Raw genomic sequence first — 288,358 nt, forward strand, 5'->3', positions numbered from 1 at the left:
CTCGCTTGATGAGCGCCTGTACGTCGAGTGTTCCCCCCAGTAAGGCCAGTGTACGAATGTTTTAGCCAGCCAGCGAGTGCTCAATACAAATCAGTTATCTGTACCAATGTAAACAACTCTGGGAGTTTTCCATGCAAAGGTGAAGTAACCACAAGGGACCGGATGTGTTGCTAAGGCCTAAGACCTTGACAGATCTCTTCTTATAAGGAAAAAACGTGTTTAGCCAGACCGAGAGGGTATATGGGGGCAAGAACGCTCTTAATAATTTTGTAAATAACCCTCTCTTTCTGCGTGTCAGTGTACGTGTATTTCTGATCTTAATTTGTTGGTATCGGTTTCTTCTCCTTCCCGAAATAACGTCATATACCAAAAAAACAAAAGACGTCATAACTTTCAGCTCTCTTATCTTCTCTACTATCTTAAAGTACAGATAGATATAGAATGAAGGGAGAAGAAAACTGAAATGAATTAATTCCATAACGACATTGGAACTCGAATTCATTTTTATTATTGTGTTTTCTGTTATTTTCATTTGCTTTCAGACATGAAAAAAAGAGATCCAGTGGTAGATCCAGAGACCCGTATTGAAAAAATTGTTTTTAATTTCAGTCTGATTTCCTTTATTAAGCAAGATGGCGTGACTTCCGCATTGCTCAGGCAATACAACACTCAGAAATCATTTCCAAGAATGTCTGTTGACATCTAATGCTTATTAGTGGGGGGATATTTAAAGGGGTCTACAAACAGAGGCCAAAAAAAGTCTAAACCCTTATTCGATATCTAGAAGGGCCACCTTTTGCTCGAATTACAGCCCTTGTACACCTAGTAGCATGGATTCCACTTGGCGTTAAGGGAGTCCAGCTCCAGATTTTCCAATTAGTTCCATTAGGATGTTTTATCTGTTGTATTATGATCAGTTGAGATGGACAGCCCTTTCCAGCATATCCGAGACATTTTCAACTGGATTCAGATGTGAAGAATTAGGCGGCCAGAGTAGATATTGGAAATGTTCTTCGAATCATTGAGATAGCATTTTTGCACAGTGGACAGTTGCGTTGTTCGTCTTGAAAGAATCTATGGCAATTCAAGTAAAAATGAAGCATTGCAAGGTACAGTGGGTGGATACTTCTGGTTGGCATCACGTTTCAGTGGTATCAACCAACGAAACGTGATGCCAACCAGAAGACCCACAACCTCATACAACCAGCACTGTGGTGAAGTTTGTTTCTTACTCTCAAACAGAATTTATGTTCATGATGGAGGTTTCGCTAGACCACTTCTATCTTGCATTTTGAAGTCATGTCATTATTTTTTTGTGGTATTATTGCAAAGACGAAGTGCTCCAATGCAGGTTGTACGGTGAATTACATCCTAGAAAGAGGAGGACACATCGAATATAAGTCTCTTTGACTGCGCAATCTCCTGTGTACACTCTCTTTAAATTAGATAAATCAACAAGCCATTTGATGTTTCTTTTTTTTTTTTTTCATAAATAACTGAATCCGTTTTTATTAATATTATAATCGATGTACTGTTATGATGTGCAATTTCCATCTATAAAATTACTATATAATTAATTAATTTTAGTTTATTAAAATGTTTAATTTACAATACACCGAAATATTAATTTTAATGTTTAAATGAACGCTTTAATTTTGAGGTATACTTTATTTTGGGACATGATGTACTTGAGAACCGATTTTAGCTCTTTCAAGATTACAGTCTTGAAGGTTTGTACTTCTTAATTGCTGAAGGCGCACTTTGTGGTTGGCGATTTTCAGTTTCATATCATTTAAATATCACTTCGATCTAAGCTGTCAACAACAGAAACTAGGATATCTTAGGAGTAATCTTGAGAAACCAGTCAGTGTCAGGGACGACTAGATGATTGCTCCAGTCTCTCTTGTAAACAAAGGAGGTTGTAATGAGCGAGTGGAATACACGACGGCTCATTATTTTATTTCAATTAACCCACTTCGAAAATACACCTTAACTTTTGTATACTAGTGTAGATTTTTATTACCCACCTCTTAGGCACTATGTTTGTCCAGATCCATCAATAAAGAAGAGTTAGTAATCGGTACACACTGTTGAAAATATCAGAAATCTTTGCAACTGGCGTCAACAGATGATTAAACTTATAATGTCAGTTGTCACATGGTATGAGACAAGTTCCTTGGTACCACTGTGAAAAAATTGTATCTGAGTGGTTCGAGGGACATCCCCAAGATTTCCAACATCTACCCGGACAGCCTACTTCTTCAGATGTGAATCCATTTGAGAATATCTGGGATAGTTGGAAAGGGTAGTTCGCTTTGCAGTTCTCTACAAACCACAATAACAGTAGCTGGTAAAAATCCTGATGGAATAATGGTCAAATCTGGAGCTTGACTGCCTCAGACACCCGATGGAACTTGCCACGATGTGTAAGGGCTGAAGCCAGGCAAAAGGTAACCATATTTGATATTGAATAAAAGTTTCTAATTTTTCTACCAGCGAGTGTACTACTAGTAGTAATATTAATGTATTCTTCTCCAAATATTCGTCCAATTCTCCTTAAATTTAACTAAATTTTCAATTCCCCAAGAGAAGATCGATGTTTATTCCAACAGTCCAAAGGAAATGGTAAATATTTCAGGCATCTATTCCACAATTGTGACCTACTTATGAACCAGAACAGACATTCTCAATGGGTGTTCCTTGGCACAGTGGTATGCCGCGGCCTTCTTCAGATGCACCGTGAAATATAGAATTTTTAACTCCAATTCGAATGAAAAAAGATTAGGAACCACTCGACCATAATGTCTACGTGTCGGTTTAAGCGTACGTATGTCCGTTGAGAATTGTCACGCGCTGAACGAGCAACTCTTGTACTTATTTAGTTTATCAGAAACTTGTTAGAGATAATCGGTGATGTTATCATTGTTAACAAGAGAATCACTATTCTTTATCCGTAGAAGGGTATTGGTATACACTTTAAATAAAAACAGCAGTATACTTCTCCACTGGAGCACTGCTTTTCATCTAGAGTAGTGCAATACCAAGGTAACCCATGAGTTGTACAAAATGTGACTGTTCATGTCGTGTACAATTACATTTTCTAGTAATATTTGGAACCAACTGGTAATTTTAACAAATTGCTAGTTAGTCCCACTGAGAAGAATTTAAAAACTGCTAAGATCATGGTAATTAGCTTTTTAAAAGTAAAATCCCTTCCCCTTAACTTTGAAAATTGTTATTTCTTTGAATTACTCCGGCATCAGTGCACTGTGATCACTGCCACCTAGTGGTTCCCTTATCTCGCTTTTTTGTTATCAGTTTACTAAATACATAAATCATGAATTACTACTACTTATTATATTAATCACAGCAGAAACGTTAAATTCTTGTTATATTTTAATTTTTATTAAAACCAAGATGAAAAAGGGGAAATTGCAGTAAGAAAGTGTTGCTGTACTACAGCTATTTAATTTATTAAATTACAGATACAAGAAACGTGTTGCATCATATTTCTCTTAAGAAATTAAGTGGGCACTTGATGATGACTTTCGACAATATTTGCCAATATGGTACTTAGAAGGAAGGATTTCAAGAATAGAGTAGATTTACTCAAATTTTACTCTCGGTTATCATCCTAAAGGTCAGCGTGAATATCACCCTCGATATTTTGACACTCAGAATAGATATTGCGCAATGGATGCGCTATAGCGAAGTTGCATGTAACGAAGAAATGAAATAGGTTCATAGTCTATGGCCATTGAACTTACTTCTTTCTGCGTCGCATAAACGTAGATTTTAGGGTTAGCAGGTCACTTCTGGAAAACAGATAACTGTCTCGCTATGGTTACACGCACTCAGGGCTAGCACGCGCAGATTGAATATTGGTTTCACTGTTCTGGAAAGACCTTGTCTTCAAAATATATTCATTTTAATGATCAAAGGACACTGTTCTAGTTATTATAGATAAAGCGTATTTTAACTTCCCTTTTCAGGTTAATTATTTGCGCCTATTATCTTCACCATGTCCGTTCGTCCGTCCGCATGTAATAACTGTACTCTTAATGGATTTTCATCAATTTTTATATTTATATTTGGATCTTTTTTTTAATTCATTTCTACAGTCCTGCCAAATTTTAACTACGTAGAAATTTTCGAAAGGTCGCATTCACTGACATAAAACGCAATCGTGACGTGCCCTAAGTACTCACCTATGAGGTTCCTAACAGATGGTGCGATGCTGAAAGGACGGGCTGCAGCGGTTCTATCAATCCCGTATCGGTAAACCAGCTCTACATACAGAATCCCGGATAGACGAGAAAGACCCGGCAAAATAAAATTATTGAGACAGCAAGAAAAAGCCACCATCCAACTCCATCCTCTATCTGGACCCTCTCTACGATGTTGGGATGTTGTCTGTTTATTCCCGGTGTGTTCCATCTTGTGACTTGGCCTTCAGCGCAGACAAGACGAGAGCTTTTTCATGAAAAATCCCTAGCTTATATAAATTAGACGAGATAAAATATGGCTGGATACGGGCAGATAGACTTACCGTGTGATGGTTTGGTAATAAACCGACAGGGCAACGTACAATGAGCAAGAGAATTGGCAGTGAATTCTACTGATAGTATTATAACGCGTAAAATGAGATAAACATTTCCCTTTGGATCTGCGTCTACGAGAAAGCGAAATGCAGCTGATATTTTGTTTGGACAGGAGAGTTCTCCATGTAAGTTAGCATATTTATGTAAAATAAACTAAGCTACCTCTGCAATACGTACAGCATTTCCAAAATTTACCATTCTGTTAAGAGGGTTGTTCAAAAAGTAGTGGAACAATGGCTGTATAGATTATCTTTAATTATAAGTTATTTAATGGTTAGATTCTCTCAAATAATCTGTACAACTCGATATCCAAACGTATGATCTGTGTCTGGTATTATGAGAGGCCATGGTTTGCTGAAGATTGTCAAAAGTGCAATCTATTGCTAGTACCGCTTATATTGTCTAAAAGCGCCGACCTCGTAGAGGCTACATCATATTGTGGAATAAATGAAAGTCGCATGGGTTCGTGTCCAAAGAATATAGAAGAGGATGTTTAAGGATTTCCTACCGCCACTCCTGCAGCGCCAATCACATGACACATTGATTGCCATGCAAGATAAATGGCGATATCATCTCCAGTGGGCGGTACTATCATCTTATTGTTGATGTTCTGTCGCTCTCTTTTGAATCATTTTATAATTGGTCAATGCATCAAGCCTGCATGCATAATGTAAAGCCGGGAAACATTCCAGCGCATTTAGTCCACGATTTCAGTCTTTATCCAAGACACTAATCCCAATCTGCGCGTGTAGCATAATGGTTATAATCACGATCCTCCCCCACACCGAGTGGAATGGCCCGAGTTTGAATCCGATCAATGACGAACGACAGTAAAACCTAACAAGTGGACTTGGCATATACACTGCCCTATCATTAATATCAGGACACATGCCTTTAGACAAAAAAGCCCTTTATTGTGTCATTTAGCATTTTGTGCTGAAAACCTTTCGCTTTTATGATGCCCTTCAATCTTCGTAGCATACTCTCAACCAGCTTTTTATAAATGTCACGTGATACGTTCCTCCATTCGGCCTTTAACGCAGCCACCAGTTCGGCCTTATTCTTTGGGCGATCTCTACGTGCACGTACCCGACGATCCAATACATCCCAAAGATGCTCAATAGGGTTCAAATCAGGACTCTGGGTTGGCCAATACAACTTTTCCACATCCATGTCCTCAAACCACTCTGTTATGACCCAAGCAGTATGGCATGGCGCATTGTCTTGCTGATACAGGTATGGACCTTCCCCGAAGTATTGCCGTAATGTTGTAAATGCATAATTGTCCAGGCTGTCCTAGTAATGCACAGAATTCATGGTTTTGTCAATAACAACTAATGGGCCCAAGCCAAACCATGAAAGGAGCCCCATTCCGTGACTCTTCCTCCACCAAACTTCATTGTTGGGAGGATACAATAGAAGGAACTGTTCCCCTGGCGTTTGCCACAATCAGGAACGTCCGTCAGACTGGTAGAGTGCGAACCTCAACTCGTCTGTCCATAGGACTGTTTTCCACTCCTCTACAGTCTATGATTCGCTCTGCTTACACCATGTTACTCGGCGTCTAGCATTTGTTGAAGTGATCAATTCTGTTGAACTGTTGAGGTAATTCTGTTGAAGTTGTCATCTTGCATGCCCACTTTTGCAAATGTATGTTCAAAGTCCAATGTGCATATTTATATCAGATTCTGTGACGTGTTGCATGCATATGACCTGTTTCTCCATCCATTGAGGAGTGTCCAGATATTAATGGCAGGGCAGTGTATGTCGCGAATAAAGAAACCATTTTGTTCATTGAGATAAGGGACAACCTTTCTTTTGGTAAATTCAGTGTAGACATTGGTAATAAAGTTTTCAGGTACAATTAAATATACACAACAGATCATAAACATGGATGGAAGGGCAATCATCAACAAATCTCTTATGGCTTTCAGCTAATCACTTTTACCGATTACGTGCAATCCAAACTTACATTCTTTGCTGTCCGGGTTTTAAGGATAATGCCCAATTCACAGTTCTGTTATAAGAGAACTGTCTAAGAAAGGATTTATTACATCTTAGATGCATTGTTCGTAGTCTCTTTTATCTCTTTTTAACTTGCACTGTGAGACCACAAAGGCTTCCTCCCGCTTTATTTATATGTTGTATAACAAACTGGTTAAAACTTATCACAACCAGATTATGGAGTTCAGAAGACGATTAAACGAAAGTAAGCAGCAAGGACACTGCCCGGGGTTCTATCAGTAAGCTAAAACAGAAATGAGTAAAGTGGTCGTCCACTACTTGACTTTTTCGTATGAAAATTTCTAATAACGTTTTGGAAGTAATGAAAGTGGAAAGTAGGCTAAATATTTACGTTACCTAGTTTAGTGTGACATTTTTAATTTAAAATTAAATTGAAATCATGTCACTTAGCCTAGGGAGAGACTTCGAGGCTAATTCTGCTACAAATCAGGGATTTGTAGCAGAATACTTGCGGAATGTCAAGCAACATGACGCACACCAAAAGAGATTTTCTGTTTTCGATGCAAATTCAGTTTTCCAATGGGCGAATATGAGAGATTACAGAACTGGGTTGATGCCCTCAAAGGAATTAAAATGAAGGACCCATAAAGTTCTCAACTAACCATCTCAATGCTGGATAAAACTATTAGCTTTATCTTGGGGGATACACAGACTAACTGATTAACAAGAGCTGCAGGAAGAGGCAAAAGTAATTCTTGGGATGTGCTATTTCAACATGCAGTGGCAGCCTAGAAAGCAAGTTGTCAGCAATGCAATTGCAGGTCCTGGTGGAGTCCCCAACACCTTGTGCTCATAGAATAAGCAAAGTAAACGGTCTGTTTTATTTTATTTATTTATTTTTTTTTATGAAATCCCCAAACACGAGAGGTACTATTACCTATAGTGCTCACAGTAGTACCATCCACGGGTTGGAGGGTGGGAAGACGAAAGAAGATATTTGTTGACATTGGACTTGAACTTCTGAAGACTGTAATTTTCAGGAAATACGTATGAAGGAAGGTTGTTCCAGAAAACGGCAGTTGAATGGATAAACGAGGAAGATGAAAAGTTGGTTCTGTGAGTTTGAAGAGAGAGGGAGAATTATAGAAGTCAATTCAGAAGAACAGTGCCCACGGAAGTATCTGTAGAAAAGGCATGCAGCAGAAACAGTACGTCCATGAGACAGTGAGTGGAGGAACTCTGTTAAAGATGAATCATTAATTAACCTGTGAACGGAATCTAGAAGCCCTAGACAGATTTTGGGGCATCGTCCCAGATATAAGAACAATATCCATGGTAGGACTGATTTGCGATTTGTATAGAGTGAATAGCTCTTTGGAAGAAAAGTAACGCCAAGAGCAAAAGGGGAAACCAGGTTTTTTAGATGGAGGAGAGGCAATATTTGTAACGCTTATGCCAAGAGAGCGAAGAAATCGGTTTGTCATCGAAGATAAGCGGAAGACAGGAGTCATTTTTACAAGATATAAGGCAGGACTGAGTTGTACAAAGATTGAAAACAACTAAGTTATATTTTCCCTGCTGGAAATTTATCTGGAGATCAATATTTAAGGAATTGGTAGCAGATATTCGAGAAGTTGAAGCTGATTGAGCCAGGCAAGGTTTCTCAAACTGTAAGGCGGGATGCAATGTGCTATCATCAGCAAATCTATGGATAGGATTTCCAGTCAATGAAAGAAAAGTATTAATATGTAAGGGTGAAAGAGTGGGAGGAAGCACTGAAACATGGGGTATACTAGCATTAGTGTAGAAGCCTAAGGCAGATATAAGCTAGCCTGTAATCAGGTCACAAAGGAGATTAGGCAGGCAAATGCAGAATACTAGAAATCTTTGGGAAAGGATGCAAAGAAAAACAGCAAAGAGTTCTTTACTTACTCTAAAAGGAATGGGATGAATCACATTGGTCCACTTAACATAGATGGTTCGACTGTTGATGATCCTGCTCAAGTAACTGATAAACTGAATGAGTATTTTGCATCTACATTCACATATGAGGAGTTATTGAATGAGTGGAGTGCTAGACGTTAATGAAACTCTAACAACCAGCTAAGTGCTTTTGTTTTAACTGAGAGAAAAGTGGAGGAGAAATTGTTAAAGTTTAACATAAAAAAGGCATCTGGGGCAGATGGAATATATCCAGTTATAATTAAGGAGGCAGCAAGGGAAGTAAGCAAACCCTTAGCCATAATTATGAGAGGTTCCGTAGAGTCAGGGGAGGTCCCCATGGACTGGAAATGTGCAAATGCATCCCCAATTCACAAAGGGGGTTCAAAGGGTGGCGAAAAATTATATACCTCTTAGTTTAACTTCTGTTTCGGGGAAAATAATGGAGTCACTGGTTAAAGAGGTGATACAGGATCACCTAGACAGGACAGCAGTAATAGTTCAGACGCATAACGGGTTTGTTAAGGGGAAGTCTTGTCTGACCAATTTGATTGGATACTATGACGTAGTCACAAAGGAACTGGATGCAAAAAAGTAATTTTAATATCATATACTTGGATTTCAGGAAAGCTTTTGATACTGTTGCACATGGAATACTGCTGTACAAATTGGAGCAGTGTGGCATTAAGGGCAAGTTGCTGCAATGGATAAAGGGTTGGTTGAGTGGGAGATGACAGACAGTTGTAATAAATGGATTTTACATGGATAATGGACTCTACGTGGACTAATGTTATTAGTGGAGTCCCCTAGGGTTCGGTGATAGGCCCATTGTTGTTTGCGTATTTATCAATGATATCGATGAAGGTATATCAGGCTTAATGGCCAAGTTTGCAGATGATAAAAAAGGTTGGCAGGGTTGTTAGTGACAGTAAAGAGAGTATGCTACTGCAACAGGATCTAGAAAAGTTAGGCAGATGGGCTGAGAAGTGGCAACTGAAGTTTAACATTGACAAATGCAAAATGCCAAAAGAACAAAGGGGTGCTGTTACCAAGAGAGGCTTAAATTCTGCAAGTTGCAGCATCTGGAAACAAGGTACCTGCGCGGTGATCTGATTGAGGTATTTAATGCCTTGAATGGTTTGAGCAGGCTCAATGCTGATGGGATATTTCCGCTTGCTCAGATTAAGAACCTGAGGGGCACAGATTCAAATTGAGGAAAGACAGTTGTAGAATAGATGTGTGGAAATTTTCCTTTAGTCATCAGGTAGTTAATTGCTGGAACAGATTTCCATCTGTTGTTGTGGAAGTTGATAGCTTAAATAAATTTAAGGCTGAACTAGACAGACATTTGGAATGATCGGACGTGTGAAATGGGAAGGTTTTTTTTTTTTTTTGGTTGATGCTGTAAATGATTATATCTATCCATATTTATTTTGTCTGTAAATTGCATGTGTTCCCTGATCGATTTGCCAGTTTTCTGGACGGAAAAACCCGATTTCTGAGGGGAAAAAAACCTTGCTATCTACACCTGAGACCAACTAACTCTGCCACGGAGTGAAAAAACGATTAAAGTTCCTCGCCTCATCGACGGGATTCAAACTCGGGCCTTTTCCACCTGGTGTGGGGAGGACGGTGACGATACCACTGTGCTACCGGCGAAGGGCTGATGCTGCATAATCTTCCTTTCTTGCATCATATGCCTCTACTAATGTTAATACTAATGCTGATGCTAAAGTTAGAAGACAGAGAGCCATCTACCATCACTCACTGTAAGCGGTCGAGAGAAAAATTGAGTATCCTATAAAAAAACACTTGGCAACCCATACGATGGAAGCTTATTTAGAAGGCCTTAACGCCAAACGCGATCAAAAGCCTTTGAAATGTTAAGAACAACTGCTTGAGTTTCACCAAACATTTCCATTGAATTAGTCCATAAATGTGTAAATAAGCCAGAATATCACCAGTGGATCGACACTGACTGAATCCATACTGGCGATCGTTGATCAGAGGGAAGGTTTCTAGGTAGTTTAAGAGTTGGCGGTTAATTGATTTCTCCATTACTTTAGAAAGAGTGTAAGTAATTGCAATGGGACGATAATTGGATGGGAGGGATTTGTCACCCTTTTTAGAAACTGGCTGGATATGAGAAAATTTCCAAGCAGAAGGAAAAGCACCTTCGGAATAAGAAAGTGATAAAAGGGGGCAAAGAACAGAAGTAAGTTCAGGAGCACAGGTTTTGAGAATAAGTGGGGAAATACTATCAGGACCTGGAGCTTTCTTAGCATCGAGATTCGTCAAAATCCTTCTGAAATCCTTTTGAAGGAAGACCGCAGGAGAGCATGGAATGGAGCGTGTTGGGAATGGTGGGAGGTGTTTTACCAAGATCATTAATACATGAATTGGAAGAAAAATGGGATGCTAGAAGGTCAGCTTTATATCTTTTATTTTTTATCCTTGCCTGAAGTGACAACAGGACCAACTGGTTTTGACAGAAGTGGGAGCAAAGATGGGCAAAAGTTGCGGCCAATATCTTTGGCAAGAGACCAGAATGCTCGGCTACTATAAGGGCAAAAGGCAAATTTTCTAGTCTTAGTCCGTTCAAAATCTAGTTTGGACTGATTAATAACTGCTTTACAATCGTTGCGAGTTTTGGTGTAGGCAGAAAATGAAACTGAAGAATTAGAAACAAGCCAATTACGATATGCAACGTTCTTCTCTTGAACAGACTTAACACATTTATTGGAAAATCAAGGTTTAGATAAAGGACGAGATTTTAAAGTGGAAAGTGGAACAAAGAATTCCATTCCTACAAGAATAATTTCACTGACACGATCTGAGCAAACATTGACATCAAAAGTTTTGAAACAGTAATCCAACCCAGGAAAAGAAGAAAAGAAATCTCGCAGGTCATCCCATTTTGCATTCTTGTAATGCCAAACAACACGAGGTTGGGAATAGCCATGAGATAAAGGCTCCATTGGAGAAGAGACAATCACCAAGTTGTGACCTGAGGTGCCTAAAGGGACCACTCACTTCGATCGTGTACTTAGAAGGGTTGTTTGTGAGAAAAAGCGTGTTAGCTGTATGGTTAGGGTTGTCCGGTATTCTTGTAGGTAAATGAACAATCTGTGCAAGGTTATTAGTAATTAAAAAAGCCTCAGCATCTCGACCAGCTGGATCAGTGTGACTAGAAAACGGAAGCCAGCTGGAGTTGTGAACATTAAAATCGCCAAGAAAAATTACCTCACTGTTAGGAAAAAGACTGGAGAAAGTCAAGTTGCAAAGAGAGGAAGTCAAAGAGCTCCAAGTGATTAGTGGAGTTGAGAGAACGGTAGAGACAACAGATGAATTTGACACAATGAGGTAGAGAGATTTTGAGCCAGAGAAGAGGAGATTCCCAATTACCAAGTCTCTGACAGGGAATATCGGAGCAGACATAGGCACAAGTACCACCTTTGAGGCGAAAGGAATCATACAGCGAATAATTTGGGCAACTGAAGTGAGAAGTAATTGAATCAACCGATAACTGAGATTCTGTCAGAAAAAGTACATGGGGGTTTGGCAGACTGCAAGTGGAAATATCGTTGAGATTAAATTGAGACCACGTATATTTGTGAGATGAACTAGAAAGTGAACTTGGAAATGTAGTTAATAACCAATAATGAATGGTACCTGTTTTGCCATCGTAAAAAGTGAATGCTCCAGTCATTGCGAATAGTAAATCTATTCCCAGTTCTTCGATTTCACATTTCATTTAAAAGTTATTTAGAGAATAAAATTATCAGTGTTGTATTGTTTGGTGAAGTATTTCCGTTTGTTTAGTCTGAAAACATTTTTTAGACATTATTTTCAAAATGCTTTCACGAATTTGCCACCAGAGGGTAGTACTCTCCTAAGACTGTTGAGTTTATCGACACCAAACACGTTGATGTATATCACGTATTTAGGTAAATATTTACCTTCTACAATTAAAAGTGGAGTGTCTTTTTCTTACTTTTCTTTTCTTTTAGGAAGGCCAGCAGACTAAACCTATGACACCACTAAGAAAATATGTAGTTTAATGAGCAATATTTAAAGTTAAAAATCATAAATTCAAAGACGCCAAAATTATAATTGCTTTTAAGCCTTACTTGTGTGGAATATGTTGGAGAATATAGTCCAAAGTTTAGACTATATTCTCTGACATATTCCACTTTAGACTCTAAAGTATGGCATACTGATAATTTGCTGGATATCTCTGTTATGGTCTTAAAGTTCCTAGAAATCCATTTTTGTTCTGCCCCAAGTAAGGTATTATTTAGGTCTTCTAACGTCATGAAAATGGTGGCATTCATCTCTTTTTTTCTTGTAAAGTACAAACTGTCATATATGATTACACCTGCTATGTTTGTCTTTTATTCTATCTTTTTATTTTGCGTTTATCTGTTTTACACAGCATAAGTGGGTAGTGTTTCAGGTGGTTCTTTGATTGGCTTGGTCAGTGACATTTCGGGTGATCCACATTACGCAAATCGAAGTCCCACTATTTTGTGTATAAATTAGAAATTTTATAATTTATAGACCTTTAAAAAAAGGGCGTCGGACGCTTACCTAATACTGTCTAGAGCACAGTTCCTAAACTTTTATACCATGCGCCTCTTTAAAACATTTTTTAAATTTCACCCCCTCTAAAAATATTTCATAAATTTGCGCTCATCATGTATTTCACCTCAATGGCTGAAATAAAATAAGCTTCATACCTGGATTAGTGGAATAGGTCCAGAGTTCGTTTAAAAAAGTGTTGTATAAAAACAACAATGGTTCCAAAAAACTATGTGCGTTCCCCAAGGGAAAGACGTGAGAACCTGTGGTTTAGATCAATAGTTCTCAATCTCAAATGTATTGAGGATCAGATTTTTTTAATTTTTTATAATAATAATAATGCATCAGAAGCTAACCCAAAATACCAGCTGATCAAAGAAAGTTTATCGTATTACTTTACTCACAGACTAAACTGGGACCGTGCCATCATATCGGAGAAGACGATCCCGCACAACAGACTACTCATAACCCTCATTGTCAAGAAGGAAATGGCTACCTACCTGATCGACGTAGCATCGCCCAACACAGCAACCTCCAGAAAACATACGAGGAAAAGTTGAGGAAGTACTCATACCTAAGACAGGAAGTCAAAGATATGTGGTATATGGAACAAATGATGACCATCTTGATCATTGTGTCAACCACAGTCATGGTGCCAAAGAGTCTCCATAAGAATCTAGCAACAACAACAGGCTTCCCAGAGAACACTTATATGGAATTCCAGACTGCCACGATCCTGAACATCTGTAGAATAGAAAGAGAGTTCCTCGGCCAACAGTAACAATAATAATAGTAACCGGACATAACCAACCACCCCATGCACTTGGTACCAGTACCCATCATGGAGTGTGGCGCCTCCGTAGCCAGGTGGGAAGGAGCAGCAGTGCGTAGCACAAGCTTCTTGATTAGACCGGGGTTCGAGCCCGTCACCACCAAATACGGAGGATGCGGAAAGGTCATTCAGGGAATGACCACCGCATATCCCGGAGCAATATGGCCTTAGTTGCTAATGCTCCTAAAAACCAAAATAACAACAACAACAACCATCATGGAGCGGAAAAATCCGATAAAACGGAGAAAATTTTTTTTTTTTTGTTTTTTATAATAATAATAAATGATACTGGACTATCGTGCATCTTTTATTGTTATGACTTTTCTCTCAATATTACTGGTGGTTGGGGTGGTTGGTTGTGTCCGGTTACTAATAATATTGTTACTGTTGGTCGAGGAACTCTGATTTTTTGGAGATTTATATGTGTTCTCTTTGGGAGGTCTATTGCTGCTAGGTTCTTTAGACTGAAGACTCTTTAGCACCATGCCGGTGGTTGACACGGTGATCGGGATAGTCATTATTTGCTCCACATGCCATATTTCTTTAACTTCTTGTGTTAGGTCTGTATAATTCCTGATATTTTACTCGTGGATTTTTCTAGAAGTTGCTGCTGTTGGGCACCGCAATGTCGTTCGGTGAGGGTTATGTCTGATCCGCTATGCGGGACTGTCCTGTCCATTATTATGGAACTGTTCTAGTCTACAGTTTGTGAGTAAGGGGTCTCTACTATTGCCTGTGGTTCGTACTTATAATAGGATACACTTTCTTTGATCTTTCCTGATATTTCCCGGCTAGCTTGTGATGTATTATTCTGGCGAGATGAGTGTACTGCCTATGAGTGTACCCTCTTTTGGGGGATCAATCTGCATCCCGCGGTGATGTTTTGTGGCTAGGTGGCATCGTCGACGTGTGTCATCATCTGTCACTCCGTGGTCCTTGGCAATGTAATTCCTGTAGCCCTTGGTGTTGGTTGTCTGGTCTTGCATAATGAACATGAATCTTTCGGTCTCGAGGATGAGCCGCCCGTCCTTGAGCAGTGCGTCAGAAGCTATATTTTCTATTTATTCTTGATGGAGGTCATTGTGGCGTCTGTCATGAAGCTCATATTTCTTCGCTCATATTTCTGTTCTTGTATCTGCTGTCTGTGCGAGTCTATTCTTCTTGCCGAAGTCGAGAGTTTGTCTGTATTCCTTATTATTACTATTTATTATAAGAGAGACGCTTTTACCATTATATAATCGCGGACCACTCGACCAAAGGGGCGCGATAGCTCAAAGGTTACAACTTCAGCACACCAACCAGCGGACTCGATTTCCAGTATCATAAAGAAGGGGCGAACAGTATGTGCAAGAGAACTTCTCTAGAAGAGCGAAGAGCTAAGAGTCAAGGTACCAACTGTCTAAGTACCACCTGGGAAATATAAGTAAGAAGCTGATTGAAAATGTGAAGCGCATCCTCAAGAAAGGTAACACTGCAGCAAACACGAGCCCAAGGATCAGAGAAGAGAATAAAACCTAGACACCCTGAAGCAGAACCTTCTCGCTATCAGCAACAGACTGTGTCGATACAGAGAGAGTGTGCCCTGAGGAAAACAAACAGCCTGATCTTTGAAAAAAAAAAAATTAAAGCGCCTTTTACATGAGCATCGTACAAGAGAAGAGGGATGGCAACGGACCACTCGACCAAAAGTTGATTTAGGAGTTCTGGTGCAACCTATGGAGCAGTGAAGTAGACATAACACCTGGTTCCCCCTGGACAAACCTAGAAAAGAAGAAATCAGAGGACACACAAGAAATAGCAGAATGGGAGATTAATGAGGAAGAAGTATGAGAGGTGAATAGGATGTCCCACTACAGGCGAACCGCAGGGATAGATAACATCCATAACTACTGGTAAAAGAAGTTCAGCTGCACACACACACACACACACACACACACACACACACACACACACACACACACACACACACACACACACACACACACACACACACACACACACACACACACACACACACACAGCGGAGCAGTACATCTTGATGATAAGGCAAACCCGAGACAATCCCAGAGTTTCTGACTCAAGAAACCACTTACCTGAAAACTAAACGCAAAGGCACAGACCGATCACTGGTCTTCCAACAATGTACAAGATCCTGATCACATAAATATCCAAGAAGATATAAGACTACTTAAAGAGTCAAAACATGATGACTGGAAAACAGATGGGATGCAAACAGATCAGCAAAGGCTGCAAGGAGCAATTGGCCATTGATGAGGTAGTTTTAGAACAAGCCTTCAAGAAGCACCGCAGCCTGTGCACGGCCTACATCTACTACTGCACGGCCTTCCACTTCGTACACCATATACCTGGCGGACAGAGATCCTGAATATCTAAAAAGTCCATATAACGTACTTCGGAATCATAAAACGGACTAACACCGAACTGAATAAGATCATAAGAAAGACCAGGGCAATGATGATGAAGAAGGGAAAAAAAGCCACCTTTTATTATAATTTTTTTAATATTAAACTAGGCGATTCCAGTCAGTAATTCTGGCAATCCAGCTACCTATTTACAATAGATGGCTGGATAAATAATTCTTAGAGATAATTTCAAACACATACTGCCATTATTTGGGCACCATCCCTTGAAGTAACAGTAATCAGTAAGTCCATGCATCTTGAAGCAAAAACTAGCGGAGCCTCTTCCCGAGACCGAAGCATTTATCGCATCCAAGATCTGGTAATGAACACCAGAAACCACAGAAAATACATCGCCAAGGAAACAAAGGTGACAGATGATGCATATCGACGATTCCACCTGGCCCCAGGAACAATCCAGAAAATCACTGAGGAATAAAGGGTGATCAACCAGACGGAGTATACTCATAGACACGATCAGGTCGCCAGAATAATATATCAGAAGCTAGCTCAAAAATACCAGTTGATTAAAGAAAAGGGCACCATATTACCATACATAATTCAGGCTATACTACAGTAGAAACCCCTACTCACAAACTATACTGGGACCACGCCATAATAAAGGACAAGACGATCCGGACAACAGACTGACATATCGATCACTGACAAAAAGGAAAAGACTGCTTATACCAGCAACTTTCAGAACAGCTACGAGGAAAAGATCAGGAAGTAGTAGTAATCGAGGCGTGTGATGCAAGAAAACAAGCCAATGTAGCATCAGACCAAAAAAAAAAAAAAAAAAAAAATTCACACATCCATTCCCTCTAAACGTTTGTCCAGTTCCTCTTTGAATTTATAAACTACCAACTTCCACAACGACAGATGGAAGTTTGTTCCAGCGATTAACCACCCGCTGGCTAAAGGAAAATTTCCGCACATCTATTCTACAGGGTGTCTCAAAAATATTGGTACAAACGTTTAGGGGAGGTAGGTAACATCTAAAGGAATGTGAATCGCATAGGAGCCCATAACCGGAAACGTCACCGTAAGTCGGCACACGGCGCTGTTCATCAGTTCGCGAGAGGGAAAATTTCTGGTTTACTCATTCAAGCAGTAGTCGCCGCACGAAGAGCATGCATCGATATGCGAACTGTGAACTGGCAGACATGCACCTAGTGTATGGATTAGCAGAGGGCAATGGACGAGCCGCTCAACGAATTTATGGAGAACGCTTCCCAGACAGACATGTACCGGACCACCGTTTGTTTGCTCGTGTGCATCAAAATTTGTGCGATTATGGGTCATTTACAAGTAACAGGAGTAGTGCGGACAGACCACGTTCGACACGAACTCCCGCCATGGAAGAAAGTGTGTTGAATGCCGTCCAGAATTATCCTACTACCAGCACACGTGCTGTTGCATCTGCCTTAGGAGTGTCTCGTTGCAGTGTACAGCGTGTCTGGCACCACGATTCCTTACACCCCTTTCATCACCAAAGGGTTCAGTTACTGCTCTCCCAAGATAATCCTGCACGTGTGGGTTTTGCGCAGTGGTTTCTCCAAGAACCTGTTCAAGACTTGCATTTTCCAGCCTATGTTTTGTTCACAAATGAGGCTTATTTCACTCGGGAAGGCTTATTCAATCAACACACTGCTCATGTGTGGGCTCACGACAACCCACACGGTGTGCGCCCCCATTCGGCAGAACATCGCTTCGCAATAAATGTTGGGCAGGTATGGTCGGTGACTGCTTAGTCGGCCCATACCTGTTACCATCCCGCATGAACTCCGCTAAATATCAGATATTTCTTGAACAAGTTCTACCAGGGTTACTTGACGATGTTCCAGCAAATGTGAGACTCAACATTTGGTTTCAACATGACGGGGCGCCTGCCCATTATGGAAGGTGTGTTCGTGACCATTTGAACAGGCGTTTTGCGTCGATGGATTGGCCGTGGTGGATCCATTGCCTGGCACCCACGCTCACCTGATTTATCGAACCTTGATTTCTTTCTGTGGGGAACCCTCAAATCTATCGTGTATGAATCGCCTGTGGAGATGGAAATGGATTTGTGGCGAGACTCGTCTTCGCTGCTGCTACTGGCAAAGAAACTCCAGGTGTGTTTGACCGTGTCCACCAATCCATGCTGCGTCGGTGTCACGCATGCATCTCGTCTCATGGTGGAACCTTGGAACATCTGTTGTAACATCATGAAATGCATCCATCTCGTACTCCATTGTTAATATTATGTCAAATAAATGTTTGCCACTAATTACTGTCTTGTGTCATTTCTGCTTCTTGTGCCTCTGCTACTACTTTCCCGTGACGTTTCCAGTTATGGGTTCCTATGCGATTCACATTCCTTTAGATGTTACCTACCTCCCCTAAACGTTTGTACCAATATTTTTGAGACGCCCTGTATAATTGTCTCTCCTCAATTTGAATTTATGTCCCCTCAGTTTCGTAATCTGAGCAAGAGGAAGAATCCCATCAGAATTGAGCCTGCTCAACCCATTCAAAGCCTTATACACCTCAATCAGATCACCTCGCAGGTGCTTAGTCACCAGACGCTGCAATTTGCAGAACTTAAGCCTTTCTTCGTAAGACCACCATTTCGTTCCACTCACCAATCTTGTTGCCCTTCTCTGTACTCGTTCAAGCCATCCTTCTCTGTACTCGCTCAAACATCCTTCCTAAAATGAGGCCTCCAGACCTGGATGCAGTAATCAAGGCGCGGCCAGACTTTTGTCTTATACAAAGGAATAATCATCCTCCTTTTCCCTACTATCAAAATTCCTGTATATCATTGACAATACCCCATGATCTGCTCTGGCAGCTTGCCTGCACTGCTCAGAAAATTTCATATCTGACTGCACAATTACTCTCAGGTCTTTTTCATTTCACACAATTAGCACGTTTCTCTGGCGTTACTTCTACCCATATGCAGTACTTCAAAGTACTGCATATCCTGTCTAAGTACACAGAACTTAGACAGGAAGTCAAAGAATATGGCATACGGAATAAGTAATGACAATCTTGATCACCGTGTCAACCACCGTCATGATGCCAGTGAGTACACATAAGAAACTAGCAACAATAGGACTCCTAGAGAACATCTAAAAAGTATTACAATAATACAGGACGATTCTGAATACCTGTAGAATATTCAGAGTATTCCTAGACCAATAATAATAATAATAACTGGACATAAAAAACTTTCCACAAACACCTGTTATCGGTACCTGTCTGGGAATAAACAAAAAAAAAGGAAAATAATAATAAGAAGAATTACTGACAGACCATCATTCATAATTATATAGTTGGTTACAGAAAACTTATTTTGCATAAATATGAGTAATTAACTTTTATTCCATAGTATCAGTACAATTTCATCTTCTTTTTTTTTTTTTTCTTTTTAATATTCGAATATTTAAAAACATACGAATAACATACGAATGCACGAAGCTTGTCTTGACTGTGCTGCCATCTATTGATAAAATAGTACATGTACATTGGACATTCAGTAAATAAACAACTGTATTACAATGCCTGATTCGTTAAAATGCAAATGCTGCCTGATTCACAATAATAATGAGTAATTAACTTTATTTTTGCATTACCTGATTTCTTATACGCCTTTTCACTGTAAGTATTTGCTTCAATAAATCTTAAATTCGTTGCAAAATGTTGAATTCGTTGCAAAAACCTTGACCATAAATATGTAACGTATTAGGCCTTTCTATCAAAAATAAACTTTTGAATAAATGGATTTCTTTACATAATAATGGAAAAGGAGAATTTAATATAAAAAATTTAATAAATCGCTTTATATATTTTTAGTTTGACTTTTATTTTTATTTATTTTTAAATTTCTGAATGGGTCTCTTACGAAATTAAACAACACACAAACGAAGCTAACCTGAAATGTAGCAGAATAAAATAATATGACTACAAAAGATTAAGCTGATACTACTGCAGTGTCACCTAGTGGTACAAATAGAAATTATTTTGGAAAAAAGAAGATATTAATATTATATCATACGTCTAGTGGTTTTTTTAACTTAGTTTATTCACTCAGTGGTAAGTGAGAAAATCTTATGAAAAATTACAAAAAACTTGCAATTATAGCCAAACTTATAACATTCACACTTACATTAAATTATAATATATTTTTTAAAATTATAAGAAGAACTTTAATATTAATTTTTGTAATAAATTACTATATCACTCTAAACTTAGACTTCCAAAAGGTTTCAAAAAATTATAAACCTTTTACAAGTGGCGTTAGCTGAGAATTAAACGTATGGTAAGTTGCTACATGAATGATCACAAGTTCCTTGCTACCAGATAAATACTGGACTCTTTCCTGGAGCTTCTTAGTCGATTCGGTCATGGGAAAGACAGGTGATCTTTCCGATTTTCAGAAAGGTGTTGTTGGTTGGAGCACGCTTAGAAGGAGCTGCAAATCATAAAATCGCTAGTGCTTCGAAAGCAACCATCTCAAAAGTATGCAATGAGTAGAACGACAAGGCCGCAGGAATTTAAAGAGAACTGTATGCCAGAATGGTTCAGTGTACAGTAAAGGACTGAAAAATTCAATTTTGTCAAAGAAAGACCAATTCGAAACCGAACTATGCACCGGGGGTTAAAGAATACGGGATCTGGTTAATTGCGCGCTTCTAAGAAAACCACTTCTTTCTGTAAAATTTTGAAAGATTCGACTGGGGTGGTGCCACCAACTCAAAGACTGCACTGTGGAACAGTGCAAAAATATCATGTGGTTTGACGAGTCCCGATTTACACTTTTTTGCACTAAAGTAGGGTGAAAATGCGGCGTGAACCTCATGAAGCTATGCATCCAGATGGTATCCTGTCCACCACTAAAATGACTGGATGCAGTATCATGGAATGGATCGTCTCGCACTGTTTGAAGGGTTGTGTTACCTTCAATGGTTATCTTTCTGTCGTGTCTGGCAAGCTTAACCTTGCAATGTTTAATTTTTATTTAGATTGCGACGAATTCTTTCAAAAAGCCAACGCGACTATCCATTGAGCAAAAAATGTATCTGTGTGGCTCTAAGAATATTTGGAATATTTCCAACATCTACCTTGGTCTCCTGTTTCTAAAGATCTGAATGAAATTGAAAATGTCTGGGATGCTTTGAAAAGTGCAGTTCGGCTTTGTAGTTTTCTTCTTACCACAATACAGCAGCTGGCAAATATCCTGATGGAAGAATGATCAAATCTGAAGCTGGACTCTCTCAGATACCTAGTGCTTCCTGAGGGAGTCCAGCCGTGAAATCCATGACATGACATGTACGGGCTGTAAAGGAGGCCTACTACAGTATGTAAATAAAAACTCTGTAAATACTGTCCCTTTCAGGTTAAGCATGCATGTTCCTGCACGTGACCCTGGACACATGTCCCTGCCTTAACCTTTGAATGTAAATATCTCCCCACCACCCTAGCTTACTGCTATCCAGGGGGTGGCTCTTGAACAGAACAATAAACAGATGATAATAATAATAACATTGGATGTTCTGCATGCAAAGAAAGCGATGCGCAGCAGTAAGAACATTATGCCGTTTACAGTAACGGGTGCGTCCAAACTTGTGCAGTCCAGTGTTATTTAGTTTGTTGCAGCAGAGGACTGAAAAATGATACTGCACGTCGATTCCGCTCGGAAAACACTTGTAGCAATAGAACCTAAATAGTTTTATCAGCAAGATATAAAATACTGGTGTACTGTTTATTTTACAAATTATGAAGGTTAAGAGTTTATTAGGCCATGTCTCTTAACTGATAATCGAAAGCGGTTAAGTTTTTAGTTTCAAAGCACATTTAATATTTAAAATATTTGAAAATATTTAAAACAAAAAAAAAAGAAAGAAAAAACGTGCTCATCTACATGAATATAGCAAATCAATTATTATTAGTTAAGTTTTAGTCATCATGAATTATTTAGATCTTGATTAATAATCGATTCTGACATTTTGTGTAACGTACGCCAGATGATTAAAAGATCAAGGCCACAATATTATCTGAAAATTACGTTATAGAACAGAATTCGCTATAACGTAATTCGATTAAAATAACCTTATTATCGAATGATAGGTAGCACGATAAGACTGATAAAAAAAAGAAAACGAGATGAAAGAAAAAGTGAGTTATTAAATCGGAGTATTTTCTGATAAATGCTAACTTTCCTCCAATAGCTACAAGTCCGGGACTTTGATCACTAAAAGCAAAAGTAATGAATGGATTAACTAAAAACGTTTGTGGATATTTCTGTATGGGTTATTCAATAGTTCTGTTATGTGCTTACAAAATAGAGAGAATGCAAGAACAGCGCCGTATTTTTCAGCAATAAGTTTGTTTGAACCAACACATTTACCTATTGCATTCTCGTGTTTGGCTGCTCGGCTAGTTAATGATTGGTCATGTTTGGGTCTGTCGGATGCCCGGAGAACATTGTTTATCAGATTAAATGCTGAAATACACTAATACTCATACACATGGACTCCACAAGGTCGCAGGGTATCCTATAATAATGCTATCCATGCTTTGCACAGTGTTTCCAGTAATTCTCGCACAGTATCAGGTGGATGGTCGTCGCATCGAATTCCTTTTTCCAATAAGTCCCAAACATTCTCAACTAGGTTGAGATCGGTGAGCTGGGCGGCCTTGGGAGGATGGAGAATTCATCATCATGTTTATGAAACCAGTTAGCAACCTGCTAAGTCTTGTGGCATGACGCGTTGTCTTGTTGATAGACGCCGGATTTTCTGGATGCATTGTCATCATGAAGGGGGTGTACTTGGTTAAGGACGATAGAAAGGTAGGTGTTCCTATTGAGTCGTTGATAAACAGTATTCAGAGGATCGAGGGCTTGCCAAGGAAACAGTCCCAAAACCATAACACCACCGCCTGCTGAACACCAATAGTACATCCAGGTACTATGGCATTGCGTTCATTTCCCCAAATGCAGATACGCCATCAGTATGAAGGAGTTATAAACAGGATTCATCAGACCAGGCGACAGATTTGCATGTGTCGGTAGTGCAGTGTTGGTGCTGATCATGTCCTAGCCCATGCAAGGCACAGTTTCTTCTGTCTCACAGGGAACATGGATACCCGTGACGGCCATTGACTGCCATAGCCTAAATGAGCTAATATCCGGCGCATGATCCTTGTGGGTATTGGTCTTGCTGTTCTTTTGTTGTACTGGCTGGTTAGCTAGGCCAACTGTGCTGGGTCGCTACTGTGTTTCAACACGAGAGGAGACACACGACACTCACCACAGACGTCAACCACATGTGGCTGTCTCACGTGTGACCTTTGTTCTTGTTGGACTGCTGTTGAACCAGTCACGGTAGACCCGTGACACCATAGAACGGGAGCACTTAACCATATTAGCTGTTGTCTAGATACTGACTGGAGTCTGCCGGTCTTTCCCCCACAATTATTCCACGGTCGAAGTCAGAAAGATCTCGACCCCAATCCATTCTTCCTCGCAGATACTCAAAAACTGATCGCCACGTGTGCGAACTACAATCTATCTTTCTCAACTTTGAGCTTTCACCAGCGTCACGGATCAGTCTATTCCTACAAAAAAAGGGGGGGGGGGTGTTTCTAATGCCAAGCCAACTCAGTGTAAGTATCGTGGGTCTGCCTGAGCAGCTGCAGTACGTTAGAAATTGTATGGGTTTGGATGCGAATTTACGGACTTGGGTCGATAATTTGATGCCATGTCAGTAGTTTGGATGTGGATATTTCCTAGAGCGTGCTTTATACTGAAGTATATCGTCAAGTCAACCCAAGTTTGGAAGTTTCCCCTACTATGTATTTTCAATTAAAAGCCCTATTCACAACTACCTATATCCCTACGAATACAGCCATATTGCTTATTTGTTTGGATTGATCTTTTTGATCTTTTCACGTCCAATTTTGATCTTTTCACGTCCCTACTCTAATCAGGAGCGGTTCCAGGTATGGCTTAAAAGACTTCAAAGGGTCCAGCTGTGCTTATGATCAAAAAAAATTTTTTTTAAATCTTTAAAAAAACCAAAATCTTCATAAAATATTCGAAGGACAATATTACAGTTCATTTTCTTAAATGTAAATTCCAACTCTGTTAATTATAATAGTAAATAAATATAAATTTATTTAGGAACCTTTGTTTTTTCTAAGATGTGGGGTTCCTTGTGGGGCTCAAGGCAAAATCATCCATTTTTCCTGAAATAAAATATTTCTTTCATTGGTCTTTCGTATCTCCCGTCTGCACAGGAAACAGATTGCAAAAACAAAATAATAAAAATAGAACTTAAAAGGTAAAACATCAATAATCAACACGAGAAATATCATGATAAATAAACTGGAAAACAAAGGCTCCAAAAGGATAAAGAAGTAAATACATACGAGGTAAACAGAGATATATACTTCTTGGCAAAATTAACAAAACAAAGTGATTTTCAGAAATATTTTATTGTGAACAGTGACGCCGAAGACCAAGATTTGATATAATAGACATCCTGGCAAGCAAATTCCGAGCATCCAACAGAAATCGACCAACTACATTACAGAGTCACACATTATGCAAATTATTCATGGCTATAAGAGCACGAGTTACGACCACATTACTTCATTCCCAATTTTTGGCTTGCTCAGTGGGACAGCCACATCTCCAGTACTCAGGATGGCAGGTCATCGTCGTTTAGATGATTCTTTGAGATGGCCGGCAGTTGGACGACTTGAAGCGGGACAGTCGCAGGCGAAGGCGGCACGGTGGCTTAATGTGTCACGTAGTGACCTTTCGGCACGATGGAAGCAGTTTCAGGAGGCAGAAACCCTTACAAGAAGAGCTGGTCAGGTCGCCCGCGGGCTAGGTAAATCAGAGCAGAGCCCCATCTGGCTCTAACAGCAAGATGCAACCCTACGATGTCCTCTCATCAACTGTCTCTTTGGGTTGCTGCCGACAGGTGAAAACATTTCCAATCGGACCGTGTTAAAAAGGCTCAATTCAAGTAGACTCTACGCAAGGAATCCAGTGGTATTCCATTAACCATAATCCACTAGAGATCGCGTCGAAACTGGTGCCATGAGCAGTTCTGTTCTCTGATCAGTCTTCTTTTTACCTACTGATTCTATACGTTATTTCATCTCGGGACAACAAGGAATGCAGTACCATCTCTCCAACATCAGAGAAAGGGATGCTTACGGTGGAAGATATGTTCTCGTGTGTGGCTGAATAATGATCACCAGCCTCACCATGTTTTTGATAGAGATACCGAGAACAGATCCTCGTACTCTTAAGTGCGACTTTTTAGGGAACCGTTGGCTCAGATTTTCTTTTCATGCATGACAACGTCACTGCACATAGAGCTCAATGGCGGAGGAATATGTCGAAACTGAAGATATCCAACGACTGCCATGGTCAGCATGATCAGCAGACTTAAACCCGATCGAACATGATTGGGGCGCACTTCGGCGTCGCATTGCACGACGACAGCCAACTCCTCGATTACTTGATGATCTAAGGTCTCTACTGGTGGAAGGATGGGATTTGTTGCTGCTGAATCTTTTAGACATCGATATATTGAGCATGGTTCACCCCTCTCAGACCAGTTTAGTCGTTCGAGGAATTATAAGTGTGACCTTTTTTAGTAATTCTTATAGAATCCCTATAAATGTCCCTTATACCTGTCTTAAGTTTCTCGCTGTCTTCACATTCCATCCTTGTTCTATGGTACACCACCCTACCAAATTCTGTCCCGCTTCATCGCAAGCTGCATGAATTACATCACCTTTTCTACACGTTGTTTATTTTGCGAGCATTGTAGTTATAGATAAATAAAAAGACAAGAAGCGATTATATAAAGAATAGCTGGGACGCTTTTCTTTTCTCCCTGACAGACGCACACCACACTGCTTAATTGTACAGTTTCTGTCCTGCCCATAATATACATTTTTTTTCCTTCAAGGCAAGCTTTTGCTCTGACCAAGCTGTTGAGACTCTGAAGGCGATTTGCACTTCTTCAATATCGGTTCCATACTCCACAAAAGAACACACGGTGCTGACATGGCCGCCAGTAGGTAGAAAACGTAATCATAAGAGCCAATAAAATCTCTGAAGTACCCTAGAAACAGAAAGTTAAAAAGCTCAATTTGGTATGATTTACATGCAATAAAGGTATACATTATACTGCTAAAAATAACCAGCCACCTGCATGTTTCAAAGAATCGTTTACTGATCCAATGTTCAATGATATTGTCTGCCACCTCTTTGGACTTAATTACACCATTGATCCATTCTTCCTTCAACACAGCGGACATGTACTAACTGTACAAGTCAAAATGTTGGAGTACTAACCAATATTGGTAAAAGACGATGCCATGCACTTTCCTACGTCTTGGTCTTGTATCTGGTTGAGTTTATTCGATGTGGGGTTGCAGGATCTACGTGCCACTCTTCTGAACGCCCTCCACTCTCTTTCCATCAATTTTCGTGGCCTACCAGAACTTTTTCTGGCTGTAATTGTACCAGGATATTTTTATTTTGTAACTTCCTGTTTGAATTCGCTAAGCTCAACGCCAAGACCAAGCACTGTTTAGTTGATCTAACGTCTATCTTGAAGTTGGCAGATCAGGGACAGGTTTTGTACCGATTTCTAGCACGTGAATGGCGGGTATGGTTCATTTTTATCAAATCCAGTGATGGCCGGGTATTTTTGGCAATGTAGTGTATTTTTCGAAATTTGCATTTTTAATTATAATAGGCATTTAATTTCCTTCTCTTCAAACTGGGTCAATATTAATTAAATAATAAAGTTTCATAAACTATTAATATAATAATAGTAATAATCGATTAGTTAATAAAAGAAATAAATTGAATATTATTAATATAAAAGGAAATCTTAGAACGATATTACTCAGGTAGATGTACTTACCGATAGTAGGAGGAATACCAAAGATGGTCAATCCAGCAATAAAGTACATCGAACTCATAGCGATCTCTTGTTGATCTGCCATATAATGAGCTATAAGTACAGAATACATAACCCGCATTATCCCTTCGACCATTCCAAAACAAACAGACGACAAAATCAGATCTTTAAATCCTCTTGAAAACGCAAATCCCAACATGGTACCTCCTTGCACAGTGAATGCAATCAATAAAAAGTTCTTGATGGTTATAAAACCTCGATCTGTCACCCATCCAAAGCAAAGGCGTCCCAGAAGGTCACTGATTGCAAAAACAGGGATGATGTATTTAATTTGGTCTTCTGGCGTCTTTTTGTCAATTGCCACATCAACTATGATAGTAGACACCATAAGGAACACGAAGGCAAACTCTGCTTGAGTAAGTGCTATGCAAAGAAACATTGGTTTTCTGAAAATTTCAAAAGTAACAATCAGTGGATGTTTACTGTCTTCCTTTTTGTTTCTGTCTTTCATTTGTTCAGGTGTGCAGTACTCTTGCTCTATATATTCATCTGGTAGACTAGGAGAAATAGTCCCATATGTGGTCGAACAATGGATTGCAAGTGGGTCATTGGGATGGTCAGTACTTTTCGGATCAGTTTTCTCACTGCTGTGACCATCTTTGTAAGATCTATTTTTGGTTTCTCTTCCTTTAATCCATGATGGAGTTCTGAGTAATAGTCCTGATGGAACTATGTGCATTACAATGCCTCCCAGAAGGAGAAATGCCCCTTCCATGCCATACCAATCAATTAAAACTTCGGTGATTATTGGAAAAATAACACCTCCAAAGCAGCTCCCTGAAAATGCAATTCCGGCTGCTGTGGCTCGATATTTTATGAAGTACTGGTTTAAAGTTACCATGGGAAGAATGCCACTCAGCGCAAAACCCAATCCTACGAAAATAAAATTAAGAAAAAAAATTAAAAAACACAGTATCATGAATCACATAATAGGTATAATCCATGAAAAGATTACCATAACAATTATATTACTTCAATAATATTTAACAACAAAAACAAAGAGATGATGGATATATATCCATTAGGAGATGATGGACAAAAGGAGATGACGGATATATGTGTTAGGAGATGATGAATATATCCATTAGAAAATGATGGATATACATCCATTAGGAGATGATGCACAAAAGAAGATGATGGATATATCCTACTGGATATTGAACAATTCGACTTTACACCAGCCGGTATTCAAATAAACAAATTCCAATCCTGCAACTAAAACACTTTATTTACAATAAAATAAAATACGAGCGTATGAAATGAAATGAAATAAAATAAAATAAAATATATATTAGTCTAAAACTGATGTGATTTAATTTACAATAAAATACGAAATATAGTGATAAAAGCGATAAAAACAATTAATAAAATACCGCAACAACTGTAGCTTTCGGGGATAGCGATCCCCTTTCTCAACAGCATATTTCTGCTGTGTGGCACATCCTTAAATAGCAGATCCACGGCACTCGTCACATGGTTCCTCGGGAGTAAGGCCGGAATTTCCCATTTATGGACCAGAACCGGAAATGGCTCGGGAGTGCGCTAGCTGAAACCGTTCATCTCGCCCAAGAACCACAGTTTCCAAGAGGGGATGTAAACGTACACCCTTGTCTCTATTAATGGAATTGCTAGCTGCCCCAATACGTAAACTCTCAAACCATTTACGGTCCCAGAACCCCTGTGCATGATCGGTGATGACAGCATCCTCCGGGGAGATTTGATGTTGCTTCTCCCAAAAATGATCGGTGATGACAGCATCCTCCGGGGAGATTTGATGTTGCTTCTCCCAAAAATGTTCTGCCACGGAAGACTTCCCATAGTTTGCGGACTTTATTGCACTCATATGCTCCCCCAGACGGTCTTTCAGTTGTCGCCCCGTCTCACCTACATAACACACCCCACAATCCGGGCATTTAATCTCGTATACCACTACCCCACTGTTGGCTTCTTTCGTTATGGGGTCTTTGACACAAGATATCACTGTGTACAACCTCCGTCCCCTGAGTTGCACACAGCGTATCTGGCACCCCCGAATTACTGGTGCAATGTGGTCTGAAAGGCCCGGATAGTAGGGAATGTATGCAGTGCTCACAGGGGCGAACGGCTCAGTACGGGTGGACTCCGCTCCTCTAATAATTCTGTCCAACACCCTCTGGGGGTAGCCGCATTTCTTGAGGTCTGCCGTGACACGAATAATTTCGTTATCTCTGTCCTCGGAGGTGCTACAGTGGGACCACACCCTATCTACTAAAGCCGTGACAACACTACCCTTGTGCTGGCTGGCTTGTGCCGAGATATAATGAGTATATTGACCTCGGCACATGGGCTTTCTAAACACCTTGGTCTTGAGCCTACAACCATCCCTAATAACCAACACGTCAAGGAATAGTAGGGTTCCCTCTGCTTCCACCTCCGAAGTAAATTTAATAAAAGGGGAGAAGCTATTAAGAACATCAAGTATCTGATCCTCCCTCCCTTTTGTATAATGGTGAATGTGTCATCAACAAATCTTTTCCATTTATGCATGGGAAATTCCAAACTCTCAAAAATTCGAACTTCCAACTCTTCCATAGTTAACCTCTACGTTAACCACTACGGCACTAATGGGGGAACCCATGGCTGTGCCATGGATCTGCTTATACATGACATCTTGGAAAACCGTGGTGGTACTGGATAAACAGATCTCCACACCCTCACAAAAATCATTAACACTAAGAGGAGACCTAGTACGTAACAAAACATGCTTTTCTAATGCCATTCTGATACAGTGGACTCCGAATTTAATAGGGATACAAGTGAACAATGATGTAACATCAAAATAAATCATAATCTCGTCTTCTCGTATAGTCTGTCCTTTTATAAAATCCACAAACTCTTTGCTATTCTTGATAACCAAGTTGGAAAGTCCTACTATGGGTGCGATCAACTTGGCTAGGTACCTTGATAGAGCATACGTGGGACTATTTACAAATGATACAATTGGCCTGAGTGGTAGACCCACTTTATGTATCTTGGGGAGCCCGTAGAATCTGGGTAAGCGGCATCCAGCAGCATGTAATAACCAATATACCTCCTTGGATATCCATCCTGACTTGTGCCAACTCTGTATAAGGTTATTCACTTGTCGTTCCACACTAACCAACGGATTTCTACGGACAACTTTGTACGTAGTGGTATCTTGCAATAATTCCAAAACTTTATTAAAATATTGCTCCTTGTCTAAAATAACTGTGGCTCTACCCTTGTCCGCGGGTAAGACTATGATTTCATCGTCTTGTTTAAGTTCCCTCAAAACCCTTTTAAGACTAGTACTAAGGTTGGAGGGGGCCGACTTGGCCTGGCTCAGGATAGCCGCAGTTCTAATACGTACCTCATCAGCCTGGATCGCTGGTAACTTATAAAGGGCTCTCTCGATGCCCATGGCTATTTCCGTGATGGGAGGTTTGTTGGGCATCAGAGCAAACTTGGTACCCAAGCTTAAAACCCCCTCCTGTTTCTTAGTTAGCCGCTTTCTACTGAGATTACAAATAAAATTAGTATTAACATGGTCATGTGTAATCACTGCACAGGGGTTCTGGGACCGTAAATGGCTTGAGAGTGTACGTATTGGGGCAGCTAGCAATTCCATTAATAGAGACAAGGGTGTACGTTTACATCCCCTCTAAGATCATATTGCTCCGTGTATGCTGTCTGTAAATTGCGCGCGTTCTGTGGTCTATTTTTTGTTTCTTGGAAGAAAAACTCAGTTTCCGGGAGAAAAAACATGCTGCCCTCAACTCAACTACGTTGTGAAAAAGGCCCATAAAAACTCCTCACGTCATCGACGAGACTCGAACTCAAGTCTTTTCCACCCAGTGTTGGGAGGACAGCAATTCTACCAACTATACTGCACACGAGGGCACACTGGGACCCAAAGACAAACATACAACAGAATAGCAGAAGAATTAGAGGATAGAATATGTTAACAGTATTAAGAGATAGAAAGAAGAAATCTCGCACCAAACTAATCATTCTCTATTGGATCATCAGTGGACCAGAACTGGAGCTCGATGGCTGAAGGTACGTAAGGAACTGTTTTGGACGAATAAACATATTGCTGGTGAAGTTTTTAAGCAGAAAACTGTTCTTGGAGCTAAGTAGGTCAGCTTCAAAGTCAGGAGCAAACGAATGGATAGTCATCAAGGGTTGCCGTAGGTCCAAGACAGATGGTAATGAAAGAGTACATGCTCCCAGTCTTCGATAAAACCGAACAGGCAAAAGGAATAAAAAAAAAAAAAAAAAAAAAAAAACGAAAGCCAGCTAATATAGCATTAAGAGACGCTTACCCAGAGAGAAAAAAACTTTGATGAAAAACCAGATAGGTTTGAGTTTATTTATAACATTCGAGAAAAACCAGGAATACTTTTGTCGAAACGTGGCTGAATTATTCAGCTTCTGGCGTTGATTATATTATTTTTTACCCGTTAGTTTGGGTTTTTCGTCCAACAAACGAGCAAACCTACCAAAAATCACAACATGGCTGAGTTAGTCGATCTCAGGAGAGGGCAGCATGTTTTTTTTTTTTTCTCCCGGAACATGTATCTGGCAAACAGAAAATCTATCACAAAACACATGCAATTAACAGACTTTATACAAGGAGCAATATGGCCTTAGTTGCTGATGCTGTTAAAACCCTACTACAACACACACACCGAACCGAACCGAACCAAACCGAGCACAGCATTTGTTAGTCCGATGTACAAAATGGTTCATTTCGGAGGAGAATATGAATTCCTTTTGGAACATTATCTTCTATGCAACTCATTTTTGAAATGACAAGAGCATTCAGTAACAGATATCCAAGCAAATCTGTACCAATTAAAGTTGAAGAAAAACTTCGATAACTGCATTGACGAACGAATTCTTTATAGAGTTGCATCAAACACACGAAAAGAATTGAATCCATTCTACGAGAGCGATGTGGAGGTCCTCAGAACATTCTATTAACAACTTTCATTAAATTCAATAATTTTTTAAAATAAAATTTTATTCTACATTGCTTGCCAAATTAACAGAACAAAATGTTTTTGATGAATATTTTATTGCAAACAGCGTTGCCAAGGCGAACATTTGATATAATAAGCATCCTGCCATGCAAATTCTGAGTGCCCAATAAAATTCGAGCTACCACCATACAGATCCGCACATTATGAAAATTAATCGTGTTTATAAAAACACGGGTTGCGACCACATCACTTCATTGCCGTTCTCTGGATTGCTCAGTGGGATAGCTCAGATTGCTCCAGTACTCAGGATGGTAAGTCATCTACGTTTAGATGATTCTTTGAGATGGCACGTTGGCTTAATTTGTCACGCAGTGTCGTCTCGGTGTAACAGAAACAGTTTTTCACTTCGCGACTCAGTTAGTCCGTCTGAAGTGTAGATAGCAAGGTTTTTACCCTAGAAACCGGGGATTTTGCATCCAGCAAAATAGGCAAATCAACTAGAAATTTGCCTGTACAAATACGGGTTTATGTAATCAATTACGGATAACCCTAAGATAATAATTTGATTTTTATAGAAAGAGTTTCAGGAGACAGGGACCATTACAAGAAGAGCAAACCAAGATTGCCGAAGGCTATGTCAACAGGCCGCTATCTGGCTCTAAGAGCAAGACAGAATCCTACGATGTCCTCTCATCAACTGTCTCTTGACGTTGCTGCGGCCACAGGTTAAGACATTTCCAACCAGACTGTGTTAAGACTGGTCAATTCAAGTGGACTCTAAACAAGAAAGCCAGTGGTTTGGATCCCGTTAACCCGAAACCACCGCACAGCTCATCGAAACTGGTGCCACAAACATGTGACTTTTAGCACTGGTAATTGGAGTACTGTTCTGATCTCTGATGAGTCCCGTTTTAGCCTACAAACAGATTCTAGAAGTTATTTCATCTAGAGATAACAAAAAATGCGGTGCTATCCTTCCAACATCAGAGAAAAGACACATGGACAGATTGTGGTGCCGATATTCTCGTGTGGGACGAAATAGTGATCAACGGCCGCACCTCCTCTGCATATTTTTGATAGGGATAGTGTAACTGCGCATTGCTACCGAGAATAGATCCTCAAACCCTATGTGTGACTCCTTAGGGGTGCGGTTGGCCCAGATATTTTCTTTTCCTACAACGCCACTGCACATAGGGCTCAAGTGGTGGAGGAACATTATAAAACTGAAGCTGTCCAACAACTGCCGTGGCCAGCACGATCACAGACTTAATTCAGATTGAAGATGTGTGGGACGCCCTTGGGCGTCGCATTGCACGCCGACTGCCAACTCTCTCTTGGTGAGCTAAGGTCTGCGCTAGTGGAAGAATGGGATTTGTTGCCGCAGACTCTTATTGACGTTCTTATATCGAGCTTGGTTCATCGCCTGTTCAGGTGGTGAAGCACGGAGAAGATCATACGCGGTACTCATGTCACGTGACCATATTTTTGAGCTTCTTGTATCGACTTCTGTAATGTAACCTGTTTGGCAATTCTTATAACCCCTATTAATGTCCCTTATGCCTGTCCAAAGTTTCTCGCCTTTTCATCATTATTCTATGGTACACCACCACACCAAGTTTTGTCTCGCTTCACCGCAAGTTACATCACGTTTTCTAAATGTTCTGTTAATTTTTTCGAGCAGTGTATTGCAAACTAGTTTTCATTTTAAGTGGATAATCTAATCATGATCTTGTACATGAGATCAAGCCAACAAGCATAATGTAGATGCTTTGAATAAATACTTATACTGTAACAAAATCAGTTAGCGAGAATATTGCTTACCATAAATGCATCCCCACATCAAAGTGATGGCGAGTATATTGGTGGATGCGTAACAAAAAGCTATCCCAGCTGCAGCAATCAAACCACCTACTACAACTACTTTTTGTACACCAAACCGCTTACCCAGCATGCCAACAACTGGACCTAAATGAATAGAAAAAAAAACATAAAAAAAAACTGACATGAAAACAGCACTTTTAAGAGTACATTCATGATTATCAGAGTCCTGGTCGGTTATGGTGATGGGCTCCTTGTGCGAGCTTCTTTTTCTGTCCTTAAGCAACATTCTCAAAAGAATATTAACTTGACTCGTGGTTATGTATGTGGCTATGCATATGGGCCTTTACAATTTGGTCCCATCCCTTTCTCTCATCCTCGCATCATTTCGTTGGTTTCTTTTACAGATGACGTCCACTTTACTACGCATGCCTTCGTTAATCTTCATATTCAACACCTAGGCAGAGGAAATCCTCATGGATTCGTTCAATCACAGAAATAGACAATGTATCTGAGTCTACGTGGATATATTTCCGCGCAGATTTGTGTATAATGTTTACATGGAATTTTTGGAAAACGATTTGGCTACATTGTCAAAGGCGTAACTTCACAGGTGAGTCTATTTTAAAAAAAACAAGTCCAAACATGTGCAAACCAGAACACGACAGTTTATTTTACAGGAAACGCACCTGCGGAATATTAACTACGACATCATATCAATTGATGGTTGTGTGGTTACTTGGAGATTGAGAATTCAACTTCTGTACTTTTTATGAATTTACAAAGTTTGGCATACAAAGCTTGAGCTGGTTGAAGTTTTTGATAGAAAAGGAACCGATCCAACAAGTCCAACCAAAAGCACGAGAAACAATCTTGGAGACTGGAGCAAAGAGCTGGTTTAGGGGATCTTCCAGCACACAGGGGCCCAAAACGTTGGGCGCTGAAATTCTTCCAAAGTGAAATCACTCTTTTTTTTTACGCATTTTCAATTAAATTCAATTTAAATTAAACTTTAGCCATTTAAATTAAAGTTATTCTCTCTTCACATTTCAACTTTACCGCTCACCAATTTCTGTTATCCTGGCCCTTATATATTTCCAGCATAGGACTGCGTGACCTCCACTCTTATCACATTTGAATCCCGTCGATATTTTTACAAATGAAGGTATTTAAAAGCTCCGGTCTCTTCATTTCAAATCAGCGTTGAAGAAATGTCTTCGAGAGATCAATGCCCTGGCTATTACACAGTCCAGAATGCTCCTGATAATACTCAGCTTCTTCAACGGTCAAAGTGATGTACACTTCTTATCGCTGCTTAAGGAGACCATTGCAAACACAGGAAGTTGAAGCCGATGGGGGAGCATTACATCAACCATTAGGAACAGCAACATGGCCGAGACTCGGCAAGAAAACATACCCGAAATTTGTTCATATGAGCATTTTCTTTGTTTTGGTGGATGGAACTTACTCCCAGTTTTTGCCAGAACTTTCCGAATTGTCCTATATTTGTGAACGTTATAAAGTCAATAGGGCAATTATTAGATGGTGATTAACAACAGGAATTAAGAGATATAAAGGCCATCTATTACAAAAAAAATGTAAGGACAAAATATGTGGACATGTGTTGGGTCTTATGTACCACGGCACCTAAACGTTAATTCAACTCCGCCACATCTATGGGTGTCATAGTTCCACTCAAGTGTGGAACTATGACACCCATAGGTCTAACTAAGGATGACGTAAGATTTAGAATCGGGTATTTATATTTAACGCCGAGGTAATTGAGACCATCAGGCTTTAATATATTATATTGGTTACGTGATAAAAGCTAAAAGTTTCAGTCCAGTTTATTAGTTTTACTATAAATAAAGATTATTTGTAGATATGCAAGTGTCCCGATATTAATGGTTGGGCAGTGTGTATTCTTTAGAACTATAAACAAAATAACGTTAACTTTTCATTTATTGTGAAAAAAATAGAACGTAAAAAACATACCTAGGACATTTCGAACTGATGTTGCTATCATAAAAGGACGAGCCGCTGCTTTTCTGTCTATTCCGTACGCATTGATCAATGACACATAGAACAATCCTGATGAACGAACTAGTCCTCCAAAAATGAAATTATTAACAAAACACGAAAAAGCTATAACCCAACTCCATCCTCGATCTGGTCCTTCTGTAGAATCCAACCATATATTTTTGGTGTCATCATTCCCTTCCATTTCAAAACTTGAACCACACTACAGAGAAACAGAAATCTCAAACAATTTGCATATCACAATCGAAAAAATTTGTGCCTTGATTGAATTTGAATGCCTTAGGATGGTTTCTAACTGCGAACTACTCGTGTGATTTTCAAAGCTGTTAACAAAGAAAACTTGCTGTGGATACACTTATTTAAAAATATTATCAAATTAGTTTATTGCCCTTTGAGTTTGCCTAGAGATAACCTATTTCAATTCTAATGGCTGGTAGTGTAAATAGGGACAGAAATTCATATCTGTGCTCTTTGACCGTGTGAGTTTTTTTCCACAAAAATTGTTTACGCTCATCCTTTTTTTACACTCAGATAAGTATTCCAACGGTTGGAGATTAACTGGTATTATTGTAATCCCCCCTCTGAAATTCCATGATTGGTTGGGTATTTAGATTTAGCGCCGAGGTAATCGAGGTCATTAATCTTTAACATATATCTGTAAATTGAGTTTATTTACGGCCAGTTTTCTCCTTCCAGGGATGAAAAATACGGTGTTTCCTGAGAACAAAAACTATTTAACCCTTTCCTGAGACCGACTAACTTGGTCAATATTTTACGTGACGAAAGTGAAGCAAAATCTTCATGATTACTTAGTTTTGAGGGAAACTATATTTTGAACGGAATTATTAATTTTGAAATAAATGCTGAAATTTGAGTTTTCGCCTTAATAAAGGTTACATCTTGTCCTCGTAAATGTGAGTTCATTGAGTTGAATCTAGTAAATAAATCTGCATGATAAGCAATATCAGTTTTCCTTTTCTTGAGGTCATTACTACGGTCGTTGTTCCTATCTTCAAAACACTCGACAACGGTATCAAAGAGTTGATAAAATCTGTTGAGACAGTTGCCTTTTGACAGCCACCGAAACTCGGAGTGAAGTAGAAATCGTTCAAAATCTTCACTGTTTTGATCACAAAGATTTCGAAATATACGATTCAAAGAATGTGCTTTAATTTTGTTTTTAGCAGTAATAACAGTTTGTAGAGAATTGTGCAGTTGATCACCAAGTTTTTTCGCAACTAAATGCTGACGGTGAATGACACAATGAACAGTAATAATATTTGGCACAGCATTTTTTAAAAAAAGTCATAAAACCCTTGTAACGGCCAGTCATTGGTAGTGCTCCATCCTCCCCCCCCCCTGTTTCCCCCATTCATGCCTAACGCCCCCATGGATAATTCAAACACCCCCCAGGGGGCGATATCGCCCACTTTGAGAAGCACTGGTCTAAGGGAACAGGCACTTTATGCAAGGAGACTTATAAAAACTCTGTCATTGAGCAACCCTGAAGGCCATATTGGCAGGGTCTGGTGCAGTGTGCGTTCCATTGAATTCTCAACATAGTAGAACCAGAAGAATGTGTAAACCTGAACATTGTGGTAGGACTGATGAGCAATGGTGTCATGTGCACTTCACAGGTGAATACAGGTACACCTACAGTCAGATTCTCATGTTGTCCTTGGCGCAAAAGTGGAACCCGAAACAACACTTTGTATAAGAATACAGGCGCTTTGATTGAAGTGTATTGTTGGTATAGGTATAGGGTTGGTATAGGGTGACATCAATTTTTGTGCTCCTACAGATGACATTATCTGAAACAGTACCCTGATTGTAAGCAAGTATCGAGATGGAATCCTCTACCCACAGTCCTTTCCCTTGTCGAGTCCTAGACAGACTTCTTTTTGATGGGCGACAACGCTCAACTCCATAGAATACAGCTGGTCAAAAAATTGTTGGAAGATGAGGGCATCATTCTTATGGATTGGCTTGCCTATTTTACTGACCTCAATCGCATCGAGCACGTCTAGGATGCCCTAGGAAATCTTAGCTAGGAAAACTTAATCAGCTGGAAACAGAACTAACACAAGAACGTACTCCAGCTGCATGAGAGGTGGACACAAAAAACAGTCTTGATGAATGGCTTCATGAGTTTCATGCCTCTTTTACCCTACAATTGCTGCAAAATAGTATAAATCGAGACTTGTCAAACAACATGACCACTATTCCATAGTTCTCCTGTCTTGGCGTTGGCGGCCTGCTCCAGTCGAAGCTTATTTTTTACAGAAAGAAGTAGCTCTTTCTTTACCGACATTGAATTCAACACTGAACCTTCTCTTCTGACGCAGAATTCGCTTTAGATTCCTGTCTCGTCCTTGGAGTATCGAATTTCCGCTTTTTAGATGGTCTTTGGACACACTAGTGATTTCTTCCGGTTTCTCAATTGTGGCTGCTGCTAAACGTGCTCGAACAGTAACACCTTTCTGAAAATCGGAAGGATTATCTATCCTTCCCATGACTGGATCAACTAAGAAGCCCCAGGAAAGCGTACAGTATTCATCTGTTACCAAGGAACTTGTGATAATACCACGTGACAACTTAAATGCATACCGTACGTTTAATTATCTGTTGACGTCAATTCCAAAAGGTTTCTAATTTTTTTCAAACGGATAAATGACAGAGGTGGGTAGTACACTTTCCAAATTTAATTATTGAACACCCAAAATACATCCTTAAATAATTCTAATCACCAAAAAATACAAAACATCAACAATCGCATTTTATTCAAAAAACCATTCGGATTATTCTTTAAACATGTCAAGCGATGTAGAAGAGCTCATTAAAGTGATTTCGTCATAGAAGGAGTAATTTCTCAACTCGACCTCATGAATATAACCATAAATTCTGTAATGTGGGGCAATCCATTTCATTTTAGTATTTCTTCCGAAGAGAATATCCATAGTTTACATCATTTTCTTCCGAGTCATTTAGGCCTAATATAATAGCGTTACTTAACACTCACTACGTCACTATCACGAGATAAGAAAAGCATTTGCAACACCTAGCAGTAAAATCCTCGCGAGTAGTTTCCTCAATATCGGATGATGCGTTGGTTACGTATGATTTCTTTCCTTCCAGACTTTGCTCTTTATACTCTCGTCGCCTTAAGATGCGCCGAAAGAAATTTCTCGTTTGTGAAGTAGGACGGGCAAAACGCAATGTGGCCTGCAATGGGTAATGTTTTTGTTTCTTCAATCACTCCTCAATAACCGGTGGGAACATGCAAAAGACCAAACCGGAGCCCATACCGGATCAAGGTTGGAGTTGGGTGGTTCTCTTTGCAGCTTTTTTACTTAATGTGTTACTGCTGGGATTTTGCAGGGTGTTTGGGATTTTATTCGTCAGCATTCTGTCAACTTATAATGTGGAAAGAGAAGTTGCAATGCAGCCTTTCTCTGTGGCACTCTCCGCTCACTGTCTGATTGGTAAGTTAGGATCTATCTCTAAGTTTCCAATGCGAGATAGCCCCCCCCTGATCACGGTTTGTTGAACAGTAAAATAAATTAATTGCTGTAAAATAAGTCTGATAACTTAGGGTAAAAAGAGTAGAATCCATCTACGAGATTCATCCAATTTAGTAGATGAATTATTCATCAGTAAAGTTTCCACTGTGTGGGTTTAATTTCTCGCCTTAAGTAAGAAAATCATTTACAAAAGAAAGGGTCTAGTGTGGATTTATGCAGGGTGATTCAAAATTCGTTCAGTGATATGCACGAAAGCAACTGAAGCTGTATTGTCCAGGTTCTCCAATTTTTATCACTCAGCAGGGCCTCCTCGATAGCACGGTTGGTATAATCACCGTCTTCCTCACACGGAGTTGAAAAGACATGAGTTCGAATCCCCATCAATGATGCCAGGAATTTTATGGACTTTTTTCGCAATGAAGTTATGATCAATTAGATGTTCAAGAAGATCTTTTGTTTCTTTTCAATCAAAAAGAATTTCGATCAATGCTAGGTTGTAGATTTTTACTGTGCATTCAAAAGAAATTTATAAATCTGTAATTTTCTATATTGCTTTAAGGGGGTAAATTGTATTCATCCAAGGAAAATGCAATAACTTTTAACTCGACTAATCACGTGATATATTTCCGAGACCATAATGTCTAAGAGTCTGATAAATCGCTGGGTAATTGGAGAAGCACAGATCGTTGAGTTCAGACTGTTTATATTATTAGCTGCATAATGATGTCAGAGATAAAGATTGTAAACAAGATTTTTTGTTGTTGATGTTGAATTTACTGTTAAGTCATCAGTCCTCAATGGGTTAACCGGCTTTTGCGGAAACTAAAATATCTTTTATTTGAAAATATTTCTTATTTTATTTATTTATTTATTTATTTATTATTTATTTTTTTTCGTGGTGTATTTAGTATTTTTTCCATATATGAGTTTAAGATATTGATAGGTCATAGGCACTTTGAAACCAACGTTATCTTTGGTCCCTTAACTGCTTGTTTCATTCTTTTTTAAATTTGAGATTATTTATCAATGAATATAACTTATTTATTAATAAATATCCTTCGTGTTATACAATTTTCATTTATTTTTAAAGGTCCTGTTGCTGGTCTAATGGGTCGCCGTTTCGGTATACGTAAAATTGCAATGGCCGGGATGTTTATTGCTTCAATAGGTGTATCTTTATGTTTTTTCATAAGTGACCTCTGGTGGTTCACTATCATATTTGGTGGAATGTTTGGTAAGTCATAAAATTAAATATATCTAATTCTTCTTCTTTTTTTTTTTGCATTTTACTCAAGCCAAATGTGCAAATATTATTTGCACGTTTAACCTGTTTATTCCTTACTATACATACACTGCCCTACCATTAATATGCGGACACCCCTCCATGGATGGGGAAACAGGTCCTATGCAGGCAACACGTCACAGAACCTGCTATAAATATGCACACTAGGCTTCGAACAGACAATTGCAAAAGTGAACATGCAAGATGGTACGTTCAACAGAATTATCTCAACATTTCAAAAGAATTGATCACCTAAACAAATGCTAGACGCCGATTAACATGGCATAAGGAGCGCGAATCCTGACTATAGAGCAGTGGAAAACTGTTTTATGGACAGACAAATCGAGGTTCACACTCTACCATTCTGATGGTCATCCCTGGGTGTGGTGAATTCAAGGGGAACAGTTCCTTTCTGATCGTATCCTGCCAACAACGAAGTCTGGTGGAGGCAGTGTCATGGTATGGGGCTCCTTTCATCGTTTGGCTTGGACCCATTAGTCGTTATCGACAAAACCATGAATACTGTGCAATACCAGGACAGCCTGGACGATTATACACTTCCAACATTATGGCAATAATGTTGGAAGGCCCATACCTGTATCAGCAAACCTGCACTCATGCATTACAGCCATGATGAACTTTGTTGAGTTTTCCTCGGTGCCTGTCTTTGATGTTTTCGCGCAAACGCCTCACAAGGTCTCCGTAATATGCCTCTGTGACTGTCTGGCCTTTCTAAAGGCAGTCCACTAGCAACACTCCATCAGCATCCCAAAAAGTCGATATCGTCATCTTTGCCAGCAGAAGGAATCCACTTGGCTTTCTTTGGAGGGAAGAAGAGCTCTATTTCTACTGTTTGGACTGCTCCTTTTGTCTCTGACTGAAAGTGATCGACCCACATCTAATCCACGGTCACAGACCTTGCAAGGAAATTTGATGGATCTACTTGAAAACGATGCAAAGGTTCACTAGACTTAAGAACTCTTGTGCGTTTTTTTTGGTCTGCTGTCAACAACTTTGAGATCCATGTTCTGACACCTCTTTATAGCAAGAATTTCTATTATATAGTTAGCGCGTTTAAATGAGATGCCCAAGAAGTTGGCAATCACTCATCACCAGATCATGCACACTTCAACAACTTCTGGACATTACAGGTATTCCAAAGCGTGGGTCATCTTCCAGGTTCTCCCACCCTAGTTTAAATTCTGCTGTGCACTTAACTATGGAATAGAAAGAGGTATCCACCCCAATGATGTAACCATATCCTCAAGAATTCGGAAATAAAGACACTAATGTCTTTGATGTTAGTCCCTTTATTCCCAAATATTGGATGCCTGCACAGTGACTGATTTGTCCACCTTTCCTCATTCACACAACTTCGTTGAGTTCAGAACCTGCAATTTAAAAAAGACATTGAAATTGCATGAAACTTGGTATGTTACTTTTTGAAGTTATACATGAAGCACAGAAATTTTTAACACTGTACCACTACCATTTCATTTTTGTGCGTGGCGATAGTAAATATATTTTGCTTAATTATATTAATTATTAATAGACTGTCTGGCTAACGTCTTCAAGTTTGAGCAGATGTACTGTATTATGTCCTCTGTTATTTTGATTGGAAATATTATAGCACATCTGCTCAAAACAACTGATAAGTCTGATCCTTTTGAGTAGAATTTATGCAGTATTCTTGCTGTCTTCTTAGAATTAACAGTTTTACATTTCTTTCAGGTACTGGATTCGGCATTGTGATAATCCAAACTCAAGTGATTATAAACATCTGTTTTAAACGTCTGAGAGGTACAGCGTCCAGCATCCACTTTGCAGGAGGGGCACTCGGATCATTTCTGATGAGTTTATTCATTGAAGACATCAACGAAGAATACGGGTTACACGGCACCTTCCTGATCATGGGCGGGGTACTGTCACAGGGAATAATAGCAGCAGCATTTCTGCGACCTTTCAACTATGAGCCTCCAAACAGAGCCGAAGAAGAGGTAATGATGCATTCAAATGGGTTGGAAAGAGATGCCGAGGGATTTAACAGCGTAGATGGAAAGATCTTCGTGCATCGAAACTCGGACGAGGAAATCCAGAGTGCTGTTAACGATTCTGTTCGCGTCGTGATGAAACATCGAATCATGAAGGATGGACGTTACCATGCAAACTTTGACGATGTTGAGCTGAAAATTCCCACTAAACTGAAGAAACGAATTCATTTCTCGTGCTGTTCGTTAATATCAGTATGCGGAGTTACTGCGCGCTCGGTGTTAATGGAATTCTTGTCGATTGTGCTACAGCTGGAGTTTCTGATGGTCTGCTTCACTGGAATTGCCGCTTTCTTGGCTTACTTTGCCTTCATCACAGTGATTGTGGATTTTGCGATGGACAGAGGAATTCGCCACTGGATAGCCATATATTTGCCTTCCGTTTACTCTTTTGGTGATCTTTTAGGTAGACCAGCACTGGGATGGATTTCTGATCGTCAGCTTGTTAAGAGGCCGTATTTTGTTGTGATTCTAATGATGGTCCTCGCTGTTTTTCTAGTATTGCTTTCGTTCACCAATTCTGTGGTCATCGTGTTCTTGACTGTGACTATTTATGGAGCATCTTCAAGTTCTGCGATTTCTCTCATTTCTGTGCTTACCGCTGATTATTTCACCGTTAAGAAGATGCCACTTGCCATAGGACTCGTCTATTTCTTCGTAGGAGTTTGCAACTTTATTCTCCCTCCTCTTATAGGTAAGCAAATTATGAATATTTTATGTTGCCTCCATGAGGCAGAATTGTTCTTAATGTAACGAAAAGTTAGCATATTAGAATTCAGCCCAGTATATTCAATGTTTGTTGAAACACGACCGCCCCCCCACTTACACTGATGGAGAATAAATAGTTCGAGCATTATAAATAGCGAGTCGACATCACTACATGCTTGGGTTTCACCAAACTCTCCATCTTGGGTACACGTGTAAGAAACTTATTCCAGCCTTCGACAAGATGCTGTTGAAAGTTAAACTTCATACGATCTAGTCTATTATTGCTCCCTCGGATTTTGTAGTTGACCCCTGGTTGCTGTTGCCTCACACTATAATGAGAATATTCCTCCTTAATTCACTTTACTAATCCCCGTTAGGACATATACACTTCAGTTAAATCGCCTCTAAGGTGTCCAGCTGCCAGGCGTCATCAGGTCTTCCACTTCAGCAGGATTCAACCATGAAAGAATAAATCTACGTTGCCGAGTTTCCAATTTCGCAAGAATGGTGTTTGTTGTCTTCAGAAATGCCGAACTGTTGAATGTACCTCCACCTCAACTCATCGATTTTAGGTGAAATGGGTAGCCTCTCTGTTTGATGGGCTATTTCTAGACAATTACTTCTTAAAAATATCAATAACATTTTATAATGCAAACAGCATACTGAAACTTCCACGTTTGTTTGCAAGATATTCGAAGAAGTTCTTTATATGAAAGCATAAAGAACTATTTCTTTACACGTATTATGAATGTATTTTCTTCGAGCATAATTCGATATTGATTTTGATGGTGAAGATTATTACACTGAAAAGTACATTATTATCGATAATATTTGCACAATATATGAAAATGGTTTCTTTTCTGTTGGAAGCCTACTGTCCAGCAATTTTTGTAGTTAAATCATCATCATCCTCACATGGAAAAGGCCCTAGTTCGAATCCCGTCAATGACGCGAGGAACTTTTTTATGGGCTGTTTTATCCGTAGTTGAGTTAATCGGGCAAGAACAGTAAGGTTTCTTCGACAGGAAACTAGGACTTTTCATCCAGCTAACAGGCAAATCGATCAAAGAACACAAGAAAGTTATGGGCATAATTCATATGGGTTTATAAGTTAAGAAAGATAATTCAAAGGATCCTTCTAATGCATCTTTTCGCATGCGTGACCACCATTAAATCCTTAATCTCCATGACCTTGTGCTATCTGCATGTCACATGACCATCACTGTAAAGTCAGTTTCTCTTACATAGTATGGATATACATCATCATCAGCCATTTTCAATCCACTGCAGGATGAAGGCTTCTCCAACAACTTTCCAGTTCCTTCTGTTTTGAGCACTGGCCATCCATTTACTACCCACAAACTCATGAATTTCATCTATCCATCTCCGCCTTTGTCTTCCAGGTTTTCTTTTAGCTCCTCTTGGGTACCATTCTGTTATTTTCTTAGTCCATCTGTCATCATGTCTTCGAGCTATGTGTCCTGCCCAAAACCATTTTAGTTCTTTAGTTTTGATAAGAATGTCCTTTACTTGAGTTTGCTGCCTAATCCATGTGTTTCTCTTCTTATCTAACAGTCTGATTCCCAATATAATTCGTTCCATTCTTCGCTGTGTAGTTCTCAGCTTCTCTTCCATTTTTTTGGTGAGTGCCCAAGTTTGACTTCCATAAGTCATGGTGGGGAGTACACATTGGTTCATTATTTTACGTTTCAGACAAATTGGGATATTGCTCCTCAGTACGAGAGCTTTTATTTACTGAATGCTATCCATTAAAAATTTATCCTTCTCTTTACTTCCAGCCTTTTATCATTTTTCAGCTAATAACTTGTCCCAGATAAGTACTGTATATGACTCCACCTTTTCAATTACTGCTCCTCCAATCATTATTTCCCTTTCCGTGGCATACTTGTTCATCATTACTTTTATTTTAGCCATATTCATCTTTAGTCCAAAATTCTTACTAACTGTGCATAACTGATTAAGATTTTCCTCTAATTCTTTGGGATCGTGGCTTATGACCACAATGTCATCTGCAAATCGTAAATGGTTTAGGTACTCTCCATTCAAATTGACTCCTTTCTGCGACCAGTCTAATCTTCTGAAAGCTTCCTCAAGGGCAGCAGTAAACAGCTTCGTAGATATTGTGTCTCCTTGTCGAACTCCTTTCTCGATTTTAAATTTGCTACTGTCTTTGTCTAGTCTAATAAAGGATGTAGCACTCTCATATATTTTCTTCAAAATCATAATATATGGAGTATCTATGCCTTGTCTTTCCAGTGTCCAAAACATTGCCTTATGCTGTATGGAGTCAAATGCCTTTTCATAATCCACAAATGCCAGGCATAATGGTGTTTTATATTCATTTGCTTTCTCCATTAGCTGTGATATTACGTGAAGGTGATCCATAGTTGAGAATCCTGTCCTAAAGCCAGCTTGCTCTTTCGGTTGATTCTTATCAAGTATTCTTTCTAATCTGTTAGTAATGACCCTTGTGAACAACTTGTAGATATGGGATAACAAGCTGATTGGTCTATAATTTCCAATTTCTGATTTATCTCCTTTCTTATGCAGCAAAACTATGATTGCATTATTCCACTGCTTAGGCATCACACCTTTTCTAATGCACTTTGTGAAGAGCCTTGCCAGTTTTTGTGTTATGTCTCTTCCTCCCAATTTTAACAACTCTACAGTAACTTCATCTTCCCCCGGGGCTTTCCGATTCTTCATTTTCTTCAATGCATGTTCTACCTCATCAGGAAGAATATCGGGTATGTCGTATGTGTTGCTAATTTGCGATCCATCTTCCCCACTGCTGGCATCATTCTCTCGCTCCTTGTATCTACTCTACAGTAGTCTTCTGGCATTTGGATTATGCCTTCTCTGCTATTTATAAGTACACTATCGCTATTCTTCAGTTTCAGTATCATTTGTCTTTCTGTATTACTGCTCGTGGCTGCTGATTTAAATCCTTTGTTTTCCCTTAATGCTTGTTCTACTTTTCTTGTGTTAAATCTTCTTATATCCTCTCTGAGTCTCTTTCTAATTAGCATTAGCATTAGCGTTAGTAGAGCCATTTGATGCAAGAAAGCAAGCTTATGCAGCATCAGCCAAAAAAATAAAAAATAAAATAAAAATAAATAAATAAATAAAAAATAACCACTTCCACTTCACCCCTCTGTTCGTTCGAAATACCTGTCCAGCTGAGCCTTAAACTTTAGGCTAACAACTTCCACGACAAGGGATGGAAGTCTATTCCAGCAACTAACCACCCGCTGGCTAAAGGCAAATTTCCTCACGTCTATATCAGTATTCTATATAAATTTTCACGTCTATATAAATTTTCGAACGTTAATTGACCAATCGGAACCTTACACCCTGATAAAAGAGACGGATTCATCTCAGTTTGCAAACTACCATTAAAGTGGAGGTGGAGTATTTCTTTATCCTAAAAGAAGCCGATTCATATTAACAGGTCTGAAAAGAGTTCAACTGCTAACTTTAAGAGTATTTGCCAAAAATTTAAATTTCAAAACTCAGACATTCGAATTTGTCTTATAAACCTCCCTCTAGATCGTATCCTTTCAAAACAACCCAGGAATTGACCTCCATATGTGAATTACGAAGAACTCATAACTGTTCTCCATCCATCTTTCATAACAACGTGACACTGTTACTGAAGGAACACTCCATTTGATGAAACGGTAGAGTAAATGAAACTGTAAAGTACGAGTAACAGAATTGAAAACAAGCCTGGCTAATAAATAGGTCAATCACATCGGAAAATCGTTTGCCTTGGACAACTGGGCAACTACCACCAAGGTTAAAGATCTATATGAGCTCGTGATATTGTTTATGATGTTAATAATATCATTAACCGGTAAACACGTAGGTTACTGGATTATTGGGAACAAGACGAGAATCATGCTGGTCAGTAAAGACTTTTAGGCGATATCAGGAAGCGTTGCTAATCCAGGTGGCATCAAGTAAACCATAAACAAGATCCTGTGATATGAGCCTTTGATTGAACACGTTTCACAAACAACTTGCTATTTTGTAAGTTCAGTTAATATCGCAAGAGGACAATAGAGTAGTTTTCATAGCTCGCAAGTCGCGACCAATAACAAGCGTTATCACGTGATTAAAAGTCTGGTCGTCTCTTGCAGAAGAGACTTGTGTACGATTACCTCCAGCCTCGTTATGGTTTAATGAACCTTGGGAAATGCTGATTCATGACAGTTTCTCATTACACAGTTTCCAAGTTTTATTATAAACAAAACCAGCGCACCCAATACATTTTTGGAGAAGGTGTGATGACCTGTTCCAAAGAAAGATCGCTAATTTCAAATTCGACTAAAATTAATATTATTTGAAACCTGTCTAAAATTAAAAGCAGTTCTCTATTGTCCGTTTGTTCCCATCTTGCAATCCGATGGTGTTTGTTAGTCCCATAATTCATTGCTTTATCAAAAGCGTCTGATGGTCTATTACCATGTTTATTCTTCTTCTTCAACATGGACAAAAAACCATGCTGCCCTCGCGTGAGATCGACTAACTCAGCTACCTTGTGCAAAAGACCCATAAAATTAATTCAAATCTATTTTCAAAATATTTATCCTTGTTATAACTTCTGTTTAGCCTTATGCATGTGACTTAGGCTTTCAGCCTTGCACTTGAACCATATGTTTTAGCCTTTCACGTGTACCTTATGTGATATTTGTGACGTAGTGTACGCGAATCGCCCCGTCATTAGGTACACCACACAATAATGCAATCGTCGTTTTATCTACTGTTTGCGAAACCAGAGTGGTGCCTCCAAGAGAAGATTAGGATGTAAACAACTTTATGCATCGGCTGCAGAGCTCTTCCCTCGAGACCTTAGTCTGTTTTGGTAACCCCCATCTAGTAATAAGTTGATAGCTTATATAGATTCAAGACAGAACTAGACAAACATTTGGAGTGACCGGATGAAATGGGAAGGTATTTTTTCTTTGGACGATGCTTTATAAGCTTGCTTTCTTGCATCATATGCCTCAACTAATACTAACGTGGTAGAACATTGTAGAAGATTGCTCAATATGGTAGAACGCTGTAGATGATTGTAGAGGGTTTTTCAATAATATAAATTGAGGAGTAAGAGCTGTAACTTATAAAATCGAACACCGGTCATTTAGAATGGGTGTTTGATTTAAGTTTTGGGTTCGTGATAAACGTAGCAAGAAATATGGAACTGAGTGTTGAAAAAAGAAATGCTTTTAAACTCTGTATAAAGAAAGTTATTCCATGAGAAGTATTGGTAAAACACTAGGTGTTCATTTAAAGATAAATTTGACGATTAAAGGAGACTGGCAGTTTAAAAGACACGATCAGGATGACCGTGAGTAAAAACAGTAGTACAAAATAAGACCATAACACTGATTTCTAATGTCAATCAACGACCTATTGCACCTGAAATCAGAGCTGAGTTCAACAGGAACCGAGAAGCTTCTGTGTCTTCATCCGCGGTAAAACTTGGTCTTAAACAAGCAGGATTTCATGGTGGTGTTGCGGTCCGAGTACCATTATTAGAACTGGAAAATCGAAAGATACGGTTAGTATGGGCTAGAAGCTATCAACATTGGATAATTGAAAAGTGGAAAAACGTAATGTGGAATCCAAATTTGAAATTTTTGGATCCAAACGTTGAGTTTATGTGAGACGATCAGCCGAAGAAAACATAGTACCACATTGTCTAGTGCCTGCAGTCAAGCACAGTGGTGGGTCATAATGATCTGGGGATGCTTCCTTTTTCTGGAGTGGGTAACATCGTCAGAATTGAAGGAATTTTAAGAAAAGAAGACTATAAAAACATTCTTGAACTTGAGCATGGATTTACATTTGGTAATCGTGACAACAAACCTCGGTTCTCTCTGGAACCTTGTTGTTGAAAAGGGTGGTAGTTTAGTTGATGTTGTCTACCTGAACCTTGCCAAAGCTTTTGATAGAGTTCCACACCACCTGCTTGGTGCGAAACTTGCGCCAAGTGATTCCAAATTGGACTGCCATTTCTTGTAAACACAAAGGCGAATCGTGCACAAGCGAATTCGGTTCGTGTTATATACGACATCGTTCCCCTATTTATAAATCGTGTATGATCGAATTCGTGTAGTGTAAACACGTGTTATACGAGCACTGACCGTACTATATACTGTATTTTAGATTTTTTCTCATTTTAAAATACTGTATTTTAATTTTTTTTCTCTACATGCTTATAGCTTCGATTCTTTATACGATTTCAATTTTTTAGCATTGCTTATAAATATCACGAAACTTACCTCCTAATCCGTATGGTTAAAATATAATGAAGAAATTAAAATGGGAAATTAAAAAATATAAAAAAAATTCCCCGAGGGGGGAAAGCGCATTATTTTTCCGCTTGGATGGTCATACATAAAAATTAACGATTTTAAAACTAAGAATGAAAAGAACCAAGAGTCCTAACGTTGGAGTTTCTCAGTTCCATCATCAGTTGGTTCATGAAGAAATTCTTCTTCACTACCCTTAAAGATAATATTACTCCATTTGAATCGTTACAATATATTTTTAAAAACGATTTTACAGATACTTTCAACAGAGAAGTAAAACTCCAAATATAGCAGTTGCACTAAGAATTTTTCTAACTTTACCAGTTTCAGCTGCGTTTTGTAATTCTTTTCCTTTTCAATGAATGAATACTATTTTATTTTTTAATCCAAATATTTTGGGGCGGAAAATTTGATTTCGCTTACTGGTGGCACATAGGGTCGCGACGCCCCTGACTTGCGGACACTGGAATACTTTAACCTCTGCAAATTCGGATCATCAGTTACCTTAGGAACGTAATCAACAGTGTCCTCACAAAATGAACTAAATCTAAGCCTTTTTTCTTCTCAAAGCGAGGATCTACAAGGTTCTTCCCTTGGTTCCCTTCTATTCAATATTTTGACCAACGATCTTACCAAAGCAGTTAACAACAGAGAAGTTAAACTCTTGATCTACGCAGTCGGATTTATTAAAAGACAAAGACATGTATAGGAATCTGCCTTTCTCTGTTCTTCCTCTCATGGCTCTTGTACTGCATATCATTGATTCTGTCTCAATAAAACCTAACAACAAACAAACAAACAACATGTTTTAAAGTTGCACGAGCAGATTTAGAATCACGTATGCATTGCAAAATAATCCACTGACAAATGCTTCAACCTTTATTCGTATCATGTAGCAACAATTCTTGGGCAGGCGAATTATGAAATGGATAACAGTTGCTGTTCATCTAACTGTCTTCCTTGTGCTTTTAGTTGAAAGATTTGCACAATCTAACTACCTTCTGGGACTTGTGGAAGGAGATACTTTGCAGCATAAAGTATTTGCCCTTCAACATTTACCGTTCATAGAAATCCTTCACCTCGAATTGGTTTCAGCGTACCAGTTTTTCTAAGTACTGTCTCCCCAAATCAGTAAACGTTGGTTTCAGAAGAACAGAATCGAGGATGGACACAAATTCCCAGTTGAGTAAAACAAAAGCAGTTGGTTCCATAAATTTTAAATTTAGTTATGGTAAAATCTAAAAGGCAATGCGCAGTCCAATATTAACGACGAAGTCAATACAGTATTAAAGCCTTATGACAAAAGCGTCCAGATGACAAATAGTTTACACCTTAAAATTAACGAGACTGGTATTAGCAATGGCCACATGGTGCAAGGCAGCATATGGCTTATGCTCTCCCCCCTGTAACTTGAAATTACGACCCCTTGTTCCAGAATCATTTATAACCGTAAAAATTGTCCTTATTTATTTTGCTTATGCCTCTCAGAGGCTTAAACACCTCAATCAAGTCTCCTCTGAGGTACCTAGTTTCCATGCTCTGCAACCCACATATTCGAAGTCTTTCTTCATAAAGACGCCCTTTTGCCGATCTCACCAGGCGAGTTACCCGTCTTTGGACCCTTTCAAGAAGAACAATGTCTTTATTTAGGTGCGGTCTCCATACCTGAACACGGTATTCTAAGTGTGGCCTAACAATAGCCTTATACAATGGCATTATGACGTTCTTATCTCTACTAGCAAATATTCGATAACTCATCGATAGGACACCATGGGCCTTCCTTGCAACCTGTTTACAGCGCTTAGAGAACTTCATATCTGACCGTATCGTAATACTCAAGTCACTTTCCTTCACTACTGACTTTAGTTCAACTCCGCCAAGTGTATAAGTTATTTGGAGTTACTGTTCCTCGGGTGCAATACCTTAAACTTTGCTAGATAAAACATAGCTGCCATTTTTCTGACCATCCCTGAAGTCCACAGGGGCTCACATCTGGTGAGTATGGGCTAGGCACACCCAGGGTCCTGAGCTGGATATCATCATTCTTCTCTTTCTTGGTGATTCCTTTCTACTTCTCTCTCTCTCTCTCTCTCTCTCTCTCTCTCTCTCTCTCTCTCTCTCTCTCTCTCTCTCTCTCTCTCTCTCTCTCTCTCTCTCTCTCTCTCTCTCTCTCTCTCTCAGGGTAACTCGGGGAATTTTTTTTGGCTGGTGCAGCATTAGCCTCAGGCTTCCTTGCACCATATGTCTAATAATAATAATAATAAGTCTATCTAGGTCATTCTGAAGATCCTCTGCTTCGCGGCAATTATTGGCTACCCTACCAATCTTTACATCATCTGCAAATTTAGACATCACGCCCTCTATCCCTTCATCGATGCCATTTAGGAAAATCAAAAACAACAGTGGTCCTAATACTGATCCTTGGGAAACCCCACTTCTTACATCAACCCAATCTGAGGAATAACCATTTATCACAACCCTCGGCCTCCTGCCTTGAAGCTATCCATCTAAGGATTTTCCCAGTGATTCCAACCTGTTCCAGCTTATAAAGTAACCACTCATGTGGGACTGAGTGAAATGCTTTGCTGAAATCCAAATAAACAATGTCAAAATTATTCCCAAAGTCCAGCTTTTGAGTTACCCTGTCAAAATAGCTACCTAGATTAGTTAAACATGATTTTCTTTTTACAAAACCATGCTGAGTATCCTTTAGAATTCCATTTCTATCTAAGTGATCCTGAATTCCACCCTTAATCATTGTCTCCATGATTTTCCCTACTACTGAAGTCAGACTGACAGGTCAATAATTTTCCACTTCACTCTTAGAACCGCCCTTATATATTGGAGATACATTGGCACTTTTCCAATCCAACGGAATCACTACCGAGTCCAGTGATGCTCTCATAATTAGCCTCAATGGTTCAATGCACTCAGTTGCCGCCTCCCTTAAGATTATAGGACAAATGCTATCAACCCCGGGAGCCTTACTGTCCTGTAGGCTCGAAAGTTTTTTCATTAAATAAAATGCGGAATTTCAACATCATTAATTACATTTTTTTAAACTTGAGTACAATAATCAATATCGTTGCCTTTTAACTGAAATTCTCTAAACAGCTCATAGCAATTTATATATTTTATTCTGGCCACATCTTTTATGTAATTCTTAAAGTAATATATGCAAAATATATATGTATACAGTATATATATTTGGATTCCAGGAATTATAATGAGTCTTTTTTGTCTCTTTTAGGGTATTTCCGAGATACTGTGGGAGAGTACGACCACCTTTTCTTAGTCATTGCAGCTGTGTTCACATGCTGTTCAGTAATGTGGCTATGCGAACCTTTTATACTAAAACACAAAAGGGAAAAATCATCTTCCACTGAAACTCATGATGTAATGTAAAACATGCTGTTATATTTAAGTTATAAACGGAACTCCAATAATTAAAGTGGCCCTTCGACAATGGTCCTCAACTTCGACAATCCATTGAACCTTTTGGAAATCTCATATTGTGGAAATATACTTCCTCACCATTAATATCCGGACTCCTGCTTTTTCTGTTTTATATTATCACCCTATTATCATTCTGTGCTGGAAGTCTGTTAACTCTGTTGATCACAGATATTCCTTTCACGATCATACTTTTGTTCCTCGAAGTCCTAAGTACATATTTATAATTGTCACTGACACGCGAGGCTTGGGACGTGACCAACTGTCACAGAGGGGGTTATCCCGATATTGATGGCAAGGTAGTGTATTATTCGTCACTGGGCTCTCAGATCCTATAATGGTCTCTAGTTCCCAACAATGAAGAACCAATCTTTTAAAAGGTTGTCTTTATATCGACACGCGTTACTCATAAATAGCCAGACACTCCTTTGGGAGCGGTACCTTTCGTTTTAAGTTGATTCCAAGTCAGTTGTTTTCCCAGTTGGTGTACAGTAATCTTTTACAATCTTCGTAATTTACTAGCTAATAAACTTGGGTTATGAAACTCAAAGTCAATATTTTTCCAATGCTGCTTTAGGTATATCTGTCACTGCGTGTGAAGTCATTGAAATGTCTGTAAATGGATAAAAATATGTATAAGATACAGTTGAAAGCACACTGGTGCTTAAAAGTTGAAAACAAACAATAAATACTTTTTACAGTTCAAATGGAATGGAACCAAATATTCTTCATGTCTGCAACAATCTCTGTGGGACCCGGCTAACAAAGACGCCCGAAAAATTCAAGGTACCTTGTTAGGAATGGTAGCATCGTAGCCGATGACCGAACCGTTCCACTCCTTTCAAAAAAAAAAAAAAAATCTCCCTTTTGTTTCACGCTGATGAGAAATACAGAATGTAGAGAAAACAGAGTCTGCGGGCCCCATCATACCAGAGGAGAAACGATTGGATGTTAGAATCGTCGGTAGCACGATTGGTACAATCACCATCCTCTCCACAGCGGTTGGAAAAGACCTGATTTCGAATACCGTTAATGATGCGAGGAAATTTTATGGGTCTTCTCAACAACATGGTTGAGTTATTCGGTCTCGAGCAAAGGTATTATGATTTTTTTTTCTCACGGAAACTTGGATTTTTCTTCACAACGGCAAATTCATCACAAAATAAACGCAATTTGCTTTCATATTATATAGGGAAAAATATGGCCTCAGTTTCTGATGCGCCTAAAACCTTCCAACCACTAATCTTGATGACACAGGTTAAAAATAAACTAAGTATCATATTAGGGCCACCCCAGAGCGATCTCATCTGCCCATGTGTATTATGTCCATTTTCCGAGCACAAGGAAAACTTGTCATCCACTCCTGATACCCACTAACTCAGAACGGAGTGAAAAAAAAAGCCTATAAAAGTTCCTGGTGCCAATGACGGAATTCTAACCCTGGTCTTTGCCACTCGGAGTGGGGAGAACTATGATTATAACCACTGGCTACCTGCGCGGTACATAATGTCAGCTAACTGTATCTTTTGCATAAATGAGGACAGTGATTGCAACCGCTTTACTACTGTGTGGATGGACTTTGGACATTGTTGCCCACTTTGAATGGGTGTATCTCATCCCCTGTACAATACTATAAATTTTATCTGTAATATTGTATGGTATTGTACACATATATTGGGGCCGCCTGATGCAATAAATAAAAAAAATATATCCACCGCACAGACTAAATATCACAAGTTATGTGGAAATTGCTTCCAAACAGGCGGATCCCTCCACGAGTGTAGTGTATCTATCCAGCAGGATAATACGCCATGTCACAAGGCCAGAATTGCACAGAATTAGTTCCAAGAACATGAGATGAGAGTAAATCCACCCTACTGCGGTGGCCGTCTCAATCACCAGATGGCAACTCAGTCGAGCACCTGTGAGATGAGGTTGAACGATTTATTTTGAGTAGAAATCCGCAAGAAATGCAACAACTACGAGAAACAATTGGGTCAAAATAGATAACATCCCTGTGGTACTCTTTCCACACGTCATTGAGTCCATGCCGCGAAGAATAGAGGCTGTTCCGAGAACTAAAAATGGACTTAGTCACTATCAAATAGGTGTACCTAATAAAGTGTCTACTTGGTGTATAAAAACATTCCTGTTTTCCGTGTTTACGTGTCACCTGCACGTAAGATAATGGTCTAATCTTCATCTGTCATGGAGGCGTTGTGAAGATTTGAATTAGTGCCGATGGCATCTCGACTGAACAATGGTGTGTGTCCAATATGAATCCAGATTGGATTTGTTCGAATTATATTAATGATCTCAAAAATCAAATTTGGTAATTCTACCTGCACTTATCAAGATAAAGAGAAATGGATTTTGAAAAATACATTTTCTTATCTTTCTTATTTTCATAATAAAAAATACCCATCTACCTGTGGTTGTTACTTTATCAGTTTTGTTTATGTACAACTCAATAAACACGATTGTAAACATTGTGGTTAATTTAGCTGGTAAGTCAAACACTTACATATTTATCTGTCGGCTAATTTGCAATACTAGATTCTCCAATTTCTTTTTTTAAGCCTTCTGTATTTTCCTGGAACGTTGCCGTTCGCGGATTTTACCTTGGAATTTCCTGGTCCTTAACTCCTGCGATTGGTGATGGAATAATCCTAATGTAGTTTAAAACAGTTGGGGACGCCTGAAAACATTTCAGGAGCCCCATTCTAATTCCAATCTTCCAATGAAGTCTGGCTTTTTCTGACATAAAAATTAAGTATACTGAGCAGAAATAAAGGAGGAGAAATATACGCGACCAAATGTCATTAACAATTTTTTAATAAAAATATTGGATTTATAAAAAAACTATACATAAATAAACAAAATTTACAACTGTTATATGCATAAAATGAATAAACATAAATATCAGTCCATTCTTATAAAAATAAAAACTGCCCAATACATCTGGTGAGCAAATTGATGAAGATTTCTTGGAGCACAACGACAAACTTACAAGACTCTTTCTTCTGTTTCAGTAGCCCGCTACTGAATCCAAACCATCCTGATAAACATATTCTCTGTTTCTACTTCGGATTATCTTGAAAAGTACGTGTAAATTTACAAACACCATCCCACCAATCTTCAGGAAACTTCATTTCGAAATCTCTAAGTAAGATGATCCATCTTCTTCTGAAGTTTTAGAAAGAGAGGTTCCAGACACCAAAGAAATCCACAAACAATGGAGATTCCTCCCATGATATCGAACAGGCCATCGTAAGATTTTTCATAATCTCTGAAATGTCCTGGAAATAAGGAAAAATATCGCATAAACTTTATAAGGTTTTCTTTAATCTAAAGTAACTAATACCATTTTTAATCTACATTAATTATTTTAAGCAGGACAAACCGGCCTTGAACACACGCGTCTACAAACCGGTAGACAGATGCATGGAAGGCAATGAGAATATAACACATAGTCTGCAAACTCCTCATGATTATGAACCCGTCTTTGGACAGATATTCACCATCACCAATATTATTGATCTTAAGAGTCACCATAAACAAAATAAGTTATTCTCAAATGACAAATATCATAAATAAAATTAACTTACCAATCATTGGAGGAATTGCAAAGCCTACGATCCCCGAAATAAAACTTATCGAGCCCATGGCATGCTCTTGTTGGTCATGCCTGAGATATTGTCCAATTAAAGGTGGAAACATGATGACCACACATCCTGAAGTCATTCCGTAAGCCACCGATAATCCTAACAGTGTGTTAAAATCATTAGCTAAAGGGTATATAATAACCACTACTCCCATGGCAACCAGATTAATAGCTATGAACAGTTTCCTCGAGATGATTCCTTTGTCTGTCATCCACCCAAAACAAAGTCGCCCTGCAAGATCGCCTACAGCAAAGACCGATAAAACAAACTTGCCTTTACTTAGTTCTACTCCTCTGTCCAATAAGAAATCGATAATAACGGTCATAGTGGGTATAAACACGAAAACATAAGTTGCTAGAGAGATACTGATTAAGCAAAACATTGGATCGATCATAACCTTTAAAGTTTTAACGATCTGGCCAAGTGCTGAGTGTTGCTTCTTTGGTACGCAGACAATTGCCGAGGAATTGTTAGAGCAACTCATTTCTACGACACTGACATTGATTTTTGGCAAGTTGTCCAAAGTCTTCTGGCCATTCTCGTCCTGGATTATTTGCATTTTTCCATTGAGTTCTGATTTCGCTTCGGTTTCCTTCAAACTGTTGATGCAAAGAGTGATTTCCTGTTTTCCATCGGTCATTTCAAGTTTTAACGAGTCAAGTATTTCAGCATTCTTCTGTTGTTTTTTAATCCAGGGCGGTTTTCGAAGAAACATTGCAAATGGGATCACGTGCATGACGATTCCTGCAAGAATCAAAAACGTGCCACGTACACCGTACTGGCGGAGTATATATTCGATTATAATGGGCAGAATAAAGGATCCAAAACAGCCACCCGACATGGCAATACCCACCGCTGTTGCTCGATAACGGACAAAGTATTGATTTAGAGACACTTGATACAGCGTGTTGGACAGTCCAAATCCCACACCTAGAAAGATAAAAGTATGAAGAATTCAAAAAGCAGATATGTTTAATTTAAGCATTTATTGAGCGTAATTACCAAAATAACTTAATACTAACATAAAAATCGAAATAAGAAAAATAAAGTACACCAAAAATTTGGTTTTTGATCCGATAATGTACCAAGAAAATATAATTACTTTGAATACTCACTGACCAAAAAAATTGATCTTTTGATTTTCAGAAACGTGTTATTGTTGGAGTACATTTGTCAAAAGCCACAAATGAGAAAATAAAGAAAATCATTGGTGTATCGAAAGCAACCATCTCAAAAGTATACAAGGAGTGGAAGATAAAAGGAGAATGTAGCTCTTAAAGGTAGAAATGCAACAGGAAGTTAGCACTCCAAGAACGAAACGGCAGGAGTTTAAGGTGAATTGCAAGTCAGAACAGAATGTCAAGTGTGCAGCAAATGATTGAAAATTTCTGCCAGACTGGAATTTAGAACAGTGTAAAAAGATCACGTGGGCTGACGAGTTTCCATTTATTGTTTTTACTTCAATGGTAGGCTGAAAGTGCGGTTTGAACTTCATGAAACCAAGCATCCAGACTGTCTTGTGTTCCCCACTCAAGCAGCTGGAGGTGGTATTGTGGTATGTTCTCTTGGTAGGATCTGCTCATTCAGTTACAAGATCGTGTTTACTTCCAATGAATATATTTCTGTCGTATCGGATCTGCAATGCTTCATTTTTGCTCGGATCGCTGTGGATTATTTCAAGACAACAACTCAACTACCCACCGTACAAAAATTGCATCTGAATGGTTCGAGGAACAGTCTCAAGATTTCCAACATCTTGAGACTGTTAACATCTAATTTTCCTGATCTGTACCCAGTCGAGAAATGTTGGAAAGGGCAGTTTTCTATCGACTGCAATGCTGCAACTGACTGATGAAAGAATGGTCAAAGCTGGAGCTAGACAACCTGAGACTCCTAGTGAAATCCATATCGACATGTTCGGATGTAATTCGAGCAAAAGGTGCCTCTACCAGATACTGAATAAAGGTTTCTAATTTTTTGGTCAGCGAGTGTAGGAAATGCGCCACTATATTAAAGGCATTTCGAGCGTAAATAAACAATCCATATATTTCTGGAAAATGATCGGATGAATTTTTATGGGCTCTTTGCACCTTGGTAGAGTTATTTATTTATTATTATTAGCTGTTTGGTGCAAGGAAGCCTGAGGCCTTTGCTGCACCTGCCAAAAAAAAAAAAAAATCGTGAGTTACCCAGAGAGAGAGAGAGAGAGAGGAATCGCCAAGAAAGAGAAGAATGATGATATCCAGCTCAGGACCCTGAGTGTACCAAGCCCATACTCACCAGATGGTGAGCCCCTGAGGTTAGTCAGTCTGTCTTGGAGACTTTCCATGCTACAAAAATCAGATATGTAGGTTTTGTGTTAATCGCCTAAACAACTAAGGCTATGAGGCGTCGGTATATTGTGTTTCTGAATCATGTGTATTCAGTGGTCACTTTGCAATTTTTCTGGACGAGAAATCCAAGCTTCCTGGAGACAAAATTATGTAACCCTCGCCTGAGACCGACTAATCCAGCCACGTTGTGCAAAAATTAGTATTGTTATTGGATTTTTTAGGAGCATCAGCGACTAAGGCCATATTGCTCCCTATATATCTGTAAATTGCGTGGTCTGTGGTCGAGTTTATATTTTGCTGGACAAAACACCGGAGTTTCCGGGAGAAAAAACCATGCTACCCTCGCCAGAGACCGACTAACTCACCAACGTTGTTAAAAAGGCCCAAAGAATTTCCTCACCTCATTGACAGGACTGGAACTCGGGATGGGGAGGACGGTGATTCCACCAACTGTGCTACTCACAAGGGTGTAAAAGGGAAAAAAAATGTAAAACTTCCTGACATCATTAGTAGAGGCATATGATGCAAGAAAGCAAGCTAATGCAGCATCAGCCAAAAAAAAAAAAAAAAAAAAACCGCTCCCATTTCACCCCTCCGTTCGTTCCAAATACCTGCTCAGCCTTAAATTTAATCAGGCTATCAACTTCCACAACAAAGGATGGAAGTCTGTTCCACCAACCAACTACCCGCTGGCTAAAGGCAAACTTTCGCACATCTATCCTACATCTGTCTTTCCTCAATTTGAATTTATGCCCTCTAAGGTGATTATTCTGAGCAAGAGGAATAATCCCATCAGCATTGAGCATGCTCAAACCATTCAAGGCTTTATACACCTCTATTAGATCACCTCGCAGGTGCCTAGTCTCCAGACACTGTAATCTGCAAAACTTAAGCCTTTCTTCATAAGAGTAACCCTTTATTCCATTCACTAATCTTGTTGCCCTTCTCTGTACTCGTTCCAAGAGATCTACATATTTCTTAAAATGAGGCCTCCAGGCCTGTATACAGTACTCAAGGTGTGACCTGACCATTTCCTTATACAAGGGGATAATCACCTCCTTATCCCTGCTAGAAAAATTCCTGTATATCATTGACAAGACACTATGAGCTACTCTTGCAGACCGTCTGCACTGCTCAGAAAACTTCATATCTGCCTGCACAACCACCCCCAGGTCCCTTTCATTCTCTACCACTGCCAGTGTAGTACCGCAGAGTTGATACGTTACTCTGGGGTTACTGCTTCCCATATGTAGTACTTTACATTTGTCAATATTAAACTTCATTTGCCACCTCTCAGCTCATCCTCAACATTTCTAGATCATTGACAGGATACGAATCCAGATCTTTTCCCCTAAATGTAGGAGAACAATGAATATAACCACTGTGCTATCCTAGAGGTTATCAAAGAGACACACAACACAACAAAATAATCACGTAATTTACTGATTTCATATAAAGATGAGTCATAGCGTTAATCATATAAATGATGATCATATAAATAATTTTAGATGACTCATTGCTTTCGCGAAAATAGTAAGCTCACAAACAACTGTAATATACGTGTCTGACCACAGTCATAGAAAATCCTTCATCCATACCAATTTACGTTTCTTTCAACGGCTGATTTAGATATACAGATAGAGAAAGATAAAAGTATTTATTCTGTGACGTGTGACGTAATTTTATGGAGGAGAAACACCAAAAATATCAAAATAAAACAATACTCATAACATATAATCTGTTTCACGATGTCGCCAGTAGGGGCGCTCTAACATCTCTCAATATTTTTTTAACACTAATAAAAGAATATGTTCGTTGCTGAAGTGCTAATTATTCAATAAAAATAAATCTACGTGCAGTTTATTGTACAGTAATTCTTCTCTGTATCATATGCAATAAATAAAAGTTTGGGATTTCTAAACTTTGGACCACCCTTTAGAAGGAATTTGCGTACATTTGTACATTAGCTTCATTAGACAGATAGATTACTCGTTCTATTATATGGTTTCTTTTATGTTATGGCCGAGAATATCTGCAGTACTGGAACTTGTGGGGGCGAAAAGGCTAAGTTAAGAAAATTGCTATTAAAACCGTCATTAGTATTAGCCATTTAAAGCGAGGAGGGCCACAAACTTTTGCTGCAACTTTGAAGAAAAAAGTAAAAAAAATAATAATAAATAATAAAAAAAAAGAAGCACACATTATGTGCTTCCCTCCTCACATAGGTAACTGTCCAGTTGACCTCTGAATTTCCTTAAAATTGTCAGCCTCAACTGACTAAGAAGTAGCTTGTTCCACTAATCAACTGCTCGTTGGATACAATAAAACTTCCTACAATTTAGTCCAAACCTCTTTCCCTGTAATTTAAATTATGGCCTCTATATTTTACTAACCCCTCTCAGAGCCGTATAAATCTCAATCAGGTCTCCTTTTAGGTGATTTGGAAACCAGTCTCCTCTAATCGCCGTCTTCGCACAAGGAACGGAAAAGACCTGAGTTTGAATCTCGTCAATGATGTAAGGGATTTTTATGTGCCTTTTTCAGAACGTGGCTGAATTATTCGGTCTCACAAGAGGCAAGCGTGGCTTTTCCTCCCGAAAACGCAGGTTTTTGATCTAGCAAATAGCAAATTGACTACAGAACACACGCGATTTACACAAATGCAATATGGCCTAAGTTGCTGATGAGCTTAAAACCCTACAACAACCACCACCAATATTAAAATTCATTGACACAATTAAAAACTCGCTGATTAAGTTCGTTGCAAGTGATCGATCCAGCATTAAATATTTTTCGAAGTACTGTAAAGATTTTTTTTCTTTGTGATAAAAAAGTCGTTGAAATTTATTGTAAACTTTTTTGAATCACTGCTCTATGTTATGTATAGTGTATTGGCATAATCAAAAAGTAATTACTAAAAATTAAATGTTCCGAAATTGCATAATGAAGGCCATGAATTGCGTATATATCAGACAATCGAGAGCTTTAATAACGCATTTAAGAATAATTTGTTCCCTTAAAGTGCTTGCAAAATTTTACTGATCAAAATTCAGCGTGAAGAAATTATATCATTTGATTAAATATCAGATTTGTATAAAATTATATGTGGGTACCTAGGAAAATGGACTGAGCGATTCAATAAATACAAATTTATCGATGGATGCTTTTAAAAAATACACCAGTTTTGGGAGGAAAAACCAAATAGCATATGCGCAAAAATATTATTGATATTGAATTTTAAATTGACGAAACTGATTATTCAGTCAATATTCTTTGCTAAAAATTTTAATTTCAAAAGAATTGAAAGAAAGAAAGAATGCAAGAATATTTGCTAATGCCATCGAGGCAGTGTTAGGTGGGTCGGAAAACTGCTAGCTTTTGGGGGGGATACATCGGCTAATAGATTAACAGTAGCCACTGGCAGAGGTGAAAGTGATTCTTGCACTGCTTCCATTGGGATGAGCAGCAGCCTGGAAAACAAGGTATTTATTATTTATTATTTTTTTTTTTTTTTTTTTGGTAGTAGTTGTTGGCGCATCGGCTTCTGTGGCCATAATGCACCTCCCAAGGTTTTTGAACTACTTTGATCCAAGGCGGGATTCGAACCAGCGACCTTTGGGTCTAGGTAGGCACTTTACCCACCCGGCTAGCCCGGTCGGCAGGAAAACAAGGTGCAGGGGATTTCAGAGACTGTTGAGTGTCATCGCGGAACAAGTAAATACATGGGCTGTGTTAGGGCAGCTAACAATAAGAACATGGGCAGGTATACTTCTATGTACACCAATGCTAGGAGTTTGGTAAATAAATTTGATGAATTTTAGGTATTGCTCAAAACATCAAAGGCAAATATTGTTGGGATATTAGAGACATCACACAGATATAAGGAATGGGAATTGGAATTTGGGGAGTACAATGTGTACAGAAAGGACGGGAAGGGAGGAGGAATTATGCTATTAGTTAAGAAACAATTAAAATCTAAGGACGTGCAGCCAGTTGATATGGGTGGACAGTGCAGTGTTGAGTCAGTTAGGTGTGACATAAATACTGGCAAAGCGCAAAATTGAAAGAAGGAGTGTGTTACAGGCCTAATGACTCGGATGAGTATAATGAACAGAGAAATAGAGTGGGGCAGTAAATCAGAGTGTCTTATAATAGTATAATAGTATACAGGTCTGGGGGCCTCATTTTAAGAAGGATGTAGAGCTGTTGGAACGAGTACAGAGAAGGGCAACAAGATTAGTGAATGGAACAAAGGGTTACTCTTACGAAGAAAGGCTTAAGTTTTGCAGATTACAGTGTCTGGAGACTAGACACCTGCGAGGTGATCTGATTGAGGTGTATAAATCCTTGAATGGGTTGAGCAAGCTCAATACTGATGGGATCCTTCCTCTTGCCCATATTAATCGCCTGAGCGGACATAAATTCAAACTGAGGACAGATAGTTGTAGAATAGATGTCCGGAATTTTGCCTTTAGCCAGCGGGTGGTTGATTTTTGGAACAAACTTCCATCTGTCGTTGCAGAAGTGGACAGCTTAAATAAATTCAAGGCAGAACTAGACAAACGTTTGGAGCGAATGGATAGGTGAAATGGGAAAGGATTTATTTATTTATTTATTTTTATTTGTATTATTATTATTATTATTTTGGCTGATGCTGTATAAGCTTGCTTTCTTGCATCATATGCCTCTACTAATGTTAATGTTAATGCTAACGAAAGGAATGAGGATGACTTAAGAGATCTTGTTACGGTCGGTGGGCGTTACTTTTTAAAAGATTTAATAGGACTCGGTTGTCTTTTCCAGCAACCTCGAAAACTTATCTGATTTTTGTTTGCCACTCTGGCACGTAATGGAAATGTTGAAAGAACATTTTCTGAAATTCATGAATCAAAACTAAAAATTATTATCCACAAATATTTTAGACACTTCTACAATAACGTAACGATTTCACTTTTACATATCTTTAAGAAATCTTTAAAAGAAGGTGTTTATCCTGGCTGTTTCAAAAAAACAAGCTCACATAATGCAAAAGACATAAAATGGGCTCCAAACTCTTAGCCAATAACTGTCGTTGAATAACTTTCATTAACAGCATAGCAAAAAAAAAAATAGATACAATTCTTCCAAGTAAACTTTCTGCTTACTTCAATCCCGTATTGATTCAATATCAACATAGCTTTCGTTCCGGAGATTCCGTGGTCACCAACTTGGTTGCCTTTTGGCAATTTACTTCCATGGAAATAGGTCATGGCAGCTGGGTTTATGTGATTTATACAGATTTGTCTAGAGCATTTAACATAGTTCATCATAGTCTGTTAAAATTCAAACTCTCCAACATAATCATATAAACAATCCACTTTTGGATTGTTTATATGATTATGTTACTGGTGGTTTATATCATGGATATATCATGGATATATCGTTGGACCAAACTTAACAATCTACGAATAAATATCGATATACGCAAAGTTGTTTCTTACAAAGATTCCCATAAGAAAGTCATTCAGTTTGGTTACAGTCTAGAATATCCTTTATATTTTGGCAACAGGACTTTCTTATATAATAAGAAAGTCCTGTTCCTCACTACACAAAATATTTAGTATTCAGTACACACGATTCTACTTACGATGGAAAAAGATAAATGTACTTACCGTGTACACCACCCCAAAGAATAACGATCCAAGTAATATTGGGTGCAACATAACATAGGGCTGCACCTGCAGTGGCAATCATCGCTCCGATTATGGTAACTTTACGAACTCCATAACGGTGTCCTAAAATACCCACCACAGGACCTGAAAAAATTACATATTTCATTATTGAATACCAAAGGATTCAATTTAATAATAGTAATTATTGGGAGCTTACAAAAGAAAACGAAATATTAAGTTTTTCCAACAGTTCTATTAAAATACCTATCAAGTTCCTTATCATTGATCGAACAGTGAAAGGGAGTGTTGCTTCTTCCCTTGTGAGACCATAGACGTATATAAACTCCACGTAGAGCAGGGCAGCCATTCTAGCAAGACCTGACATTATAAAGATTGTCACACTACAGGAAAGAGCAATCACCCAACTCCATCCTTGATCGGGACCCTGGCTTCTCTTTTTCTTGTTTCCTTGACCCATGGAGATGTCTTCCCACTTGAACGACCTAGGAAAGAATGAGATCAGACCAGCTGGTTTTCTCGTTCCTCAGTTATATCAGAAAGGAGTGTGATTTTCAGATTTGCACGCCATATATTATTTTCAAGATGTCTCTTGTAATAACAGTCGAATAATATATCACGTAATCCCCCATATCTTTGTCTTGAGAGAAGAGATAAGGCCATATCAAGTTAATTCTTTGGATAAACAGCTAAGAAAATCTCTCTACTTTTATTCACTACCACTTATCATTCTGAAATGAAGTTCCCACTGAGTTTTAACTGTAGAAACATTGAATGACTCCCATTAAACGATAATTAACAATCTAGATATCATTATCTTCGAGATCTGACAGTCACTGATTTTTATTCATGCCGAAATCCTATGTATTCTTTATTTAAGAGGTTAATATTGCATATATGAAACCAAACAATTTATCAAGGACTTAAATACGGGCTCATAAAAAAATCTGGTTAATACGAAAAATATTTCGGTATGTAATGCCATCACGTAGTATTAAATTTGTGCAAAGAAATTTGTCATGATTCCACTTCCGTTTGTTCAGTGATGTGCTCCACTGTAGCTGTGATCTAAGCTTTCAGATCTTCAACTGAATGTGGATTATTCCGATGCACATTGTCCTAAATAGCCATTCCCCATAAAATCTGGAAGTCCAAATCTAAAACGCCCAGGACATCGCTTGGAGATAACCACTTCCTTCGAATGTTCACTAAGAAAATAAAGAACGACATTTGTCGTGTATCGTCTTGCACTATCTTGATGCGAAAATCTTTCTTGCATGTTAACTCTCGTTTCTTGAAGATTTGGGGAGTGGTTTCAAGGACTTATATTTGACAGTCCGGATTCACTGTGTCAATATGAAACAGTGGCCTGATAATTACAGCGCAGCACACCGTGCGTTATTCTGGATGCACAGTAATCTTCTGTAGCTCAAATATACAAATTTGTGGTTAAATGCTTTTTGTGGCTAAGCATTTAACCAGCCATTTGTGGTTAAATGCTTAACCACAACCACAAAATCTTTGTGTCGTGGATTGTTGTATATGAAATTTGTAGGTAAACATTTTTAATGTATCGTCAAAAAAGCGAGCGTTTCTTAAACCCAAGATTTCAAGAGAGCTATTATAAACGGCCATATTAGGACCACAAGAAAACAACCTCATCTATCCCTATGTATTATGTCCATAAATGTTTTGAGTTTTCTGCTCGGTTTACCTGGTCGGATTTTTCTAGCCATCTGGTGTTGGGAGGACCGTGATTCACTGCGCTACCCGCGAAGGCAGAACGCTATTATACAGATTTTTTCAGGAATATGACTAATTGTATACCTAGGATTTTTTCAAGAATTTTCACATACTTCTTTCTACCAACAGCACCCTCGTAATTGTCATGCAACCCAACACTTCAAAAGTTTGTTCTACCCTGGTAATTGTTGCTTTGTTCAGTATGGTAAAATGCTATATTGTTCACTACTGCTACACAAATTTTTCGTCTATCACAAACACGTAATAAAATCCTAATTTCTATACTTTCTTTGACAAGAAACTACTTAAATATAATCCTGTCAAACCCCTTCTGAATGCAGGAAATTGTGTAACTAGAAAAATGCAAATATTTTGACCTATAAAGGTGATCTGCAGTTAATCCGGGATGGTACATGGGGGGAATAGTAGTTCGATGTCGAGTAAGGAAAATGTCTGCCTATGCTGTGGCTCAGGAAAATTAAACTTCTCAAGGTCCACTGCTCACTGAGTACGGAACCATGAATGCTGCGTCCAGAACTTCAGTTCTGGACAAGTTTTGTGCAGAGTATACATTTTATGGAAAAACTCCTTATACCTTCCAATTGTGCACAATTTAACAAAGAAAGAATTGCGAATGCATGGTTTAAAGAGAATAATATTGGAACATTGCAGTGGCCAGCATAGAAAGCTGATCTCAACACAAACGAGTGCCTTTGGGAAGAAGTTGAAGGTAGAATTAGCACAAGTGCAAGACTACAATATTACCAGCTTTCTACCAGGAATTAGTTGAACTTCTTTCACGAAGTACGCAATGAAGCAGTCATTAAGGCAAAACTTGGACCCATACACTATTGATTTATTTGAATAAATACATGTTTTATTCATAACTACATGTGTCACATGACCTTTAGGACAATGTATATAATTCAAACCAGAACGGCCCCTCTCTTGATGACGTTGTACTTATCGTACACCCCCATTTTTGCATCTTAAGAAACTCATTTCATATTTTAAACATTTTTTTTTTTGTGGTATCTTCTATTCTTGGTTATTTGCATTTTTATTTAACGTTTTATTTTTAGAAAATCTTCCAGTCGCAATGTCATGGAGGATTATTTTAAATTAAATAAAACTTGATGTCGAATCAGAATTATAGTGATATAATAAATGTGGTTATCTAAGGCTAAGCCACATTAAGATATGTGTTTTAGTCTTTCAAACGATTACCCACTGCTGAGAAAAAGGTTGGAACTGTGTCCTGTTAGAGTATTGGGATTAGTAATCACGAAGAAACCACCTCTAAGTCACGAGCTATGACGTCGAAAGACATTATTTATGACACGGCTTCCTGATTTTGCAACAACGGATGAAAACATTTTAGGTACTGATTGCGTGAGAAAGTCGCTTTACTGAAACTGCTGTATCATTGGCCCTTGTTATAGAGCTACAACTTTGATAGTTAAGGCATATGTCGTATTTTTTGTCTAATGAAGGTTAGGCAACGTTGATTGGGACCAGCTAACTCAAATCCGAGTGAAAGAGCCGTCAGAAATTGCACTAGTGTACAACGCCATTCCACAAAAAATAAAAAATAAAAATTCAGGACATCTCTGTTTTCATAGTCCATTGGACCTTCCTGGAAAAACAAGTTTCCCAGGTCGGTATATAGCTGTCCTCGAAATTATTGACACCTTTCACCATTCAAAGTCAACAATCCGTGATGTTTTCATGAAATTGAGGTTTAATAGTATCATCACTTTCTGGAAACTCACGGGAAGAACACAGAAAGCACTTAAAACGACAGCAAAATAATCGCTTTTGACATCACTGCAAAGCATCATCGCCTTCGTGGGTAGCAAAGTTGGTAGAATTACCATCCTCTCCAATAGGGGGGATAGAAAAGATCTGAGTTCGAGTCTCGTCGATGATGTGAGGAATTTTTATGGGCTTTTTTTCACAACGTCGCTGAGATAATCGGTCTCAGGTGAGGGTAGCATGGTTTTTATTCCAGGAAATTCGGATTTTTCATCCAACAAACAGAAAATCGAACATAGAAAACGCGCAATTTACAGATCGTATATACGGAGCAATATGGCCTTAGTCGCTGATGCCTCTAAAGCTCTACAACAACAACAAAGCATAATCCAGGAGTTTATGGGTTTTTTTTTTTTTTTTATGAAACCAAAGAGGAAAGGTATTAGAACTTATGATACTTAGTACCGTGCGTTGAAGGTTGAGAGATGAGAGAAGATACTTATTGACTTTGTACTTCAATTTCTGTAGATTGCAATTTTCAGGGTGTACGTATGAATGGAGGTTGTTCCAGAAAACGGAAGTTGAAGGAATAAAGGAGAAAGTTTTAAAGATGGTTCTGTGAGTTTGAAGTTGGACAGTAAAAGGATGCTGACCGGATGTGGCACGTGTTCCGACTGGTTTGGAAGAGAGAAGGGAATTATAGAAGCCAGTTCAGAAGAATAGTGCCAATAGAAGTATTTATAGAAAAAGGCATGTAGCAGAAACAGAACCTCTATGAGACAGAGAGCGGAGAGAATTTGTAAGAGATGAGTCATTAACCTCACCGTCTTCTTTTGAATGAAGTCTAGAAGCTTGAGAGAGGGGGGAACGCTCCAGATATGGGAACAATATTCCAATGGAGGGTGGATTTGAGATTTGTAGGGAAGGAGTAGCTATTTGAAAGAAAAGTAACGCAGAAAGAGAAAGAAGAAATGCAGTGTTTTTAGATGCAGATGAAGCAATATTTATGATGAGTTATTCCAAAACAGAGTAGAAGTCAGAATAAGCCCTAATAGAGGTATGTGATCTTGTCTAGAAATCTGCGTGTTATCGAAGATAAGTATAGGAGCAGAAGAATCTGTTTTGCGAGATATAACACAGAACAGTTTTATTCGGATTGAGATTAACTAAGTTATCTTTGCGCCATTGGAGAATTACCTAAAAATCAGCATTTAGGGAATTTGTAGTAGATATTCGAGAAGTTAAGCTGTTTGTGCAGGGCAAGGTTCTACATACCGGAAAGGAATGCAATGTGCTATCATCAGAAAAACTATGGATAAAATTTCCAGCCAGTGAAAGCACGTCAATTAATATGCAAGAGGAAAACAGTGGGGAAAAAACTGAATCTTGGGGAAGACCAGCATTAGTAGAGAAGTTAGAAGATAGTGAACAATCTACTATTACCCGCACTGAGGGGTTAGAGAGAAAACTGAACACCAAATTACAAAAACAAGCGGCAATCCATAAGATGGAAGCTTATTTAAAAGACCTTATGCCAAACGCGATCAATGCAAGGTACTGCATATGGATAGCAAAGCAATAATCCCACAGCAACGTATCAGCTGTGTGGTACAACACTCAAAGTAGGGGAAAATGAAAAGGACCTAGAGGTATTCGTGGAGTCTGATATGAAGTTCTCCGAGCAATGCAGACAGGCTGCAAAAACAGCTCCTGGGATTTTACCAATGATATGCAGGAATTTTTCTAGCAGGGATAAGGAAGTGATCATCCAATTGTATAAGGCAATGGTCAGGACACCATAAGTACTACATATAGGTCTGGAAGTCTCATTTAAGAAGGATGCAGAATTGCTGGAACGGTTACAGAGAAGAGCAACGAGTTTGGCGAGGGGAACTATTTTGCAACCATCCTTCCAAGGATGGTTACGAAATAGATGTGCGGAAGTTTGCCTTCAACCAACGGGAGGAATCGATTGCTGGAACAAGCTTCCATCCATTGTTGTGGGTAGTATTTTTGATTAATTCAATGAAAAACTAAACAAACTATTGGAGGGGATGTATAGGTGAAATGAGTTGTTTTTTGGCCTGGTGCTATATAAGCTTGTTTTCTTGTATTATTTCTCACTATTAATACTACTACTAACAATAAAAGTCTTTGAAATGTCAAGAGCAACTGCTAGAGTTTTATCAAACTTTCCATTGAATTTTTTCATAGATGGGTAACATATGGAATCCGTCAGTGGATCGAACACTGACGGATTCCATACTGGCGATGAATGATCAGATGGAAGATTTACAGATAGTTCGGGAGTTTGCGGTTCTCTATTATTTAGAAACAGTACAAATAAGTGGTATAGAACGATATTGGATAGGAGGGATTTGTTGCCCTTGATGTGAACTGGTGTAATATTTTCAAGTAGAAGGAAAAACACCAGCGGAACAAGAAAGAGTGAAAAGCTGACACAGAATAGCAGTAAGCTCAGCAGCACAGGTGTTGAGAACAAGTGAAGAAATATTATCAGGACCTGGAGCTTTCTTGGTGTCTTGTTCAAAATTCTTCTGACATGCTTCTGACAGAAGACCACAGGACGCATTGAATGGAGTGCACTGGGAATGGTAGAAGGTGGCTCAACAAGATCATCAATACATGACTGAGAAGAAAAGTAGTATGCTAGCAGGGTAGTTTATTCCTTAGCTAATGTGGCAATAGAACTATCAGATTTTAACAGAGGTGAGAGTTCAGATGGGCAAAGCTTGCTCCCAATATCTTTGGCAAGAGACGAAAATTCTCAACTACCATTTGGACAAGAAACAAGTTTTCTACTCGTAGTCTGTTTAAAATCTAGTTTGGACTGGTTAATAACTGGTTTACGATTGTTGGGAGCTTTGGTGTAGGTAGAAAATTAACTTTGAAATTTGGATTCAAGGCAATTGCCATATGCAACATTCTTATCTTGAACAGCCTTAGCACATTTATTGGAAAACAAAGTTTAGATAAAGGATAAGATTTTAAAGAAGAGTGTGGGATAATGGATTTCATCCCAACAAGAAAATTTCATCTGAGCAAACATTGATATCAGAAAATTGAAAACAGTAATCCAAGCAAGGAAAAGCAGAACAGAAACCTTGCATATCATCCAATTTCGCATTCTTGTAGTGCCAAATAACAAGAAGCTGAGAACAGCCATGGAACAAAGGCTCCACTGTAGAAGAGAGTATCACCAAGTTATGATCTGAGGTACCTAGAGGACCACTCATCTCGACCGTGTACTTCTGGAAGGGTTACTTGTTAGAAAAGATCAAGAGTGTTGGCCGTGTCGTTAGGATTGTCTTTTATTCTGTTAGACAAATGAACAATCTGTGCGAGATCATTAGTAATTGAAAATACCTCATCCCTCGACCTGCTGGATCTGTATGTGACTAGAAAGCTGGAACTATGAACATTAATATCACCAAGGAAAATTACCTCTCCGTCCGGAAAGTTGGACTGGAGAAAGTCGAACTTCAAAGACAGGAAGCCAAAAAGTTACAAATGATTAATGGAATTTGGAGATCGATAGAAGGAACAGATTATAAATTGACAGTTTGTGGCCTTATTTGGATCAGGTGAACTGTCTGGCCATGACATCGGATGAATAGTCTCATTTTGAAGAAAATCATCGATCAGCTGGGTCCTATGTAATACACACTACTTGGACTTCCTATAGTCGCTATCTGGAAGAGTAGAAGCAGTGAGATTATAGTTCCAGATGCTAAACGGGAACTATAAATAGTTGAATCAGATGCCTCTTAGAAAGTTACCAATAGCTTCGGTCCGGTGGACTATCTACCGGCCGACCTGCTACCACCGTTTTAGAGCTGTACCCTCAAAATTTAAGGAAGACTGGATCTTGACATGACGCTCATCAGAACCTCAAAAGACCAATCATAATGAATGATGGAAGAATGGGGGATTTCCGGAGCTTCTCTTGGGAGACTAAACATGGGTTTCACTACTTCAAGAATAGTTTCCGCCTACCAAAGAGCCCGAGCTCCTCTAGAATATTTCATGGACACGAATGTATAAAAGCTGGAAAGACCAGGCAGAGTTCCAATTTGAATTCTATGGAACACATATAGGATGAATTGGCACATCAAGTTTGATAGCCAAACCACCATGTTAGTAGATTAACTAGTCACCGTTGTGACGGAGTAAAGGAGTGTGTCACAGCAGCCAAAGACGTGTTTAACACGAGTAGCAATACGTTTTGGAGGATAATGTAAACGTACCTAGTTTTATTTCAGCAAATTCAATAGATCAAGAAATCCGGTGTAATTATCGGCACAAGACAATTGTCTAACTTTTCTAGGCGTAAATTCGGCCTTGTACACATTCATCTAAAAGCACTTTACTAGTTTATTGTCTGTTGTGGCTTTAAATTCTGACACTATCTCTACCTCTCATTTGAACAATGAATATTGGAGAGAGGCCTTACACAGTGAGCAGACTTTCTTATCATTGTCTGACGTACGACTAATTGTCTTAAAAAAAATTTCATTCATCGTTTTGCGTACGATGACGAAATATATGTTGAGACCGAAGTAATGTTGTAAATAGCATGTGAATAATAATGCTTTAACCTTCCCCTTTAGAAAATCTTGACTTCAGGGGAAACTTCATTAGTCCCTCAGTTATTAAACAAAACCTGTCATATTGAGGTTCGTCATGGGCTACCCAAGACGAACCTCGACCACCTAGTGTGTATAACTGCGTGTGTTCTCTAGTCGGTTTGCACGTTTGCTGGAAGAAAAATCCGAGTTTAGAGGAGAAAAAACCTCCCTGAGACCAACTACTTCCTCTCCATAGAGTGAAAAAAGCCCATAAAAGTTCCTCGAGTAATTGATTGGATTCGGATCCAGACCTTTTCCACCCGTTGTGGGGACGATGATTATAACTACTGTGCTACCAAGGATTATTATTTAGGATTTTTTAAAATAAACTACCACATTAAGGCCGCCCAAGAGCTATCTTATATGTTTATGCTTATGCGTATTACGTACATAAATTGCGTGTGCTCTCTGGTCGATTTGCCTGTTTCGTTGGACGAAAAACTCGAGTTTCCGAAAAAAAAAAAAAAATAATAAATAAATACCTTGCTGTCTAAATTCATATTTAGGAATGTTGCTCGTGTCACTGACGAGATTCAAACTCATTCCTTTGTCACACGGTGCGGGGATTATAATCACTGTGCTACCCAAGGGGACCACATTATATAGGAATGAAAAACAATCTGCCTCTATTTTCATGAATGATAATCATCAGATCCTGACTATCTAACTATTAAGGGCTTACGATGCATATTTTCAAGCCAAACAGATCTCATAGTATGTTCTCATGCTGTGTGTAATAATGATTAGATGGCGTTAAGTTAATAAATCACACACCTGTATAAGGGTATACATGGACGGTTTTGTGAGCTTATTTGGATCAGGTGAACGCCTGGCCATGACATCGGACAAATAGCCTCCTTTTGAATAAAATCATTGATCAGCTGGGTCTCTCAAAAGTCTTCGAAAAGTCTATTCATGAGTTTATTTTAATTTGACCGTTGATTACCTTGGAAGTCAGGTAGCCAACATGCACCTTGTCATGTATAACCTAATGCTGCGTTCATAAGTTGTCTTTAGTTCCTTGGTATAGTTGCTATTCTTATTTCTATAGCACCAGTAATCTTGGAGACAACCACGTTTGTTCAGTACTAAAGTTTCTAGCAGGGCTAAAAGAGATTTTATAATTACAGTATCCAGTTTTTGTACACAAACTTTGCATGATTAACTTCTAAAACTCAACTACATATTCTGTTATTATAAAATAAATCGCATTTTTAACCCCCCCCCTTAGTAAATTTTGTAACGTCACACATGACTTATTACATTATCTATTGCTCAGTCGCACGAATTATGCTTGCGTTATTTCAACACTGATCATTCTGCGTGTAGCTCCACTACCATCATTGCAATTGAAATAGAGTTTTTATGCTACCAGCAACAGAAACAAAAGAAATAAATCATACTGAAATTCAATATTTACTCTTCGGTGCCTGCTGCTAAAAGCCCTAGAAATTACAATCATATAGTGACACAGCTGTTTGCAACCTATATTCTTTCCCACATGATTGAAAGTAAAAGCACACCTTGCCACGTGGCGAATAATATTGCTTGAATGAGGTTTTTTTATTAGCTGAATTAGCAATAAGGAATAAGTAGACGTGGAGCATATATTGGTAATAACACAGATCTGCTTATTTCCTCCAGTATCATCCATGTTATGGTAAGATTTTATCTCTCTGCTACTTACAAAACCTCATAGGTTCCCCACTTATGTGGTTATGTACATGGAAGCTTAGCCAAGTAAAGGGGTAAGCGTTCAAATATACAAAGATTTGCGGTTCTACAGTTTAAAATTACAGTATTAAATCGAGTTTATTGAATAAAATTGTAAGCAGTTTTAATGACTATGTATCATGATCAAAATACATATATTTTTTACGAAAATTTATTTTGTTTCACAGAGCAAACTGGAATTATAATTAATAAGCTTTCGGCTGGGAGGCAGCCTTCTTCAGATTGAATACATGAATGGCAGTTGGACTTTTTTTACTACATATATTTTTTTCTTATTATTGCAAATTATTATCTTTATTGAAATCACTTCAGCACTACTTCTAGGGGTTTAACATGTACAGTGCTACGTGTTATAACTTATGCAGCTTGCGATGAAGCAAGAAAAATTGGATACAGTTCTATTCTCTGATGATTTCGTTTTATTAGTATTATTACTCTTATATTATTTCTCCCTGATTGGGTGTTCCACCTCGTGACGGGTATTGCTACCAAGTACACAGGGTGGTTGTTGTTATGTCTGTTGTTACTGTTGGTCGAGGAACTCTCTAATTATCCTACAGGTGTTCAGGATTGCGACTTTCTGGAGTTCCTTGTAGGTGTTTTCTGGGAAACCTACTGCTGCTAGGCTGTTATTAAGGGTCTTTGGCATCGTGTCAACCTGTGGTTGACACGATGATCGGTATGGTCGTTACTTGTTGCATATGCCACATCTCTTTGATCTCCTGTCTTAGGTTCGCGTACTATCTGATTTTTTTTCCATGGGTTTTCCTGCCGGTTGCCAGTGTTGGGTACCACTATGTTAATCAGACAGGTAGCCTTTTCCTTCTTGTCCACAAAGGTTATGGCCGCTCTGTTGTGCGGGATTGTCCTATCCGTTATTATGGCGCGGTCCCAGCACAGCTTGTGGGTTGGGGTCTCTAGTACTGCCTAATTCCCTTGCAATAGATGACAAACTTTGTCCTGCTTCATACTTCCTCATTTAATCTTCATTTCTAAATGAATTTTGTTTCGTTTCCTGGCACTCCACCACTTGCAGTTTCCGTTGGTCGCTTTTCCTTCATAATTGTAATATGTAAATAGGAATTAAGAGACGTTTCTGAAAATTTGTTTTTTATATGATTGAAGATTTCAGTGGTGAAGGGAAACACATTTCACCAAAATAGTGTAAAAACTCACACAACTGCAGTTATCGGTATTATCGAAAATGCAATAAGATCAAGTTTACTACCCGTTTATAATTAGACGCACTAACAGAAAAGCCCAATAAATCGGAAAGTGCAAATTGTTTTTTGGTCGTGACCTCTAGAAACGTGCTTTAGAAAAATTGATTCTTATAACAGGAACTTACACTGTGCTGCCAATTTATTAGGTACACCCCTGCTGCATACACAAATGGTTTGTCCCACATTGCAAGTTACATGACCACAGTTGTGGATATAAATACAGCAGAACCTTTCTAGTATCAGTTATGGATACAAACCGTAGCAAGAATGAAGAAAAGGAGTGATCTAACGGACTTCGAATGTGGCATGGTAATAGGTGCAAGGCGTGCTGGACAAAGCATCTCTGAAACAGCAGTTCTATTGAACTTTTCGAGCAGCACAGTTTCAAGGTTGTATCAAGAATGGTGCAATGAACAGAAAACATCCGCTCAATGGTACTCCGGTGCAACAAATTCTCTTGTTTAATGAGAGAGGTCAGAGGATGACTAGAATTGTGCAAGCAAACAGACAGGCCACAATGTCACACATCAATACCTTTGTGCAAAGAACAAAATATCGCAACGGTTCACTAGTCGCACTTTGTCTACAACAGCTGACGGCCACATCGCGTACCTTTGTTATCAATGAAGAACAAGAGAGCATGCCTCCAGCAACACCATCACTGGACTATCGAGGATTGGAAAACAGTTGCTTGGTCTGAGTCGAAGTTCATGGTACATCATGTTGATGGCTCAGTTTGGCGAAAACAACATGAATCCATGGACCCGTCATGTCTGACTACTGTGCAAGGCAGTGTTATGGTGTGGGGAATGTTTTATTAGCACACATTGGGTCCATCGATACCCATCTCAATGCCACATCGTACCTAAACATCGTTCTGCTGACCATGTGCATCCATCCATGTTGACAGTTCTGACCATGTGCATCCATCCATGTTGACAGTTTATCCTCAGTCAGATGAATACAAAATCAAAAGAAGTGCACCCAGTTGATATAGATGAACAGTGCACTGTTGAGTCAGTTTGGTGTGACATAAGCACTGCGAAAGCAAAAATTAGAGTAGGAGTGTGTTATAGGCCTAATGACTCGAATGAGTACAATGAACAATTGTACAGAGAAATAGAGTGGGCTAGTAAATCGGAATGTCTTATAATGGGGGATTTTAACTTCCCAGATATTGACTGGAACTTGTGGGTTGGGCACTCACACACTAGTCAGACTTTTGTGGATTTATTGGATGATTGTTTTCTGCAGCAGCATGTTCGAGAGGCAACCAGAGAAAGTAATACTCTTGATCTGGTTATCAGCAGTGATCATTCATGTATTAGGAATTTGCAGATTAAAGAACCACTAGGTGGCAGTGATCACAGTGTGCTGAAGTGGGATTTACTCAAAGAGGTAACTACCGTCAGGGGTAAAGGAAAGGGTTTTTGCTTCCGTAAAGGGGAGTACAGTGGTCTCCGACAGTTTTTAAATTCTGTACAGTGGGATCAACTGACGATGTTACCAACAGTAAATTCTAAGTGGGAAGCATTCAACGAATTAATCGTGGAAGCTACTAAAAGTTTCATACCTATTAAGAAATATTGTTCAAGGTTTAGGCCTAAATGGTTGTCAAATGAACTAATGAGACTCGTGACAGAGAAGAAAAATGCATGGGATGCATATAAATTATCAAGCGACTCAGAAGCCTATGCCAGATATAAGTTAATCTGTAATCAGGTCACAAAGGAGGTTCGGCAGGCGAAGGCAGATTACGAGAAATCCTTGGCAAAAGATGCTAAGAAAAACAGCAAGGATTTCTTTACTTATATAAACTCTAAAAGGAAGGGGATGAATCTGATTGGTCCAGTTGACATCGATGGTTCGACTGTTGATAATCCTGCTCAGATAGCAAACAAACTGAATGAGTATTTTGCATCTACATTCACACGTGAGGAATTATTAAGGTTTGAAAATGGCAGAAGGTTATCAAATTGTAGCAGCATGATCTTGTTATAACTGAGAGCAAAGTGGAAGAGAAATTGTTGAAGTTAAACGTAAGAAAAGCACCTGGGGTGGGATCTATCCAGTTATATTAAAGGAGGCGGCAAGGCAACTAAGCAAACCCTTAGCCATAATTATGAGAGCATCCTTGGACTCAGGGGAGGTTCCCACGGACTGGAGATGTGCAAATGTATCCCCAATTCACAAAGGGGGATCGAAGGGTGACACGAGTAATTACAGACCAGTTAGTTTAACTTCTGTTCCGGGTAAAATAATGGAGTCGCTGGTTAAAGATGCATTGCAGGATCATCTAGACAAGACTGCAGCAATAATTCAGACACAGCATGGGTTTGTTAAGGGAAAGTCTTGTCTGACAAATTTGATAGGATATTATGATGTGGTTACAAAGGAACTGGATGCAAAAAACAATTTTGATATCATATATTTGGATTTCAGGAAAGCTTTTGACACTGTTGCGCATGGAAGACTATTGTACAAATTGGAGCAGAATGGTATTAAGGGTAAGTTGCTACAATGGATAAAAGGATGGTTAAGTGCGAGAAGACAGAGGGTGGTAATCAATGGGTGCTGCTCTTCTTGGACTAATGTTATTAGTGGAGTCCCACAGGGTTCGGTGTTAGGTCCACTGTTGTTTTGTATATTTATCAATGATATTGATGAAGGTATATCAGGCTTAATGTCGAAGTTTGCAGATGATACAAGGGTTGGCAGGGTTGTTAATGACAGTAATGGCAGTGTGCTACTGCAACAGGATCTAGATAATTTGGGCAGATGGGCTAAGAAGTGGCAACTGAAGTTTAACCTTGACAAATGCAAAGTACTGCATACGGGTAGAAATAACCCCAGAGAAACGTACCAACTGTGTGGTACTACACTTAAGGTGGCAGAAAATGAAAAAGACCTGGGAGTAATTGTGCAGTCAGATATGAAGTTTTCTGAGCAATGCAGACAGGCTGCCAGGGCAGGTCATGGGGTTTTGTTAATGATATATAGGAATTTTGCTAGCAGGGAAAAGGAGGTGATTATCCCTCTGTATAAGGCAATGGTCAGGCCACGCCTTGAGTACTGCGTACAGGTCTGGAGACCTCATTTTAGGAAGGATGTAGATTTACTCGAGCGGGTACAGAGAAGGGCAACAAGATTGGTGAGGGGAATGAAGGGATCCTCTTACCAAGAGAGGCTTAAGTTCTGCAAATTGCAGTGGCTGGAGACTAGGCACCTGCGCGGTGATCTGATTGAGGTATATAAGGCCTTGAATGGATTGAGCACGCTGAATTCTGATGGGATCCTTCCACTTGTTCAGATTACGAACATAAGGGGGCATAAATTCAAATTAAGAAAAGACAGATGTAGAATAGATGTGCGGAAATTTGCCTTTAGCCAGTGGGTGGTTAATTGCTGGAACAAACTTCCATCTGTCGTTGTGGAAGTTGATAGCTTGAATAAATTTAAGGAGGAACTGGACAGGCATTTGGAGGGAATGGTGTGATTTTTTTTTTTTTTTTGGCTGATGCTGCATAAGCTCATACATTTGCTTTCTTGCATCACACGCCACTACTACTACTACTACTACTACTACTAATGTGCCGGTGCACAAAGCCCGAATCACTATGGAATGGTTCCACGAAAATGACAATGACTTTTCTTTGCTGCAGTGGCCCGCTCAATCCACGGATCTCAATCTTATTAAACATCTTTGGGATGAGCTGGAAAGGGCTGTTCACTGCAGACCTACACTTCCATCGAATCTCAAAGAACTGACACTAATGTCTGTATGGTACTCCATTCCTGCACAATATTTTCAGCATCTTGTTCAAACCATGCCTAGATGAATTCAAGCTGTTTTGAAGGCTAACCACAGTGGCTCACATCTGGTGAGTTTGGGAATGGCCAACCCAGGGTCCTGAGCTGAATATCATGTTTCTCTTTCTTGGTGATTTCCTTCTACTTTGACTCTCTCTCTCAGGGTAACTTGGGAATTTTTTTTTTTTTTTTTTTTTTTTTTTTTTGGCTGGTGCAAAATAAGCCTCAGGCTTATTTTGCACCAGCCAAATTAAGAGTAGGAGACCGGCAGAATTACTTAACAAGTACAGGTGACTGTTGAACAAAAGCCGAGAATTAGGGTTGAATTTGAAAGTGTCTGCAATTCTGCCCAGACACGATAGGAGGGAGTATATGATGAGAGCCTTGTCGATCAATTCGGCCCTGGAAAGATTGTGCAAGGCTAAAGGGATAGAATTTTTTTCAGCCTGGACTGTACTTGTTAACAGGAGAGATTGCTTCTACAGGGATGGGATACACTTAAATAGAAAGGGTGCAAGAATATTTGCTGATGCTATCGAGGCAGTGTTAGGTGGGTCGGAAAACTGCTAGCTTGGGGGGGAGACAAAGACCAATAGATTGACAATAGCCACTGGCAGAGGTGAAAGAGATTCTTGCACTGCTTCTATTAGAATGAGCAGAAGCCTGAAAAACAAGATGCATGGTATTTCAGAGACTGCTGGGAGCCATTGCGGTACAAGTAAACACATGGGTTGTGTTAGGGTAGCTAAGAATAGAAACAGGTGCAGGTATACTTGCGTGTACACCAATGCTAGGAGTTTAGTAAATAAATTTGATGAATTTGAGGTATTGCTCAAAACATCGAAGGCAGATATTGTTGGGATATCAGAGACGTGGTGTCACACAGATATAAGGGATGCAGAACTGCAATTTGGGGAGTACAACGTCTACAGAAAGGATAGACAGGATAGGAAGGGGGGAGGGGTTATGCTATTAGTTAAGAAACACATAAAAACCAAGGAAGTGAAGCCAGTCGACATCGCCGGACAGTGCAGTGTTGAGTCAGTTTGGTGTGACATAAGCATTGGGAGATCAAAATTGAGAGTAGGAGTGTGCTATAGGCCTAATGACTCTGATGAGTATAATAAGGAACTGTACAGGGAAATAGAGTGGGCCAGTAAATCAGAGAGTCTTATAATGGGAGATTTTAATTTCCCAGATATTGACTGGAATTCGGGGGCTGGTTACTCACACACTAGCAGGGCTTTTGTGGATTTATTGGATGATTGTTTTCTACATCAGCATGTTCGGGAGGCAAGTAGAGGGAGTAATACTCTTGATTTGATTATCAGCAGTGATTCTTCATGCATTAAGAATCTGCAGATAAATGAACCACTAGGTGGCAGTGATCACAGTGTGCTGAAGTGGGATTTACTCAAAGAGGTAACTACCATTAGGGGTAAAGGGAAGGGTTATTGCTTCCGTAAAGGCGACTACGATGGACTGAGACAGTATTTAAATTCTATACAGTGGGACCAACTGATGATGTTACCAACAGCAAATTCAAAATGGGAAGCATTCAAAGAACTTATCTTGGAAGCTACTAGGCTTTACATACCAACTAAGAAATATTGTTCAAGGTTTAGGCCAAAATGGATGTCAGATGAACTAATGAGGCAAATGGCAGAGAAGAAAAATGCATGGGATACTTACAAATTAACACATGGCACAGAAGCCTATGATAGATACAAGTTGATATGCAACCAAGTTACAAAGGAGGTTAGGCAGGCGAAGGCAGATTACGAGAAATCTTTGGCAAGGGATGCAAAGAAAAACAGAAAAGAGTTCTTTACTTATGTAAACTCTAGAAGGAAGGGGATGAATCAGATTGGTCCACTTGATATTGATGGGTCAACTGTTGATGATCCTGCTCAGGTAGCTAACAAACTAAATGAATATTTTGCATCGACATTCACACATGAGGAGTTATTCAGCAAGGGGAATGCCAGAGGTGTATTCAACTCTAGCAGTAAGCTACAGAATCTTGAAATAACTGGGAGTAAAGTGGAGGAGAAACTGTTGAAGATAAACACAAGAAAGGCACCCGGGGTGGATGGGATCTATCCAGTTATATTAAAGGAGGCAGCAAAGGAAGTAAGCAAACCCTTACCATAATTATGAGAGCTTCCTTGGACTCAGGGGAGGTACCCACAGACTGGAAATGTGCAAATGTGACCCCAATTCACAAAGGAGGATCAAAGGCTGACACAAGTAATTATAGACCTGTGAGCTTAACTTCTGTTCCAGGAAAATTAATGGAGGCACTGGTTAAAGAAGCACTGCAGGATCATTTAGACAAGACTTCAGTTATAGCTCAGACACAGCATGGTTTTGTTAAGGGGAAGTCTTGCCTGACCAACCTGATTGGATACTATGATGCAGTCACAAAAGAACTGGATGCAGGGAATAACTTTGATATTATATACTTGGATCTTAGAAAGGCTTTTGATACTGTTGCACATGGAAGACTGCTACACAAATTGGAGCAGTGTGACATTGGAGGCAAATTGCTGCTATGGATAAAGGGGTGGTGGAGGGGGAGAAGACAGAGTGGTAATCAATGGACACTGCTCATCGTGGACTAATGTTATTAGTGGAGTCCCTCAGGGCTCAGTGTTGGGTCCATTATTGTTTTCTGTATTTATAAATGATATTGATGATGGTATATCAAGCTTAATGTCCAAGTTTGCAGATGATACAAAGGTTGGCAGGGTTGTCAAGGACACTACTGACACTATGCTGCTGCAACAGGATCTGGAAAGGTTGAGCAGATGGGCTGAGAGGTGGCAAATGAAGTTTAACATTGACAAATGTAAAGTACTACACATGGGAAACAGCAACCCCAGAGCAACGTATCAACTCTGTGGTACTACACTGACAGTGGTAGAGAATGAAAGGGACTTGGGGGTGGTTGTGCAGGCAGATATGAAGTTCTCTGAGCAGTGCAGACGGGCGGCAAGAGTAGCTCATGGAGTATTGTCAATGATATACAGGAATTTTTCCAGCATGGATAAGGAGGTGATTATTCCATTGTATAAGGCAATGGTCAGGCCACACCTAGAGTACTGTATACAGGTCTGGAGGCCTCATTTCAAGGATGTAGAGCTGCTGGAACGAGTACAGAGAAGGGCAACAAGATTAGTGAATGGAACAAAGGGGTGCTCTTACGAAGAAAGGCTTAAGTTTTGCAAATTACAGTGTCTGGAGACTAGGCACCAGCGAGGTGATCTGATAGAGGTGTATAAAGCCTTGAATGGTTTAAGCATGCTCAATGCTGATGGGATTCTTCCTCTAGCTGAGAAAAATCACCTGAGAGGGCATAAATTCAAATTGAGGAAAGACAGATGTAGGATAGACGTGTGGAAATTTGCCTTTAGCCAGCGGGTGGTTGGTTTGTGGAACAGACTCCCATCCCTTGTGGTGGAGGTTGATAGCCTAAATAAGTTTAAGGCTCAGCTGGACAGGTATTTTGATCGAACAGAGGGGTGAAGTGGTTTTTTTTTTTTTTTTTTTTTTGGCTGATGCTGCATAAGCTTGCTTTCTTGCATCAAATGCCTCTACTAATGCTAATGCTAATTTATTCCTACGGGATGCAGAATACATTCCCACAAATTTTTCAAGTTTGCACCGGCCGGCAAAAACTTACGTAAAGTCGAATTTCCATAAGTGGAGTATTACGTAGGTTAGGGAGTTCCTGTATAGTGAATACAATGTATACAGAAATGATCATTCAACATATCTAGGAAATAACCTTTAGCCATAATTATGAAGGGCATCCTTAAATTCAAGCCATGTATACCTACAGGTTCCTAGTTGCCAATTTTGAATTTCACAGAACTGGAGGTCGTGGAACTGCATGCAAGGCTAACGAGATTTCTGGGCTAGATAATTTTTTTTACGACAGGTTGGAGTTGGAATTCTTTGCAAATAAAAACAAGAGGAAAACAGATTTTTCAGAAAAAGCAGGGTTTTTTTTGAAGTCCAACATTATTAGAAATTAAATTTCACTGAGAACATGCATTTTATATGAAGATACAGATTGCTTTCAAACAGGATTTTTTCAGTGTGTGGACTGTTGTTAGATATCCACTGATTTTAACTGTTTCAAGACGATACTGTTGTAGATTTGCCCTCTTCAGAATGTTGAGCCCAAGGGAGGAGTTATGCTCTTGGCTAAGTACATTGAATCTAAGGCACTGTATCCAGTTGATGGGGTGGCCAATGTAACATTGAGTCAGTATGATCTGACATAACTTCTGAAGAAAAAAAAACAATGAGTAAAAGCGTGTTATAGACCAAATAACTGTAATGAATATAAGGAACAACTATACAAACTGTATGGGCCAGTGAATCAGAATGTATAAAGGGGATTTTAATTTTCCAGACATGAGAAGGAACTTGAGGTTTGGTCACTTAGAAAGCAGAACTTTTCTAGATTTACTGGATGATGTTTTCCACCAGAAAGTTAGGGGGTCAAAAAGAGAAAGTATTTCACAGGTTGGATTTCTTGTCCCACATTGGTCCACTTGATTTGGTTATCAGCAGTGACTCTTCATGTATTAAGAATTTCCAAATAAAGAAACACTAGGCAGCAGTGATCATAATCTATTGATGCACGATTTACTTTAAGATATAACTAATGTCAAAGATAAAAAGAAATGATTTTGCAATCTTAAAGGTGATTACAATGTTCCCAGGCAGTTTTAAATTCTTTTCAGTGGAACCAACTGAAAATACTAAATGAGAAGCATTCAGGGAAGTAATCATAGAAGACACTAAGCTCTTTATGCCAACTAAGGGATACTGTTCAAGGTCCAGATCTAAATGAATGTCAAATGAACTCATAAGAATAGTAGGGGAGAAGAAAAGTAAACAATGATTACAAATTATTAAAGGGAAAAAGAAATCTAAGCATAAAGTAGTTGTGCAGTCAAGTAACCAATGGGGTTATGCAAGCTAAAGAATTATGAGAAGCCTTTGACTAACAATGCAAAGAAAAGTAGCAGAGAATTTTTAGCTTGTTAACATGAGAAGGGGATGGACCACATCTGTCCACTCGACATGAGTGGTATAACTATGGATGTCCTGTTGATGTTAACTGAATATTTTGCATCTGCATTCATGCACAAAGAAAATTTTAGGGGTGGAGATTCCAGAAGCCTACCAAGTAATAATTGGGGGCTAAATGACTTTGTGAAAACTGAGAAGAATGTGGAAGAATGATGAAGCTAAAAGTAAATAATGCATCTGGAACTGACAGAATCTCTATTCCTAAAAAAAAATCTTCCACTTCAAATTGAAGTGGAAGATTTAAAAACTAATGGCATAATAAATTTGCAAATTATATTTTTCAACATAAAGGTTAACATTCAACATATCTAGGAACAAATCTTTAGCCATAATTATGAAGGGCATCCTTAAATTCAGGCCACGAACACCTACAGGTTCCTTGTTGCCAATTTCAACTTTCACAGAACTGAAGATTGGGGAACTATACGCAAGGCAAAAGAGATTTCTGGGTTAAATGATTTTTTTTTTATGACAGGTTGGAATTCTTTGCAAATAAAAACAAGAGGAAAACAGATTTTTCAGAAAAAGCAGGGCTTTTTTTGAAGTCTAACATTATTAGAAATTAAATTTCACTGAGAACATGCATTTTATATGAAGATACAGATTGCTTTCAAACAGGATTTTTTCAGTGTGTGGACTGTTGTTAGATACCCACTGATTTTAACTGTTTCAAGAAGATACTGTTGCAGATTTGCCCTCTTCAGAATGTTGAGCCCAAGTCTTGTTCACAACGATGAAGCTGCTTTCTAGACTTGCCTGTCAAGAGCATTTCCACTAGAAATAAAGCTTCACTAAAAAAAATAAGCTAAGAACTCAGTTTATGGCCTTCTCACTTGGCTGAATATTCTCTCATACCCGGCATTGCTAAGTATGTGTTAAAATGCCAAGCATGGCTAGGGAAAATTTGTTATATTTTCAGATTACTTGTGCACTTTTCAGTTTCCCAACCAAGGACCACTGTAAATCAATTCTTTCTTCTTTTATAAGAGCATCTGGTAGATTCTCATGGTAGATAGAATGAATGCTGAAAAACTCTTACCTCTATTTCTTTATCTTTAATGCTGCCAAGAAGCTTTTCATGCACTGCCAACTGATGAACGTGCTTCCTCATTATTTAAAGGAATATAATTTTTCAATTGAAACTTTTGCAATGCATGATCACATGCCCAGGGGCTCACATCTGGTGAGTACAGATGTGCCAAACCCAGGGTCCTGAGCTGGATATCACCATTCTTCTCTTTCTTGATGATTCCTTTCTACTTTTCTCTCTCTCTCAGGGTAAATCAGGAATTTTTTTTTGGCTGGTGCAGAATAAGCCTCAGGCTTCCTTGCACCATGTGGCTAATAATAATAAGAAGAAATAAAGTGCTTCCTTCTTCATTTAACAAAAAGAATAGACATCTTATCTATCCTCTTGTTTTAGACTCTCATGACCTGGGCAGAAGAAATGTCAGAATCATCCTTTTATTTTATTCTACTATGGTAATCAACTTTCAAATGAAGTGAAAGATTTAAAAACTATTAATATAATAAATTTTCAAATAATATTTTTCAACGTATATCTAGGAATAACAACCTCAATACATGAATGTGAGGTACCTTGGATTGAAGAGCATTTAAAAGAAATAAACAAACTGCTTTATTCAAGCCAGAAGATAGGAAGGTGAATACACTTGATGCATGAGTGAGGATAACATGACTAAAATGATTAGCTTGCTTGGCTTGTTTAGGATCGATTTCACTAGAAATTTGGAATTGTTCTTTTCTTGAGGAATTTGTCAATTTTGCTTTATGATTCATCTTGCTTTCAGCAAGAGAGTAATCAAGTGTTGGAACAAACTTCCATCTGGTGTTGTGGAAATGGGTAGTTTGAATAAATTTAGGGGAGAATTAGACAAATTATTAGAGGGGATGGAAATCTGAAAATAGTCCATATGGCATCTTTTTTTTTTTTTTTTTTTTACTTCACTGGCATGTATCAGTTACAACTGTTTAAATATCTATTGTTCGTTGTAACACTTCTTTATAGATTGTAAATTTCCACCAAATATTCATCTACTTTCATAGGTAGGCATGAAGTCCCCATCCAAGCACAAAAATTAATAAAATGACAAAGACAGCCTATCACCACCAAGTACCCAGTCATCTCATTCAATAGTTTTATTACTCCAGTTTTTAGGTCTACCATAAAAGGCACATTATCAACACTAACTGCCAGTTTTTTAAAGGCATCCCATATGCTTTCAGTTGTTCAGAAGAAGATGCCCAATGTTGTACCCTGTAGACTTGCCTTCCAGTGCTGGCACCGAGGGCAAGCTGCATTGAATTTGACATTTTTAATTATTAGGAAAGGTTACAACATTCAAATACAGCTTGGGAATCATTCTGATTGATGGCGACCTCAGTAATCGAAAATGGTCCATTTTTCAGAGCCCTCACTATCCCTTCTTTCTCTAACTGTGCAATTGTCCTAAAAACGCCTGTTTGTTCTTTCACAACCTTATTTTTTTTTGCTATTTTGCTACCAGGAAATATATTTCTGAACAATCACCACAATTTAGAGAAAGATTAAGGCAGAGAGAGTGGTTATTAATGAGCACTGTTCTTCTTGGACCAATGTTATTAGCAGAGTCCCTTAGAGTAAGTGCAGGGCATTGCTGCTTTCAACATTTTATTAACAATACTGATGACAATAAAGTTTAATGCCAAAGTCTGCAAATGATATGAAGGCTGGATGGGTGGTTAATGACTGAAATCAGGAGATAATGCTACAAAAAGATTCAGAAAAATTAGCCAGATGGGCTGAGAAGTACCAATTGAGGTTTGACATTGCAAATTGCATACAGGTTTGGATGCCTCATTTTAGAAAGGATATGGATCAGTAGGAACTGATGAAAAGAAGTGTAGCAAGATTAGTCAAGGATACAAGTTTGGTGTTGTGGAAGATGATAGTTTGAATACATTTAAAGGAGAATTAGAAAAATTGTTAGCAGGGATGTGCAAATGAGGTAGGTAGGTAGGTTTTTTGTTGGCTGATGCTGTATAAACTACCAAGGAAGTTAGTTTATGCAGCATCCTCATAAAATAAAGTAATTTTAAATATGCCCTTTACTCCTCAAGCCTTGAAGATGTAAGATAATTACCTATCTTCAAAGGGCACCTCTGTAGCCAGGTGGGCAGGAGCAGCAGTGCGTAGCACACGCTTCTTGATTAGACCAGGGTTCGAGCCCATGCCCACCAAATACGGAGGATGCGGAAAGGTCAGAGAATGACCACCGCATATCCCAGGAGCAATATGGCCTTAGTTGCTAATGCTCCTAAAAACCAAATAACAATAACAACCTATCTTAAAAGTCATAGCTAGTCTATAGGGAAGAAACAATGTGAAATAGCTATTTAGAACTCATAGTTATTAAGAGACAAGAAACTATACTGGTGAAAACATGTTTATTTAAGCAGTTATACACAAGTGTTTTGCAGGAACGGTACAAAGCATTGTGGTTTTGTGATAGCAGAAATGTGATCCTTATCTAATAAGTTCAACTATTAATGTGTATATTCTACATGTCTGGAAAACTATAACATTTTTTAGTAAACCACATTTCATTAATTCTAGAGTACATGATGACAATAAATCTACACGTTAAAAAAATTGTGAGGAATAGAATTTAGTTCAGTACATAAATATAGTACATGATTCTTCACACACCGGCTGAACACTGGAATTCATTGTAGTAATAATAAGAATGGGATATATCCCATTACAAAATCAACCACAATTTTCATATGCAAACATATGATATGCTACACACGTGAAGCTGAAGGTGCAGGAGGTAGAGTTAAAGAGAGGGATGAAGGAGGAAGAGGTGGAAGAGTAAGAGGTGGGGGAAGAGAAGGAGGGTGAAGTGGTAAGGGTGGGGGAAGTGAAGGAGGAGGAGGGGGAAGAGGAAGGGGAAGAGAAGTAGGGGGAATGGAGGTGGGTGGAAGAGAAGTAGGGGGAAGGGAGGTGGGGGGAAGAGGAGGAAGAGAGGGTAGTGATAATGGTGGTTGTACCGGAGCATTTGTTTCACCTTCACTTATACTAGTATGCATTTTCTCTTGATGACGTCTTAACATATATGGTGAATAAAAGCCTTTTGGACAGTGGGGACATTTGTGAGCAAAGTCCTTAGTGTGATTAAGAACCACATGCCGTGAGAGACTACTGGACGTGTTAAACTTGCTTTCACACTGATCACACTTGTATGGTCGATATCCAGTATGGGTCCTCTCATGTGTGATTAGATGGTCACTGGTTCCAAAGCACTTTTCACAATACCGACAGAGATAAGGCTTCTCACGGGTATGAACTTTGGTGTGTCTATTGAGGTCAACTGCTCTTCTAAACCAGCCTCCACAAGTCTTACAGACATGTGTTCTTGTCCCTCTGTGAATTAACATGTGATCACGAAGATGATGTTTCCATTTAAAACCCTTTCCACATTCTTTACACTGATGTGGATGGTCAGGATTATGAGTGAGTAGGTGGCGATTGAGTCTACTCTTCATATGCGTAGAGTAGTTGCACAATGTACAACTGTGTTTCTGCTGCCTTCCAACCATACAGCGTTTACTATGTCGGTCTAGAACTTCTATAGCAGAGAAGAGCATTCCACAGTGCTGACAGACATGAATATCTCTACCTGAAACACAAAATAAATTTACTATTTATTATTTCATTAATGGCATAAAAAAATGAAGATTAATTAATTTTTGAGATATTTTCAATTTATAGAAAAGAAATATTCTTACTACAAATGTAGTTGGCATCATAAAAGTTTTGTTATGAAGTAAAAATTACATCATTATCTTAATGTACACTAATAGTCAGCTGCAAAATTTCATTTCATGAAGTAATAAAAAAAATATTCATATCTGCCCATGAATACCTGCATGGTGCATTTTGCAGCATCGTAAAATGCATCAGTTCTTTGCATGCATGATAATACAGAGAACTCCAAGCTGTGTAACTCTGACAGTGCTATCTGACTGATCTCAAAGTCCTGATCTTTCTTTGTGCACTAATTCCATGTGGGAGTCTGTTAAAACAGCATTAATTTATAACAGCTATTTTACATTGTGTAAAATATCTGAGAGATATGGTATTCACATTAACATTCTGAACATATCAGAATGTTAATACTTTAATATTATAATATAATATCCATAATAACAATACTGCTAACTGCCGTCAATTACTTGTGGCTTTCATCTTAATTCCAACCAAAAGTTGGCTGATACACAGATGCCTAATTTCCAGAGACTGCAAATTACTGAATTCTCACACTTTCCCTAATCATGATTTAAACAAGTCGTTACCTTTGCATGCTATTTCCATAAAGAGATAACAGCAATTTAAATGACTGTTACTTGCCGATGTAAATTACCTTTGTAAAGAGGATCACATTCTGGAATACATATCAGGCCTCTGATCACATGCCCAAATCCTGTTGGTGGTCAGGATGTCCAGGCAAGTAAGAGAAGGGAGATGACATTGTAAGAGAGCAACTGACCACCAACTGGTTAATTAAGAGCACCTCAGTTAAGTTTTCTTACCCTCTCTTTACCCCCTCCCAAGTCTTTGTCTTCCCATTCTTTCTTAGCAAGAATATAATTCTGTGCCCCAAACCTAAACTTTTTGCCCTTTTCAGAACTATTTTCAACATCTCAATGTCCTTATTAAAATTAAGTTTCCAAAGCTGTATGCAGTATTCCAGAAGTGGCCTAACCACTGCCTTATACAATATGATAATAAACTCTTTTTCCCTGCTAGCAGTATTCTTGTGTAACATTGACAGAACCCCATGAGTTGTTTTAGCAGGCTGTTTGCACTGTTCAGAGAACTTCACATTAGATTATATATTATAAAACATTGTAATACAGCACAGAATTGAGCATTTTAGCCCTTGTGCCATAAAAATATAACAACCAATCAACTATACATATTATCCCTATATCTTTTTCACCAATCTTGAGTTTGGGACTACCCAAATTGTATGTTATTCTAGGATTACTGCTACCCAAATGCAGTACTTTGCAATTTATCGATGTTAAACCTCAAATGCCATTTTCAACCCATCAACCTAGTTTATTTAGATCTAAGTAGCATATTCTGATTACTACCATTAACCACCCTGCCCAACTTTATTTCGTTAACAAACTTTGACATCACACATGAACTAATTTACTACATCAATATCATTAGCATGGCAGTGGTGGTGCCCCCATTTGTAGCAAAGATGGTGATGGATCAGCTGATGGGCACCCATTTTCTTTTTAATTTTTGGAAGACATTTTGGGATTTTTTTGAATTCTGCTTGAATAATGCCAGTATATCATATTTTCTTAATGGATTGTCTATTCTATAAAACTTAGTTAAAAAAATTAATTTTTAAAACATGCTACATATTTTACACCTTTTATTAAAAAAAAATAAATAAAAAATAATAAAAAAAAAAAAGGTTTTAGACATAAAACCTTTCATTTTCCTGTTTAAAATGACCGACCATATAGTGTGTGAAATTTCAAACATGCACGTGCATATATTTCTGCTTATTATGTTTATAAATATTTAAAATAAATAAATAAAAAATATATTACATATATATATATATGTATGTATATTAGTTACTATTTTCAGGTTTACTTCAAAATTTATTTCAGATTTAGCACTTTCACAATGTGCAAAATTTTAAATTAAATATGTTGCTTCTCACAGAGTGGCAGTCATTTAGAGAGAATATTAGGTTTTGTGTTATTGTCTTTACTCTCTGAAAACACTAATAAATCTTTCAAAAACAACTAGGATAAGACAGTAGATGTTTATTGAAGTAGTGGAAGAGAGAAAAGAAGTAAACTGAAACTTTAAAACAAACACAGTGTGGTGCTGGTCTGATACCATTCAGCATTTCAAAACAAATCAAAATAGTTTCAAAGATGGTGGCAGGACACCTGACAGGCTCTCATTTGCAATTTCTGTATGGAAAAAAAAAAAAAAAAAAAAATTTCAGAAACTAATGTAACAAAAGTTTTATTATATTTAGCAGAATAGAAAAAAAATTCTGAATTTTAATCATTTGGTTTTGAGGGGCACCTGTGAGTTATCTATCCCACACTCACAGCTGGCTTAATATATATATATATATATATATATATATATATATATGAAAAACCAGCCCTTGTAGTTTGTTTGTTATTTGGTTTTTAGGAGCATTAGCAACTAAGGCCATATTGCTCCGGGGATATGCGGTGGTCATTCACTGGCCTTTCCGCATCCTCCGTATTTGGTGGTGACGGGCTCAAACCCCGGTTTAATCAAGCGTGTGCTACGCACTGCTGCTCCTTCCCACCTGGCTACGGAGGCGCCCCTTGTAGTATCCCACTCACCATATCAATCCACAAAATATCATGGCCATTTATGACCACTCTTTGTCTCTTTCCATATCATTATCCCTTTATCCATAGTAGTAACTTGCCCCTAATTCCATGTTACTACAATTTATACAATTGTTAAAATGGTACAGTATCAGTCTCTACTAAAATCTAAATATATGATGACAAAATTATTCTTTGTATTTGGTTCCTTTGTGATGCCCTCAGTAATTAATCAGACTGGTCAGGCATGATCTCCGTTTAACAAAACTATGCTGTAATTGCCTTATAACTCAGTTTCTATCAAGATGATCTTGCAGTTACTGACTTCATCCTTCTTAATAGGAAATACATTTGCACATCTCCAGTCTGTAGGGTCTTCTCCTAAATCTAACAGTGCTCTCATTATTATCACTAAGGGTCTGACCACTTCTTTTGCTGCTTATTTTAAAACAACTGGATAGATTCTATCAGCCCCAGGTGCTCTGTTCACTCATCAGTTGCAGAAATTGAATTGGTGAATTTGTTTGAGGTCACAGCCAGCAAAGTTGGAAAATTCAGAACTTTTCAAAATAATAAATTTTTTTTGGATTTTTTTCCCTCCTTAACTTTGTTCAATAAATAGTTTTAATAGCCAGATTCACACTTGTTAGCTTATTTTTAAATTGTGCTAACTATTTAGTAAGTTACAACTATATTTATCTATCTATATATCTATATCTTATTTTCTATAAGATATATTTTGCATCTTTCTTGCATATGCCTCAAGTAATATCAATATCTTATGACTATGTACGTTATGACTATCATATCCCATAATTACAACTTGTAGCGTAGCATCATAGTAGTAATAGTAATTGTAGTGTTTTAATTGTAATAAGTAGTTGGAAGGGCCCAATTATGTAGGTTAGCTGGGTTTTTTTTTTGTTTTTGTTTTTTTTTTAAGCTAAGAAATTAGAAAATCAGTAGTGTTAACTAGAACATAATATCACAGCACCTATTACACATAACAAAATTTGCTAACAGCATGTGTTGTTATGCTCTTGTCTCTTAGTTCTTGTAGTAATTTTAAATTAAACTAGAATCACATCTCAAACAAGAAGTAAAACAAAAAGCTCAAAGTAGTGGGAATGCTTGTCTAGGGAGAGAACAGTCTACTATAGCAATTCTTTTACAAATCACAGTTCTATTCATTGTGCTAATTGTGTGTGGACTAGTTTGCAGGGTTATCAGTAGTGGGACATGATCTTGCTCAGGGTTGCAGGGGGGTCTGTGTGCTTTTGTTGCAGAGTGTGAGGAGCTTAAGTGGCAAATCAGCATTCTGATGGCCTTATATAATAACTTCGGGAACAGGGCTGATGCCCAGAAAGAAATTAAAAAGAAGGATCCATCAAGCAAGCAGTTGTCTAGCACACTAGACTACACTCATGCAACATGAGCCACAACAAGATTCTCCACAGCAGAGTGTGCTGGTCCAACAGGAGGTAGCCATTGTATGTCATTCTATTGTCAGGGAAATGAAAAATGTATTTTGTAAAAAAGGTGGAAAAGAACAAAGATATGTCTGCTGGGGACAAAAGCTTATGATGTAGCACAGCTATCATCTTTTAAGGGCACTAAAGGTGTTACCATTGTATATGTTGGTACTAATGATGTTCAGAGTAGGAGATCTGAAGAGTTATTTAACAAGTAAAAGGCAAAATTGAAAAAAAAAAAAAAGTTTCAAGTCAGGATCAAATTTTAAAGTTTCTGCAAATTTTCTCAGAACTGATGGGGGTAGAGGGTACACAATGAGAGCCTTATTAATCAATTTGGCCCTGAACAGACTGAGCAAGGCTCATGGGACACAATTTTTATCAGCATGATCTGTGCTTGTTAACAGGAGAGACTGTTTTTAAAGAAATAGAATACACTTAAATAGAAGGGATGCAAGGTATTTGGCGAGGCTACTGAGGCAATGTTAGATGGGTCAAACTATCAGAACTATCACAAACTATCAGAGGGTATGAACAGGTGATATTGGGAAGTGTTTTTTTTTTTTTTGGCTGATGTTATATAAGCTTGCTTTCTTGAATCATTTGTCATTATTAATACTAATAGATTAATAGCAGCAACAGGCAGAGATGCAAGTGGTTTTTCCAATGCTTCAGACATTGTAGGCCATTCTGCTCAGACATAAGGAATGCAGAATTTAAATATGAGTACAGTGTGTACAGAAAAGGCAGAGGACAGAAAGAAGGGGTTAAATAAGGGACCAAAATCTAAGTGCTGCAGGTGGTACATGGGTAGCCAGTGTAATGTTAAATCTGCTTGGTGTAAGATAAGCACTGGGAAAACAAAAATAAGAGTGCGTTATATGCATAACAAAATGTGATGAGTATAATCAGCAATTACACAGATAAATAAAGTGGGCCAATAAATCATAATTTCACATAATGGAGGAATTTAACTTTCCAGATATTGACTGGAACTTGAAGATTGGTCACTCACACAGTAGCAAAACTTTTGTAGATTTACTGAATGACTGTTTTCTACAGCAGCATGTTAGAGGAGAAACAAGAAAAGGCAATACTCCTGATATGATTATAAGCAATGAATCTTCATGCATTGAGAATCTGAGAATAAAATAATCAAAATTATTTAATTATGTAAAATTCTGTAAAGGAAATCACTAGGTGGCAGTCATCACAGTGTACTGATGTGGGATTTACCTAAAGATGTAAATACGGTCAATAGCAAAGAGAAGTGCCATTCTTATTAAGCTTTGACTAAGTACATATTCCATTACATGGTATTTAAATTCTATTCAGTGGAACCAATCAATTATGTTACCAACTGCAAATTCTAAATGGGAAGCATTCAGGGAAGTAATCATAGAAGATACTAAGTTTTTATACCAAATAGGAGATCCTGTTCACCATTTAGACCGAAACAGATGTCAGATAAACTGATAAAACTAGTGGCAGAGAAGAAAAATGCATAGGATAATTGTAAATTGTCAGGAAACATACTATTTATAATGAGTGACCACCCATTCCAATTTTCATGGGGCAGTACCAAAAATGCACTTAAAATCCCATGTCCTAAAACTGGGTCGAAATGTTTCACAACCAGCCAAACAAACTCTTTCTCCATAAAATCTAAAGAGCAACAATGCCACACTGAGGACATGCCGTACACTATCTGCAAACTGGGAACTATCTGTTCTCCCTCACTCTGCACGTACTTATTTGCTAGCCATTGTTACTGCTATTACTACTCTATGTTCACTGGTACAGTGAATGTAGTTTTAAGCCAGATTTTGCAGGTGTATTTTTTAGTTGTGCAATCATCTGACATTTGAGTTTTTATCATTGTTTTAGTGCTTACAGGACAAGATAATTCTTTCAAAGAAACCTAAGAGAATGTGTATTTTTCATAATGAATGGTTAATAAAATGTGTAGTTGAAACAACTACCTAACAATAACTTGAGGGCATTTTGCAAGGTATGTAATAAATTATTTAATATATCTCATGGAGGAGAAAATGGTATTAAAAACCATGCTTCTGAAATACAGCATCAACAACTCCATAATCAGATCGGTCAAAATCAGTTATCTACATTTATAATAACTAGCTGGGACAGTAATGCTGGTAAAATTATGTTTGTTTGTTTGTTTGTTATTTGGTTTTTAGGAGCATTAGCAACTAAGGCCATATTGCTACGGGATATGCGGTGGTCATTCCCTGACCTTTCTGCATCCTCCATATTTGGTGGTGACAGGCTCGAACCCCAGTCTAATCAAGAAGCATGTGCTACGCACTGCTGCTCCTTCCTACCTGGCTACGGAGGTGCCCGGTAAAGTTACGGCTGCATCAATATAATGCTGTACAGCATGCATTCCTACAGATCACTCAACTGGTATGAAATTAAATGCTTTCATATTTAATGACAAAACATCCAAGAAAATATCTTGTGGCCATACATAATCTGAAGTGATTTCAAGTGAAATTTTAGCACCAGCTTCTGTAAAGGAAATCATAAATATGCTAAATTTAAATATGCTTGAAGGATATGTTAATACTCTTTCTGTTTATTCTGTGGTAAGTGATGCTTCAAATCACAGCCACAGCAAATTGTTTCCAATCGCATTAAAGTAGTGGACACCAAAACATGGCGTAAAGAACAAAGTCCTAGATTTTTATGATTACCTGGACTGGGATATTCAGCTGGAATATCTCAACAAATTCAAAAAAAAAAAAAAAAAAGGGCTCCTGGAAAGCATTGATAATATTTCCCCTTACTCCAGAGACAATGCTAGTGTTAATTTTGCAAAGCACAATTTGGTTTTCCAGAAATTAAAACTAATAAACCCAAATATTCAACATGCGAAATGCCTTGCACATATTTTGCACAATTGTGCCAAACTACAGATAGATATTGAAAGTCTTGCTGTAAAGATTAAAACCTTTCCTTCTTCTGCAAAATGCACTGAAGAGCTAAAAACAATATTTGAATTTCTTGGTGGAGATTTCAAGAATTCATTCCTTGTGGTAACTAGATAGCTATTTTTATACCCTACAATCAAAAAGGCTTGGTGAATGTTGGCCTGCTGTTAAATCATATTTCCTATTATTAGGCAGGGACAACTGTTTTTGCCAGATCTGAAAGCATATGGAGGTGTGCAAGAGTGATGAGGCAGCAGGAGAAGAAACGTGTGTAATACCAGCATACTGTACTTTTCTCAAAAACAAACTTTTACCTTTCCAATGCATCAAAAAAGAACTAGAGCGGGACAATTCTGCACCAGACCTGTATCCCCTGATGGAAAAGTTGATAAACAAAATTAGCCAAAGAAAAGAAGACATGTTTATTAGAGAAGAAATAGAGATGTTATTAAAACTTGATGAAAAAAGTTCTGTTTCTATTAAGAAAGACCTTCTTATCTTTTATGGCCAGTCTCTCAAATACACTGGAGTCCCGCTAATCCGAACTAATTGGGACTGAGCCCTGTTTGGATTAGCAGAATAACTGCAATAATGCAGAAGCAAGCAGTAAAACATGTTTGGTTTATTAAGGAATGAATGTATAGTAGGCCTACTAGCGTTTGTATGTGAGTGTGATACACTGGAAGCAAACTCTCCCTCTCCACGCTACGACTCATTGCACGTGACATTGTGCATTAAAAGTGAATGTTTAAATCTTCGCTCTACATTGTAGTTTAGTTTAGTTTAGTGCAGTCTGCTGCGACAATGGCCACGAAACGGAAACACACAATGTGTACGTTGAAAGATATGCTGGAAGTTTTCAAAAGGCTGGACAAGGGTGAAAGTGCAACGAAATTGGCAACAGAGTTTGGAGTGGGCAAGGCCACAGTAACTGACTGGAAAAAAAACCACGCAAAGAAAGCAGTTTTGTACCTCTAAAACTAACAGATGTACAAAGAAACAAACAGAGTTTGTTACTTCTGAAAAACGACTTTTGTTCCTGTTTTGGTGTTAAGTATAGATCTGTAGTTTTAACAGGCCATGTCAAACACTGATTTATTAATTTTGTATTAGACAGTACTACAATAAAATACAATTTTTTTGTGGAATTCTAAATGTACCTTTAATGCCATTTAAATTTAACTGGAAAATACAAAAAACGTATATTTTGCGAACTAAAAAATTTCCTCTCCGCCGACCGAAACGTGTTCGGATTAGCGGGAGTCCACTGTATTTAGAAAAGTGGTTTGATTTCTCTGACAAAAACTACCTGTATAAAATCAAGTTTTTATGGCTGAAAACCAACATATTCTAACTTCAAAGAAGCTATTGTAGTTTTGAACTTGAAGACATCTATCAACTTGGATCAATTATATGAAAAAATTTATAAAATAAAACCTGCATTTGCATTGTTTCTGAATGATAAATCCAAGCAAACTCTTTCTGTTAGTGATATATGGTGTCATTTGGTTCTGGTGGCAGACAGCAGACTTCCAAATGTTACATGATTAATTTCATTTGTACTATCTATTTCTGTGTGCCACAATTACATGGAGAGTATCAATTATGAACTGTACTGAAGAAATAATTGTAATAAGAGCATCTTAAATGTAATAAACAGTGAAATTGTGGTAAAGATGAATTATAAATATATTTGTAAGGACTTTTACACATTTTTGCTTAAGGAAAAGGATATCCTTGAAGCAGCAAAGTCAAACAAAAAGTGTTTTTAAATTCAAATAATGAACCAAAACTGATAAACTGAAAATGTCGATTGTTGATTATTTATAAACTGCAACAATTCATTTCACTTTTATGTGTATACCAATTTTAATTATCTGTACTTTGTTGATTAAATAAAAATATTTTAGCACATGTACTATTTTTTGTTTTCTTAAAAAAAAAATTTCTAATTCTTACATTTTAAAGTTCAACATGAAAAATCTATTAAATAACATGTACTTTGCAATAATAATTATCACATGCACGGTTCAGTTTAAGCTGTGCGCGTGCACGGCCGCGCACTGATTTCTATGAAGTTGCACAGGCACTTTTACTTCCCGCGCACACAGCCGACATACTAGATGGTGACAGGAGTATTAGTGGAAGATTTTTTTTTTTTTTTTAGGAGCATTAGTAACTAAGGCCATATTGCTCCAGTGATATGCGGTGGTCATTCCCTGACCTTTCTGCATCCTCCGTATTTGGTGGACATGGGCTCGAATCCCGGTCTAATCAAGAAGCGTGTGCTACGAACTGCTGCTCCTGCCCACCTGGCTGCGGAGGTGCCTGGTCCTTAAGTTTTGCACACCAGTGTACACCTGGATATAGTTTATACAACACACATACTATATTGCATTATATTATACTTGTATCTCTTAGTTTCGTGTGGCATTGACAAATTTAGATCAGAATTTATAATGCCTCAGAGTAGAGCTGTGAAGCAAATGGCTCAAAGCAGTGGGAACAATTTGGCCCAGGAGAGAACTGCCAATAGCAGTTCTCTTACAAATCAGCGTTTTGTAATGTCTTCTGCTCGTTATCTCTTTTAAAACTACCTTTAGCTGGAAATGACATGGCCAAAGGATGCCTTTGTGTGTTTGTTGTAAAGAGCATGAGGAGGTTAAGTGCAAAGTCTCTCTCTCTCTCTCTCTCTCTCTCAGGGTAATTTGGGAATTTTTTTTTGGCTGGTGCAGCATAAGCCTCAGGCTTCCTTGCACCATATGGCTAATGATAATAATAATAATAATAGTCAGCATTCTGATGGGCTTTTATGAGAACTTGAAGAGCAGAGTTGATGTTCTCAGAGGAATAAAAGAGAGGGATCATCAAGCACTTAGCTGCCCACCTCAATGCTCAAGCCCATGCTTGAGCAATAGACAACAGAACTACATCCTCAATGGTAAAGATTTGTGGTCCCACAGAGAGTAACTGTTGCCAGTTACACCACTGTCAGGGAAATATACTGTGTAAAAAGGAGAGATAGAATAGGATCAGAGAATGTCTGCCAGGAAATAAAGCTGATGATTTTGTAAAAGAAACTATCATATTTTAAGGTACAAAAGGTGATGTTGTACACATTGGTACTAATAATATTAAGAAATCACATCTTATTTGATTGTTACGATATCATTTTAAGATAATGAAGACAAAATATTATGACACACCCTCGTAAGTAACACAGGGTTACTACCGATGACTTTCTACGTGTAGAAAAGGCTTAGTCAGATCCCATCTAGACAGAAAGAACTTAACACCGTGGAGCTTTTTTCATATGGCAAAATTAGTCAGCTTTTAGTGAGGGTTGCTCATTTTAATTCCCAGGATGCTCCAATTTGTTCTTATTCAGAAAAACAGACATATAGAACCACAGAATATACTAATGCTTCAGAATTGCATTGCTTTTGTACAAACAGCAGCAATATGATGAATGTCAATCTGCTATTTAAACTTAACATGTAGAATACGGTGAACATTAATATTCTATCTAATAATATTGTTTATAGCAGCAGTACTACTCACTATCAATGATTACAGAATGAACTCTACTGTCTATGATGATCCTTCAAATGTTTTCATTCCATGCAAGAAAGATCATCCCTACTCAGTCAACAAACATTTGGAGTGACTGGATGGGTGAAATGGGAAGAGTTTTTTTTTTTTTTTTTTTTGCTAATGCTGTACAAGCTTGCTTTCTTGCATCATATGCCTCAACTAATGCTAATACTAAAAGAATTTAGGTGAGCCTCATAAAAAGCAAGATGAAAAGAGAAACATGTGACATATGTATTAAAACAATTTCAAAGGCAAAAATTGCTGCTATAATAGTATTATACTTATAATAAGTATCTTAGAATAAGATACTGTTATAATGATGGCATTCTAACTCTTCCTCAGACAATGCACAAAAGGGGACAAATTTAAATTGAAAAGGATGGCTGTAGGATTGACATGCCAAAATTTGCTTTTAGCCAGAGAGTAAATGATTGCTGGAACAAACTACCATCAGGTGTTTTGGAAATGGGCAGCAATTACACATATTATAAGAAAGGATGGACAAGGATTTTTTTTTTTTTTTTTGGTTGATTTGTTGATACTGTATAAGCTTGCTTCCTTGCATCATTAGCCAGTACTAATGCTAATAATAATATATTACAAGATATATTATAAAAAATAAAGTTTCAGAGTATCAGACTTGTCCCAAAGCAAGAAGATAATACTTAAAATCAATTAATATCCAATAAAAGCACCTTGCTTCACATTATTTTTAAATATTCTGTTTGGAACAGATTCATTCAGTTTCTGATTTTGCTTATCTGTGACTGAACTCCAACATATGTAAATGACTATTTTTAGGGTTTCTATGTTATTGAACTGTGACTATACCTGTAAATCTGTCTTTCTAAAATTTTTCCATTATTGGTATATGATGCAAGAAAGCAAGCTTATAAAGCATCAGCAAAAAAAAAACTCCCACACCACCTACTCATCTCCAATAATTTGTCTAGTTCTTCCATGAATTTATTCAAACTGCCCACTTCCACACTAACAGAAGCAAGTTTGTTCTGAAAGTCAACCAGCCAGTAGCTGAAGGCAAATCTATCCTGTAACTGCCCTTCCTCAATTGGAATTTATGCCCCTCACATGCGTAGTCTGAATAAGAGGAAGAATGCCACCAGCACTGAGTTTGCTCAATCCATTCAAAACCTTAAACATCTCAGTCAAATCACCTTGCAAGTGCCTACTCTCCAGACAATGCAATTTGCATAACTGAAGCCTGTCTTGATAAGATCACCCGTTTGTTCATTTCACCAATTTGTTGCCTTTCTTTCTCTGCACCTGCTCCAGCAGATCTTTAACATTTGTAAAATGAGCCCTCCACACCTGTATGCATTACTGAAAATGCAGCCAAACGATTGCCTTACACTATGTTTTCCATGGGTGTTTACATCTGGAATACACAGTGGTCAGTCCATTTCTGGAATACCATTACTCAAGAACCATCCCCAAGTGGAAGCTGCATCAATGATGGAGTTTCCATTTGAGATAAATGGCATAAGAAACTGACTGATAAGTGGCTACAATCATGCATGTGGATATAAATGCTAAACTTGTTTGTCCATTGCTGAAGAATTCTCTCCAAACAATCACAATGCCACTTTTTTGCTTTTTTTTTTTTGATGCTACTTCACAACAGAAAAGTGGAATAGGACCGGAGTATGTCTTCCAGAGCTAAAGTTCATAAAGTTGTAGAACTATTATCATCTTTTAATGGCACAAAACGTGATAGTGTTGTGCACAATGGTGCCAATGATATTAAGGATAGGAATCTAAATATTTACTTCAAAGGTAGAGAACAGTGCTGAAAAAAATCTGCAAGTTCGGTTTAAATTTGAAAGTGACCAGAATCGTACCCAGAATTGATTGGAAGGAATACATGAGGGCCTTGTTAAGTAATCTGGCCTTGGAGAGATTGTCTAAGGCTCACTGGCTACAATTTTTCCCATCCTGATCTGTGTTTAATAGGTGACACTGATTTTACCGGGATAGAATACACTTAAATAGAAGGGTGGTGTGGTAATAAGTGAAATGTTTCTTTTTTTCAAGACTTGCTATGTAAGTAAACTAGAATAAGAGAGAATAAATATCCTAAATTAGGATATTTGCATCATAGACTCCTTATTATGAACGAATAATTTATAAAAATTTAATTCTAATAAACTGGCAAATAAGTCAAGTAAAAGCCATACACATCCTATAGAAAAGTTAAGCAAAAAAATTAAAGGCACCAAATTAGAAATAAAAAAAGAAAATAAATGTAGAATCAACATAACACACCTAAAGTGATAAATATGGAATGACAACCATCCCTAGGAATTGGGGACCCTTAAAAACTTTCCATTCGATAAGGATTAAAACCTTTTAACAAACAGAATATTCCACCAAGAACGTGGAACATTAATCCTCTGTGCTCCCATAACCAATATTGCCAAACACATTAAATGATAAAAGAGACCTGGGACAGAAAAACTAGAAGTTAGAAAAGAAAAAAAGTATTTTGAAGAAGTGGGTTCAAGTTTTTCAGTCGGAAATCCAAGTGTGGCACTACTCATCTGCATACTGGTCTGGAAGCCTCATTTTAGGAAGGATGTGGATCTCTGAAAGAACAGATGCAGATAAGGGTAACAAGACTGAGGGGAAACAAAACACTACCCTTAACAAGAAATGCTTCTATTCTGCAAATTGCAGCATCTAGAGAATAGGCACCTGTGGGGAGATTTGATCAAGATGTTTAAGGCTTTGAATGAATTGAGTAAGCTAAATGCTGACAGCATACTTCCCTCATACAACACACATGAGATGGCATAAATTTAAATTGAGGAAGGGTGATTGCAGGAAAGCTGCATGGAAATTTTTCATCAGCCAGTGAGTAGTTGATTGTTGGAGAAAACTTCCGTCTATACTGTGGATTGATTTTTGATTTTTTTGATTTTGGTAGTTGTTGGCGCATCGGCTTCTGTGGCCATATTGCACCTCCCAAGGTTTTTGCAGTACTTTGATCCAAGCCCGAGGCGGGAATCGAACCCGTGACCTTTGGGTTGCCGGGCAGGTACTTTACCCACTCGGCTAGCCCGGTCGGCCTATACTGTGGAAGTAGTTAGTTTGAATAAATTCGAAGAACTAAACAAATTATTAAAGGTGTTGGACAAGTGACATGGAAAGTGTTTTTTTTTTTTGGGGTGATGCTGTATAAGATTGTAAGGGGCTTAGAGGGGAACAGGTATCCTGTGTGTTATCTGACACTCAGCCTAAAACACTGATGGATCCAATATCTTTCTATTACAGAAGATTTAGGAGAAGTCCGGTTGGCCTGCCTCCCTAAAATCCACTCATGCACACCTTCTCGATGGTAAGCCCTGTTACCTCACTTAGGTGGCAACGAACGTGTAGAGTGGTTCTCTTCAAGACGCCTGGTCAGCGTGAAGAGGAAAAGACCAAACCCTCCAGCATATGACAGCACGACAAAACAAATGGCCCTCAGTCCCCAGCAGCTTTCACTCCCCCTCTTACGGCAGCGAGAGGATCAGAGTGGAAGCAGAGGGTGCTAAGAATCTCTAGGTTCGACCAAGCTGCCATGCACGGAAACTGAACTTGGCCTGTTATAACGTAAGATCACTCATCAGTGAAGACAGGATATTAGAGCTGGAAAAGGAATTATAAAATGTAAATTGGAATATCATCAGTTTGGCTGAAAGAAGAAGAAGAAATGAATCATAAGTTTATCAAGTGGAAATCTGCTGTACACCAATGGAAACAGTGAAAGAAGTGAAGGTGGAGTTGGGTTTCTGGTCCATAAAGATTTTAAAAACAACATTTTGGAATTCAAAAGCACATCACCAAGGGTGTCAAGATTTCTAAGAGGTACAAGCTAAAGGTTATAATGATTTATGCAGCAATATCGAGCCATGATGATGAAGACGTTGAAGAAATGTACACCGAAATTGAGTCTTCTAGATGAGCAGAAAACCCACTACACTATTATTATGGGGGACTTCAATGCTAAAGTTGGAAAAAGACAAAACAGTGCAGATAGGGGAACTATAGGAAATTTTGGAATTGGTGAAAGAAATGAAAGAGGTGAAAGACTTGTGGAATTAGCAGAATCTCAAGGACTGTCAGTAATGAACACTTTTTTTTTTCAAGAAAACGGTGAACAGAAAGTGGATATGGAAGAGTCCAAATGGATTAACAACTAATGAAATCTACTTCATCCTCACTAACAGAAGATATATTGTGAATGATATTACCGTCCTGAATAAGGTAAATGTTGGAAGTGATCACAGAATGGTAAGATGTACACTTCATATAGATGTCAGAAAGGAAAGGAAAAAACTGACTTGAGTAAATAATACAAAGGTCTTTGAGATAACAGAAGAGGAGAAAAAGCAGTATATACTGGAACTTAAGAACAACTTTGAGCTTCTGCAGACTGCTCAGGACCAAGATATCGACGAGGAATATTAAAACTTTCTGAAAGTGATAAAGCCCAAGAAACCTATAGGGAAAACGAAATCCAAAGAAGAAAAAATTAGTCAAGAAACACTTGTCATGATGAACCGAAGACGACAAATGAAGAGCAAGAAAAACACTGACGGGGAGAAAGTTGAGTATACTGAGTTGTGCGAAGCCATTAGAAAGAAACTCGGAGAGGGCATAAGAAGATTTAACACAAGAAAAGTAGAACAAGCATTAAGGGAAAACAAAGGTTTAAATCAGCAGCCATGAGCAATAATACAGAAAGACAAATGATACTGAAACTGAAGAATAGCGATGGTGTACTTATAAACAGCAGAGAAGGCATAATTCAAATAGCAGAAGACTACTATAAAGAATTATACAAGGAGTGAGGGAATGATGCCAGCAGTGGGGAAGATGGATTGCAAAGTAGCAACACATACGACATACCCGATATTCTTCCTAAAAACCCTGGGGGAAAGATGAAGTTACTGTAGAGTTGTTAAAATTGGGAGCAAGAGACATAACATCAAAACTGGCAAGGCTCTTCACAAAGTGCATTAGAAAAGGTGTGGCGCCTAAGCAGTGGAATAATGCAATCATAGTTTTGCTGCATAAGAAAGGAGATAAATCAGAAATTGGAAATTATAGACCAATTAGCTTGTTATCCCACATCTACAAGTTGTTCACAAGGGTCATTACTAACAGATTAGAAAGAATACTTGATGAGAATCAACCGAAAGAGCAAGCTGGCTTTAGGACAGGATTCTCAACTATGAATCATCTTCACGTAATATCACAGCTAATGGAGAAAGCAAATGAATATAAAACACCATTATGCCTGGCATTTGTGGATTATGAAAAGGCATTTGACTCCATACAGCATAAGGCAATGTTTTGGGCACTGGAAAGACAAGGCATAGATACCCCACATATTATGATTTTGAAGAAAATATATGAGAGTGCTACCTCCTTTATTAGACTAGACAAAGACAGTAGGAAATTTAAAATCGAGAAAGGAGTTCGACAAGGAGACAATATCTCCGAAGCTGTTTACTGCTGCCCTTGAGGAAGCTTTCAGAAGATTAGACTGGTCGCAGAAAGGAGTCAATGTGAACGGAGGGTACCTAAACCATTTACGATTTGCAGATGGAATTGTGGTCATAAGCCACGATCCCAAAGAATTAGAGGAAAATCTTAATCAGTTATGTACAGTTAGTAAGGATTTTAGACTAAAGATGAATATGGCTAAAACAAAAGTAATGATGAACAAGTATGCCACAGAAAGGGAAATAATGATTGAACGAGCAGTAATTGAAAAGGTGAAGTCATATACTTATCTGGGACAAGTTATTAGCTGTAATAATGATAAATGGCTGGAAGTCAAGAGAAGAATAAATTTTGGATGGATAGCACTCAGGAAATATAGTCACATACTGAAGAGTAACATCCCAGTTTGTCTGAAACGTAAAATAATGAACCAATGTATACTCCCCACCATGACTTATGGAAGTGAAACTTGGGCACTCACCAAAATAATGGAAGAGAAGTTGAAAACTGCATAGCGAAGAATGGAACAAATTATATTGGGAATCAGACTGTTAGATAAGAAGAGAAACACATGGATTAGGCAGCAAACTCAAGTAAAGGACATTCTTATCAAAACTAAAGAACTAAAATGGTCTTGGGCAGGACACATAGCACGAAGACATGATGACAGATGGACTAAGAAAATAACAGAATGGTACCCAAGAGGGACTAGAAGAAAACCTGGAAGACAAAGGTGGAGATGGATAGATGAAATTCATGAGTTTGTGGGTAGTAAATGGATGGCCAGTGCTCAAAACGGAAGGAACTGGAAAGTTGCTGGAGAGGCAGTGGATTGAAAATGGCTGATGACGATGATGATTGTTCTCTTGCATTATTTGCCACTACTAATACTAATTAACACAATTAAATTTGTTTTAAAATTGTGTTATGTTCAATTTGATTTGAAGTAGAGAACAAATAACACAATTTTATTTTAAATATAAACACAATGTATGTTGCTGAATTACAAATAAATTTACATGTTTTAATGAATCACATCTTGAAAGTATCCATACATATTATATTCTATAATTCTAACTACTGCCCTCAACGAAGTCCAAATTAGGGAATTTCTACTGCAGGTGATATATTTTGAACGATTAAAAATTTTATTTGCAATTTTAATTTCTTGTTTATTTTAACATTACAGTCAATGTTAAAATATTTTAACATGACTGTGAATAGATATGCATATCTATATAATGGGGCCAGGCTTATTCACCATTAGCACTGAAAAAAGATTACATGGCTCCATCCAAGCATCTGTGCAACCTCTCCTTAAATAACCACAAGCTTTCCAGTTCTAGATGATTAGATGGCAATTTATTCCAACAGTCAATAATCCTTTTGTCTAATAGAGAACTTTTTAATCCAATCTACAACTATCCACCATAAATATAAATGCAATTTCCTTTTTGTGTAACTTGAAAAAGAAAGCAGATATCCACATTATTTAATTTATTTTAGCCTGTACCTCAATCTAGGCACCATACAAACATCTGATCTGGAGACTCTGCAACTCACAAAAACTGAAGTCTCTCTGTCACACACAAATAAGAATTCTTCTTGACATCAATAATTAACCTTGTTGCTCATCTCTATGCCTTTTCCAGCAAATCCATATCTTTCTTCAATCAGGATTCCAAACCTGTATACAATTACTCAAGGTGGGACCTAACCACGGCTTTATACAATGGGACAATTATATACAGCAGAACCCAGATGCCAACCAGGCTAGCCAGGTGGGTAAAGTGACTGCCTGGCAACCCAAAGGTCGTGGGTTCGAATCCCGCCTCGGGCTTGGATCAGAGTAAAATGCCAAAACTTTGGGAGGTACATTATGGCCACAGAAGCCAATGTGCCAAAAACTAACAAATAAAAAAAAAAAAAAAAAAAAAAAGAACCCGGATAAGAAATTCCCACATAAGAAGTTTTCCCCTGTACTAGGTTTGGTTTCTTAACTCCCAATTTCAACTCTGTATGTTGTAATGTATTATTTTCCCGCATAAGAAGTTTTCTGGGTAAAACGTTTTCCGGCATAAGTTCGTGATAAAGAATACACAGTGTATTCTTATAATGATGTTTTCCCACTTAATACATTTTTTAAATATATAAATTATTTATTTGTAATATTAAAAAAAATATTAAACAATATAAGCATTTGGTAATCGAACAAGTTAGTGCCAAGCATCATTTTAGTTCGTAGTAAACCACTGAAGTAGATGAAATGGCATGGCATCATTTTTGATATACATGTATTTCATATTGTGAATGCCTTCACAATGAGTTTCCCTGATATTGCATTACCTCCAATAAGCAACACTTCGCCAATGGAGAAGACTAATGTTACTTATTCTTGGCGGATACCACCACCCAGGGGTTGTGGGGTGATGGTATCTGCTGAAAATCCATTGGCAAAGTGTTGCCTATTCAAGAATCCATTGTTGGAGCTTTGCTCGTTTGAGGTAGTTCAATATCAGGGCAACTCATTGTGAAGGCACTCACAATATGAGATATAACAAAAATGGTGATTTACTATGAACTAAAATGATACTAATTTTAATTGGCCAATTAGTGAATTTTCCGCGGTCTGAGGCTTTGAGCGCTAAAACCTTTTTAGTATAAACATTTTAATATAACGGAAGTGATATATTGCAATTGTTTTCATCGATATCCATAATTGGATACGTAGACCACGTTAAGCGTTAAGTTCTGATGGTTGTGAACAGTTCTGAATTACTTAGTGGATTATTGCTGTGTCTTATTGTAATTGTGACCATTTAAGGTATGTTGAAACTCCAAAGGAGCTCATTCTTCCAACTTGGTAATGAGTTTAACGAACAGAATGTTAAGCAATTAGAAATCACCAGTTTAAAAATGTTTCCCATAGGCAGAGTAAAATGTTTATAAATTCTGAATAGTACTTAAAAATCATCTTTAACTTATGTATGTGTATCTTTTCATTTTTATTTGTGTAGTTAATATTTCATGCCCTTAGGTCGTTTTCCATTCTAAGAAGTTTTCCCACGTAAAAAGTTCTAAAGCTCTGCTCCCTTGAAAAACTTCTTATCCAGGTTCTAGCAACTTGTTTATACTTATGCTGTCTAGCAACTTGTTTATACTTATGAGAGAACTTTATGTAGAATTGTGCAATTACTCCTAAGTATCTTTCATCATCAAATACCTTAAGTTTGTTGCATTACTAATAATAATTTGGTATTACTATTTTGTAAATGTAGAACCATACACTTTCCAATATTGCTCAATTCTCGGTGTTGTTGAAGTAGAATAACTTAGTTATTACTTTTTATATCTCTTCAAACATTCATATCATCAGGAAACTTTGACATCAACCCCTTTACTACATTGCATGCTCAAAAGCACAAACCACAATGCATATGGATGTGTGCAGTGTTAGTGTACCTAGAATGGTTTCAATATTTATTATGCCTATATGTTTATGGGAAATGTTTTATCTGTGAACCCCCAGTGTATATGATTTACTGATTATGAAATATCTTTAATGTTATTATATTGTGAATGCACTACGTGCTCTTGTAAAGTTGGAAACATTAAAAAACTGCAAAATATTTCCATTAAATTAAGGCATTATAATGGTAACTTTATAAACATATATCAGAAGGTATGTAAAGTGAGGAAGCACTCTGCAGCAAAGGAAAAATGACAGTGCCATTGGATAATAAAAAGATTAAAAAAAAAAAAAAAAAAAAATATATATATATATATTCACACAATTAAAATGTTGTTGAGCTGGATATCTGACAAGACATAAATGAGATACATAACAGGAAAGACTGGAATTCATGCCAGAAAAACAGAGCAGATGAAAGCAACAAATGAAAAGAAATAAAAATCAATTTGGATAGTTTAATTTGCAATAAAACTGAAATCAACGGCTGATAATGAGGATATATGGGCTTAAAACTCCCAAGAAAACTTGTTAACAGAATGTGTGTTCACATTCAATAGTATAATGCAGCTTACACATGCAATTATCTAATGCAAGCTAAAAGTATACTACACACTAATATTATTAACCAACTGGTACTGTTTTAATATGGAGAAACCTGATTAACTTACCAGGAATTCCAACTGGTGTAGTAAGCTGTAATCGGAGCACTGATCGACGAAGACGTGCACTTCTCCGACAAAGAGCTGCCGATAACACAGAAAAAAAAAATCACATTTTAGACAGCACAATCTTTTTTTCTTGGAATGAATTAATTCTTTTCACTAGCATTTATGAATGGTGAATGCTTTGGCTATGCATATGCCATTCAAAACAATTTTTGCAGATAGTAAACATTTCTTTGCATGCAATACTGACCACATATACTGCATCATGTAGTAGCATCTTTGCCTTGTGCTATAGAAAATTTGCTTTCATTACCGATTACTTCACACCATAAGGTCTGAACCTCACACAGTGGACCTTCATGTTTACAGGTTTTCTTTTTCAATCACTAAGGATAGACACCAGCAATTTCTCCCATGGATTCTTTTTTCCTGAATACTATCCCATCCCAAGTCCATATTAGTAAGGTTCTACTCTTAAGTTTCTACTGTAATGAACTCCCCCACTACATATGTACAAGTATTTAACATATTAATCACTGTAATGTTAGAGTAAAAACTTATTCATGGAGCTACCCACTTTTTTTGTTTGTTTTGTTATTATGGTGCCTAACCTGTGTGGTTATTTATATAATAAAAATGGAAAAATCAATTTTCATTTAAAAAAAATTTTGAGACTTGCTTTATATGTCACAAGGTTCAATTGTAAAAATGTCACTTCTGGTTACCCCATGTTCTGAATGTTTGTCTTATATTGCTTGTTTACATTTATGCCATTTATTTCTCTGGTTGATATGAGTTTGTGAAGTTGTATAGTGTAACATAAATAGTAATTATGTTTACTATGAAGAAAAACAATGTAACTGCACTGTGAGATTATTTTAAAGTGCTCCCCAGGCCACTTACTCGAAACATCCATATGTGTACCCATTGACTTCAGACATTTGAAAAGCTGGAGACTGGGTAACTGTAAGCAGGAGTAAAGTATATTTTTATACTTTCCTCCTGCTTACTTAGACTTTGGCTTGAAATTAAATTTCACTGACAATAAATGCATTTGATATAAAAATACAACCAAATGGCTGTTTACCAGTAAAGTAAGCTTTCAAACATTAGCTTGCATAAGATTTTTCTGTTTGGATTGTCTTTTCAACAACTGATTAAAACTGCTTCAAGAAAAATACTGTTTCTGCTTTCTATCTTTAGAAATGTTGAAGCAAAGGTTTGTTTATAATGTGATCCTGCTGTCCACACTTAGCTGTGAAAAGCATTTGCAAAGCTTCACCAGAAAGAAATCTGAAGTGCATTTCCTTCCCCCCTCCCCACCTGGACTCTCTGACACACAACACTGCTATGAAGAATTGTTAAAATGTCGAACATGACTTGGAATAATTTCTTATATTTCAACTCCTTGAGCACTTGTCAATTCCTCAATGAAGAACCTCTACACATCAATTATCTATTCTTTCATAATAGCATCTGTTAGGTTCTTACACTGAAATCAATAGAAGTAATACTGCAAAACATTACTGTTTCATCTATTTCTTTATTTTTAACCTTCCATGTTAGTGCAGCATCTGAAAAACACCAGGCAACAAAAGCATCTATCATTTTTCTAGGTAATTCCTCTTCTCACATGGTATCTATGAGAAGCAAGCAACAGGTTATCTTGCGATGCTTTTGTTTTGCTGGCTAACTGAACACAGCTAACAAAAAATAAAGATGCTCACAATGCATTTTCTAGACTCCATGCAAGCATCTGTGTTTCAATCCAGGGCATCAGTAACCTTGAAAATACTAAAAAAATAAAAAATATATATTATTATTATTTTCTCTTGTTTACTGTCACTCAACATTTTTTAACTGAGTTGGCAAGTCCTAATTAATAGACCATTTTACAGTTCAGTAGAAAAGATAAAACTTTTTAATAATTAAAACAAAAAGAGGTGTCTCACAGATGACATGTGAATGTCTTTGTTAAATTGAGTGTGTTAGTAATGAAAAGTTAATCATACTGAGAAGTACTGGACAAAAGATCTCAATTTTGAAAAAAATGTGCTGCAAATTAATGAAATTTGTGCTACCTCAGCATTTATAAAAACATTTTTCAATGGAACCTTCTGCACAACATAATTAATTACATGCATCAGTAAAGTACTTCCTCACTAAACAATCTTCTCCTCTTATTTTAGATTCTCCACACCCTGGCAGAAGAAATGCCTATGATTAAGTGTCATACTTCTGAGTCAATCTAGTTTGGCAAACTACTTCTAAAACAGTGTAAGATTTAACAACCACTTATATAATAAGTTTTAATACCACATTCTTCAATGTATCCAGGATGGAGTAATGACCACAGAAAATGGATGAAAGATATGTTGGATTAAATGTTAGATAACATTTAAAAGAAACAAGCCATAAGAGATTAACATGAACAAAAATTTTTTGAATGAATGAGAATAATTTGCATGACCTGTTTTGGATTGCTTTCAACAGAAGCTTGCAATTCAGAAGTTTTTTCTTGAGGAGATCAATAATGTCTTATTTCCGATCACATACTGAATTTGGACAAGAGTCAATGCCACTCACTAGTGGTCATTTATTGTACTTTTTAATTGGGTAAAGCCAAAAAGTGCTCATATGGCTTTTCTTACCACTTCTAACTAAATCTTTAACCCTGGCACAAATCTGTGCGGTATAAATCAAAAATAACTGTTAGTTGAAGATAAAAATGTGTAATCTTCTGTACTTTCCTAACTGAAACCTTTTTTGGTAAGAGCATCCCTTTATTCCTCTCACTAATCTCAATGCCCTTCACTGGAATGGGTACAGAGAAGGGTGACAAGATTGGCTGGGAAACAAATGGGGTGCCCTGTGCCCTTACTAGGAAAGGATTCAGTTCTACAAAGTGGAAATTAGGCACCTGTGAAGTGATACGATTTAGGTGTTTAAGGTTTTGAATGGATTGAGCAAGCTCAATGCTAACTGGATTCTTTCTCTTGCTCAGACTACACACATGAGGGGGCATATATTCAAACTGAGGAAAGATGGTTGTAAAATAGATGTGTGGAAGTTTGCCTTTAGCCAGCGGGTGGTTGATTGCTGGAACAAACTTTCATGTTGTTGTTGTGGCTTGAATAAAATTCAAGAAAGAAAACAAACCATTGGAGAGGATGGATAGTGAAAAGGGACGTTTTTTTTTTTTTGTTGTTGATTCTGTATAAGCTTACTTGCTTGTATCAGTTGTCACCACTAATATACTAATATAGACAAATTTTCATTTAGTATGATTTTGAAATTTTAGTTATTTTCTGAGTGTTATAGTGTGATTGCATCCAGCAAGTACAGTCTACTTGTTCTAATTTTAATTCTTAGTAACAGTAGTACAGGAAACTACTACTGGCACTACAAAATTAGAACTGCATTGTTTCTAAATCAAGCTATTATAAACTCTCCCATGTGATCTAATGATTATTAATGGTTTCCAAGGTTCTAAACTACATCTTTTTTGAAAAATTCACTTGAAAATATTATTATTTTTGAATAATAAACACAAAGTAAAAATCACTCGGGGTAGAGAGTTAGTGGCAAGTGTAATATTCAAATTTTGCACAGTTCACCACACATCAAATTTGACATAAATTTAGAAAAAAAAATTGAAAATGAAGTGAACAATAGCATATAATATATACACAATTTAAAAATTTAAAACTATTTACACATATAATAAGCAGAAATATATGTGCATCTGCACAGTTTATATTTTGCACACTTAACAGTTTTTTAAAACTGGAAAATGGCTAATAGCTTTATTTTTAAATGTATACCTATTCTTTTTTTTAAATTTAACAGAATTTTTCAAATAATAATTTGTGCTACCTCAGCATTTGTATTTTTTTATATATTTAATTTTTTATTAATTATTAAAAATATTTTAAATAAAAAGTTATGAAAAATATATACAATAATTATTATAATCCATTAAGAAATAATGAAGAGGAGAAAAGAGGAGATTCCAAATTACCTTCTCTTACAGGGAATATCAGAGTGGACACATGTACAAAAACTACGTTTATACAACTTTGTTGATACAGTAAAATCTGGTTGAAGTATCTCTCTCTCTCTCATGACTATGTTTTGGACTAAGTAGCACCAGTATTATTAGCAGATAAGACTGAATAGTTATCTTGCTACCCACTAATAAAGTGGCCATGCAGTGTATGTCAAAGGGACTGATGTGGCTGGGTGGTCAAGAGCGTGAGTGTAGTAGCACGTGTTCTCTGAGTGGACAGGGGTTCAAAGCCGTGACTGCTAAATATGATTAACGATTTGCATCGATGATTTATTGCAAACTCCACTGACCTGGTGATCCTGCCAGTGTATAAATAAGAACTTAAAAAATAATAAATATTACTGTAATGATAAATATGGTTCATTCTAACACTGATCAAAGCTGATGAGAAAAACAAAAATAATGAGACTTGTTCCTACAGATGTTATAATGTTTCATGGAATTAAATCTATATCCTGCATAACCACTCACATCAAAGACAAAACATGGCTGACTGATCATCCATGGTCTAAGAAAGGATAACATTTCAAAGTCCTGTTTTATTCTAAGATTCACCACTCTAAAACTATTACAACAAACTTCTGCAAAACACTTTTGTCAAATAGAAACAGAATATATACAAAGAAGAAGAATGGAGAATTCTGTATCCTAGAAAGAGCAATAAGGACAACATTCCTGCCTTACTTGGGTAATTCTTCTGAAGTAGCTTATTTTACTAATGGATAAAATTAATTTAGGAAATATTAATTTAAATATCTATTGCACCTCTTTTCTTCTTCACTCAACTATACCAACAAATACACTTGTTCCTTTTATCTGCTCTATAAAACAGTTGAAATTAAATAAAATGAATATGCAAAGTATTATGAAGGAATTACAAATCTATTCCATTAACACTACATTGAGATCAAAAGAAATTATTTTAGTAAAGCAGAGTTTAAATGGTCAAGTTTCGTTACTTTTATGTAATGATATTATGTTTATAATAGTATTTTTAAATAATCCTTAAAACCAGTCATCCAGGCAAAAATCTGCCTGGATGACGACTGGAAGCTTTTCTGAAATCTAAGTATACAATGTCAAAATTATATTTTGCATAAAGTTACTTTGTTATGAATAATATAATAGTATTTGATCAAATACTGAATAGTATCTAATCAAACTGGTCAGGCAAGATCATCCTTAAATAAATCCGAGCTGTGACTGCTGTGTAACTGCATGCTCGTCTAGCAAAAATGCAGATATACGGCATTCCTGCTAGACAAGAATCCTGTATTACTTATTTAACCAGTGATTCCATTATTTTCCCTGGAATAGAAGTCAATATAAGAGATCTGCAATTATTCACCTCACCTTTGATCCTCTTTATGAAATGGGGAAACACTTGAAAATCTCCAGAACATAGGAACAAGGATGTTCCTATGGTGTCCCTAAATACAAGGATGCTATCATAATTACAGCCAAAAGCTTACTTTTCTCTCTTGCTGATCCTCTTAATATAACTGATGGTTAGATTCTATCCACCCAAGTGGCTTTTACATTCAGCTTCAACAATTTTTCATTTACTTTCCTATTAGTTATGAAATCATTTAAAATCCTCTAATTTGATATACTTCTGCCATCACAATTTCTCATGTATGAATGTAGATTTTTTTTTTTTTTTTTTTATGAGAACCCCAAACACGAGAGGTATTAGAACCTATAGTACTTAGTACCGTGCTTGGGTTGGAGGTTGAGAAGACAAAAGAAGATATTTGTTGACATTGGACTTGAACTTCTGTAGATTGTAATTTTCAGGAAATACGTATGAAGGAAGGTTGTTCCAGAAAACGGCAGTTGAATGAATAAATGAGGAAGATGAAAAGTTGGTTCTGTGGGTTTGAAGTTGGACAGTAAATGGATGTTGGCTGGTGGCGGCACGTGTTCGGACTGTTTTGAAAGAGAGAGCGGGAATTATAGAAGCCAATTCAGAAGAACAGTGCCCATGTAAATATCTGTAGAAGAGGCATGCAGCAGAAACAGTACGTCTATGAGAAAGCGAGTGGAGAGACTCTGTTAGAGATGAATCATTAATTAACCTAACTGCCCTCTTCTGAATGGAATCAAGAAGCCTGAGAGAGGTTTTGGGGGCACCACCCCAAATGTGGGAACAATATTCCATGGCAGGGCGGATTTGCGATTTATACAGAGTGAGCAGCTGTTTGGAAGAAAAGTAACGCCGAGAGCGAAAGAGAAAACCAAGTTTTTTAGATGCAGAGGAAGCAATATTTGTAATGTGCTTGTGCCAAGAGAGATTAGAAGTCAGGGTAATCCCCAAAAGAGATATATCCTTTTGCCTAGAAATTGGAGTGTCACTAAAGATAAGCATAGGAGCAGAAGAATCCTTTTTGCGAGATATAAGACAAGACTGAGTTTTAGAAGGGTTGAAATCAACTAAGTTGTCTTTGCCCCACTGGAGAATTACCTGAAGATCGGCATTTAAGGAATTGGTAGCAGATTTTCGAGAAGTTGAAGCTGATTGAGCAGGGCAAGGTTTCTCAAAATGGAAAGTTGAATGCAATGTGCTATCATTGGCAAAACTATGGATAGGATTTCCAGTCAATGGAAGAAGGTCATTGATATACAAGAGGAAAAGAGTGGGGGAAAGAACTGAACCTTGGGGAACACCGGCATTAGTGGAGAAGTTAGAAGACAGAGAGCCATCTACCATCACCCTCAGTGAGCGATCAGAGAGAAAACTGGATAACCAATTACTAAAAACAGTTGGTAAACCATAAGATGGAAGCTTGTTTAGAAGACCTTTATGCCAAACACGATCGAAAGCCTTTGAGATGTCAAGAGCAACTACTTGTGTTTCACCGAACCTTTCCATTGAAGTAGTCCATAAATGGGTAACATAAGCCAGAATATCACCAGTGGATCGACACTGACGGAATCCATACTGGCGATCGTTGATCAGACGGAAGGTTTCTAGGTAGTTTAAGAGTTGGCGGTTAATTGATTTCTCCATTACTTTAGAAAGAGTAGAAGTAATTGCAATGGGACGATAATTGGATGGGAGGGATTTGTCACCCTTTTTAGGAATTGGCTGGATATGAGCAAATTTCCAAGCAGAAGGAAAAACACCTTTGGAATAAGAAAGTGAAAAAAGGCGGCAAAGAATAGGAGTAAGTTCAGGAGCACAGATTTTGAGAACAAGTGGAGAAATACCATCAGGACCTGGAGCTTTCTTAGCATCAAGATTCATCAAAATCCTTCTGATATCCTTTTGACGGAAGACCACAGGAGGCATTGAATGGACCGTGTTGGGAATGGTGGGAGGTGTTTTACCAAGATCATTAATACATGAGCTGGAAGAAAAATGGGATGCTAGCAGGTCAGCTTTATCCTTGGCTGAAGTGACAGCAGAGCCATCAGGTTTGGACAGAGGTGGAAGCAGAGATGGGCAAAAGTTGCGGCCAATAGCTTTGGCAAGAGACCAGAATGCTCGGCTACCATTAGGGCAAGAAGCAAGTTTTCTACTCTTAGCAAAGTATCTTTTCAGTTTGTCAGCAATCTCAGCAGTCACCTTTACAAAAGCCTTCCTTTACAGTAGTTACATCTTTAAGTAAATCCCACTTTTAAGTAAATACACTGTGATTATTGCAAGTTCATAACAAATGATCAGCTGCTACTTATAATCAGATCAAGAGTATTACTTTTTCTCATTGCCTCTCTGATATGTTGGTATGCACAAAAGTTGTCCAATAAATCCACAAAACTCTTGCTACCGTGTGAGTGACTAACCCCCAAGTATAGTCTACACCTGGAAAGTTAAAATCTCCCATTACAAAACAGTGAGGTACTGGTCCAGTCTATTTTGTCTGTATATACTCATCACAGTCATTTGGCCTATAACACATTGCAACTCTCATTTTTGCTTTTCCAGTGCTTATGTCATACCAAACTGACTGAACATTGTGCTGGCCACTCATGTTAACTGGATGTGCTACCTTAGATTTTATGTGATTTTTAACTAAGGGCATAAATCCACTCTTTTCTTGTACTGTCTGTATACAATGTACTCACCATACTCAAATTCTGCATCTCTTAATGTGAGTGACACCACGGCTTCAATATCCCTACAAGGTCCACATCTGATGACTTAAACAGTACTTCAATTTATTAAATTTATTTACTATGCTCCTAGCATTAGCATACAATGGAAGTATACATACACTTGTTCTTATACCTATTCATCCTAACACAGCCCATATATTTGCTTGTTCCACAAGGACCCCCCCCCTACCCAACAGGTCCTTGAAATCCGAAATCCTGGACACCTTGCTTCCAGGGTGCTGTATGTTCCAACTGAAGCAGTGCAATAATCACATAAACCTCTGCCTGTGGCTGTTGTTAATCTATTAGTCTGTATACCTTCCCATGCCAAATTAGCGGTTTTCCACCACACCTAACATTAACTGAATAACACAGCAAATATTCTTAGCATTAGTAGAGGCATCCTTTCACCCTTTCAATTTAAGTTATCCCATCCTTGTAAAAACAATCTGTCTGTTAATGAGCACAGACCACACTGAGAAGAATCCTACCCATGAGTCTTGCACAGTCTCTCTGGGGCCATGTTGATTGACAAGGCTCTCATCATGTACTCCCTCCTATCATTTCTGGGCAGAATTACACCCACTTCCAATTTCAATCCTAACTCATGAAATAGAAGAGGACTGTGGCACTGGGTTCCATGGATAAGAAATGATAATCCAGTACATCTGGTATGAGCAGTAACTAAGTATTTGTTAATGGAAGCTTCCATTAACAATTTATTAAATACTTAGTTACTGCTCATACTGAATGTACTGAATTATTATTTCCTAACTCATGACTTTCTCAACATTACCCTCTATACTCGTTTAAGTAAATCCTCAGATATCCTACTTTTAATATCATTAGTATCAATATCAACAACAATATCACCTTTTGTGCCCTTAGAAGATGACAGCTGCTATACAACATCATTGACTTTTACTCCTGGCAGACACACTCTGGTCCTATACAACCCATCCTTTTTTACATAGCATGTTTCCGGTTTCCCTGAAAATTGAGTTCCCAACAACAACTACCTGCTGTGAGGCCAGCACACTGTTGTAGAGGTTCTTGTTGCATCTTGTTGCCTTATTATAGTCACCACTCTTGTGCTGGGTGCTTGAAAGGTCCCACTAATTTTTTTGAGGGCATCGATGCTATAATCTGAAGTCCTCATATAAGTCCATCAGAATGCTGATTTGGCAAAATCAGCAAAGATGTTGTAGAGAATGCAAGATCCTTGCATTCTCTACAACAAAAGCACACAATGACACCCCTTTGGCTGTATCATGTCCTATGGATAATTCTGCAGAAAGGCTACAAGTAGCACGAGTGTAGTTATGATTCTCAAGAGATGATAGCTGCTCTCAATGATAACTACTGGGTGGTTATAAGATAAGTTTCCCTATTCAGGAGACCCTAGTGTCAAAACAGTTAGAGATGGCGCTGTGAAAATTGGTGGGTATGTCATTTAGGGTATGGGGAAGCGATTTGTAGAAGAAAAAAATTAGTTCAAGTTTCCACCAACAGGGGAGAAACTGGCACTGTAAACATGAGATGGAATACTTCACTTAAGATTATATTTTAATATCAGAACTCTGAAATCTAGTTATTGTTCTATGTGCTTTCCTTCACTTGAGATGACATTCCGAAAACGGTTGCATGCAACACAGTTTGGCATAGCATCTCATTGGGGATGTTGGCTACATTCTGTTTAATGCTTGCTTTCAAATCAACAAGTGCTTGTATGCCACCACGGTAAACTGTCTTTGAGGTATCCTCATAGCCAGAAATCAGAGGGATTGAAATCTAGTGATCGGGCTGGCCAGAACTGCAGAAAGTCTCTAGAAATGATGCGATCATTTCCGAATACTGAACGGAGCAGTTCCTTCACTTGTTGACCAACGTGCGTGGGAAGGGGCACCATCTTCCATGAACACTACGGTCTCCAAGCATTGCCTTTCTTGCAGAGTGGGAATAATGTGATCTCTTAGAAGAGTGCAGTACCATGCACTAGTTATCGTACACCTTACGGGGCAATGAGGTGTAGACTCTTCAAAGAAAATGGCCCGATTATAAACTCTTCTGTGAATCCACACCATATTGTAATGTATGGCCTTTGTAGTGGTCCTTCATGCACAGCAGATGGATGAGAATATTCGGCAGTTTTGTGCATTTACAGTCCCATGAAGAGTGAAATGTGTCTCATCAGACCACAAGATCATTCGAGCCTATGTACTGTATTGTCAAGTTCCATACAAGCCAGAAATTGTAGAGCAAAGTCTATTCATTGTTGCCGATCACAACACTTTAGTTTTTGTACTACGTCAATCTTGTACGGGAACAAGTGTAAAATTATTCGAAGCACTTTACATACAGTAGACCAAGGAAGATTCAAGTCTCTTGACACACCTCTGGCACTACTGATCAGTAGTGTTTCACATTCTGACCTGGAGGTCATTGCAACCGCCATTTCATCCACTACCTCTGTTCCGATGCATGGTCGTCCCCTGTCTGGAATTACACCTAACTCCCCAGTCAGTCGCTTCAAATTTGTTTATTAGTTTTCAAAGCCCCACTGACATCAAAGGTCCTTTATGCAAACCTTTAAGTTTCCGATATCCATGTAGTGCTGCATTAGTGTTACTATTATTCTGGTAGAACAGTTTTACTAAAAGAGCATGTTCCTTTTTTTGTAAGAGCCATAATGGCTATTGACAGTGGCCTTTCTACTTTTATCTAACAGGATGTCATTTGAGTAAGTAAGCAGTGTGTCTTGAAGTAATTTACAATTTTTACATATGTGCAGCACTGTTTTTCCGTTGGTGGCAGAAATTTGAACTAATTTTTTTTTTCTTCTACAAATCGCTTCCCCATACCCTAAATGACATACCCACTGATTTTTACAGCGCTACCTCTAACTGTTTTGACACTAGGGTCTCCTGAATAGGGAAACTTATTTTCTAACCACCCGGTATAATCGACAGTTCTCTCCCAAGCCAAAGCACTCCTGCTACTTTAAATTTTTTCCTTTCTTGATCTTGTTTGAGGCATGATCCTTGTATAAACTTAATTAAAAATTAAAATTACTGCACAAACTAAGAAGTTAGAGTATAATAACACACATTATTACTAGATTACATTATGTATTATGCTATTTCATTTCTAAATAACACTACCGCCTTTCTAATTTCTTTGTTAAAGACAAAAAACATACCAACCTTAGCGATTAGAACCTTCAATTTTTACTGCAATTAAAACACTACAATTGCTACAACAATGCACTACACTAGAAGATACGATATTTGTGCCAAAATCACTGATAACAAAGGCTCTACAGATACTAGGTTGTAACTTACTAAATCCTTAGCTTAATTTAAAAATACTGACAAACATGGAGACTATTAAAATTATTTATTGAACACAATTTAGTATGTTAAGTAAAAAAAAAAATCAAGCAAAACTTTTCAATTTTATCCACTTTGAAGATCTCTAAATTTTCCAACTTCGCTGGTTGTATCCTCGAACCAAAGGTGTCTTTTTTTGTTGAAGGGCCTGTATAGTGCATATTATTATTATTATTAGCTATATGGTGCACCAACCAAAAAAAAAAAAAAAATTCCCGAGTTACCCTGAGAGAGAGAGAGAGAGTAAAAAGTAGAAGAGAATCACCAAGAGAGAGAAGAATGATGATATCCAGCTCAGGATCCTGGGGTGTGCCAAGCCCATACTCACCAGATGTGAGCCCCTGGGGCTAAATGTACACATATGTCATACCTAATAAAATGTTCCTTTATCTATTATAAAGCAGTGATATATAGAATTAATTTTATGCACAACAGACACACATACATACTTAAATATAAAACAACCAAAGTACATTTGAAATTTGGGAAGGCCTTGTATTATAGCATGGGAAGTTTTGAGTATGTGTAACTGGGATTTTTTCCAGTATATTCAATGCAATTCTCTGCTGTATAGCATTAAAATATAATTGTTATATTAATTTTTTTTTTTTTTTTTTAAATTTTAGAAAACTAAGTGCAGCTCCTAATTTTAAACAACTTTTTTTTTGTAGTGGCAAATGATACCACTACTAAATTTTCTATTTCAGATCTATTTTATGATTATTTTAAAAATACACAATCAATGCTGACAGTGTGGCATTAATATTTTAAATAACTAAATTGGTATTCAGACAGACACTTCTGATTTTCCAAAGTATTAACTTTCAAATAAAATGAGTAGCACAGTCTCCTCTACCAACTCTGAAAATTTCACAAGTAGTGGAGAGAATGTCTCTATGACTAAAGAAACCTGATACCTCCCTTAGGTATTAATATTTCTTAGTGTACCGTGGAGATTTCTTGAGAATTTTGTCTAATGACAAAGGTATGGTTTCCATCACTGGCAGAGGAGACTGTCTATCTGCTTGTTTGTTACTGCTGCTCATTTTATTTGCAAGTTATTCTTTTAAGAAAAATGACCACATAGTTATTAATATGCTTTTGGGTTCTCCAAAAAATCAATTGCTGTAACTTTCCACACAACAATTTATTTTCAAAGCAGTCATAACATAAACTGCAAGTAAAAAATTTGAGGGAGCATTAGACAAAATCAATACCTATAAAGAAATATGATATCTATGTGAGCATCAGATTTCTTCAGCACAGCTATGGGAAATGGGCAGTAAGGCCAGTTTCACAAAAATTGTTCCTTACAATTTTTTTTTAATTTTTTTTTTATTGCAGAGTAATAAAATCATATAGCAATCGCTCTAGGTCCATTCAAGTAAACAATATTTGTTTGGCAACATCCCAATGATAGTCATTTTATAAAAACTTTTCTAAATTATAGTTTATGTTATGAGTACTTTAAACAATAAATGAATTAAATGTGTATAGTATGTCAAGTCATTAGATAACAGAAAATAAATACAGAACTTGGTGGCAGAGTTAATAACCAGTGTTCCTCTACTCCATATTGACTCATGCTACTAGGAGAGAGAGGATCCTAGTGATTGATCTTGAGCCAAACAACTAACCTCTGTAACAGAAGTTATTGTTCATCTGAAAGCTCTACTAGACAAATAATAACAAGTAACCCCTGTACAGTAATTTTTACTGTACTGTATCCAGAGATGCACGTATCCAAAATCTAAACACCGTATGGTAAGAGTATGAAATTATAAATAAATTGGACTATTCGGTCCAATTTATTTATAATTTCTGTAAGATTTTATTACCCTGAAATAAAAAAAAAAAGTTTTTAAAAAAACACAAACACAGAGCAACCCATTCATGTGAAATGGGCCTAAGCAACCAGCTTTACTGAGTGAAGTGAAGAATGTCACTATGGTAAAATCAGTATGCTTCAAAAAATGGATGGCATAGGAATCTATTTTTAGCAATACATTTCCATATAAGTCAGCACTACATGAGTAAGCACACTTTGCATTAAGTGTGCCAAAAGTAAAACTAGAAAATAATTTATTTTATTTTTTATGAAGCAAAACTTTTTTAATTTCAAAACAGTTAATGATAATGATGCAATCCAAAAGGGAACACAAAACTTACACTGATATCACTGATAGATACGTATATTTTTAAATTTAAATGGTTTTGGCATACCTCATAAAGAATTTGTTAACTCATGGGTTAAACTTAAATAATTTCCCAAATGCTTCCTCACAATATTTAAAAAAAAAAAAAAAAAAATATTTTTTTATTTATATCAAAATGGTTGCTGGCATTTTTTGACCACGTTCCCCTGTATTTGTTAAAGGCTGGCACCCACAGCTGTTAACAAAAACAAAAAAACATTTTTTTTATTTTCTGAAAAAATTTTTTGAATTGTAATGGAATACAACATCCTGACCTTTTATTAAAGGATTGCAATACTTATTAAATCCTTTTTTTTTTTTTTGTTTAATAAAAGTTGTGAAAATTAAAAATTGGTTTTTTCTAACAATGAAACAAAACAAAACAAAAAAATCCAGCTGAAAAAAAATAAAATTATAAACATGAAACTGTCTTTTTCCACAATTCAAGTTTATAAAATCATTAAATTGCATGAAATTTCATCATTTCTAGTATTTCTATTTAGGATTTTCACTGGGGTATTAACAAGCAGAATTCTAAGGACTCCAGAGGTTATTTAAATGCTATTTTATTTGTTCAATAATAATTCAAAAAAAAATCAAGTAAAACAATGGAATTTAAGTGTTATGTTCTTTGACTACGAAAACACTCATTACTTTTGAAACAAAAAAAGTTTATTGACTATACTCAAAAATATAAAAAACAAATTGTTACAATATAACAGACAAAATATATACAGTACACAGAGTATTATCCTGTTCCATTTTGAAGTTTCTGGAGGCATTCATTGCATGAAACTTTTACATGACTTAAGCATAAAAACCTATGACACATTTCACAGTAAAACCATGTTCTTCTGTTTTTAACACAATAATGACACTTTCTTTTTGTGCCTTCTGCTATTGACTCTACAATTGTCGTTTCATTCTTTATTCCAGCTTCTTCCTGCCTTGTTTCCCTCACACCACGGAAAACCCCAGGGGCTCACATCTGGTGAGTATGGGCTTGGCACACCCAGGGTCCTGAGCTGGATATCATCATTCTTCTCTTTCTTGGTGATTCCCTTCTCTCTCTCTCTCTCTCTCTCTCTCTCTCTCTCTCTCTCTCTCTCTCTCTCTCTCTCTCTCTCTCTCAGGGTAACTTGGAAATTTTTTTAGCTGGTGCTGCATAAGCCTCAGGCTTCCTTGCACTATATGGCTAGTAAGAATAATAATATTTGCAAGTAATGAATGTTGCTTTAACTGTTCATCTGTAAGATCCATCACTAAACTTTTCAAGAATTGTCTTCTTATCACATTACTACTTTTACTTGGATGGTTGCTATGAAATAATATTTGTGCATTTATGCCTGCAATATTCATCAAAGAATAAAAAATTACCATTGGCTAGTGTCTGGTGTTTCGACTAACATCATATGTTGTACATAATTCATTTACTAGATCTACTGCTCCTTTTGTAGCATTACAGAATGTAATGATTTCAGGTTTTTGTTTTTCACTTGTCAACACATCTATTCTGTCATGATGCTTACTTGAGGTTAAAACAACATTTTTACCTTATTGGGGTATGCAAGACATAATGGTACCCTGTAATGTCTTCTTGAAACCCAAACCCACTTGATTTATCTGCTCTATTCCCTGTATTCACAAAATCTAGTGGGTAGTTCCTCTATTTTTACTGATGGCGCCCACATATGCTATGTGTGATTTCTCAGGAGATTTTTAATCAGAGAAAAATGTGTAAATTTATCACAAGTTATATTTCGGCCTGTGCCAGATATAGGCATAATGTCTTTCTACAATGCTGCTAGGATCATTTTTTGTACTGTACTGTTCTTCAGGTTGCTGTCCCACATATACTTCTAAATTTGCTGTGTAGTATGATTTAGAATCGACAAGAGCATAGATTTCGATGCCAGATTTGTTTGGTTTGCTTGGAACATACTGTTTAAACTGACATTTTCCTCTGAATCTCTCTAGCCTCTCACCCAATGTGGCATACTCTGATATTGTATAACTGTTTTGGCAGTTTTCAATAAAAATGTTGAAAATAACTCTTAGTGGTGCTAATTTGTTAACAGCCTTTCTTTCATCTCTGGTCTCAAAGTCATCAAACTGTACAACTCTAAGTAAAAAAGCAAAACGATCTTTAGACATAGTTAGTGAGAACCTCTCCACTCCAGTGCCATTTTTGTCCCAAAGCTCATCAATATTTAGCCGACTATCTTTCCAACAACCTGCTAAATACAGAAGAGCCAACAATGCTTTAATTTCTATTTTCTGTTGGTCTAGCTTCCCTGTCCTGAACATAATATGTAGAAATTATCTGAATATATTTGTTGGTATTGGATACAATTATGTCTAGCATCCTTTCATCAAACAACAAACTCCAGAAATTTATTGCTGTTTCTGCTTTCTCAGCAAATGGTTTGACCCTGGGGAAGGTATCCTTCATTTTAATGATCTTCTTTGTACTGTTTGTTCTGGTTGGTCTCTTTTCCAGAATGTGCTACCATCTCTTCCTATAAAACAGGGGATTCTAGGAATTTTTACTGAACTACACTCATCAATTTCAACACTGGATATTTGTCCTTGATATTTATGTTGCTTAGCACATTCCTGTTCCCAATCTGCATTTTCATTTTGTTCTTCATAAGCATTTATTTCATTTTCCGAATCATCGTCAAAAGGATCTTCACTTTCCACTTCACGCAGAAACATCTGTAACCTGGCTGGTTGCTGTTCATAACTCTTTTCTATAAAAAAAATAAATAAACAATAAATAAAACAATATAATATTATTTATATGTTATAGATATTATTGGGTGGGCCATACAGCCAATCCACATAGAAGAGATGCAATTTACCAAGAATAAATCATAGAAAACAGTTTGAACAGGTCATTTAATTAAATGCATAAATAGCAAGTGTGTGAAATTGACTTCAAAAATTAAATTACATAAATTATTTCTCGGTAAACTGGTAATGTGGTCTACCCTGTATATACATATACAGGGTGGGCACACATCATCCACTACATTACCAACTGCTATAAAAGGAAACAGTTCATTTTATTTGAAATAACTCAAACAATTTCATGGAACTCCATCAGGTGACATAACTGCTAGGTGGTGGAACCAAAAAAGAGGCTAATTTCCAAATGGCATCATTTATTCTTAATTCTGATTGGATAAGGTTGAAAGTATCATTACAAACAGTCTTCTTTTTATACATACATACATACATCATATATATATATATATATATATATATATACACAAAAGATTTCCTTGACATTCAAATTTAGGGTAATGGGCAATATCGGTATCCAAAACTCTAAGGCACTGCTCTTTTTTTCCTTTTTTTTTTAAATTATTACTCAAACAGCGAGCTGTAAGGGATATTTTATGGCTTTATATCTCAAATTAAAAAAATGCTGCAGAGACCACCTATGTGATGGTTGAAACAGTATCACAAAGCTGGCAGGCTTTCTTTTCAAGCTATGACAGTTACCAGTGTTCATAAAGCTTTTCATTGCAGCCAAAAAAAGTTGATCTGTGCTTGTTTGAAGCTTATGTAAAATTCAGACTATGCAAGCACTGAAACTAGATATCAACCATGTTGAAAAAACTTTTTCTGGGGACATGCTCAGGCAGATTGAAAGAGATAACAGCTACTTAAATAGTGTCATTTTTAACAATGAGTCGACTTTTCACATAAGTGGTGAAATGAACAACTGCATTAGTGCGGGCACTGAAAACTGCAGACAACTCTACAATTAAAAAAAAAAAAAGAGGAAACAATATTTAACTCATTTTAGATTGATAGAAAAATGGACTGTGACTGAACTGTTTCAATTTTATTGCATAATCCTGATATTTGCATGCAACTCCTCTCTTAATATGTTTAGGTTCATTAAGACTCTGTCAAAATAGCAAATGGAAATTAACAATTTCATGCTTACCTGTAATACTGGCATCCTTCTGGCATTATGTTCTTAGCTTAAAAAATATTTCACTCTGATATGTGATGTTTCTTTCATACTGAGCACTTATGCATGGAAGATATAGTTTGTTTCTACTTTGCAGGAACAAACTACAATGGCCATCTTGATCAGTGAAGTCAAATAGCACACCTGGCTGCAGAACATCATAACATCCAGTGAGTACATCAGGTTTTAAGGCATAACACTTGGCAGCCAATCTGTTTATGTTTTGAATGTGCATACAAGAGTTATGATGGAGAGAAAAATGCTAATATGAAAGCATAAATTAAAACACTATTTTGAACGTGTAGAGAAAGAAATTCATAGTTATTTATATCACTAGGAGAATTATATTAACTGGTGCTACAATTCTTCAATTTTGGTTTATAGTTGCAGATCATTTCTTTGCAACTGGTGCATTTCAAAATGCTGCAAGCTACTAGTCCATCACAAAGGAAAGAAAGGCAAGTCATCTTTCCTGTTATATACTTTCTACTTTCCAAAAAGAAGACATGAGTTATGATTGCTTTAATGATTTTCTCTCTCTCTCTCTCTCTCTCTCTCTCTCTCACAAAATAATTAGAGTTGAACTAGTTAGCTGAGAATATTTAACTTCTGGTACTGACATTCAGCAATTTAAAAGGATAGGCAAAATCTTGCTGAGATTGAAGTTGCTACAGTGTATATAGTTCACATTTCTATTTGAACATTTATTGCTTTGTTACAATAAAACTTATGTTTTCTTTCAGCTATTATACATTTGTTGTTTCTTTAGGATATTTATTTATATGTGCTGAATGCATCAAAAAGGTATTAATTTGAATCTAATAATTCTATTTTATTCATGAATGGGAAACATTCATGAATAAATTAATTGCTCTAATTGGGTATGTTATCCTGGGAAATTACTCAATTACAAAATCCCAAGTTCAATGTGTAGAGTACATTTTCCTGTCATAAGCAATTGGTTCTTTCTTCTTTTGTGGGAAGGCAATCTTTCAAGTCCTTCTTGAAAGGGCCCAGAAATGAGTAACTCACCTGGTGAGATCGGCAAAAGAACATCCTTGTGAGGAAAGACTTTGAATGCATGGGTTGCACAGCTCGGAAACTAGGCACATTAGAGGCAACTTGATTGAGGTGTTTAAGGCTCTGAGAGGCAATAGTAAAATGAATGAAGATGAAATTTTCACAGTTATAAATGATTCTGGAACTAGGGGCCATAAATTCAAGTTACGGGAAGAGATGTTTAGATTGGATTGCAGGAAGTTTTATTTTAGCCTGCAAGTTATAAATTACTGGAATAAGTTACCTACATGAGTGGTAGAGGCCGACAGTTTGGGGAAATTCAGAGGTCAGCTGGAAAAACCTACGGGAGGAGCAGGGAAATGCACAGGTTGTCTATTTTCTTTTCTCTTATTATTATTTATTTTATTTATTTTTGGCTAGTGAAGCTTTCCTTGGCCATTACTAATACTCTGGATATGCTTCTAGAATCTGCTGTAATGCAAATGGAACCAGCAACAAAAATGTTATTTTTCAGCATGATGGCTGAAATGTGGATTGGAACCAGAAAGTTAGCGAATTCGTGGATAATTTTCAGGATGATGTATGGGCTCAGAAGAATCCATTTTCTGCCTGCTCCCACAGATTTAACTAATCTGGAATTTTTATTCTGACATTATATTACGAAATAAGTGTATCACAATGAAGAAGTTCCAAGTGCTAATGAACTCCATGTGTATCAACGATGCCACAGGTTCTGTGGCACAGCAGATTCAGGAAACAGCTGTGTGAAATGGAATATCATTTCAACATCCTTCAAATCACAAATGTGGCCCAAATGGCAGCCTACTAATGTCTTAGGAAAACTTTTCAGCTGTTCTTTTCTATAAAAAAAAAATTTATTTTTATATGGCATATTTTTCTTTTTATAGTGGTTTGTAATGTGGTAATTAAATAATGACAGAGTAGTTTACTTTACCCACCCGGCTAACCTGGTTGTCCTAGGCTAAGTGCCTGAGGTGAAATGCAATGATAACCTTAACTATTAAGCAATCAAGAACTGAAGCACTAAAGGAAAAGGCCCTGAACAGATTGTAAAATTCCCCTTGACAGTGCATTCTTATAATGTAAATTTCAATCTGAATATTGAAGAAAAAATAACTTGCTGGACAGAATCAATATGGTGGGAGAATGATAATAAAAAAAATAACAATGATAATACATAAAAAATACTGAATAAATAGACCTGTAATAAAGGACATGGATTAATTCACACAAAAAAAAGAACCTAAGATTCTTTTGTAATTATTTAAATAGAATACTTAAAACTGGGGTTAAAAAAAAAAAAAAAAAAAAAACTGTGTCAATGGCAAATGGAAGGAAGAACTAGGAATAACATGGACCTCAAAAGTTGCTAGAAAGTTACAGCATGGGGATCGTAAGTAAATAAATAATTTGGAAATTAAATGCACTAGGCATAATCCTTATGGGTTTTGATAATTAACTATATAATATCGGTGTAAATACACCATAGTTAACCCATAGATTTGAGCTACGATTGTAGCGTAGAAGGCATCGTTTTAATTGTATCTCATAATGTGGTTGCCTTCACAACAAGATAGCTACTATTGAATTACTTCAAATAAATAATGCTTCTCTAGTAGAGAAAGACTACTGTTATTTATTTTCAGCGTACCACCACCCAGACGATCGTTTCGAAGCTTTTTGGCTTCGTCATCAGTGGGCGGGTAGGTAATAAATACAACAAGCCATCTCAGTTGCGAAGTTATATCCACATTATGCCAGAAGGGTGTGGTGGTAATGTACTTGGCATAATCCTTATGGGTTTTGATAATTAACTATATAATATCGGTGTATTTACACCATAGTTAACCATGTTGGTTAACTATGGTGTATTTACACCGATATTATATAGTTAATTATCAAAACCCATAAGGATTATGCCTAGTGCATTTAATTTTCCAAGTACATTACCACCACACCCTTCTGGCATCTCTCATAATGTGGATATAACTTCGCAACTGAGATGGCTTGTTGTATTACCTACCCGGCCACTGATGACGAAGCCAAAAAGCTTCGAAACGATTGTCTAGGTGGTGGTACACTGAAAATAAATAACAGTAGTCTTCTCTACTAGAGAAGCGTTATTTATTTGAAGTAATTCAATAGTAGCTATCGTGTTGTGAAGGCAACCACATTATGAGATACAATTAAAACGATGCCTTCTACGCTACAATTGTAGCTCAAATCTATGGGTTAACTATGGTGTATTTACACCGATATTATATAGTAAATAAATAAGTATTTTTGTCTAAATTAACTGTGGAACAGAGCATAAGCCAAAGTCGCAAATGTAGTGGGACAAATTTCCTCTACCACTGTACTTCTACCATGACCAGGACCAGTGTTTATTAATCTAGAAAGCATTGTAAAAATTCCCACTACAAAACAACTTTATCTATTCAGTATTAGTAGTGGCAAATGATGCAGGGAAGCAAGCTTATAGAGCACCAACTAAAAAAATAAATAAATAATAAAATAAAATAAACTACCCACCTCCACAAATATAAACACTAAAAAGTGTAAATCTGAAATAAATGCTGAGTAGAGAGGGATGTATATTTATAAAAAAGTAAAAATAAAAATCAGAAGTGCAACCACCTTTTTTTTCTAAATATTAAATGGGCCTTATATTCCAGAAGAGAAAGGTAAGAGTTTTTGACTGACAATATTTATTAGTCAGTAAAATAATTTCTATACCTGCCAATTTTCAGAAACCATAATCCAGGAAACTTTTAATACATATCCATCTTTCACACCAAGAATGGATCAGAACAGTGTAACAACAACACAAATTAATAATAAGTAATCATTACATATTAAGTGGTATGCAAAAATTATACATGATATTTATTAAATGCAATAAATTACATATAGTGTCCCACGAAAATATTTTTATATTCTGGGACCATTCTACTCATGACTTGACCTGTTTAGTTGGAAGGGGGAGGAAGAAGTTGAAAATATGTGTAAAAAAGACCAATATGATTAACCCCTGAATGGGCGTGCTAGTGTAATTTGCTCATGTATGTATGCCATACAAAAAATAAATTTAAAAATTAAAATATCTGTTAACCCAAGGAATGGCAGCATGAGAAGAAAAAGTATCCCAGCACATTTATTTTTTACGGAATCTTTTGTTTACCAAAATTTCTATTCTTGTCTTTCTCGATATCCCCCACCACCACCTTCTTCTATATGATAATGTAATCCATTTTTTTTCTGATATACTGACTGTTCTGAACCAAAGGGTTTTCACATACATTTAGTTTGGAGGTAGGAATTCTCCCACGCTACCATTAATGCTGGTGTAAAATTTATTTTATATTCTCTAGTTTGTGAATTTGGTATCTAACCAGAAATCGTAAACAAGCAATAAAACTGAAGTTTCTGTGCCTGGCTTTGAACTTGGTCCAGGAATATACGAAGTTCAGAAGGATTTTTACATTTTTACCTAAAACACTTTCCCTCACAAACAACTTCATAGGGGTTCAGAATGATAATGACTTGAAACCTCTGCAAAAGAGAAATAAATCAAGATCTGGGTTTCTCTGAGGTGTATGGATTGGAAAGCAGCAAAATTGTTGCTTATAGAGTTTGAAATTAAGTCTCATTTACATAAAAATCCATGAAAGGCGTATGTTTGATTGACATGTACTTTATATTCTGTTTGCTTCAGAATGCCTGTTGATATCATTCTGTCAAAATGTAACTGTATAAGAATATACAATGGATTCCAGTTATGTGGGACACTGGAACTAGTGCACTTTGGCCCGATTAAGCGGCTGCCCCAATTACGCGAAATTCACATAAATAGTTCAAAATAAAGAGGATTTCAGCTTTACGATTGGTTCACTGTACCATCAAATCACATTACGATGGACTCTCCATAATAAAATACAATTCACTATATGATATGCAGTAAGTGCCTGTCATTGTGACCACGTTTGTGAACTGAATTTTAATTCTATTAAACAGCAATTCTAATAAGCTAAAAAAGGAAGAATATTAACCGCGGGCTATAAAAGTAAAGATATATTAAGCACAAATCTACACTTTATTACCGTACCAATTAACAAAATTAAATGATACATGAAAGTCAGAAAAATGTTTATCCACAGATTAGCAAAATAAAAATAAATTTATGCTTATGTGCATAGCTTAATTAATACTGTAATATGTACATATTAACTAATTGATATTTATGTTCACTGACTTTTTTTTTTGGGCTGTAAAATTTAAAACAATAAAAAAGATAAGCAATTAATAATAAAGAACATGGCACACACACATTGCAACTAACACGATACTCAGTGGTATTATGACCTTCCTATATAATTATCTAGTAAGCTGCTATGCTATGAATGGGAGTTGGAACTGCCCATTGTTATTAATAATTTGGCAGGTTTGAGGGTTTCGAAGCCTTTTCTGAAGTAAAATAAGGAATAGTTCAGGTCTGCAGAAGGAAGAGAGAGATATAATGTATAAAGAGAAAGGCATAGAGTTAAAAGAATACAGGTCAAAAACTAATCACATATACTTGTGATGATGGTAATGTGTGGATCCTCGTTTAATATAATAATGATTGTTTTCAGATCATGAACTGACGCATGAATGAGAGGCCAGTGTTAGAGGAATGTTTCTAGGAAAGCACTGACCATATAAATAATATCTGAGTTAAATTGGAATGCTTATCAGTAGAACACTAAATTGCATTTTTCCAGTTCCAAAGGAGTTTTAAACCTTAAGTACTTAGCAGTTAAATTTAATTTATTTACATAGTTTTGACTTACTACACACACTTTATACAACTGAAGAAAAAGTTCAAAAGCAAAATACAAGCAATTTAAATCATACTTTAATCATAACATACAAAGCCACTCACCAAGTTTTAGTAGAGTTCACACAAAGTTTTGCATTTATGTATTAATGTTTATTACTATATTATTTTTTATATTATATTTTATTATTAACTATATAACATAGGTGTAGATACACCACAATTTACCCATAAATTTGAACTATGTATGAGTAACAAGTCAATGAAGCTTATAAAATAGGAATGAAGAGAAGATTCGGAAAATTTATTTGTTTTTTTATACGACTGAAGATTTCAGTGAAGGGGAAACACATTTCACCATAATAATGTAAAAACCTACAGAATTCCAGCTATCGATATTATCGCCAATGCAATAAGATCGAGTTTACTACCTGTTTATAATATTTTTTGTTAGTTTATAATTGCACTAACAGAAAAGCCCAATAAAACTGGAAACTGGAAACTGCAAATTGTTTTTTTTTATTGTTTTATAGTAGCCACCGCCAGAAACGTTCTTCAAAAAAAATATCACAAAGGTGTTCGCAAAATTAATTCTTATAACCAAACATATGATGACGATGAAAGTATAGTGCATTTTAATGATTTGAGTTGTGTTTTTGAAATTTGATTCTATGAAGTGGCTGATTCTAACAAGCAGTGATCATGTTAACCGGTGCATACTTATTTCATTTTATGATGGGCTTACAATTGTCTCCAACCAGACCACATGGTCTGATCAGAGACAATCGGGGAGGTAATCTTGAGTGCTGCAGTCTCCAACCTCGATTAAACGGCATGTTGCCCCAGTTCAGCAAAGAAAACCTGGCTATTTTCTCGATTAGCTTCTGTTCTTTAAGATCTGTTCCAAATAAATGGTTGCCCCAATTAACCAGTGGCCCAAATAACCAGAATCACTGTATATCCATCCTTTATCTTAAAATAATTTCCTTTACAATACAATGCTTTCATCGCTTTTGTTTCCTAGATATAAAATAATGTGTGGGGTACATTTCCCCAACACCACTAATGCTGGTCAGGCAGTGCCACAACCACCAAGTTAAAATGATGCCGATGTGAAATTCACTATTCCTCCAGTATGGTATTCACTTTCAACCTTCATCATAAATAACTTGTTGATTGGAAAAGTATAGTTCTGAAAAAAATTCTTTATGACATTGTGTTTGTTTAAAATGTGTGCTAGTGCCCACTCCTGTGTTACATTTTTCATGGGGTTTTGGTTTGTCTTCACTCTCACCTACTTCATTCTACCCAAAATCTGAACCTAAGTGAGGGAGCCTGAAAATAAATTTTCCAGACCATCTTACTGATACAAATAATATCTTTAATAAGATATTATTTGTATCTTATTATTCAATAAATTGTTAATATTGATAATTAAAATTTTAAATACATTTGTCTATAACATCTGTCACAGATTAAAATGCCTTTCAATGTTTTTAATATATCATATATATTAGTAGTAATGGCAAATTATGCAAGGAAAACAAAAAAAAAAAAAAAAAAAATACTACCCACCACATTTGTCAATCTCCTTTAATAATTTATCTAATCCTATTTTTAATTAATTTATCCAAATTTATTAAAACGACCCACTTCCACAATAGAATAACAATGATTAATTACTCTGGCTGAACGCAAATTTTTGCAAATCCTGCAACTATCCATTTTAAATTTAAATTATATCTGTATTTAAATGCAGGATTCCACACATTCTTATCAGGCATAGACTTATGTGCTGTATATTAAATAAAGAATAAAATTATAAACAACACCTATTTCTTGTCTTTTATTTGAAAAACCTAATTTTTTTTGTGCCTGCTAGTATGTTATAATTAATGCTAAATTTTATTAGCACAATAAACACTTAAATTAAAAGAGACATTAAAAGAGAAAGAGAGACAGAGAGATTAAATAAATTAATTAAAGATGACTAGGCGACTTCACCCCCTGCTCGCTACTCTCGCTTCTTTTGATAATATAAAATGAAATGCAGAAGCTTTCGACACCGTTTGTCTCTTCCTTAGCTATGAATACATAAACACGTTATATATGGAAATCAAGAATGGTACTGCATGGTCATGCTAAATAAATAAAGTGCATGCACAAGGTTTATCTAGCATGACCACGCTTAAACAGAAGCTTGTTTTACCACAGTAAAACCAGCTTCTGTTATGTATTTTATTAATTACATATTACCACATAACCCACAACCCTCTTTTCCCATTGGCTGAATAAATACCACTAGGATGAAAATTATTTTAATGTATAGAAAGATATTACAAAAAAATCCAACATAAACATTGACATATGACTTACCTGTCAAAATATACGCAAAATAGAAGATATATTTCTTCATCTAACTCTCTTGATATGAACACTTTAAAGAACTAACACTTTTTATTTATATAGGGAGAAAATAAAAGTATATATTATGCATCTTTATTGCCCCACACCTAGGAAAACTACACCATAAATTTGTTCATAGCGAATATCACATTTTCTGAATTTTAAAAACAAAACACTCACATTTTATACAGTTGGTATAATTTGAATTCTCTCTTGTTTATGAGCAAAAACACTTCTTGCATTCTACATTACTAAGCCAATTCATTTTGCATCACTGCTATCTTTTGTTGTAGTGATAGCTGAAGTACCACTGACCTGGATCAGCTGTGAATTACTTCTACACTCCTCTGGATATGAATTGGAAGAAATTTTTATTATGTAAGTGTGTTACATACACTTGCATTTGAAGAAAGTGATCCTCGGGAAAAAAAAAAATCAATCCACATTTGAACTGTACATATCCTCTTTCTTCGGAGTATATAATTAGCAAGTTAATCTAAAACATTTTAAAAAAAGCTAGACATATGCGTGGGCACAAATCGAAAAATATGGAGACTATTATAGTCGGATACAGTGCTTTTCAACCAGCACGCCTCTAGTCCTGCCTAAGTGTTCTGTGAAATGTTCCAAAAATTAACGCTTATCTACACTTCAATATTCTGATGCACTTTAAAAAGGGCATATTCAATGTGCTATACTAAAAACATTCTTATGATGTAATTAATTTGTTATTTTGTTTCTAATAATAAAGACAATTTTTTTGTTTGTTTTTTTTTTTTTTTTTTTTTTACAATAAAAGTGAATGAACAAAAAGTTTACATGGATTTGGTGTTCCAAAGTGTGCCATTATTAAAAAATGCTACACTAGTTTGATATATAAAAAAAAAAAAAAAACTAAATAATATATCAAATGGTTCGGCACACTCTGAACATATGCTGGACCCTTCATGGCAACTTTTTAGCCCATACTCATAATTGGGCTAAAAACACTTGATTATGACTGTTTAAACAAACATAACACAGTGTTTGTCATACAAAGGGCTCTGGTTGTCATAGCAACTAAGCTGAACTACTTTATAAATGGAGGGAAACTGTGCATAGGATTTGGCCAGAATAATAATAATTCTATGAATACTAAGTACAAATTACCGAGTAAAAGACAACTCCACATATGTTGAAAGCTAAAGCAGTTAATTTATTGGGTACTGAATTGTATCTCTACACACTTCAGTTTATTAAAACAACCATATTGGTGAAATTAACCCAATATTCAACCATTAAATTATGCCCCATATTCGACCATCAGATGGTCCTGCTCTACTGAGATGTTTTGAGCCTGATTTTGGGATCATTATCAGGTCTAAAAGAAAACAAAATAAAGAAGAAAGTTAAATGAGGATAGCAGTTTCTATAATTATAAACTCATTACTATTTACATGAAATCAGTGCCTGTGTATGCATTTTTCTCTGATCAAATTAAGATAAATGCTACTTTGTGAATGTTAATAAAGAAAATTCTTACCTCTTAAGCACTGGAGTGTCAAACACAGCAACTGCACCTCCCAAGTCCAAATCAGACTGATGGGTGTTCTCCCGGACAGAATGTAAATGCAGCTGAAGGGCTTCTGATTGGTCAAAGTTAATCTCTGAGGTGATAATCAGTGATCACTACAACCAGTTTTAATACAGACTGCTAGTATTTCTACACATCTGTTACATGACATCTATTTACATCTGTATATACCCATTATATATATAAACCATTAATATATAAATGAGAGAGTAGAAACATACAAACTGTATGAAAATTGTAAACAAATGTGGAAACCACATTTTTTTCTTCTGCATTATTAATTAATTTAATTTACATTTCTTTGCCATTTCTGTTTCTCTTTATTAAAATAAAAATTTATTATTAATAAAAATTTCTGTGGCATCTAGTGTGTAGTTCTACATTGAATTATGTGATATTTCACACTATTATATTTTATTTTAAACTCTTCAACAGTTTTGTTTTTTCGCCTTTTGATTCTAAATTGTTTTTGGCTTTTACCTATTCTTTCAAATCACTAATTTAAATAAATTTCACTGTCAACCTACATCTGTCCTCTTACTACATTAGTTTTTATTTCTCTGATACTATTTTTTTTTTTATATACACACAAGGAACCACTAGGTGGCAGTGATCACAGTGTACTGATGTGGGATTTACTTAAAGATATAATTACCATCAGGTGTAAAGGAAAGAGTTTTTGCTTCCGTAAAGGTGAGTACAGTGGTCTCAGACAATTTTTATATTCTGTACAGTGGGATCAACTGACGATGTTACCAACAGTAAATTCTAAGTGGGAAAGGAATTAATCGTGGAAGCTACTAAAAGTTTCATACCTATTAAGAATTATTGTTCAAGGTTTAGGCCTAAATGGTTATCAAATGAACTAATGAGACTCGTGACAGAGAAGAAAAATGCATAGGATGCATATAAATCAGGCCCGGGCAAACTATGGCCCGCGGGCCGCATGCGGCCCGCCGTACGTTTTTGTGCGGCCCGCGAGCTTTAATTTTATTTTCGAAAAAAGTTTACTTATTTTATGCCTTTTGCGACGCCTTTTTTAAAAATAAATTTGTATATGTAATACATTATAGAATTTGTCGACTTGTAAATTGTTTTATCATCTCTGTATTGTTCAAATTGGGATAGAATTTGAAATTGCGCGCGAACTGGAGCGAGCCAACGGGCGCTTTTATAACGGTATAATTTGCGATTATAAACTAACCGCACGAAACTACGGTAACAGACAACCGGTGATGACGACAACGGCTCTGCTGCGGTTGGGGAGTAATAGGATAGGACTGCTGACCGGCCGCAGTTCCAATATGTTTTCTCTGACGGTCATCCCGCAGTTAGTTTTTTTTGCGTTAACTTCGGTTATCATCTTGGTGCCAGTAGCGATAAAAATAATATTTACGCCCTTTTAAAAATGAATAAAAAACGAAAATTTCAACAAGAGCATCGTGTCTTCAATGAAGAGTGGAGCACAAAATATTTTTTTGCTAACATAAATAACGAGACTATTTGTCTCATCTGCCGGGAGAGTGTCTCAGTGTTGAAAGAGTACAACATTAAAAGACATTTCACTACTAAACATTCCGAATATGGTGCCAATTTAACTCCGGAAGCGAGAAAGAAAACTGCTGATGGATTGATTCAAAATTTATCTAGACGACAAAATGTGTTTACGCGGCTAACTAAGGAACAAGAAGCTACTGTAGAGGCAAGTTTCGTTATTTCTCATATAATTGCAAAAAAGCAACGAGCCTTTTTCTGATGGAGACTATATTAAAGAATGTATGACTGAAGCTTGTAGAATTATATGTCCTGACATTAAACACAAATTTGAGAATATAAGTTTCTCTCGGCGAACCGTTGTAAGAAGAATTGAATGTATCGATACAAATTTGAATGAACAATTATTATCAGTATTAGAATCCATAACATGGTACTCGATAGCTCTCGACGAAAGTAACGACCAAAAGAATACTGCGCAGTTATTAATTTTCATACGTGGATGTACCTCTAATTTTGAAACTATTGAAGTGTTTCTTTCAATGGAATCTCTTAAAGACCAAACAACGGGAGCTGATATATTTGAATAAGATGAAAAATGCTTAACAAGATATAATTTACAATGGAACAAAATGGTAAGCGTAACAACTGACGGAGCACCAAGTTTGACAGGTAAAAATGTTGGAGCGTTAAAGAAAATTCAGGATAAAATTTGTGAAAATTATCCCGATTATAATTTAATTACAATTCATTGTATTATACATCAACAAGTATTATGTAAAAATGTGTTAAAAGTTGAGCATGTCACATCTTGTATTAGTAAATTAACTAGTAAATTTTAGTAATTCTAGTAAATCTAGTAAAATTTAACGAGTAAAAGTTTATTTACTAGTAAATAAACTAGTGAATTTAATACGATCGAGGAGCCTGAAACACAGACAATTCGTTAATTTTCTTCAAATTATTGAATCCGAGTACACAGATATTCCTTATCATAGCCAAATTCGATGGCTTAGCTTAGGAAAAGTTCTTCGGCGAGTATGGGATCTTAAAGGTGACATCATTCTATTTTTAAAACTGAAAAATATTATGGACTTTCCCGAATTAACTGATAATAACTGGATTTGTGATTTTGCATTTACCCTGAACATCGTGACACACTTAAATACTTTCAACACCGTGTTACATGGGAAAAATTTATACGCCCATGATATGGTAAAAAGATTGAATGGATTTCAATTAAAACTCCAGTTGTTCCTTCGACATTTATTGATTAACAAGGTAGACCACTTTCCAACCATGAAGTTGCTGAAGATTCCAGAAAGTAAATTTGAAAAATATTGTGAAATTATCAACTCTTTGAATGACGACTTTTCACGAAAATTTGGCGACTTCCGAAAAATTGAGACAAGTTTGGCAATAGTGCGCGAACCATTTTCAATAGAAATTGATAGTGCACCGAGTGAACCACAACTTCAGATTATAGATCTGCAGTGTGATACCGATTTAAGGGAATTGCACCGTCGTGAGGAAATCTGTAAATTTTACAATACTCTTAATTCGGACAAATTCGACGAACTTAAAGATTTTGCCCGAGAAATGTTGCTTATTTTTGGATCAACCTACATATGTGAACAAACATTTTCCATATTGAATCTAAATAAAAATTCTTTACGATCAAGCATCACCGATGAACATTTACAAGCAGTTTTAAGAATCTCAACTACAAAATTAACAACCGAAATTTAAAAAAAATGTTAAAAGATGTAAAACAGTTCCATTCGTCTCATTAAATTCTTGGTTGTTAGAGAATAATTTTTTTATATTATATTTCTTCTTCATGATAACAAATCATATATATCTAAAAATAGTATTTTACGTGCGGCCCGCCTTCTTTTTGAATTCCTATTGTGGCCCTTCAGCCCAAAAGTTTGCCCAGGCCTGATATAAATTATCAAGCGACTCAGAAGCCTGTGGCAGATATAAGCTAGTCTGTAATCAAGTCACAAAGGAGGTTAGGCAGGCAAAGGCAGATTACGAGAAATCTGTGGCAAAGGATGCTAAGAAAAACAGCAAGGATTTCTTTACTTATACAAACTCTAAAAGGAAGGGGATGAATCTGATTGGTCCACTTGATATTGATGATTCGACTGTTGATGACCCTGCTCAGATAGCAAACAAACTGAATGAGTACTTTGCATCTACATTCACAAATTAGGAGTTAAGGTTTGAAAATGGCAGAAGGTTATAAAATTGTAGCAGGGTGCTTAATGATTTTGTAATAACTGAGAGCATAGTGGAGGAGAAATTGTTGAAGTTAAACATAAGAAAGGCACCAGGTGTGGATGGGATCTATCCAGTTATATTAAAGGAGGCGACAAAGCAACTAAGCAAACCCTTAGCCATAATTATGAGAGCTTCTTTGGACTCAGGGGAGGTACCCATAGACTGAAGATGTGCAAATGTGACCCCAATTCACAAAGTAGGATCAAAGGCTGACATAAGTAATTATAGACATGTGAGTTTAACTTCTGTTCCAGGAAAATTAATGGAGACACTGGTTAAAGAAGCACTGCAGGATTATCTAGACAAGATTCCAGTTATAGCTCGGACACAGCATGGTTTTGTTAAGGGAAAGTCTTGTCTGACAAATAAATTTGATAGGATATTATGATGTGGTTACAAAGGAACTGGATGCAAAAAATAATTTTGTTATCACATATTTGAATTTCAGGAAAGCTTTTGACACTGTTGCAAATGGAAGACTATTGTACAAATTGGAGCACAATGGTGTTAAGGGTAAGTTGCTACAATGGATAAAAGGCTGGTTGAGTGGGCGAAGACAGAGGGTGGTAACCAATGGGTGCTGCTCTTTGTGTTATTAGTGGAGTCCCACAGGTTTCGGTGTTGGGTCCACTGTTGTTCTGTATATTTATCAATGATATTGATGAAGGTATATCAGGCTTAGTGTCGAAGTTTGCAGATGATACAAAGGTTGGCAGGGTTGTTAATGACAGTAATGGCAGTGTGCGACTGCAACAGGATCTAGAAAATTTGGGCAGATGGGTTAAGAAGTGGCAACTGAAGTTTAACCTTGACAAATGCAAAGTTCTGCACATGGGTTGAAGTAACCCCAGGAAACGTACCAAATGTGTGGTACAACACTTAAGGTGGTAGAAAATGAAAAAGACTTGGGAGTAATTGTGCAGTCAGATATGAAGTTTCCTGAGCAAGCAATGCAGACAGGCTGCCAGGGCAGGTCATGGGGTTTTGTCAATGATATATAGGAATTTTGCTAGCAGGGAAAGGAGGTGATTGTCCCTCTGTATAAGGTCAGGCCATGCCTTGAGTACTGCGTACAGGTCTGGAGGCCCCATTTTAGGAAGGATGCAGATTTGCTTGAGCATTTACAGAGAAGAGCAACAAGATTGGTGAGGGGAATGAAGGGATCCTCTTACCAAGAGAGGCTTAAGTTCTGCAAATTGCAGTGGCTGGAGACTAGGCACCTGTGCAGTGATCTGATTGAGGTGTATAAGGCCCTGAATGGGTTGAGCACACTGAATCCTGACAGGATCCTTCCACTTGTTCAGATTACGAACCTAAGGGGGCATAAATTCAAATTACGAAAAGACAGATATAGACTAGATGTGCGGAAATTTACCTTTAGCCAGCGGGTGGTTAATTGCTGGAACAAACTTCCATCTGTCGTTGTGGAAGTTGACAGGTTAAATAAATTTAAGGAGGAACTGGACAGGCATTTGGAGGGAATGGTGTGATTTTTTTTTTTTTTTTGGCTGATGCTACATAAGCTCATGCACTTGCTTTCTTGCATCACATGCCATGCCACTACTACTACTACTACACACACACACACACACACACACACACACACACACACACACACACACACACACACACACACACACACACACACACACACACACGTCAATAAACATTATGCGAATAATATTTACACAACATTTAAGAAACATACAGACAAAAAGTCTGCTGCATTAGATCCTTTGAATCTCTTAAAAATGAATTTTACAAATGTTTAATGCTAACATAGTAAAACTATGTTAGTATAAAATTTTCTAAACTACTACTGTCCTCATTTTAATCTTGTGCTTTAATTTATTCTCTTTTAAAACTGATAATGATCTCAAAAGTCTAGGGTAAAAACATTGTTGTAAGAGAACAGGTTGGATATGAAGCTAACTTTACTTGTTATTGTTATTTGGTTTTTTAGGAGCATTAGCAACTAAGGCCATATTGCTCCGGGATATGCGGTGGTCATTCCCTGACCTTTCAGAATCTTCCGTATTTGGTGGTGATGGGCTCGAACCCCGGTCTAATCAAGAAGCATGTGCTACGCACTGCTGCTCCTTCCCACCTGGCTACGGAGGCGCCTCTAACTTTATTTGTATGGTAGTTTTAATCAACTATGATGTATGGAGACATGACTCAATACCCAGTAAACTAACATTTTATTTTAAAATGTGTGTAAACAATTCAAACATACAGAAAGGAATTTCAAACTATTAAGTCAAAACAGGGATCTGTGTTCAAATAGAAATTTTTTAAAATCATTTTTGTCTACTTTTGAAGTGATTTAAAAATCATTTCTTTCTATTTCAATGCAGATCTGTTTTTAAGTGAGTAGCAAATAATTTTAGATCAACTCATGTAAATAAGTCTTTTACTCAGTAAAAAAAAAGTCTTAAAAAAGTCAGTAAAAAAAAGCCTTTTACTCAGTATTCACAGAATTACTTTCACATTTCCACATTGTCTTTCTCACAATATTTAAATAATGATTATTATTAAATGATGTGCAAAAATAATTTTGTCACCAATTTAATCCTTGATTGAAATTTAGCTAGGACATTTTTATGCTATACCTTATGAGCCTGTGTGGTGAATGGAACATACAGATATGAAAACCTTACTCATAAGCTTCACTGAAATCTGGAAGACAAGGAAAATTTTCATAAAACCATAAAGAAAATTTTCAGAAACCTTCTTTAAATATTTTCCAGAGACCTCCTAAGATGAACAAAATTGTTGCCCCCAGGGTTTCACCAAACAGTTTCAGAAATGCCGATTTAAGTGATATTATATATCTTATTATTTTGAGATGCTGACAGAATTACGTGTATCAGTCTGTTTACCAGTTCCATGAAATTATTAAATATATATGTAACAGTTTTAATGACTATTCCACATAATTTGCTTATCACTTATAACTAGATGAAATGGACATTTTTTTTTATCTGTTTGCAAATGCATTTTATGTAAATATGCAGATAAGCATGTGATACATCTTATTATAAATCTTATTGTAGAATGCATATACTTTTTGAGCACTTCACTTGTCCTTTCATTTTATTTGATAATTCAGTTAATAAAAAATAATCAAAATTTAAAAAAAAAAAAAAAAAATATATATATATATATATAGTTGTTGTTTCTTTTTGTATTATCATTCTATTGTGGTTTATTCCGTCTTTGTTCATTTTCTTAATTACAGGTATTTTCTACACATAGGTATTATAGTTAATACATTACAGGTCTTTAAGCTAGCCTAATCTCGGTTATCTTAATTTCCCATGGCCTATACATTCAGGATTTTTCAACTTGTTACGCATTGCTAAAAATTATATCAATTATTGATGAAAAACTGTAGCAATACTATTTTAAAACAATATTATATATTGTTTTAAGTAAAACTACTATAAAAGCATATTAAAAATAAAAATACAACATGAATTATCATATTACAAAAGAATAATATATATATATATATCACACTTCACTCCCGTTTTTACATTTTTAAATGAGTTATCAAATCTCAAAAGTAAAAAATCTTAAACCTGTTTCTTACCAGTATTATTTAGTATACTATATGTACAGGCACATACAGTATACTAAATAATACTTAGATAGTATGAATCAGAGCTGTAATACTCAATATGTTCTACGTTGATAATGATATTAGTAAATTAATAAGAGGAGTTTACCTCAATATAGTACGTGGAACACTTCCGTATGATACCCTCCAGAAATTAAAACGGAAAAAACGAAAAAATCGTTTTTCGATTTTTTCGTTTTTTCCGTTTTAATTTCTGGAGGGTATCATACGGAAGTGTTCCACGTACTATATTGAGGTAAACTCCTCTTATTAATTTACTAAATAATACTGTACTGATGTTCATGTCTCACATTCAAAATATTGACATTAGTGCAAATATTAAATGTGCCAGTGGTTGGAAACAAGTTTAAGATTTTTTACTTTCAGAATTCAAATAATTTAAAACTGCTAAACAAACACGGAGTCAAAAAGTGTCTTATGTTTATTTAAATTTTGAGTATTCATCCCACATAATGCCTTTCACATAGTATATCAATATATTAATAAAAATAATGTTTCTGAGTTAATTGCCTCTATCAAAGATTTGTATGCTGGTATAACAGCTAATGAAAATTCTACATTAAAATGACATATGTTTGATCATCAATATAAGAAAAATAATACTTGAAGCATTATGGATGGAATGAGAATAGAAAAACAAGAATAAACTTATTAACAGATGACTTGAATTGCAGACGTCTTTATGTGAAACCCTGCCTACAAAAACATCTGTAGAAGAAGAATGCAGCAGACACTTATGACACACGCAACAGGGAATGAACTGACCGAGGGATGTCAATGGCTAATCAAACTTTTTAAGCAGTCTTTTTCATGATAAATCAATACTAAATATTTTCTTCTTTTCAGGAGGTTAAATATGGAAAATTGTGGAGCCAATGCTACAGAACAAGTGCCATATTAAAATAAAGGTATTATAAAAAGCAAAACAAACAACTTAATCTAAAGCCCAAATTTCAAAAATTACAGAAATGCCATTAGAATCAGAAGTACCTCTGTGGTAGCACAGGAGCCACATCATTTACTACCTGAACAGAAAAAAAGTTTTAAGTGTGAATTGCATTGACTTTTAACTTGCTAGTAGACATGTTTTGCCCAAGAAAAACACTATCATACCTTAAGAAATTAGCTTTTCTTGAAAAGTTTGTTTGTTTGTTATTTGGTTTTTAGGAGCATTAGCAACTAAGGCCATATGCTCCGGGAATATGCATTGGTCATTCCCTGACCTTTCCACATCCTCCGTATTTGGTGGTGATGGGGTCGAACCCCGGTCTAATCAAGAAGCGTGTGCTATGCACTGCTGCTCCTTCCCACCTGGCTATGGAGGTGCCCCCTTGAAAAGTACTGTGGGCTGTGTTGTGCTGTGCTGCACTGTATTGTACTGAAAGACCAGTGTCTACAAGTGCCTACTAATGAGTTAAAGCTAAGAGTTTTGTATGTGCATGGAGGCTACATCTCTACCTGGAAGAAGTAGATTATAGGTGGAAGTGTAGCTGTCATCCACAAAAAAAGAACATGGCACATTGATACTACACTACCTGAATTTTTTTGAAAGCTAATGCCAATCTCCCCCAACACACAAATCAGGACCAGAAGGGCTTCTACATCAAAGGCAATTTACTATTATTCCAGTTTTTATCTGTTGAAAATCCGGAAATACTAAGTAGGATTGTTTTGTTATGGTACAAGGGAACTCGACAAAGCGATTTTCAAAGCAGATTTTTATAAATCCGCTTTATCTTTAGCTAACACTAATAACTTTGCTTAGCATTGTATTTTTAATCAATTTAAAAATACAATCCTAATCCTAAAAATAACAATCCTTCAAATAGGCCTCTTGGGTTAGGAAAGTTCTGATTCATAATAACCGCAATGTAAAATACCAACTGTATAACTGAAACTTTATTAAAATAGAAATAATATAAGAATGGATCAAATGATAAAATAAAATACACTGATTGCACAATAAAAGCAGTAAAATACTAAAATAAAATATAAAGGAATAGCAATTACGCTATATGGGATAAAAGCGATAAAAACAATCATAGCTTTCAGAGGCAACCACCTCCTTTATCAACAGTAAGACTTAACTTGTCACTGTACATCCTTAAATACTTGCAGGATCATGGCTCGCAGCACGTTATCATAGGAGCATGGGTGGTATCCTTGACACATACGAAAACTGGGAATGGCTCGGGAGTGTGCCAGGTGGAACCATTCATCCCATTCAAGAATTACGGTTTCAAAGAGGGGATGAATATGAATTCCTCTGTCCCTATTAATGGTGTTATGCTCAGAAGAGCAAATTTGCAATTCCAATAAGCATGTGAATGATCGACTATGACGGCATCCCAGGAGAAATTTGGTGGTTCTCCTTAAATTTCGCCTGTCGAGATCGTTAACACGGTATTGGAACTGCAAATGGCTCGAGAGTTTGCAGATTTGCTCTTCTGAGATTAATGGAGACAGGGGAATCTGTATTCATCCCTTCTTTGAGACCATAATTCTTGGATGGGATGAACAGTTCCACCTGACACACTCTCGCTCCATTTCCGGTTTCCATACAAGTGTCGAGGATACCACCCATGCTCCTATGATAACATGTGCTGCTAGCCACAATCCTGCAAGTGATAAGTACCATGACAAGTTAAGTCTTACTGTTGATAAAAGAGGTGGTCGCCTCTGAAAGCTACGGTTGTTTTTATCGCTTTTATCCCGTATAGTGTAATTGCTATTCCTTCATATTTTATTTTAGTATTTTACTGCTTTTATTGTACAATCAGTGTATTTTATTTTATCATTTGATCTGGTTTTACATTATTTCTATTTTAATAAACTTTTAATTATATGGTTGGTGTATAAATTGCAGTTATTATGAATGTTAAGCAAAACAGAAGGAACAAACAATATGCAATAGATGCTCAGAAAATGTACAAAATGTACATGTACTCAAATTACAACTGCCTTTCTGTTACTGAAGGAAAGGTGGGAAGAAAACAGACAAGGTTGAACATGTTAACTCTCCTCAGCATTACCACTATCTATGAGCAAATGAAAAAATTATTTGCAGTTGCAGGTAAAATAGAACAGATCAATGTCATATCTATTTCCCTAAATCATGGGAGGATATACATATGGGTAAACACAAAGCCTGTATACATAGATGAAGATCTGACATTTTAAGAATTATTTCTGAAATCTACATATAAAAAGTAACTCCAAACAGCTGATATATTAGTAAAGGTCAAAGCTTGTTGGCCAGTGTTATTGACTAAGTATAAGCAAAGCATATAACTGCTAATGCCAACTGAACTTTACCCAGTCCTACTGACACATGCACATACACTCAAATTAAAGAGACAAAACGTAACCAGAATACCAATATTTTAAAATGAGTAGAGATTGCACTGCAACATGCACATGGCTTGCCACTTGTCTCTGGAAAAATATTCAAGCCTTCTGCAAGGTCTCACATGCATACTGGAGTTTGATAAGATGTGAATGAAATGAAATAAAATAATTTTATTTTATATTACATACAACACAGCCCACTAGACAATATACAATTCATGCCTATTTAATTTTCTACAGTATGAATTTTTCAAGCAAGAGAAAAAAAAAGACCATATTAGCTGCACAGTTCTTTTCTGTAACATTTATCCCAAAAAAGACGGGGGACAGTTGTTTTAAATTGCTGATACTTTATGAAATGTGTAAGACTGAATAAACAAACCAGAGCAAAAGAGAAACCATACATCTTTCAGGCATTAGAATTTTAATTGGTGAATTTTTGCGCAACGTTGGAATCACATTTCTTGAATTTAGTTTTGGTTCAGAAATAAATGTTTATGCAAAAAAGAATAATTCTTATAAAAGAAACACTACCTTGTCCTTTGTTCAAAACATCCTTCTTTGTAGGAATATGAGACATAGCAGGTGACCAATTAGGTGGAGGTGGAGGGACTAATGGCTGTTCTCTCTCATCCAAGAGTACCTCAAGATAGTCTGTTGCTATACAAAAATACACACACTTACAAACATTCATTTGTACATGCATTTATATAAAAAATATATACTGGGGATTCAACTATTAGCATTTGAAACAGATGTAATTCAAGACAGAAAACAGCTTCAACTCAGGAACATTATTTATCAATGCAAGGAGTTTATATAAAACTCTCATAACAAATCACAACTAATTGTTGCTATTAAAAATGTAGGTGAATTTCTCATTGCTGTTATGTAGAGAACTATTGAATAACTACAATGTTAACTGTTACAGATATGTTCGCTTAAAATCCCTAAAGTAAAGCTTTAATATATTCATATCAGAATTGCATTTCTGAACAAAATGTTGTTCTTTCATCACAAAAAATAAACCTTATAAAGCAGAGAAATGCAACTGGCACAAATCCCTACTAAGCCTTATATGCTTTTGGACGTTTATTTATTCCTACTTCAACTTATCACATTATTCATCAGTGCCTAATGAACACAGTATCATCCACAATATAAATTCTGGACATTAGTATTCTAAAGAAGTACGTATAACAATTCCTTACTTATAATTATCGTCAATATTATATAATCTGAATATGTATGATGATAAAATATCTGTTTAGTCAAGGAGAGAATGCAGGTCCTTGAACATTGTCTTTCATCAATCATAATTCAAATGTTACCAAATAAAAACAACCTCCATCCCATTATAATTTATAAATGCATAGATACATGTAAAACATCTCATCTTACAAGCATGAAAATTAATATATGACATCCCTGAGGAGAAAATTATTTCTTTTTAATTTCCATTGGTTCATGAATGTTCATATGGATAGTCTTTATCCAATTTTATATACCCTAACTTATTTCTATTACCTTATACTAAGTTAACAAGTGCCACTTAACTTTTGTGACTCTACTATATTATAACTAATACAGTTGGAATCAGAGACTGTAGCGGCATGAAGCAGCAAACGGTCCATTCTGAGACAGATTCACCAAAAAAATCAAGAGCAAAAAGGCAAAAAACATTACCTAGAAATATTTGGATGAGGGCAATCAAAGCAGATTTTGAATAAAAAATTAAAAAGTAGTAGTAGTTGTAGTAGTGGAATGTGATGCAAGAAAGCAAGTGTATGAGCTTATGCAGCATCAGCCAAAAAAAAAAAAAAAAAATCACACCATTACCTCCAAATGCCTGTCCAGTTCCTCCTTAAATTTATTCAACCTATCAACTTCCACAACGACAGATGGAAGTTTGTTCCAGCAATTAACCACCCACTGGCTAAAGGCAAATTTCCGCACGTCTATTCTACATCTGCCTTTTCTTAATTTGAATTTATGCCCCCTTAGGTTCGTAATCTGAACAAGTGGAAGGATCCCATCAGAATTCAGCGTGCTCAACCCATTCAAGGCCTTATACACCTCAATCAGATCACCGCGCAGGTGCCTAGTCTCCAGCCACTGCAATTTGCAGAACTTAAGCCTCTCTTGGTAAGAGGATCACTTCATTGCCCTCACCAATCTTGTTGCCCTTCTCTGTACACGCTCAAGTAAATCTACATCCTTCCTAAAATGAGGCCTCCAGACATGTAAGCAGTACTCAAGGCGTGGCCTGACCATTGCCTTATACAAAGGGACAATCACCTCCTTCTCCATGCTAGCAAAATTCCTATATATCATTGACAAAACCCCATGACCTGCCCTGGCAGCCTGTCTGCATTGCTCAGAAAACTTCATATCTGACTGCACAATTACTCCCAGGTCTTTTTCATTTTCTACCACCTTAACCGTAGTACCACACAGTTGGTACGTTTCTCTGGGGTTACTTCTACCCATATGCAGTACTTTGCATTTGTCAAGGTTAAACTTCAGTGGCCACGTCTTAGCCCATCTGCTCAACCTTTCCAGATCCTGTTGCAGTAGCACACTGCCATTACTGTCATTACCAACCCTGCCAACCTTTGTATCATCTGCAAACTTCGACATTAAGCCTGATATACCTTCATCAATATCATTGATAAATATACAAAACAACAGTGCACCTAACACCGAACACACCCTGTGGGATTCCACTAATAACATTAGTCCACGAGAGCAGCACCCATTGATTACCACCCTCTGTCTTCTCCCACTTAACCATCCTTTTATCCATTGTAGCAACTTACCCTTCAAACCATTCTGCTCCAATTTGTACAATAGTCTTCCATGCACAACAGTGTCAAAAGCTTTCCTGAAATCCAAATACATGATATCAAAATTATTTTTTGCATCCAGTTCCTTTGTAACCACATCATAATATCCAATCAAATTTGTCAGACAAGACTTTCCCTTAACAAACCCATGCTGTGTCTGAATTATTGCTGCAGTCTTGTCTAGATGATCCTGCAATGCATCTTAAACCAGTGACTCCATTACTTTACCCGGAACAGAAGTTAAACTAACTGGTCTGTAATTACTCGTGTTACCCTTCGATCCTCCTTTGTGAATTGGGGATACATTTGCACATCTCCAGTCCCTGGGAACCTCCCCTGAGTCCAAGGATGCTCTCATAATTATGGCTAAGGGTTTGCTTAGTTGTTTTGCCGGCTCCTTTAATATAACTGGATAGATTCGATCCACACCAGGTGCTTTTCTTATGTTTAACTTCAACAATTTCTCTTCCACTTTGCTTTCAGTTATAACAAAATCATTAAGTATCCTGCTACAATTTGATAACCTTCTGCCATTTTCAAACCTTAATAATTCCTCATGTGTGAATGTAGATGCACATTCACAAGTGTTTATAAGAGAGAAAGAAGAAAGTCTACTTATGTATTAGTGATGGGCATAATCATGAAGCCATAATGGATTATTTCCATTAGAGCAAATCATTCAATCAGAGAAAGCCATTAAGATATAATCAAACTGTATCATGCAATTATATCATTTGAATGATATAACTGAATGATCAGTACTTAGTAGCTACTAATCATTCAATTAATTAGCATTGGCATTAGTACAGGCATATGATGCAAGAAAGCAAGCTTATGCAGCATCAGCCAAAAAAAAACAACCTTCCACTTCACCCCTAAGTTCGTTCAAAATACCGGTCCAGCTGAGTCTTAAATTTATTTAGGCTATCAACTTCCACAACAGGGGATGGAAGTTTCTTCTGCCAACCAACTACCCGCTGGCTAAAGGCAAATTTCCGCAATTCTGTCTTTCCTCAATTTGAATTTATGCCCTCTCTGGTGATTATTCTGAGCAAGAGGCAGTATCCCATCAGCATTGAGCATGCTCAAACCATTCAAGGCTTTATACACCTCTATCAGATCACCTCGCCGGTGCCTAATCTCCAGACACTGTAATTTGCAAATTTAAGCCTTTCTTCGTAAGAGCAACGCTTTGTTCCGTTCACTAACCTTGTTGCCCTTCTCTGTACTCATTCCAGCGATTCTACATCCTTGAAATGAGGTCTCCAGACCTGTATACAGTACTCAAGGTGCGGCCTGACCATTGCCTTATACAAGGGAATAATCACCTCCTTATCCCTGCTAGAAAAATTCCTGTATATCATTGACCTACTATATCACCATGAGCCACTCTTCCAGACCATCTACACTGTTCAGAAAACTTCATATCTGCCTGCACAATTACCCCCAGGTCCTTTTCATTCTCTACCACTGTCAGTATAGTACCATAGAGTTGATATGTTGCTCTGGACTTACTGTTTCCCATATGTAGCACTTTACATTTGTCAATGTTAAACTTCATTTGCCACCTCTTAGCCCATCTGCTCAACCATTCCAGATCCTGTTGCAGCAGCATAGCATCAGTAGTGTCCTTAACAACCCTGCCAACCTTTGTATCGTCTGCAAACTTGGGCATTAAGCTGATATACCATTATCAATATCATTTATAAATACAGAAAACAACAGTGGACCCAACACTGAACCCTGAGGTTCAGTGTTGGGTCCACTAATAACATTACTCCACGATAAGCAATGTCAATTGATTACCACTCTCTGTCTTCTCCCCCTCAACCATCCTTTTATCCATAGCAGCAATTTGCCTCCAAGGCCACACTGCTCCAATTTGTGCAGCCAATATATAAAATCAAAGTTATTCCCTGCATCCAGTTCTTTTGTGACTGCATCATAGTATCCAATCAAATTGGTCAGGCAAGACTTTTCTTAACAAAACCATGCTGTGTCCGAGCTATAACTGAAGTCTTGTCTAGATGATCCTGCAGTGCTTCTTTAACCAGTGCCTCCATAATTTTCCTGGAACAGAAGTTAAACTCACAGGTCTATAATTACTTGTGTCAGCATTTTAGCATTAGTAGAGGCATATGATGGAAGAAAGCAAGCTTATGCAGCATCAACCAAAAGAAAAAAAAAAAACCCCTTCCGCTTCACCTCTCCGTTCGTTCGAAATACCTGTCCAGCTGAGCCTTAAATTTATTTAGGCTATCAACTTCCACAACAAGGGATGGAAGTCTGTTCCACCAACCAACAACCCGCTGGCTAAAGGCAAATTTCTGCACATCTATCCTATATCTGTCTTTCCTTAATTTGAATTTATGCCCTCTCAGGTGATTATTCTGAGAAAGAGGTAGTATCCCATCAGCATTGAGCATGCTCAAACCATTCAAGGCTTTATACACCTCTATCAGATCACCTTGCCAGTGCCTAGTCTCCAGCCACTGCAATTTGCAGAACTTAAGCCTCTCTTGGTAAGAGGATCCCTTCATTCCCCTCACCAATCTTGTTGCCCTTCTCTGTACACACTCAAGTAAATCTGCATCCTTCCTAAAATGAGGCCTCCAGACCTGTACGCAGTACTCAAGGCGTGGCCTGACCATTGCCTTATGCAGAGGGATAATCACCTCCTTTTCCCTGCTAGAAAAATTCCTATATATCATTGACAAAACCCCATGACCTGCCTGGCAGCCTGTCTGCATTGCTTAGACACTTCCCTATCCCTGCTAGAAAACTTCCTGTATATCAGTGATAAGACACCATGAGGTACTCTTGCAGCCCATCTGCACTGCTCAGAGAACTTCATATCTGCCTGCACAATAACCCCCAGGTCCTTTTCATTCTCTACCACTGTCAGTGTAGTACCACAGAGCTGATACGTTGCTCTGGGGTTGCTGTTTCCCATATGTAGTACTTTACATTTGTCAATGTTAAACTTCATTTGCAACCTCTCAGCCGAATCTGCTCAACCTTTCCAGATCCTGTTGCAGCAGCATAGCATCAGTAATGTCCTTAACAACCCTGCCAACCTTTGTATCATCTGCAAACTTGGACATTAAACTTGATATCCCATCATCAATATTATTTATAAATACAGAAAACAACAATGGACCCAACACTGAACCCTGAGCGACTCCACTACTAACATTAGTCTACGATGAGCAGTGTCCATTAATTACCACTCTATGTCTTCTGCCACTCAACCATTCCTTTATGCATAGCAACAATTTGCCACCAATGCCACACTGCTCCAATTTGTGCAGCAGTCTTCCATGTGCAACTGTATCAAAAGCCTTTCTAAGATCCAAATATATAATATCAAAGTTATTCCCTGCATCCAATTTTTTTGTGACTACATCATAGTATCCAATCAAATTGGTCAGGCAAGACCTTCCCTTAACAAAACCATGCTGTGTCTGAGCTATAACTGAATTCTTGTCAAGATGATTCTGCAGTGCTTCTTTAACCAGTGCTTCCATTAATTTTCCTGGAACAGAAGTTAAACTCACAGGTCTATAATTACTTGTGTCAACCTTTGATCCTCCTTTGTGAATTGGGGTTACATTTGCACATCTCCAGTCTATGGGTTCCTCCTCCAAGTCCAAAGAAGCTCTCATAATTATCACTAAGGGTTTGCTTACTTCCTTTGCTGCCTCCTTTAATATAACTGGATAGATCCCATCCACCCCGGGTTCCTTTTTTATGTTTATCCTCAACAATTTCTCCTCCACTTTCCTCTCAGTTATTACAAAATCATCTAGCTCACTGCCAGAGTTTACTTCACCTCTGGCATTCCCCTTCCCGAATAACTCCTCATGTGTGAATGTAGATGCAAAATACTCGTTTAGTTTGTTAGCCACCTAAGCAGGATCCTCAACTGTTGAATCATCAATATCCTGTGGACCAATCTGATTCAGGTAAAGAACTCTTTTCTGCTTTTCTTTGCATCCTTTGCCAAGGATTTCTCATAATCTGCCTTTGCCTGCCTAATCTCCTTTGTGACTTGGTTACTGACCAGCTTATATCTATCATAGGCTTCCATGTCACCCATTAATTTATATGTATCGCATGCATTTTTCTTCTCTGCCGTATGCCTCATTAGTTTATCTGACATCCATTTAGGCCTAAACCTTGAACAATATTTCTTAGTTGGTATGTAAAGCTTAGTATCTTCCAAGATAAGTTCTTTGAATGCTTCCCATTTTGAATTTGCTGTTGGTAACATCATCAGTTGGTCCCACTGTATAGAATTTAAATACTGTCTCAGACCATGATAGTCACCTTTACAAAAGCAAAAACCCTTTCCTTTACCCCTGATGGTAGTTACCTCTTTGAGTAAATCCCACTTCAGCACACTGTGATCACTGCCACCTAGTGGTTCCTTTATCTGCAGATTCTTAATGCATGAAGAATCACTACTGATAATCAGATCAAGAGTATTACTCCCTCTAGTTGCCTCCCAAATATGCTGATGTAGAAAACAATCATCCAATAAATCCACAAAAGCCTTGCGAGTGTGTGAGTGACCAACCCACAAATTCCAGTCAATATCTGAGAAATTAAAATCCACCATTATAACACTCTCTGATTTACTGGCACACTATTTCTCTGTACAGTTTTTATTATACTCATCAGAGTCATTAGGCCTATAGCATAATCCTACTCTCAATTTTGATCCCCCAATGCTTATGTCACACCAAACTGACTCGACACTGCACTGTCCAGCAATGTCGACTGGCTTCACTTCCTTGTATTTTATGTGTTTCTTAACTAATAGCATAACCCCTCCTCCCTTCCTGTACACATTGTACTCCCCACATTCCGGTTCTGCATTCCATATATCTGTGTGACACCACATCTCTGATATCCCAACAATATCTGCCTTTGATGTTTCGAGCAATACCTCAAATTCATCAAATTTATTTACCAAACTCCTATTATTAGTGTACAAGCAATTATACATGCACCTGTTCCTATTCATAGCTACCCTAACACAACCCATGTGTTTACTTGTACCGCAATGACTCCCAGCAGTCTCTGAAATACCCTGCATCTTGTTTTCCAGGCTGCTGCTCATTCCAATGGAAGCAGTGCAAGAATCACTTTTTCCTCTGCCAGTGGCTACTGTTAATCTATTAGTTCTTGTATTCCCCCAATCTAGCAGTTTTCCGATCCACCTAACACTGCCTCAATAGCATCAGAAAATATTCTTGCACCCTTTCTATTTAAGTGTGTCCCATCCCTGTAGAAGCAGTCTCTCCTGTTAACAAGTACAGAACAGGCTGAAAAAAATTCTACCCCTTGAGCCTTGCACAATCTTTCCAGGGCCAAATTGATTGACAAGGCTCTCATCATATACTGCCTCCTATAGCCTCAATTACTAATCTGGGCAGAATTTTGATTATTGATATCTCTCAATTACTAATCATTTGATTATGCTCATCACTATTATGTACCAGATTGTACAGAAAGATTAGAAATGTATATTACCTAATCAAATACTCAAGTAAATTTTTCATGCAATGCTAGTTAAGTGGAAAAGTGCTTTTCACATAAAGATCCAGTATTCTCAATAGGAAAAAAATTTTGCTGCAGGTTAGTTAACTATGTCAATTTCAAATGTTTCTTAATTTTTAATATCTCAAATGATTCCTAAGTCATAATGCATAAATTACTCATCAACAAACACTAGGAATGAACATGAAAATATATCAGTTTAGCATTTACTCTTTATTGGTACTTTAGTAGTAGTAGTAGTGGCATGTGATGCAAGAAAGCAAATGTATGAGCTTATGCAGCATCAGCCAAAAAAAAAAAAAAAATCACACCATTCCCTCCAAATGCCTGTCCAGTTCCTCCTTAAATTTATTCAACCTATCAACTTCCACAATGACAGATGGACGTTTGTTCCAGCAATTAACAACCCGCTGGTTAAAGGAAAATTTCCGCACATCTATTCTACATCTGTCTTTTCTTAATTTGAATTTATGCCCCCTTAGATTCGTAATCAGAACAAGTGGAAGGATCCCATCAGAATTCAGCGTGATCAACCCATTCAAGGCCTTATATACCTCAATCAGATCACCGCGCAGGTGCCTAGTCTCCAGCCACTGCAATTTGCAGAACTTAAGCCTCTCTTGGTAAGAGAATCCCTTCATTCCCCTCACCAATCTAGTTGCCCTTCTCTGTACACGCTCAAGTAAATCTACATCCTTCCTAAAATGAGGCCTCCAGACCTGTACGCAGACGTGGCCTGACCATTGCCTTATACAGAGGGATAATCACCTCCTTTTCCCTGCTAGCAAAATTCCTATATATCATTGACAAAACCCCATGACCTGCCCTGGCAGCCTGTCTGCATTGCTCAGAAAACTTCATATCTGCCTGCACAATTACTCCCAGGTCTTTTTCATTTTCTACTGCCTTAAGTGTAGGTGGTAGATGGCTTTCATCAACCGGTGAAATACCACCACTTTGCTTATTGGAGGCTTGAAGTGGTGAAACCCATGTTTAGTCTCTAGAGCAAAGTTTCCGGCATCCCCCTCCCCCCATACTTCTCCTTCAACCCTAACCCAAGCACGGTACTAAGTACTATAGGGTCTAATACCTCTCGTGTTTGGGGTTCACATAAAAAAAAAAAAAAAAAAACCACACAGTTGATACGTTTCTCTGGGTTTACTTCTACCCATATGTAGTACTTTATGCTGTAAATACAACAGAACAATGCAAATACTACTTACTCAAGAATTCTTGAGTAAGCAGATTTTAACAAATTTCATCATTTATCAAATATTTTACTTCAAAATGTTATTCACAAAAGAACATAATGAACTGGTGTAATGTGGCCTGAGTCTTTCATTTGCCTAAAAGCCACCAAAAGGAATAATAAATGAATTTATTCACTTTATTATTATTATTTATGTATATTCCATCATCCAGTATTGTTAGCTTATGTAGTCTGGTATTACAGCAGTCCCCATACTGTTATAAACATTAACCTTCAACTAACAATGCACAATTCAATTCTATCTTCAAGTTCATAACACTGCACATGAAATTTAAAAAATTGCCTGTAGCAAGCACACATGGCAGAAGTTAAGTGAAACTTCTTTAGAATCTTTTGAAATGTTTATTATTTCAATGTTAGTGGTTTAATATTTTACAATTGTTTTACAAGTTTATTAGAAAATTTTTACAGATCTCTCCTTTGTACTCAATGGAGGTGGTTTCACTGTATGTATACATGCTCTATACGCTTTACAACACTCACTATTAGTCTTTGGCATGTTGAATTATTTCGGTCAATTTTTTTTTATGAAATACGGTAGAGAATGACGAAAGTAATATTTAGGTTTTTAAATTCGGATTGCTAGAAGCTGAGACATAACATTTTAAAAGTTTGTAAAATAAGAGGAGTTTACCTCAATACAGTACACAACACTTCCGTTTGATACTCTCCAGAAATTAAAAAGAAAAAATCGAAAAACTTACGTTAGAGTAAAAAATAATTAAAAACCAATTTAACACAATTAAAAATCGATTTTACGCAATTAAAAATATTAAAAAGAATCTAACGAAAATATTCAAAACGATTTTCCTTCCTGAAGCCGACAACGCTTTTCGACCGTACGATGTTATCATAGGAAGGAAAATTACCGAATAGGGTTGACCATGGAACTTAAATAGTGATTATTTGTCTTCGCGCATGCGCGTAAAGGTCCACGCATCGGAGATCAAATATGGCCAATGAACATTAACAGAATTATCGTGTAATTTATTTTCTACGGTTTATACAATTAATAGTCGCGTATAATTACGTTGGACATTAAGTATTTTGGCCTCGTTAATTAAATAAAAAAGTATGTTTTTCATTAATGGCATGAAATGCTAATTCTGACGCTGCTGAACGAAAAGCAGTAGCTGAGGCTTCATGTTGATTTACACGAATATTCAGAGAAAATTGCGTCGAACCTTGGTAAGACGAGTCGCAATCACCGCAAGAAATGTTGTATTCCAAATCATTAATTTGTGTTGCGAACGCGGGAAGAACCGAGCGATTGTTCAGTATAGTGTGTAAGTTCCATATAGGTCTGACCACAATTTTAAATTTGGTATCTTTTAAAAGACAAATGCCTGCAAGTCACATCGCTGCCGTGCTGTTGAGGTACTGATTGAGTCATGTGTCGCTGCTACGTATTTCATTTCGTAGTAGTGGCATATGATGCAAGAAAGCAAGTGTATGAGCTTATGCAACATCAGCCAAAAAAAAAAAAAAAACAATCACACCATTCCCTCCAAATGCCTGTCCAGTTCCTCCTTAAATTTATTCAACCTATCAACTTCCACAACGACAGATGGAAGTTTGTTCCAGCAATTAACCACCCGCTGGCTAAAGACAAATTTCCGCACATCTATTCTACATCTGTACTTAATTTGAATTTATGCTCCCTTAGGTTCGTAATCTAAACATGTTGCATTTTCATTGAGATTTTGGTCAATCCACGGACGCAAGTTACTTCCATGTGAAAACTGCCTGGAACGCGCCTAAAGAAGTTTCACTTCAATATTTGGTGCGGAACCCAGCAGGTTCCGTGCAAAAATGTACATTACCGTCACGCGGCACCTGACAGATGCTTTGCAGAGTAAACAAGCACTGTTCACTTCTAAAGCCACTTAAATGAAACTGTTTAAATTTAAAAAATAAAAAAAAATTCTGTTTATACTCCAGCACGACAACCAAGTCAGTAGAGTTTACAATAAATCGTCAATACAAATATTAATCGTATTTAGTAGTCACGGGCTTCAACCCCGGTCCACTCAAAGAATGCGTGCTAAGTCATGTTGCATTTTCATTGAGTGGTTAGGCTCTCGCTCTAACCACTCGGCTACGTCAGGCCATATCTAAGGTAGATAACTGTTAAAATCATTATCAAGTAATTACAGACCAGTTAATTTAACTTCTGTTCCGGGTAAAATAATGGAGTCGCTGGTTAAAGATGCATTGCAGGATCATCTAGACAAGACTGCAGCAATAATGTTTGTTAAGGGAAAGATGACAAATTTGATAGGATATTATGATGTGGTTACAAAGGAACTGGATGCAAAAAATAATTTTGATATCATATATTTGGATTTCAGGAAAGCTTTTGACACTGTTGCGCATGGAAGACTATTGTACAAATTGGAGCAGAATGGTATTAAGGGTAAGTTGCTACAATGGATAAAAGGATGGTTAAGTGGGAGAAGACAGAGGGTGGTAATCAATGGGTGCTGCTCTTCTTGGACTAATGGTATTAGTGGAGTCCCACAGGGTTCGGTGTTAGGTCCACTGTTGTTTTCTATATTTATCAATGATATTGATGAAGGTATATCAGGCTTAGTGTCGAAGTTTGCAGATGATACAAAGGTTGGCAGGGTTGTTAATGACAGTAATGGCAGTATGCTACTGCAACAGGATCTAGATAATTTGGGCAGATGGGCTAAGAAGTGGCAACTGAAGTTTAACCTTGACAAATGCAAAGTACTGCATATGGGTAGAAGTAACCCCAGAGAAACGTACCAACTGTGTGGTACTACACTTAAGGTGGTAGAAAATGAAAAAGACCTGGTAGTAATTGTGCAGGCAGATATGAAGTTTTCTGAGCAATGCAGACAGGCTGCCAGGGCAGGTCATGGGGTTTTGTCAATGATATATAGGAATTTTGCTAGCAGGGAAAAGGAGGTGATTATCCCTCTGTATAAGGCAATGGTCAGGCCAAGCCTTGAGTACTGCGTACAGGTCTGGAGGCCTCATGTTAGGAAGGATGCAGATTTACTTGAGCGTGTACAGAGAAGGGCAACAAGATTGGTGAGGGGAATGAAGGGATCCTCTTATCAAGAGAGGCTTAAGTTCTGCAAATTGCAGTGGCTGGAGACTAGGCACCTGCGCGGTAATCTGATTGAGGTGTATAAGGCCTTGAATTGGTTCAGCACGCTGAATTCTGATGGGATCCTTCCACTTGTTCAGATTACGAACCTAAGGGGCATAAATTCAAATTAAGAAAAGACAGATGTCGAATAGATGTGCGGAAATTTTCCTTTAGCCAGCGGGTGGTTAATTGCTGGAACAAACTTCCATCTGTCGTTGTGGAAGTTGATAGGTTGAATAAATTTAAGGAGGAACTGGACAGACATTTGGAGGGAATGGTGTGATTTTTTTTTTTTTTTTTTGGCCGATGCTGCATAAGCTCATACATTTGCTTTATTGCATCACATGCCACTACTACTACTACTATTAACCTTCAACTAACAATGCACAAAATCACTTCTATCATCAGAGGCGGATTTAACGGCGGGCGCACCGGGCGCGCGCCCTGGGCCCCGACTTCTTAAGGGCCAACGCAAAACCCCAACTTTATACGCAAAACCCCAACAAATTAGTTGAACATATTAGTTCAACTATTAGTTGAACTAATATGTTCAACTATTAGTTCAAAACTTTGTGATTATTATTATGCTATTATTAGTTATATTACACATATATTATATTCAAATTTTATTGGAAATAAAACATTAATAGTACATAATATTTTTTATTTATTTTAAAAAATGGTTAACATGTATTTTTATTTTCTCTGTCTCTCTCTCTCTTTTTTAAGGGGGCCCAATATTTTCTTCTGCGCCCGGGGCCTCAATCGACCTTAATCCGCTCCTGTCTATCATCAAATTCATAACAATGCACAAGAAATTTAAAAATTTGGTGCGTCACCCACAAAGTTCTGTGCAAAAATGCATAACATGGTCGTACAGAATTTGACAAGTGCTTTGCGGAGTAAACAAGCTATATTTCGGAAAAGGTCCTGGCATGTTGCGCACGAGTACTGCTGATTATATAAACATGAAACAACTCGCCTCGTCTAGTTTCGCGTTCATATAAATAAATGTAAATGAAAATTCAGCATTAAACAGGTGAAAGTAATTACGCTCGGAATTCTGTGGCTTTGGTTCTAAAAGGCTCACATGCCAATTGTTTTTAGTATAATGTGTTTATAGTAAGATTGAACAATTATGTTGTACTGCATACAGTATTTGGTAGATATTTAGAAACGGGTACCACTTTCAAAATGGCGGAGAGGAGGGGGAACTCAATGATTGATGGGTTGTGACTCCGCCCACTCATTGCGTTCCCCCTCCTTTCCTCGCCCGGTGGATGTCAAGTCACACGCGGATGGCACTTGGCACAACAACAAATATGGCGGCGGCTGGGGCGCTGGAGCCTCCCAGACCTCGTCTCTGTGGGGGCACCAGCGCCCACACACCCGGAATTCTTCAGCCGAGAACAATACCAATAAACACAAGTTCCTCTTTTTTGTTTTAATTTTTCGGTTTCGTAACCCAGAAAAATCTCAGCCGAACCTCAGTGTTTTCCAGCGCCGGTAGGTACATGGCACGCAGTGCGTGTCACCCATGCAGCTGCTTCCGTCTGTTAAGGAGATCGCGTGACACTGGGCGAAGTCAGCACCCGTAAATCAGGGCCGTATCGCTAGCAGTCTGGAAGGGGTACTCGTTTCTGAATCTCGACCCAGTATTTCTTAAGCTAATGCGGCCAATGTGGAAAAAAAATAAAAAGGTTAAAATTCAGATCTTGGGTACCAAGATCTGATATTTCGACTCATTACTTCGACTAAAAGTCAGGAAGAAGGCAGTGATTGGCAGGTACCACTCACTGTTTCCCCCACCCCTGTCCTCCTAGGTTGATATGCCTAAGGTGTTTATCCCCCCACTTGCCAGTTTTAAAATTAGTAACTCGTTTTCCGATTTTAAAACATCGGGATGGGGGGATCTTAGATAGCCACCCTATCTAAGCTAAGCACCCCCATCTTCGGCGACATAAAGCAATCAAGAACAAAACACCTTCACAATAATCATCCAATCACAGAACTCGATCGTACAATCGCTCCGTTCTACGACCACGCCCACTGCGTGGAGACAAGTGGTACCCATATAATGGATTTTAGCCGGAAAAAAAAAAAAAAAAAAAAAAAATCAGAAATAAAGTTTGGTCTAAGAGACAAGGCCAGACAGTTAGAACACAAAAAATGGCGCCTGGTCTGTCAGACCCTTTCATATACAATTCTAAGAGTCCCTCGGAAAACTATTCAAAAAACTACTCAAAATTGCATTTTTAATTAGTTCAAGTCAAACCGTCGATAATTGCGCAATACAATGGGCCTGTTAGAACACGCGCCACCACTGTCGAGCAAGAGTTACCGGTATCCTACCTTCAGCAGCCATTGTAAATGAGGATTACCAGTAGTCATGTGAAAAATAAACCGCGATAAAATAATGTTGTTCTTAATTCCATATCACTTCATACCTGTAAACGAAAGGTATCCGTATCTTGACATAGTGTTCACTTTGTAACTTGTAATCTGTACTAAAGGAACTTCTCACCCATTATTAGTTATAACCAGTGTTGCCAACTCTTAATAATATTTCCCGCTAGCCGCATACTCAAAATCCGCTATTTTTAGCACTTGACCCGCCAAATTTTTAAAATTTTCATTTGTTTGTACTTTGTAGTGAATAAAAACAAACAAACAAACAAGTAGTATATATAAATAGTTATTTATTTTTCTGTTTTTAATATAAAATTAATATCTAAAAATCTAAATTAATTTCGAAATTCAATACCTCCTCATCATATGCTTCTTGTGTACCTATTTTGCGAAGCACTTCTTCAGGTAAAACATAATTTCTACAACACTTTTGAACTATTTTGAGCCCGTATCGTACTGATAAGATTGCATTAACCATGCCAACACTCATTTTGTTGCATGTTTTGTTTTTTACTAGATTTAAGTTGCTGAATATTCTTTCCACATCTGCATTGGATAACGGCAAAATTAAAATACCCAATGCAAATCGGCTAATTTCTTTAAATGGATTTTCACCGCTTGCGTCTCGATATTTCGAAACATCTGACCAAAACTTCACTGTTTTGTTGATGTTTTCCCATTGAACGAGAGTAATGTTTATACATTGTTGCTCAATTTTTTCAATTTTGACTTCAGACAATTTTAAATTTTGTAATAAATTTATCAGTGGTTCTTTTTGTTGCTTTAATATATTGTTAACTGAGATTAATGACATTTTTCTAATTCTTTTATGTTGTCCGGAAGAAGGCGTTGTCTTAATTGTTGATACAAATCAATCAAGAAATTACGGCATCTCTCTCTCTCTCTTATTGAAATTTCATCTGTTGTTGTGATAAGTTTATTTATTATTAATTCATTTATTTTTCTTTCAAATTGGTAACCTAAATATGGCTTAGGGTCTAAATAATTATTAATGTCCTCTTCTATCCTTTCAATATGTGTATTTGGTAAAAACATTTTATTGGCAATCATCGACAATAGCGTGTTTAAATCATGTAGTAATAATGTAGGATCGGCAGTATTTGATTCAAAAGATTTGTTTACTCTTTGTACTTCAGATAAGTAATACGCTAAATTACTTTTAACTTTAAACATTGAATAAAGAAGTTCTGCAGTATAACATTTGTCAGTCAAACGAGTTGTTTCAAAATGGGCTTTTAATTCAATATACTGTTCTAAAATTCTTGTTATAGCAACTTCAATGGATAACTACCTTGTTTGACACGAATGAACTATCTTTTTCGGATCTGCACCATCGTTTATGGTACTGTATAAACATTTGAATTGATTTTGTCGGCTGGTGGATTTATTAAAACAATTATAAGTTTCAGCGATCATGAATTCTAGACTTCTGGGGAATGTTTTGCTGGTTTCATGAGATACTGCTAATTGCAAAGAATGACATACGCATATAATTAATATCAAGTTCGGTACATCGGACTTCAAATGTGTATAAACGCTGTTATTAACTCCAGTCATAACGCTAGCATTATCTGTCCCAATGCCCACAAGATTATTTAAAGGAAGTTTAAATTTTTCCAGCGTTATTTTAATTGAATTTGAAATATTTTCAGCGTTACACTGATCTAATTCTACAAGAGCTAAGAATGTAGAAACTCTTATCGAATTGCTCATCATAATACACAATTGCAATACCCAATAGTTTTGTTACACTAATATCGTTTGATTCATCTAGTAATTTTAATCCGCTATAATTTGAAAAGCCATTGAGCACTGACTTCAATAAATCTTTCTGAAAGTGGGGGTATAGGTATATTTTATAATGCCACTGCATTTTGTTCGATGAATTTTTAAAGTTTTGGCTGTTTGATCTCGGAATGCATTCTTACATAATTCACCAAGGTGGTCTATTGCCAGTATTGATGAGTGAGCACAAACAAACTTAACTTTGCTTCAGCTTCCACTCTTTGTAAATTCTTGGTGGGAAAATTTAATTTAGATTGGTTGCCTGATCTATTAGGCGAAAATGGTTCTGCTGACTTAATAGGTTTGAAAGTTTTTAAATGACTTTTAATGTCCTAAATTTTAGAAGTAAAATCAGACTTGCAATATTTACATCTTGCTCGAGTTGGATGTCCTGGAATCTCTACTAACCAGTCTTTGAATTGTGGAAAAGCTAACCATTCCTTCCGAAAATTTTGAGTATATTTCGTTTTGTTTTTGTCCGCCATCCCGTAAGGTAAGACTTATGGCCAGTCCGCCTCTATCGATACAGAAACAAATATGAAATCGTGAAACACTTTGAGCGAAATGAAAGACCATGCGATATTGCACGTGCTACAGACCTAAATGAGGCAACGCCGAGAATTACAAAGAATGCGGAGAAAATAAAAACAACTTTTGATAGCAGGAACAACTAAAAGTGTAATTAAAATCCATTAGATTAAGACACAAAGAATTGGAAGAGATGGAACGGCTATCATCTGTTTGGATAGAAAATCAAACAAAAAGCAAGTTTGCTTACGATAGAAGCAAAAGCAGTAGCAATATTTTATTACGACCTTTACGTAATAAAAAATACGTAATAATCGTAATAAAATACTTACGTATTTTATTACGATTATTTATTGTGTTTGGTAATGTTTTGGTTACAAATGTGTATTCAATCTTGGGTGGTCGGCACCTAACCCAATTTTTCTCCATAGGGCCTGTTGTTTATATTGCACGAGGGTTTCTAGGAATACAACTATCGTGCTATACGAGGACTGACTATACTAAAATATTATTACACTGCGGTTATTAGAAATAATTACTTATTACTCTTATTACTTATTGCTCTGTGGTTATTAGAAACGTTGAAAGAGATGTCGGTAATTCGGATCGCATTTTTTGGAAGCCAAACAAATACGACGAAGAAAAATTATCCAATGCCATTCCTTCGCGGTTTCAAAAAAAGGCGTCATTAGAATTTTTTCCACATTTTTAGATTTGATCCAACAATTTAAAGCTATGACCCAATGATCAGGTCGTTTGACCGCGAGCGTAACTACGTAAAATTGTTGGGGTTCTCCTCAGGGAAATCCAGAATAATATAAAACCGATTCTTCGCTTTATAAAAAAAAAACTATGAAATATGATATCCCTACTATTTCAATTATGAATTATTTTTATTATTAATTAAATAATTAATTGAACAATTAATTTAATATTTCTTAGATGAATATTTCTTAATTTAAATGTTACAAAATACATAAAATGCTAAACATTTATACTCTTCCCGCTAAAAAATCCGCTATCCGCTATTTCATATTTTTATCCGCTAAACCTGAAGCAATTCCGCTAAATCTAGCGGGAAAACCGCTAAAATGGCAACACTGGTTATAACTGGCTCATTAAATTTTTGTAACTGAGCGCGAAGAATATTTGCCTATTACAGCGCTTGCGTAGTCAACAGCTCCTGACGTCACTTCGAACAGCTGGGGAAACAGACATAAAGCTGATATAAATGATATACATATATAAAAGATACTAATGAGCTATAGTTTCGTGTAATTTTGTAATCCTTTACTTCACATCATAGCGCATCTGTAACTGAACCTATGATTCCTATAGCACTCCCGATTAAAAAAAAAAAAAAAACTGTTTTTTGGACAGAGCGTGTAAGTCGCTTACTTGCCCGTCTCCATAATCGTAGTTTAAACTTTCCATTCGGAGTGGAAAGTTTAAACCTATTACTTTGGCTAAGATTGGCAATTTTTTCAGTAAATTGAGAAAGAATTTAAAGTTTTTTTTAATACTTTTAATGTTTTTATTTTTCATTTTTTGTACTTAGAGCTGGACCTTTCGATATATACCGTAGATTTTTAAATTGTAACGCGTGTTTATTTTTATTTACTGAGCTAATTAAAAATGTAATTACTGTCAAGGCCAAAAGGGAGGGCTTTTCCTTTCGGAAAGGTGACTACAATAGTCTCAAACAGTTTTCAAAATCTGTTCAGCGGGACTAACTGATTATGCCACCAGGCATTTTATACCAAGAGAATGGATGCGAGATGAACTGATACGATTTGAATGCTGCATCTCAATATAGCTGGATGGGATGCTGCATCTCCTGACAATTTATAAATTGTCAGAAGATGCTGTAGGTATAAATTAGTCTTTAATAAAGTTACAAGATGGGTTATATGTGAATGTATATGAGAAATATCCATTCAGTTTGTCAGCAACCTGAGCAGGATCATCAACCGTTATACCATTCATCCCCTTCCTTCTAATGAAATGGTTGGCAACCATTTTCTAAGGCCGTCAGGCAAGATGAAGCAGATAACGAGCAGTCTCTGGAAAATAATGCAAAGAAAAATAGCAAAGGCGACTTCTTTACTTATGTAAACACTAAAACAGTGGTCGGCAACCTATGACCCGCCAGCATGGTTTGGTTGACCACGAGCCGCACATTTTAATCCATTAAAATATATATATATATTAAAAATCCGCGATGCAATTTCAATTCCAGCACCTTGAACGCATGGTTGTAGTATGCACGGCGTGTTGCATTCCTGACATACAGTAGAATTCGAATATGAAATTCCCGCATTAGAAGTTTCCCCTGTACTAGGTTTGGTTTCTTAAGTCCCAATTTCACCTTTATATATTGTAATGTATTATTTTCCCGCTTAAGAAGTTTCGCGGGTAAAACGTTTTCCAGCATAAAAAGTTCGTGATAAGGAATACAGTGTATGTAGGAGAATGCACAAGGCATAGCATATGGGTTTAAATAACTATATAATATCGGTGTAAATACACCATAGTTTACCCATAAATTAAACTACTATTATATAGTTATAATAATAGTTTAATGCAGTGGTTTTCAACCTTTTTTAAATAACGGCACTCTTAAGTAATTTATTTTATTTTGTGGCACCCCTACTCAATTTTTTGCCTATTAGATCCGATTCTGTGTGTGTGGTATTAAACAATGTTATATGATAGTTATATTATTATAATAACTATAAATATATTTAAAATTCATAATACAAATTATGTATACTTATATAATAATAATTTTATTCTTTATATAGAGGCACTAAATAAACATCAATTATAGATCAACACAAAATTAAAAACAGCCTACAATGGATACTGTAAACCTTTTCATAATGAAATAAATATATAATTTTTTTAAATTAGTTTAATTAAATTAAACCCAAATTACATGGAACCCCTGGAACGTTGTTGCAGCACCCCGGTTGAAAACCACTGGTTTAATATATAGTTATTTAAACCAATATGCTATTATGGCTTATCATACAGATATACATTATCATCTGTTCACCATTTGACATCTCTCATATTGTGGAACCACTTCGCAACTGTGATGGCATGTTTACATTACCAGGGTACCCCTGCCCACCCACCGATAATAGGGCAACAGCTTTGAACCGGTGACCGTCTGGGTGGTGGTATCCGCTGAGAATAAATAACAGTAGTCTTCTCTACTAGAGAAGCGTTACTTATTCGAAGTAGTGCAATACCTGGTATCTGGTTGTGAAGGTAGCCACAATAGGAGATACAATTAAAAAAGAAGCCTTTACACTACGTACGTAGTTTAATTTATGGGTAAACTATGGTGTACTTACGCCGATATTATACAGTGTATTATTATTATAATGACGTTTTCCCACTTAATACGTTTTTTAAATATAGAAATTTTTCATGTTTATATTAAACAATATAAACATTTTGGTAATCGAATAAGTTAATGCCAAGCATCATTTTAGTTCGTAGTAAATCACCGAAGTAGGTGAAATAGCATCGTTTTTGATATATCTCATATTGTGAATGCCTTCACAATGAGTTACTCTGATACTGCACTACTTCAATAAGCAACGCTTCGCCAATGGAGGACTAATGTTACTTATACTCGGCGGATACCACCACCCCTGGATGATGGTATCCGCCGAGAATAAGTAACATCAGTCTTCTCCATTATCTTTGGATTTCGAAGTAATACACAATTTTTAATATTTTCATTAAATTATTGAAACATTAAAACAATACAAATTCTTTCTTTCAAAATACAAGTACTTTCTCCCACCGATCACGAAACGTTGGCTGGGCTGTACATGTAAATCAACCAAATTTAATTAAAATATTGCATGTATTCGAAATTTTTGAACAAAAAATTTATTCCCACATGCACCACCTTGCAATATATCATGGCGGCGCACATGTTATATTGCAAGTCACTGGTTAAAGATGCATTGCAGGATCATCTACACAAGGCTGCAGCAATAATTCAGACACGGCATGGGTAAGGGAAAGTCTTGTCTGACAAATTTGATAGGATATTATGATGTGGTGACAAAGGAACTGGATGCAAAAAAATAATTTTGATATATATTTGGATTTCAGGAAAGCGTTTGACACTGTTGCGCATGAAAGACTATTGTACAAATTGGAGCAGAATGGTATTAAGGGTAAGTTGCTACAATGGATAAAAGGTTGGTTGAGTGGGAGAAGACAGAGGGTGGTAATCAATGGGTGCTACTCTTCGTGGACTAATGTTATTAGTGGAGTCCCACAGGGTTCGGTGTTGGGTCCACTGTTGTTTTGTATATTTATCAATGATATTGATGAAGGTATACCAGGCTTAATGTCGAAGTTTGCAGATGATACAAAGGTTGGCAGGGTTGTTAATGACAGTAATGGCAGTGTGCTACTGCAACAGGATCTAGACAATTTGGGCAGATGGGCTAAGAAGTGGCAACTGAAGTTTAACCTTGATAAATGCCAAGTACTGCATATGGGTAGAAGTAACCCCAGAGAAACGTACCAACTGTGTGGTACTACACTTAAGGTGGTAGAAAATGAAAAAGACCTGGGAGTAATTGTGCAGTCAGATATGAAGTTTTCTGAGCAAGCAATGCAGACAGGCTGCCAGGGCAGGTCATGAGGTTTTGTCAATGATATATAGGAATTTTGCTAGCAGGGAAAAGGAGGTGATTATCCCTCTGTATAAGGCAATGGTCAGGCCACGTCTGCGTACAGGTCTGGAGGCCTCATTTTAGGAAGGATGTAGATTTACTTGAGCGTGTACAGAGAAGGGCAACAAGATTGGTGAGGGGAATGAAGGGATCCTCTTACCAAGAGAGGCTTAAGTTCTGCAAATTGCAGTGGCTGGAGACTAGGCACCTGTGCGGTGATCTGACTGAGGTGCATAAGGCCTTGAATGGGTTGAGCACGCTGAATTCTGATGGGATCCTTCCACTTGTTCAGATTACGAACCTAAGAGGGCATAAATTCAAATTAAGAAAAGACAGATGTAGAATAGACGTGCGGAAATTTGCCTTTAGCCAGTGGGTGGTTAATTGCTGGAACAAACTTCCATCTGTCGTTGTGGAAGTTGATAGGTTGAATAAATTTAAGGAGGAACTGGACAGGCATTTGGAGGGAATGGTGTGTTTTTTTTTTTTTTTTTTGGCTGATGCTGCATAAGCTCATACATATGCTTTCTTGCATCACATGCCACTACTACTACTACATCATTCACAATATGAGATATCACAAAAACGGTGCCTTGTTCGATTTGCGAGTTTTAACGCTAAAACCTTTTTTGGTATAAACATTTTGATATAACTGAAGTGACACATTGCAATTGTTTACATCGATATTCATAATTGGATAGCGTCGACCACTTGAAGTACAGTGAAGTATTTGCCGTTAAGTTCTCATTTTTCTGAACTGTTCTGAATTACTTAGTGGATTGTTGCTCTGTATTATTGTAACTTTTTAAGGTATTTTGAGACTCCAAAGGAGCTCACTTCCACCTTCGTAAAAATTAGTATTATTATCAATTTATTTCTCTGTTGAGAAGAACACAAACCCTCGACAGTCATTGGCTAGAAGGGTGTGAGTATTTGGTGATGAGTTTAATGAACAGAATGTTAAGCAATTAGAAATCCTCAGTTTAAAAATGTTTCCCATAGGCAGTGTGAAATATTTGTAAATTCTGAAATGGAATTTAAAAATGACTTTTAACTTATGTATGTGTATATTTTTATTTTTATAGTTAATATTTCATACCCTTAGGTCATTTTCCCTTCTAAGAAGTTCTAAATCTCGAGTCCCTCGGAAAACTTCTTATGCCGGGTTCTACTTTATTAATAAGTATGCAGGTAACACAAATTTCGGCACCTCCGTAGCCAGGTGGGAAGGAGCAGCAGTGCGTAGCACACGCTTCTTGATTAACCGGGGTTCGAGCCCGTCACCACCAAATACGGAGGATGCGGAAAGGTCAAGGAATGACCACCGCATTTCCCTGAGCAATATGGCCTTAGTTGCTAATGCTCCTAAAAACCAAACAACAACAACACAAATTTCAATTACCATTCTATCTGCATTTTGTTCTTCCTATATGTGAGAGCAAATATTTTCTCAAATAAAATGTGTTAAATTCATTACGAAGCAGGCTAACAAGAGACAATTCAGAATAAAATATTGGTGAATGATTTATTTTTATTCATTAATTACATTCTACATAATGTACACTACATAGTTTTCATTATCAATTGATGGTCATGAGGGTATGCTACTCCAACAGAATCTAGAAAAGTTGGACAAATGGGCTGAGACGTGGCAATTGAAGTTTAACATTGACAAATGCAAAGTACTGCATATGGGTAGGGGTACCGGAAAAGCAACGTAGCAACTGTGTGGAACTACACTCGGGTGGTAGAGAATGAAAAAGACCTGGAGGTAATTTGGCAGTCAGATATAAAGTTTTCTTATCAGTGCAGACAGGCTGCCAGAGCATGTCATGGGGTTTCGTCAATGATATACAGAAATTTTGCTAGTAGGGAGAAGGGGGTAATTATTCCTTTGTATAAGGCAATGGTCAGGCCACGCCTTGAGTACTGCGTACAGGTCTGGATGCCTCATTTTAGGAAGGATGTAAAGTTGCTTGAGCGAGTGCAGAGAAGGGCAACAAGATTGGTGAGGGTCACGAAGGTATGCGCTTACCAAGAAAGGCGTAAATTTTGCAAATTTCAGCGTCTGGAGACTAGGCACCTGAGAGGTGATCTAACTGAGGTGTATAAGGCCTTGAATGGTTTGAGCAGGCTCAATGCCGATGAGATTCTTCCTCTTGCTCAGATTACGAACCTGAGAGAGCATAAATTCAAATTGAGGAAGGACAGTTGTAGAATAAATGTTCGGAAATTTGCCTTTAGCCAGCGGGTAATTGATTGCTGGAACAAACATCCATCTATCGTTGTGGAAAAGCAAGTTGTGACTGCCGACCACTGCATTTAAAAGGAAGGGGTTGAACAGTATAACAGCTGATGATCATGCTCAGGTTGCTGACAAACTAAATGGATATTTTGAATCTACATTCACATATAAGTATGAGGAATTTTTTTAGGGATGGGGATGCCATAAGTATATCAAATTACAGAAGCTAAATAATTTCGTGAAGTGGAAGAGAAATCGTTGAAACTAAAAATAAATAAAGCACCAGGCATCTGGTGCCTTATTCAATTATATTATATGATAGAAAAGGGGGAAACAATCTTTAGACATAATTATGAGAGCAACCTTGGAATCAGGGAAGGTTCTTATCGACGGGAGAATGTATCCTCATCAGGAGATGAAATGAATAATTATAGCTGTAAGCTTGACTTTTGTTTGCAGCGAAATTAACGAAGTCACTGATTAAAGAAGCAACGGAGGACCACCTACAAAGCAATGCAGAAATACGGCAGTCACAACATGGATTTGTTAAGAGACTATCGTTTCTGACCAATCTGACTGGATACTACGATGTAGTAACAAAGGAACTGGATTCAACAAATAATTTTGACATTATATACAGTACTTATATTTCAGAAAAGCTTTTGACACTCTTTCACATAAAAGATTGTTGTACAATTTGGGGCAATGGGCATTAGGGGGAAAGTTACTTTTATGAATAAAGGAATGATCGGGTGGAAAAAGACAGTGGCTATGAATTGGCATGCTCTTCTTGGGATAATATTAATAGTGGACCACCAGGGTTCAATACTGGGCCTATTGTTGTTTTCAATATTTATTAAATTACATTGATGTTAGCATATCAAGCTTAATGTTTTAAATTTGCAGATGATACAAAGGTTGGAAGATTGTTTAATGACAATAATCAGGATATACTACAGCAACAAGATCTTTAAAAATGAAACATATCGCTGAGAAGTGGCAATTAAAGTTTAACGTCGACAAATGCAAGGTATTTCATATGGGTAGAAAGGATGTCGATCTGTTGGAATGGTGCAGAGAGAAGCAACGAAAGTAGTGAAGGAAACAAAACGGCACTCTAACCAAGGAAGACTTCAGTTCTGCAAAGTGCAGCGTCCGAAAACAGGCACCTGAGAGATCTGATTCAGATGATGGTATATCAGGATTAATGTCGAAGTTTGCAGACGATACGAAGGTCGGCAGGGTTGTTAATGACAGTACGCTGCTGCAAGGGATCTATAAAAGTTAAGCAGATGGGCTGAGAGGTGGCAACTGAAGTTCAATTGACAAATGTAAAGTACTGCATATGGGAAGATGTAACCCCAGAGTAGCGTATCAACTATATGGTACTACACTGACAGTGGTAGAGAATGAAAAGGACCTGGGGGTAATTGTGCAGGCAGATATGAAGTTTTCTGAGCAGTGCAGACGGTCTGCAAGACGGTCAATGATATACAGAATTTTTTCTAGCAGGGATAAGAAGGTGATTATCCCCTTGTATGAGGCAATGGTCAGGCCACATCTTGAGTACAGGTCAGGAGGCCTCATTTTAAGAAGGATGTGGAGCTGCTGGAACGAGTACAGAGAAGGGCAACAAGATTAGTGAATGGAACAAAGGGTTGCTCTTACGAAGAAAGGCTTAAGTTTTGCAAATTAGTATCTGGAGAATAGCCTGAGAGGGCATAAATTCAAATTGAGGAAAGACAGTTGTAGGATAGATGTGCGGAAGTTTGCCTTCAGTCAGCGGGTGGTTGATTGCTGGAACAAACTTCCATCTGTCGTTGTAGAAGTTGATAGCTTAAATAGATTCAAGGCAGAACTAGACAAACATTTGGAGCGAACGGACAGGTGAAATGAGGTTTTTTTTTTTTTTTGGCTGATGCTATATAAGCTTGCTTTCTTGCAAGTTTGTGCCTCTACTAATGCTAATATCTATTTTGAAATAGATAGTTTGCAGTAATAGTTCTGTCGATTTTAGTATTAGAACCTATCTAATAGAAAAAAGAAAGAACTGAGGTACAGTTGTCCTTGGTTGGAGAACTGACAAGTGCATAAGGAAGCTTGAAATATAAGATGTTTAAGGCTTTGAATGGATTCATTGGATTGCATAAGTTTAATTAATGCTGATGGCACCCTTTCTCTTCACTCAGCAGCACACCAGGAGGATACATTTAAATTGGGTAAGGATGGTTGCACGATAGATGTATGGAAATTTGTTTTCAGCCAGTGTGTAGTTGATTACTGAAACCGAATTACCATCTGGTATTTTAGAAGTGGGTAGCTTGAATAAATTTAAGAAAGAATTTAGACAATTTATTATACGTGTCGGGTGGTCCTGGTTAGATTCCCCCCCCTTTTTTGGCTGATATAGCAGGTGGTAGATGACTCATCAACCGGTGCAATACCACCACTTTGCTTATTGGAGGCTTGAAGTGGTGAAACCCATGTTTAGTCTCTAGAGCAAAGTTTCCGGCAACCCCCCCCCCCCCATACTTCTCTTTCAACCCATGCACGGTACCAAGTACTATAGGTTTTGATACCTTTCGTGTTTTCATAAAAAAAAAAAATAATAATAAATAAATAAAATAACTTTTGCTTTCTTGCATTCATTTGCTACTACTAATACCAATAGCAGTGATACTGATACTTTTTTAGTGGGTAGCCCCTCCTCTAAACAGAACACTACAAGCTGTATTCACAGAGAGGAAGGTAACGGAGGATTAGAGGAGATAGGATAGCTGTATGATGGGGGTTTGGAGAAGCAGACCTGCTATTTTGGTAAACTACACATCAGCTATAAAATATCGTTCTTATAAGCGAAGAAAATAAAAACTAGTGTATAAAAAATTTACTTAAACAACGGGCAAATACAGGAAATGACGCACGGCGAGTCAACCGGTAAAATCACAGTTGCAGCCACAGACGTCTTATGACGCTAAAGGTTTACCGTAATTTATTATTATTATTTTTTTTTATTTCCCCGGCTTTTGAAAGTAAAAATTACATCAACCTTAATAGTTAGCAAACCTAACGTGATTTCATAAAACAATGGGCAAATGGATGGGGATTTTATTTTTGTCTTCAGACATCATCGATCAGATGTAGGAATCCAAAAATGTCAATCCAAGGTACCAATAAACTATGTATCTTTATGTAAAAATGTTACATTTTAACGAATATTGCTGCTACCAAAATCATTATTTTAACGAAATAAAAATTCAAACAGCTACTAAAAAAAAAAAAAATCATTACAACCAAATTTGTAAAATTAAAATCCATAAACAATACGACGTACACTTTTTGATCTTCAATCTTTAGTATTTGGCACAGGCGAGATCCCGGGTAGGAGTTAAGGGGTTATAGCTTCTCCCCAATTATTATTATTATATTTTTTATTGCTACGTGAATATTAAAACTTTATGATTTCCCCCAACACTGCCTTAACCTCTCAAGCCCCCTTTAGAAAACCCTGTGACTGAGCTATCTACGAGGGGTTTCCGAAAAGTAAAGTAACACATTTCTTCTCTCGATGATGTTTAATAATACGAAGTTGAAATTACACACCAAGAAATAAGTGAACATGCACTACTTCTCCACAGAGTCTCCAGTTTTATTGATGCACTAGTCCCAACGATGGATCAGTTTATCAATACCAGTACTGAAGAAGTCCGTGCCCACACGCAGTAACCAACATCGCACAGCCTGATAACTTCCTCATCCGTGATGAGGAAGTTCATCACGGACGAGGAAGGCGGGTGCGATGTTGGCTTTCCTGAAAGGTGTTTTTTCAGAGGGCCGAATAAATGGAAGTCTGAAGGCGCTAAGTCTGGGCTGTAGGGGGGGATATGATAGAATTTTCCCAACGATTACGGCGCAACCACTCACGAGTGGTGTAGGCAGTGTGCGGAGCTGCATTGTCGTACAACAAAATCACGCCGCTTGTCAGGAATCCTGGTCGTTTGCGTCAAATGTTTAGCTTTCAGTTTTTCCAACGTTGCACAGTAAAGCTATGCATTGATTGTTCCTCCCTTCGGCAAGAAATCCACCAACAGAACGCCTTGGCGATCCCAGAACACTATGCCCATGACTTTTCGGACACTGGGAACAGTTCTGAATTTTTTGCGCACAGGAGATTGTGGATGTTTCCAGGTCATGGAGTCTTGTTTGCTCTTCAGGGTAAAGTTATGAACCTACGTTTCGTCTGCTGTGACTATGGGAGCGAGAAAATCCTCTCCTTCGTCGCTGTATCGCAACAGGTTCTCCAGACACATCCCTCAACACATTTCTCTCATCTACGGATCTGTTGTTTAATGCCTTGATCATAGAGTCCGCACTTTTTGCCTGAAACCACGATTCCATTTCATTGATGACTTCCTCAGACGAATCAAAGCGACGTCCACGCAATGGGTTTTTCATTTCTCGAAACAAGAAGTCTGACGGTGCTAGTTCAGAAGAATAGGGTGGGTTCTGCAGTAGTTCAAAGCCGCACTGCGCAACAAAGTTGGTGGAGACAACGGCCGTGTGAGCCAGTGCATTGTCTGACAGAAGACAAACACCTTTGGTTAACTTTTCACCTTGAAAGCATCATGTAACTTTTTCAAAAGATTTCTGTAGTATTCTCCGGTAAGTGTGGAACCACGAGGTAGATAATCTGTCAGGATAACTCCTTTTCTGTCCCAAAACATGGACAACATCACCTTTTTCGCAACTGGGGCGGCCTTTCTGATACCCCCTCATAAAGTATAGTAAAATCATGATACAACGAATACTGCCTGAAAAAAAAATTTCACAATACTGAAAATATTTATTAGGTACACATCAACTTCCATATTAGCGCATTCTAAGTCTTGATAGAACGAAATAGGTTTGAAATAAAATTCAGTACATACAACGGAAGTCCTGCTATGTCTAAAATATACTGTTTTTTTTTTTTTTTTTTTTTTACTCCTTATCCAAACTTGTCTTCCATCAGGTTTCGGTAAACGTAGGTGCCATGGGGATCTGTAGATTGATGGAAGTTTTGGTAAAGCTATCAAGATATTGATTCATATGATAGTGGTTTGTTGATGGTTGTAAAGTTCCCATATGTAAAGTACTACATATGGGAAGCAGTAACCCCAGAGTAACGTATCAACTCTGTGGTACTACACTGACAGTGGTAGAGAATGAAAAAGACCTGGGGGTAATTGTGCAGGCAGATATGAAGTTTTCTGAGCAGTGCAGACGGTCTGCAACAGTAGCTCATGGTGTCTTGTCAATGATATACAGGGATTTTTCTAGCAGGGATAAGGAGGTGATTATCCCCTTGTATAAGGCGATGGTCAGACCACACCTGACTGTATACAGATCTAGAGGCCTCATTTTAAGAAGAATGTACAGCTGTTGGAACGAGTACAGAGAAGGGCAACAAGATTAGTGAATGGAACAAAGGAGCGCTCTTACGAAGAAAGGCTTAAGTTTTGCAGATTACAATGTTTGGAGACTAGGCACCTGCGAGGTGATCTGATTGAGGTGTATAAAGCCTTGAATGGTTTGAGCATGCTCAATGCTGATGGGATTCTTCCTCTTGCTCAAAATAACCACCTGAGAGGGCATAAATTCAAATTCAGGAAAGACAGTTGTAGGAAAGATGTGCGGCAGTTTGCCTTGAGCCAGCGGATAGTTGATTGGTGGAACAGACTTCCATCTTTTGTTGTGGAAGTTGATAGCCTAAATAAATTTAAGGCTGAGCTGGGCAGGTATTTGGAACGAACGGAGGGGTAAAATCGGAGCGTTTTTTTTTTTTGGCTGATGCTGCATAAGCTTGCTTTCTTGCATCGTATGCCTATGCTAATGCGATAAAACTTGTAATGTTGAATTGGAAGATGTTGCAAGTTTTACACACTTTGAATATGGTGCTAAGGAGCCTGATATCACTGATGGTGAAGATAAAACGAAGTTTGCAAGTTTCAACATATATTAAGGAAAAACTGGAACTCTTCGCGTAAGCTAGAATTTCAAGATCCAATTATGTCACAGAGTCAATGGGTGTAATTAAAGAATCTTTTGAGGCTTCTGTCTCTGGAGTTTTAAGTGAGAAAACGTTGGAATAGGTGCAGGTTCTCTCGGGTAATTCCATCATGTTGGCAGAATTAGATAAGGAGGATGATAGGAATGATAAAGACGTTACACTTTTAACACAACGTAGATTGCCTGAATATCCCATCAAAACACATCATCAAAGACGGAAATGAAGAAGAAAGTTCAGTTGGATCACTTTATTGATTGTGCAGTTGATCTCCAGTGTTAAGACAATGTGATAGGAAAAAACGTGTTGGGAAAGGTGAGAGGTGTTTTACCAAGATCATTAATACATGAGTTGGAAGAAAAATGGGATACTAGCAGGTCAGCATTATCCTGGCTGAAGTGACAACAAAACCATCTAGTTTTGACAGAGGTGAGAGCAGAGATGGGCAAAAGTTGTGGCCAATAGCTTTGGCAAGAGACCAGAATGCTTGGCTAACATTAGGGCAAGAAGCAAGTTTTATACTCTTAGCCTGTTCAAAATCCAGTTTGGAGACTGATGCGAGCTTTAGTGTAAGCAGAAAATGAAACTGAAGAATTGGAAACAAGCCAATTATGATATGCAACATTCTTTTCTTGAACAGCCTTAGCTCATTTGTTAGAAAACCAAAGTTTAGATAAAGGACAAGATTTTAAAGTGGAGTGTGGGATAAAGGATTCCATTCCTACAAGAATAATTTCACTGACACAATCTGAGCAAACGATGACATCAGAAGTTTTGAAACAGTAATCCAGCTAAGGAAAAGAAGAAAAGAAATCTCGCAGGTCATCCCATTTTGCATTCTTGTAATGCCAAACAACACGAGGTTGGGAATAGCCATGAGATAAAGACTGCATTAGAGAAGATACAATCACAAAGTTGTGATCTGAGGTGCCAAAAGGACCACTCTCTTCAACCATGTACTTAGAAGGGTTGTATGTGAGAAAAAGATCAAGCGTGTTGGCTGTGTGGTTAGGATTGTCTGGTATTCTTGTAGGTAAATGAACAATCTGTGCAAGGTCATTAATAATTGCAAAAGCCTCAGCATCTCGACCCGCTGGGTCGGTGTGACTAGAAAACGGAAGCCAGCTGCAGTTGTTAACATTAAAATCAAAAAGTTGCATTAAAAAGTTGCAAAGAGCTCCAAATGATTAGTGGAGTTGGGAGAATAGTAAAGACAACAGATGAATTTGACACAATGAGGTAGTGACATTTTAAGCCAGAGAAGGTCGAAAAAAGGAGACTCCAAATTACCAAGTCTCTGACAGGGAACATCGGAACGAACATATCACAAATACCATCTTTGAGGTGAAAGGGATCATACAGTGAATAATTTGGGCAACTGAGATGAGCAGTAGTTGAACCAACCGATAACTGAGGTTCTGTCAGTAAAAGTACATGGGTTTGGCAGACTGCAAGTGGAAATGGATATCGTTGAGATTAGAACTGAGACCACGTATATTTGTGAAATGAACAAGGAAGTGTTTGGGAGGTTTAGATCTTTTTGCAGATAAGCTTACTCTATTAGTTTGGCAATTTCTGGTGTACTCAATAGTAAACAGACAATAAAATGGTGCCCGACACCCTTCTCGGACTCGGTTGCTGAGCATGTCATGCCAAAAAAGCAGAACAAGTGCTCAACATAATGAACATGGATATAATGAGAAAACTGCCGTATTAGCAGGAGCCCTACTGCAGTGTTTCTCAATCTTTTTACTCTCGTGGCACATTTTCCAAAGAAGAAAAATTTCGCGGCACACCTACGTAGTCATAGAAGAAGAAATTTCTAAATTTCACGGCACACTTTGAAAATTTTGCGGCACACTAATGTGACGCGGCACATCCTTTGAGAAACACTGCCCTACTGAACACTTCAATCAGATCAACTTGTAGGTGCCTAGTCTCCAGATGCTGCAATTTGCAGAAATTAAGCCTTTCTTGGTAAGAGCACCCCTTTGTTCCCCTCAACAAGCTCATTTCCCTCCTTTGTACTCATTCCAGCAGCTCTATATCCTCCCTAAAATGAAGCCTTCAGACCTGTATGACGTAATCAAGGTGTGGCCTAATCATTGCATTTTACTAAAAGGATAATCACCTCCTTATCCCTGCTAACAAAATTCCTGTATATTATTGACAAGATCCCATTAGCTGCTCTGGCAGCCTGTCTGCACAATTATTCCCAGACTTTTTTCATTCTCTACTACCTTGAGTGTAGTACTTACAGGTCGTACGTTACTTATTGCATACGTCAATGTTAAACCTCAGTTGCCACTTCTTAGCCCATCAGCCCAACATTTCTAGATCCTGCTGCAGTAGCATAATATTATTATTATCGTTAACAACTCTGCCAACCTTTCTATCATATGCAAACTTGGACATTAGGCCTGATATACCTTCATCAATATCACTGATAAATGAAGAAAACAACCACAGGCCCAACACCAAAACCTGGAGGACTCCAGTAATAACATTAGTCCACAAAGAATAGTGTCCATTTATTACGACCCTCTGTATTCTCCCACTCAACCATCCCTTTATTCATAGCAGCAACTTGCTCTTAATATCATACTGCTCCAATTTATACAGCAGTCTTCCATATGCAACAGTATCAAAAGCTTTCCTAAAATCCAAGTATATGATATCAATATTATTTATTGCATCCAGTTCCTTTGTGACCACATCATAGTATCCAATCAAATTTGTCAGTCAAGATTTCCCCTTAACCATTATGTCTGAAGTATAATTGTGGCTTTGTCTAGATGATCCTGCATTAATTTTTTTTTTTTACCAGTGACTCCATTATTTTCTTAGGAACAGAAATTAAGCTAACATTTCTGTAATTACCCGTGTCCACTGTTGTGAATTGTGGATACACTCGTACCTCAACAGTCCACAGGAACCTCCCCTGAATCTAAGGATGCTTTCATAATTATGGCTAAGGGTTTTCTTATTTTTTTCATTGCCTCCCTTAACCCGATTATATTAATGGATGTCATCTGACATTCCATTGATATAACTGGATAATAGAACCTATCCAACACCAGCTAAAAAAAATTTCTGAATTACCCTGAGAGAGAGAGAGAGAAGTAGAAGGGAATCACCAAGGAGGAGAAGAATGATGATATCCAGCTCAGGACCCTGGGTGTGCCAAGCCCATACTCACCAGATGTGAGTCCCTTATGTTTAACTTCAACAATTTCTCAACCCCTTTCCTCTCAGTTATTACAAAATCATTTAGCTCCCCTTAAGAGTGTAATAAACTTTTTGGCATCCACTTGCCTAAAAAATTCCTCATGTGTGAACATAGATGCAAAGTACTCATTCAGTTTGTCAGCAACCTGAGCAGGATCGACAGTCAAACTATTGATATCAAGTGGACCAATCTGAGTCATCCCTTTCCTTCTAGTGTTTACATAAGTAAAGAGGTCTTTGCTGTTTTCTTTGCACCCATGTTTAGTCTCTAGAGCAAAGTTTCCGGCATCTCCCCCCATACTTCTCCGTAAAGCCATGCACGGTACTAAGTACTATAGGTTTTGATACCTTTCGTGTTTGGGGTTTTCATAAAAAAAAAAAAAAAAAACCTTCAAAGATTTCTGATAATCTGCCTTTGCTTGCATGACCTTCTTTGTGTATGATTATAGACTAGTTTATATTTTACCATATGCTTCTGTGTCACCCAATAATTTATATCCATCCCATGCATTTTTTTTTTCTCTGCCACGAATTTCATCAGTTCATCTAATATCCATTTAGGCCTATACTTTGAGGAATATTTCTTAGTTGGTATGAAAAGCCTGGTAGTTTCCATGATGAATTCCTTGATGCTTCCATTTAGAATCTGCTGATGTTAACATCATCATCAGTTGGCCCCACTACGGAATTTAAACACTGTCTGAGGTCACCGTAGTCACCTTTATGAAGGCAAAAACCCTTCCCTTTACCCTTGTTGTAGTTACATCTTTAAGTAAATCCCAAATCAATACACTGCGATCACTGCCACCTACTGGTTCTTTATACATGAATAATCACTGCTGATAATCAGATCAAGAGTATTACTCCCTCATTTCCTCTGTAACATGCTGCTGTAAAAATATCTAATAAATTCACAATGTTTGCTAGTCTGTGAGTGACCAAACCACAAGTTCCAGTCAATAACTGGAAAGTTAAAATCCCCCGTTATAAGACATTCTGACTTACTGGCCCAATCTATTTCTCTGTATATTTGTTCATTGTAATCATCAGGATTATATAACACACTCCTACTCTCATTTTTGCTTTCCCACTTCGTATGTCACACCAATCTGACTCAACATTGCACTGGCCACCCATTCCAAATGGATGCGTTGCCTTAGACTATGTGCTCCTTAACTAATTTCGTTATTAGTTAATTACACTTATCATGAAATTCATTCATTATGTGGAAGTTTTGGTTCAAAAGTAGCTTATTTTATACATTATCAAAAAAAAAAAAAAAAAAATCAGCAGTTAATCGTTACTTACAAACTAATGGCATCTCTCTCTCTCTCTCTCTCTCTCTCTCTCTCTCTCTCTCTCTCTCTCTCTCTCTCTCTCTCTCTCCCCCCCCCCCTCTCCATCAATGCTGAAGATTACTGAAGCAACTTTGAAAGTCACATACCTTTGGAAACTGTTCATACACCTGCCACAGCCACTTGAATGTGTGGAATACCATTGTTACAGATGGCCTCTCAATGTCCCTTTTGAGTATGGAAACAGAAATATGTCCAGTGGTAACAAATTGAGCAAATACTACAATGGATGAGGTTAGAAAGGTACTTATATTTTGACCGAAAACAGTTGGATAGACAGCAGTGTGTGTATTTTTTTTGTGCATTGTTATCATGCAGAAGGAACCAATTTCTGGATTCTCACTTCTTGGAATAGCAGTGGTAAAGCTTCATAAATAAGGCTGAAAAAAATCATTACTAGTTATACCAAGAAGAAAATCCTTTATGTGCAATCTCTTTTGCATTAAAAAAAGCAATCGACAATCAAGATTTCACTTTTAACTCTTGAGCGCAACCTTTTTCACTGGAGGTGACAAGTTCCCTCCAGGATTCTTCACTCTGTCATTTTGTTGAAGGATCATACAGAAAGTAGGAATTACTTCATCTCCAGAAAAAATGAAAGTAATGAAGGTGTTGTCATTTAGCAAAGTTGGCAGAATCAGCACAAATAACAGACTGAGTTTTGTTTTGCTCTGATGGCATGCTATGTAGAACTAGCCTTGCAGATAATCTTCATTTTCCCATATTCTCTGTCAAATTCAGCAACAGCTGCTTTTGCTTATTTTCATATAATCTACTAGCATCTAAACCATTATTTGGCAATCATAATACAAAAATTTCCAGACCCACCAATGTTTTTCACAAACATACAATGGAAGGGTAGCACAACCTCAGATCTTCAACTTTATTCAGTATGTTACTCTGGGGTTACTGCTACCCATATTCAGTACTTTACATTTATCAATTTTAAAGTTACTCTATGAAATACCAACAGCAGGTTGTTGTCCACTGTGAAAATATGCTCATGGATTACTTGTTCATCTCCAAACAACATTAAAGTAATATTGGTGAAAATAAATCAATGCAAAGACATCAAAAGAAAAATGTGCTGCACATGCCATAATGGAGTAAAAATTCAAAATTTGCATGGAAGTAGAGAACTTAGCTGGGTTCATGTATAACATAAAATACCAACAGCACGTCAGTGGAAAAAGTCTATTGGTAGAGTGTTTAAAGTGAAGAAAATGAATGAAAGTTAAATAGATGAAGACAAGTTTCCTCAATACTCTGATAATTCTGACGAATTTGAAAAATACGTCTATGCTCTAAGAGAAATGAAGAATGATGTTATGAAGTGACAGTACAAGACATTTACTCAGCGAAACATTTCTGATTTCTTCAAAAAAAAAAAAAAAAAAAAAAAAAACACCACAACACAATTAGGGAGGGACCATGTACTTCTGATTAAATTTATAGCTGTTATGCATTTAACATAAATTTCACTGTTTAAAAAATGTATTATTTGTATTTAATTAACTTGAACTCTGTTTCAAGTGTAAACCTTTTCATAAAATTTGCTTTTACTCTTTTGTCACATGTCCTAATACCATCAAAATTAATAAGTTAACAGAATTTTTAGCATCAGCAGAGGCATATAAAGCAAGCTCATATAGCAGTAGCCAAAAAAAAACCCCCTTCCCATTTCACTTCTCCATTTACTCGAAATCCTTGTCTAGTTCTTTAAGTTGTTGACCTCCACTATGACAGATAGAAGTTTGCCCCAACTAACAACCATCCCCTGGCCAAAGGCAAATTTCCGCACATTTATTCTACAATTGTCTTTTCTCAATTTGAATTTATGTCTCCTCAGGAGATCAATCTGGACAAGAGAAAGAAACCTATCAGCATTGAGCTTGCTCAAACCATTCAAGGTCTTATGCACCTCAGTTAGATCAACTCAGAGGTGCCTAGTCTCCAGATGCTGCAATTTGTAGAACTTAACCTCTCTTCATTGGAGAAACCCTTTGTTCCCCTCACCAATCTCGTTGCCTTATTATTATTATTATTAGCCATATGGTGCAAGGAAGCCTGAGGCTTATGCTGCAGTCAAAAAAAAAAAAAAAAAATTTCTGAACTACCCCAAGAGACAGAGAGAGAAATAAGGGAATCACTAAGGAAGAGAAGAATGATGATATCCAGCTCAGGACCCTGGGTGTAACAAGCCCATACTCACCAGATGTGAGCCCCTGGGGTTGTACTCGTTCCAGTAGCTCTAGATTCTTCCTAAAATGAGGCTTCCAGACCTATATGCAGTACTCAAGGTGTGGCCTGACCACTGCTTATACAAGAGGACAATAACCTCCTTATCCCTGCTAGAAAAATTCCTGTATATCATTGACAAGACACCATGAGCTACTCTTGCAGCCTGTCTTCACTGCTCAGAAAACTTCATATCTGACTGCACAATTACCCCCAGGTCGTTTTCATTCTCCACTACCGAGTGTAGTACCACACGGTTGGTACGTTACTCTGGGGTTACTGCTACCCATATTCAGCACTTTACATTTATCAATTTTAAATTTCAGTTGCCACCGCTCAGCCCATCTGCAAGACTTTTCTAGATCCTGTTGCAGTAGTGTACTGTCATTAACAACTCTGCCAACCTTTGTATCGTCTGCAAACTTCGACATTAACACTGATATATCTTCATCAATATCACTAATTAATACATAAAACAACAAGGGGCCCAGCACTGAACCCTGGGAGACTCCACTAATAACATTAGTCCATGAAGAGCAGTATTCATTTATTACCACCCTCTGTATTCACCCACTCAACCATCCTTTTATCATTTGTAGCACCTTGCTCTTAATACCATGCTGCTCTAATTTGTACAGTAGTCTTCCATGTGCAACAGTATCAAAAGCTTTCCTAAAATCCAAGCATATGATATCAAAATTATTTTTTGCATCCAATTCCTTTGTGACCACATCATAGTATCCAATCAAATTTGTCAGACAAGACGTCCCCCTTAACAAACCCATGCAGCGTCTGAACTATAACTGAAGTCTTGTCTAGATGATCCTGCAGTGCTTCTTTAACCAGTGATTCCATTACTTTCCCTGGAACAGAAGTTAAACTAACAGGTCTGTAATTACTCATGTCACCCTTTGATCAACCTTTGTGAACTGGGGACACATTTGCCCATCTCCAATCCACTGGGACATCCCCTGAGTCTAAGGAAGCTTTCATAATTATGGCTAAGGGTTTGCTTACTTCCTTTGCTGCCTCCTTTAATATAACTGGATAGATCACATATACCCCAGGTGCCTTTCTCATGTTCAACTTCAACAATTTCTCCTCCACTTTGCTCTCAGTTATTACAAAATCATTTGGCTCCCGGCTAGAGCTTCTGGCCTCCAATTCCCTACAAACTTCCTCATGTGTGACTGTAGATGCAAAATACTCATTCAGTTTGTCAGCTACCTCAGCAGGATCATCAACAATCAAACCATCGATATCAAGAGGACCAATCTGATTCATCCCTTCCATCTAGAGTTTACATAAGTAAAGAAGTCTGCTGTTTTTATTTGCATCCTTTGCCAAAGATTTCTCAAAATCTGCTTTCACTTGCATAAGCTCCACCGTGACTTGATTACAGACTAGCTTATATCAACCTTACTCTTCTGTGTCACCTGATAATTTATATATATATATCCCATGCATTTTTCTTCTCTGCCACGAGTCTCATTAGTTCATCTGCCATTCACATTTAGGCCCGAACTTTGAACAGTATTTCTTAGTTGGAACAAAAAGCCTAGTAGCTGCCAAGATTACTTCCTTGAATGCTTCCTATTTAGAATTTGCTGTTAGTAACATCATCAGTTGGTCCCATTGTATAGAATTTAAAAACTGTGTGAAACCACTGTAGTCACTTTTACGAAAGCAAACCCCCCCCCACTTTACCACTGATGGTAGTTACATGTTTAAGTAAATCTCACATCAGCAAGCACACTGCAATCACTGCTACCTAGTGGTTCCTTTATTTCCAGATTCTTAATGCATGAAAAAACACTGCTGATAATCAGATCAAGATTATTACTCTCTCTAGTTGCATCTTGAGCATGCTGCTGTAGAAAACAATCATCCAATATATCAACAAAAGCCTCGCTAATGTGTGAATGACCAACCCACAAGTTCCAGTTAGTATCCGGGAAGTTAAAATTCCCCCATTATGATACAATCTGATTTTTTCTGTGTATAGTTGTTCAGTGTAGTCATCAGAGTCATTAGGCCTATAACACACTCCTACTCTCAAATTTTGCTTTCACAGTGCTTATGTCACACCAAACTGACCTAACATTGTACTGTCCACCCATGTCAACTGGATGCACTTCCTTAGATTTTGTTTCTTAACTAACAGCATAACTTCTGGTCCCTTTCTATCCTGTCTATCCTTTCTGTACACATTGTACTACCCAAATTCCAATTCTGCATTCCTTATATCTGTGCCAACACCACATCTCTGATATTCCAGCAATATCTGCCTTTGATGTCTTGACCAGCACCTCAAGTTCATCAAATTTATTTACTAAACTCCTAGCATTGGTGTACATTCAGATATACATGCACCTGTTCTTACTCTTAGTTATCCTAACATAACCCATGTATTTACTTGTTCTATGATGACTCCCAGCAATCCTGGAAATCAACCAGCACCTTACTTTCCATGCTGCTCATTCCAATAGAAGCAGTGCAAGAATCACTTTCACCTATGCCTGTAGTTACTGTTAATCTATAGTCTGTAAATCCCTCCCCCCAAGCTAACAGTTTTCCAAAGCACTTAACACCGCCTTGATAGCATTAGCAAATATTCTTGCACCCTTTCTATTTAAGTGGGATAAGCTTATATCCATCCCTGTAAAAACCGTCTCCCCTGTTAACAAGCACAGACCACACTGAGAAAAATTTTACCCTATGAGCCTTGCACAATCTTTCCAGGGCCGAAATGATTGGCAAGGCTCTCATCATATACTTCCTCCTATCATGTATGGTCAGAATTGCAGACACTTTCAAATTTTACGCTAACTAGACACTTTTTTTTAACATTGACCTGTACTTGTTAAGTCTGCAGATCTCTTACTCTTAATGTCATGAGTGCCAACATATACAACAATATCACCCCTTTGCACCCTTAAAAGATGATATCTGCTCTATGTCATCAACTTTTGCTCCTGGCAGACATACCCTGGTCCTATTTCACCTATCCTTTTTGCATAATATATGTCCTGTCTCTCTGACAATAGAGTCACCAGCAATAACTAGCTCCTGTGAGACCAGCGCGTTCTACTCTAAAGACTGCCGCTGTGTTGCCTGATGAACAAGAGTGAGCTCTAGCATTGAGTTGGGCAACTGAAAGCTTGATGGGTCCCCCATTTTAATTCCTTCGAGAGCATCTACTTACTCTTCAAACTCTCGTAGATGCCCATCAGACTACTGAGTTGGCACCTAATTTCTTGACACCTAGCACACACAAAGCCATCCTCCTTGGCAAGATCATATCCTGTTCCAGAAAGTCTGCAAACATTTCACAAGTTGCACATTTTTTTTAGGATGTAATGCATTGGAGAATCGCCCCCATCGGTTTTCCCCGAGCCACAACACACCCGCTACTTTGTGCTTGTTGCTTTGCTGCTCTGGGGCATGATTTCCATTTAACTACTATTTAATTGATTAACAATAAAATTTAATAATGTTAATAAATTTAACTGATAATACTATGCTAAGGTAATGCAATAATACATATTATGCTATCTAGTTCTTACGTTATGCCTTACACTATCAAGTTACGCTATACCGTAACGATCACAATGGTAAATTAGTTATATTAGTTATACAGATGTGCTGAAATTTGCCTTTAGCCAGTAGTTGATTGGTGGAACAGACTTCCATCTTTTGTTGTGGAAGTTGATAGACTAAATAAATTTAAGGCTTAGCTGGACAGGCATTTGGAACGAATGGAGGGGTGAAATAGGTTTTTTTTTTTTTTTTTTTGCTGATGCTGCATAAGCTTGCTTTCTTGCATCATATGCCTCTACTAATAACCTTATAAATTATGAATAAATTGGTTTGTTTATGAACAATCTGAAAATATTTACATAATTATATTCCATAATTTAGTCAACACCAGTCCAGATTAGAAAGAATTTACTGTATAACTTTCTCAGGTACTACAAAAGTTCCAAATAAGTACTGATATGTGAATTGCATGACAGTTTTTTTTTTTTTTTTTTTATATAGGAAAGTTCATGCAGAAACTATATACTACTAGACTATATAATGTGATAAATCTGTATTTTGAAAACAGTAACAATTATAAAAACATAAAACATAAACTGAACAATATATGAATAAAAATAGGATTATTATTCATAGAAATTAACTGTACATTATCATTGGGGAAAAAAAAGTTTTCTTACCTTAAAAATTATGAATTGCTGGCTTGCTGGAAGCTCGACTCACACCTACATTAGGGATTTAAGCTTTTTTTTTTACAAGTATACCCCCTCTTGTCTCAAAGTTTAAACTCATGTGCCCCTTTATATTTTTTCCTGTTTTTAATGCATTAGTTATATGACAAATATCAAAAAATGTGACATATAATAAAAAAGTAATCAATATAAACTCATTAAATAACACTGAATTCAGTAAGGTTAATAATTTTAAAACCTGTTTGTCATTCTGCACCCTCCCTATAACATTTTTAAATATGCCTACATAGTAGTGTGATTCAAGTGGTAGTGATTCAAGTAAAGCATGGTAGAAATTATCATATAAATGCTATAAGGTCCTCTCTGAAACCAGAAAATGAAATTTAACTAATTTGTTATTCTCTACTTTATAATTTATGCATCTATTAAGCAGATAAAGAAGTTAATTCTTCTTCACTAGAATGTGCTTAATGTTACTCCAAAAATTATTTATCTGGGAACTAGATGTACTAATCCAGGGACGGCCAAGCTCAGCAATCCAGAGAGGTGTTTAAGATAATTTTTGACTGCTCGAGTCACAAGCAATAAAAATTGATTTTTCAAATTAAATAATTTGTTTTAACTACATTTCACATGCTCATTATTGAATAAAGTAGAATATTATGAAAACAGCATCGTGTAACTAATTGTAAAATGACAGGGAAAATACTGATGATAAAAAAAATTATAAAAAAAAAACTTCAGTAGAATTTATGTCTATTTTCATATCTTAGGGTTTATTTAAAAAGTACAATAACAGCTATTTTGTGAACTGTGTATTTTGTAGACTGTGCCTTTCTCAGTTTTCTCCTATTATAAAAACTCATCAAATTAATTCTGGACTCCAATGCCTTTAGCAACAATCCTTATTCTGTCCACTATGGTCTTTCATCATAGTTTACTAAAATCTGTTATACTAAGTTCATCTTTGATTGTGGTAGGCCTACCTAGGTGGCCTATTTTACATGTATTTATGGACATAGCTGCTACTTTTGATATGGTATCAGTAAACTCCCTATTGGTTGTATTATGTAGTGCAGTGGTTCCCAAACTATTGAGATTTACGGACCCCTTCAAAAATCACAAAACATTTAGGGATCCCTTCAAAAATCAAAAACAAGTTTGTGGACCCCTATATATATATATATATATATATATATATATATATCTCCAAGTATAACAAAGCAAATATTAAATGTTATAATAAATATAAATATTATAATAAATATTAAGTAGTAACATAACCAATTAATGCCATCTAGGACGATTAAACATTACATCGGTCTAACATTTTAATGGTATTTTTATATATATTTATTGCTTATGTCATGGCATAGATTGATTTTTTCCAGGTCACGTTGGGTACCCGCCATGGTTTATGGTTTACCTGATAAGCTAGTATATCATATTTTACTTTTAAAAAAACTCTAACCATTATTAACTTAACACATATATATATATATATATATATATATATATATATCCAAGTATGTAAAAAGAAAATAGGATTGTTAATTTATATCTATTTTATAATATTATTTCTAATCTGTAATATTATTTTGTCTGATTAATTATTTTGTCAGATCTGATTAATGCCATCAAAAATGATTAAACATTATATCCGTCTGTATATTATTTGAGTTAAGTTGTAATGTATAACATGGCTAGTAAAATAGCTACTCAAGAAAAACCAAAAACCTATACGGGTGCTAAACGTAGCCTGGAAAAAAAATATATATGCCAAAAATAACATAAAATAAGCAATACAAATGTACAATTAAAAAGTTAATTATAGGTGATCAGATACATTGAAAGGGACTTTTTCAAGGGCTAACCCTTTCAATGTATCAACCATAATTAATGAGCTATCCGTTTCTGTAGTCATCGTCCAGCATAACTTGTCCGAATGATAGTTAAAAATTAATGAGATAGAGGGCCATAGATATAAAAGGCATATTTGTAGGTACATATTCAGATTCAAAATTTTGTTTAAAACAACTCACCTTTATTCTTATTTTTACATAAATATATAATAATAATAACTTTATTTATCATCGATTTGCTATACACAGAACGAATAATTTGACCAGTTCCAGAGGGTCTTTTCTGTGGACCCCCTGGAACTGGTATACGACCCCCCATGGGTCCGCAGACCCTAGTTTGGAAAACACTGATGTAGTGTATTATTGTATTCTTCAATTAAACCCATGTTAATTTCTTTTCCTATGGAGATTACATATGTTTTTGCGCAACTTCCCAAAATTCAAGATATATTACTAGTAGCTGGTAAGCTTAGAATCTCAAAATTAATTACTTGATTATCTTTCTTTCTTTTTTTGTATTTGTTATGAATCCAGCTAGCTGAAATTAATCAAATTAATAAATGTTTGTTGTGTTGCCTCACATTAGTAAAATTTGTGGGTGTCTTAACAGATTTTAAACTTTTCTTTAAAATTACATTGTTTAAAGTTACTCTATTAAAAGCATTTTGATTGCTGAAAATTGATCTCACTCTAACCACAAGCCCCAGTGTCATCGTGAAGTACTTTAAAATTATTTTTAGCTCCTTAAGGGTTCTTTGATTCAGTAATTTGGGTCCTCTGCAAATACATCAGTTACTTAACAAATTCTTGGCACAAAGTCCCTCAATCTTGAAATGGGTCAAATTATAGTTAAAGCAAACTGTTTTCTCCAGATACTTGTTATAGAAGTAATCATAAGCACTAGCAGGCTTTTTATATCAACTAAGAAATACTGTTTAATGCTTAGACTAAATGGATGTCAAGATGAACTAATAAGACTCATGACAGAGAAGAAAAATGCATGGGATGCATATAAATTATCAGTGATAGAGAAACTTACAACAGATATTAACTGGTTTCTAAGCAAGTCACAAAGGAGGTTAGACAGGCTAAAGCACATTATGAGAAGTCTTTGGCAAAGGATGCAAAATCAAAAAAAAAAAAAAAAAAAAAACAGCAAAGACTTCTTTACTTATGTAAACTGTAGAAGGAAGGGGATGAATCATATTAGTCCATTTGATATCAGTGGTTTAACTGTTGATGATCCTGCACAGGTTTGCTTGCTAACAAACTGAATAGATATTTTGCATCTACATTCATGAAGAATTCTTTAGAAAAGGAGTTGCCAGGGGCAAACTCTAACAGAGGGCTATATGATTTTGTGATAACTGAGAGAAAAGTGGAAGAGAAATTGTTATAGCTAAACACAAAAAAGCCCACAAAATAGATCCTGTCCACCTGTGGTGGACAGGATCTATGCAATTATATTAAGGGAGGCAGCAGAGGTGGTAGACAAATGCTTAGCCATAATTATGAGAGCATCTTTGGATTCAGAGGAAGTCTCTGTGGAGATGTGCAAATGTATCTCTAATTCACAAAGGGGGGATAGAGCGATGCGGTAACAAAAGAAAACTAGATGCAAAAAATAATTCTGATATCATATACTTGAATTTCAGAAAATCTTTTACTGTCTTCAGTGTCTTTAGAGTCACTAAAGAAGTGGTAGAGGAAGTACCACGAAACGTCTGAGAGTAATCTGTAATTCTCTAAGAAATTAAAGGCAGATTACACTCCATGCAGGTTGAAGTATTTATTATTTCACCAATTTCCATTTCTTGATATACCTGCATAGCATGCCACCACTAAAAGAATATTTAAGTGTCATGAAATTACTTGCACTAGAGCACTGGATTTTAAGATTATTCAATAGCAAGCTTGGAACCCCTTGTACAATTTCCAGGCAACAGCTTTATAAAAAAATCAAGTTGATATCACAATGTGTCTGGAGGCACTCCTTGCCAAGTTAATAACTTCTGCAATGATTCATTAAGTACAGTCATTCTGAACATAAAAAATTCTAGAAAGTAACAATTCATCACTAATAGTTACAGACTCAAGCAAATGGATTGGATGTTTCCAAATGAATCCTTGAATTTCATATATTGTGACAACACCAACTGCCAAAGATTAAAAGGTTAGTCACTTCTCAAGTATGCAGGAATCAAATTTTCAATCACACAAAAAACAACCAAAAACAGAAATGTGTACTTGGGGAGGGGGTGGGAAATACACAAACTAATAGATTAACAGCAGCCACAGGCAAAGATGTCAAAAATTCTTTCACTGCTTCAACTGAAACATGCAGCAGCCTGGAAAACAAGGTATCAGAGAATACAAGGCTCGCTGGGGAGCCTCGTGGGGCAAGCAAATACAGTACTGTAACATGGATTGTATTAGGGTTATTGTAAGTAAAAACACGTGCATTATACAGTAATGCTAGAAACAGTGAATAAATTTGATGAATTTGAAATATTAGTTAGGTCATTAAATGCAGACAGGGTAGGGTTATCAGAGGCATAAAGTCACACAGACAAAAAGGAGAGAGAATCTGAATATGGAGAGTAAGTGTGCACAGAAAGAAAAGACAGGACAGGAGGGGGAGGATGAGTAATGCTCTTAGTTAAGAAGCATATAAATCTAAGGCAGTGAATCCAGTTAATATAGGTGGCAGTGAAATGTTTAGTCAGTTTTGTGTGACAAGCTCCAGGAAAACAAAAATGAGAGTAGGAGTGTACTACTGGCCAAATGATTGTAATGGACATAAAAACAACTATCCAGACAAAAGAGAGTGGGACAGTAAATCAGAATGTCTTATAACAGGGGATTTTAACTTTACAGATATTGAATGCAAATTGTGGGTTAGTCATTCACAGAGTAGAAAGACTTTTGTGGATTTATTGGATAACTGTTTTCTATACCAGCATGTTAGAAAGGCAATGAGAGAAAGCAATAAAATTGATATGATTACTGACAGTGATTCTTCATACATTAAGAATCAGTAAATAAAGAACCACTAGGTGGCAGTGATCACAGTGTACTGATGTGGGATTTACTTAAAGATGTAGCTACCACCAATGACAAGGTAAGGGATTTTTCTTTCGTAAAGGTGACTACAGTGGTAACAAACAGTTTTTAAATGCTATGCAGTGGGATCAACCAATAACGTCACCAAAAGCAAATTCTAAATGGGAAACATTTAATTCTAAATGCTTCCCATTTAGAATTTCAGAATTAATTGTGGAAGCTATTAATCTTTTTATACCAACTAAGAGGTAAATGTTAAAGGCTTATAATCAAACGTATGTCAGATGAACTGATGAGATTGGTTGAAGAAAAGGAAAATACATGGGATGCATATCAGGTGATACAGAAGCCTACAGTAGATATAAAGTAGTATGAAATCAAGTGACAAAGGAGAAAGGCAAGCCAAGGCAGATTACGGAAATCTCTCGCTAAGAACACAAAGAAAAACAGCAAGGACTTCTTTACTTATGTAAACACTAAAATGAAGCTGATGAATCACATTGGTTTGCTAGATATGAATGGTTTAACAGTTGATGATCCTGCACAGGATGTTGACAAACTGAATAGATATTTTGCAACTACATTCAACAAATAAGGGATTTTTTAAGGATGAGGATGCCAGAAGTGTATTATCAAATTCTGACAGGGAGCTAAATGATTCTGTGATAACTGAGTGGTAAGTGGAAAAAAAGTTAAAGCTAAACATAAAAAAGGCAACTGGGATGGACAGGATCTATCCTTTATATTAAGGGTGGCAGCAATGGAGATAAACAAACAGCCATAATCATGAAAGCACCTTGGATTTAGGGAAGATTCCAATGGAGGAGATGTGCAAAGGTATACTGAATTTAAAAAGGGGATCAAAGGGTAACGAGTAATTACAGGGCTGTTAGCTTGATTTCAATTCCAGGAAAATTTATGGAGTCACTGGCTAAAGAAGTAAACCAGGACCACTTAGATAGGAATACAGTCATACTACAGTCAGCACAGATTTCTTAAGGTAGAAATCTTCTCTTATCAGTCTGATTGCATACTATGATGCAGAAAAAAAAATAACTGGATCCAAAAAAGAATTCTGATATCATAGATTTCAGAAAAGCTTTTTGACACTATTCCACATAAAAAAAACTGCTGTACAAATAGGGGCACTGTAGCATTCGTCACAAGTTACTGCTATGGATAAAGGGATGGTTGACTGAGATAAAATAGTGGTTATCAATAAGCACTTCTTAGACTACTGATATTAGTGAAGTTTCCCAAGGTTCAGTGCTGGGTCTATTATTTTTTTAAATATTTATTATTAATATTAATGAAGACATATCAGCTTAATGTCTGTTTGCAGATGATACATAGAGCGGCAAGATGATTAATGACAGTAATCAGGATATGCTACTGTGCCAAGATATAGAAAAATGAAACAGGTGGGAGGCAAGATGGCAGTTAAAGTTTAACATTGAGAACTGCAATGTTCTCAATGTTAAACTTTGTTGTATGCAACAGAGTGGTACAACACTTGGGGTAGTGGAGAATGAAAAGGACTTGGGATTTAATTGTGCAGTCAGAAATGAAGTTCTCTGAGCAATACAGATGGACTGCTATGAAAGCTCGTGGGATTTGTCAATGATATACAGGAATTTGCCAGCAGGCATAAAGTTATGATTAGCCCATTATACATGGCAATGGTTAAGCCACATCTTGAGTTCTGCACACAGGTTTGGAGGCTTCGTTTTAGGTAGGATGTGGATCTATTGGAATGGTTCAGAGAAGACCAACAAGATTAGTAAGAGGAATAAAAGAGTGCTCTTACCAGAAAAACGCTTCAGATCTGCAAATTGCAGTGTCTGGAGATTAGGTGTCTGTGAAGTGGTATGATTAAGGTATGTTTAAGTGATAAGTTTAAGGCTTTGAATGGATTGAGTAAGCTCATTGTTGCTGATCCTCTTGCTCAGACTACACACACAATGAAATATAGATTCAAATTGGGGAAAGATGGCTGCAGAACAGATGTGTGAAAATTTTTCTGTCTAGCAGATATTGCCTATTGGAACAAACTTCCATCTAGTATTGTGCAAGTGGGCAGTTTGAATAAATTCAAGAAATAACTAGACAAACCATTAAAAAGGATGGCCAGGTGATATGGAAATTGGATTTTTTGTTTGTTTTTCTTTTTTTTTGGTCGATGTTCTATAAGCCTGCTTTCTTGCACCATATGTCTCTACTAATACCAATACAATATCTTCAACAACAGTATGTAGCTGGACGTGAAAAGAACCTCTAATTCATTTGCATAACAGATAACTTGCTTTCAACCAAGTAACACACATCTCAACACAATGTCCTTGTATACAATAATTCTGCTATTGTACTATGTCAAAAGACTGATGTGTACAGCAGCCATCATAATTTTTAAAAACCTGAAAAGAGTACACACAAATCATATTCATTGTTTAAAATGGTAAACATATACTATGTAAATTTGTTCATTAGTCTTGGATATCTGTTTGTTCACTATTTTATTTCTTACCATACTGACTTATCTACCTCTAGCCATATACTGTGAATGGCTTGCAGTAAAATGCAATAAATGATTATTTTTTTATAAAGACTAAATAGACTTAAACAGTAACCCCAGATTAACGTATCAACTGTGTGGTACTACACTCAGGGTGGTAGAGAATGAAAAGAGACCTGGGGATAATTGTGTTGTCAGATATGAAGGTTTCTGAGTAGTGCAGTCTGCAAGAGTAGCTCATGGTGTCTTGTCAGTGAAATACAAGAATTTTTCTAGCAGGGATAAGGAGGTTATTATCCCCTTGTATAAGGCAATGGTCAGGCCACACCTTGAGTACTGTATACAGGTCTGGAGGCTTCATTTTAGGAAGGATGTAGAGCTGCTGAAACGAGTACAGAGAAGGGCAGCGAAATATTGGTGAATGGACCAAAGGGTTGTTCTTACAAAGAAAAACTTAAGTTCTTCAAATTGCAGTGTCTGGAGACTAAGCACCTGTGAGGTGATCTGATTAAGGTGTATAAGGTAGGATGACCATAGGTCCCGGTTTAGCCAAAACAGTGTGATTTTAGACTGTTGTCCTGGCAAGTTTAGTATATGTCCAGTTAAAAATATTTTTATTTCAACTGTAAATTTTTATTGGTCTATTTTTTTATTCTATAGAGATTAATTAACACTAACTTCCTAAGGAATTTATGGCTTTCAAGTTACTTCATAATAGAATTAAACACAAATGCAGAATCTTAATGCAAATAATAAATATGGAATAAATAAATTATCGTGCTATCTATTACACAAGACAGAGAGGAAGCTAAACCATACAGCAGCCTGCGAACCTGTTTCTAGCTAACCTCAGAGCAAATATTTTTCATTAAAAAGTATCTATTATTTAAAAATCCACTGGAGAAGACCTAACTTAACAATAATAATTAATAAAATAATTTTTATTTTCAACCATGTCAACAAAAAAATGAAAATGCATTTTTAATGAACAGCTATGTGCATATAATTAAAAAGACGCAAACACTAATGTTGTCCCAGATTTCATTCTTTTAAACAGTCACATTTGTCCTGGTTTTGTCCTGGATTTTCTTCTTTGTAACATGTTTTGTCCCGGTTTTTGTCCAAAAGTATATGATCACCCTAGTATAAGGCCTTTAATGGTTTGAACAAGCTCAATGCTGATGGGATTCTTTCTCTTACCCAGATTAATTGCCTGAAGGGACAAATTCAAACTGAGGAAAAACAGTTGAAGAATAGATGAGCAGAAATTTTCCTTTAGCCAGCAGGTGGTCAATTGCTGGAACAAACTACCTGTTGTTGTTGATGATTTAGGGATTTATTAGGCACATCGGCAACTATGGCCATAGTGCACCAGAACAAACTACTATCTGTCATTGTAGAAGTCGACAGCTGAAATAAATTTAAGGAAGAAATAGATAAACAGTGAATGGATGAGTGAAATGAGAGTGAAGGTATGAGTGAATGAGTCAAGGAGTGAATGGATGAGTGAATGAGTCAAGGAGTGAATGGATGAGTGAATGAGTCAAGGAGTGAATGGATGAGTGAAATGGGAAGATTTTTTTTTTTTTTTTTTTTGCTGATGCCGTATAAGATTGCTTTCTTGCAACATATTCCTCTAATGCTAATTAATCACTTAAAGTTGTAATTTATTTTTAAATGTTTGCACCATTGTTGTTATTTCTTATGATTTTACCTCTGTATACTCCTCAAGTAAAAAAAAAAATAAAATAAATAAAATAAAATAAAATAAACTTCCAATTTCACCCATCCATTCGCTCCAAACGTTTGTTCAGTTCTTCCTTGAATTTATTTATGCTATTAACTTCCACGACAGATGAAAGTTTGTTCCAGCAATCAACTATCTGCTGGCTAAAGAGAAATTTCCACACATCTATTTTACAACTCTTTCCTCAATTTGAGTTTATGCCTCTCCCCAGGTTTTTAATCTGAGCAAGAGGAAGTATCTCATCAGCATTGAGCCTGCTCAAACCATATGTATAAATATATGTAAATGTATGGCAAAAAAAGTAATGTGTGGGCATGCAAACACACACACATATATATATTTATTTATTTAAAGTAGAATATTGAAAAATTTTATGCACATACTTAGTAATCCATATAAATTTTAGAATTTCCTTAGTGAATTTCTGCCACTAAACACACCAGTTATTTGTTCTATGACAGTCATACCAACAATGCACAACAATGTATTACATAAAAGGCCTAAGTCCTTAACCCTTCAGCAACTAGATGAAAGGTTAACACTACCTAGATTAAGTCTGTGAGACCCATGGGGAAAAAAGGTATGGTAGAAATGGAATGAAACATTACCACAACTAAAGGTTTATTAATATTTGTTGTAATGAAAACAGAATGAAAAACAGTAGTGACCTCCCATTTACAGTGTTTATGCTCATTAACAGCAAAGTTATTACATGTAATCCATACAAATCATAAGGCACTGAATGGGTTGAGCAAGATGGGATTCTTCTTCTTGCTCAGATTAAGAACCTGAGGGAGCATAGATTCAAATTAAGGAAAGACAGTTGTAGAATAGATGTGCAGAAATTTGCCTTTAGCCAGCAGGTGGTTGATTGGTAGAACACACTTCCATCTTTTGTTGTGGAAGTTGATAGCCTAAATAAATTTAAGGCTGAGCTGGACAGGCATTTGGAACAAATGGAGGGGTGAAATGGGAGGGTTTTTCTTTTTTGGCTGATGTTGCATAAGCTTGCTTTCTTGCATCATAGCTCTCTACTAATGCTAATCATTCTAGGATGTTCCACACAGCTGATTTTTCATTTCTGCACCTTTAAGTGCATTATATTAAGGATGTAATCTTCAGAAATTACATTTAAAAGTCAAACACAGAAATTGCATAAAACAAATCTTTCATTTTACACAACACAGCTGCCTGATCTGGATAGGAAACCTAAATGACACATTGGCAATAAGGAAACCATTAGGAAAGTACTAGGACTGCCAACAAAATCCTGCACAAGATGAGTAATGGGCAAACAAAAATAGCATTAGCAAATCATTAGTAGAGGCATATGATGCAAGAAAGCAAGTTTATATGGCATCAACCAAAAAAAAAAAAAAAAAAAAAGAAACTCATCTCATTTCACTCATCCATTCACTCCAAATGTTTGTCTAGTTCTCCCTCGAATTTATTTACACTGTCAACTTCCACAACAACAGATGGAAGTTTGTTCCAGCAATCAACCATCCACTAGCTAAAGGCAAATTTCTGCACATCTATAACTGTCTTTCCTCAATTTGAATTTATGCCCCCTCAGATTTCTAATCTGAGCAAGAGGAAGAATCCCATCACCATTGAGCCTGCTCAACCCATTCAAGGCGTTATGCACTTCAATTAGATCACCTTGCAGGTGCCTAGTCTGCAGATACTCCAATTTGCAGAACTTAAGCCTTTCTTCAAAAGAACAACCCTCCCTTTGTTCTCCCTCCCCAATCTCATTGCCCTTCTCTGTACTCATTCCAGCAGCTCTACACCCTTCCAGCAAATTCAAAATAGGAAGCATTCAAAGAACTTATCTTGGAAGCTACTAGGCTTTACATACCAACTAAGAAATATTGTTCAAGGTTTAGGCCTAAATGGATGTCAGATGAACTAATGAGGCATATGGCAGAGAAGAAAAATGCATGGGATACATACAAATTAACACGTGACACAGACGCCTATGATAGATACAAGTTGATCTGTAACCAAGTTACAAAGGAGGTTAGGCAGGCGAAGGCAGATTACGAGAGATCCTTGGCAAGGGAAGCGAAGAAAAACAGCAAAGAGTTCTTTACTTATGTAAACTCTAGAAGGAAGGGGATGAATCAGATTGGTCCCCTTGAGATCGATGGTTCAACTGCTGATGACCCTGCTCAGGTAGCTAACAAACTAAATGAATATTTTGCATCGACATTCACACATGAGGAGTTATTCAGCAAGGGGAATGCCAGAGGTGTATTCAACTCTAGCAGTAAGCTAGAGAATCTTGTAATAACTGAGAGCAAAGTGGAGGAGAAATTGTTGAAGATAAACACAAGAAAGGCACCTGGGGTGGATGGGATCTATCCAGTTATATTAAAGGAGGCAGCAAAGGAAGTAAGCAAACCCTTAGCCATAATTATGAGAGCTTCCTTGGACTCAGGGGAGGTACCCACGGACTGGAGATGTGCAAATGTGACCCCAATTCACAAAGGGGGATCAAAGGCCGACACAAGTAATTATAGACCTGTGAGTTTAACTTCTGTTCCCGGAAAATTAATGGAGGCACGTTAAAGAAGCACTGCAGGATCATCTAGACAAGACTTCAGTTATAGCTAGGACACAGCATGGTTTTGTTAAGGGTACGTCTTGCCTGACCAATTTGATTGGATACTATGATGCAGTCACAAAAGAACTGGATGCAGGGAATAACTTTGATATTATATACTTGGATCTTAGAAAGGCTTTTGATACTGTTGCACATGGAAGACTGCTGCACAAATTGGAGCAGTGTGGCATTGGAGGCAAATTGCTGCTATGGATAAAGGGGTGGTTGAGGGGAGAAGACAGAGAGTGGTAATCAATGGACACTGCTCATCGTGGACTAGTGTTATTAGTGGAGTCCCTCAGGGTTCAGTATTGGGTCCTTTATTGTTTTCTGTATTTATAAATGATATTGATGATGGTATATCAGGCTTAATGTCCAAGTTTGCAGACGATACGAAGGTTGGCAGGGTTGTCAAGGACACTACTGACACTATGCTACTGCAACAGGATTTGGAAAGGTTGAGCAGATGGGCTTCGAGGTGGCAAATGAAGTTTAACATTGACAAATGTAAAGTACTACATATGGAAAACAGCAACCCCAGAGCAACGTATCAACTCTGTGGTACTACACTGACAGTGGTAGAGAATGAAAGGGACCTGGGGGTGGTTGTGCAGGCAGATATGAAGTTCTCTGAGCAGTGCAGACGGGCTGCAAGAGTAGCTCATGGTGTATTGTCAATGATATATAGGAATTTTTCTAGTAGGGATAAGGAGGTGATTATTCCCTTGTATAAAGCAATGGTCAGGCCACACCTAGAGTACTGTATACAGGCCTGGAGGCCTCATTTCAAGAAGGATGTAGAGCTGCTGGAACGAGTACAGAGAAGGGCAACTAGATTGGTGAATGGGACAAAGGGGTGCTCTTACGAAGAAAGGCTTAAGTTTTGGCAAATTAACAGTGTCTGGAGACTAGGTACCTGCGAGGTGATCTGATAGAGGTGTACAAAGCCTTGAATGGTTCGAGCATGCTCAATGCTGATGGGATTCTTCCTCTTGCTCAGAATAATCACCTGAGAGGGCATAAATTCAAATTGAGGAAAGACAGATGTAGGATAGATGTGCGGAAATTTGCCTTTAGCCAGCGGGTGGTTGGTAGGTGGAACAGACTTCCATCCCTTGTCGTGGAAGTTGATAGCCTAAATAAGTTTAAGGCTCAGCTGGACAGGTATTTCGAACGAACAGGGGGGTGAAGTGGAAGTGGTTATTTTTATTTATGTTACTTTCTTTTTTTTTTTTTTTTTGGCTGATGAGGCCTCCAGACCTGTATACGGTACTCAAGGTGTGGCCCGACAATTGCCTTATACAAGGCAGTGTTTTCCCCAAGGACCTCTCAAATGGGCGCACCGCTTGGTGAATTTAACTGACTGCCTGGCTAAAATTTTAGCGATTTTCACGGCACCATGTGGTACTGCTCACCGATCTCGATTAATTATATTAATTCAAACATACTATGTGATTTAGGTCAATGTGACAGGAGCATATAATGTTAAATTATGTAATTGATTTTTGCTCTGGATCGCTTAAGTCACATTTATAAATAACAGAAAATTTTATAGCACTGCCAAGTATTACACTTCCCCACCTGGCTACTTCATAATGCCACCTGGCTGGCAAAATTTTCTGGGGTGAACACTGCAAGGGGATAATCACCTCCTTATCCATGCTCGAAAAATTCCTATATATCATTGACAAGATACCATGAGCTACTCTTGCAGACTGTCTGCAGTGCTCAGAAAACTTCATATCTGGCTTCACAATTACCCCCAGGTCTTTTTCATTCTCCACTACACTGAATGTAGTTCCATACAGTTGATATGTTACTCTGGGGGTTACTGCTACCAGATGATGTAAAGATCAGGAGAGTGGTTAATGATCAGCACCAAGCAGTGCTCCTTCCAGATGACTTGGATATTCGTCAGGGATAGTCAGTAAAATGGCAACTAATTTTGAATGCACCAAAATGCAGGCGCCTCCGTAGCCAGGTGGGAAGGAGCAGCAGCGCGTAGCACACGCTTCTTGATTAGACCGGGGTTCGAGCCCATCACCACCAAATACGGCAGATGCGGAAAGGTCATGGAATGACTACCGCATATCCCGGAGCAATATGGCCTTAGTTGCTAATGCTCCTAAAAACCAAACAACAAAAAGCACCAAAATGCAAGATTGAGGGTTAGCAACTCCAACATAACTTATACACTTGGCGGGGGTAAATTAAAAATATTGGAGAAAGAAAGGGATTTAGTGTTTATGATATGGTCAGGCATGAAGTCTTCCATGCAGTGCAGACAGGCAACAAGGAAGACCACTGGTGTCCTTGCTGCCCAAATACATAGGCTAAAGAGCTGGTCATCAGGCAACTTAGAAGGGACATGATTGAAATCTATAATGATCAGAGAGGTGATAGTAAAATGAGCGAAGTAAAACAATCACTGTTACAAATGATTTCAGGAATTAGATGATAGATTCAAATTAAGAAGAGGTTCAGACTAAATTTTATTTTCAGCCAGGGAGTTGCTAATTACTGTATAACATTCCTGCTGATTCCAACCAAAAGGGGAAATGACACTTAAAATCAACTGAGATGGTCTCTTTATTAGCATTAGCAGAGGCATATGATGGAAGAAAGCAAGCTTATGCAGCATCAGCCAAAAAAAAAAAAAAAAAAAAAAAAAACACTCCCATTTCACTCCTCCGTTTGTTCGAAATACCTGTCCAGCTGAGCCTTAAATTTATTTAGGCTATCAACTTCTACAACAAGGGATGGAAGTCTGTTCCACCAACCAACTACCCACTGGCTAAAGGCAAATTTCTGCACATCTATCCTACATCTGTCTTTCCTCAATTTGAATTTATGCCCTTAAGGTGATTATTCTAAGCAAGAGGAAGAATCACATCAGCACTGAGCATGCTCAAACCATTCAAGGCTTTATACACCTCAATCAGATCATCTCGCAGGTACCTAAGTCTCCAGACACTGTTAATTTGCCAAAACTTAAGCCTTTCTTCGTAAGAGCAACCCTTTGTTCCATTCACTAATCTTGTTGCCCTTCTCTGTACTCGTTCCAGCAGCTCTACATCCTTCTTGAAATGAGGCCTCCAGACCTGTATACAGTGCTCAAGGTGTGGCCTGACCATTGCTTTGTACAAGGGAATAATCACCTCCTTATCCCTGCTAGAAAAATTCCTGTATATCATTGACAAGACACCATGAGCTACTCTTGCAGCCTGTCTGCACTGCTCAGAGAACTTCATATCTGCCTGCACAATTACCCCCAGGTCCTTTTCATTCTCTACCACTGTCAGTGTAGTACCACAGAGTTGATACATTGCTCTGGGGTTACTGTTTCCCATATGTAGGGAATATGTATTTATTGTCAATATGTATGAATTTAGTCAATATGTATTTATTGACAGAGTTTAACAACTAAATGCTGATTTAAGGAAATAAAGTACAGTACAGCTATATATAAAATACTAATAAATAAAGAATGGCTTGAAAAAATGTTAAATGTGAAAACCTCCACTGCAAGCGAAATAATGTTTCCTTTACCAAATTAGAGTTATCTCATGAATGGAAGAAATTTCAGATGTGAAAACTTCAAAATATCAGTGAGAGAATACATATGTCTCCTTTGCCAACTTAAAACAAGCCATTGCAAGTTGAACTAATAAATTTAGAGAAAGAATAAATAGGTTCTTTGTGATAAAGTACTGATGAAAATGCATCATACATAAAAGAGAAACAGAATACCTGGAAAAGGAATTCAATCATTTAAAACCCCATCTCTTTTGGGAATTGCTAAAAGGCACTCAAGTGGACAAAGGAAAAACACAGTATTTCTTAACCCCTCAACCCATTAGGGTCTGAGTTGAGTGGCTGCAGCCTTATACATTTAGCCAGTAGGCAAACACATTCATGATCAGCAAAGCATAACAAAGATGTGAAAAGCAGACAGAAAAAAGGGCAGGCCCAAATATAAATACCTACAAATATTGTCTGGTGAGCATAAAATATAATAATTCTGCTTCAAGTTTCATGAGGTAAATGTTAGAATAATTGACTAAAATGATAAAATTTATAAGAACCAAAAAATTAAAATTTTTGAAATGTGATAAAAAAAAAGATGAGGTTCCATGTGTGAAATAAAACAGATGAGTATAGAAGAATAAGCTAAAAGAAACAGAATATTGTAAATTGAAGCTAAAAGCTTAGTGAAATTCAAAGGTAAGCTGGATTATACATCTACATAAGGAGGGAAACACATAGGTTTTTATTTTTTAAATATTTATTTATTTATTTTTTGTTTGTATTATTTCTTTTTATATATTTTTATTTAGCCACTTCAGCAAAAGCCTATGCCTTCCTTGAAATATAATAACCTACGTGAGGAGACTGCTAATATGACTGTGACCCAATCCAATATTCCATATCCATTTAATATTCCATACAACAGGAAGGGTTTGTTTGTTTATTTGGTTTTTAGGAGCATTAGCAACTAAGACCATATTGCTCCGGGGATATGCGGCGGTCATTCCCTGACCTTTCCGCATCCTCCATATTTGGTGGTCACGGGCTCGAGCCCCGGTCTAATCAAGAAGCGTGTGCTACGCACTGCTGCTCCTGCTCACCTGGCTACGGAGGCGAACAGGAAGGGGCACTAGTTTTTCTGAGCAGAGGTTTTAACTTTAACCCCCCCCCACACACACACATTACCACCAATGAGCAGAGTCAGGCAATCCTTGGCTGCCTTGAAAGCTGGCACTGTTTTTTTTTTTCTTTTTTTTTTTTTTTTTTTTTTTTAGCAATGTATGGAGAGTCAAGCATTCTTCCCTAAAATAAGTAATTTTCATCAACAGTAAATTCTCTGTAAACACCACCCTCCTTAATTATATTAACTAGCACTTTTGGAAAATACTCTGCTGTCACTGTATTGGAACTAGTAGCCTCACTGCTCACAAAAACTTCCCTCTGTTTCACCCCTCTTTGCCTTCATGTGTCTATAAAATTTTAAAACTTTTCACAAGGCCATGTTTGTGCCATTGCTTCTTATCTGCACAACTGGCAACTTATCCCTCTTAGTAAAGGCAGAACATTCCTTAGTAATGACAGTCTTCACAAGTGCAGCACTTTTCAAATGTGCTTTAATATGGTAGCGATGTTCACTATAGTGTTACCTGTAGATGCAGGAAAACCACAAATAGGTACAAAAGAAATTGTAGATTTGCCATTCTAATGTCACTTCAAGCCTAGTTCTGTATTGTTTTTAGTAGTGCTAGCACTTTTGGAATAACTCTGTTAGTTTTCTAGATAAAATCTGCAAGAATGAAACAAAATATGCTGCAACAGATGTCACACACGTAAATGTGAACGTAAGCACTTTTGTGAGGGGGAAAAAGTACCCACCTGCAATATCCACTGCACAACAGCTGCAGCCCACCTGTGTACATATAAGTAGCTCCGAGAGTTTCCTGGTGAAAGGGCTACTCAGGCCATATTGCATAAGTGGTTTGCTCATAAAATTTTATTTTTTGGTATGAATTTTTTTTTTTTAATTAATACCAAAATATTCACAAGAAAAGTGTTGGTAGAAACTATTTGTTATTTGGTTTTTAGGAGCATTAGCAACTAAGGCCATATTGCTCTGGGGATATGCGGTGGTCATTCCCTGACCTTTCCGTATCCTCCATATTTGGTAGTCACGGGCTCGAACCCCAGTCTAATCAAGAAGCGTGTGCTACGCACTGCTGCTCCTGCCCACCTGGCTACGGAGGTGCCATTGGTAGAAACTGAAAATGGAGTGACTTCATAAGAGATGGATCATTAATTAATCTGCCTGCTCTCTTTTAGATCGTGTGTAGGAGCATAAGAGAGGTTTGAAGCAATACCTGAGATGTGAGAACATGATAGGGCAGATTTGAGATTTGCCAGTCAACAGCTGTATAGAAGTAAAGTTATGCTTAAAGCAAAAAAGAAAACCTACTTTTTTTTTTTTGATGTATCAAAAGCAATATTTGTAATATGTTTAAGAAAAGAAAGTCAAAATAATCTCCAATAAATATATGTGATCTTTATAGAGCTGACTGTTATCAAAAATAACACAGAAATACAAAAGAAAAGTAACCTTCCCTAAAATCTTTAATTCACATATTTTAGAAATCTTAATAGAAAACTTAGCAGGTAATTATAAGCAATAGAATTTTGATTAAGGGCAAAGTTAGCCCAGAAACACTGCAAAAGAGGTTATAATCAGCTACACATACACACACACACACACTGTTTTTCACAATTTTAAAAAAGACAAGGTTATACAGTTACACAATCTAGCAAGTTTCCAAATTTCAAAGGTGTGATAATTCCATAATTCCTGTCCAAATTCTAGAAATCTGTTGTTTATAAATCTCAACTATGTAACATTGAAGAGGTGAAGGAAATTACTCAAATATAACTGCACTAATTGTTAATGTCCAATTATTACTCCAAGATAGAATCTTTTGTCAAAATTGCATGCAATTTATATATAAACTCCTTTAATAACTGAAATAAAATCTTTTTTTTTTTACTGAATATCTGATGTAGTAATATAATTTAGTATTAGTAGTGGTCAATGATGCAACAATGCATGCATATGCAACATCACAAAAAAAAAAAAATTGCACTTCTCACAATCCATTCCTTCTAAAAGTTTATCTAGTTCTTCCTTGAATTTATTCAAACTAACTACCCACTTCCAACACAACAGATGGAAGATTGTTTCAACAGTCAACCACCTAGTGGCTGAAGGCAAACTTACACATATCTATTCTGTAGCCATCCTTCCTCAATTTGAATTTATGTCCCCCCTCATATAATAGTTTGTTTGTTTGGATTTTTTGGCGCATTAGCAACTAAGGCTACAATGCGCCACCCTCATATAATAGACTGAGCAATGGGAAGACTGCCATCAACACTGCTCAACCATTCAAAACCATAAACACTTCAATCAGATCACTTCGTAGGTGTGTTAGTCAAGAGATAATGTAATTTGCAGAACTGAACCCTTTCTTGGTAAGGGCACCCTTGTATCCTACTCACCAATCTTGTTGCTTTCCCTGCACCCATTTCAGCAGATCCACATCCTAAGGCCTCCAGACCTGAATGCAGTACTCAAAATACAGCCTAAATATCACTTTGTACAATGGGATAATCATCTCCTTATCCCTGGTGGCAAAATTCCTGTATATCACTGACAAAACCCCATGAACTGTTGTGGCAGATGGTGTGCCACAACAGTTCGCAGGGTTGTGGCAGATGGTATTCACTGCTCAGAGAACTTCATATCTGACTGCACAATTATCCCAGGTTTTTCATTTTCTACTACCATAGGTGTAGTACTATGAAGTTTATATGTTAATTTGGGATTACTGCTACCAATATGTAGTACCATCATTGTCTACGTCAAACAACTGCCATTTCTCAACCAATCTGTCTAATTTTTCTAGATCTTGTTGCAAAACCATACCTTAATTACTGTCATTAACCACTCTGCCAACCTTTGTTATCATCTGTAAACTTATACATTAAGCCTGATATACCTTCATCAATATCATTAATAAATATAGAAAACAACAAAGGACCCAGCACTGAACACTAGAATAATAACATTAGTCCATGAAGAAGTGTTCATTAATAATCACTCTGTTTTCTCCCACTCAACTATCCCTTTATCAATAGTAGTAATTTGCTCTTATGTCACACAGTTCCAATTTGTACAGCAGTCTTTTACATACAATGGTATCAAAATCTTTTCTGAAATCTAATTATATGCCAAATTTATTTTTTTATTTCAGGTCCCTTGTGACTGCATCTTTGTATCCAATAAAACTGTTCAGACAAGATCGCCCTTTTAACAATCGAAGATCTGACTTCGGTATAACTGCATTCCTGTCTAGATGGTCATGAATTACGCCTTTAATCAGACTCCATTATTTTCCCTGGAACAGACGTTAAGCTAATAGGTCTATAAATACTCATGTCACCTTTTGATCCTCATTTTTGAAGTGTATATAAATTCGCACATCTCCAGTCTATACAGACTGCTCCTGAATCCAAGGATGCTCTCATAATTATGGCCAAGGTTTGTTTTACCTCTTTTGCTGTCTCCCACCATATAATTGGATAGATTTCATACCCCCCATCAGGCACCTTTCTTATGTTTAGCTTTAACAGTTTCTCTTACACTTTCCTTTCAGTTATCACAAAATCATTTAGCTAAACATTAGAATTTGAAAAACTTTTAGCATCCCTTTCCCTAAAGAATTCCTCATGGATGAATATAGATACAAAATACCTATTCAATTTGTCAGCACTCTGAGCAGGGTCATCAACGGTTAACCCATTTACATCATATGGCCCAATGCAATTTAACCCCTTCCATCCACTGTTAATATAAGCACAGAAGCCTTTGCTGCTGTTCTTTGCATTCTTTGCCAGAAACTTCTCATTATCTACCTTAACTTACCTACCCTACTTTGTGACTTGATTGCAGATTAGTTAATGTCTACCATACGTTTCTGTATCACCTGATAATTTATATGCATCCCATGCATTTTTTTTTTCTCTGCCACAAATCTTATTAGTTCAGCTAACATCCATTTAGGTCTAAGGCTTGGACAGTATTTTTTATTTGGTATGAAAGGCCTAGTCGGTTCTATGATTACTTCCCTGAATTATTCCCATTTAGAATTTGCTGCTTGTAACATCAGAGTTAATCCCACTGCATAAAATTTAAAGATTGTCTGAGACCACTGTAGTTGGCACTGTGAAAGCAAAAGCCCTTCCATTTACCCTTGACAGTAGTTATGTCTTGAAATAAATCCCACACAGTACAGTTTGATCACTAGCATCCAGTGGGTCTTTTAAATGCAGATTCTTAATGCATGAAGAATTGCTGTTGATAATCTGATCAAGAATAATTCTTCCTCTTCTTCCCTCTTTAACATGCTACTGTAGAAAACAGTCATCCAATAAATCTACAAAAGTCTTTCTAGTGTGAGAGTTTATTTGGTTTTTTTTTTTTAGGAGCATTAGCAACTGAGGCCATATTGCTCCGGGATATGCGGTGGTCATTCCCTGACCTTTCCGCATCCTCCGTATTTGGTGGTGACGGGCTCGAACCCCGGTCTAATCAAGAAGCGTGTCTACGCACTGCTGCCCCTTCCCACCTGGCTACAGAGGAGCCTAGTATGAGAGTGACCAACACAAATTTCAGTCAACATCTGGAAAGTTAAAATCCAACATTATAAGATAATCTAATTTACTGGCCCACTATTTCTCTCTACAGCTGTTCATTATAATCATCAGTCCTATAACACACTCCAACTCTCATTTTTGCTTTCCCAGTGCTTATGTCACACCCAACTGACTCAATATTGCACTGGCCACCTATGTCAACTGCCTTAGGTTTTATATGCTTCCTAAGAGCAGAACCCCTCCCCTCCCCTCCCATCCTGTCTGTACTGTAATTTCAATTATGCATGGAGAAAAGTACAGCAACAATTTAAATACCATTCCTCTATCCAGAGACACAGTTATCGCAAACAACATAAAATCCAATTTATTAAACTGATTGAGAGAAAGTCCAATTTTTGCAATACAGTCAGATGAATTCACAGATATTTAAAACATTGCTCAACTTATTGTATATGTGAGATAATGCTACGAGGGAGATATTTTGGAAAATTTTCTATTTTGCAAAGCTTTGGAAGAAAGAATGACGGGCGAAAAGATTTTTGATGTTATAAATATTTTCAATACTCCCCATATTAAAATCCTACATCTCTTATGTCGGAGTGACATCACATCTCTGATATCCCAACAATGTCTATATTTGAATTCTTGACCAGCACTTCAAATTCATCAAATTTATTTACTATGCTCCTAGCATTGGTGTACATGAAAGTATACATGCACTTGTTACATGGAAAGTATACATGGACTCCCAGCAATTCTTGAAATCTCCAGCACCTTGATCCAACAGAAGCAGTTGAAGAATCACTTTCACTTCTGCCTGTGGCTATTGTTAATCTATTAGTCTGTGTATTTAAATATTCTTGCACTCTTTCTGTTTAAGTGTATTCCATCCCTGTGGAAGCAGTCCTTCCTGTTAACAAGCACAGACCACAGAGAAAAATTCTACCCGATGATCCTTGTATAATCTCTCTTGGCAGCCCTTTACTGATAGCATTTGTACACGTTAAAAAAAAGCACAGTTCTTGTGACAAAACAGGATAAAAATCTTAATAATATTATACCAAAGAAACTGCAGGTTTAAATCTGAAATAACAACATCCTTTCAATTCTGTTATTTGATGTGAAAAAATACTATAGAGGTTGATATAAGAATTAATGTTCTTCAAATAGCTTTGTGACCAAAACTATCTGAATATTTCCTCAAAGAATAGCAGTGACTCTTAAAGTCTAACAATCCATTCAATAATAGCTGATTAGCAATATGTAATTACTTTAGTAAAATATACTTCACAGGGTAGGAGAAGGGAAGACTTTATATGGTGAAAAACGTTCAAATATATCCAAATATAATTTTTGTGCATGGCAATTTGGAATATAAAATAAATCAAATTACTTTTCCCATGTCAGTAATACTATAACATACAATTTCATCCATGTATTTTCTTACCTTATTTCATTATGAATGTGTATGACTAAAGAAATCTTGTTTGTATAATATTACTGTTAATAACAGTATATTATTACACAAAGGGTTAACTCATTCCAAGTTCACCTGTGACAAGTCATAACTATTCATGTCCAAATAATAATTATTATTCAGATAAAGATTTACTAATATAAACATGTCTATAAAATTATCAACGAAGTTTTAAAAATACCTGATATTTAATACTACCTAAATCGTGCCAATATGATCATCTTACTTCCAATTTAATTCGAATGGTTAAAATTTTACTATTTATAATAAATAAAAGTTCACACCTTCTAAAGCAGGCTGTTCCCCAACTCTTCCTGTGGTTCTGCCCTCGGGTTGCGCCCTGAAATCTGAATCGGTGTTTTCAATGGAATTGTTATCGATTTTACTGACGTTATAAACTTCAGCGAGGTTGTTTCCCTTCTGCGGATCAAATACATTCGACATTTGTACACTGTTAAGTGACAAAACTGGGGGAGGATGACCTTCATTCATGGCTTTACCACCAAAAATTTTATCTAATATTTCAAAATAAGGCAACGTGTTATTACTAACTGCACTGCAATTACTACTACTACCGGCACTACAAACGTTATATCCATTAGTTTCATCACTGCAAAATACGCCAGTTTTCTGATTGCTAGTGGTACTAATGTTTCTGTCAACAGCACTAGCCGCTGCACTTCTGTGTTTTAAATCTTTCCTATATTCTTGTATAAGATTACCAATTCTTGAACGACACTGCGACCAAGTTCTATCGTATCCTATCTTTCCAAGAGTAGATGCAATCTTTGCCCACACTGGCCTTGTTCTTTTCGTTACTTTTAACGTATTCTGAACCTTATCATCTGCCCAAACAAGTAACAAAGCTCTTGTCTCCTCAACGTCCCATTTGCGTGCATGATCACTTACTGAACAACTACTCCCTTCCGCCATTACAAGACGCGATTATTTTGTTTACATGACAAAATTCCACAGCTTAGCGCCCTCTATCATATGTGGCTGTATATTTATGATGATTTTTATTTGGAGATGGGTTTCGCTAGGCAAAAATGTCATTCATATTAATCTGAATGGATCTAAAGGCTGTTCACTTCCACTCCACATTTGTTATAGTTATTGCCTCCAGCGCGTACTTTGTGGGTCTAATTGCAACTGCATACCATTTGTGGGTATGCAGTTGCAATTGGACTTGAGTACATATTAATGTTACTTTTAAACAACCCCTAACCAGGGTATTTGGTGATCAAAGACTTATTTTGCCTCTGTAGAAAGGAGCATTTATGGTCTGAAATCGAACAAGTTAGTGCGTAACGTCATTTTAGTTCGCAGTAAATCACTGGAGTAGGTGGAATAGCATCATTTTTTTTTTTTTTTTATATCTCATATTGTGAATGCCTTCACAACGAGTGATTATTATTATTATTGTTGTTGCTCTTATATTATTTCTCCCTGATTGGGGGTTCCACTCCGTGATGGGCACTTCTAGCAAGTACACAGGGTGGTTGTAATGTCTGGTGTTACTGTCGGTCGAGGAAATCTCGGACTGTTCTACAGGTGTTCAGGATTGCGACTTTCTGGAGTTCCTTGTAGGTGTTCTCTGCGGCTAGGCTGCTATGTAGAGTCTTTGGTACCATTGTTAACACGATGATTGGGATGGTTGATACTTCTTGCGTATGCCACATCTCCTTTATCTCATGTCTCAGGTTCGTGTACTGCCTAATTTTTTCCTCATGGGTTTTCTGGACATTGCTAGTGTTTGGCACCGCTATGTCAATCAGGTAGGTAGCCTTTTCAATCTTGTCCACAAGGGTTATGTCCGGTCTGTTGTGCGGGATGGTCTTATCCGTTATTATGGCGCGATCCCAGTACAGCTTGTGGGTTCGGGTCTCTAGTACTGCCTGGGGTTATGGTACACTCTCTTTGGTCAACTGGTATTTCCTCGCTAGCTTCTGATGTATTATCCTGGCTACATGGTCGTGTCTATGAGTGTACTCAGTCTAGGTGATCACCTTGCACCCCGCGGTGATGTGTTGGATCGTTTCTGAGGACAGATGGCATCGTCGACATGTGTCATCTGACATTCTGGGCTCCTTTGCGATGTATTTTCTATAGTTTCTGGTGTTGATTACCTGGTCTTGGATGGCCAGCATGAATCCTTCAGTCTCGAGGAAGAGCGTCCCGCTTGTGAGCCATGCATTGGAAGCAATGGTGTCGATGTGATCTTGATGGAGGTCATTGTAGTGTCTGCCATGGAGTGTTTTCTTTGCCCATCTTTCTAACTTCATTTCTTGTACTGTCTGGGCAGGAGGGGTTTCCTCGCTTAGGTCGAGTGGGGTATACCACTTATCTATCTTCCTTATGGCCTGGTGGAGTGGTGCTCTGTTGTTCTCGAAGTAAACCTTCAGGTTAACTATCGCTGTTATTATTATTATTATTATTATTATTATTATTATTATTATTATTATTATTATTATCAGCCATATGGTGCAAGGAAGCCTGAGGATTATGCTGCACCGGCCAAAAAAAAAAAAAATTTCCAAGTTACCCTGAGAGAGAGAGAGAGAGAGAGAGAGAGAGAGAGAGAGAGAGAGAGAGAGAGAGAGAGAGAGAGAGAGAGAGAGAGAGAGAAGTAGAAAGGAATCACTAAGAAAGAGAAGAATGATGATATCCAGCTCAGCACCCTGGGTGTGCCAAGCCCATACTCACCAGATGCGGTTAATTGCCCTGATATTGCACTACTCCAATTAGCTACGCTTCGCCAGTAATGAAGACTAATGTTACTTATTCTGGGCGAGGCACCGTTTCAAGGTTTTTTGTAGAAATGTGTGGGATAATAACTCTACTGTCCATGTTAGACATAGAAAAGCAAAAAGGTAGGGGAAAGTGATAGAAGAGGAAGAAGAAATGCAGTCGAAAGAGGCAATTACTCCTCACACTCACTCACTTATAAACTCCTCAAATAGGCAACGCTTCTCCAGTAGGGAAGACTTGTTACCTATCCTCGGCAACGTCGGGCTCCACCAGATGGCGTAGTTTGGAAAATGGTATGAGATAAGAAACTGTGTTATCCACATATCTGTAACTATTAGACTTAGGAAAGCAAAAAGTGGAGGAAAGTGATAGTAGGAGAGGAAGAAGAAGAAGAAATGACGTCAAAAGAAGAAAGGGGCGCTACTTCTCACTTATAAATCCCTCGAATAGGCAGCACTTTCCCATTAGAAAGACTGTTGTTACCTATTCTCGGTAACCCGGGCAGTATCAAACCACAGGCGGTATTGTTTCGAGGCTTGTTGGCCGCTCCTCAGTGGGGGTACGTACCCTGATGTTAAAATAAGTGACAACCCGGTTACGAAGTATATCTCCACAATATGAGAGAGGCCAGATGGTGTGCAACAGTACAGACAAAAGGTTATAGGGCTAAAAGCCTCAGACTATGTAAAATTCGCTACTCGAACAAGTTAGTGCATATCATCATGTTAGTTCGTAGTAAATCACCGAAACAGGTGGAATAGCATCGTTTGTTTTTTGCCCTGATATTGCACTAACTCGAAGTAGCGTTGCTTATTTTACGTAATACAATATCAGGGAAACTGGTGAAGGCATTCGCAATATGAAATACAACAAAATTGCCTATTTGAGGGGTTTATGAGTAAATGAGTTGAGTGAGTGTGAGACTGAGGAGTAACTGCCTGCTTAGACGGAATCCTTCTTTCTACTATCACTGTCCTCCAGGGGCGGCTCGTTAGAAAGCACTGCAGCACCCCAGCGTTTTATATCTAAATATACAGTCAACGGAGTTGAATGAAATTTTGCGAAGAACATTGCAACACAATGAATATTTTTATTAACAGGTCCGCATATAGTATACTCATCCTCTATTTCCAATAATCATTTCAATAATAAACGAATAAATACATTTAGCATTAGTTGAGGCATATGATGCAAGAAAGTAAGCTTATGCAGCATCAACCAAAAAAAAAAAAAAAACCCTCCCATTTCACCCCTCCGTTCGTTCCAATATCAACTTCCACAACAAAGGATGGAAGTCTGTTCCACCAACCAACTACCTGCTGGCTAAAAGCAAATTTCTGCACATCTGCCTTTCCTCAATTTGAATTTATGCCCTTTCAGGTGATTATTCTGAACAAGCAAAAGAATCCCATCAGCATTGAGCATACTCAAACCATTCAAGGCTTTACACACCTCAATCAGATCACCTCGCAAGTGTCTAGTCTCCAGACACTGTAATTTGCAAAACTTAAGCCTTTCTTCGTAAGAGTACCCCTTTGTTCCATTCATTAATCTTGTTGCCTTCTCTGTACTCGTTCCAACAGCTCTACATCCTTTAAGTGAGGCCTCGAGAACTGTATACAGTACTCAAGGCGTGGTCTGACCATTGCCTTATACAAGGGGATAATCACCTCCTTATCCCTGCATATCACTGACAAGACACTATGAGCTACTCTTGCAGACCATCTGAACTGCTCAGAAAACTCCATATCTGCCTGCACAATTACCCCCAGGTCCTTTTCGTTCTCTACCACTGTCAGTGTAGTATAACAGAGTTGATACGTTACTCTGGGGTTACTACTTCCCATATGTAGTATTTTACATATGGGAAGCAGTAACCCCAGAGATCATGAAATCGTTTTCAACTTTAAAGTTTAACCACAGGCAGAACTGTGCACTACACAGTTCCACATTTTGGTCCCAGTGGTTGAGTCAATGCCTAGTTGGCAGGTTGCCAATACGCAATTTTTAGAGGTGACAAAACGAGTTAAAGGAATTGCGGAGCGAGCAGTGCCGATTTCAACAGTGCACCAAACTTGAATGAAAAAGTTATTAATCTATTTTTAACAAATAAATATCGAAGAATGGATTTTATTTTTAAATAAAATCTCAGGATTACCCAAGTCTGTTAATGGCAAGTGTCTAGTTAATGTTTTGTAGTATTTTTAACTTGCTTATTATTATTACTATCTATGTCTACATGTCTTATAACCAAGGCAATTTAATGTAACTTTAAGAAGCAGCACACCCATACATCAGCGTCACGAGCTGCCACTGCTTTCCTACACCTTTCTACTTTTTTATGTCTAATAGGGACAGAGATGTGGATAATAGAATTGTTATCCCACACATTTCTACAAAAAAGCCTTTAAACGGTGCCGTCTGAGTGGTAGTATCCGCCGAGAATAAGTAGCATTTGTCCTCATCACTGGCGAAGTGTTGCTTATTCGGAGTAGTGCATTATCAGGGCAACTCGTTGTGAAGGCATTCATAATACGAGACATAGTAAAAAACGATGCCATTCCACCTGCTCCGGTGATTTACCACGAACCAAGATGATGCTTTGCACTAACTCGTTCGATTAGTGAATTTTTCGTAGTGTGAAGCTTTTAGCCCAAAACCTTTTTGGTCTGAAATCATGACGAATTCGATTGATGACTAGAATTTAATACGTACTAATAACCAGAGCCGCAACTATCGGCTGTCATATTGTTCAAAGAACACCTAAGGCAGCAAAATAATTTCATATCAATTTACAACTTCTTTCTACATTGTACTGTACACAAGCTGCAACAGTGAATACAGCATCTTTCAAAAAGTATTGACACACCCCTCCCTCATTTACACAGTCCATTCGACCTTCCCGGATAAACACTGAACCAGACGGGAATATAAGGAAGGCATATGACTCACACAAGTTAGTTCTTGTCGTGGTATATAGAGCCAAGCTCACTAATTCACTGTACATCAGCTCCTGAAAGCAGTATCAAGGCTTTCCCAGAACTAGAATCTGGCTCTTCAAATGGCTAAACAGAATTTCAGTAAGCCTTTTACCATCTCAAGAGCTACAATATACTTCAGTCTAGAGGTCACACCCTGGAGACAAATGATCACGACAAGAAATGAATACGATGCTTGCTCAGCTCTTAACGGGACAGCTGGATTCACGGAAAGCCCGAGACTCGATAAAAACACCCAGAGAAAAACAAAGACAAGTTACAGATAAGAAACTGCAACTCAGGGTCGCATTCACCCAGTTGGATAGCCTTGGAAGATTCTTTCCCGCAAACACTATAAAGCTATTTAATAACCTAAATATCAACCATGATAAACTTTGCACAAGCAAATCATATAGAAAAGAAGTTCTTGAACACTCCTACCTACAGATACAGATGTAAGAAAACATAAATATACTTCAAGATATGTCCTGCTTTTCCCACTCTACTCCTACCGAAGAAACCGACTGCTGGAAACAGTAAAAATTAACTTTCTAGTTTTTATTCCGTATTGTATTGTATTTTTGTTGTACCATGTTGTTCGGAGGGTAACATAGGTCGAATATGTTACCCTCCGTTTGCTGTTCTGCTATTAGTACCCGTGCTAATGTAAACATGGCGAATCTCCCATTTCTTGGTGTCAAATCAGTTGTTATGCTTTAAACATAACAGTATATTAAGTACTGTAAGTCTTAAGAAGATAACAAGTATTACATGTATTGTATAATTCAGATCAATCACAAGTGTTACTTTCAATGTTAAATTGTAGTATTATATCCTGTTGCATAATAGAATTTGTGCCTACACCCCTGGTCAATGGCTGTAACCGGATGAGGAGAAATAAAGATAATAATAATAATAATAATTCCGAGAGAGGTGTTGTTTTCTGATGGCACAAAATTAGCAAGGCAGAGCATTGCTAATTTTGCTCCCGGCAAAAACAGTTCAAATTATGCCTCCACAATTTAACATTTATTTCATTTTTATACACCTTACAGAAATATGTGCAGGGTGACTGCCTCTTTATCCCTTGCCTTGGAACTACCCTGATTGTCACATTACTTGTTTGTCGATTCGTGAACAAACATCATCTGAAGTTCATATCATGAAATCAAAACGCGAAGGAGCCACTTCTGGTTGGTTATTTAACAGTAACGTACATGAAGACCATGGAAACTCAGATCGTGTTACCAGAGGATATTAGGAAGGTAGTGGTCAGGCGCGCGGGTGCATAAGTACACGTGCCTTGAGTGACAGGGGTTCAAGCCCGTGACTACTGAATACGGTGCTGTTTCTTGTATTCTATCTGTCTTGTGAACTTCTCTGACCGTTTGGTCGTCCTGGAGTATAAACAGAAAATTTATTTATTTATTTCTAGATTTTTATAAGAATTACCGAATTACCAAAAAGGTCACATTACAGAAGTCGAAACAAGGTGCTCGTAAATATGATCACATAATATGAGTACGGCGTATGATCCCCTCCAATGGTTAAACAGGCTTCACAGAGGTGTACCATGCTCGATATGAAGGCGCCTATAAGATTATGTGGCAACAAATGGTGTCGCATTGTACGCTGTCGGCGTACAATACGACACCAAAGGCGTCCCACACATGTTCAATCGGATTTAAGTCTGGTGATGGTGTTGGTCACGGCAGTCGTTGGATATCTTCAGTTTCAAGATATACCTCCATCACTTGAGCTCTATGTGCAGTGGAACAGTCGTGAATGAAAAGAAAATCTGGGCCAACCGCACCCCTAAAAAGTTGCCCATAGGGTTTAAGGTTCTGTTCTCGATACCTCTACGCAGTTATGGTATTCCTATCAAAAACATGGAGAGGTGCGGCCGTTGATCATTATTCCCCCACACGAGAACTCTGTCTCCACCGTTAGTGTCCCTTTCTCTGTTGTGGGAGAGATGGTACCACATTTCTCGTTGTTTCCACATGAAATCACGTCTACAATCTGTTTGTGAGCTAAAACAGGACTCATCAGAGAACAGAACTGTACCCCATTTGTCAGGGGTCAAAGTTACATGTTCATGGCACCAGTTTCGATGAGCTGTGCAGTAGTTTGGGGCTAATGAGATGCAAACCATAGGGAACTTTTATGGGCTTTCGCTCCGTGGCTGAGTTCTTCAGGCTCAGGCGTAGATAATAAGGTTCTTCCCTGAAAAAACTGAGGGTTTTCGTCCAGCAAAGCAGGCAAATTAACCAGATAACACACGCAATTTACAGACACAACATACATGGGTAGCTGAAAGTTACTTTCCAGGTGACCCTAATATAGTTTAGTTGAGTTAGTACAAATCTCACCAGACATCACCACAACTCTTAACGCGACAATTTCCAGTGGCATATCAATTTTATTCAGTTATTAAAGGGGAAAATCAGGTAGCCCTCGTCCCTGCAGCCTAAATAAATGTGAACAAATAGTGTGTGTTTTATGATATTAAGCTGTTGCATGGTAACCAAGCTAGTGTTATCGTATGTTATACACTAAGCGAAAACTTTATTACGTACACCTACGCGAGCGAGTATAAATTTCCCCTTTTACCTTCAGAACAATCTGGATTCTTTGATATGGACATATTGAGGTGTACAAAGCATGACACACATATGCTGATCCACGTTCACTTAAACACTTCCCACAGTTATTGAAAACTGGATGGTTGAGGATCTCTACTCCGAAGAGCTCATTTCACCTCAATTTCTCCCCTGTGTTCAATTGTATTAAGATTTGGTGGTTGGTGAAGCCACCGCAGTGAGTTCCGTTCACTGTCATGTTCCTAGAACCAGTTCTGCACAATTCTGGTCTTATTGCTGGGTGCATTATGTGCGAATAGGCTCTTCTTAGAAGAAGAAGAAGAATTCATTCTAGCTAATCTTCTAGAAATAGCTGAAAGAACACATATAAGTAATACTATACATATGAAACTATTAATTACAGAAAAAATTATTTTCTGTAATGAAATAAAACAATGAAATAAATATTGTCTCCAAAATAATAGCACGTTAATTATTGTTCATATAATAATAAAAATTCTATGAAAGCAGTGATTTTTTCAATACTTTGTGCTCATACAGGCAGCTATATAACCAAAAAATACAGCAAAATTTCCCCAAGTATTGCAAAACGAAGTGTTGCCCAAGAGTGGGCTATACTTCCTTAGGACACCCTTGCTTTGATAATCTCTGCATCTTCGTCGTGGCATCGACTTGATAAGGTTCTGAATGTATTCCTGGGAAATCACAAGGTACCAAACATGGATTAATGTTTCCTGCAGCTCTCTAAGTGTTTTTGATTTCTTTTGTATTATTGAAACACTCATTTCTTACAACAATTTTCAATTGGATTGAGGTCTGAACTGGCCCCCAGGCCATGTTATTGTGCGAACTGATTTACCTTTCAACCATTTTTGCACCCCTGGACAGTAAAGACAGAGAAATAAATTACATTTATTTAAGCAAGAGTGCGACATTTCATAAATTTAAAACTTTTGCTAATTTTGTGAAGTAGTACTTATGGTTTGGGGTCGATAACATGGTGCAAAGTCGTCTTGAAAACCGCATTAGCACAGTGGCCAGTTATCTTATAGTAAAAAAAGACATCTGCCTAGGGTCCCGACCACAAGGGGCCCAAAATCACTGTTTCAAAAACTCATTGCTGTTTTTTATTAATATTTTTTAAGGGTTTTTTTTTTTTTTTTTAATCGGAAACTGAACTTTCTACCTGCCAAAGTCAATGAACTTTACTTTGAAAATTAATCTTCACGTAACGTTCAAAATTAATCTTCGTTTTTTTCAAAAATGGTTTTATCGATTTTGATGAAGCTTTATATTTAGTTCTTATGTCATATAATTTGTTTGTTTTGTTGTCACAATAAAATTAAATTTAAAATGTTCTTCATTAGTTTTTCCGTTAGATGGGCCCCCAAATTCTATTTTGCCTTGGGCCCCATGAAGGTATAACGCGCCACTGCATTGCAACATCCTCTTAGTGATCTCTAATTGTGGGAAGTAATTTTATCTCAGGAATGTCCTTGTACACTCCAGCATTCACTGTACCCTTCACAAATTCAAGACAACCAACTACTCTATGTTAAATATAGCCCCATATCATATGAAATGCAGAATTTTTCGCTATGGCGACAATACAATCAGGATGAAATTCTCATCTTTTTCGTCTAACAGTCTGCTGGCTGTCCATACCATGCAAAGTGAATTTTGATTCATTAAAGAAAACACATTTCCACTGATCCTCACGCAAACTAGCATGCTCTTTTGCCCACTTTAGACGCTGCGCTTTAATATTTTTGCGTCAATTTTTTGTTGGGTGACGTGCTACTAATTTCGATGAGACAAGGCGTCCACATACTGTAGCAGTATGTACTTGCTTTTACTCCTGTATCCTCCCATGCTGGTTTGAGATCTGTAGATGAGGATCTCCTGCTTCGGACAAACCAAAAGGACCAGAAATCTGTCCTGCCCTTTAGAACATATTCGTGGACATCCACTTCCTTTGTTTCTGTTTAGACTGCCAGTTTCTGATAATTTTCGTAATAAACGTTCCACTGTTGACTTAATTACAGTGAATTCTTTTAGCTATTTCATGCATAGAATGTCCCTCTGCATTCAATGAAGCAGCAGCACTTTTCCTACGTTGTGTTAATTGTGAAAACTTAGCTATTGCAATAGCATAGAATACTGGGCTCGTGACATACTCATTATATTTGAATTGCCACCAGAGTGATGCAATCATGTATGGCACACGACATCATCTATGAGACTTTGATAGAGATGAAGGATGCAATAGTGTAATGCTATTACAAAACATATGTGATATATTGCCAAATTTCACAGAAATTCAGTGAATATTGAAAGTGATGCGCTTTTTTTTGAGTACCACTCTACATGTCGCAAAACACAAAACCTTTGTCGCAAAAATATTGACACTGGACAAAAACCAAATGGCATCTTTGCATTCAACACACAAAATACACACATGAGACAATTAATTAATATAAAGATAAATTAGTTGTCAAATAATATAATTAATTTAGAGTTAGATATGTGTCTGACTTTAAACAAATATCAGTGTTAATATAGATTTGTCAGGATTTGGAGATATAGACCTGACCTGCTCGTTTTTGTTCTTTTTATTCGATGCGTTTCATAAGTTCCTCAAGTACCTTTGAAACTAGTAGGTGTACAATAACTCCATGCGTGCCATTTTTGTTTTCCTTTATCTCATTTGGAGGGGGCGTCTATTTAGAAAGGCATCCAGAAAAGCCAGTTTGAACTGGGAGAGAGCCAATTTATGATATCGTAAATAAATAAATCCTCAGTTTATTAGTGTCTTTAAGGTTTTACATACAATGCTTTAAGCCAGGATACCTGCTTTCAGTATGGCCATCCAACCAAGAGGCTACGAAATAACAAGACTCCAAGAGTTGAAAAGAAAAATGAGACTAAGTTAAGTACCGTTGTGGTCAAAGAGGAAAGAAATTTAAAAATAAACCCAAAAAAGAAAATTACAAAGCACTGTGCCCACGGAGTGTCATTAAATTATTATGAGCCAAGTATTTTCAGTTTATTTTGTTTTTTATAATTTCTTAGTTTTGTTAAGAAAGATAACTATTTCATAATTTTTAATGACATTAACATAACTACAGCAATCGATGAGCTAGAGGTCCTGTTGAAATAAATTCAAGTAAAAGAAATAAAATAAAACTATATAAAGTCTTTTTTAAAAGTTACATTTAAATGAAAATAAATAAATTTTAATCCGAAGTATGCGAAAATTTAATAAAATATAAAATCTTTATATTTAGATTGAACTTTTTGAAATGCTTTAAAGCTTCATTTCCTTTCAAATTTTACAAAATTCTCGGCGAAACATTTCTTTACTTCTACTGTTCGCTTCTTAAAGGAAATAAAACTATAATTTATTTATTTATTTATAACACGAGTGTCATAAACAGAACAAATTTAAAAATTAATTCTATTTATAATACTAAATATTCATTTTGCATTACCCGATACCTTTCGCTAATTGTCATTTTAATTTCTATGTAAGAAATGAAGCATTAGTAATAGTTTCAAAATGGCATAATGATGCCAAGAAACGAACTTATTACGAATTTGTCAAAAAAAAAAAAAAAAAAAACCCTCCTATGTTATTCTTATTGTAAAATCGTATCCATCCTATTCTTCATTAATTTTGCCAGGCTGTTTTCCTCAGCCACTCTTGCATGCAATTTATTCCAACGTTCTGCAACGCCCAGTCCAAAGGTAATCTTCATAAGATACATTCTACTACCTAAGATTTTATATTTTCTCCAACATGGTTACTATCTGGCTCTTATCTCACTGACCAGTGAGATTGGTTGGTTGGTTGTAGGGTTTTAGGCGCATCAACAACTTAGGCTATATTGCTCAGTATATAAGTATAATGTGTGTTCTGTGGTCGATATGCTGTTTGCTGGACAAAAACCCGAGTTTCTGGAGAAAGAAAGCATGCTACCAGATGGTAGAATCACCGTCCTACCGGGGTGAAAAGACCTGAGTCAGAGTCCCGTTAACCACGTGAGCAATTTTTATGAGCCTTTAACACAATGTAGCTGAATTAGTAGGCTAAGGCGAGAATAGCATGGTTTTCAGTCCCGGAAACTCGGTTACTGGAGTTTTCGACCAACAAACAGAAAATCGACCACAGAACACACCTAATGTTTCATTTGGTGTGTTCTGTTTCATTTGGATAACTCATATTCTATTTCACATGTCATACCATAATTGAATATAAATTTGTACAGTGGTGTCCATATCTTTTTTATTATTCATGCTGCATCGTGTACCTCTTTTCAATTATTCGAACTACTTTCAGATAACCCTTTTTTTTTTCATAACTGAATTATGGATCCAGTGATGAACAAAACTGGGACTGTTTAGATTTTGCGCCTAGGCACCTAAGATCGTGAGTCCTCAGTATATTGTGTCTGTAAATTGCGTTCATTCTATAGTCAATTTTCTTATTTTGTAAACGAGGGATGTCCGATTTATTTGAAAAGTTTTAAAAACTGTGCAACTCTCAGTCTGACTAGTTTGGTTACGGTGTGAAACCAGCCTATAAAAGTTCCTCCCATCCTGATATAACTTCTCAACTTAGGCCGATAGCTATTCTTATAATCGAATCCAGACCTATTCAACACTGATTGAAAGAGTAGCAAAAATATTCAGGGTTCTACCACGAGGATCTTTGTTTGTGATACTGAATGCACTATTATAAGCTAAATTCCCGCAAGGTGAAAATTTCTCCATCCTGTCACAAGCTTCACGCAATCAGCCTTCAACATGAAACAAGGCTTACGTCATAAATAAATTACAATATAACAACAGAACCTGCAACGGAACTTAGGGCACAGAATATTAAACAGTTATGTCAGTGTCCTTAAAGAAAAACAATTAATTAGGTGCTTTGCGTGTGCGTTTTATTTCAGGAGAATTCGATGTGAGTTTTATTTCAGGAGAATTCGATTTTTATTTCTTAAATGAACTGAATTTTTTCTTTTACTATGATTAATAGAAGTGAAAAATAATTAAATAATTTCTAATTGATTAACTATTAATATAAATTAACCTCCATATCTCCTGTAGAGATATGGAGGTCATAGTCCCATTGTATAAGGCAATTGTAAGATCACATTTGGAATTCAAGTATGAAAACCTCATCTGAAAAAAGACATTGAGCCTCTTGAAAGGATCCAAAGACGGGCAACTCGTATGGTGAGATCAGCAAATGGACGACCATATGAGGAAAGACTCCGAATATGTGGGCTACAGAGTTTAGCAACCAGACACCTTAGAGGTGTCCCGATTGAGGTTTATAAGGCTCCGAAAGGGGGTTAGTAAAATGAACGAAGACGAAATTTTCAGTGTTATAGAGAACTCCAAAACTCGTGGGCATAAATTAAAATTACAGAGGAAGAGGTTTAGACTGGATTGTAGGAAGTTTTTTTTTTTTTAGCCAGCGAGGCGTTGATCACTGGAACAGGTTGTCTTCACGGATAGTTGAAGCTGTCAGTTTGAATAAATTCAAAGGTCAACTGGGTACTTAGTAGATTTCTTATCTACTCGTTTTATTTATTTATTATTATTTTTTTTCCCAGTGCAGCAAAAGCCTCTGGCTTCCTTACACTCTATGTCTATCACTATTACGATTACTATATTCACTCAACGTTTTGTAATAATTCACTTATATCCTCTTGGATTTGTAAAAAAAAATTACTCACGTATTTCACGGATTTTCTGTTATTTTTATAAAATAAGTTGATAGCGCCACGTACCTCTGACCATAGTATGCAGTTAGCATTTTTGTAATGTACTTCACTTATTTCCTCCTCGGTTTTAATAACATTTGAAAGATAACACGTATTTCACGTTTCTGCTGTGATTAATATAATAAGTAAATATTAATTTGATTAACTATTTAAATTAATATTCAAATTACTAATTGCTAAATATACTAATAATCATAATCAATTAATAATCCAATTGCTACGTTTAATAATATTATTGACTTAGAACTGTTTATATTACATATTTCTCTATTTACTTCACAGAGTTCAAACTTTTGTAATTTTTTACTTGATTTTTTCTTTTCACTGTTTGTTATTTATGATATATTATAGTCTATTATTTTATTTTTACTACATTCTTCGTTGTCTTTAATTTAAATAACTTCTTATTCAAGCGTTTAAATTTTATTTTATATAATAATAAATAAATAATTTGTTATAAATTAATATTAACTATTATTTATTAAATAAACCAGCGCTTTTCACCTACATATTTGCATGTGAAACGAATTTTATGTTATACGTCTACTTATAACATAAAATTGCACCTGTAGTGCACCTGTAATGTTCTAAAAGTAAAAATAAAAATAATAATCCGTGAAACGTATTTTCATTTTTAATCTTTATATATTTAGTAAACTGATAACAACAAACTACACTGAGTACATTACTTTTCTAAGGAGATAGCAGGTTGGGTTTTCCGATAGGTTAATTTTTCTCCTATTAACTAGTATAAAAGTAAACTGGTATGTGCAGAGCACAAGGAGACGCATCACTAAAAATAATCACAAAGAGTGAGATTGTTTAGAATTTTATTTGAGTAAACAACAGGCTTTTCGTAAAAGTGGGTCGTTTATAACAAGTATGTCACGCTAGCAATTCGCTTTCAGTAAATTTTAGCCTTAATTGATGAAAAAATCTTTGGAGAAAAATAAAAAAAAAACTGCCCTCATTAAAAGAATGTCATTTTAAAATAAATAAATATTTCTTCGAAATGCCATTAAATTGGCTCTTATGTGTGGCTTCTTATCATTAGGGTACTCGTCACGCAAGAATCGGAAGTCAATGTCCTCACGGTGACCGTTTTGACGTACACCTGCGGGAGAGAGAGAGAGAGAGAGAGAGAGAGAGAGAGAGAGAGAGAGAGAGAGAGAGAGAGAAACACACCTCCTACACACCCTCTTCCTTATAAATATGTGGTAGCAAAAAATATGGCGGTAATGGGAAACATGATCTCGGACATAGCAATTTTTGTTCTCTTTGGTATTCTGTCCTTGGGATGCTACTCTACTAATCTTTCAGGAGGATTTTACTTTGTCACTCTATTTGTGGAATCAACAGGTGAACGAATGGTAGAAGTGATTGGAATATTGGGAGATGATACGCTGATGAGCTCAGACTGTTATAGATATGCCGATAGGTAAGATGAGGAAGTTTCCAAATTTTTTATTTTTTTTAATGATTCTTATAAATATATATGGGTTTATTATATCAGCAAACTTTTATAAAATTGATTTAAAATTTTTTGAAACTAATATTCAATAACGAATACAGGCTTTTAGTTGGAACTTAATATACATAGACGCAAACAGTGCGTCTACGTATTTCTATTTGTTATTTTATTAATTGAAAAGGGTAAATGTAATGTATGAGGGCTGTTTGAAAAGTAAGGTAACAAACTAGTTTCTGTGTAAAGAGATTTAAACACAACAATTAAACCATAAGTAAAGAAAGAAATATTGGTGCCCTACTTTTCGCTATGGTTACCCATCACATTCAAGCACTGGTCGTGTCCTGTTACGATGCAGTCATATCCAATTGCCATACAACAAAAACATCACTCTATTTGAGAAAGAGAGACTCTCTCTCTCTCTAAAGGAAGGCGGTCAAAGTTAAGGTCATGGACTTTAAGATCAATTTGGCTACACAACGAAAAAACACCAAGGTATATAGCGGAAGAAACCCCCCCCCCTTCCTCGCTAGCTGGTGTTCTCGTAGAGATCTCGATAAAATCTAACCTACTGCTGAATTTTTTTCCACCTGTAAAGCATTCTTGTTACTCTAATCAAACATCTTTAGTTGTTTTTGCAAATGAATGAACATTCCATGATAACGAGAAGACGAAAGGCGTCGGTGTGGTGTCATCAGGTAACGAAATTTATCGACAGTTTTATCTTTTGTACCTCGTGCCCTTATTTCAATTGAAAATATTTGTCCATTCTTTCTCAAGCCTACAGATATCTCCACGAACATTTCTATAAACCCCCGTTTGTGTTTACTTTTTTTATTAAACATTCCAAGTACTCCCCTCGTCCACTTCTCATATCTGACCTTCTGTTATTAGTAGGACCATACAGCACAAAGATCAATGTCCGTACAATAGTCCATCCCGTTTTGTATAAACTTAACAATAACTTCCTAGACAATTTGTCCTTTATAAAGCAACCAAAGGCCATCACATCTTCCAGTTGTGTTACAGTAATCGGTACAATGTCCGGAAGATTTGTTCTCACAGTTTTCGTTCTCAGTCTAGTCTTGCTATTTCATACAACTACTCAGTTAGGAATAGGCAAATTCGAATCTAAACTCTATTTAGAAAAAACAAACGATCGATTTTTAGAACTGATTGGAAAGGTGAAAAATGGCACTTTCTTTACAACAGATTGTTCCCGATATGGAGATAGGTGAGCTGCTTTTAAACATTTAAACTTTTTGGTTGCTATTGATTAATGTCCTTTGCTTTTTCCCCCTAATTTTTTGAGGACAATCCAGATATGTGAAGATACGTTATTTTCCCCAGGCTCCTCATCCATAAGATTCTAGAAGATTCGCAGGAGTTGCAAGTAATAATAGTGGGCAAGAGGAGAATGGATGCAATGATGAATAAATGTTCCAAAGTATTAGCTTTGCATCCTCATAAGGGAAAACTTGGGAGCCCAATGTACCATGGAAACGTCTCATCCACTCTGAGGATAGGCTTTATATATCCAGGTAAGAGTACTTTAGATATGTACTGTTCTAGATATTGATACCTTATACGTACAAAATTTAAAATCTCTTTCGATAGAAACTTCTGAATATAACTCATTTTTTTAAAATTCAATTTGAGATGGAATATTTTACTTTTGAATATTGCATGTGTGGTAAAGGAAGAGTTTATTGGTTGCAGGAACTAAATGGTGTGGTGTGGGTAATATATCTTCGGGGTATCATGACCTTGGAAAGGAAATAGAAGCAGATATTTGCTGTCGTAACCATGACTATTGTAATCAGAGCATTGGGGGTTTTCAGGAGAAATATGGACTACGTAACAACAAATTATATACTGTGTGAGTACTATTTTATATTCACTCATTTCTATTATACGTTGTAATTAAATAAATACATAACACATAGCTTTGATTTTTTATATATATAATAGGTAATTTTTTATTTATTTTTCTGAATTTCAGTCTTCAATTTTAGTTCAGTTGAATTTCGGGTTATATATACAGATTGAGGAGCTTTGCTTACTACTATCCGACTTGTACTACACTGGACTCCATTTCAATTAAATTAACTTGGATGATTATTTTATTTTGGATTAATTAATTTAAATGTGTTTTTGCATACATTTTAGAAATTATTCTTCGTATTTATATTGTGGTGAGTCCATGGTTAGGTTATATTACAGTTTTCTTTCCTTTGGTTTCATAGTACGAGGTGAGATCAAAAAGTTCGGGGACTGAACTAAAATTTGAGAAATGATGAAGCTTACAGGATATTCGGATGGATCCCCTTGAAAGTCTCCTTGGCACTATATATGTCTATTATAACTCTTCTGCAATATCTGGAAGCATTGTTGATAGGCTTTATTTTGGGATTGCTAATAGTTTCGTGTTCTGAATCATTTCCTAAGTCGCTGCTAATTTGTAATCATTCGAGGAGGGAAGGGGCTTTCGGATTGAGAAACAAAAATCACAATAAATTAAAATTGGTCAGTATGACAGTAGGGGACCACAGTGATGGAGTTTTTCGTAAGAAATTCTTTCATTAAAGAATTCGAATTCTTGAATTCTCGATCTTCTAGCGTGCAGGAGCGCTGTTATGATGCAAGCGTCAGTTCCCTAAATGTTTAATTTAACAACAAACTAATTAAATATTCATTTAGAAAAGTTACACGGAAGCCCATGTATATCTTTCCGAAGCGGCTGATGTTTCCAGTAAATAAGGCAATGTGGCTGTTCCAACTGATCCATGATGGTTAGATTTTGGGCTCGGGGAGGAGGATTATAGATTTCCACTGCTCATTTGTCCAGTCAGCATGCTCTATAGTCCAGGTTATGCGTTTTGTGTTCATAGATTTGACTAAAAAGGACTAGCTTTTTTTTTTCTCTCACAGAAGAAGTATAATTACCCATTTCGTCCTTGGAACCACCTCCGCTAGGTGGGTCATGTGCACATGCACAGACATATGCACATCTCCAAAGTTCTAGGAATTCACCTGAATTCAGGAATGCATTGCATTATAAAAGATAAGAGTTTGGTTATCTGCCCTATTCCTTTAAGATCACTGGATAAATCCCATCAGCTTCACGTTCTTTTTCACATGACTTCTCTACCAATCAATTTTTAGTGATGTACAATCGATGAGTTATCATTTTTGTTATCTGGGTCAATGGTACTGACAAGCCTAAAAGAATTTATATGGCTAGGTCCCTTGCTTCTAATATTTGCATGTACAAATAATTATTTATTATTGCTGTTCGGCCTGCTTTCCAATGTCTTTTCATAGTCTGCTTGCCTTTGAATTTCTCGTTCTCCGAATAGCTGTGTTGGGGGTGCCGATAAAAAATAATAAACAATGGTCAACAGTTATACTAATAAATTTAATGATCAATGAACACGTAACAAAATATATTTTAGAATTGAAAAAAAAAACAAAAAACACTTTACAACGTAAAAATGTCTTTTATCAGAATATTTATCATTTGTTTCTTATAATTCAAGGCTGAAAACAAATTTTAGATAATAGAAATAGTAAGAGTAATAGTACACTGGCGTGCAAAATTTAAGGACCAGTCGGGTTTTCACCTGTAGCTTCTCATAGGAGTGGTCTGGATATGCATAACAGAGGAACCTCGTGAGATATAGAAATGATGAAGGAAACAACACCGACACAACAACGGAAACAAAACGGTACACAGGGACTTTATTCAAAAATGGCAACATAGCACTGGCTTCCATGATACAGATGCATCACTGCCAAAGATGGAACAAAGGGAAGAGGTGGTCCTCAGTAGGAGATATGAACACCCCTAATGTCGATGCAGGCTTTGCCCCGCCTGTCCATACTTAGAACAATGTTGTTGATAAGTTCTTGCGGTAACATCGTCCATTCCTCTGTCAGCGCCATCTTCAGCTGGTGAACATTTTCGGCGTCTCCCCAGAGCGTCTCATGTATGTTCGATGGGATTTAAATCGACGGGAACAATACGAACAATGTTCTCACTTTCTAAAAGCATATCAGCAGCTGCAGCGCGATGGGGTGTGGCGTTACCATCCATAAACACGAACTCGGGGCCAATGGCACCTCGGAACAGACGCACATGGGGGAAGAATTATCTCAATACAGTAGTGCTCACCTGTTACATTACCGCCTTCCAGTATCTGGGGTTGTGTACGTCCATCCAAGATAACGCCTCCCTAGACGAGAACACCTCGACCGCCATATCGATCCCTTTGAGTGATGTTTGAGGGGTGATACCGTGTGCCAACCTCTCGCCAGATTAGCTGACGTCCAGAATCGCTGCTGAGACTGAATCTACTCTCATCAGTAAAGAGTACCTTAAGTAAAGACTTTGTGATTGTAACCTTTAGAAATAGTGTTGGTCCTTACGTTTTGCACACCAGTGTTAGTATTCGCCAAATAGTGCGAGGAAGCCACAGGCTTTTGCTGCACTAGCAAAAAAAAAGAAACAAAAAAAAAAAAAAAAAAAACCACCAAGTAGATAAGAACATACAAATTATATGCTTGACTCCTCATTTGAATTTATGGTCCCTAGTTCTGGAATTCTTTATAACAGTGAAATTTCCACTTTCATTCATTTTACTAATCCCTCTCAGTGGATTATAAACCTCAGTCAGGTCACCTATGAAGCTCTGTAACCCACATAATCGAAGTCTTTCCTCATACGACCGTACGTTTGCGAATCTCACCATTCGAGTTGCTCGTCTTTGGACCCTTTCAAGAAGCTAAATGTCGTTTTTCAGATAAGGTCTACATACTTGAACAGAGTATTCCAAATATGGCTTTACATTTGTACAGTTTTATTATGACCTTCCTATCTCTAGGATAACGTTCGATAAATCATCAATAGGAAACCACTAGCTTTCCTGGTTGCCTGTCTATACTGTTCAGAAAACTTCATATCTGCCCGTATCGTAACTCCCAGATCCCTTCTTCCCCAAGGTCTCTCAAGAACTACGTCAACCAGAATAGACTGCTATCTGATTCTAACAGCAAGACGGAATCTTACGATGTCCTGCCATCAACTATCTCTAAAGTTTGTTGCGCCACAGGTGAAAACATTTCCAATTGGACTGTGTTAAGAACGCTCAATTTAAGTGAACTCTACGTAAGGAAGTCCATTAACTCGAAACCACCTGAGAGCTCGTTGGAACTGGTGCCATGAACACGTGACTTGAAACCCTGACAAATACAGTACAGTTCTGTTCTCTGATGAGTCCCGTTTTAGCCTACAAACAGATCTAGACGTTATTTCTTTGTAGACAACGATGAATGCGATACCATCCTTCCATGATCAGAGAAAAAAGGACACTTACGGTGGAGGCTGCGTTCTGGTTTAGGGCTGAATAATGATTAATGGCCACACTCGTCTTCATTATTTTGATAGGGGTTGCAGTAACTGCGCAGAGGTACCGAGAACAAATTTTCGTACCCTATGTGCCGCTTTTTAGAGGTGCGGTTAGCCCAGACTTTCTTTTCATGCACGGCAACACCATTGTACATAGAGCTCAAGTGTTGGAGAAATATCTTGAATCTGAAGATATCTAATGACTGTCTTGTGATCGCCTCTTGGATATTATTCCAGAGTGGACAGCTTTGAGGCAAATGCTAATTTTACATCTGTACAAATATCAAAGATCAACTCACAATTGTGCCATTTTGACATAGGGGAGAGTCCCATATAACTTGAAACTCCTTGGATATAAATATATAAGTAACATGACTGAAACACTCATATAAATTATAACAACATATTATTATTAATTGGTAATGCAGAATACTGTTTTGCTGAATGTTGCCTTTTTTAACTACAATATTATCTCGGTATATCTAAAGTACCTCCCAATCTTAAAAGAAAAATCATTTTACAGAAGCCATTGTGATTGTGATGACGAATTTTACCGCTGCCTCAAGTACGCAAAGACCACAACAGCCAACCGTATTGCAAATTTGTACTTCAACGTATTACAATCTCGGTGCTTTAAAAAGGAACACCCAATCAAGAGGTGTATTGTTCCTCCTGGGTAAGTATATCAGTCCATATGAGGTGTGCAAAAGTAAAATTTATCAAAAAAATTGAGTAGCATTGACGACAGCATATGAACTTAGCAATGTTCTTTCTTTTTTATCATTAGAACAACCTCCGATAAATCTAATTGTGAGGATTATGTGCTGGATTACACCAAGGAACCAATATGGCAGTTTTTCAATGCAAAACATTTCTATTTACCTGAAGTTCGGAAGAAACCATGACACCGTTAGTTTTAATTCTTATTTTAAGTTGTTACCTCTATTTTAAAGCAAGACACGTTTTACTGCATTATAGTATGTAGTATGTTATCAATTACAGTTGTTTTATGTGCAAAGTTTTAAGTGGTTTTGTATTATTGATCTTTATTGAAAAGATTTCAAAATTTCAGGCTCCACTATCAGCCTGAAATTTTGAAAATTTTCTCATTTATCCACTTAGAACACTGAGCTTGTTCTGATGACAGTTAGTAATTTAAAAATTAACTTCAAATGTGTTGTCCTGTGCACAAGTTTCACGCAGTCAGAATTATGAACAACAACAAACTTTCCTCAATGCTAAATAAATTCCCAAGTAACGACAGGAACTACAAATTCAGTTTACTCTTCTGTACTTCAAAAACAAAAATCATGAACTAAAAAAAAAAAGGAATAAAATATTTTAATTGGTGTAAAATGATTTTATGTATGCAGAGCACAGATAGCGCTATCTGCCATGCCCCTTAGCCAATTAAGAGAACGCAGATTGTGTAGTGAAAATTGGACAATCCGCTTTTGGATAATCGCCACATCTTGTACGCTGTCTAATTAAGGAAACTATTTATGGATAAATTGGCCATGATTATCAATGGATTATTTTGATTTTTTATTCTGGTTAAGTTAAACACAAGTTCAAGATCTGTTAGTAAGTATATCGAGAATGTTCAGTGGAAGCTGGAGTTCCCAGAGAATTTCATCCGCACCTTTCTGCTTCAGTCCAACCCTAAAATTAATTTTAATAATAAAAGTGGATTTTTTAAAAAATTTTCTTATTCCACCGGATGCAGGTTGATTTTCAATTAACTTGGCCTCAGGTGGAATCTACTGCTTCAGAAAAGAGAAGTTCAAGAAAATATTCCCAAAAACAGAAAAAAATCTCAAATTCTAACTCTTCTGACAATGAAACGCAAGGTACCAACATGGTATATTTGTTTCCAATAAGCTGCTGTTGTTGTTGTAGGGTTTTAGGAGCATCAGCAACTTAGGTCACATTGTTCCATGTACACTGTCTGTAAATTGCGTGTGTTCTGAGATCGATTTCCTGTTTGCTGGAGGAAAAACCACGATGCCCTCGCCTGAGACCGACTAACACAGCCATGTTGTGAAAAATGCCCATAAAGAATTTTCAATGTCATCGAAGGGACTCGAACTCAGGTCTTTTCTACCCTGTGTGAGGAGGATGGCGATCCTACCAACTGTGCTATCCACGAGGGCTCCAGTAAGCTAACTAGAAGCATCGGAATGCATGTCTTTTGCTGTAGGCGAGTCGAAATGCATTGTTTTCTTAATAATTATGACTCCTCTTATGACTTAAGACTTAATTTTGAATTTAAATACAATCTAACCTTCCTGTCGAAGTTCTTGTGAGATACTAGGATGGTATTTTCATAATACACTACATTTTCCACTAAGCGATACCAGTATAATAGTTTCAATTAGAATCACGACTTTATTTCATGAATTATACTTTTAATTTGTAATTAACGTTTTTGGAATCAAAATGGCCAAGCAACGTTGCATCAACCGAATCTCATAAAACTTCCACGAACAACAAATTGGAAGTTCAACGGGAGAAATCATAGCTGAAGTCTTTTTTTTTTTTTTTGCTGTGGCTCTTTCACACAAATGAAACATTAGTTCTTGGCACACACCTACTGTGACTTAACAAAACAGAAAGTACCATTAGGGATTAAGCTTATAATTCAGTCTAAAGGAATGCGTGACTTGAATACTCACTGTGGCATTTATCTTTCCTTATGCATGCAATACTCGCGTGCTTGTAGCACGCTCCAAAGTCTAATTTTCTTTGGGTCCGCTACGTTATCATAAAACGTAATTAGATTTTCAATTTACATAAATACATACGTGTTTAAAGAATATCAATTTTATTGATCTGTAAGGAAGTGAAGTAACGCACTTAGAGCCAATTTTCACATAAAATTTGTGCGTTTAAAGTACTGTGATTTTGTATAGGAGAGTCAATTGGAATGAATGAAAAACATTGGATGTATTCCTTAGGGGCCATATCAGAATATTTTTTGAGACAAAGTTAAAAATAAAAATTCCTTGTTCTTCAAAAGTTCTATTGATCATCGTGCCGCGAATCAACAAAATGGATTTTTTTGATGCTGCCTACAACGGAAGACACGCTTTCCCAGCTCATCGGAAATAAATATACAGAAACTTTATTAGCCATTTGAAACGCTGTATTCGAAAATAGGATCATTATTTCGTTTACGGGGGAAGTTAGCTTATATTTTATAGTATTCGTTATTTACTTAGAGCGAAGGAATGATTTCGAGTGCCGCGGAACTCGAAGTCATGAGTTGTCAAAGCAGAACTCGGAAAACTAGGCACTTTGAGTTGGTCAAAACGTTGGAAGTTATTAGTTGGTTAAAGCGGTACTTGAAGTTAAGAGGCAGTGATGAGTTGGTCAAAGCGTTGGAAGTCATTAGTTGATTAAAGCGGTGCTCGAAGTCATGAGTTGGTCAAAGGGTTCGAAGTCATTAGTTGATTAAAGCGGTGCTCGAAGTCATAAGTTGTTCAAAGCGTTGGGAGCATGAGTCATCAAAGCAGCACTCTGAACACACGGCTCTTTGAGTTGATCAAAGTGTTGGAAGTCATCAGTTGGTTAAAGCGATACTACAAGTCATGAGTTTGTCAAAGCCTTGGAAGTCATCAGCTGGTTAAAGCAGTACTAGAAGTCATGACTTTGTCAACGTGTTGGGAGTCATCAATTTGTTAAAGCGGTACTAAAAATCATTACTTGGTTAAAGCGGTACTAGAAGTCATTACTTAGTTAAAGCGGTACTAGAAGTCATTAGTTGGTTAAAGCAGTACTAGAAGTCATTACTTGGTTAAGGCGGTACTAGAAGTCATGAGTTGTTCAAAGCGTTGGAAGTCATTAGTTGGTTAAAGCGGTAATTTAAGTTGTGAGGCAGTGATGAGTTGGTCAAAGTGTTGGAAGTCATTAGTTGATTAAAGCGGTGCTCGAAGTCATCAGTTGATCAAAGTGTTGGAAGTCATCAGTTGGTCAAAGCGGTGCTCGATGTCATCAGTTGGTCAAAGTGTTAGAAGTCATGAGTCATCAAAGCAGCACCTGGAACACGCAGCACTTTGAGTTGATCAAAGCGTTGGAAGTCATCAGCTGGTTAAAGCAGTACTAGAAGTCATGAGTTTGTCAAAGCGTTGGAAGTCATGAGTCGTCAAAACAGCACTCGGAACACTCGGTACTTTGAGTTGGTCAAAGCGTTAGAAATCATTAGTTGGGTAAAGAGGTACTAGAAGTCCTGAGGCAGTAATGAGTTGGTCAAAGCGTTGGAAGTCATTAGTTGGTTAAAGCAATAATAGAAGTCATGAGTCAACAAAGCGTTGGAAGTCATGAGTCAACAAAGCGTTGGAAGTCATGAGTCAACAAAGCGTTGGAAGTCAATAGCACTCGGAACACTCGGCACTTTGAGTTTCTAAAAGCATTGGAAGTCATTATTTGTTTACTGCGGCACTCGAAGTCAAGGAATGACTTCGAATGTCTCTTTGACCAACCAATTAATGGAATACTTAGTTGGTCTGCCGAAAAATGCTTAATAAGAAGCGATCCAATCGATAATACGTTTGTAGTTTGTAATTCTAAATAATTCCCTTTGGATTAGCTAAGCTAAACTTTTACAAGGCGAACTAATAGGGATTATATTCCTGCACGTGTTTCAAATCACAGATGAACAATGTATTTACAAACATTTTTTTCAAACAAACTATTTCAATTTAAGCAAAGATTAGGAAGTACAGAAAAGCTGAAATAATTCTCTTTAATTAATGTACTGGAAGTGCTAAGTGTAGTTAAGCTAAAGACGGTTAACAATATTGCTCTTTCATCCCATTAAATTTCAGACGAGGACTTCAACCACAGAGATTTTAATTAGCTACACACTTGCGCATGTCCAACTGAAAACTCTATAAATATCCATACTCATTAACGTTGTTAAGCGAAAAATCCATCATTACTTAACCTGAACTAGAATGAGAAAATTGTGAGTCTATCGGCTAATTTCAAGAAGGAAAAATTGCAATAATATCGAATATATTGGCAGAAAATGATGGTGTATCAAACTATTCGTTGCCTTGGCATCGTTAACAAACTTAAATTGTTAATACTACCTCACTACCTATGAGGCCGACTACCTCAGCCACATTGTGAAAAAAAAAGCCCATAAACATTCCTAGCGTCATCGAAATTTATGTGATTGTTACCTTAATTTTATCCATTCAATGTGGACAACAAAATTGTGGATCGCTAAGATGGATAAAACTGTGGACAAAACTAAACATTTAACATTTCTGACAGTAGATGGCGCCACAAGAGGGTATTACGTAGCAATGGAGGACACTGGCTCTATAGTGGTCATTTTAACAATTATTATTCTGAAAATTATATCAAAGGTTCTCGAAAAAAAAAAGGTGGATATAGGAAATATGTAAAGCTCTTCCTGTTGATATGACTGCTGTGTTTTAGTGAGAAATGTTCTGCTAGTATTTTTATTGTTATTTATTTTTAAAACGAAGTTGGTCAGAGCATAAAAAGTTCTTTTTTTAATACCGGAAAAGAAGAGAAAAAATATTTCACTCTCACCTTAATAGATGTCTTTATATTGAAATTCAATCACTATAACTTTGAATCCAGAAATCAATGAATCTTCGAAGATTTTCTTCTTTTCTTTATTATTTAAAAATTATAAATATAAATTACACTATTGTGAAAATAAAAACAGTTTTTTCTTTACTTTTTGTTTTAATTTAAATAATTTTAGAGTTTGAGAAATATCGAAAATATTTCCTCTTAAATTAAATAGCCCAGTTTCTTGCTGGCGTAAATTATATTGTGATAGTCCTACAGCTGGATCATTACTTTTCTACTTTCATACAGTAGGTGACAAAAAAATAATCGAGCAGTTTTTATAACATTGCACCACTTGTAAATAATCGCTGCTTAAACAAACAGTGATACCTACAGGGTGGATGGCTGCTCTAGATCTGTTCCTCCTGGTGCAACAAGTGCTCCTGAGGTGATCAAGGCAGGCAACAAAGATCTCGCGGGTAGCACAGTTGGTAGGACCGCCTGGATCAACCATTCTCTGTGTGTGTTATAATGCACAAATCCCCCACCCACTGGATGAAGTGGCATACCGGTAATTGCCAGCAATGCTTCCCCGCACAGACTTGGAGGCCAGCGAAAAAAAAAAAAAAAAATTCCAACGAGGAACAATGTACACTTGTTGAAACAAAAGAACATTATACAATTATTTACATGTAAATAGAAAATACATACAAAACATACATACACTTAGAATGACATTAACGTAACAGTAACACTTAGAAAAACATTAACATTAACATTTAGATTAACATTATCTCCACTTAGAGTCCATCCATAAATGCAAGCCTGCATTTGGGTATCCAGGAGCGGAAGATCAACTCGCACTGTAAACCAGAAACATCCAATGAAGATGACTGTACAGCAAGCATTCTGTCGTGAAATGTGCAGCACTTCCGTTAATTGGTATCCTGCAATAGAGTTCTTAACTCAACCTGAAGCAAAGATGTCTCAGCTCTGAACCAAGAGCGATAAATTATTCTCCTTGAGGTTTGGTAACCTATTTAGTAATTCGTGCCTGTCTGAAGCATACAGTCCGCATTCAAGGATGGCATATCTCCAAGATTCAACCTCACCACACGAACAGTAGGGGGTTAGATTCTAATTCTCTTTCAAATAGTTTGGCCCTTAAGCCATGTCCAGTGATTATGTAACTCGTCGTCATGAATGGTGGGAGCAAACCAAGAAGACACTCTCTTGTTCATTGCAAAGCTTACAGCTGGAATGAATCCTCTTGTAATGGTTCCGAACTCATTCACATCCCAACGTTGCTGTCCGCAATTCACAAGCTCACCCCAAATTCTACTTTTTTCCTCCTTTATGTTCTTATTTGGATTAGCGGTGATTTTCAGTATTTGTAACGGCCTTCCCTTCTTTAAGCTATATAGATTACCTTGGAAAATAATGTGTAAATCCAAGGGGATGTTACCTGCAATAACCTGCAAGGCATTTGTTGACACTGTCTTGCGAGCGCGTATAATTGTAAGCAGCATTGTACGTTGCAGGGACAGAAGCTTAGCTTTAGTTGTAACTTTGGTAGCAGCCGCAAACCAAATACCAGCACCATAAACCACAATGGGAAGAAATATCGTCTTGTAGTACAGTACCAGAGTTTTTTTGGATAAACCCCATTCCTTGCGGGAAATTCTAACTGCAGCTACAAATTCTTTGATTTTTTCATTGATTTTAGTGACATGTACATGAAACCTGAGACGATCATCTAAAGTTAAACCCAAATACTTGATGTTGGCGCCTAAGCAGTGAAATAATGTAATCATAGTTTTGCTGCATAAGAAAGGAGATAAATCAGAAATTGGAAATTATAGACAAATTAGCCTGTTATCCCACATCTACAAGTTGTTCACAAGGGTCATTCCTAACAGATTAAAAAGAATACTTGATGAGAATCAACCGAAAGAGCAAGCTGGCTTTAGGACAGGATTCTCAACTATGGATCACCTTCACGTAATATCACAGCTAATGGAGAAAGCAAATGAATTAAAACACCATTATGCCTGGCATTTGTGGATTATGAAAAGGCATTTGACTCCATACAGCATAAGGCAATGTTTCGGGCACTGGAAAGACAAGCCATTGATACCCCATATATTATGATTTTGAAGAAAATATATGAGAGTGCTACCTCCTTTATTAGACTAGACAAAGACAGTAGCAAATTTAAAATCGAGAAAGGAGTTCGACAAGGAGACACAATATCTCCGAAGCTGTTTACTGCTGCCCTTGAGGAAGCTTTCAGAAGATTAGACTGGTCGCAGAAAGGAGTCAATGTGAACGGAGAGCACCTAAACCATTTACGATTTGCAGATGGCATTGTGGTCATAAGCCACGATCCCAAAGAATTAGAGGAAAATTTTAATCAGTTATGTACAGTTAGTAAGGATTTTGGACTAAAGATGAATATGGCTAAAACAAAAGTAATGATGAACAAGTATGCCACGGAAAGGGAAATAAAGATTGAAGGAGCAGTAATTGAAAAGGTGGAGTCATATACTTATCTGGGACAAGTTATTAGCTGTAATAATGATAAATGGCTGGAAGTCAAGAGAAGAATAAATTTTGGATGGATAGCATTCAGGAAATATAGTCACATACTGAAGAGCAATATCCCAGTTTGTCTGAAACGTAAAATAATGAATCAATGTATACTGCCCGCCATGACTTATGGAAATGAAACTTGGGCACTCACCAAAAGAATGGAAGAGAAGCTGAGAACTACACAGCGAAGAATGGAACGAATTATATTGGGAATCAGACTGTTAGATAAGAAGAGAAACCCATGGATTAGGCAGCAAACTCAAGTAAAGGACATCCTTATCAAAACTATAGAACTAAAATGGCCTTCGGCAGGACACATAGCTCGAAGACATGATGAGAGATGGACTAAGAAAATAACAGAATGTTATCCAGGAGGAGCTAGAAGAAAACCTGGAAGACAAAGGCAGAGATGGATAGATGAAATTCATGAGTTTGTGGGTAGTAAATGGATGGCCAGTGCTCAAAACAGAAGGAACTGGAAAGTTGCTGGAGAGGCCTTCATCCTGCAGTGAATTAAAAATGGATGATGATGATGATGACTTGGTGTTCTGTACATGTGGAATTTGAGTACCATATAGGATTACCTTTGGCGGCCTTCCATAATCGAAGTGGTGTTTAAACACCATGAAATTGGTTTTGGTGACAGAAATCTTTAGTTTATTTAAACACGACCATGCCAATAAATCATTCAAAATTGACTGAATTTTTTGTTCGAGAATTTGTCTTTATCCTCACTGAACGACCATTAGGTCATGTGCATATGCAAACTTTGATAAACATTTCGCTATCCTTCGTCAGTCACTGGTGTAGCACTGCATCCAGAAGAGAGGTCCCAAGACTGAACCCTGAGGGCATCCTCTGGAAACGGTAGTCGTGCATAGTGTGCATAGTGTTAGGGTCGGGCGCCACCTGTGGTTTCCCACATCTGCGCCATATGTACACTGTGAAGAAATACAGAACACTGTAAATGCCAGAAAAAGTGTAGTGTGTTGAATGTGTAGTTTTGTGTTGGGTGCTGTTGTGTGTCCTGGCATTTGGCCACAGGGCTCCTGGTGGAACCCCACGTTGCCCGCACACACCACTAGGAGGTAGCCAGGCTGCCCATTATTCTCTGGCACATCTCCGTCAGGGTCGCCTGAGCTTTCTGAACGGAGACCATTAAAAATAATAATAATAATAATAAAAATAATAATAAAAAGAAATAAAAAAAATAAATAAATAAAAAATAAATAAAAAAATAAAATAAATAAAATAATAAATAAATAAAAAAATAAAATAAATAAAATAATAAATAAATAAAAAAATAAAATAAATAAAATAAAATTTTAAAAAAAAATAATAATAATAAAAAAACCGATGATAATAATAATAATAAAAAATAATAATAATAAAATAAATAAATAAATAAAATTTAAAAAATAATTAATAAAAAAAATAATAAAAAATAATAATAAAATAAAATAAAATAAAATAAAAAATAAAATAAAATAAATAAATAATAAAATAAAATAAGTAAATAAATAATAAAAATAAATAAAAAATAAGGTAGAGTGCGGCAATACAGGGTGTATGGAAGAAGATGGGGGATGAAAGTAAGAGTAAGGGGATGTAGGTAAGGGCATCCCGTAAATTGACAGTGGAGCATATGCCCCACCAGGAGAAAAGGGGGAGGGGATAACTCCAGAAGGGTAGAAAAACCACTCAGCGAGAGTGCTGAGTGTGACTTATATTTGCGGTGGAGTGGTCAAGACCACTGGAGCCTACCAAACCATATGGAAAGTTAGCAGGTAATCCTACTTTGGATGTTCCAAGGGTTAGCAAGTCGATGCTGGTAAAACAGTCAAGTACAGATTTTTTATTTCAAGTTTGAGTAAGTCCTTTACAAGTTTCTATCCCTGTCTTGAGTTGGTTGTCGAGTCCAGCGCTTAGAAAAGAGGTTCTGTGCGTACTCAGTTAATGATTTATAATATTGTTCTTCAGAAATTAGCAGGTGCTCCTGTCCTTGAGGTATGTGTTGTAGCCTGGTGTACAGTGTTCCTCGAAGATCGTTATAAATTGGGCAGTTATAAAGAAGATGTCCCGATCTTCAATTTCTCCACATGTACAGTAGGGGTTATTGATGATTCCCAAGGTAGTCAACTTATGATTTATAGAACCGTGTCCAGTTATAATATATGTACAGTAGAGGCCAGGAGAGAACCAAGGCGGCGACTCTGGATAAACTAGTTTGACATCCGGATGAATTTCTTAGTTATCAGGCCCTTGTCCGTCTCCTCCCATCTTGTCTGCCAGATTTGTAGTAGCATGGCAGCTAGTTTTTTTTTTTTTTCCTGCTTGCAGTCAGTGCGGGTGTCGATGGTATGTCCAAAGATGGTAGCTGGGATTCCCCGCGACAGGCAGTAGTGCAATCCTCGACGGATAACCTCCAAGTCAAGGGGGAGGACTCCTGCAAGAACCTGTAGGGCCGGAGAACGTACTGTGCAACAGGACCTGGTAATGGCAAGCAGTATACTTCGCTGAATTGTTTCCAGTTTGCATTTATTGCGAACAATTATTGCTCTATGGTACCAAATCCCGGATCCGTATGTAATAACAGGGAGGAATATAGCGTTATACAGGAGTTTGAGTGTTCTCCGGTTCAGACCCCAGTCACACCTGCTTACTCGGACGATTAAGGCTGCATAATTTCTGATTTTTACTTGAAGGTATGAGAGGTGCGGGAAGAAGGAGAGCTTTGAATCCAAGATGATACCCAGGTGTTTTAGGGAAGTTACCAGCTTGATGGTTTTTCCTTGTACCTTGATCTGAGGTGGCCTTGATATTTGTAGGGTGCCTTTGAGAAGTATGGATTGTGTCTTCTGTGGAGAAATCCGGAGCTTGTGTAGAGTTGCCCAGTCCTGAAGATCTGTAGTGCCTGATTTCCAGCGGCCTTGAGAGCTGCTCTGGTGTCCGCTGCGATGGAGATGGTAATATCATCTGCGAATGCTTGGATAGTAACAGGGCCCAGATCCAGACCAAGTAACTCATCAAGGACGATATTCCAGAGGAACGGGCCGAGGACCGAACCCTGTGGGCAGCCTCTGTAGATAGATTTGGTGAGCTTCTGGTATGGTGAGGAGATGGTGATCTTCCTGTTGGAAAGGTAACTTTCTATACACCTGTATAAGTTGGCACGCATACGGTAGTCGTGTATGCGAAGGCTACGATTGGCACGCAAACGGTAGTCGTGTATGATAAATGCTTTGCACATGCTCTAATTTGTCTGTCCTTAAAGTAATATCTAAGGACTTTGAATAGGTAGTCATCACACTTCGCCATTTGCAGTGACTTGAGGGAACTCTCCCACCAGAGGGAATCGAAAGCGCCCTCGAAGTCAATAAAAACAACGGGACATAAGCGCTGTTTGCCTCCTGAATGTAAGTCAGCAAGATTGAGATTGCGTCTTAATTTTATCGTCCTTCTCTGAATCCGAACTGGCAATCAGAGGAGAGTTGATATTCTGTGAATAATTTGAAAATTCTTGGGGCAATCATCCTTTCAAATAATTTGCCAAGATTGGCCAATAAAGAGATTGGCCTGTATGCTCTGGAGTTTGCTTTTGGCTTTCAAAGTTTATGCAAGATTTTTAAGAGCGCAAGCTTCCATTCAAGAGGTAAAAGCCCCTCTAGCAAGCATTTATTAATTAAGTTTAATAAGGTCTCAGGGAAGAATTCATAAAGTTTTTCAATCACTTGAATATCAATGAGGTCAATGCCTGGCCATTTTTTTATGGTTCAGTTTAGCTACTGCAGCTCCTAGCTAAAGCATGTTAAAATGGCAATTTCAATTGTTCCCGTATATTCCCGATTAATGCGTCTAATTTCCACTTGGTCAGGGCTGTCCATATAAAGGCAGCCCTGACCAAGAGTCGAGATCTCAATTCCGTTGAACATCTCTGGAATGAATGGGAGTGCTGGAATTGAGGCGAATTCCATCACTTACATACCAGAAGTTGGCATAAAGTACACCCAAGAGCGTTGAGGCTGCTTTACAAGCCAAAACTGGGTCTACCAGTTACTAGGGTTTGAATTAAAAGCCGTTTTCGCAACTACCTGAGTGTGTTTAAGTAGTGCACAACAAAGTTATAAACACTTCGGGTCCTACAATAAATTTGAGAAGCACTGTTACGATTAGTTGAATGGACTTGATTTGTTGCAATTTAGAAGAGTTATATAATCATGAAAAATCTTAATGCCTTTAGTCTGCCGTATCCGAGGGTGGACGAGTACGACGATGATTCATATTTAACATCAACAGATATTAGAGCTACGTCTTTTGGGATGTGCAAGACGTTGCTGAAGTCGATGTCTTGGTTGTTTCAATAAGGTTTTAGGAGTATCAGCGACTAAGGCCATATATATTGTGTATATTGTCTATAAATTACATGTGTTCTATGGTCGATTTTCTGTTTTATGAAGAAAAATCCCAGTTTCCGGGAGAAACAACCATGCTAACTGAGCCATGTGAAAAAAGCTCATAAAAAATTGCTGTCGTCATCGACAGGACACGAACTCAAGTCTTTTCCACCCGACATAGGAAGGACGGCGATTCTATCAACGGTGCTACCTGCAAGGGACAACGTGTTGGAGGTGAGCTGTAACTTCAATGTTGTTTGCTATCACGATGTCCTGAGGAACTTTTCCAAACTTTTCCGAGTTAACCACGTAGCCTGTTAAAAGGAAGAGAGTGTTTCGTAACACTCTTCGTTTTCTTGCGTTTTCCGGCACAGTGCACCTCTTCAAACAATCGCTATTGTTGCTATATCATTACGACAGATCGACTTCCATTAGTAGGTTACACAACAGACTTTCCTCCACGTGACTATTACCTTCTCAGAGTTCGGAAGTGAATGTAAGTGGTTACAAGAAAAAGGTAAATAGGCTGCAATGTCACGCTTTATAATTCTTCGATATCTAGATCAAGAAGCGCCTACGCCTTTGGCAGCTTTTTCTGTAAAAGAAGAGGGACGTATGTTGAATATTGACTGCAATCTCACGTGTCTCGATACTCTCACGGTCCATCGTGTCTATAAGTGCGTTTCTGTTCTCTGAGGAATTGAAATTGGGCTCCTCATTTCTTATCTACATTGATATCTGTCACTCCACTTATTTTGAGCTCAAAGCTCAAAATCGATTGACCCTAGAAACTCTGGTTTTTTGTCGAGTAAAACAGGCAAACCGACCAGAAAACACACAATTTACAGACATAGTGCACACGTGTAGTTCCCAGGTGTCCCTAGTATGACAGTTTTCTTATTAGAACACCATGACTCATATGAACGGCGATTTTCCGGGTTGACTATCCACCTTCTGACAACCTAATGACACGACCTCTTTCAAAGTCTGCTAGCTGTACATAATATCTCCTGACGCGTGTTAAGTTGCACAATCTTAGGTGATCCTTCGCTCACCGTTTTGTTTGCCTGTTAATATTTACACACGTTTTTAAAGCTCCTGAAGATTTCTACGTCAAGGTAGTAACAGACATTTTATTATTCGTCCTACTGCTCTGATCAGCTTGACATGCTAACCGTTTACCCAGAAACATTTATTTCTTGATGAGCAGTGTATATAATGGGGACTGATCTCCATGATGAGAAAATTCGCCTTATTTATTGACCCACTCTGGTACTTTGAATTCGCATTGTTAATATAAGCTGTAGTTTTGCCCAAGGCTCTTCGAGTTACCGACAAAAAGCTTACAACTTTCATCACAAGTTCCTTTTCTGTGGACACTAAATGTACGAGCCACTATTGAAACGACTTAATTGGCTTGCTCGGGGGTGTTCTTCAATAATAGTGTTTACTGTTTGTAACTTGGCATTTGCTACTCTCGGAGTCCGCGATATGGCACAGCAAGTTCTTTTACTATCACACGAATAAGCACTTGATCAAAGCTACGTTTTGAGATGGAGCAGCTGATTGCATCAATTGTTTACAGATGATCTCAAGGGTAAACTCCGGTTGTAATGAGTAGGTTAAGACAAACCAGAGCAAATAATCCAGAAGAGAGAAAGAGGCTCTGTATGGAGTGGAGTAGGCGTTTAATCAAAAAGTTGGTTAATTCAGAATAGTGTTTACGATTAAACAAAAAGTCCTCGATAGACAACATACGCCCTGAAGCCATCATGTTATCTCTTGTGTAAGGCAAAACAGTGGAAGATGTAATGCCGTTGAATACAAATCTTTGAACCGGCTTCCAGTTCGAGGAAGTTGAAGTTTCGCTAATCGCATTATGCTGCATTGTTTTTCCAGTACAAAAGGTGACTGGGACGCTCTGTGTGCTGGTTCTTAGCACAGAAATCGTATAATAAACATGAATAAATGGTTCGTGGAACTAGTTTGAATACATATGTGTTAACGATTCTATTGGTGCAGTTTCGACCAGTTTATTTCTCCATTATTAGCTCTGTGCGGTCATTCGAGATTTTCTGAATACTTCCTTTATATAAGAGACTCCCAACTGTGCCACGTGCCTTCTAAGAAAGCTTACTAATACGCTGAAGGAATGGACATCGATGGCAGGAATCTGCTTCGTTAAAAGTTTTGTAAACAGGATGTTTGATTTCTTGCTTTATTTAGTTTTAAAATAGATCTCAAAGCGAATCAATAAGGGACGGGTCTTTAGTTTAAAATAACATACTGAATCAGTTAGAAAAACGTAAAAAATTATACACCTACAGGAAATTATATGCATTCATGAAATCGTGCAAGTTTTAAGGATTTTTCATTTTTCCCCGATGACATTTATATCAGCGAATTGTTGGATTTTCAAAGCTCTCCCTTGACATTGAACAGGCAAGGATAATTTTACCAAACCGATACATACAACTGTTTTATTTTTATCCTTGCGGGCCCTTGTGGGTAGCACAGTTGGTATAATCGCCGTCCGTTCCACGCCAAGTCGAAAAGACCAAAGTTCGAATCCCGGCAATAAATTGAGGAATTTTTATGGGTCTTTTTCACAGCATGGCTGAGTTAGTCTGTCTCAGGGGAGGGTAGCATGGTTATTCTCCAAGAAACTCGGGTTTTTCATCCAGCAAATCGACCAGCGAACACAAGCAATTTACAGACATAATACGCATAAAGTTGCTGAAGTGCTTAAAACCCTATAACAAAAAATAACACATTATTCTCTTGGATGGCACAGTGGTTATAGTTACGGTCCATCCACACCATTTGGAAAATACTTGGGTTCAAAATTACGGGTTATATCACAAAGCGTGACCGAGTTAATCGATTTCGGGAAAGAGTTGTCTGGTTTCATTAAATTTTCATCTCTCAAAAAACAAACCGACCACAGTATAGAAAACAATTTACAAACATGGTATACTCACCCCTCATGGCTTTCCAAACCTTCGTAAGGAATTGATCCACAGATGAATATCATAAGCTAAAATATCACGTATGTATGGACACTAACCAGAATCTTTATAGATGATCATTAACTGGATGGAAAATGCCATTTCTCCCACAGTCTCTATAATACTCATGCCAGTCGAACACAATAGCGAATAACCAGTCGTTCCTCAATCTTCGGATCTTAGGACCACTTTGTAACTACCAGACATCACATCAGAATTCGCAATTTTGTCAGCATATTCTTGGACATACACTCTCTTGTTATCCACCGGCAGTTCGCCGAAATTTGAGTGTTTCAATAGTGGCGCTGCCATTCCTGGAATTAAATTATCAGCCAGTGTAATTAATCAATGTCGGCCTGCATAGATTCATGTCGTCTACTTGCTTAAAGATTTAGAGCGAGAGAGAGGAAGGTAACCCGAGCAGGCCACAATAAAGGAGAATGATTATTAAAATAATTAAGTAAATAATTAATTTCTGTTCGTCCGATGAAACTATGGTGAGCTATATTTACTCATTTCCTGAAGCAGCTTAAAGTCCTGGAGGACTTATCCGATGAAATTCTTGAGTAAAATGAAGGTAATTATTAAGTAGGCGAAAAATAGATTGAAAGTGCAGTACAAACACTCTACAATCTAATCCGAACTGCTTTTGGCTGGATTGTTTATAATTTTCTCCACAAGACGGCCGTATATTGTACTTGTATGGTACACTAGGGTGTTACGTTTTTCTGGCTGAAATATTTTTACCAAATAAAAAGCCTTTACGGTAGAACTCACTTCATGTCCTCATCTGAATCTGAGAAAAAGTTCATTAATCGAGATAGCACGCTACTTTCATCAATCTTGAGAAATGGAAGTTACTGCCTGTTCAGTCCAGTCTTTTAACTCGAAATCGTGCACATGCAAGCTCCAGTATGGTGGTGCCCCATCTTGCTGATAAAGCACATGTGGCTACATATCTTCCAGCTGAGGTGCAACATACAATTCAAGAATATCTAGATAATTTGTGGAGTTCACAGTGGGGCAGTTGTGTGATAAGAAATTCTTTGAGTTTGTTGCTTTATTAAGTGAAACACACCGTTTTACAATAACTATTAACATAAAATATTCACCAAAACTAAAATATGCACCAAAACGCTATTATATGCGTTAGCGCTTTTTACATTTATTACTAGTTTCTTTGTATTTAGCATAAAAGTAATAAAATACTCTCAAATTTATTCTTAATTTCTCTTCTTTGGTTCTAGGGAAAGTTGAAATTTCTAATCGAACATTCCCACCTCTCAAAGAAAGTCTTCATGCTTTAATTCGGTTATAGAATTAGAATCCAAGCAAAATGAACCTCGATGAACAAAAAATGAAGCATTCCTGATAGACATTTTTTTATAATTTCAAATAGTTCCCATGTCGCATGTTCTACTAACCTACAATTGTTCAGCGGCGAGTTCAGGACCTTCGTCAATGTTTGAAGAAATTGCAGAAACATTGGGTTGGGTGTATTGAGTGTTATGGAGACTACTTCGAAGAAAATTCATCTGAAGGTGGTAAGTTTCATGATTTCCTCGCATATTAATTCAGTCCCCAAACTTTTTGATCACACCTTATATACGAGCTTTGCTGTTTTGAATAATGTGCTTGGTGCCAAGTGGGATGCGGTTAATTAAGGTCATTATTCAAATCTCGTCCTGTCAGTCCAATGCAGAAAACTGATAGCTTCTATCATTAAAATGAAGTAGGAACTTCCTTGACGAAGTTTCTTCAACTTTCAGTTAATATTTTTAATCACTGAAAATTTGAAAAGAAGTGCGGCATCCGTAGGGAGGTCTAAAGACACTGCACTCAATATTTGCATTGTGACCTGCAGCCCACTTAACAAGTTAAATATTTAAAGTTAATTAATATTCGCCCAACTTCCTGTATTACATCTGTAGGTACTGCATTCGTCCACCAGTCCTGCCCACTTCAGTTACGTAACCCCTCTGGCATCATTATAACTGTGTACATTTATAGCCCATACGTGCAACTGAAACAGAGCCAGGAAGCGAAATGCGAATTAAAATTACGCTACGCCATCAGAAAAACAGCTACCAACGTACAACTCCTTGTAGGAGAAAAAGCAATATTGGGAAGCTTTGGGTGTGTTACTGTTCAGAAACTTCTCCTTCGCATCCACGTCAGCTTCACGGTGATGCAACCTTGAAACTCATTGCTTTCTGAGCAGCCGAAGATAAATATACTGTTACCAATGGAAACGAAAATTCGACGTTTGAATGTTATGAGGAAGGAGGATTCAAGAAGTCGGAGATGGTTCGTAGATCATTAGAAAATTCTAATTGGTTAAATTTACTAACGCCAAAATACAAGATGATCCAAAAGTCAAGAAACTGAAACATTTATTCATTGCAAATCGTAATATATGGAGCATTTTGTGAAATATGAAAAATGTAGTTTAAAACTTAAGCTGGAAAATGATAGCAGGTGTTGAAAATGTCAGATTCAAAGACCTTAAGCGTTATGGCTGTTAATTAACCATAGCGGTGAAACCTTCAAATCTTTGCAAATCCATGGTGGCTGATAATTTAACCAGTGTCAGTAATAGAATCGCTTACCTTAAACCTTAACCCTTATGGACTATAGCATGAATCTTTGGAAAGATCCATATGACAGTCAAGATGTGAGACACACGCTACATAATATCCTGGGGCTACCTTGCCCAAATCTGGAACCAATATAGTTGATACTTAACTTTTAACTATTAGCAAAAACAATTTCTGTCTCAAGAAATAGTTAAGCAGCTTTCAAATAGTAAACTTCTTGGCCACATTTATTGAAATTTTGTCCACACAACGGTACCAGGAGCGTCGAATTGGGGGACTGGGAGATGGGGAAGTTTTCCAGTTTCCCGATATCGTCTAATAGGTTCCGACCACTGTGGTAAATGGGCAACAACAGGAGTCCATGCTTGTTTTCAATGCTCTGGCCACTAATGCTTCAGCATAAAATGTGATCGTGGTGGAAAACTAACTTGATATCGATGGTTCAACTGTTGATGATCCTGCTCAGGTAGCTAACAAACTAAATGAATATTTTGCATCGACATTCACACATGAGGAGTTATTTAGGGAGGGGAATGCTAGAAGTTTATCAAACTCTAACACGGAGCTAAGTGATTTTGTAATAATTGAGAGCAAAGTGGAGGAGAAATTGTTGAAGTTAAACATAAGAAAGAATCCTGGGGTGGACGGGATCTATCCAGTTATATTGAAAGAGGCAGCGAGGGAAGTTAGCAAACCCTTAGCCATAATTATGAGAGCTTCCTTGGACTCAGGGGAGGTCCCGATGGACTGAAGATTTCCAAATGTATCCCCAATTCACAAAGGGGTTGAAAAGGTGACACAAGTAATTATAGACCTGTTAGTTTAACTTCTGTTCCGTGGAAAATAATGGAGTCACTGGTTAAAAAGGTGACAGAGAATCATCTAGACAAGACAGTAGTAATAGTTCAAATACAGCATGGGGTTGGTAAGGGAAAGTCTTGTCTGACCAATTTGGTTGAATACTACGATGTGGTCACAAAGGAACTGGATGCAAAAAATAATTTTGATATCATATACTTGGATTTCAAAAAAGATTTTGGTACTGTTGCACATGGAAGACTACTATACAAATTGGAAAGGTATGGCATTAAGGGCAAGTTGCTGCGATGGATAAAGGGATGGTTGAGTGGGAGACGGCAGGGAGTGGTAATAAATGGACACTGCTCTATGTGGACTAATGTTATTAGTGGAGATTGAAGGTATACCAGGCATAATGTCCCAATTTTCAGACGATACAAATGTTAGCAGGGTTGTTAATGATAGCAAAGACCGTATGCTACTGCAACAGGATCTAGAAAAGTTAGGCAGAATGGCTGAGAAATGGCAACTGAAGTTTAACATTGACAAATGCAAAGTACTGTGCATGGATAGAAGTAACCCAAGAGAAGCGTACCAACTGTGTGGTACTACACTCGGGAAGATGGAGAATGATAAAGATCTGGAGGTAATTGTGCAGTCAGTATGAAATTCTCTGAGCAGTGAGCAGTGCCAGACGGGCTGCCAGATCAGGTAATGGAGTTTTGTCAATGATATATAGGAATTTTGCTAGCAGAGACAAGGAGGTGATTATGTAAGAAGTATATCTTACAAATTAAAATAGAAATATTTGTTTTGCTAAAATCAATCGAGGAAGGGCGATGGAAAGTGAGAATCAGCATTAATGCCCCAGTATTAGGTTAAAGATAGTAAATATTAAGATTGGATATTTAGTTTAATGTAAATAAGGTTAAAGTTTGAAGAAACACTGGATTTAGGAATGGACAGTTATAGACGTATATGTTAAATAGCAGATAAATGGAAACAAGTAATTTCGAGTAATATAGACAGCAAACAGGGACAGCACTAGGGAAGGGGTACCATTTGAGGACAGGCTTGAAAGGGTTGCTGAGGGCAAGAACAATAGGATCGTGAAACGGGATTACGAAGCGTCTGTTTTGATCTGAGCCACCGTTAGGAAGTAAACAGGAAATAAGTGGACGTCCAGTGTTCGCGTCAAAATAAAACGGCGTCAGGGTGACTGATATTTGGGTTACGTTCGATATATTTAGCAGAGGTGCGAACACGAAAATGAGCGTTTTGGGGGTGACCCGGCAAACATGAAAAGGTCCTGCTGCCATGTGAAAAAAATAAGAAATTTCAGGAGAAGGGTTGGTTTGTGCGCTAGAGAGACAGCTGGGGTGAGTTGTTTTAGCAAATAGGAAGGAATGAAAAATTAAATACTATGGGGATTGGTTGGAGTCATTGGAGGAGGCGTTCCAAACTTGAGGGAAAAAGAAAGGTTCGGGAGGAGAAAAGGGAAGAAAGTGTCCACTCCATATCTGACTTTTCTGTGTGCTCTAAGGGAAAAAGTCATGAGTTGCGGGTTGAAGTAAAAGTAGATTTTTTGGTGGTCAGAGTTCACATCTCGTGATAGCAGGATGAAGAAGAAGAAAAAAAAAACGTGAGAGAAAGAACGCCTGGTCCGGCATCGGAAGGCAGTGATGATGGCCAGTTGTGCAGATATGTGAACCAAGAAAAGAAAGAAAGCCCGTCCGCCACTAAGGAAAGCAGAGTGCCCAAGAAAGGAAGAAAGCCCGTCTGCCACGAATGAAGCCTGAACGCAAGGAAATTGGAAGTAGAGGTCATTTCGGAACGTAAGTCTGTTCCTGCTTTTTTTCTCGAATCCTGAACTCAAGGACTCATAACCTAGCTCTATAAGCAATTGAGTGATATTCCTTTAAAAAAAAAAGAACATTCCTGTTGTATTTGGCAAGTTAGTTACCAAGGTTGAGATAATTTGTTATGAATGTAAATGATTATGAATAACGTGAGGGTGATAAAGGGAATGACCAAGGTGATAACTAGAGAGTAATTAAGGTAGAATGAAGGATTTATAGCGAACATTGCTGAGGTAAGAGGATACCAGTTGTAAAATACATTTCATGTGTTAAAGGCTAGAAACAAATATACAAAGAGAGAAATAAGAGTTGAAATGAGTTTTTACTGATGCAAGTGATAAAAATTGGTAATGTAAGAGAATGATTCAGTAATCATCGAGGATTCATATTAAGTAAGATACAACCGATGCAAACTGATGTTAATAATTTGTAAATTGAAAATAGTTGATGAGAGAGATAGTGTAGTGTACTGTAGTATGGTTCAAATATATGGAAATTGGTATGCTTGTATGTAATTATTATTTTTTTTAATGTAAATTCTGTATATGATGTTCATTAAAGGTCTTTAATGTTCGGCTAACACCCGCTTTACATACCCTAGAGTCTAGAATTGAATTGCAGTCAGATTTGCGTTTGTGGCATGGGTTTAAGACCTCAATAGGGTGGAAATTAAATCAAAAAATTATTTATATTCCCCCCACAATTATCCCTTTGTAAATGACAATGGTCAGGCCACACCTTTAGTACTGCTTACAGGTCTGGAGGCCTCATTTTAGGAAGGATGTAGATTTGCTAGAACGAGTACAGAGAAGGACAACAAGATTGGTGAGAGGAAGAAAAGGGTGCGCTTACGAAGAAAGGCTGAATTCTTCTGCAAATTGTAGCATCTGGAGAGTAGGCACCTGAGAGGGGATCTGATTGAGGTGTGTAAGGCCTTGAATGATTTGAGCAGTCTCAATGCTGATGAGATTCTTCCTGTTGCTCAGATTAAGAACCTGAGGAGTCATAGATTCAAATTGAAGAAAGACAGTTGTAGACCAAATGTGCAGAATTTTGCCTTTAGCAAGCAGGTAGTTGATTGCTGGAACAAACTTCCATCTGTCATTGTGGAAGTTGATAGCTTAAATAAATTTAAGGCTGAACTAGACAAACATTTAGAGTGACAGGATGGACGAAATAGGAAGGGGTTTTTTTGTTTTTTTTTTTGGCTGATGCTCTATAAGCTTGCTATCTTGCATCATCTGCCTCAACTAGTGCTAATGCTAATAAAGTTTTCACCTTTTTGTTAGTTGATTCCTGGAGATCTTCCGCGATCCGTTGAATTTGTGATTTAGTTATCTGATACTAAAAATGATCAATTTTATCTTCAAATACTTTGAACACACAACGAACGTCTTGTATAGGTAGGTAAAATACAATTTCCGACAGTGGAAACTGGTGGTAAGAATTTTCATCTGTTGTCAGAGTGCGTGGATGGAAAGCATCGTTCAACAGAGATCAAAAGGACACACAAGAATGAGGGCGACTCACGGAATCCTGCCATAAAATTGCAGTTGTTTTACGGTTTGTGTGTAACCGGCAATACTTATCGTTCCATTAAATGAATGGGAAGGAGGTAGTAACCAATAGCATGACCTTAATCGTTTTTCTTTTGACACTGCTCTTTGCATTCTGGAAGCCGGTAGCGTTTTGAATGAAAGGATCGCTATTTTCTCAAGTAAGATTGGCTTTGCTGTTATCAGTTCTGTTTCTGAGGGCAGAAAAACTCGCAATGCCCCCCCCCCCGGGAGGAGGGAGTTGTTTGGTTGGTTTGGTTGTTGTAGGGTTTTAGGCCCATCAGCACCTTAAGCCATATTAATTGCGTCTGTTCTGTGGCCGATTTGCTGTATGAAAAACTCGAATTTCCGGAAGAAAAACTTGCTATCCGCGCCTGAGCTCGACTAACTCAACCACATTGTGAAAAAAACCTATAAAAATTTGTCGCGTCATTGCCAGAATTCGAACTCAGGTCTTTTTCACCCGGTGTGGGGAAGACCGTGGTTATACCAAATGTGCTACCCAAGAGAGCGGAGGAGGGGACGAGACTCTATATTCTCTACCTGAGATTACAGCCTGTATTGACGATTCCCTTAAATATTTATCCGGTCTAATACGACGCAATTTGAACCCAAACCTCTGCAGAGGGACAGTGGCGAACCCACTAAACTGTCACAGGGGACAGAGTGGATGCCTTCAAACCTCGCTTTGAGTTGTCTCAGAGTGTGATCCTGATGGTGTATGCAAGATCCATTTCCAGAGAATTCCTATGATTACTTCATATGGAATTACCCTAAATATCAATTGAGGAAATGGAGTGCAAGTTTACATCTGCTAGTGTTCTGACTAGCAGATGTCTTCGCCCTGCCAGCCCCCACCCCGTATTATTGATCTATAAATGGCTTCTAAAATAACATCTCTTTCTCTATGATCAAATTCACGTAAGAGGAAACATATTAAAAGAAATTTGATGGAAAAAAAATATACAGAAAGAATTTAAGCAGTGGATGCCATAATGGGTAAACTTTCCCTTCGGGTTCACTGACCTCACATTCCAAACCAACGAGTAATGGATAAAACAATGAAGTCGTAGACACTTGGAATTTTATTAGATTTTCTGTACTAATAATTTCTGTACCGATATAGCTCTGAGTAAGCCAGCTAAGGAAGAGAAAACTGGAACTTCCGAAGAGCTTCTTAATAATTAAGACAACCGATGACATTTCATCACGCTGCATATCTAAGACAATTAACAGACAGAAAGGAAATTGCGCTGAACATCCAATTTCCCCTTTATCAGCTGCTTGAGTTTGGAACTTCCACTAAATTTCAAAGAGATAACGTCCTCTGCCTAGTTGAAAACTAGCTAATTTTTTTTCCTGCGATAAAATCTACAATTGCTTTTGAAAGGAAATAATTTGTTCATTCTAGGATAAATGTGGTTTGTTTCTTAATGCAATGTTGTTGTTGATTTGTTGTCAGGAAATCCGGTTGCATTTTAAGCAGAGTTTTACAATACAATGAAGAAGTGGAAGTGCTAATCTTGCGCAGGTTATTTCAAATATTGAAACGGTTTCTTAAAGTAGACCGACTAACTCCGTCACAGTGTGCAAAAGGCCCATAAAATTCCTCTCGTGTTGATGGGATTCGAACTCAGGTCTTTGCGATTGGGTGTGAGGGAGGATGTGATTATGCCAACTATCCACAAGGGCAAAGTAGGAGCTGCATGCTGATTGAAAACTTTACCTTCTCTACACTCGCGGTTGGCACCGTATGTTTACAGTGTATATTGATAGCAAAAAAAGAAAGAAAAGATAGTGTTTTCTACCTATCTGAAGAGTGGTGGGTACCAGATAAAATATGCCAGACGGGTTTATCATTTTGGTTCAACAGACAAACTCGGGTAAGTTAAAAACAAGCCTGAGAACAAATAGATCAAATTACTTAGAAAGACAAAAATACTTTTTATTTTTTATTCTATTTCCTATATACTTGTACACACACAAAAGAAAATGAAGATAAAGAGAGCTGTATGGTTTTACAGCTAATCCTGATGTTTACGTGTCTCTCGAGAAAATTTTTACGAAATTTTTAAATCTTTTTTTTCACTCTTTCCTCTTCTATCAAAATAAGTAAAAATAAGCTACTTGCAGCTAGCGAGATTTGACAGACTGCAATGAGAAACATCACCAGGGACAGTTGAAAGATACGTTATTGCAGTGGATATTGAAGAATGTCCAGGATTCGAAGGAGAAATCTAAGAAAGATAAATAAAAATGGTTTGTTTTCCATAGCACATAAAATTCTATGCGCACACAGTGAAAAATCGTCCTTATTTAGATCATATAAAGATGAAGCCGTGTCGATCAGATGGAAAACAATCCTGTCTGACATTATTTTTAATAGCTGTCAGAGAAGACAGGGAAATGTTCTTAACGTACTCGTCAGTTTCTTGCCCAGTGGGTTCGAGTAGGATCTGTTAGGGGGCTGCACAATGGGTACGCAATAATAAGCGATCTTTGTTTCAGGAACTGTTGTACTTTTACGGGATGAAAAGCCAGAATGGAGAAATCCGTTTTTATCCCTCAGAAAAGCAAAAGACTCCAGAATATAAGTTTTAAATCTTTAAATCTCAAACCCTGTTAGTTGTTTCGGATTTGAGGCGATTTTGCATCGCCATGATAAATTTTTGCAAATCCTGTCTCCAGTGGAGTGATTTTATGACTTTCTTGAGATTGTAGCCGTATTAGTCAGCTTCTGCCGAGGTTGCTTGTTTCAGAGCCCCCGAAGATAAAGGTTTTTCATTCCGAATAACATCCAGATCGACCACAGAATGTACTGACGCCCCAAGACTTTACTTGTTTTAATCAGCTTCTTTTAAAAATATAATTTTAAAAGTTTTCAGAGACAGTATCTCCAGGGAATTCGTGCCTTCGAAACCCAGCTAAGAGTTGGGTTTTCTCATAAAAAGATTTTCATCTGTATTTCTGGAGCTGATGGCCAAATCGCCGAAGCGTATAACGCTGCCAGAGCAGCATATCTCAGAACGCATTCCTTCACAAGTTTGTCATCATGAACGCCTGTCATTTTTTATCTGAAACGCCAAAGGGCTGCTGAAGTTTCTCCCTTGTAGTAATGAGGTGTGTTCTGTGAAGGACAGCTGGTCATCCCAAGTTACTCCCAGGTGCTCGTGATATTAAAATTTCCAGATAGGCTGTTGTTACGGAGACAGCGACATGCTTTTTCTTATGTTTTTTGGAGAAGAATAGGGTTGGAGCTGTTTACATTGAGTTATTCAAGAACAACAGAGCCTAGAAGTAAGCAAGGTCAGTTATCTGCTATGGGTTGGCAGAGAAACTTGATGTGCAACAGGGCTATTACTTGATGGAAAGAATATTTTTATACTCTACGCCAAGAGCTTGCTGGAATACATGACCCTCAGCTTATTATTCGATATGCGCAACGCTGCCTTTATCCATATGATAGAGACATATAATATTATATGCGTCTATCATCTGGTCATCTGCGCCCAAAACCCACCAACACCAAAACCCTTAACAAATTTCTCGGGTTAGAGTATTGGATTCTTAAATGGCTTAATCAAATAACTAGGAGGCATAACACCATCTCTAGATCGGTGCTGTACTCGAATTTAGAAGTGATACCTTGGAAACAACAGATTGAAGTCAAAATATCCAAACACTGTCATCGATGGGACCCTTATAACGGGTCCCATTCTGATTCTGAGAGTTTGGACTTGGACAGTGAATTGGCATCTGTAATTCCTCCACTCTCTTCTAAACCAGTCCAAACACGAGCTGCCACCAGTCGGTATCAATTCACTATTCAATTCAAACTCTCAGAATCAGAATTACATTGTATTTCTTTCTTCCACATTTGTACCTTCTACGTCTGTTTCTTTGGAACAACCTTCCTTTACATGCACTTCTCAAAAATTACAATCTGAAGAAATTCAAGCTACCTTCTATCTTCTTAACTTTCAACCCATGCGCTATACTAATTATAAAAGTTGTAATATCGTTATGTTTGGTTGTTATAAAACAATGCTTGACATGGAGTCATTTTAATATAGGTATTTAATTTGAACTAGGGAAGATTATTAGTGTCTTCTGTATTTGAAATGAAATGCAAGTCGCTTTGACTGAGAAGCTACAATGGACTATGGTTTAGCATTACCCATTACTGGACGACTGTAGCTTAGGCTGGTTAACACTCAGTAGAAGAGTCAATGCTTTGTATAGTGTATATTGCCAACAGTGAAATAAAAAGTAATCAAGAGAAAAAGGGAAGAAAAAAGGAAAGAAAGGCTGCTAAATTTTTTTCAAGAAATGTGTCCACGAATTCTATACGTAATATCTAGTAATATTCGAAGAATAACGAACATGAAATTTAAATGCTACAAGAGAAAATATACCTCGATTTCGAACACTTTGATTCAATTGGAAAACTGCCAAGTGAATCAATGAAACCAGCGAATATCAGTGTTGACAGATAAAATTACTCAGGAAGATAAATTATTATTTATCGAGGTTTATTTTTTATTCATTCCCACCTGCCACACATACAAAGGGAAAGAAAAATAACATCCTTTTACGTAGGAGGCAGATCAATATTACCATCCGCTATAAGTATTAATTTCCTGTTTACGTGTCTCCAAGAGATCTTTGATACAAACCCCTATCGTTGCTGCATTTATTTTTCCTTTTTGATTTCACAAAAGCATGTAAAAAATGAACTGCCACAGATGCTTGTGGCACTTCATTATTGAGAACTGCGTCTTGATGGAGTACAACTAGCGAGAAGACTGTGGCACGCTATGTTTGTCTTGTACCACCTGATCGTGATTTAGTATTAGTAGTGGTAAATGATGCAAGGCAAGGAAGCCAGTTTATATAACATCAACCAAAAAAAAAACACGAATTACTCACACCATTTGTCCATCCACTCCAATAGTTCGTCTAATCTTTCCTTAAATTTATTCAAATTACCCAGTTCCACAATAAAAGATGGAACTTTGTTCCAACAATCAATTACTCTCTGGTCGGATACAAATTTTCTCACAATCTGCCCTGAATCCATCATTTTCAATTTCTGGTTAGGTCCACATGTGTGTGTCGTTCGAACACGACTAAGCATGCCATCAATATTTATTTTCTCAATCCATTTAAAGCCTAGACACGTCAATCCGATCTCCTCACAGGCGCCTAGTTTCCAAACGCTGCAATTTGTAGAGCTGAAGTCTTTCTTTAAAAGAGTATCCTGTTATGTCCTTGACTAATTTTCTTGCCCTTCTCTGCACCCATTCCAAGAGATACACATCCTTCCTAAATTGAGGCCTCCAAAACTGTTTATAGAACTCAAGTTATGGCCTAACCATTGCCTTACACAATCGAGGATAATCACCTCTTTGTCCCCGCTGGAAAAAATTTCTGTATGCCATTGACAAAACCTCAAGGGCTGTCCTAATAGCTTCTCTGCACTGCTCAGAGAACTTCATGCCTAAATGTACATTTATCACAGGTTTGTTCTCCACCACCTAGAGCGTGGTACCACCTAGGTTTATCAATGCTAAACCTGGATTGCTGCCTCTCAGTCCGTGTACCTAATTTCTCTATGTCTTGTTGCAATATGGAGGGGCGAGGTTCTTGTTTATACTCCGGCACAACCGCCAGGTCAGTGGAGTTTATAATAAATCAATCAATACAAACGTTAATCGTATTTAGTAGTCACTGGTTTGAACCCCTGTCCATTCAAAGAGCGTGTGCTACTGCACTCGCGCTCCTGACCACTCGGTTAAGTCAGGCATAATATCAAACCTTGATTCCCTTTATTAACCACCCTGGAAACCTACCGTATAACCTGAAAACTTAGATAGTAAGCCTGATATGCCTTCATCAACATCGTTAATAAATGTTGAAAACACAAAACGCCCTGCATTGAACCTTGAGGGAATCTACTCATAAAATTAGTCCAAGAAGAGCAGTATCCATTCATAACCACTCTGTCTTTTATCACTCAACCATCCTTTTAAACATAGCAGTAATTTGCTCCCTAATTCCACACTGCTCCACTTTGTACAGCAGTCTTTATGTGGGCAGTATCAAAAGCTTTTCTGATATCTAAGTATATGATGCCAAAATTATTTTTTTCATCCATTTTCTTTGTGAAATTAATTAGATTGGTCAAACAAGATCGGAACACCCGGCTGGAACTGTTCACTATATTCGGAACAGTATCTGAAGAAAACTAGAGTAATTTTAATGATATTACTAGCTGGTCCCTTAATCTTCAAGTAACTTTCAGGACATCTTGCACGGGTAGAATAGTGGCAGCGTCACAGTCCTCCCCACACCGGGTGGAAAAGGCCCGGTTTCGAATCCCGTCGATGACGCAAGGAACTTTAATGGGCTTTTTTCACTCTGCGGCTGAATTAGTCGGTCTCAGGCGTAGATAGCGAGGTTTCCCCCCCAGAAACTGGGATTTTTCGTCCCGAAAAACAGACAAATTGACCATAGAACATACGCAATTAACAGACACAAGACATACACAGCACGGCAGATGAAATTAATTATTCGGGTGACCTAAATATAATAGCTAGTAACTTTCAGGACAAATTGTAACTGCTTTGAGAAGTACTTGTCAACAAATATTTTCAAGAATAAAATTTGAAAAATCAAAATTTTGCTCTGTAATGGCTGATGACCACTTGCATCGCTGTTTCAGTGTATATCCTTGTCACCAACTTTATATCCTTGCTGATAAAATTCAGCTGAAATCATCGTAACTGCTAAATAGGGTATTTAGCAGTTACGAGGGCTCGAACCACAACTAAATGCGTGTGTTACTGTATTCTTGCGTTAATCATTAGGCTATTTCAGGCTTGTAAAACTGACAAAATGATACATAATCTTTTTGATCAAGTTTTGCTCTTTTCTGTTAACTGCAAAAATCTGTATGGTCCTCTTCCACTTCTCCACAGTGCGGCTTGTCCTAGATTGTCAACCCCTGTGCTAGACCATTATTGTACTGTAAATTCTTCCTATTATTAAACACCCAAAAATAAATTCTTAGCTGTATTACACATTCGACTTGATCCAATGAATCTATGGTTAGCATATTAAATAATTTACGCTGCGAGTATATTAATCTCATGATAAATGCTTCAAAGTACAACAAGGGAATTCTTGTTGTTCTTTGGAGCATTTTGGTATCAATTATGTGCAGTCATTTTAAAAATATACAGTACATCTCAGAAACAAAGGAACAATGGGTGACTCGCAATGCATAATTTATTTATTGTCTATTAATTATAAATTTATTCAGACAGCTTTTTTTTTCTGTGATAGCATCTTCAATGAGGAACTAGATCATTCTCTGTAACGTTTATGGTGTGCTTACTATATGGCAGGGATTCCCAACCTTTTTTGGCCTCAGTACCCCTTGGAGTTTAGTAGCCTTCCTGTGCCCCTCTGTTCAATATGAAAAGAAAGTTTACCATGTATATGCACATAAGAAAATAAATAAACGGAGTAATTAATTTTTATAAAGATAACTTCATTCGGTACATAACAACAATTTTAGTATCATAAACTTGTTAAATGTTTATCAGAACAGTTAAATAAATTAGAGAAACCCTTGATTCGGTTTCTTGTCAACCAACAGGTTTATTCTTAGCACAGTTTTTGAAACAAATACCCGCATATCATGCTTATCCTCCAATTTGTTTCTTGCTTTGGATTTGATTGAGCAATTTCAGTAAGAATGGGATACGTTTTTCCTAGGGCACACCAAAAGTTTTTCATTGATTGGAAATCAATTCGTAGTTTCTTGTTATTCCGAAAATCAATCAGTTCGTTTTTCACTGGGTCGTTGTCGCTGATTTTTTTAAACTCAATATGAAAAGCGTTTCGTGTCCAGATCTCATTCACTGGTCAGTAGTAATTATTCCTTCAACTGTCTCTTTTAAATTTTTCAGAGGGGCTATAATGCTTTCACAAACTTGCGATTCTAGTTGATATACTGGATCTGAAGTGATTTCATCAAGAGGTTGGAAATTTGCAAAGTTACCACACTCCACCCTTCTTCCCCTGAGAGCCAATTTTTGTTGAAATGAATTGATCTCTTTTTCGGCCTTCGAGAGAATGATGTCTGTATCCTGCTGTGAAATGCTAACTGAATTAAGAATTTCAAAATATTAGAAAGACGTTGCAGAGAAATAAAAAAATTCGGATCCTTGAAATGTGAAGCAAAAGTGGATTCTTTTTCACATAAAAATAGTTCAATTAAATTTTTAAGTTCAAACACCCTTGCTAAAACATTTCCTCTGGATAGCCATTTACTTCTGTATGAAACAGCAGGATGATGTGATATGATCCAACAGGCTTCACACAATAATTTAAACATACGGTGATTCAGTGCTTTCGCCCTGATAAAATTTACAACTTGAACAACAACATTCAAAACGGCTTTCGAATTATGTGGAGGTGTCTTCGCTGCTAAAGCATAGGAATGAAGGAAGCAATGGCTAGTAATTACATTTGGGTTCACTTTTTTAATTAGAGCTGTGAAACCTGATATTTTTCTCGACATAGCAGGAGCACCATCAATACAAATTGCTTCTACTAGTTCCCATGAAAGACCATTTGGACCAAAATAAGTCATTCATTATATCCATAATATCCACTGCCTTTGTTTCCTTTAAAGGATTTCTAAAAAAAAAGTAATTTATCTTTAACAACAAGGTCTCTTTTCTTTGGCGACCCTCAATGAGACGCAATAACTGGCCTCCAGCGGCTTCTTCGAGAGAATAAATCCATGGTCATGAAGTCTGATACTCTTTCCAAATTGGGGTCATTTTATTTTAAATAAGGACTCTGAATCGTTAGAATTCTGAAGGTACTCTCCGAGCTTTGATAGATTCGTACATCCATTGCTTCATATCTTGGAGCAAATTAAACACTGTGGTTTTGCAAACCATCTCTGTAAAGTACAAAGGTAAACCCATATTTAACATGTGAATCCTAGTAACAACGTTTGTTTGACGTGGTCAATCCTTGAGCTTGCAAAATATATATATATATATATTTAAGTGATACAAATTCAGGTATATCCTTAAATTTTTAGAATTAAACAAAATAATAAAGAGTCATAAAAGCTTAAGATGGAGAATTGAAAGATGTTTCTACTTGAAGAAATACACACAATATTTATATCTTTGCTACTTTTTGAAATGTAGATTTAAATCCAAGTAATTCAGCATATAAAGATATTGGAAGAGCGTTTCGAGCATGTGCGGTACACGCTTATTTGACGTCTCTGTTCGAAAGGAGAGCCAAAATGTTTGTTGGTTTTGCTGAGAGGCAGTGCCACCATGCAATATCTTGAAATGTTGCGTCAGCTTATGTATACAAGTCCGAATACGGTGTACAGAAGCCCTTCCTTTCCCACCTCACCACCTCCTCCTCTTCTCCGTTCCAATCCTCAACGTTTTCATGAACGCCACTACTTTTTGGAATCTTTTAATAGGATGATATAGTTATTTACCAAATTTCCCAATAACTCCCCCCCTTGACAAGCTTCTCTTTATCCCCTTGTGGTAGGCGTACCCCCCAATTAGGAATCGCTGCTGTAGGGTATACAGTCGAACTTGAGAGTATTTTAAATAAAGACAAAATTTCGAAATATGAAAATTTCTAAGTGAAAAAACAGTTATTCGGCCTTTCGACATAGCCGAAAAGAAATAAGTGAACATTAATTCATTATCATGCTTAAGTTAAAATGTTAAAGTTTGTGGTTCTGGGCTGAGCGATGAAAAATCAAAATATTGTTCACGTCAATTTGAAGGACATTAACACTAGTAAAGAAACAAATAATGTACAGAAGTCAGTGTGAACGGCTGAGATAACTCTCTTAATACGTAAGAAAAATACGAAATCTTGAGCAACCATCTGTGGATATCCAGCATTTTGACAATACTCACTGTTCCTTTCTTTTCATTTCTTTTGTAACTGTCAAGAGAATTATATGAAGAACTGTTCGATTTTTGTGACTTTCAGCCAGCTGCATTTGTTCTTGACCTCCGATTGGGGACTAATGTAATTCTGTGTCAGCGAAACAATGTTAGTGCCAGAGTTATAGATAAATTCTTGGAATTTCAGACACATTTACAGAGAAAATCAGGGTAAGATAAGGTGAGGGCATTAGTTGGAAAAGAGTACGTTCACCTACAGATCGTCGGGAGCATTTGGAAGCAAAGACCTCACCGACAGATTCGAAAATAATCGAACATAGGGGCGTCGACTTCAAGAAATTGTCGTAAATAGATCGAAATTAAAACTTTTACAAATTTTTATCATCATATAAATTATACAACGCTTAGATAATATTGACTACCGTTTTGAATAACTCCAGTTATAATTTGAAAAGGCTAACTAAAAATAGCCTATAATAATAATAAAATGGATATTTTCAAAAATCTGTATATTATTAGAATATTATTATTAAACTGTGTCAAAATGTACTCAAAGAGGCTATTCTAAATAATGCGCACATCCCCCAGAATATCTCCGAGAATTATTCTGAAATTATTGCAACGTGTTCAATTAAATTTATAAATTTCTCTGCTATTATTTTAAGACTATTTTTGACGAAATGAGTGAACAGATGAAATAATTAGAAATAACAGATTTTTAGAAAATTATAATTAAGCTGTGTAGAAATGTACTTTAATTCCAATAGGCTATTCTAAATAATGCGCACATTCCCCAGAATGTCTCCAACGATTATTCTGAAGTTATTCCAACGTATTACAGTTATTAATAAGATTACGGTATAGAAATTATGTAAATGCACTAACTTGTACGTTAGTTATTAATAAGTTCAATTAAATTTATAAATTTCTCTACTATTATTTTAAGACTATTTTTGTCGAAATGAGTAAACAGATGAAATAAATTTTCTCGTGACGTCTTGCGCGTTGCATGACGTTTGTCTATGTGAGGCGCTAACCACGAGTCTGGTATTAATTTGAATGTCTACAGTAAATGTTACCAAGGCTTTAACTGTCGAGTTGTTTTAGTGAAGATGGTGAATAATTACTGACAATACGATACTAACGGATATTGGGAAACGAAGAGATCTATTGAAGTATTTATTTGGATGAGTAAAGCGCAATACTTTTGCATGAATGCACTAAATTCGAATCCAAGTATTTAATTAAAGGAAATGGCGGTTCACGAGCAGAATTAGCAGACGATGTAAGCAAACCAAAATTGCTCTACTTAAGATGGAAAGTATGTCGTACTAAAATAGCAAAGTAAGCTTGTTATTCAATGTTTATTTTGATGTTAATATTTGGTTATTTATTTATTTTTATTAAATCAGAATCTATTTTGATTCTTTACGGTTAATGGCATTGATGCTGCCTAATCGATATAATTATACCTCAATGCGTTTGCTTTTCTCTTTTCACACGTGCGAGGGACGTTCAGTTCTGTTACCCCGGAATGAATCCTGGTGAAGTCAGTTAGTGGTACAGCTTCTTTGCGATTGGACACTAAAACCCTGAGGACCTTATCAAGATTTTCCTTCATTTGTAGAGTACCAGATGATGACATTCCCTCGTGGGATTAGTTTATTTGTCTACTCCTGTTCGCCAATTGACGATGTGGGAAGATACAAGATTTGGTGACCTTCTAATGATGTCATGTAGTACGTTTATTTGTGTTTCATCACCACCAGGGGCTCCAGACTATGATGTAACTGCTTGGCCATTCTTCGTTATGTTTTTATTACAAATGATTAATTAATAATTAGTATATTTATAGTAGAAACCTTTCAGCGAATGTCATGCATTTTTTTCTATGCATTACGAGTAATACTTTTTTTTTTTCGTGTATTAAATAGTTTTAAAATACGAGAAAATAATAGAACGAACCATGCTATCATTTAATTTGTAATTTTCATGGGCCTTTTTCACAAAATGGTTGAGTTAGTCGGTCTCAGGCGAAGGTAGCATGGTTTATTTTCCCTGAAACTGGAGTTTTTCATCCAGCAAACGAAAATCGATCACAGAACACATGCAGTTTACAGACAGTATACATCGTGTAATTTGGCCTTAGTCGCAAATGCTCCTGAAACCCAACAACAACAACAACAACTTAAACAAATATTGGTTATTGTAATAATGCATCTCCTTGTTGAACTGCATATTGTGGGAATACGAAGCACGAGTAGTGACTTCAGGGTTCGGTAGCGAGTCTCTAGAGGGGTAATACCGATTCTCCACACTCACAGTTAAGTCTGTTCACACAAAAGTACACGGTTTCACAAGACAGACGTGTCATAGATGAGCGAGCTCTTAGTCCGGGACATTGACTTCTTTCTGATTACGGGGCATTGTACGTTAATAGGTTGGCAAGTACGAGTGACAGCAAGAACGCTGCAGTGATCTCCGGATTATATGACTTGACTGCAGTTTAAGCAAAGAAAGAGCACAAAGGATAAGGTTTCTTTGTATTCTCTTCAAGGCTGTCTGCGACAATTGAAATTATCATTTAAACTTCGGCATTTGTTAATTATAAATAATTCTGGAAGCCATAATCAGAATATTTCAACGTAACTTATGTTGTTTAGTAACAGATTTCATCTTAATTAACGAACGGTATTGCAAGTTTAATTAATGGTTTCGGATAATCAACGCTATATTGTATCGTTGAATGCAGTTTGTTGACAGCTTCCATTCTTGGTTAATTCAAGAGATTTGGTGAATCGCTCCTGAGGGCATGCGCTCTCGTCGAGTTTATCCAGTAGGAGAGCGACGAATATTTGCATCGGGGCTTAAATTTCCATCCACTCAAGGTACAGGTACAGCAAGAATTAAAATATCGCGATCTCCTTACCTATAAAAAGTCTTGTCAAGAAATACTGATTTCAAATGGATGAAGACTTTATTCACAATCTATGAATGTCTGATGAAGCTCACGTTCATCTAAATCTATGTTAACATCGTAACTTTTCTGACTGATGAATTAGCTACTACATGGAGCGATGTCTCATAACTCCAGGGTATCAATGGACGCTACTGGTTTTTCATAACCACAACTCCAGGATTGGTGGCGTGACGAAATTGCCTGAATTCCTTTGGAGTTGTGAGGCCCCATCATGGAAAACATGCGTGGAAGATTAGAACAATGCCTGCGTAGAGACAGTGGTCACCTCGTAGAGATTATATTCAAAAAATAAATGGCATGCTACGTACTTTAAGATGGCATATTTTTAATTTGCCATCTTAAAGTACATAGTATATACAATTATTTAATTAATAAATCGGTAAAATCTCCCGTTTCTCTGCCTCACCTTTTACTTTTATTATGCAAAACCTCAGTATATACAAGTATTTTTTCAACGTTTTTACCCATTTTTATCAGTAACTAGAGCAAATTTACACCGAAAAAAAAAAAGAAATAAAATAAAGATATAGGGTTCGCACAGACGCTGCATGAAGCTATTTTTAAACACTGTAATGGATGACGCAATTTGCTGCTGCAATTGCGTAATCTTTTCTGATGGAATCAACTTTTGGCATAATGCCAGAACACTACAGATTTTTTGGTTACTCTTTCACCCTATTGCGCATGTAAAATTATGTAATGTTACTATTTTACACTTTTGTATGTGCCTTTAGCCTTTGAAGTATCACAAATTCAGTTAGGATATATGTTATCAAAAATTCAGTTATGAGAAATTGTAAGATGTAAAATCTTACATGTTTAATATTTTAGAAAAAAGTGAGATTTATGTAAAATAAAGATTAGGAAATGGCAATATGGAGCAGCGGAACAGTAATGGCCACAAATTCTAATTAGATAATGGGTCACAGGCAAAGTGATTAAAATAAGAGGTTGCATTGTACATAGTAAAATTAGCTTGAGAAAGGTCGAAGGACGAATAGGGCAGAAAGAAAGTCGAAGAAAAGGAGAAGATTGGTTATAGAACAAAAAAGGGGCAGACCTGACATACTAGGGTGGTACGTGATTGAAATGACAAAAAGGAGTGAACAGGGGAAAAGACAGAGATCCGTCAGTTGAGCTTTATGTGGGTGGTTATGAAGATGAGTTAGAAACGGAGAGAACCCCGAGTTGAGTATGTGGGGGTGTGTGGAAATAAGTTAGGGGAGACGCAGTTGAAGTTTTTTTCGTGTTAGAAAATGTGAGAACAGAGATCCGGCAGTTGAGCTTTATGTGGGTGGTTATGAAGATGAGTTAGAAACAATGAGAACCCCGAGTTGAGTATGTGGGGGTGTGTGGAAATGTGTTAGGAAAGGACAAAGTTTAGATTCTCGTCGGCTTTTGGGAAAATGAGTTAGGACAGGCAGTTGAGTTTTTTGTGTCGTGTTATAAAATGGGACAGACACAGAGTTGAGAATTTGGGAGTGTTTTGCGAAGAGGAGTTAGTAACGTGGACAGTTGAGGGTTCTGTTGTGGCAGAAAATATGTGTTAGTTGAGTGTTTGATCGTGGTGGGAAAAGAGCAGGGTAGCGCCCTGGGAAATTTTCTTCTTGAAAGAGTTCTTAATAGGTGGAGCGGGAAAACGAGGGGCTTCACTTCAAGTTACGGCGGGGGGGGGGAGTTGTTTAGACTGGATTGCAGAAAATTCTATTTTAGCCAGCGACTTATAAATTACTGGAATAAGTTACCTACATGGGTGGTTGAGGCTGACAATTTTTATTTTATGAAAACCCAAGACACGAGAGGTATTAGAACCTATAGTACTTAGTACCATGCATGGGTTGGAGATTGAGGAGATGAAAGAAGATATTTGTTGTCATTAGACTTGAACTTCTGTGGATTGTGATTATTAGGAAATGAGTATGACGGAAGGTTGCTCCAGAAAACTTAAGTTGAATGAATAAATGAGGAAGAAGAAAAGTTGGATCTGTGAGTTTGAAGTTCGACAGTGAAAGGATGTTGGGTGGTAACGGCATGTGTTCGGACTACGTTGAAAGAGAGAGAGCAGGAATTATAGAAGCCAATTCAGAAGGATAGTGCCCATGGATGTATCTATAGAAAAGGCATGCAGCAGAAACAGAACGTGTATGAGACAGAGAGTGGAGAGAGACTGTTTTTAGAAATGAGTCATTAATTAATCTAACTGCCCTCTTCCGAATGGAATCTGGAAGCCTGAGAGAGGTTTTGGGCGCACCTGCCCCAAATGTAAGAACAATATTCCATGGCAGGGCGGATTTGCGATTTGTACAGAGTTAACAACTGCTTGGAAGAAATGTAATGCCTAGAGCGAAAGAGAAAACCCATTTTTTTAGATGCAGAGGAAGCAATATTTGTAATGTTTTATGTCAAGAGAGATTAGAAGTCAGGTTAATCCCCAAATGAAATATATGATCTTGCGTAGAAATCGGATTGTCATCGATGGTAAGCATAGGAGCAGAAGAATCCTTTTTGCGAGATATAAGATAGGACTGAATTTTAGAAGGATTAAAATCAACTAAGTTATCTTTTCCCCACTGGAAAATTACCGGGAGATCAGCATTTAAGGAATTGATAGTGAATATTCGAGAAGTTTAGGCTGTTTGAGAGCACGGCATGGTTTCACAAACTGGAAAGTGGAATAATATCATCAGCAAAACAATGGATAGGATTTCCAGTCAATGAAAGAAGGTCATTAATGTACAAGAGAAAAAGAGTGGGAGAAAGAACAGAACCTTGAGGAACACCAGCATTAGTGGAGAAGTTAGAAGACAGAGAGTCATCTATGATCACCCGCAGTGAGCGGGCAAACTATTATATTTAGGACACCCGAATAATTAAATTCGTCTGCCATGCTGTGCCTTATGTCTGTTAACTGCGTGTGTTCTATGGTCGATTTGTCTGTTTGCTGGGCGAAAAACCCCAGTTTCTGGGTTAAAAAACCTCTTGCTATCTACGCCTATCTAACTCAGCCACAGAGTGAAAAAAGCCCATTAAGTTCCTCGCTTCATCAACGGGATTTGAACCCGGGCCTTTTTCACCCGGTGTGGGGAGGACGGTAACGATACCACTGTGCTACACGCGCAGACGCAGTGAGGGGTCAGAGAGAAAAAAACAGTTGGCAAACCATGCGATGGAAGCTTATTTAGAAGACTAAACACCATTGAAAGCCTTTGGAATGTCAAGAGCAACTGCTTGAGTTTCACCACACTTTTCCATTGAATTTATCCATAAATGGGTAACATAAGCCAGAATATCACCAGGCGATCGACAAAGTCCATGCTGGCGATCGTTGATCCGGAAGGAGGAAAATGCATAGGATGTGTATTTCCTTTTCTTTTATTATTTATTAATTATTTATTTCATTTAATTTTATTTTTTAATATTTATTTTATTTAATTGTATTATTTAAAATTAAATAAATTAGGCGTCCTTGCTCATATCTCCATTACTAATACTACTACAGAAACAACTTAATGTGCTCAGTGCAGTACATTTATTTGCATTACATTTTTATTTCTTCAGTTAAATGAATTTTTTTCTTTTTCTCTGATTAATAGAAGCGAAAAGCTGGATTCGGAATATATGTTTTTACCTATTAATCACTAATATATTAACTAATAATATATAAGATTATTGTAATTGTTTACACTTCACTGGACGTTTTGTGATACTTTATATGACAGGGAATGGAGTACTACACTGGATCAAACAAACTAAACAATCTTAGTGTTCTGTACCCCTTTCATAATGCGTTTTACTTATTAATTTCAGTATTTTCATAAAAATTGAAGTATAACCACCTATTTAACGTTTCTGCTGTGATTAATAAAATATTCAAATAGTAATAATTCATGATTTATGCATTTAGTAAACTGATAACAAAAAATGAGTAAAACTGACCGGCAATCATCTCCAGTCATGATTATGACTATTAGCAAACCATAATCGGCTAGCACTCACTGATGGATTCCTGCCTATTGTGGTGGGGGGGGGGAGGATATTTTGTTATTACCCTTGTTTTTGTTGGGTTTATTTTGTTGTGTTTTGACTTCCACCCTATTGAGGTCTCAAACAGCCCCACAAACGCCAATCTGACTGCAATTCACAGAAAACCCTAGATTCTTGGGTGTGTAAAGCGGATGTTAGCAGCACATTAAAGACACATTTATTTACAAAGATTTCAAACCTTTAATGAGCATTATATACAACATTTACATAAAAAAACAAATAATTACATACGTGCATACCCATTTGCATATATATGAACCATACTAGTGCAATACACCGTCTCTCTCTCATTAACTATTCTCGATTTACATATTATTAACATCAGTTTGCATCAGTTGTGTCTTACTTAATATGAATCCTCGATGATTACTGAATCATTCTCTTACATTACCAATTTTTATCACTTGCATCAGTAAAAACTCATTTCAACTCTTATTTCTCTCTTTGTATATTTGTTTCTAGCTTTTAATGAAATGTATTACAAATGTATTACCTCTTACCTCAATAATATTCACTACAGATCATCCATTCTACCTTAATTACTCTCTAGTTATCATCTTAGTCATCCCGTTTACCACCCTTACGTTATTTCAAAATCATTTACATTCATAACAAATTATCTCAACGTTAGTAACTAACTTGCCTAATACAACACGAATGTTCTTTTTTTTTTAAGGCCTATCACTTAATTCCTTACAGAGCTAGGTTATGAGTCCTTGAGTTCAAGATTCGAGAAAAAAACAGGAACAGACTTACGTTCCGGAATGGCCGCTACTTCCAATTTCCTTCCGTTCAGGCTTCCTTCGTGACAGACAGGCTTTCTTCCATTTCTTGGGTACTCTGCTTTCCTTAGTGACGAACAGGCTTTCTTCCATTTCTTGAGCACTCTGCTTTCCGATGCCGGACAAGGCTTTCTTCCATTTCTTGGGCACATTGCCTTCCGATGAGGGACAAGGATTTCTTTCTCCTCTTTGGCTCACTTATCTGCACAACTGGCCATTTCTCAACGGGCCGGAAAAGTCTGTCTTTCTTGCACGTTTACCTTAACCTTAAACTTTTCCACTGCCTTCCGACGCCGGACCAGGCTTTCTTTTTCTCACGTTTTTTTTTTTTTCTTTTTCTTCTTCATCTTGCTACCACGTGTTGTGAACTCTGACCACCAAAAAATCTACTTCTTCCACTTCAACCCGCAAACTCACGACTTTTTCCCCTTGACCACAGAGAAGTCAGATACAGAGTGGATACTTGCTCAAATTACTCCCCCCAAACATTACTCTTTCCCTCAAGTTTAGAATGCCTCCCCCAAGGACCACAACCTATCCCCATACTGTTTAATTTTTTCATTCCTTTCTGTTTGCTAAAACAACTCACCACAGCTAAAAATAAGAAATTTCTTATTTTTTTCACATGGCAGTATGACCCTTTCATCTTTGCCGGTAACCTCCAAAACGCTCATTTTCGTGTTCACACTTTCTCTGCTAAATACACTACCTTATCCAAAATTCAGTCACCCTTACGCCGTTTTCTTTTAACGCGACCACTGGACGTCCACTAATTTTCTGTTTACTTTCTAATGGTGGCTTAGATCAAAAGAGACGTTTCGTAATCTCGTTTCACAGTCCTATTGTTCTTGCCGTCAGCAACCCTGTCACGCCTAATCTCTAGTGGTACCCCCCTTCCCTAGTGCTGCCCCTGTTTGCTCTCTATATTACTCGAAATTACTTGTTTCCATTTAACCACTATTTTAATTCCCACGCCTAAAACTGTCCATTATTACATCCATTGTTCTTCCAACTTTAACCTTTTTTTACATTCAACCTAAGTATTCTTAGGTTGAATGTAAAAAATTAATACTCGGGCATTAATACTAATTTTCACTTTCCATCGCCCTTCCTGGATTTATTTTAGCAAAACAAATATTTATATTTTAATTTGTAAGATCTACGTCTTATACTATATACTTCCTGCTTTCGCACCAAGACATTGGTGGAGATCTACAAGTGACAAACAAAAAGTTTTTTTTTTTTATGGAACTGAAACATTGAATTAGTGAGATTAGTGAGTAGTTGGATTTCTTGTTATTGAGGAACGTAATTTATTTTACTTTACTTTTAAAAATGTTCCTCAACTTCAAAAAAGCTTTCAACTTTTTTTGCCATCGCTCTACTTGATTCCAGTAATTAGGATTAGCATTAGTAAAGGCATAGGATGCAAGATATCAAACTTATACAGCATCAGCCAAAACAAAAAAATTACCTTCTCATTTCACCCATCCACTTGCTCCAAATGTTTGTCTAGTTCTGCCTTGAATCTATTTCAGCTATCAACTTCTACAACGACAGATGGAAGTTTGTTCCAGCAATCAACCACCCGCTGGCTAAAGGCAAATTTCTGCACATCTATCCTACAACTGTCTTTACTCAATTTGAATTTATGCCCTCCCAGGCGATTATTCTGAGCAAGAGGAAGAATCCATCAGCATTGAGAATGCTCAAACCATTCAAGGCCTTATACACCTCAATCAGATTACCTCTCAGGTCCCTAGTCTCCAGACACTGAAATTTGCAAAAATTAAGCCTTCCTTCGTAAGAACACCTCTTTGTTCCATTCGCTAAGCTTGTCGCCCTTCTCTGTACTCGTTCCAACAGCTCTACATCCTTCTTAAAATAAGGCCTCCAGACCTGTATACAGTATTCAAGGTGCGGCCTGACCATTGCCTATACAAGGGGCTAATCCCTGCCATGAGACACCATGAGATACTCTTCAGACCGTCTCAATTGCTCAGAAAATTTCGTATCTGACTGCACAATTACCTCAAGTTCTTTACGTTCCTTACCACCGTCAATTCAGTACAACACAGTTGATACGTTACTCTGGTGTTACTGCTTCCCATATGCAGTATTTTACATTTGTCAATGTTAAGCTTCAGTTGCCACCTCTCAGCCCATCTGCTCAAATTTTCTAGATCCTGTTGCAGTAGCATACTGTCATTAGCGTCATTAACAACTTTGCCAACCTTCGTATCGTCTGCAAACTTGGACATTAAGCCTGATATATCATCATCAATATAATTTATTTATTAATAAACCGGGTGTCTCAAAAATATTGGTACAAACGTTTAAGGGGAGGTAGGTAAGATCTAAAAGAATGTGAATCGCATAGGAACCCATAACCGGAAACGTCGCGGGAAAGTAGTAGCAGAGCCACAAGAAGCAGAAATGACACAAGACAGTAATTAGTGGCAAACATTTATTTGACATAATATTAACAATGGAGTACGAGACGGATGCATTTCATGATGTTACAACAGATGCTCGAAGATTCCACCATGAGACGCGAGGAATGCGTGACACCGATGCAGCATGGATTGGCGGACACGGTCGAACACATCTGGAGTTTCTTTGACAGTAGCAGCAGCGCAGACGAGTCTTGCCACGAGATCCATTTCCGTCTCCACAGGCGATTCGTACACGATAGATTTGAGGGCCCCCACAGAAAGAAATCAAGGCTCCATAAATCAGGTGAGCGTGGGGGCCAGGCAACGGGTCCACCACGGCCAATCCATCGACGCCCAAAACGCCTGTTCAAATGGTCACGAACACACCTTCCATAATGGGCAGGTGCCCCGTCATGTTGAAACCAAATGTTGCGTCTCACATTTGCTGGAACAGCGTCAAGTAACCCTGGTAAAACTTGTTCAGAAAGATAATAATAATAAGATTCTTTATTAACATAAATTTTATACAATAGTGATTCCTTACACATAAAGCCAGAAGAATCTTACAATTTGTTGTTTATACAAGTGATTTTGTTTTATAAAAAAAAATAATAAATAATAATAATAATAATTAATAGATCAAAGCAAAGATGATAATCAAAATGTAAAAATGAAGTAGTAATTACAGCGAAAAAGGACTACAAGTTGAGCAGAACATGAAATTGTGGGGGGGGATAATTTTCTTGATATATTTTTTATAGATTATTTTTAATATATTTCCTTATTATTATTTTAGACCTTATTTTAATCTATCCCTTAGCTATTTCTTTCCCCCTTTTCCTTGGAACCATAAAGGCTGCTGTTGTTATTTTCTTTATTCCTTTGAACAGGGGCGTCCTCACTTCCCTTCCAAGACCCACAAGCTATCTGCTGCGCAGTTAATCAGCACCCTTCTTACTCACTCCTTTGTCATTAAGGTTTTTTTTGTATCAGAAGACCCAAGTTGGAGGAAATACTAATTTTCTCTTATTTGTGTTATTATCTCCCCGTGCTAGAATAGTTCCCGTGACTTACAGTTAATGCTTGGTGTCAATATCACACGTAAAGCTCATGATAAAACAAACTAGATTTATTTACTTGTTTATACAAGATATTTACACACACTATATAATTCATAATATCCAATTTCTTACTACTACTTATTAATATACAAGGGGTGATTCAATTAAGTTTCACCTTCATCCTATATACTCTAGAGAGGAATGTTCTACAGAATAAATATTATACACTGTTATTACTAGTTATACATTCCATAAACTTGGCCCTTTTCAGGTTTAACAACTTTCCTTATTTTCCAGATACTTCTAATCACAGATGAGTTACACTCACACACTTTCTTTCTCTCTTTTTCCCTAGTTAGTGACTCTAATTTCTATCACTTACGATAGTGTTCATCTGGTTTCAGTTCTTTACTGACTGTCCTGTCCATTACTTTTTCTTTCGTTTATTTCTTTATAACACCGTTTCTGTTAATAAATATTCTACATAAACTTACTTGCTTTCCTTTTCTACCACCTGGATGAGTTTTCCTTCTTTGCTTCTTCAGCTATTTCCTCGCTGGACTTGGCCACCGCAAACTCGCTAGATGTGCTCCCGGTTCGACCTCAGACGTTCCTATTGCGCACAGGATCTTCCTCCAGGACTGTTGCTTTTTTTCCTCAGTGGATAACTCGAACGACCTTCCTTACTCTGACCCTTCCGCCTTTTTTTTTTTTTTATTATTCTACCCACTATACTTCCATTTTTTCGGAACTTTCTATATGCGCTTCCCGCACTCCCAAAAATATCTTTCCGCCACTCTCACGCCTCTCCCCGGAATTTCCTCCGGATCCTTCCTACCAGGCTTCGGGACTCTGACTTTCGGGCTCTCTCCCGTCTTCTTCCTGCATCCGAGGTTTGTTTCCAACACTCCCTTATTTTTCGTCCAATCATATTTTTCTCTCTCTCTTCATCTTTAATTTCATTCGCTTATTTTTTTTTTCTCGTCGCCTGGACCGCGTCTGGTAGGTCGAGCTCCCTTCTTTGTGTCGGGAACATCCGGGCACTAAGCAATCTGTAGAACTATCTTTGGGATGTCCGCTACTCTTCCGTCACGCTTCCTTCCAAGACACCGCCTGTGAAATTTGTGAGAGTGCCTCCCGTGTCGGCCTGTTTGTACTTTGTTTACAGCACGGACACGGTGAGCTCTCTGATCTGGGTCTTCCTTTTGGATGGAGTGCCGAAACCACTGTAGGGGTGTGGGCGTTCTTTGTCCCCCGTTACCGTCAGTAGCCACATCCCTTTTTCTGTACACAGTCTGGTCAGCGTCCCTCCTGCTGCTACGCTAATCTCTCACTTTCGAAGTGTAAACAAACCAGCAATTCTGCTGAGTGCTTGACTGTTTTTTACTTAGTTATTTATTAAAATTTGATAATTTATAGATTCCTAAAAATATGTGTAAGAATAGTTCTTACAAAATGACATCGGCTAACTAAGATCGGCACTTACATAAATGTCCTTTACAAACAGCAAGATGGGACAAGATGCCATCGCGATATACCTTGTCGATAGACCACGGGTCGATGTTGAGCGAGTTGAGAGTGTCCAGAGTTACATTAGGGAAGTGTCTCTTGAAATTCTGTAACCGCTGGAGCCTTGAGCACAAGGAGGGGGTACTACGGAGATGTCTGCCTGGCAAACGCCAACCAACCGTGTTCCAGATGTTGATGTGATCCTGCATAACTGAGCACAGATGAAGGAATGACTTTATTTTTAGCACATGGGCTCTGTGGGCTATGGGCGTATATTGCAGGTTGCAGCAGAGAGTAGATTTAGATGTTGTGTAGATCTGGTGCGACCACACGTTGGCCCATTTCAGCACCCAGAATTCGAGGCCCCATAGTTTCCTGAGGCTGGTGGGTGGTGCCGCAGACCAGACTTCCACGGCATAGGAGAGTACACTACAGAAGTAAGTTTCGGGGTACCTTCTTGATTATTTGCTTATTGTGCGTTTTGCACAGATCAATTTTTATTCCCCAGAACGCTCTCAGGGCTTTGGAATACTGAGCTTGTATTTGTTTTTTATAGGTGAGGTTGGCATCAAGGATTACTCCTAGGAATTGGACACTGTCTGTGAGAGTCAGGACATTTCCTGCCAATTCTGGAAGTAGAGAAGGTGCAGTATCAGTAGAAGTCATCCGACTTGGCGTAAAGATGAGACAGTTTGACTTCTCTGGATTGACTGACAGGCCAAAAAATTTAGCATACTTATAGAATGTATTTAGGTAGCTGTTTTTAAGATCCGATATTTAGCGGAGTTCATGCGGGATGGTAACAGGTATGGGACGACTAAGCAGTCACCGACCATACCTGCCCACACATTTATTGGGAAGCGATGTTGTGCTACATGGCGGCACACACCGTGTGGGTTGTCGTGAGTCCACACATGAGCATTGTGCTGATTGAATAAACCTTCCCGAGTGAAATAAGCCTCATCCCTGAACAAAACATAACCTGGAAAATCCAAGTCTTGAACACTTTCTTGGAGAAACCACTGCGCAAAAGCCACACGTGCAGGATGATCTTGGGGGACAGTAACTGAACCCTTTGGAGATGAAAGGGGTGTAAGGAATCGTCGTGCCAGACACGCTGTACACTGCAACGAGACACTCCTAAGGCAGAGATAACGGCACGTGTGCTGGTAGCAGGATTATTCTGGACGGCATTCAACGCACTTTTTTCCATTGCGGGAGTTCGCGTCGAACCTGGTCTGCCCGCACTACTCCTGTTACCTATAAATGACCCATAATCGCACAAATTTTGATGCACACACGCAAACAAACGGTGGTCCGGTACATGTCTGTCTGGGAAGCGTTCTCCATAAATTCGTTGAGCGGCTCGTCCATTGCCGTCTGCTAATCCATACACTAGGTGCATGTCTGCCAGCTCACAGTTCGTATATCGAAGCATGCTCTTCGTGCGGCGACTACTGCTTGAATGTAAACCAGGTAAACGACGTTTCCAGTTATGGGTTCCTATGCAATTCGCATCCTTTAAATGTTACCTACCTCCCCTAAACGTTTGTACCAATATTTTTGAGACACCCTGTATATGTATATATGGAGAAAGAGGATATATTGAAGGAGGAGATATTTGCCACAACGGTTCCCATCGTGGTGAATACTAATAGTATGTGGAGAAAGCAGTATTCCCTCTATATACCATAGTCTTAAAATCGAAAACTGCGATTCCCTTACGTTGTCTTATTTCTACTGAAATGATCTATTGGGTCCTTTTTATTTACATCTCTTTCTGATTAAATTTAAACCAAAGATAAAAGACCCATCTCTAACAGAGTCTCTCCACTCGCTGTCTCATAGACGTACTGTTTCTGCTGCATGCTTCTTCTACAGATACTTCCATGGACACTGTTCTTCTGAATTGGCTTCTATAATTCCCTCTCTCTGTTTAAAAACAGTCCGAACACGTGCAGCCACCAGACAACATCCATTTACTGTTCAACTTCAAACTCACAGAACCAACTTTTCATCTTCCTCGTTTATTCATTGAACTACCGTTTTCTGGAACAACCTTCCTTCATACGTATTTCCGGAAAATTACAGTCTGCAGAAGTTCAAGTCTAATATCAACAAATATCTTCTTTCTTCTTCTCGACCTCCAACCCAAGCTTGGTACTGAGTACTACAGGTTCTAATAATTCTCGTGTTTGGGGTTTTCATAAAATAAAATAAAAAAAAATTAAAAAAGAGGAGAACAGAGAAGGTGTATTCCCGCTTGTGATGTTGCCGAAAACAGCGATTCAGAATTGCTGTCATAGCTCCATTACACATACAGTTATGCCACACTTGGCTCCTTTTGTAATTGAAGCGATTCCACAAACGAACTTGAGATTGCAAAAATAATGTAAGGTATTTTGATAAACCGCAGATAAACGAAATATGCTGTTACCAATCCTGAATAGCATTTTTAACAACGGCTTCCTTGTTAACAACACTTTGGGTTCCATCCATTGAGAAACTGTTCAAATCTTTCTTCGCTGAGAGCACATCGAAATCAGTGATCAATTCGTGTTTTCATTCCAGGATTTATCTAGTATGGTTTGGGAAGGATGCTGTCTGTTTTTTTCCATTAAAGGTTATAATTATATTAACAGCACTATTATTATACCACATGAAATTAATAATTTAGTTGAATAGCCTAATAAACTATATTATTAATTTCACGTGGTGTAAGTGTGGTATTAATATACTGATGACCTTATCACCAAGTAATTTCGATTTAAGTGGACACTCCAAGATAACATGGAACTTCGAAAAACTATTGAAAATTTCCATGGTTAGCCCAGTATTCGGTACTCATCATGAAATATCACTATATCTTTGATTGGTTCTTCAAAATAACCACACGGAAGTCGCTGCTGCTGCTGCTGCTGAATTGTTGCAGGAAATGACATCAAACAGAGTTTCCTTGAATTGTTACGTAATGAGTTCATTATTATCTCTGTTATAAATAGGACTGCGCCATCTCTGCTACCATCAACTGAAACTGTGAGTGGAATGCGTTGACTGGCTTGAGTTAGCTGTTAGTTTAAGAGAAGCTAGTAGGAGAATATTAGTAAAAATTTCAGAAGATAGCCTAACCGGTCAGATGCTTACCATTTCAATGGTTTCGGTTGACATGTTTCTGAGCGCTTCAACGAAACACTTCCGGTATGATTAATTCGTGTGAAATTTGATCGCCGATAGCGATCCACCAATTTCTACATGCCATTTAGGAGAGGAGAGGTGAGGGGTATTGTATATAGGCATTTTGTGGCTTCAGTCAATACATGGCGCATAGCTTAAGAAAGATGAGAATGAATGTTGATTTCGTCAGTGGCACAAATGGACAAACGTCCAGTGGCATATGGCAGGTGCACAATCACCACACATTGATCGGGCCATGCAAAAGTGTATTGATGGTTTCTGTCCATTCGAAGAGGTGCACCCTCGTTTGGGTCATTGTAACCCTTTCAGGACTTAAACGTGGTTGAGGTAATTAAAATTCCAATCGGACATGCGAAGGAGAGGTGCGGCGAGGGATTAAGTTTTCAATTAGATAGTTGAAGAGGAGAGGGAGGGAGGGACTGTAGACGGATGGATAATGCCTTCATTTAAATAATGACCTTAGATCGCGGTGGTGATTGTCAAAGTGTAAATGAAATTCGACTCATGTGAACATTATGGAATGTTTTCAAGTTCATTTATGAGCCGAGAGAGACTCTATACTCCTTTTCTGGTTTTAAAGTTATGAATTAACGCGTCTGGGAGAAATCGAATGGATGTTAACCTAGAAGCTCCTGATTATAAAATTCAGATTGGACACCGATTAAATCTATTGTTTATGAATTTCTATTGTTTGATAATGATTGCAATTAAACTTTTCATTAATTTCTTTTCTCCAGTTAAATTTTTTTACATATTTATACAAATAAAGATGGCATTTCAGTGTTTTATAACTTTCTTAAAATATGTTTTATGAATTTTCATATAAAACAATGAACGATAAGAGAATAGTGTTTATTGTCTAGCTGCACCGGGTATTTACCCTACAAATCGCAAGGCTTTGTGTAGTGTTGGATTATGTTGGTCTGCTGTTCCTCTGGCATTTGGCCGCCAGGGCTTCTAGTATTGTATGTCCCGGCATTTCCTACACCGCTTCGAGGAAGCAACCGGGTAGAGTAGGATTCAGTTCTCTAGCAGGGGCGAACCCTGGGCTGTACCTGACCTTGCTATTAGGGCCTCAGTAAAACAAAATAAAAAATTATAGAAGTAGAAGACGTAAAGAGGGGATGACACTGAAGGGGAGGGAACAGCAAGATTAGGGTTAAATTAGTGATTAATTGGTAAAAATATAAATTCTGAATCCAAATTTTCGCTTCTAATAATGTTTTTACGTATTAATCATTAATTTATTAAGTAATAATACATAAGATGAATTGTTTTCACTCCACTACACGTTTGTAATACTTTATATAACAACGCGTGAAGTACTACACTGGATTTAACAAACTAAACGATCGTAGTGTGTACTGTCAACGCTTTTGTAATGCGTTTTATTTATGATCTATTGAATGGTATTAGCCTTCGGCAACATACCATTCAATGTATCTAATGATAAATTTGCCTCATCATCATTTTACTTTTATTTCATTTTATTTTAATATATTTTTATTAATTATTATTTATTTATAGAGTATAATGCATTAAACCTACTCAGGCTATCTTAGCCTGAGTAGATTTAATATAATCGAAGAACTTAATTCAAAGCAATTGTGAATCAGATTTAACGAAAATTATACATCCCCCAGTTGTCGCATTAAAAATTTGGGAAATAAATGATGCAGGAAATGACGTAACTGTTAAAATAATTCAAACAATACTTGATTATCAGAGACATCAAACAGAGTTTCCTTGAACACTTAATGAGTTCATTATTATCTGTGTTATAAATAGGACTGCGCCTTCTCTGCTACCATCAACTGAAACTGTGAGTGGAATACGTTGACTGGTTTGAGTTAGCTCTTAATTTAAGAGAAGCTAGCGGGAGAATAAGTTATACTGAAAGTAGTACAAATTTCAGAAGATGGCCTAACCGGTCAGATGCTTTCCAGTCTTATTCCAATGGTTTCGGTTGACATGTTTCTGAGTGCTTCAACGACACATTTCAGGTATGATTAATTGTGTGACATTTGATCGCCGATAGCGATCCACTAATTTCTGCATACCATTTAGGAGAGGAGAGGTGAGGGGTATTGTAGGTTGGCATTCTGTGGCTTCGGTCAATACATGGCGCATAGCTTAAGAAAGATGAGAATGAATGTTGATTTCGTCAGTGGCACAAATGGACCAACGTCCAATGATATATGGCAGGTGCACAATCACCATACATTGATCGGGCCATGCAAAAGTGTATTGATGGTTTCTGTCCATTCGAAGAGGTGCACCCTCGTTTGGGTCATTGTAACCCTTTCAGGACTTAAACGTGGTTGAGGTAATTATAATTCCAATCGGACATGCGAAGGAGAGGTGCGGCGAGGTATTAATGGACAGTTGAAGAGGAGAGGGAGGGCGGGACAGTAGACGGATGGATATTTAATTCCTTCATTTAAATAATGACCTTCGGTTGCGGCGGTTATGGTCAAAGTGTAAATGACATTCGACTCATGTGAACATTATGGAATGTTTTCAAGTATATATATGAGCCGAGAGAGACTCTATATCGCACGTTTTCTGGTTTTAAAGTAATGAATTAACGCGTCTGGGAGAAATCGAATGGATCTTAACGTACAAAATCAGCTACTGATTATAAAATTGAGATTGGACACTAAATATATATATATATATATATATCTTTATGAGTTACTCTTGTTTGACACTAATCAAACTTTTCTTTTCATTTCTTTTCTTCCGAATAAATTTTATGGTTCATATTTTGAATTTACACGTAAACTTTTTTTCGGAAATTTCTGCTTCCAGCAGCGAGGAACAGAATGATCAAGTCCAAGATATGGAGGAGATTTAAAGTCTCATAAGTATGCATTCAAGTTACTTTAACAGTTTGATGAAACATGGGTAGGAGGAATAAAACCTTTTTTCATTATCTATGGTTGACAAGAAGAAACTTTTTTAAAAGCGCATTCACTGGCAGTGGCTGTAATATAATCCTAGAGTGGTTGTTATTGGATGGACAGAGCCTTTAAAAATATGAGCTGATAATAGCTTCTGGATCAGTGATTGGAGTAAAAGCCACGTGCAGGCTTCATACTATATGATGTAAACAAAACCTCATTCCATTAATAACCCTGCGCTTTCAGAAGATGAGTTATAAAATATTACTGAAACATGAAGAGCAGTAGGTTTATGTGCCCGGATGAGAAAGCTATATTTGTCTTACTGGTGCAACCATTCATGCTCATTAATCCATCTGGTTATAGTTACTACCAGCAGGCCAATCAGAGACAACTGCAGAATGATATAGAAGCTGCATGGAGCAGCATCTGATAGCTTTGTAAAGCCTCGAATACGTGCTGCAATAATTTGAGACTGTTCTGAGGGCGGCTAAAGAAAGTACTATTAGTTTGGCGTAACTAATAAAATGGCTGCTCAATGTATATTCTTATATCTACATTAATGTTATTTATCATGAATTCATCTTCTTGAGGTGAGAGACTTATTCTGAATTTATGGTAAAAATTAATTACTCTACGATATTAAAAGTGAACAGAGATTTCATTAAGGTCAGAGTATAGGAATGTTGTATTGAAGTATTTTGTCTTTCAGTTAAAAAGAAACATTAGGGACATTTACAATCTATTTGACAGTTTATTGTAGATTCTGGGACCAGTTTATGGTATACATCAAAAGAGCTTCAAGAACTTTTCCAATAGAACGATTTTTTTTCTAGACAGGTAGGCTTTCAGTCATTTTTACATAGCCTCTGGCGAACAGTTCTAGCGCTTAAGTGTTCGAACACTTCTGTCTCATTAAGTTATAATAGTTAATGAGAAGGAATTGCTGTTACTCTATATAATTATAATGATGGCAGCGAATATATTCTCTCTCTCTCTCACATTTTTCCTGCACACAGATTGGCTGGTTTGGCAAGATAAAGAGGTTACACCGAAATTATCTGTCTCTTTGATATAGTCTCTATGGGAAAGATTTGCTCTGGAAAACTGTGTAGGTGGTGATTTCTTCATCATTAATTCCTTTGCTCTCGCTGCTCGGTCTTGATGGAGAATATAGGAGATAGGAGGATGATGGAGAACTGACCGAATCCTATCCTGCGTTATGCCTTAGAATGCCACCATTGATAGCGACGAGGCACTTTATGTTAGAAGTGCATTTTTGGCCTATTTTTTATTTTCCTGACAGCCTTAATATTTTTCCATTACTTGGTTTCTCCTTGTCCAGAACTTTAATAAATATTTAAAATGAGACGCGAATAAAAGATGCTTCGCTATTCGCTTCAATAAAGAGGTGACCTTGGAATCAGTCCGCTGGAATGAGAATATCTCGTAAAGAAGAGACCCATCTGCAGCATCGTCGAGAAGTAACAAGATAATATACCACACATCAAAAGAAGTTACTGAACACACACACACGTGCATCTTTTCTTTGAGCAGATAGAGTAGTGACCTATTAAATAGTTGAACCCCAAGTCGTTCACTAATCAGAACACGTGCTGAATTTCAGCGCGGCATCTTTTCTCTCAACACTTTGGTTCCTTTACTTTCAAAAGGAGTGTGTAATAATGTTATGCGATGCATTTTAGATGCAGTTCCGCTGACTTTGAATTTAGGTTAATGCCCTGGTGATTACGTCGGAAGAGAGAAAAAGAAAAAGAAAGACACACAGAGAGAGTATTTATATTAGTATTGGTATTAGTCACATGGTGTGTAGGGATTTCATTTATGAAAATCAGAGACAAGAGTTTCCCGAAACCGATCTTTAGAGGACTCCACTTCTAAACGTAGACCAATCTGAAGAGTAATCATTAATCACAATCCATTGCCTCTTGCGATCCATCTTAGAATCTTACCCGTGATTCATAAATTTTCCAATTTATACAGTAACCTCTCGTGAGGAATCGAATAAAATGCTTTGCTAAAATCCAAATTAAAAAATGAAAAATCCAAATACATTTTCCTCAGACAAAAATTTATATAATTGGATTAGACAAATAAATCCAATTTTCTTCCTATAAACGTAGCTTTTGGTAGACGAGATACTCGCCATTTCTTTTATATTTTCTTTTCAGGATAGTTTTTTCATGAAGGATTGCTTGGAGTAGGTTGAATCAGACCATGAGGGAAGATGAAATCCATTAAAGAGCGATCAGAGTAAATGGATATTCAAAATGGACATAACTTATTTTTAGTATATTGCAAACTGGAAAAATTATTTTAATAGTTTAATTTAGGGATTACAGTATTATTATTTATTCATTTTACTGTTTATTTTACTTTATTTTTTTTTGCTCTCTTTGGAAACAAAAGTGGCGACCCAACAAGAAATATTTCTTACATATTTCGAGCACTTCAATTTCACTTTATCCACTCCTTTACTGCAGTAGCATATTGAGTACTATTGATCGGATTACCCATCTCTGTGTGCCCTTTTTGCTCAGCCGCTTTCGGTGTACCGTTCGTTCTCTTCGCGCTTCTCTGTTCATTCATAAACTAGTGCGCACTAACTTTGCCAGGTCTCGTTTGTCCCACATTTCCTTCTTGGTGCTTGGCCTACATGCCAGTAACGCACGTATTTTCTGTAGTTCTGTGATCAGATCTAACCACATTCTCTTTAGGCTTTAATTTTAACACTTTGTTTATACTCCGACACAATAGCATATATCAGAGGAGAATACAGTCATTAAGATGGCAGTCACGTGAACTCGACCACGTCCAACTCAATCCATAATCACATAATTTCATTGCGGAGGTATAACAAAAAATATTTTTTGTTGGCTAGTGTAATTGTCCGATTTCTTTTGAAGCGATTTTAATGGAATGTGGAATATCACGACAAATCTCTTTTAAAAGGTGCAAATATAAAATATCACGAAAATCCGCCTACGGGGAGTCGAGTTGTTACATGCGGACGGATCGACAGACGAACGAACATGTTGAAGACAACAGGCACATAATACACGTACGCTAACAGGTCTAAAAGCGAATATAAATAGCCAAATACCCGTTTGAATAGAGTATATTTTTAGTCTTAATTCTATATTAATATTTTTAGTAATTCTTAATCTTTTTACCATCTGACGTTTTCATATGCCCAAAGACCAACTGGCGCCAAAACACAGTCTATTTCGAAACATGGACGTCAAGTGAAGCACGCATATAGCGCCCCCGGGCGGAAGTAAAAAAGTCATTGCAGACTTTTGCCAATTAAATCAGTTAGGCCAATGAAACCTTACTAGTTAGTATACTTACGT

The 288,358-nt window shown here is 37.3% G+C and overlaps 5 protein-coding genes across 5 annotated transcripts in view; 1 reads left to right on the forward strand and 4 right to left on the reverse strand.

The window, feature by feature from the left end:
• LOC150090256 (monocarboxylate transporter 12-B-like) overlaps window positions 1-40 on the reverse strand; it is a 5,774-nt gene extending 5,734 nt beyond the window's left edge. Inside the window, exon 1 of the mRNA XM_090389785.1 lies at window positions 1-40. This exon is cut by the window's left edge and continues 321 nt beyond it. The gene's annotated coding sequence lies outside the window, so the exon portion shown is untranslated.
• Window positions 41-26,315: 26,275 nt separating this feature from the next.
• Window positions 26,316-38,699, reverse strand: LOC150090257 (monocarboxylate transporter 12-like). The gene is made up of 5 exons (XM_090390232.1): window positions 38,496-38,699; window positions 36,142-36,388; window positions 34,150-34,293; window positions 27,287-28,216; window positions 26,316-26,476 (listed from the first exon to the last, which is right to left on the reverse strand). Exons 1-5 carry the CDS (start codon window positions 38,697-38,699, stop codon window positions 26,316-26,318), a joined length of 1,686 nt encoding a protein of 561 aa, XP_090246358.1.
• Window positions 38,700-39,463: 764 nt separating this feature from the next.
• On the forward strand, window positions 39,464-53,491 carry LOC150090258 (monocarboxylate transporter 12-like). The gene is made up of 4 exons (XM_090390233.1): window positions 39,464-39,668; window positions 40,798-40,941; window positions 42,721-43,731; window positions 53,337-53,491. Exons 1-4 carry the CDS (start codon window positions 39,464-39,466, stop codon window positions 53,489-53,491), a joined length of 1,515 nt encoding a protein of 504 aa, XP_090246359.1.
• Window positions 53,492-56,701: 3,210 nt separating this feature from the next.
• On the reverse strand, window positions 56,702-65,666 carry LOC150090259 (monocarboxylate transporter 12-like). The gene is made up of 4 exons (XM_090390234.1): window positions 65,453-65,666; window positions 65,189-65,332; window positions 57,148-58,134; window positions 56,702-56,838 (listed from the first exon to the last, which is right to left on the reverse strand). Exons 1-4 carry the CDS (start codon window positions 65,664-65,666, stop codon window positions 56,702-56,704), a joined length of 1,482 nt encoding a protein of 493 aa, XP_090246360.1.
• A 23,240-nt stretch (window positions 65,667-88,906) lies between these two features.
• On the reverse strand, window positions 88,907-213,684 carry LOC150090260 (uncharacterized). Its single transcript, XM_090390235.1, has 4 exons — window positions 213,036-213,684; window positions 149,191-149,316; window positions 110,314-110,388; window positions 88,907-89,911 (listed from the first exon to the last, which is right to left on the reverse strand). Exons 1-4 carry the CDS (start codon window positions 213,682-213,684, stop codon window positions 89,034-89,036), a joined length of 1,728 nt encoding a protein of 575 aa, XP_090246361.1. The 3' UTR covers window positions 88,907-89,033.
• Between the last annotated feature and the right edge of the window lie 74,674 nt (window positions 213,685-288,358).

The sequence above is a fragment of the Mastigoproctus giganteus genome, chromosome 2 (assembly GCF_048544385.1).
Source record: "Mastigoproctus giganteus isolate SK-2022 chromosome 2, ASM4854438v1, whole genome shotgun sequence".
NCBI classification, from domain to species: domain Eukaryota; kingdom Metazoa; phylum Arthropoda; class Arachnida; order Uropygi; family Thelyphonidae; genus Mastigoproctus; species Mastigoproctus giganteus.

What these genes read in the sequence shown, in the direction of transcription:
- LOC150090259 (XM_090390234.1), bottom strand. Translation starts at nt 65,666, where the DNA reads ATGGGTCAAGGAAACAAGAAAAAGAGAAGCCAGGGTCCCGATCAAGGA. An exon ending in AATGATAAGGAACTTGATAG is followed by an intron (nt 65,333 to 65,452) that starts GTATTTTAATAG and finishes TAATTTTTTCAG; the next exon opens with GTCCTGTGGTGGGTATTTTA. An exon ending in TCTTTGGGGTGGTGTACACG is followed by an intron (nt 58,135 to 65,188) that starts GTAAGTACATTT and finishes TTATCTTTCTAG; the next exon opens with GTGTGGGATTTGGACTGTCC.
- LOC150090258 (XM_090390233.1), top strand. Translation starts at nt 39,464, where the DNA reads ATGCAAAAGACCAAACCGGAGCCCATACCGGATCAAGGTTGGAGTTGG. An exon ending in CTCCGCTCACTGTCTGATTG is followed by an intron (nt 39,669 to 40,797) that starts GTAAGTTAGGAT and finishes TTATTTTTAAAG; the next exon opens with GTCCTGTTGCTGGTCTAATG. An exon ending in CATATTTGGTGGAATGTTTG is followed by an intron (nt 40,942 to 42,720) that starts GTAAGTCATAAA and finishes CATTTCTTTCAG; the next exon opens with GTACTGGATTCGGCATTGTG.
- LOC150090257 (XM_090390232.1), bottom strand. Translation starts at nt 38,699, where the DNA reads ATGGGAAGGATAGATAATCCTTCCGATTTTCAGAAAGGTGTTACTGTT. An exon ending in ATCAGTTCGAAATGTCCTAG is followed by an intron (nt 34,294 to 36,141) that starts GTATGTTTTTTA and finishes CTATTCATTTAG; the next exon opens with GTCCAGTTGTTGGCATGCTG. An exon ending in GATGTGGGGATGCATTTATG is followed by an intron (nt 28,217 to 34,149) that starts GTAAGCAATATT and finishes TTATTTTCGTAG; the next exon opens with GATTGGGTTTTGCGCTGAGT.
- LOC150090260 (XM_090390235.1), bottom strand. Translation starts at nt 213,684, where the DNA reads ATGGCGGAAGGGAGTAGTTGTTCAGTAAGTGATCATGCACGCAAATGG. An exon ending in GGAACAGCCTGCTTTAGAAG is followed by an intron (nt 149,317 to 213,035) that starts GTGTGAACTTTT and finishes ATTTTTGTATAG; the next exon opens with CAACAGACTATCTTGAGGTA. An exon ending in TGTTTTGAACAAAGGACAAG is followed by an intron (nt 110,389 to 149,190) that starts GTAGTGTTTCTT and finishes TGTTATCGGCAG; the next exon opens with CTCTTTGTCGGAGAAGTGCA.